The sequence below is a fragment of the Aulonocara sp. 'chitande type north' Nkhata Bay genome, linkage group LG10, assembly GCF_057382095.1.
Source record: "Aulonocara sp. 'chitande type north' Nkhata Bay isolate Kocher_YH1m ecotype deep benthic linkage group LG10, A_spYH_male_GT1.1, whole genome shotgun sequence".
Lineage (NCBI taxonomy): Eukaryota > Metazoa > Chordata > Actinopteri > Cichliformes > Cichlidae > Aulonocara > Aulonocara sp. 'chitande type north' Nkhata Bay.
Window position 1 is genome coordinate 2,346,880 of NC_141353.1, and position 288,358 is coordinate 2,635,237.

Here is a 288,358-nt window from a genome sequence, read left to right on the forward strand (position 1 = left end):
TGAACTGCTTCATGGGCGAAAAACCTTCTCATTCGTTCAAATAAAATCTATACTTCCTGGATTGCCAAGTTTGAAAATAAAAGCATTCAACAGAGTGTCAAAATGTGTTGTGTAAGTGTAGAAACACTGAACAAAAATATAAATGCAACACTTTTGCTCCCATTTTTCATGAGCTGAAACATTTTCTACATGCACAAAACAACCATTACTCTCAAATCTGTCTAAATCTCTGTCAGTGAGCACTTCTCCTTTGCATCCCACCTCACTAGTGTGGCATATTAAGGTGCTGATTAGACAGCATGACTGTTGCACAGGTGTGCCTTAGACTGCCCACAATAAATGGGCCTACAGGAGGGTGAGCCCATATGGCTTTTTCAGGCTGCACTTGGCCAGGCCACATGGGCAAAGGCCCAGCCATCAGGCGCTCTCTGCAGCTGCAGTCACAACTGACAACATACAAAAAGGACGACCTGATGAATTTTCTTTAAAAATATCATTTTTAAAAATGGCTGCCAATATTTATTTCAGACAGGTTGACAATAATTAGTTTACAGCATTCGAAAATCATGTTCAGCACTCAGCTGCTTTAGGGAATACACCAAATACCATGTGTTATTATAATGTGGTCAACGTATTTTCACTTTGTCACAAAGTTCATCTGCTTTTCATGTTGGTGCATTTCCACATCTCATTGTTCAAGCAGCAGGTTTATCTCGAAAACATGCATTTCCCCCCCAAGGCTGATAAGGCGTTAGAATATTCAACAGTTGCTTTGGTTTCAGACGTCAGTGATTGTGGCTAAATGCACATTTTTTCCTCATTTTCTCAAAAACAGATTCACTAACTGACAATTTGTTTTCCGTTTTACTATTAAAAAATATGACAATACCATTTGCTTCCATTGGGCTGGAGAGGCATCTGGGTGACAGTGATCACTTTGTACAGTTTGTTAAAAATCTACTCTACTATGTAACAGTATCTGTGTGAGGTGACCTGCACCCCTAGTGTCTGCTCAGTAGCTGAACATCTGTTGCGCAGAACTGCTTTGCTGCTGAGGGGTGGCTGGCTGGCTCTGGCTGGGCCGGCCTGGATCTGAGCCCTGGCTCTGGGCCTCCTGACTCTCCCCCTGTGCACCCTCCACCACTGGAGTGACCTGGCTGCCCTCAGCTGCAGGTACAGGCCTCCACGCCAGAGTCGGGGCCTCTAGCTGGTGGCCCATGGGGTTGACCAGAGTGGCGAGGTTGATGAAATGGGCGACGGACTGGGGTGTCCCGCTTCCAGCAGGACCTACAGTCTCTGGGATGAGTTCTGCAGACCGGTTGTGCAGCATAGCGGAGCCACTGACTGTGTCAAAGGTGACCGTGAGGATGGAGTTGTCCAGTGTGAGGGGCCGGTCGCTGGCTGTCAGGTGGCCCACGGCGACAGGCTGCAGGCTGGTAAACTGGGCAGGGGCGTGGCTGGTGATGGGCGTGACTGTGATGTTGGTCAGTCCCACTGAACTGTTGGGGGAGGAGGCTGATGGAGCACTGGGGTCGGTCAGAACCACCACCTGAAACGGCAACAATGGAATCAATTGCAACTCGATGATGAAAGCAGCTCATCTGCCGCTAAAGCACAACACTGTTGTTATAATCTAAGTTTGTGAGGAACAGCAGCTGGCTGAGGCCGTGAGTCAAGCTCAGCCAGCGAGCTGAATGAACTGAATTTTATTGCATTCACATAGCACCAAATGACAACAACGGTCACTTCAAGGTGATTTATATTGTACAGACTTTACAATAATGCAGAGAAAACCCCAACAATTAGACACCACCCAGTGATCAAGCACTTGGTGACAGCGGGAAGGAAAAACTCCCTTTTAACAGGAAGAAATGTGTTGTTGCTGCTGCTGCCGCTCTCCCGGCCTCTTGGCTTTCCATACTGCACATGTTAGGAAAGTTCCAGAACAGAGGCCAAATATAAATTACTGCAGCTGGAATAACAGTCTGATATTGACTCAAGTGGCCCAGACAGAAATAATGTAGTAAACACATCTGAAAAATGGAAAATAAATAAATAAAATTAGAAACTACGTCTTATTGCATATTTTTAAATCAAACTATTTAAGCATCATGCCAGTTTGTATAGTTATATTATTAAAATTGTTAAAGGTCTAATGTGTTTGAGCACATCTGTAATCACAAAGCCTTAGCTGTCAATTGTGGCTTCAAGCGTTGCACTGCATCTGTGTAATTTCATAACACTGTCTTAACAGCAGGAAAACAATTGTATATTATAAATGTAATCATTTTGTGGTTTGACTGTGTGTATTTTACACCTGCTTTACTCAACAGATCCACATTTTATCCTACGATTCCCAATGAAGTCATAACTACTAGGTCAACAATTACCAAAGTCGGCAATTTATTAGGTTATGTAACATTATAGCCCATTCAAAAAAAACCTTTATTAGACAACTGCCACATTTTTAGACAAATGCCACAGTTATTAAATGATGACTTCATATCAAATAATCAACAAAACAAGTGTAAATCCAGATTTATTCTGCCTTTCATCGGCAATGTCGAGCCAGCCGCTGTGGGTGACTTAAGGGCTCTTCAGGGAGAAAAACTTCAGTCTGTGTTTTCCTTTTTAATCAGGCCGCCTGCCTTTATCCACTTATCGTGGTGTTCGGGGGGAAAGAAATTGGACACGTTATTGTAGCAACAAAGCAGAATCTTCTGGGGGAAATGTGCACACGTACCTGCTGGATGCTCTGTACAGCAGAGCTCGTCTCAGTCTCATCACCGACAATGACGGCGTTGAATTCTGACATGGCTTCGTGCCTTGGTTCAGCAAAGTCAACGTATTCATCGGACTCGGAGAGCTCCGGCTCAGCTGAGCTTCTCTGCTTCTTCTTGGGGTGTCGGGAAGGTCGACTGGGCCGCTCCTGAGACATCCCGTCTTTTTCCATGGTCAGAGAGGGCTGCAGAAGGAAGTGAAACATCTTTAGTGTACAGAAAAATGCAGATTTTAAGGCAGCTGACACCACAGACATACTTAGACAATATGGTTTCTTGTTGTTTGTCAGTGTTTCCATAGCTACGCCTCCCTAAAACCACCTCGTTTGCCAATAAGGTCAAAGGTCAAGGTCAAATTTATTTATATAGCACATTTCAAACAGCCGATGCTGCACAAAGTGCTTAACAATATAAAAATGGCATTAAAAAGCAACAATGTAATACAATAATAACAATATAAAACAATAATAGGACAATAAAAGAATTAAAACAATAACTAAAACTATTTAAAATAAGAGCAGAATGCCTGGGTCAGAGTGTGTTAAAAGCCAGGGCATAAAAATGTGTCTTTAGTAGTGATTTAAATTGCTCAAGTGTTTGTACAGATCTAATATTTAGGGGGAGACTTTTCCAGAGTCTGGGATCTGTCACAGAGACGGATCTATGACCACGAGATTGGAGACAAGTCCGTGGGATGGACAGCATCTATTCTGAGCTAGACCTCGTGGTTTTTCCTGGAGCATAAACAGAGAGGAGCTCAGACAGGTAAGAAGGCGCTCGGGCGTTAAGCGACTTAAAAGTTTAAATTGGATCCTGTAGGAGACAGGAAGTGTAAAGAAGCTAAAACTGGGGTTATACGCTCTCTCCGTTTGGTACCAGCTAGCAGGCGAGCAGCTGCATTTTGGACCATCTGAAGACGATGGGTGGAGGCCTGGTCGAGACCAAAATACAATGAATTGGATTTTGGTCTGTGGTGTCAGAAATCCGGAATTTTATTCTAACCTGCACAATGCTGATCGATGACTCATTCATTGACAAATTTTCCTGAAGATCATCAAACTCGTCGATTCTCACAGACACCACCTGTAGGCATATAGGAGAAGGACAGCATTTCAGGCCGAGTCTGCCTTTCGAGTGCTGTAATATGGGTCGTTTCCTCTCCGGTCTGACCCCACTCACCTCGGGATGTTTGCGTCGCAGGTGTCGGTTCATAGAAGCGCGAGTGGACACCTTTGTCCCGCAGAGGTGACACGACTGGGCCTCTACCTTTTCGTGGGTCAGGTGGACGTGCTTCTGCAGCATGTACTCGGTCAGATATTTCTTATCGCATGTGGGACATGTCCACGTCTTACCCACTGCAGCAGCAGAGAAGGAGAGGTCAGCTCGACAGCATCAGCTAGTATGAAGCCCCAAATTAAACCCTATCATATTCAATGTTGTGTGTAATGCACTCCAAAGCATCTTTGCTTTGTGTTGTTGGATTTGTGTTCATACATATGAAAGATCACATGTGTGTTCTGACTTTGATAGGGATATATGTTGGTGTGTAGAACAGCAGAACTGGAAATTATGTGAACGTGTTTCAGGTCAATTTATGGAGCAAAAGTAATGTAACGAGTCGTGTAACAAATTATTTACTCCATTATAATTTTGCTCAATAATGTATCAATCTCAGTTGCTAAATCTCCAAGTCCTTCCCCGTCTTATTAAACTTTTGTTTAAGAAAGAAAACACATTTTCCTAAAAATTGTTTGTAACTTTGCTTCATAGGTGTAGCTACTACTCTGACTGGCTGCATCACCACCTGGTACGGCAGCTGTAATGCTCTGGACCACAAAGCTCTGCAGAGGCTGGTGAGGACAGCACAGCGCATCACCAGGACTGAACTGGCAGCCATGCAGGATCTCTACAGACAGCGCTGCGTGAGGAAGATGCAGCGGCTCCTCTCCGATCCCAGCCACAGACTTTTCTCAGTCCTGCCGTCCGGCAGGCGGTTCAGGAGCATCCAGACCCGCGCTAGCAGACGCAGAGACAGTTTCTACCCACAAGCCATCAGGCTTACGAGCTGCTGCCGTTCTGCACACACCATTACACACTCACTACAACTACAGGACTCTACACACTGTCACTTCAACAAATGCCACTTAAATGCTCGTTGCACAAGTTTTGCACAACATGCAAATACCAACTTGTCTTAACTATTAAATATTTAGAGAATTTTTTTCTCTCTTTTATCATCATCATCAGTATTATTATTATTACTGCTATTTTCTGTTATTTTCTTCTTAATATAACTGCACACTTTCTACATGTTCATGTAAGGCTGAGGAGCACGAGCCAAAGAACTTCATTAAGGGTAAATGTGGCTACACTGTTTCTCCGTACAAAACTTGAAACTACTGTTTAGTTAGCACCATGTAGCTAACATTATGCTAGTATTTGTTCCAGTCCAAAAATAGCAGGCGTTTACATGAAAGGATACAACATGCTTCTTAAATCATAAGGTCCTGGCAGCAGCTGCATGTCACGGGCTTTTTGGCAAGTTTACCTTTGGACCAAACTGATTTTAGCCTTTATGCTAACTTAAGTCAACCTTCTTATTTTTGGGATCAAACAAAAGTTCCTCTTTCCTCTATTCATCAACAACTAATAAGAGCTAACTTACATTTTCATACCACAACAGTTAACATTAACAGCTAAAATTATTTTTGGTAAAATCACTTTAAATTATGACTAAAAGAAGATATTACATTACTACATATGGCATTACATTTGAAGATTGTAAGTAACAAGTTGCTTTCTGTGTGACTTTATCAGCCTCTCACTTGCTTTGGTCCAGTCCTGTTTACAATGTTCTGATTTAAATGTAGCAGGAAAGTAGATTCAGATGAAAGAGTTTCATGTTCAGCTTGTAATAACCGAGTAATGCACAGCAGTCTGGTTTTATGACGCCACAGTGACATGAAATACCTGTGTGGATGAGCTTGTGAGTCTCTAGTGTGGTCCTCTCACTGAAAGTCTTTCCACACAACTCGCACATGAAGTCCTTTATACCTGCAAGCACGGTGACACAAAACAAGCACTGAGGGACAATGACGTGATTCTCTGTTAGGTGTGCTTGGTTTTTAGTGCTTTTTTTGCAGTATACATCCTTCATGTCTGTGACACACAAACACTTTTTCTTACTGCAATAGAGACAAGTGAGAACAATCAAGACAATTAGGGTAAAGACAGTGTGGGGGGGCTGCACAGACAAAAAGAATTACAGCGGCTGTGGGTGTGTGACTGAGCATTAGTGCAGGTGTGTGTTTGAACGTGTACATGGAAAAACAGAGTAACCAACCCATCATGCTTATGCTATATGTATGTGTGTGTTAGACTAAGGTAATGCATTAAAATGAGCTCTACGTGCACACGCACGCCTTCTCACTCACCTGTGTGTCTCTTGTAGTGTTTCAGCATGTTGACCTTTTGGGCGAACTTGCGCTTACACTCCTTACACTCGTACTCTTTGATGCCCTTGTGGAGCTTCATGTGGTGCCGCAGAGCATGTTTGGTCTTCATACCTGGGCAGGCAAACGTTGACACAATCTCAGAATAATTCAACCACCACCAGTTCAAGTCTACTCGTTCAGTTTACACGGTGGGAAAAGAGCAATGAGGCGTGCGATGACCTTTCCCGCACTCGGCGCACAGGTACTCTCGGTTGTCGTCGTGCACCCTGAGATGCTCCTTCAGCATGTCCTTTCTTGCAAACGATTTGCCGCATTTGTCACAGCCGTGGCTCTTCACCCCTGGATGAGTGAACAAACATCTTTTTTTAATTGTGACGTTACCTTTGCACAGACTCACCCTGTGAGAGTATGAGCCAGCGTAGGAAGTACATTTACTGACGTGCTGCCCTTGATTACAACTTTCAGCTGCTTTGCTGAACAGAGGAACATTTTTATGCCATTATTTTATAAAAACACACATTTTAGCATTAAAAATGTGACTTCAATTAAAATCTTGTGGGATTAGCGTTTGGATGAAACATTTTGCTGATTACCAGTAGTGTTCATTTAAAAACCTTACGCTGGGTGGTAGGCGAATAAATTTGTTAAGCACTGACCACAGAATAAAGACTTCACCTGTGTGGATGATCTTGTGCCTTTCCAGATTTCCAATGCTATTGAATATTCGCCCACAAATCTCACATGGATGGATGTACCTTTAGGAAAGAGCGAAACTATTTGAAAATGATTTCTGTACATTTTTCTGACTTCATAGTTATTTACTACCTTTATTTTGAAAAATACACAGTTTGCGCTAAAAATGACATCATTTCCTTTTAGGTGCAAGTCAGCAATTTCAGCTCTCACATGCATGGATGATTAGTAACTAGCACTCAATGGCTGCTGCACGCAAATGTTACTATCTTTCCTCCCGTGAACATATTTAAAGGAATCAGATGTATTCTTCTCCTCGCCAGATTTCAAAAGTACTTCTTTATACAATTATACATTTCTCTGCTGGCTCACAAGACTGTGACTAGCATTTGTACTTGCTTGCTTCCTACTGTCTTACTTCTGCACCGAAGGGTCGGGCAGCTGCTCTCGGTGGATGACCAGGTGAGCGTTGTAAGTGGCTTTGAGTGCAAAGCGTCGGTTACAGATCCCGCAGCCGTAGGCTTTCTCCTTGTGCTGCTCCATGATGTGCTTCAGGTACTCTTTTCCTTTTGCAAATGACAGCTGGAGACAAGAAGCAGGACGTGTGTTATTTGTGTGGGACACAGGGATACGTGGAGCTCCATGTGACTGCAGAGTTTCTCCGTGACAGACGATTGCTTACTTGGCATTTTTTGCAGTTATATTTATGGTGCTCTGGGTCATCTTCATCTTCATCCTCGTCTGTTTCGTCACTGTCGTCCGCTGAGATGCCGATCTTCTTGATGAAGCCTTCCCTTTCCTGCTCGTCCATTAAGGCTATGTCCTGAAATAAAAGGATGTCATTCAACCTGATGAACGCCAGGTATCTGGAGAGCACCTGAGCATTTCTGAGTTCATCTTTTCTTATCTGAGTAGCAGTGCTTCTGATTTTTTTTAAAAATATGTCCCCTTCTCTATAATTTAGAGAAATGGTGAGATTCTGACTGAGGACATGTAAATGTATAGAATATTCTGTCAGGTGTCTATAATACTGAATCAGAGATGGACCACATTTTGATACCTGATCTGAGTCAAAGTGGCATCCTTGTAAATCCTTGTGTGTGTGATTAAAGTGGAAACCAAGTACTCAAAGGCCCAAAGCCAAAAAAGCGTTCTGAATTTGTGCAGCTAAATGTGCAGCGGCGCTGTTAAACAAGTGGAACAGACTCTACATGCGTCATTGGTCCTGTGGAATAAGCAGTGGTGCAGCTTTCATCCTAGAAATTCATTTCATCCATAAATCCTGCATTTTTGTAATATACACAAACTCTTTGATCTTGTGATGAAACAGCAGCTTCTCTGTGAACGAACCCTTCAAAAGGTCTGATAATGTTGCAGGTTTCACCTTGAAGTGCACGTGAATGTGGTCTCGGAGGACGTCTACACGGAAGAACTTGCGACCGCAGATCTCACAGGTGTACTTTTTATCGCCGTGAGTCAACAGATGCTTGTTCATGTTACTCCTGCAGGAGAACACCTGTGCGCACACACAGAAACACACTGCAGTGAAGCAGGTGAACGATGAAGTGATGCCATGAGCCGACGCGTGCAGACGGCTTACCTTGCTGCAAATGGGACAGGGTGACGGCTCCTTCCTGTACTTGGTCCCTTCTTCTCCATTGGCCTCCAGCTCCTCTCTCTTCATGTGCTTTGGTCCTGTGCGTATGGATTTTAGGTTTAGTTTAGCGAAGAGCGTCAGGGCCAACAGAAGAAATCCATCTAAACGGTGCAAAAATGCACCAGGCTGCTCAGCTCTGACTTGGTTATCTGTGTGTTTGTGTGGGAGACGTGAAAGTCGAATCCTTCTCAGTTTTATGAAATCGTTTACACAGTGAGATTCAATATGATTACCACTAACAATGCCAGAGTAATGCAATCATATGAACGGCTTCAAATAACTGTTTTATATCATTTGTTGCTGCCTGGCTAAACTCACAAAACAACAAATCACTTAATATTTGCTACACAGTGATTAAATAGCTCTCATGGTATGGTTAAAAGTATTCTCTGAACTCAAACATTTGTAGAGCTCCTCCGCTCATTGCCTACCTAACCCCTACAGTAAAGCATGGCGGTGGCTGCATCGGGCTATGGGGGATGTTTCTCAGCAACCGATCAAACCAGCTGGAGTCGAACACACAGAGGTCTCTGAAAACAACCTGCAGAGATCTGACCAATAGTTTTGCTTACACTGCACCAAGTCACAGTTGCCTCGAGACTCCTCCTATTTGCGAGGACCCAACAATAATACAGAGAAAACCCCAACAATCAAACGACCCCCTATGAGCAAGCAGGAAAAACTCCAGCAGAACACGGCTCAGGGGAGGGAGACGGGACAAAAGAGACACTGTGGAAGAGCCGGAGATTAAAAACGACTAATGATTAATGCCGAGTGTTGTGTAAGCACACACACAGTGAAATGAGGTGAAGGAAGCCTAGGCTTATTGTGCCATAGCTAAGGAATAGCTCAGGGTCACATGACTATAAGCTTTATCAAACGGGAAAGTTTTAAGCCTAATCTTTAGAGCAGAGAGGGTGTCTGGTGTCCAAACTGGGAGCTGGTTCCACAGAAGAGGGGCCTGAAAGCTGAAGGCTCTGCCTCCCATTCTACTTTTAAATAATCAACGGTGTGAGAGTAAAGTGCTCTACTGGGGCGATATGGTACTATGAAGTCTATAAGATAAGATGGGGCCTGATTATTTAAGAAGCTATGATTGAGCAATATGGACACATGAACTTTGGAGTGTTTTGCAGAAAATCTCTCTGTTCTAAAAACCTTAAAGGTTCAGGCCTACAGAGTCTCCAGTTGCAGACTTGACTGCGAGACGTTTCCTGGAAATTCTCTTTGTCTTGCATAATCACGGTGACTGATAAGACCAGCGGCACGACTGCCTGGGAGGGAGTTTAACTATCCATACTCTGATTTATTTATTCCTGTAATGCTTTTCATCAACCATAAAAAGCACGAGAAGCATTTTGCTCTCATCATTCTAGTACTGTGAAAAAATAGCATTAATAATCAAACGCTGCTCTGTGTTCTCATGCACTCACCCAAACCGTGCCTCCTGTGGTGCTCCTGCATCACGTCTTTGCGGTAGAACATCTTGTTGCAGATTTCACAGGAGTAGAGCTTCTCGCCGTGCTTCTTCTTGTGCTTGGAGAGGTTGCTGTTGGTGGAGAAGAACCGCGAGCAGATATCACACTGGAACGTCTTGTCGTCTGGAGAGAAGGAATGAAAAGAGGATGGTTAGAAATGTGATCAGAAACGAGAGGGAAAAGAAAAGAGGCAAACCTACCTGTCCGGCAGTTGTGGAACTTTAAGGCATTTTCCAGGCGAAAAGATTTCTCACAGGTGTTGCATTTGTACTTGTACTCTTGGTCAGGCTGTTGGGGGGATAAACACACGACGTCATTAACCGCTGGAGCGGCTGAAACCCTCGATCCGGCCGTTCGAAACGCACTTACCACGTTCTTGCTGTGCTTGTATGAGATGTGCTGCTTCAGGCTCTCCTTACGGCTGAACAACTTGTCACATTCATCGCACTTGAACAGCTTATCACCTGCCGACCACACATGAAGGGACCTTTTAGTAAACATACTCACTCCTCCTGAATTGAACTCTATCTGGAGATGACGCCATCACAGCCACAACTGTACCATGAGATCGAATGTGTCTGTTGAGGTTGCTGCTGTTCTGGAAGACCTTGTTGCAGCGGGGGCAAGCGTAGACCTTCTTGTGCTCTCTCGCTCTGTGCCTCTTCAGGACAGGCCCGCTGTATGGAGTGCTCAGTGGGCTGCTGTTCTCTGCCGCTCTCGTTCCCCCCTCTGACGCTACAGGCTCCGAGCTCACCAGTGGGGGCTTCACATCTGCACACATCAGGAACCCAACGTCAAAGTCGACAGAGCGACCGTAGATGAGCTCGTGTTCCACACTTGATCGTTTTACGCCCTTATTGCAAAATTAATCATAGTCATTTTTCACCTCAGAACTCTACATGCGATGCTCTGTAATGACAAAGTGATGAAGTTTGTTTGAAATATAACATGTACATAAATATTCACAGCCTTTGCTCGATACCTTGGTAGCTTGGAAGCACCTTTGGCAGCAATTACAGCCTCAAGTCTTTTTGAGTATGATGCTACAAGCTAGCACACCTATTTTTGGGGTTTCCCCCTCTTCTTTGCAGAATCTCTCAAGCTCCAGCAGTTTGGATTGGGAGTGTTGGTGCACAGCCATTTTCAGATCTTTCCAGAGACGTTCAGCCAGGTTCAACTCTGGGGTGTGACTGGGCCATTGAGGGAAATTTCTAAAGCCACTCCTCTGTTATCTTGGCTGTGTGTTTAGGGTCATTGTCCTGTTAGAACAGAGGTGGAGGAACTGCAGGCGTCGAGGGCCGGTGTCCTGCAGGTTTTAGATGTGTCTTTGATCCAACACAGCTGATTTAAATGGCTAAATGACCTCCTCAACATGTCATGAAGTTCACCAGACGCCTGGTAATGAACTAATGATTTGATTCCGGTGTGTTGACCTGCAGGTTTTAGATATCCCCACCCCTGTGTTAGAAGATGAACCTTCACCCTAGTCTGAGGTCCAGAGCGCTCTAGCAGGTTAACATCAACATCATGGCTCTGTGCATCGCTGCATTGACCTTTACCTCCACCCTGACTAGTCTCCCAGTTCGCTTCTGAACAACATCCCCCCAGCGTGATGCTGCTGCCACCATGCTTCACTGTAGGGATGAGATCATCCATGTGATGAGCCGTGCTTGGTTGTCACTTGGCATTCAAGCCAAAGAGTGTAATCTTTGTTTCATCAGACCAGAGAACTTAGTTTCTCATGGTCTGAGCGTCCTTGGGGTGCTTTTTGGAAAACTATAGGTGGGCTGTCATGTGACTCTTACTCAGGAGTTTCTGTCTGGCTTCTCGAAAAAGTAGAAAAGTACTTGACACACGTGAGATCCCTCTCTTTTCCCCTGGTGGTGATTTGCATACAGCGCAGGTTTTGCCACTTTGGAAAAATAATTGCATGAGGGGACAACATATGTTTTTTCCATTAAGTAAACCAGAGACCCGAAACATTCCTGGCTCGACGTGTTTAGTGGGCACACATCTTTGTTCAGATGGAATGTGATTGGTTGGTGACTTTGTGAGCTGGATGGATACAAGGAGCCTCGTCTGAGTTGACACTGGGCGATTCACCTCAGCACTGCAGGATCTTCATGCATTAACTGTCTTTGTGTCTTTTCTGTGTTCTGTGGTGCAGACGCGACTCTACGACACTTGTTGCTTTGTTCTTGGTCAACATTACTTGTTATCTGCTGTATTTCCAAACAGCGGACGATGATCCGCTTCAAAGAACAAGCTCTTCACCTCCTGCTGTGCTACACATTTGAATTTGATCCGTCTTAACGTAGTGACTATATCCAGAAACTTTGAGCTGTGTTGTGCAGGAAACAGGCGCTGACCGAGGGAGCACTCGATCTACTTTTGCTTTGTGTTTTAACTGGTGCAGCATGCATTCTAAATATCATGCGATCATCTTCATTTAACCGCTGCAAGCCAGAATATGTTTCACAAAGTTTTTTTTGCCCAAGCCTGACTCTCTCTTTCTTCTCACCTCTGTTTTTGCTTGCTGCAGCACTGGGCCTGCGTCCTTTAGCCCTCCTCCCTCGGCTGTGCCCTCTCTTGGGGCTGGGCTGCGCTGCAGGGGAGCTGCCCTCCTCCTCATCAGGACCAACCAGGCATTCCCCCTGGGGCAGGAGTTGCTCTGCTGGAAGCACCGTTACCGTCTTTACCTCGTTGAGGTGGCTCAGCATGTCGCCTGTGATCCACAGAAAAGGGGTAGATGAGTCAGCGTGTGCGATCATGACGCAGCGTTTTGTTCAGCTTAGAATCTTTTGAACGGGTGAACATGTGGCGTTCACTCATGCTGGACTTGCTGCCAAAACAAAAAGCTGCTGAAAAATTGATGCAGTTAAAAGAAAAAAAAAGGATTATAATCACAAACTTAGCTAAAATATGGGAAAACATTTCAAAGACGTGTGAACTGGAGGTGGTGGGTGTTTTTAATGATCCTACCTGTGCTGCTGTCTTCAGCCGCTGGAGGCATGTGGGCTCCACTTTTCTCTGAGATCTCAGATTTAGCGGATGGAGCTGTCACATCTGATTGAAAAAGAGAAAAGCGAGAAGATGTAACTCTCACAGTTTCCATGGTACCCCAACACAGCATCTGTGCTGTAACCAAAGCTACCTGGTGGAGGCAGCAGTGGCTGAAGTGGGGGTTTCAGCATGGGCTTCTCCATCTTCTTGGCGTAGAACGCTCCATACCAGACTCTCAGCTCTGTTCCTGGCAGCACATCCTGGGAAACACAACAGCGGCAGGTATGCACGTGGATCAACAAATCAGTCTGCTTACAGAGGTGAAGGAGCCGCGCAGGTTTCAGGTGGAGGAAGATACCTGGGAGGTGTTGAAGTACACTTCGTCATCCTGCTGGTAAGCCGTCAGATTCTGGTGCTTGTGGTCGCTGGCAGGTCGCACCAGCATCATCCAGTTGCAGTCCTCCTCACTGCTGGAGTCAAAACACACCACTACACCGTCCTTCTTGAAGATCTGCCCAACAACAGAGAGAGGATCAAGAAGGAAGTTAAAGTTAAAAACCACATGCACACGTACAGTTTAAAGCAGAGGGTTTAAGTGCACCTTCAGGGGGAACGCTCCTTCCTTCTCCAGGTGGGGAACCCTCTTTGCTTCAAAGGGCCCAAACCGAGTCCTCTTGACCAGCCGGTGCAGGACAAACACCCCCTCCTCTCCATTTCCCATCTCTCTGATCTCCAGGCTGTCCGGAAGAGACGACCTGATCCAAGGAAAGAGCAACATGGCATAAACTCCTGATTACTGTCTGTTCAGTATGTAAGCTAAAAGCATGATAAAAGCTGAAAGCGACAACCCTCACTCTTTAATCTCAACTCTGCATCATCACCAATCACGACCCCCAACCTGTTACTGCAGACTCCTCCCAGAAGTTTCTTCCTGTTAAAACAGGGACTCTTACTGCCGCTGTTGCTAAGTGCTTGATCACAGAGGATGATCTGGTTATTGTAGGGTCTTTACAATAACAAGGCCAGCCTCCTGCCTTCTTGTGATCCCTTAGTTTCAGCATCACTTGATTCAGTATGCTTACTTTGCTAAAATGCTGAAAAATGGTGTGTCCTCCCCTTTTGAGCAATTTTGTGCAATATTATAGACAGAAGCCCCAATGATGCAAAATATCAGAGAATGAGAAAGAGAGAAAACACAAACAAAAAAAGAAACTGCAGGCTGAGGCTCGAGGAAGGCAGCTGTATGCTTGTGAGAAGAAAGCATCGAGTGAGAAATCTATTATGTTTAAAGTTAAAAAGTTCCACATTTAGGATGAAGCTGCAAGTGGCAGAAACGCAACCACCCACAGTGGGATACTTGGACAATCTCTTTGCAAGGTCTAGAACAGCAATAAGGTGACACATGAATGGGGTTTGTAATTTCACAGGTCAGGATGACTGGACGTCAGCGCTAGCAGGGATCGATGTTTCTCCTTCTTTGGTTTTGCTCTGATTGAATCTTTAGAAAGAAACTTGAGTTCAAAGAATGGCCCAAACCCCCACCTGACACCTCCAGCTGTCACTCACCGAGCTCGGCTGAGGACGAAGGAGTCCTGGACAGTCACCACCGGCCCAAGTTCAGGACACTCAGAGTCATGGTACTGGCCACAGTCCTCGCACCCTGTCAGATACACATCACATCTGTCTTCATAGTGCTTTCACACACACACACACACGGGACAGTAAGGACTGGAGTCATACTCACAGATGAACTCATCTGGCGTCTGTTCAGCCATTATGCCAACCTACAGAGAGGGAAAGTGTTTGCATGTTTACCAGAGAGCAGCAGCCTGGTCGCACTCAGTTTTACTGCACATTTACACGAAGGAAGTACTTTAACGAGTGTTTCAGGATGTAACTGAACTTCTGAGCCTGCTCATCGTTTAATGTGGGACCCTTCAGGTGTACGTGAATGCATCAGCCCTACCGGCTGTACACTAGTGCCTTATGGAAACATTAGCTGGTTTTTGTTCTACGCGAAACAGTTGACGCGTGTATTTGAACATATGCAGCCCGGGGAATAGACGGGATCCAGGATTTGAGTCGTTCCCAAACTCTAGCCGGGTTTTAACTCCGATCTGAGCGGCTGCTCTTTGCTAAAATGTAACAAAGAACAGTCGGCATGGCGGATGGACCGGAGACGCAAACCCCCAAACCGGAGTCAATGCTATTCAACGGCCGCCAGTGTGTGGTGGAGGCGTTTCGGGTAAACTCGGACCGAACCGGACGGATCAGCTGCACCTTTACTACCAAACTGCGTCTCCATTTGGTAGAAAGGCGGCGTGTATTGGTCGGGAAACACGTTACCTTTTCTGCAAAACCCCTTCATTTACCAAATCCTGACTCCGGGTTCCAATCCGCTCCAGAAACGGCGCAGGACCGGAAACGAGCAGCCCCGACTGCATTATGGGAAATGTAGGCGCAACGCAATGGCGCTAACCTAGGACCTACTACCTCATACGTGTAACAGTTTTTAGTCTTATAGAAACTGCAGAAGTTAACAAAAATGTGCACAAAATACTAAAAGGCAGCATGTTAGCGTCAGCTGCTGCTTATAACTACTTTATCAAACTTCCGACAACGTTTGCTGTCACAACAACGTTTCTCTTTCTGTTTCAGTCCTAACAACACATTTAATGAAAATTATATTTCAGTGTCAAGAAGCTTTTTACAATGTTGTCTTTATACCAAAATGTCTTTCTATAAGCAAAGTGATGAAACACGTGGAGCAGTGCGAGTTACTAAACTGTACTAGTTAAATATTTGGAGTTTCTTTGATTAATATGGACTCTTTTTTTGAGATTAAGTAAGCCCACTTATTATATTTGTTATAACTTCACAGTTACTAAATTCTAATATAATAAACTATATAATAAAACTGTAACGTTGTCTCCTTATGTTAGCACTCAGAGTGGGCATGTCTGAAGGACTGTACTAACAGCTGACAGATCGCCTGTGTGGCCTGTCATAGTTGTTGCATGAAGTTGTGATAGTCTGGACATGTGCAGAGGACAGATAGTGAAGGTTGGACCATTGAGGCAATGAGTTGCCTTAATTGTTTGAGGTCTGACAACAACAGACATTTACTAGTTGTTCTAGGGGATTAGAAAAATATAGACATAAAAGGCACAATATACTCACCAGCCACTTTGCTACATCCAACTGCTTCATTCATTTATTAATGCAAAGATCCAGTCAGCCAATAACATGGCAGCAACTCAGTGTGTTGAGGCATGTACAGATGGCTAAGACGGTCTGTTGAAATTCAAACCAAACATCAGAAGGAGGAAGAAAGGTGATTAAAGGGATCTCCACAATTGTGGCTTTGTTGTTGGTGACAGACAGGCTGGTCCGAGTACTTCACAAACTGCTGATCCCACATGACCATCTCTACAGTTTACAGAGAAAAAGTCAGAAAAAGAGAAAATATCCAGTGATGTTTATTCTAGGTTAAAGCTGAATGGCCAGACTGGAAAACTGTAAATCAAATAACCACTTGTTTCAACCAGAAGAGCATCTCTGAATGCAAAACCCTGAGGCAGGTTGGCCACAGCAGCAGAAGACCACACGGGGTGCCGTGCTGTCAGCAAAGAACAGGAAGCCAAGGGTACAATTTGCGCAGGCTCACAAAAACATAGCCTAGTCTCAATTTCTGCAACCACGTGTGGATGTGGAAGTTAGTATAAATAACACGGCAGCATGAATCCACTCCGTCTTGTATGGTTCAGGCAGCTGGTGGGGATGTAACGTTGTGTGGGATAGTTTGTTAACACTTTGGCATCGTTTAAATGCCCGAACCCATCTGGGCATTGTTGCTGCCCAGCCTTTATCACCACAGTGTATCCATGTTGATAATTCACCGTGCTACAAAGCTCATGTCATGTCTAACTGATTTCTTGACAATGAGTTCACTGCACTCAGCCTTCACAGTCAATCCATTAGAGCCCCGTGGTGCTGTGGTGGAACATGTGCAGTAACTGTGAGAGGAGTTATAAAATCTCTGAGAAATGTTTCCAACACTTCACTGGTGTGAAGAATTAATGGAGTTCTGAAGGCCAAAGCCGGTCCAGCAGTATTGGCAAAGAGTTCCTAATAAAGTGTCCAGTGAGCGCATTTCTGATGCAGATGTTTAAAGTAGCATAAAAGTTAAACAGCAAATCAGATGAACGGGTCACGTGATAGCCAGAACATCGACATCACCACAGTCTTAGTTATTCAATCAATATTTATTGCTTAACTCAGTATGTATAGTAGTTACAGTCCCTGCAAGGAAGTGACTGACGCTTTGCAGCAACAGTTAATCAGCCACTTTCTGCGCACACAGAGCAGAAAGACAAAAAACATCAGGAAGCAATTCATTAATCTCCTACAGCCCCACTGCTTACTGCACGACAGCAGTTAACGCTTGCAGGCTGTAAGAAGCTGAGCTCGATTTAAAACAATCAGTTTCCCTCTATTCCTCTCCTCAGAGTTGGAAGGTGCTTCTGTCTGAATGATTATTTTCTCGGCCTTTTCTTTCTATGATTTTCTCTTTTATTTGTTTTTAAACAGACAACAGTCAGTGACGGTGGATTAAAGCAGATCGTGTAATTATGAATACAAAGACACCCACGCAGGATCCGCAGAAGAGAATTATTGTGAAGAGCAAGAGTGTTTTAATATCTCAGGTAGTCGAATATTGTAAACAACCCAGTCAACAGATATGTTAAGTGCATAGGCTTATTGATTATAGAAACTGCTGATGATGCAGAAACACAGTGGTATGCTTGCCTGATCAGAGCCAATCCAACAGGTCACCACAGACACTCAGGCCCACTTGTCTGATAGCGGCTGCAGCCAAAGTCATGTCAAGCTGAGGAACAAGACTCGAGCAGCTGGGACATCATTCACAGAATAACTGTAAGGCAACCATTCAGCTCTCTGAGCAGAATAACAAACAGTAGTTAACATGATGTACAGAAACAAGCTGCTCACAGGAGGACAAAAAATACAATCATTAGCTGGATTTAAAAAAAAAAAAAAAATCAGCAGCCACAAGACCTGGTTGCTGTCATAGGTGTTCACACTTTTCTTTTGTTCATGTGCACATCTTTTAGAAACACGTAAAATGACAGAGCAGTTCATGCTATTGAAATGTAAGGAAGGATCCGTTTTATTAGCACAAGTATGGCCGCGTGTCTCGCTGCGGTCCCTGGATAAAGCTTCAGTTCCCTTTCGACACAACAACAACTCTGCTGAGAACGGTAGTGTACAACAGGAGACAGTTGCATATGATTCGAAAACACCCTGCTTCTTTTTTGAAATTGACAACCAAGGCAGAAATTTTTAGTCTTACACATGTCATGAACACACTGGATCTAGCTTTATTTGGGAATATCATCGAGTAATAAACAAATGATTTCATATTAGTGTCAACAAGTAGTCATGCTGCTCCCACGTACAGCAGTCTTGCAGTGAAACGATCGTCTCCCTTTGTGAATGAACTACAGTCTCTTGCACAAGAGTTGCTCCTGTCATTGCACTTTAATTTAAAAGGTACTAAAAACTGTGCAAATCATACAAACACCACTCGGCTCTTCGTCTTTGGTCCTGTTGAGTCACCGTAGGCAACTTACGGTTTACAGCAGGGAGAGTTTTGAATCCGCCCTCAGCTTTCAGTGAGGTAAAGAGTGATGGCGCGCGGCGGTCCCTTCTGTCCATAACACAGCCATAAAAGCACTTAAAGATTTTGAAATGTTGCATAAAATCAAATAAAAAGGACTAATCTCTGAAATCAATCCAGGCCAGGATCATCCACACATGCACACGCTTGCTGTTGGTGGCTTCTTATTTGAAGCCTTAAAATATCACTTTTTTTTGTTGCCCATCCACAGTGCAGCAGCCCCAGTATGCAGGTCAGCCATTAGAGGGGAGTAGGTTAGCCAAGATGTTTGCCAGTGCAATTTGAGGTGGAGGTGATGATGGTAGTTGAAGTGGTAGGGACTGAGGTCAAGGTGAGCGAGGGACAGTGGGGGGGTCACGCATGTGGCTCCCCCACAGAGGTAGAGCCGTTGGCTTTACTCTTACTCTTACTCTTGCGGTTGAGCATGCGGCTGAGCGTGGCTGTTCGGCTCGCTCGCTCCACTGCGGCCGGAGACTCCAGGTAAACCAGGTCATTGTGTGACTGGCTCATCCCCGGGTCTTTGCGCTGGTGACGACGTCGGAAGAAGAGCTTGGCGCTCTTCTGCAGGAAGCTGCCTGTGGCAAAGAAGAGGAAAGGAAGCAGCCTGAGACGTGGATAGTGTCAAAGTGACACCACTCAAGGAGACGTCATTACTACAGATAAAAAACAGGCACGAGTAGTATTGGCCTAAGCAGTAATGGAAAAACTCATTTAAAATAAACAAATCAAAAGCTAAAGCAGCAGTGGTACAGAATCGGTGTTAGTTGGAAACTGTTACTGTGAAACACTTGCTGTGGATTGGATGAAAAATGTGGCTTAAATAGCAGCAGAGCTGTAATATTGTGTTTAATCACCAGCTAACACATACTAATCTGTACCAACAGAGAGCAGCCTCATAGTCCAGCCTGGCTACAAGCACCATTCCTCTGCTTCCACACTTAAGGAGCTCCTGTGTTATCCTCAGTATCAGTGGATTAGTTTAGTCAGTACAAAACAATAGAAACTCTAAATAGTATCAAAACAAATAAATGACAAAGAAAAAAGGAGGCATTCGTGTCCTCAATTTGTAGCACACTCCTAAAGAAGAACGCAGAACAGCATCAGATCTTCTCTAGATGCTTTTGGACCAAACACGAGGGGAACCGCCCACTGGAGGGAGCGACCCTCAGAGCCTTCGTTCTGTGTGCAATAGGACCTCTAAAAATGTGTGACACGTCGCACAACAAAAGCTACAAATGACTGAGGGCGTTGTAATCAGAGATGTGTGTTTGCCGGGTTTCAGTGGTAGCGTGTCAGGCGCTAAAACTGATAAGCTCAACGGTTACAACCAGCCTGAGGAGGAGGAGGGGCTCGCAGTGGCGCTCTTCACCTGCTATGATTCTGCAGCGTCACAGCCAAACGGTGGAGCTGTGTGTGTGCTGCTCTGACTAGGGCTGCCACAAACGATTATTTTGATAGTCGACTAGTCACCGATTATTTATGCGATTAGTCGACTAATCAGATCATCATCCACTGGACGTAAAACTACAGCTTATTGCACCAGCAGCATCTGCTCTTATATAACTATCATTAGCTTACAGCTTTAAGTGTTTAAGGTCTGTGCTAACTAAAAATAAAGACAAGATGATAGTTTATTAAATTTTAATGAAATTTGCAGATTGTTTTGGTAAAGTTTAATAAACTCCTTGCTATCTAAAATATAACAGGACACCGGAGTAAATTCTCCAGCATCTCACACTTCTGATAATCAGCTGTCTGCTTGACTTTATTCAGCTGTGTAAAAACTATAACTTTAATCTCAGCCAAACCGATTTACTCAGGAACAAATAAAACACTGAAAAAAGCCAAACAATAACATTTTTAATTTATCTAAGTGACTCATATATATTTAACCTGAGTCGCGAAAGACGGCGGTGGGTTTGAAAACAATTTGCCGGGAGTCCGGTGTTCTCACGGCGCTAGTGACCTAGCCCCCGGCTAGCTATCAAGCTAGTGGGTAACAGAGGTCTCCGAAAACGTCGGAGCGCTTTTGAAAATATGCGGTGTCTTGATAAACTGAGCCGATATTTGAGGTTTACACAGCTACATTCTCGCCTGAAAATATGTTAAACGTTTATTTTGTGACCCAGAAAGAATAATAAGAGTAATATTAAAACTAACTAGCTACCGCCATTGTTGGAAACTAAGCTGGGCCGCGCTATGAATTCTGGGACACAGCTGCTTCTTCTTCTTCGGGGTTTAACGGCAGCTGGCATCCTTGTACATGCAGTGCTGCCATCTTCTGTTTCAGTCCGTTATTACACTCTTAAATCCTGCTATTATTCCTGCGTCTTTTGCGATCTTACAAAGCTTCAAACGACGCGTCGACTATTAAATCAGTCGTCGACGATTTTGATAGTCGACGTAATCGTGACTAGTCGACAAATCGTGGCAGCCCTAGCTCTGACACACAGTCTGTCAGGTGTTGTATTTTCTTGTCAGCTTCTACATTTCCGCTGCACATTGCTCCATCGTGTGTGGATGCCCCAGGCAGCAGTTTCAGAGGAAATACGGGCAAACTTGCTCTTCAGCGAGTAAACATCTTCTTGCGTTTCCTCTAAACTTCAGTTTGTCCATTTTTTTTTACTGAAGCAGCAGTTAGCATGTTATAGCTATGTGTTACTTATACAGCTGACGTTTTTTACTCAAAGTTTCCTCTTGTGACAGAGAGTGAAGTGAAGGCGATACAAAAAGGTTTCTAAGAGCTTTTATGGTTTAAAGACACGAAATACTGGAGAACTCCTACATGGCTTAAAGAGTTATGATCAAGTTCCTGTGGTCCGAAAGCACCTGCCAAGTGACTAATATTTCATATTGCAAGTGAAATAAATACCGAAACATTCACGGCACTTCATCTGTGTTGTACAGCCACAAATAAAAGACAGTCGCTGCTCAGAAAAAATTAAAGGAACACTTTTTAACCAGAATAAGTTAGATAATTCAGCTTAACTTCTGGGATATTGATCTGGTCAGGAAATGAAGTTAACAGAGCACAAGACGGGCAACAATGAGACAGCCCCCATTTCTACCAGTGATGGGTCCAGATCTGGGAGGAGATCCCCGGGACACCATCCATCACCTCATTAGGAGCCCTGAAGTTGTCAGTCATGCCTACAAACACAAGGGGGCGCCATACAAATGACTGAGGACCATTTTGAGTCGTTCCAGTCTTCGATTTTTGGGCCGTCTTTGAATTGGTTGATCATTTTCAGTTTCATCATCCCTAACACATTACCCAGTGTCACTAAAGATATCAGCATGATTTTTTCTCCAATCAGAGCTGATGTTTTTTCAAAGTATTCCTTTAATTTTGTGAGCTTTTTTTTTGCAAACTGATTTTAGAGGAACTACAAAAGTGAATCTCACCTTGTAGAAAAACACTGTTATCTATTCTACTGCTAACAGAAACTACAGCGATTAGAATACCAAGAATACTACAAGTAACTCATGAAGTAACTTACTCATACAATGTGTGCTTAGCACTGCTTTCCTCTAAGGTGGCAGTGACGACAGTTCGGAAAGGAAAGGTTCAAAGAGTAGAGGGGAAGCAGAAAGGAGAACACAAAGAGAGAGTGCATAACGAAGGAGTGGCTAACAAACCCCAAACAGCCAAAACAGATCAAGTTCTGCTTGTAAAGGCATTATTTTCCTTTTCAGGATTGTAAGGTTTAATAATACTCCTGTGAAGATTAAAAATGCATCGAGAGGTTTCTCACCTCTGCTCTTCTTGCAGCTCGCCTCAGACACACACATGGACAGTGAAGCATTGTCTTGTTCCTCGCCAGTTTGGCTCTCCCAGTCCTCCGGAGGCCGCCCTTCAACTCTGGGACCTTCCGTGGGCTCCGACATCTCCGGAGGGGTACTAGTCCCCGATGCGATCGCTGTGGTCACATCCTGAGTAGAGCTGCTCTCTGACATTGATGCGTCCATTGCTGCAGCGTAACCTGCCATCATAGCCAGCTCATCATCCTGAGACAGAGGCGTCTGGGAAATAAATCACATTCCCATTAAAGCCATATTTGTTGTGGAGCTAGTGTGGAAAGCCCAGGCACAATGAAGGGTGCTAACAACATGAGAAGGCCCTCGCTGCTGCAGACAAGGCACGGGCTTCCATTTAAAATCCACTTCTCTCCTCTGACGTTATGAACCACAGGTTATGGAACAGATTAGCTTAAAAAGCACTCGAGGAATCTGAGTTCCAGAGTATCAAACATGCAAGATTGGCTCCAGCTGTGCTTTTGTGCTATTTAAGCTGAATTACATTAAGTGGAAAAAGTACAAGTACAAGGAGCTCATAATTACTTTGGCGATGCCCGAGATGATGATGGTACTCTTCTTCACCGGGGACTTGAGCTTCTGTTTAGCAGACTGGTGGAGTTGTCTTATGGCGGCTTCGGCCACAGGGTCTGTCCCATTGAGCATCAACAGCTCAGTGTCGGAGGAGGACAGGGCCTTACTCACAGTGCCCCCTAACATAGACACCTGCTCGGAGACGCGACGCTCCCCCAGCTTGGGCTTGTTGACCACGGCCTTCTGGGCAGGATCTGAGGAAGCAAGAACGTCTCACTGTAGTTTCATTCATGTAAAGGACTTTCAGAACATTCATTTTTGTCAAATTATGAAAATGACCGAGTTGAGTTGCCAACTAACCAGCATCTAAAAAGCTGACTGGGGAACTGTGCTACTCTAACTTCCCTCTATTCAAAAAACAAACAAAAACTCCTGAAGCAACTCTAACAGGATCATTTATTATACAATACAGCTGTGTAAGGAATGTGCAGCGGCCTCACAGTTTCCAGGGCTTTACCTATATTGAGTGGGAGTGGTCGACCCGGCTTGCTCTTCACCGCTGTGATCGTGGTAACCACTGTGCCACAGGGCATGACCGTGCGGTCCATCTCCACCCTCTTATTAGAGGCTGGGGTAGGAGGTTGCCAAGACCTCACCTCACTCGGCTCCAGGTAGGTAAACTGAAACACACGATTCAAGTTACTACCCAAACTACGTGTAAATGAAAACAAGAGACACATGGAAGGAATTCATCGAAATCTGGTGATATTAAAGGAAAACATGCGATAGAAAATGAGCTTTTTAGGTCTTACGTCAGTAGTCAGTGATCCGGTCACTACATCTTTGGTCACGAGTTCAAATGTACGCTGTCCTTTGGGGTGCTTCTTCACAAGATCAAAAGGCACCAACACCTGACCAAGTAAGGAATCTGAGACAGAAAACAGCTGATTTAGCCTGCTACACAGAAACACGCGCTACGAGAGGCACAACGTGTGAACTACGTTAGTGGTGTGTGATACTGCATGTGTTGGTATCGATCCGATACCAAGTCAATACGGGCCAGTATCGCTGATACATCTCAATTCATTCTCATGACCTTCAGTGTTTTTTGTGACGTTTCCTTTTTTATTATTAAACAGTTAAAACTCAGGACATAATTACGACAAAGTTTATAATTAAATAGAAAATGCTTTATTATTGATTTTTTAAAAGAAAAATCTGAAATAAAAAGTGCTCGCAAACCGCTAAACAAAGTAAAACAAACAAGTACTGTTGAGAAACTATAATACAAAAATTACAATTAAAATCCTCAACAACCGGTAAAAACATACATGTTTGTAAACAACTTAACAACCCCCAAAGTCACGTCACGTGACAGCGCAACATCGAAACACAAGAGGGGGGAGGGCGAGCAAAGCGGGCCTGCTCTGCGCTGACACGGGAGCGGCGAGTGCGGCGACCTGGCTGTTTCCTCTTTGTCGAAACCACAGCATCGCAAACAAGAGCGGAACTTAAAGTAAAGAATCGATCTCACCAGGCTGGTATCGATCCGATACTGATGCCGACTTGGTATCGATACAGTCGATACTTGGATCACTAAACTACATGACTCTTCATTACAGTAAATGCAACACAAGCATCGACAGGTAAGTGGCCACGGCAGAGTTTTTCTTACTCTCTGGAGGATGTCCATCGTTCGTCAACAGAATATTGAGCTCCTTCGATCGTCCATTCAGTTCACTGGTGAGAGAAGAATATTTTACATGTATGTGAACGGTGTTGTTCATCAGAACCACCTGCGGTGGAGTCAGCGTTCACACTTACAAAATAAACGGCTGGTCCCAGGCAGGACTCGTCGTGTTCTTCGAAACAGAAGTGTTGAACCTCTGAGGAGGATCATCTAACTGCAGCACACACAGAGGGTTCATGCTGCCTGCGAACACAAAGTGTCATCCAAGAGCTGACTTTAAAGCTTTCTTTCTTTCTTTTTTGTGGTCAGCCACTTCCACTCCCTCACTCTAATGGATAAACACGGGATCACTTCACAGAGTATATATGATGAATTATGCAGAGATTAGAGGAGGCTAAATGAGCACACATTTTCTTAAGCACTTATATGAATTTTAGTGGCCACAAGCTGTGAATCAGAAGCCTCACAGATAAGATTCAGTGCTTTACAATACAAATTATTAAACAACACTTAAAACAATACAAATGAATAAAACGACATAAAAGCCTGCACGACCGTAAACACCCGGCAGACAGTGACTGATTTTCAATAAAAGGAAGGAAGATGTATATAGTGAAGTGTCAAGTGCTGTGTCGTGTCTCTGCTGTGCAATATGGAGTCAGACCGAACGCTTTCGGGGACGTCTGCAGCCCCGACAACTGCTGACTCACACTCAGAGAATGACTCATCACAGGAACTACCCAAACAAAGTTGTTGTGGGTGGTCTAAGACTTCATTACTGGACAATCGTGTTAACAGCCTATCATCAGCACAATCTATCAAATGCTCTCTGGCCTCATACATGACCACACCCTGGCACTTTGTTTATGTGCAGGTCTGTACCACCACGCTGGGCGTTGTCTTACTGTTGTGGGTGTATTATTAATATACTGCCATCATTGTTTAGCTTTGACCAGTGGATTACCTAAAATGGAGGGGTGGGAGTGGGGGGGGCCTTGTCATGCAGCGTTGGCAAAGTAAATATCAGCCATGCTGGAAGCACGGTCCCACTGCTGCTGATTCATTACCAAAGTCAGCTACCCTCTAAACAACCTTCTCATTACATCGTCGTGGTAATGCAAATAAAGAGCGGGCAGTTAAACACTGCAAACAGTGCGTGCAGTCTGATGAAAGGAGCTAATTCAACTTTACAATAGATGTCTTTAAAAAAAGTCCTTTTGGTAAAAATACAAAGTCAACACGGCGGGTGTAGGATTCTTTGTTTGTGACATATATTGAAGCTCATGTTTCTCCGCAGCTTAGTGTGCAGGACCCAAGGTAAATATTATCTGTTAATAGAGCGCTTCTGAATGAGTTTACATAGCTGGTGCACAGATAACCAGCGCAGTTATTATTTTCTTATTACTACTTTGCTGACACTCCTGCTGATGACGCTAATGCTTTTAACATAACAGAACCTCTTTAGTTTTAGACACGCTGTACTTGGACCTAAATGTAGCCGTTAGCATAGGAAACATCATCAGCTTGAAAAATTCAGAATTAACATTAATTTATAAGCAGACGCACGACCGACCTGCAGCATCTTCCTCCTGGTTGAGTGTGACTCGGATGTTTTTCACCAGCAGCTTCCACTCATGGGCGCGTGGGGGCTTTGGGGGCGATACCACTTTATTCTGGCTTTCCTATTGGAGAGAGCATGCAGTGAGTACATACATAAACCTACAGCACAGATTTAGTGAGCGCAGCATTACGAGCAGTACTGGAAGCACGTAAACGAGCAGAGGCCTAAGTATGCTCGTGTCTTTAAACGAGAAGCGTCTTCATGTTTGAACAAGGACTCTCTGCAACACGACCCCGTTTCCACTTTCACATGTTGATCATTTGCATTGGCCTTTCTATGATCAGGGAGAATTTGCATCAGAAGCACCGCTGATGAATTTGCATTACAAACAGGCATCATCTACAGACAAAAGTGATTTGTTTTGGTCATTTAAATAGCAGCGTATCTGATGAGCTTAATGCTTAAATACCTTCAAAGCACTAGACTTACTTTAACCAGCATGCAAATCTATATGGTTGTTTTATATTACGGCTAAAACTGCCGGCTAATTGATCTTGAACATTTTAAATGTTACGCCACAAAGCGACTATTTAATTTCATAAACCACAAAATTCAAATCATCTGGAAACTTTGGGGTCCGATGACCAGATATATAAATGTCAATAATATCGACTTTTTTGATCAGAGGAAAGGAAATTCCTCTGATCAAAAAAAGAGTTAATCCCACTGCCTCTCATGTAACTCACAACTATATTTGGACCAAAAAAGAAAACTTGTCATCCTGTATCAAGTAAGATCTAATCAGAAACACGTGAAACAGCATCATGTGATGGTGGGTTGTGAATAATAACCTTCAGTGAATCAATGCTGCTTTAGATGAGCATTATTTAAGGTTGCAACAAGAAGCAGTAAGAGCGCAAACCACAGCCAAGGAACTGGCCCTCTGGGCAGCATTACTTTTAAAGGAATCATAATGTATTTTGTGTATCTTCATACTTCTTTGTTATTTATTTTTTAAACTTTTATAGAGCTTTTAGTGCAGTAAAAGTCAGATAATGGCAACGTGCATGACGTTTATTGATCATACAAACATTATGTATGAGTAGGTTATGAATAACTACTGATTTGCAAATAACTGGACATAAATATAAAACATTATACTACAGCATATTTCAACCTAACCAGGCAGCTCGTTCTCTTGACACTTCTGTCTTTAACACACCTTGGTTCAGCTTGAAAGAAAGGCAGGCGTGGAATGTAAACATGAGATCAGAGGTGAAACGTGACACTGAGATGCAAACTATAATGTGATATTTCAAATCTCAATATACTGGTATCATTTTCTAAACTTACTGATACAAACACAAGCAGTAGTTTCTAAAGATAAAAGACATTTTACGACAGTTTGAAAAGGTCACAGGTCATATTTAGAAAGCTCATACATGCCTATATGTTCTGAATATAACAACTGCTTTAAGAAACATAGTTTTAAGTAGCATAATTGTCACTTTGACCCTAAAGGAGAGGTCAGAGTTCAAACACCACACTTGTAGGAATCGTAATTTCTAAGATGAATTCTCCACTAACAAATCATAAAATTGTTTTGTGTGAGTCTGGAGCGTTCGCACGACCCCCTCTACACCCCGGCTGTCACGTTCACGGACAAAATGACACAAACACCCCTCTCTGGTGGAAGTAATTATGAGTCTGGCAGCCTTACATCAGACGTGACTCGTTCGCTCACCTTGACCTCTGAGGCCTGAGCAGGCCTGCAGCTCAGCAGCACAGAGGGATGCGACACACACAAAAGCTGCTTCAGCTGCTCCTTTATGGCTGCATTGTCCTGACAGAAAGAGATTATACCTCATATTAATCGAGTAAAACTAGAAATGTAAAGTTCTATTTGGTGATAAAACAAATGTCAATTCTTTTAATTCCATTTTTATTGGTTTCTAAATGGTTCGACTACTGTTTGATAATGAAACTAATGAATCTTCCTCTCCACGTCCTCGTTTGCGTGACTAAACACGTTGATGTAACAAAAGAACATGAAGAAATAAACAAAGTGATTTCTATGCAGGCTGTCTGTCACACAATTTCTTTATATTTTGGTACAGCGAAACATTTCTTCCCATGTTAGTGTGTGGCGCATCCTTTGGTTAGGTTTATACATCTGCGATTCTGCTGCTTTAAGATTACCTGAGTGAAACCGGGCATCACCTGAAGCTCCTCCACCTCTAGATGAGACACTTCCCAGCTTACCTTGACCTTATCTTCAGATTCCTGCATGTGTAGATGAAGCTGGGGAAGAGAAAATAAAGAGCTGCCCTATGACTCATCCAGTACTCATCAAATTCACAGAAAGATGAACTAAAACTGATTCTCTGGAGATGAAGCGATACACCAAACAAAGGAGCAGCTCAGTATGTGAGGTGGGCGTGGAGGAACGAAATCAGCGCAGTGTTTCCCGCATATTTGTGTTTCAGCCGGTGGTGAGTGGGTGGTGTGCATACCTACGCTTTGTGAAAGGGGTCATATTATGCAAAATCCACTTTTGCATTTTTTAAACATAATTTGCAGTTCTCCAGACTAAAGAGGCATCAAGGATGCTCCGTTTGCAGTTTTCCCTTTCTCCTTGGATCGCAGCGTCTCCCTCAATGAGCCCATCAGATTTGCAGCGGGTTATGATAAGCAACCTCAATGCTCCTCTCCAACCCTCGGTAATAATTCAAATATATCTGAATGCAACCAAGTCCCCAATAAAGCTTCTATTTTTCTGTTTGTCTTATCACAAATAGTACAACTCGAACAACAATGAAGCTGTGAGACAAACTCGCCCTATTAGGATGAAAGTATCACTTTTAAGCCATTTCAAAGCGGTCTGTACATACTTATGTTGCCATGCAACTACATGACCATACTCGGAAGTTAAAAAGAACAGCTGTTCTGGGATTTTTAATGTGCAAAACAGGTGCTCACAGGAAAAAAAGCCACAGCATGTGATCAAATAGTCTTTCCTGTTCCTAACATGGTGAAATGACATGAACTACGTACATAATAAGAGACAGTCAAATGTTCACAATTCTGAGAAAAAGAAAAAGTCCCTCAGTGCTTCCTTTCTTATCTGTTAGTGGAAAAAAGGGAAGGAGAAAATGCTGTTCCCAAAGCGCCATCATTCGATTCACAAAAACAAACAACACGACTGACAAGGAACACATCTCGTACCTTTTATCTTTTGAAATGTTATTGATGCGTTAAATACTAATCACCACTCGCCAATCTGCTAATCTATATTTCTTTATTTCAATTTCAGCCTCAGATCAAAGTGGTGCTTTTCACCTATTTGTCCTTGTTCATACAGCCTACATAACAAAGTTAAGTAGCCTGTTATAAATGCATAACTCTTTGTGAATTCTCCTTTATACGTTTTACTTCAAAACATGTTCCAAGAAAAGCTTTTTAAGGAAGAGGTGTTTTATCTGCTGAGTGATCAACTGAATGCACTGTTCTTACTGGCTGCTTTCCATCACTCATCAGATCTCTTCTGGAAAGGGGTGTGGCCTGCAGCAGTACTCTTGAATATAAACAACCTGCTACGTTATACCAGCGGCACAAAGTACAGAACAGTTCAATTGTTAAGTGCATTGTGACAAATGAATAACTGAAACACATATTTAGCTGCCTTCTCTGTCTCACTGCAGTCTGCAGCTGGCTCTCTTATGACCGGCAGACTTTACAGGGTGAGATTACCATGAAAAGCATAAAAATATTTTTGGTTTATTATGAAACTGTAGCAGGCAGAGATGATAATGGGAAACACTGCTTGTAGGATTTTAGTCCCTTACCTGAACGTAAATAACATACAATCAGTGTGTTACGCTGACACCACTAATGACAACATTAGACCAAGTTTTTGTTCATTTATTGACTAACAAAAGAGAAATGCTACTTGCTTAAGAAAACTAGGGACTCTTTTCCACATCTTGAATACATCATTCTGTTAACCTTTTCCAAACTGAAGTCTTTGGATGCGATTACATTTCTAATGGGATTCATATGGCCAGTGTGATGTGAAATCAGGAGTAAGGAATGATTTCCCAGAGCACGCTGTAATTAGAATGTGATGCTTTTTGCTGGTTGTATAACACTAACTACACAAATGCAAATCTGAAGTGAAGGAATAATCTCTGCTTTTGAAATGAAGCCATGCCAGCTCCATATAGGCAAAGGTACAAAGGTGTGACATCACACTCCATCTACTACAGATCATCACTGGTGAGTTTTTCATTATGAGGCGTGTCATACTGCCGTGTCCCTCATCAGGTCACGTGATACAGTAGTGCATTTAAAGACAAAGTACACTCAGCAGCACACCTTAATCTAGTGACCGTGTTATTATGTCCATTAAATGCCTCTGTCCCACATGCCCATGCACTCCTATCATGAGCCACGAGTATTCTAGCTTGGATCTGAGTCAAAAGCTAAAAAACGCTCCAGTGGACGGATGGGAACATTTGAATAAGCTCTCTGATTTTTCCAGACTAAGCTGAAACAGTGGGAGTGAAAAAGACAGACAAAAGGCTTCCTTTATGTCCCTGAAACAACGACTAACCCACGACCAAAACAAAACCTCCTCAACACCTGACTTTAGCTTCCAAACCTCTCACACTCAGGTTGTATTTATAGCACAATTACCTCAATGGAAGAGCACGTTAATTAGGTTAGAAATAGCCTTAATACAGTTGTATTAGCTTACATAGACACAAGCAGTTTTTGCATTTCTGAACATGTAAATATGAACCTAAAAGCAGGAGAAAGCCTCCGGACACGACCCATTACACATGCCAACATATCAACTTTGGCTCCAATTTATTTCAAAATGCTAGAGGAGCGTTAGGAAAGGCTGAAGGTGAGCTGCAGGACTCCATTTAAGAGATCAACGCAGACAGTTTTGATAATGACAAATCAAGCAAATCACTGCAATTTCCAGGTACAAACAAGGGAGTCTTATTTGGATCATAACTTCATCAGTTCTATATGGAAACAGGCCTCAAAGGGATGTTAATGAGCTGTTTGGGACATCTGCCAAGGAAGGAAAGATACCCCAACCATTTAATCTAATACTGCTGCCTGCAGTGAGCCAATGCTGGGCAGCACATCATGTTCAGTAAAAGCTCCCATTAAACTAAATCACTACGACTTCCAACGGATTTAACTCTACAGTCTAACTGTTACAGACATATTCTACAAAAGGAAATCAACAGTGTTATTTTCCTTGCAGTCTAAGACTTCACAAATTTAAGAGTATTTACCTGCAGCTCCAATGGAGCTATACACACAGTATATTTACAAGGATCTGCTGTAGCCATGGCTGTCGATGCAGTGCTCAGAGAGAACTGAAGCTTCTCCCCAACCACACAGCAGGAAGCGGCCTGTTAGGAGGACAAGGTGAGGCATTAGTTTAAAGTAAAACTCCAGAGAATCCTGGAGTTAAGGCAGTGACAGCATTTGCATGCTACTCATGTGGTTATACCATTTTAATGCAATTCAAATAGAAAGTAAGCCCAGAATTTTCACTGAACTAAAAGGTGCTGTATGTGAATGCATGTGTGATGCTTCATTGATAATGCATTCATGTGGTTTACTTTAAACCAGAATTATTGCCTTGCAGTTTGCATCAACCAAGCTGAAGTTTACATATCTGTCCAAATCTGTGTAATTCTCCACATCAATATCTCACCAAGTATGACCTCGCCTTCTGCTCCTGAGCTATGAGGTTCAAATAGGACCCCAAAGTGCTTCTGCAAAACATCATAAAATATCTCTTTACATCCATCCATCTTCCTAAGAGCTCATTCAATCCATGTTTGAGATTTGGCCATAGCATATTCCATCTGACTTTGGGTGACAAGCAGGGTACACCCTGGACACGTCAGCATATCCAATCCGATCAAATACATGCAAATGCTACACAGAAAAGCTTCTGTGTGCTTTGTGACATGATCTTTAACTATCAAAATCAAATTAGTCAATTGTTAAGTCGACGTTAGAGGATAAAGGTAAGACGAGACAAACCAAAAGTATAATCTCAGCAGCAGTTGCCAGTGATGGGCAGAAGTCCCAGTTAAACCAGAGCAATGTGCTAACATACTGACTTTGCATAAAACTGACCCAAAACTGGCATTTGCTTCAGGACAACTTCACTTTGAACTCTGAAAGGAAGGAAAAGAAGAACAACTCTGATAGATCCCAAAGGCATCAAGCAGTATAATTATCTGTGATCTCTAGTCGAATGAATGACATGCAACCTGAACTGAGTATCAGAGGTAGTTTAAGCTTTAGAAACATATTTACTCAGCAAATTAACTCTGATTTCAGCAAAGACTGCATGTCTTTGACATAAGAACAGTATTAGAGGAAAGCTAAACATAACCATAGGTGCTGGTGTATTTCTGGCTGCCTGCTCCTCCTTAGTGCTGAGCGTGACAGCTTTATAAGCTTCTTACACACACACAGTGTGTGGTAAAAATAAACCTCTGCTCATTAAACTCCCTAGACTCCATAGAGTACCTGGTATTTTGGTCTATATCTCAACGATCACAAAGAAAGGAGTGAGTTTGCATTTAATCTCTGCAAAGCCACAAAAGTAGTGAGCAGTGTGTCCCTGTCTGACCTCCCAAGTTACAGTTTCTAGTTATACTTTCTAACACAGGTTGGCAAAAATGGGCAAACACTCTGACTAATAAGTGCATCATGGTTTATTCAAGTATAGTTTACGGTAATTAACAACCATATTTGCTGCTGATAAAATATTAAGTAGATTAGTTTGTCAACATTTAAATTTACTGAGAAAAGCCTGTAGTAACGTTGGAAAGTCGACAAGTCAGTGCTTGTCTGCCAAAAACATTGCAAAGGTGTTTTCCAATGTGAGAATATGGAGTGAGTACCTTGTTGCCGGCAGACTTCTGAAAGCTGGAGACCCTGCTAAGCGTGAGATCTGAAGCCTCGAGACCATCCTCTTCAAATGCCAGCAGAACAGCACCCTGACACGAGACAGGGCAGAAACTTTAAAACAACAAACACCTACTCAAAGTCTTGCAGACTCGGCGAAATGTTGCCAAGGAATCAAAATTATGTGGGCTTGCACGACATTGGCAGCGTCAATCCATAAGTAGGAAGGTGGAGAGTTTACACTACAGTGTCTCTAATATCAAACTGAGGGTTATGATTTTAAAAAAAAAAGGGGGGGGGGGGGGGGGAATTTCTTTACAGCACACAAGAGGAGATTTTATAACCTTGTCGCATTATATGCTACACTTTTATTGAAGTCACCTGCCCCACAGTACAGCATTGGCTTGGTGGTCATGAGACTCACCTTTCGCTTCCTTGCTTCGTCATTCAAAGCTATGCACCAAGCTCTTCTCCACTGACTCTTCCAGCTTTTCAGTGACAGCGCCCATCCCAGCAGAGCGGCGGCTTCCTCCTCCTCTGTCGCAGCATTGTCCCCTTCTGCTGCTCCCTGCTTATTTCCTATAAGTCTATGTTGGAAATACTGTACGAAATACAGTATAAGAGTAACCAGGGAGGCGATAAACAACGTGACCATACATAGCCACTGCGGATCCTCCAACCCAAAATATGAACTGGAACTTTCTGGGTCGGACATTCTTCGGGAAAATGATCGATGATCTGAGTTTAACACACCGGTTCCTCTGGGAATTTTCCTGCCAACCTCATGTTATGTATTTAATTAAGGAACGGTGGAATCAATAAATTCAATCGCCCAAAAATGATAAGAAGACAAACATCCACCTCCAATACAAATTCTGCTTATCGTTATCCATGCTTCAGTGCTGCCATACAGGGCTTCCAAACTACGCAAGCTGGTTGTGGAAAGCTAAACCATTGTCAAAAAACTAAAGGTAGCCTGCGTACAAATAAACCTGCAGAATAGCCCACTCCTCCTCTCATTGAATACGATTGTTAGCTTAGTAAGCTAATTTTCGCTACGGCTCGTTAACTAGCTATTCTTCGTTAGCTACTAAGCCGTAAAAGTTTCCCAAAACGGACTTATGCCCGAGCTTCGTGCTCATACTCCAACAGACGATATCCAGATAAAGAGTAACATTCCCGGGAAAACATCCTGCAGGAGAAGAGTGCAGCCTGACCCGGTGGACTACTTTCAGTGTGACTGTACAAAGTTATCGCTTCCAGACGGATATGTGGCACAAACTGTAACTCCCAGAATGCACAGCGACATTTGTGAGACGTTTGTTGTTGTCGAGACCTCGAGGGAACTAAAGCTTTTTTCCATGCTGAAGATGCAATTGGGCTTTTAGGATATTGTTTTTATTAGCATTAAGCTATTACACGATTGGATTAGTCCATGTTTAAGTCGAAATCAACGGAAAACAAATCCGAGCTGGTATTTTGAACTACACGACTTCCCGTAGCTCGTCCTGTTGTCCACCACTTCCTGTCTTGTTCTTAATCTGTTTGTAGTAGTAAACAATTAGCTAGCTTGCGTTTGATACAATGTATCAACGCTCAGTGAGCACGACTGTTATGTGGAGGTTGCGTATTATCGATTAAAACCCTGTTTTGTATTTTAATATACAATAACACACTGGATTAGATATTTCACGCCGATTTGTGAATGTAAACAGTATACCTTCGTCATCTACCGTGGTCTAGCTGCTATACAGTAGCTATCGTCGCTGAACTCGACTCCTGCTCTTCGTTAACAGACGTAACTAGACATTCGCGATGAATTGTCGCTCGGAAGTTCTTGAAGTAACTGTGGAGGCGAGACAGGTTGAAGAAGCTATGTTAGCTTTGCTGCACACAATTTTGCTGCACCGGAGCACCGGGAAATTTCACTACAAAAAGGAAGGCACCTACTCCATCGGCACTGTGGGCACACAGGACATCGACTGTGACTTCATAGATTTCACCTTTGTCAGGGTGTCCTCAGAGGAGCTGGACAGGATGATCAGGAAAGCGGTGTCTGAATTCAAGGTGATTGTCTGTTTTAACGCGTGATTTCTGACTCTCGTGTTGTGAGGCCTGTACTTTCAGCTGTGCTTTTGTTGCAGGATGCTTTGAGCAACTCGGGCAGCGACGGCATGGGACAGATCTCCCTGGAGTTCTACCAGAAAAAGAAGTCTCGCTGGCCTTTTTCTGACGAGTGCATTCCTTGGGAAGTGTGGAGCATCAAGGTGAATGTGGTCAACCTGGCCAATGAGCAGGAGAGACAGATCTGCAGGGAGAAAGTGGGTGAGAAGCTGGGTGAGAAGGTGATCAACGTCGTTGAGGTCATAAATCGCCACGAATACCTGCCAAAGATGCCCACCCAGTCAGAAGTGGACAATGTGTTTGACACCACTCTTAAAGATGTTCAGCCATACCTTTACAAAATCACATACCAGATCACTGACTCGCTGGGCACTTCTGTTAGCACCACTATGAGAAGGCTGATTAAGGATACACTAGCATTGTGAGAGAAAATATTTATGGTGTGGATCTTTCATATGTTTATGGTCCTGCTGTCATTTCTTTTCTATGTTTTGTCAGCTATACGGCGGAACAACGAGGCAGTGTCAGTATAATGGTGTTCTAATGTCTTTGTTGTGCTTCTGGTATCATTTGTACCTTAAGAGACTGAATTATGTAATCTTCATTTTAACAATCTCTTGCTTGTGCAAGCTTTCCCTTTTCTCTCATACACACTAGCAAATAACCGTGTTTATCAGTTTGGTTCCTTAAAATGTTCTCTTCTTGATAATGTCATCAGTGCATTACTGTAAATTTTGAATAACAATAAATGTTTACTTTAATTACAGCCACAGCTCTTGACGCAAAACATTGCTTCCATATTATCACGCTGGATCAGTGTAAAACGTTTTATGCAAAAGATCTGGCAGAGTTTGGGAACAGATTTCCTCATCTGTGTGAAAACTTCCTCTCTGCACAGTTTCATGGAGAGTATGACCTTCCACATGGGGAAGGACAGGATTTCCAGTTTGCCACTTTTCCAAATTAAAGCAAACACTTCCTAAGTTCACTCCCTTGTTTCCAGCCAGAAACTGCCACCATGGCCTGCACTTTGAAAAACATCCCTCTGTTTTCAGGATAGTCTGCTTGCCAAGAGGAAAACAACATGTGTGTGAATACATTAGGTCAACATGTACATTGGGTATAATTATCTGCTCTCTAGTTTGAGGGGACAAGGTGTAGAACATATTCAAAAGCATTAATCACTGAATCCCTGTACAGTACTGTGAAAGTATTTGGCCTCAGTTTTTAAATGATGATTTCATTTATTAAGGGGAAAAAATCAACATACCTGGTCCCATGTGAAAGAGTAATTGCTCCTTCTTGCCTCATATTGAATCAATTAACTGTAATTAGCCACATTTTGGGGAAAAGTGAGTTCAACTTCAGTGTCCACACCCGGGTCTGTTCAATCTAGAAATCACTGGAAGATTTGCATCCGTTACGTCTTCCATAAAACAAACACAGTATTTCATAAAAAGAACATCACACCAACAGTCAAACATGGTGGTAGTGTGATGGTCTGAGGTTGCATTAGTGCTTCAGGACTTGGATACCTTGCCATGAATTTGTGTTCTGCAAGCTTAAGCACAAGTGGGTTATCAAGCTGGAAAAAGATCCAAAAAACGTCAACAAGTCTGAAAAAAATAAAAAATCTTGCTGTTCATGCTCATAACCAATGCAGTGTGGCTGAAACAAAACAATTCTGCAAAGAAGTGTCAAAAATTCCTCCATAGTGATGTGAAAAACTCATCAAAAGTCACGGCAAACATTTGGTTGCAGTTCCTGCCACCAAGGGTGGCACAACCAGTTATTAGTTTAGGAAGCAATAATTTTTTTCACACAGTGACAGGTAGGTTTGGATAGCTTTTTTTTTTTTAAAGCATTACAAATATCACTTAAATACATTTTGTATTTACTCAGACTGTCTTTGTCTAATATTCAAAATTGTTTGATGATCTCAAAATCTTGTAAATGTGACATATGTTAGAAACTAAAATCAGGAAAGGGCCACCTACTTGCTTTTAAGTTGAGGTTTTGTGCAGTAAATAAATATCAGAATTCCCAACTTCATTGCGTTGGTAATGCTGAAAGTACTGCAGTGATGAGCGGATCAATCAGTCAGCCAGTTGGCAGACAAGTAATTTGCAATACCTATGAGTTTTCTCAAACATTTCCACTCCTGGCTTGTCAAATGGCCAAACAACGACCTGTGCTCTAGTTTTGTAGCATTTGACTGAATCTGAGCAGAGAATATAGCCCTCTACACGTCTGTCAGCAGTCACAATAAAAGCTAGTGATGTGGTTCTACTGGCAGCCATATATACCCCTGCCACAACATATGTTTGACAGGTTATGTGGTATGTTTCAGATCAAGAGCTGTTTCTCATCTTCCCATTATATTTCTATTCCCATCATTTTGCTCCACGATAATCTCATGAGTCCAAAGAATTTTTTTTTATTTTGGTTTTTTTAGAAGTCTGCAAGAACGTTCGCATGTTTTCTGACAAAGTTAATCCGGCCTTCCTGGTCTTGAGTGTACTTTGACAAAGATACGCACACCTTCTCAAGAGTTTTCCAGACTTGGTTAGATGTGAAGAAGTTTTTCCAAAGTGAGAAAAACAAAACCTCTGTGATCACCCCTTCAGTAGTCTTCCTGGCCTTTTGGTGTTGCTGAGCTGAACAGTGCATTCCTTCTCTAAAGTTTTGCTCTTTCTGAAAGTTTTCTTTTTGTTTGATTGTTTTGTCAGCCTAATGCTTTCACTTGGTCCTAACAGTGAGAGTTCCACTTAACAACTACTAAATGCAAGGTCATCACAGATCAGCTTAGCCATGGAATAAAGAGGGAACAGGCCTTAGCTGGTCATCAACTGCTTGTCAACAGTCTAATTATTTTGAAAACTATTTAAAAGCGGTGCTACATAGAATTCAAAATCAGTTAATACTCTACTTTTGTTAAAACCTTTAAATTAAAGTCTGCATTAGTCACATTGCAGCCATTTGATCTGATATTCACTGGGGAGGTGTACAAAGGTAAAAAATTGTGCCGTTGTCCAAATGCTTGTACATAAGTATTTGGAATCCACCTTTTTACACATTATTCTATCCATTTAATTACTTAATCTACCTAGCAGCAATATGTAGCCAATTTATGAAGGCCAATTAGACTAACACGAATGACAATGTAACCCAAAATCTTTTGATCCACCGTGAAACACTCAAAGTTGTTAAGTTCATAAATCCAACACCACAAATGATCATTTATATATGTATATAATATATATATACTCCATTGTTACTCTTTATTACAGAAGTGAAGCACAAAACTGTAGAAAAACCTAAACACAAAACAGCTGCAAGTCTCAAAAAGCAACAGCAATGCAACCAATGTTGATACAAATATTCATTATTGCAGTGAGAGCACAGGAATACTAAAAAGATCAAACTCTTGTTTACTAACAAAATCAGTACAAAAATCAAGAATACAAACACCTCCATGTACACAAGTCTATAAGCATTCCTGTGAAACTTTCAGAAAGTCTTTCTCACAAGAAATTAAGAGCACTATTATCAATACAGAATTTCCGCAAAGAATTTAACATCACAATGCAGCTTGCATTAATCATTTAGTGGAAAACAAAGTCCATTAGTCCATGTGGAGTTCTGTCTGTCAGGCTCCCAAACAGCAATAATAATTTATGACAAAGTTCTAAACTATCAAGCCGAAGCAGAAGTATATACTTGTACAAGAATACATTTGTAAAACAACCGGAATACAATCAAAACACAATCATTACTTTTCCAAGAAATCTTCAGGAAGCAGGAACACTCTGTGACCGTTCGTAGAATAAAGATTTGCCGTCTCGTTGCTTTCCCTCCCGTTAACGTCGCCACCTTGAAATGCCTGAGTCATAAGTGGTCTGAAGCTGTTGTGCTTTCACGTAAAATAACAAAATAGTTTTGTAAAGTTGCATAAGGCCATCGAAGCGCTGTAAAGCTCACTTAATAGTCCAATGTGTTCAATTGCAAAAAATTCTATCAGTGCATTTACACAACACTGGTGCCACACTCAGCGATTGAGACACTGTGACAACGTTTGATGTGAAAGCTTCTGAAAGCTTACTCACAGGAAATATTTAATATTATTATAAGCCAAATACTGCAAGGATGTCTCGTATTTAGGACTTTGAGATCAACCCAGCTCACTGTTTTTCAGCGACAGCCTGCATGGCTACTAGTGCACTGGTCTGAGCACCTTTTCCCACATAATTTAGCGACGTTTTAGTCATTTAACTTCAGAAAATAAATATTTTTTCTGTAATCTTCCAGTTGATTGCATTGTTTCACAGCAGGCTAATCATTAGGAAGATACTGTGTTTGTTGGTACTGAATGAAGACTGTATGTGGTATAGCTTTCTTATACAGACTGTCTCATTGAATTTTTCCATGAAATGAGTTGATGTGAATTCAATATGAGCCTCAAACGTAAGAACAAATGAGTGCTAAAAAAAAAAAGTTAGATGCTTTTTGTTACTCCTGCAGCCTAAAAACTCGGTCAGGGAAACATACTGATCCAGAGTAATCGCTGAGGATTATATCTTCCTACCAGAATCAAAAAAGTGCATATTGAATACATTGTTGAGGCCACCAATAATATCTTAAGGGATGTCAATCACATGTTTGTACAAAAAGCAAAAGCTCTCGTCTTTAAATGAACCGCAGCCTCCAAAATTTTAAAGCACTTTTTCCACCACACTCGGAGAGAACAACGTAAACACTTGTCCCGCCTTTTTCTCTACCTTCAGTCGAAAACATTGAGGGGTGCAACTCTTAAAACGACTAGATAGGTAAATACAACTAGACAACCAAAAGAGGTCTGAAACAGATAAATTCATATAGATCATTTTGCAAGAAAAAAAATTATAGTCATCTCTTCTCACAGAGGAATCTAGCACTTGATTGCACATTCACGTTTACGCGTCTAAATAAACATGGCACTTCAATATATGACATTGGAGGCAAGCGAATAAGCTATACATTCAAAGTCTTTTGTTTGTAGGCTGAGGTGTGTTTATTCTTATAGTAAGTATTGTCTCCCGAGAAAAAACTCACTGCTATCGGCCATCTGAATCTTACATGTGACTGTGACTCTGCTCGTGGCTCCACAGACTGAAGGCCGTCTTGAAGGTCCTGTGGCAGAGTTTGCACATGTACTGCCTCTTAAATGTCAGGGCAGAGAGAGACGGTGCGTGGTAAAAGAGTGTGTCCGATTCCTGAGGGCCGCCTGGATTCTCCATGCTGTTTGACCTTGACAGGGGGCTTTGGCTGCTGGTTTGCCGTTCCAGTTCGGGCCTCTTGGTCTTGCTTACCAATGAGCTGCAGGGATCTGGGCTGCTGGACTCGTCGGTCCCTGCGGTTGCAGCAGCAGTAGCAGCAGGGACCGGTGCCGCCTGAGTAGATATGAGCACAGAGGCCTGTGGGGAGGGACGTTCTGAAGGGGTAAGTGGAGGGGAAGGGCTCAGAGGTGAGGGGTTTCTGTCGATCTCTTTGGCTCCGGGTTCGTTAGCAGTCGACATGTGAGACTGGAAGTGGCTCCAAAGGCGGAAGTTGGTCCTGAAGGCTTTGTTGCAGATGTGACAGATGAATGGTTTGATGTGGCATAGCAGCTCCTGGTGTCGTTCTAAGTCTTTGCGAGAGCTGAAAAGATTTCCGCATTTCTCGCACGGCCACACACCGGGTTCTTCGGAGCCACTTTTGGCAGCATCGGGGTTGTCCTGCTCACTCACAGCCTCCTCCAACGGCTCTTCCTTCACTACCAGCTTGCCATGGTGGCCCATGCTCAGGTCTTCAGGCACATAGGAGGAAGAGTCTTCAGAGTCATACATAGGTGGACCTGAGGAATCACTGTAACTGATGTTCTCTCTTGTGCTCTCGCTTGTTAGAGGCTCATCACTGTAATGCTCCTCCTTGAGCATTTCAGACTCCTCTTCATTGTTCTCTTGTTGCTTCAGGAGAATGTGGTCTTTAACAGTCATCATATTGTGGTTGTGCACCTCCACCTGATGGCGCCAAATGCTGAAGGAGGATTTGAAGGTGCGCATGCATTCCAGGCATGTCAGTTTCTTGTACTTACAATGTGCCTCGTGGTCTTTCTTGACAACTGGACTTGAGAATCTGAGGCCACAATAGGGGCACACGGTTGCATGGCGACAGCCTCTCTCGTGGTCACCCTGTTCCAGGAGCGATGACAGCTTCATATTGCAAAGTCTACAGGAGTAAACACCGGTGTCAGGGTTCTTCTGTTGAATGATCTCATCCTGTTCCTGGTAGAGGATGCTCTCCCTCGCTGTGTCCTGGTCAGCTTTTTCAGCAGGATGTGTCCTTAAATGCTGTCTGTACTGAGACTGGAACACAAATGTCTTGCCACAGTATGGGCATATGTAGCTGGGCCTCGACCTCTTTTTTGTAATTGCAGGAGACTGCAAACCCTGCTTATTCCTCTTTAACTTCCAAAGCAAAGCTTTCTTTATTTCTCTCTCTCTCACAATATCTATTAGCTTCTTTTGAAATTTCTCATCAAGAACAGAGGAGCTGGCGGACGACGCTGGGTTTTGTACTACACCATGCTGCGTTTGGCAGTGCGTCCACACTTTGAAGTTGGTATGAAAGCGCTTGTGGCAGATGTCGCAAGCATACGGCTTTTCCGGATTGTGATACATATTTACATGACGATGAAGCCCAGCACCTGACCGGAAAACCTTTAAACAATTCCAGCATTTGAAAATCTTGTTCTGAGGTGACTCCTTGCCGTCCTCGTTAGGGTCGCCGCTGGCATGCTGAGGTACTGCTTTTGACATATTCACGTTAACTGAGAGAGCATGCTCTTTAAATAGTTTGCTCTTCTTTAATGGGTACCGTCTGTTGTCTGGCCTGTCCCTTCTTTTCCCCACAGGATTTAAGACTTCCCTGGGACCTTGATCATAATTAGTTTGAAAGTCTTTGAGACTGACTGGCAAAGAATCACCAACTGTGATGCGTACGATGTCCATGGGGTCAGCAAGTGGACTGCTGGGCTCAGCTTTCACACTCACCTCTCCTTCTACCTGAGTTTCTCCATCATACCTGCCGGTATACTTTGACCTGAGAACCAGAGGAGACGTTCTTTTTGAGTCGCCGTTGTGGGCAGAGGTTTCTGGCACAGACGTCTTCAGTGCCATCTGTACAACTGACTGGTCTCGATTTTGCAGCTCCTTGAGCTCCAGCGTGGGGGAGAAGACTGGAACGGGGCTGTCCATGGATAATGACCTCCTGAGTAGGCTTTTTATAAGTGGCCCACTCCTGTCAATGGTCTGGCTTGGCTCACTAGCCTGACCCTGAAAGGGCACTTTGGTATTGTAGCGGGACTCCTGCTCCTCATTCTCCTCTTTATTGTCCTGGTCAGGGCCAGACAGCAGCCTGATGTGCTGCACTTCAGCATCACTGAAAGACACTGATGATGTCAGCTGGGGTCTCACGGGTGTGAAGTGTGATGAATTCCCTTTCAATATGGAGGCATACGTCCTCTCCAAAGCTTCACCCCGGTCAGGGGACTTCCTGCTGGGCTCAGAGTTTCTGACTGATTCGTACGAGTTGTGTTCCGAGGGAGGCCGAGTGGACCCATGAGCAGAGTGGGGAGATGTCGATCTCTCAGATGTTTTTCTCGGATAACTCGAGCGAGAGGGATGGGCCGTGTCATTCCGGACCCGACGCACAATGACGCTCCTTGTGTGGACATCATTCTCATCCCCCTCTGAGAACGAAAGCCTTTTTCTAGACACACAGTAGGATGCATGTGGCCTTGTTGACACAATGTTGGTGAGGAAAGGGATTCCGAGGCTGTATCCCAGCTCTTGAATGGCTGCCAGGCTGCCTTTGTCCACAAAGAGTGAGGAGGAGTAAATGTAATTCAAAACGATCTCAAAGGCGTCCGGCTCACAGAAGTCCAGGTTTACAACTGTCAGCGAGTCTGCGTCCATCCGCGAGAAAAGGGACTGGAAATACTCACTGCTGGCAGCCAGAACACTCTTATGGGCCTGGTACCTTTGGTCTCCCACAACCAGGACCACATCACACGCTTGTCCCCGCAGTCGCTGCTCATTCAGAGCCCCCAGCAATGACAGGGCGTGGGAGGGGTTACTGTAATGCACTAGGCTCTCCATGGCTGAAAGACAAGAAAAAAAGATTATATTATAAAAAGATTACATTTTATTGAAACAATGTAGACATATAAACATATATATGCATATACTCTTGATCTAGATAAATTTGTATACTTTAGATGTTTCAGAATTCTTTGGACATGGATGCATCTACAGGAATAAGCATCTACTAAATAAAAGCTGATGGGCTTTTGTGCACTATATGTATAATTGTGTGTGGTGTTCTTGTCAGTTCTCTGTGATCAGTTTAATATGACACCAAGTAAAAATTCATAGTCTCTATGTCAGGGGTGGGAAACTCCAGAGTCCTGCAGGTTTTAGACATCACCCTGGGTCAACACACCTGAATTAAATGATTAGTTCATTAGCAGGCCTCTGGAGAACTTCAAGACATGTTGAGGAGGTCGTTTAGCCGTTTAAATGAGCTGTTTTGGACCAAGGACAAAAACCTGCAGGACACCGGCCCCTGAGGCCTGGAGTTCCCCCATCCCTGCTCTGAATAGTAAAAATACATTGTTTCACTAATGAATAAAGGAATCTCAGTATGTGTTCTTCACATTCTTCCGTCATCGAATCTACTTCAAAGTTGACACTGGATTTTCTGCACACACACACACACACACACACACACACACACACACACACACACACACACACACACACACACACACACACGGCAGTATTCTTGAAGCCTTTTGTCTGTTCTCCCACAAAAGCGAGCGACTATGTAATCAGTTCTGTTTGTTTGTCTATTAGCAGTCTAGCATCCACTGTTTTCAAGATATCCTATGCAAATTTCGTCTGATGGTAGACACCCATAAAAGCTCCGGCTGATTTAATTTAGGTGAAAATCAGGTGAAGATCACACCAAATATGAAAACCAGTAAAATCTGTTTATTAATCAGAGATTTATATGGATCGTATTCAAACTTCACAACAATATACTAGACCTTGGGGGACATGAGCAGCTAGTTTGGGTAAACATTTGACTTTGACCTTCAAGAAATCTTTCAAGCATAATATATCACATGAAAGGGCATCGGGAAAGCTGTACAACACACTTTTTTTTCCAATACAACACCCTATCACACACTGCATGAATATATATTAAAATCTCAAGTTTTTACAGCTTAAAAAAGCTAAAGATTTCAGCTGGTTCTGCTCCAATCGTATGGGTAAAGATAATAAAGTACACTATTTTAGTATGTAGGGCTTCAAGGTCATAAGTCAAAGGTCAGGGTCACACGAATTAGGAAAAAGCGTTGGTTTCCATCGGATCGGATTCAAACTCTAAAGCATTAGTCCTTGGGGGGGGGGGGGACATAAGCAATAAGCACTTGTTTGTTTGAGCTCGTTAGAATATTATTCAGGAGCTCATATACAACATGACTTCACAGTGAGACAAAAGATTAATATACTACACCAGATCTCCATATTAACAACGCTGACATCAGCATGTTGCAACAAAAACATTACGAATAATCCAAGTTTTAGTGCAGCCTTTGGTGATCGTTCATGTTACGTTGAAACCATAACCGTTCAAAGGAAGTAGTAACACAATACAATAATTGCTGAGAACTACAGCTGCAGCCATTATTCATTATTAAGCAAATTGGCAATCCAATAACTGCAAACATGCCAAACATAGCAAAGCTCCAGTTTATCATGTGTGAAGATTTGACGCTCATCTGTTTTCTGTATTACTGAAAACAGCATAGCTCTCACTTTTCAGATGCTCATCTGATAAAAACACAAGACAGGATTATGTTGTCTAAAATACAGTAACAAGATTTATTTTGCTTACATTTTATTTATCCAAACAACCTATCAGTTTTATTATGAGCTATAAATATTGATGCCTTACAGACTGCTGTAAAAGTAAAGAAACAACTGGTTAAACTAGGCATCGTGTTTAACAGAACGGGGTTTACAACTACATGTGCATTTTTTGTCTTGCTGTTGTTTGTGATGGTCACTAGAGGTCAAAGTTGAGCCTTTTAAAATATAAAATGGTGTAAAGGAACTCTCCACAGAATTTATGGGAATTACATCATGTTATCAGTCTGAAGGTAGGAAAAATGGAGTTCTGTCAAGTTGCCCTCAACCACACAGGGCACTGCAGGAAGTTTAAAAGGTTTCAACTACAAGTTGAAATGCATTGTCTGCCTTGATCCACCTTCACCTAAACCATTAAACATCTACATTTATTTCTATGGTTGTAAAATGTAACTATCAGAGAAAAGCACTCTTGGTATTTCAGGAGGCAGGTTTATTTGATGAATCTAGCCTGCTGTTTATACTGTCAGCTAAAAGATTCATCAAACATGGCACAGGATCCATTAGCATTTGTATGCTTTACAGCTGAGCTTAAACACCATTGTGCTGACTACTTCCATGTCACCCTTTGTGTGATGATCAAGTCTACTGGTGCTGTAATCGAAACTAAAACAGTTTAGAAAGCACACCAAGTTATAAAGTATTGACTTGAACAAAGTTTTCTTGCACTAAATTTGGGCTCTATGATGTGTTTTTCATCATTTTTATTATAAATCTAATTTATTTTGTAGAATTCATGTAAGAAACTGCATAATATCGATACACCTGCATCGGTCAGTGGTGAGACAACAATAATACTACTGAACAGCACTATACTGTTACAAGAATAAACCCCATCTGACGCACAGCAATAGTTGTGTGATTAACATAGTCAAAAACAGGGACTGCAAAGCATTATATGCATGCATTTCATTTTCCTGAAAAAGGTGCTGCCTGGACGTCACGGCGTTTATTTTGGAAATTGTAACCGGAAGTCGCGTTACTTACGTCGGCTACTTTGACACTTGCTAAATATATTTATGGGCAGAACCCCCATTCATTCATCAAAAAACTAAAGATTGCCTCGTGGACTTTGGGTGAAAATGTGTGCTCCGTGTTAGGAAAAACACGGGAATGTTGGGTCGTGTCATGTTTTCCCAGAGGAAGCCGAGTGAAGCTTCGGGCATTAGATCATCCATGAGACGTGGCTCTAAAAGAACTTCTCCGACTGATATGCTGCTTTCACTTCACAACGCATTCGTACATTTCTTTTTTGTTTAGCTTCAGACAAACCCGAGGGTGCAACGCCTGGTCTCGAGCAGCTAACACCGAATAAAGAGGGGGAAAGTTGAGCGCGTTTCAATGGACTGCACCGCGCTAATCCAGAAATGAAAGTCTGCGCGGGCAGAGACGCCGTTTTGGCGTGTAAGGAGTCAGTTGTAAACGCTATCCCCGGTGGAAGTCATGGGCTTTTGGTTTTGTTATGTTTAGTTCTTTTATTTTTTTTTCCCACCAAAAAAGGCTCCACACCGGCCTGACACTGGAGCTGCTGCTGGCTGCAAAACAGGTTGTAGCTGGTCAGGTTTTTACAGCGACACAATCCCCCCTCCGAGTTACGTCAGGGAGGAAAAAGCTTCTCCTTAACAGCTCTCACCAACTGTGTCTGCGCCTCCCTGCTCGTGTTACTGAACGGTAACTTCGTTAGGCTGGCTACACTTACCCTGCCCGTCGTGAATACGGTCTTTCCTCCACGTAGCCGGGACTTTGTTCAGTGTTGTGTAGATTTCTCCGCGCTGGTCGTGATTCCATCCATCTTGAATTTGACGTCATCCCACACCAGGGATGAGGTCATCGCAGAGAGCGCTCGTCACGTGCACCGTGCACTGATAGGCTGGTCAAAGAGCAAGGGGCGGTGCAAACGGAAGACTCGAAACTGAGGCTAATTTAAAGGGATATGTCATATTTTTCGTTTGATCTTTTTTTAAAACAAGATTTAGTGAAAGTCGGTAAAGGCTAACTAGCACTTTCCTGCACATTGTAATTCACTGCACACTTTAGTTGCACACTTTGAGGTACACTGAGTTTGCTGCTGGGGTTGTTCTGCTTGTGTGAAGTCACATGTGTTACAGTAAACCTGACCAAGTGTGGAAACTTTTAACACCAAGTAGGAAGTAAGTGCTCTCCTTATTTTTGTTTCTTTCTTAATTATTATAGTTTTGGTCTGATTATTTTAAAGAGTACTTTTTTACTTTACAATGCCATGACTTAAACGTTATCAATGCTACAGAAGACACTACTTTGATGCCCATCTAGCCCCAGTGAAACTAATTATATCCATGACTACAAAAGAAGTCACTGCAGCACAGCAGTGTATTTGTGTCATCACTTCTATCCAGTGGGGATTTGTCACCATGCCTATTTTGCTTAAAGGCCTTTTCCTGGAAAGCCTCATCTGCTACAGTAGCCTACCTGGCAACAGTCTCATCTCACTTAATCAAGGACAGCGCTGATGGTGAAAAGACAGCACCACTCCCAGTTATCTTTAGGTTCAACAAAACATGAAAGCATGCGTATGCAAAGCATATATTTATGTTTGGTGACCTCTGATAACCCATCTGAAAACCCTTCACTGCCTTGCATTCACACCCACAAGCCTGCTAGCACGAGCCCACTCATTACTGCTTAATCACTGAATTACGTTTAATCAGGTTCATTTTCACACCTCATTACTATTAATGGAACACCATTATTTGAACGGGTACTTCTGCGAAGAATTAAAGGCATGCCAAAAGGCTTGTAGAGTTTTAGCAGGATTTTCACATCCAGACACATTCAGAGCCTTTTTTTTTAGAATATGTCTTTGACAGCCAAAGCATCCTGTTGCTTTTTGATATTAGCAGAATGAAGACATGTGGGAAAATGGCAGGGAAGTTCTCACTCCTCCTTACTTGATTTTAATAGCTAAGATGGTTGGTTGTTAATGCCAGCATCATAGCAAGCACTGCCATGGTTACCTGAGTGGAAACCAAGCCATTAGGGACTCTGACTCCTCCCAGCCCATAATTCTCCTTGGCCTCATAAACATGTTTACTTACAATGACACAGCCAAAGAATAGGCAAATCCATAATGCATTTATTTGACAAAAATAAAAGCATGCACTTCCTCTCACAGGTTGCATGAAAAGCAAAGACTTTGTTTGTCGTGTTTATGCTGATTATCCAGGTTGTTTCGCTGACAGCAATTTAAAACCCGCTTAAAAAAACAAAATTAATATACTTTTAGTAAATCAATAAAATGGTAACTGCAAATATCTAAATTCATATAATACTTACCTGTTGGATGCTGTAATTTTGTGGTACATTTGGGACCGTTGGGTCATTAAGGGGAGGGGAAAGATAGCCACAGAGGACTTGGTCTTTGACTACACCCTGAACAGTGCGCTGGTATCATTTCAAAGTGAAATATGGAGGTAAAATGTGGTGCTTAAATACATGGGTGAGATTCTGATGTGAAAATGAGTTGGATGCTCTCGTTTGGGGTGGCTGTGGCCCTGCTGGCTCTCTGTAGGGGACAGGACACTGTGAATGAAGGTAGGCCACGATGCCGACGACAGATTTACTCTAAACAGATGTTTTAACAAAACAGAATGTGACATTTATTTCGATTAAAGCCTTCACATTTCATTCAAAACTTTCCGAGCACATTAACATATAGGAGCAGTTTATTAGAGTGACTCAAAATGTTATTTTGCAGCAGTGTACAAGATACCAATGGAAACATCTGATATCCAAAAGATATATTTTATTTTCAGGAAATAGCCTGTGTCTGTCTGGCTACCACCTGTGCACTCATAACAAAACAAAGATTGTGAGTTTCCTGGTGGTGCACAAGGTTCCCTATTCAGTGTCAAAGCCTTGTGGCGGTTGGCTCCGCTGGAAGACTTGTAATGTCACAATGTACAGGATGATCCATCAGACTGAGTACAAGCTGGTGACGGAGCAGGTGATGGGATGCTGCTCTGGCTATGTGCAAGTTGGTCGTTACTGTGCCCTGCGTGAGTATACTGCACTGATCAGGATTAAAGAAAAGCACACATTGTTTTGTTCTTAGACTGTAGAAGACACTTTTTCTGTCTGCAAAATCTGATTATGTACCACACACACACACACACACACACACACTGTCTCTGGCCAGGCAGTCAGCGTGACCTTTCAGTGTGTGGTGCTGTGTGCAAGACACCAGATGGAAGCGCTGAAACTGCAATGCTACAAATATCTCACTGCTAATATATGGCCTGCAACATGTTATTTCCTTTGAATGAAGCTGTAAACAGGAGTGGTGAGTTTAGTTCCAAGCCAGGATCCTGTCCAACTGCAGATGGATTGCATCCCAGTTCTGAGGAGTGTGACTTGGATATAGACTGTCCAGGCTGGCAAAAATGCTGCCAGAGATCTCACCACTCTTCCTGCAGTGATCCAGCAAGTTAGTATTAAATGTGATTTTGCATCCACATTGCATTTAAAGTGAATGTTCACCATGCATCTTACTGTGCTTTGTTTAAGCAAATGACAGTTTTAGAATAGTGCGTAATGAGCGACTCAACTCACTGAGGCATTAAACTGAAATTTGCCCAGCGTCTACGGTATATCAGCTAAACATGACAAACTGTTTTTATCTGTTAGTGCAGCTTTACTGCTGCCATCTTGGTGCTGATGTGGCCGCTCTGTTGATGTGTCATTTTCCTTGGTATTTCGTAAAATTTCAAAAATGAGCACTCAGAGAGGGCAGATCCCCCCGAAGGGCGAGGGCTACACTAAATGCATGCAAACACGGGGAAAACAGGCAAACTCCTCACTGTTGGTGGAATCGAACTCAGGACTTTCTCGCTGTGAGGCAACAGTGCTAACCACCGTGCCACCGTCAAATGAAGTAAAGGAAAAAAATGCATCGGTTTTCTTACAGCAACAGTAAAAAGTTACAGAAACTGAAAGTGTTAACAAAAACACGCTCATATGTTCTGTGTCACGTTCAGCCGATGCACACCGCGCACACGCTAAGAGTGCAGCAAAAAACAGACACACAAAAAAATAAAAAGAACATGTTGTCTGACAAGCAATGTTGTGTGTTTCATTGCTTCTGGTGTTCGTACGTGTGTTCTTGTAAAATTACAGTGCCACCAAATTCTTTTACAAACTAATCTTAGTGACTTGGGGTAATCCACAGACCCCACAGTGTGTGTGCCATTTTCACTGGATCCCTTCCTGCTGAAGAAAATATGAAAGGAATAACTGCTGAGTCGTATATAGACCGCTTCAGCCTGTTCATATTTCATTTAGCAATTAAATAAATAAATCAGCTGATTTTCTTTTTTTTAACCAAGCTCTTAAGTGAGCCTGTAGGTCTTTCTCTGAAGCAGGGAGAAATCTGTCGACACTGATCTTTATATTGTATCATGTTAATCTCAGCAAATTACTCTGAGAATGGAGGAAACCGTTTGAATGCAACAGTGACAGTGAAGACAGACTACCAGCAACTGATGTCCAAGAATGAAGGGCTTCTGAATCACACAAGGCTGCTGCAAGCAATGGTAACACAACAGCTTCTATGGTCAAACTTCCTCCAGACATTTATAATGAGACTAGACTTCCAACATAAGCACTTTCCTTGGTGGTCGCTTTTTTATGAAAATATGTTCGTCTGTGTCATCATCAGGTGACTGGAGCTCTGCAGTCTGATGTTTCTGTCTATTATCTCAGCACATGGCCTGTGCATCCCTACAGAACTGCCACCTCTCTGCTGATTGAGTGTAACTTCACTCTCTCGTTGTACAACGTCACATCGAAGCTGCATCGCCTTCTCGAACGAATAGAGGAAGTGTCTTCAATAACAGTGCAAGGTGAGGAGGCACTGTATGGCAGTTTTGACCTCTCTGCGAAGCTACTCGGCTTTTTTTCTTTTGAGAAATGACATTCTTGTAGTGTTTTGAGAATGATTCATGTGCAAAGAACACGGCGTTCAGGAAAAAATGACTCAGTCGCACCACAGTTTCCTTCTCCCACTACTTCTGTTTGAGTGACAGTCATCTGTGGGATGTTTCCTGCAACAGCGGAAAATAACACCAGAGCGATCGCACACGCACACACAGAGACAAACACACGTGCATGAACACACGAAACACACACCCACACTCAGATATTTATCATAAATCAGTCATGCTTGCTACATTCCCACAAAACATGGCTCGCGTGCACGTCAAGCTGGCTTTTTCTCAGAGATAATTAACTTCCCTTTTTCTGTGCTGAAAGCCATTTATTTTTAGACACATCTGAATTTTCAAGCCTTTAAATGAAAGACGTGAGCAAGATAAGTGAATCCAGTCTTGACTTGCATAATGTGTTTCAAGTTCCAGTGATTTTTCCAGGGTCCCGAACAGATGTGGAGATTTTCTAAACAGCTTCCACTATAAACTATTGATTTATTTTCAGAAACACATTTGTTACAACTCATGCAAACACAACTGTAATTGAACAGCTTTTATGTATGTGTAATTATAATTGCTGCTTAACTCCTCCATATGTCTGCATTTTCATTGCAGATGTAGACGAGTGTGCACATTCTGCTCTTCGGCAGTGTTCGCTTTGGGCCGACTGCAACAACACAGTGGGTTCTTATGAGTGCGTCTGCCACCAAGGTTACATTGATGTTGACCCGAGCAACCCTGGAGCCCACTGTTCAGGTTTGACCGCACACTTGTGTGTGTGTTTGCAGTGCAGACGTAACCCTTTAAAGTCTGGACTGTGAGATAATTGCCAGATAATTAAAATGTTTATTTGCACATGACTTTGTTCCATTTTTGCTATGCGCACCAATTTGTGCAATTTATTTAGGTTTTTCAGAAACTAGCTCACACTTAACTTACACGTGCACAATGTATGTACACAGAGAAAGCAATCATATTGCTAAATATAACATCTGAACCTCGTTTGAAAGTGTTCTTTTTCTCAAGTGCTTCCAGTTACCCTATCCTCAAAATCCCCTGAGCCCTTACTTTTGTACTCGCAAGTGCAGCATCTCAGACAAGTACTATAGTTTAGATTCAGTCACTTTAGAAGTGACGAGAAGGATTTCCCCATCAGAAAGCCCCGAATAAAAACTGATAAGATTACAGTTAGACTGATCAAAGAGCTTTTGGGGGGTTAAAGTTTATGCACAAGTTATTCTAATGCTAATGTATTGATGTTTGCTAGGTGGAGTAAATTTACAACATCCCATCACACACACACACACACACACACACACACACACACACACACACACACACACACACACACACACACACACACACACACACAGACTATTAGAATAACTGACCTGTAGAACTAGAGGTGGAAGCTGAGTGAGATCAAATGAAGATTTCTCTCAGTTTTACTCAGATTTTAATAGTCCGCCCACCATCGGCCTTTTTTGGGTAAAATATCAAACAAGAAAAAAGAAAACAAGTCTCAAAAGATAGTTTTCTTGTTAAAAGCAGAAAAAGGTCAATTACCAATCACCTACTGACAGCTGTGTGAAAACATTAAGGAACACAGAGGCTATGGAGGCCTTGTTTTGGAACAAAGCTGTGGTTAACAGACTGCCTCCTTAATCTGAAACGGCTGCACAATAATATGTGTCAGAGTTGTTCTTCAAGTCAGACAAACCTACTCGAACAAGGAAATTGTGGTTAGTTTTAAAGGCTTAGCTAGCTCACAACAAAGTTGCCACATTTGTCATATTTTGTGAAGATGGTCCTTCCTCATAAATGATCCACAATGTTCTGCTATTACTGCTTTGTAAAGACACAGTTTCTAAAGTGACCTCTGTTGGCTGTGTGACTAACAACATGTAAATTGTCTGTTCACCACTGATGAGTGGAGGAGGGCGGAGTCAGGTCTTCAGTCGTCATACTGGAAAGCTTGAGAATGGTTCTTACAAAGATGGTGTTTATTAACCCAAGTCACCAATCAATGTAAAGACAGTTTAGAGTAAAAGTGTATTTTTGATCCATGACTCTACTTACCTACTTATTTTTTTTGCTCTTTTAAAGTGGAAACACTATATGTTGTTTCTAATTACTACACGTCTGTGATGTGAGTCACACAGTGGTATTTACACCAGAAACTTAGAGTCCAGTCGTCCACTTGTTGTTCTTTGCTCCCAGCTGACACTGGAGTGTGGCCCACCGCCCTGACCAGCCCTGCATTGATGAACACAACCTATCCCCCTGCTTCCAGTCGCACACAAGGCCCTCCTGGATACAACACAACAGATTTCTTCACATCCACTGAGATCAGCGTGACTGCGGCTCCGAGTAATACGACCTCTGTCTCTTGGAATTCATCGCAAGCTTCGCTGTGGACGAGTTCTGCATCTCACAGCCAAATGAATACAGCTGTGGAGTCAGCTCATCCAGCAACAACATGCTGTGAGAAATATTCTGTTTTCATCTAAAGTTTACATGAAATCTCCATCTCTTGATTGGAAGGGTGTCCAAGCCAGAAAGAGAGGGATATTTGGGTTTAACAAGCATTTATTTATAATTTGACATCATTTACACTGAAGCTCATCCTCTTTGGAGGAGTCTTAAATTGTTATTCTCACACCTGTAAAAAAAATTCAGCTATTTTTACTCGAGTATTTATTTTTCAGACTACTTTTTACATTTCTTCTGTGCATTTTTATCATGTTCACATGACGTTCGCATCTTCCTGGTATATTTGATGTTTAACCTCCATTTGTGGATCGCACAGCAAACTGTGATTTCTGGAAGTGTTCCTGAGCCCATGCAGCGACTTCCTTGCCAGATTATTCCTGGTTTTAATGTAGTGCTGCCTGGTGACATCCAATATTTGTCCTTTGCGCACAGAGATTTCATCATTTCTTTGGATTCTTGGAATCCTTTGCTGCAGATGTAACAGCATTTTAGAGATATTTTGCTGCCATCAAATTCAAAATGAGATAATATTTTAATATTCCTTTGTGTGAAAGTTTCTGGATCTGACTTGCACAGACTGAATAAGACTGGCCTAAAATGGTGTAGGATTAAACTGACAGGATGTAAAAAGTAAAATAATGCATTTTTAAGCTGTTCTTTTTTGTTACTCTTGACAGGCTTAGACTAGCTGTGGTGTTTGTTTCCAGTCACTGTGCAAAACAAGGCTGGATGCTATTCCCTAAGACAAACCGCACAGATGTGGGAGTGGCATATTTCCACGCAACAACCAGCAAGAAAGCAGATTCAGATTAATGACAAGCGATTCCCCTGTCTGTCCCCTCCCTCAGCTCCCCCCAGCATCGGCAGCTTATGGTCCACTAATGTTACTGGAACGTCCTTCTCTGTCTGCTGGTCCAATCATGCCGAGACAAAACAGACTTACTTGGTTGTTCTAAGGAAAGGGTCAGAGGTCATTCAGACTCAGAAAATCAGTGATACCACGATAGAGGTGAGCGGACTGAAGCCTGGACTGCTCTACAATGTTACCGTCACACCTCGTGCCTGCCGAAATCAAGGAGCCCCTCTTCACATCTCAGTAAAAACCTGTAAGTACATTGAACATATATATCAAAATATGAACGTCAAAGTACTCGAGAGCTGCCAATCTATGTGACAGCTCCAGTAACTTTCAGTACAGCTTTACCTTTGTTTATAACTGTTATGCAGTCATATTGTTGTTATGGCTGATTGTGATGGTGCTTTTAAAAAAGTAAGGAAACACTTACATGTCACTTTGGATCTTGATGTACGAAATATTCAGGCTGAACTTTTTATTTTGTTGAGAACAAATTGATGTAAAAAAAAAAAAGAGTTGAAAACAAATCATCAACCCTTTGAGTGCTGGATTCAAAATGACTTAAAAAAATCTAATTGTTCAAGTGTTCCCTTGTTTTTTATTCATTTGTATTTATTTATTATATTTTTGCAGTAGATTTTGCCTGAACCAGAAGAACGAAACTGACTAATTGACTAAAAATGCTGAAAAACACTTTTTGTCATTTTTCTTTCTGTGTGTGTCTCTGCATGGAGACACACACTTCTCAGGAAACAGTGATATTTTCCACCAGAGGCTTTCATTTCCACCTCCACTTGTTGTTCTTTGCTCCCAGCGATATTATAGAAATGTTATATTGCCAAATAGCATTGTGACAATATGTAACCTATAACATTATTATAACACTTAACACTGTTTTTTGGATATCTGCATGGTTATTATTAGAAGAAGAAATCATAAAATGTGTTACTGTCATAAGAGAAAAGTGAAAACAGAAGGAAACTGGAGTTGTTTAAGTTGGTGAAGCTGTTTGGCGTCACATCCAAGACGCTTCTTCAGTTCTAACAACAACAGGTAGGAAGCCTCTTGGATGTGAAGCCAAACGGTGTCACAGCTTAAAGAAGCTCAGTTGCCTTTTTTCCGAGCTTTTAAGACTCCTGTTACCTGCATGACTGAGAATCTAGACACACAGAGATGCATTACTTTCCCCTCAGAAGTCAAAATGTAGGTCAAATCTTTATTTCTCCTCTGTGGAAGTATTTTCAGAAAAAGAACAACAAGAATACTGGAAGTGTTTTTTTGTCTGAGCCACAAGTGAAGAAAGTGACTGACCCAGATTTCTGAAAATAAGAACATAGCCACAGTTACCACCCTGAGGGAGTGAGGAGTACAGCAGTTTAATTGTCTTTAATGACTAATGCGTGATGAAGAAAAGAATCAGTGTTTTATCAAAAGGCCTGGGGTCAGTAGGACGGTCGACATTTATGTGGTAAATGTGGTTATTGTGCATAATAAAGGTTTTCTTTGTAGACGCTCAGACTCTCGATGCCACAACACGACTTACCAACATAAAGTTCACAGCTGACCTCCAGAACACCAGCAGTCAGGCCTACAAAACCCTCAGTGAGAGTATAACAGAAGAGGCAAGTATCCAGTGACTGAATGTGATGTGCAAATGAAAACACAAACTTGAGCCTGTTTCCTGTGTCACCAACCAGATCTACCAGTCTGTGTCTCCAGAGGTGAAAGCCATGGTGGATTCAGGCCAGGTCAGGATCGAGATCAGAAACTTTTCCCCGGGGAGCGTGATGGTCAACTTCACCATAGTGTTTATCCCAAGTCAAAGCCTGGACATAAGCAATGTGTCCACAGCAGTTCTGCGGTCCCTGACGAACAGCTCGACATACACAGTAGATCAAAACAGCACAAGTCTAAATGGTATGTGTCTTTATATTGCTTATTCTAATGCTGTGGGCTGTTAGTGGTACACTGCTGGGAAAATGCTTCAAAGAGGGAGTGCTGAGTTTGACATTATAGCAAATTAGCGTTAAAGACTTACTCGCGGTGTTAGCAAATGTTTTATTTTTACTGAAATCACAGCACAGAAAAGAAAGAAGGCACTGGAGGTGGCCCAATATATAAATGGGGCCATGATGGTAGAAGCAACATATTAAAACTTTCATAAATCTTCATAAAATAGATATATTGTGTTTGTGCATTTGACTAGTGAGAGTCAGGGGGCCAGCCTACTACAAATCACAGCAGTTAATGTTTGTGTTGCAGACTATAGGAGATTACATCTCTGGAGACGTGCATGAGAAGTTGCAGTATAGGCTAAGGTGAGAAGTAGAAATGGGGCCTTAATCATCCTGCAGCAGTCATTCACAGTCTTTGTACCAAACAGTTTTCTTGGTAGCTTTTGATTAAAATATAGCCAGCAGTTATTTTATTGTTCTGGGATGTCCATTAACGAGTGAAAGGCAGCTGCAATTTTCATGTCTGTTAATGTGAACCAAACTTAACTAAAACTAACTGAAAACTGAAACTCAACATGAAGAAATCATTTAACTAAACTAAAATCTAGATTTTTGAAAATAAATAAATAATTAAATGACTGAAATTATTTCATGGACCTGAAAAAAAACTCACCGAACTATAGCAGAAATATCCTGTTCACGTGTTTACTGAACGGGACGGCCGAGTCAGCGTTTCAGAACGTGTTGTGTTTTTATTGTACGTCTGCCGATTCTCTGCAGTCTTGCTTCAGACACGTGCGCTCCACATACTTTCTCTCTTGGCACAATATGTTAGAATAACTATGAAGCTGCGTTGTGGAATCCAGAAATTCTGGATGTCGACTGACGCTTTGACTTAAAAGGCAATATTTCTTGGTCGCTGTTGCCTCATGTTAATTTTCTCAGCTGTATGGAAATACAACACAAATGATGCACAAAGTCATAATGCTCTAACTGCACAATGTTTTTTAGTACATACCATTCAAAAGACCTAAGTGCACTAAAAGTATTAACAAAACCTTTTTGTGTCTCAAAAGCAACATTTTGGAAATTCAAAGTAATTAAAGTAACATCTAAATAATCAGCCAATAACATAATACCTGACTCTATTTTTTTATTTCTGTGTCTGTAGATTTTAATGAATGTGCTTCGGGGGAAAATGATTGTTCCCAGTCGGCCACATGTAACAACACCTGGGGCTCCTATACATGTGTTTGCCTGCTCGGGTTTACTGACAACGACCCAGAGAGACCTGGACGGGTCTGCCAAGGTAGCTGTAAAAACTCATTTATACACATTACATGTAAAACAGAATATCTTTGTAACCAGCGAGCATTGTCTCGTGCAGCACCTACAACCTTAGAAACAGCGGCACCGCCCCTGACGACAGCTGTAACCACTTCAACTACTGCTCCAGAAATAACCACAGACAGTATATCAACAAGTCACATGGTTTTCACAACAATCTCAACTGTTGCTCAAGCTTCCACCACCACTACCCCGACAACCAGTACTTCCCTAACAGCCATCCCCGCCTCTACAATTGCCACAACAACTGCTACCAGCTCAACAAAAAGTACCACTGCTCTGGGATCTGCCACCGACGACTCTATCCAAGAAGCCCTCTCAGTCCATTGCAGACTTGCGGCCATCACTGTGACTGTCACTAAGAATTTTCTTCTGAGCTCCATGATCCAGGAGAGTGCACTTTACTTGGGCACGGTGGGCTGTGGCATCAATGGCGGCAATGACACGCACGTGGAGCTGACCGTGGCCTGGAATGAGTGCGACACTAAACTTGTGCAAGTGAGTTTTTCTCCTCTGCATTTGGGAAACCTCCTGAATCCCCTGTGCTCTTGTTTTTTGTATACTAGCTTGCCATTATCTTCTTCAGCTAAGTACGAAGTATAAAAAAGTATGAAAACCAACACTCTGCTCTTTCTGCCGTGTCGGTATTTCAGAATGAAACCCACTACATAGCCTCTGTAAACCTGCTTAACACTATGGATCCATACACTTCACCAACGGGAGCAACAGAGGTGCCCAGAAAACAGCTGGAAGTCCCAATCATGTGTACCTACATGAAGAGCATGCTTATTTCTGCAGACCTTAGCCCCATGGGGTAAGTGCCATGAGTACTGTCACGAATACTCATTATATTTTATTATTTTTCAAATCAGTAACCCCTTGATAACTGACACAGCTGACAAATGCCTCAAGAGGAAACAGCATCGAGAGATAAAGAACTACTTCTCCAGAACAGAATATTGACACATTCAAAAAGTACCTACTTGAGCAATATCACAGAGAGGCAGTGTTGCTGTTCAGAATATCAGCACAGCGGGGATTTGATTGCTGCTGCTGCATTTACACAGCAGTTTCACGAGCAGCCTTTATTAGCTGACAGTAACAAGCAACAACAGACTGGGATAAATTCTTTGTTAGTATATTCAGGACCCTGAACTGCGTTTCATGAACAGCTGTCATTGGTATGAAGGTTTAAACAAGAATGAATCCCAAGATAGAGGCTGATACTGTAGAGCTCCCATTTAGTTATATAAATGGACTTAACTGAGGCTGAAAGCCGCTCAGCACTCATCAGTGTTGCCACCGCAGGCTATAGCCATTCCTAAAATCCTATTGAGCATAAGTCTGATAGGTGTTTAGCTTATTTACTTCACTTAAACTCTCATGTCCCACTTTCACTGAATGCAGTTATGTTGTGCATTAGTAGCATAAACTGATAAATATTTCATTTTTAATATTTTGTATAGTTTATATTGTATTCATTATACCTACAATTCATTCCCATCCATATCCAGGTATGACATAATTAAAATCACAGGATCGGGGTCATTGCAGATGAGCGTGCATCTGTTGGACAGTGCAGTGCCTCTGCCCTACAACTACAGCCTGTCCCGTGAGCAGCCCGTGGTAGTGGAGGTCAGACTCAACACCTCTTCAGATCACATTAAAGTAGTCATCAGCAAGTGCTGGTGCACTCCCACCCCAAACCCCGTAGACGCCTACAGCCATGTCTTCCTGGAGAAAAGGTCTGTTTCCCAGCTACAGCTTTCTTTAGCTTACTCATACTGTTACCACTATGATTATTGTTAACTCAGACAACTTTAATCTGGAGTTAAGATCTCAGGTGGGGTTGACTTGGCCAACATGTGCATTGGTAACACATGTTATATAAAAATGTGTCATTTAAAAAGCCAAAACTCTACAAATTAAGTTCCTGACAGTTTCTGTCTCAACGAATAAACATCTGTGGTTTTAAGTTGATAGGAAAACTTGTTCTGGATGATAGAAATGATAGGTAGGTAGCTTCATTAGTCAGGATATGATTAACTTGGGGCTTCACACTTTTTAAAACAAGATGCAAATGTGACCAGCTTCTGTGGGGTGACACATAAAAACACTTCTTCCCCTCCCTAAAAGGAAGTCTTTCACAAGGCCTGAAACCAGGCCCTTCCATTCTTTTATCATTACAAAGACAGAACAAGACAAGGATTCATATTGTGTTGCTCATTTTGTTAGTTACTGTCTAAAGCTACAGTCAGCAGGAGGTTAGCTTAGCTTCTGCTTCTGCTGGAAGTCTGGAAACTTCTTTTAATCCCTGCAACACAACATTCAAGTATGCATTGAGCCATTGTGTAGTTACGTTCTATGGGAGGTGCACGTCGGGTTAAATAGGCATACAGTTAAGATGAAGTTGCGGTTAGGTTGTAAGTTACCACGTAAATCTGATGCACATATAAGGGTAAAGCTAGCTAGCCTAGCCCCATTCAGATACAAGAAAATCTGACTCCCATTGTCTCACTGCAAAACACGTGTCAGCGGAGGCATTTGTGAAACAAATGAACTAAATTATATGAATTAATGAGCTGCATAGTTGCCAGTGGGCCAGTTTTGTTACTGTGTCTGTTCGCATCACCTTTTTTTCCATTTCTACGAGCAAACTTAGAATCTCCAGCTTCATATTTACAATATTTGTTTTCTAGTGATCAGTTTCAAACACCTGGTACTTAGATGTATGGCAGGGACATGGAAAATGTGGTGGTCACGATATCATCTACTGAACCCTCCCCCCCAAAATCTCCCACATGCAGCAGTGTTGACGAGAAGGCATTTTCTGATTCACAGCTAAAGGTCCCTCCATTCAAATGAAATTCATCTTTGAGCAGGATGTAAGAAAAAAAAAGTGCCATCAAAAGTGACAATGAAGAAGAAGAAGAAGAAAGTGTGTACATTATTGTACTTTATTGAGCCCCGTGGGGAAATTGCTCTCTGCATTTAACCCATTCACTCAGTGAAGCAGTGCGGTAGCTAAATCTGTGTTAAAGCCTTCTGCAAAGCGATAATAAGAGAACCAGCAGATTATTCAGCTGTCTATATATTTAGCACGATGCTTTCTAATAATAGTTTTTGATCAGGTGCAGTTAAGTTCATCAGTCAGCCCCACTGTCTGTGTCTCCACAGCTGTTCCCTGAATGCATTCACCAAAGTGATGATGAACGGGAACTCCAGCACGTCCCGTCTGTCCGTGCAGATCTTCTCCTTTGTCAACCTGAAGGTGATCTATGTGCACTGCAAGGTTCAGATCTGCCTGCAGACTGAGTCGAATAGCTGCGTGCCAGTGAGTGCTTTCTACTCCACAATACATTTCATGCAACCCTGCAGCTTTGACCCTGCTTAGACTAAAAGCAGTTGATGCAACATAAACTCGGCTCATGTTTTGTTGCAGGACTGTCACCAGAGAACAGCTCGATCTGTAAATGCACTTGGAACAAGGTTCGGTTCAGCTGGGCCTCTGATGAATTCAGATGAAGGTGTGTATTTTTACACAGTATCTGCTTTGAAAACACTCCACTCCAGAGTGTTGGAGCACGGCTGATTTCACCTGGATGCTTCTTTTGTGCTTCAGTTGGAAGTGTAATGACACTTCAGCTTCCACTCAACTCGGACCGTTTTAAAAGTAGAAAAGCTATTTAAATCTTCAGTGGCCATTATAAATCTGGCTCTCACTTCATCTCAGCATTTAAATGGGCCGTCTATAGCTGTTGAATTAAGGCAGTAGTGCAGCTGTCGCTATTATCAGTGTGGTGGAGAGGAAAGTTCAACTAACTTGATGGAAAACATTTATCCATCTATCCATGTTCTTAACTAGCCATCGCTAGGAAAGGGTTGGCTGCTTTTATCATGACACACTCATGAGGGGAACATTTTTTTAAACATTATTTTTATGTAAGGGAGCTGGAAACGTTTGTTTTAAGAGCCAGTGAGTAAAGTTTTGGTATTTCTGTCATCATATACTGCTTGTCTGCATGTTTGTACTTCTTCAGCCTTGGTTCATATATTCCTGCAGAGCCCTTGGATAAGGAGCTGAGCACTCTAAATGTAGTTGGGTTTTCCATTCTGGGAATTTGCTTGTCGCTCTTCTTCATCTGTTCCCTCGCCTGCCTCTTCTACTGCCAGAGGAACCGCATCGGACACTACAATTTTAACGTCAAACCCAAAGAGGAGAAGTTCACCTACCTTGCCTATAACACCTAATGACAGCCCCTGCACCCACAGGCACACAATTAGAAGAGATTAGACGTGCTGTCGCTGCTTTTACACCACACCTGCCACCATGTGTCACTGTTGCACCATTCACCCTTTATCGTGTACATGAAACTATTATGTACAGTTTGAATTTAAATTTTACCTGCACCTTCTTTGTATAATTAAGATATTCAAACGATAGAGTGGTTGTATACAGGGATGTCAAATGTAGAAACTATCAATATTTCATGCATGACATATTTAATGACTGCAGAGAATCAGATACCAAGTAACTATGCAAGTGTTGGTCTCTGTATCCTATTCTTATAGTCAAACGTGTTCATAGCTGCCTCTTTAAATCATGTTATTTATGCTATTTTTTGCTGTCTGTTATCTATTGTGTTTACTGACACATAATTTGTGCTCTAAGTGGTGAGACAATAAACACATCCTGTATAAACTCAGACACTTGGGGGTGCTGTTAACACAGTTCTTCATTAAAAAAACAGTCCAAGATGGCTTCCTGCACTCAGAGTAAACACGAGCGTTTACAGGGGACGATGTGAGGTGGTGGATTCAGAAAAAACAAAAAATTTACAGTCCCGCTTTTATTCAGTTGGCTGGAGGTTGTGCTGTCAGTTTCTCCTTTACCCAGATCAGTGGTTAATGAAAACATCTCATATGAGCCTTTCTCAGCAGAGAAGAGCCAAAGATGAGAGCCCAGCTTTTCTTTCACACTTTGCATAATCCGACATTGTCACGGGGTCAGAAATGCAGCAGTGATGGGGGTGAATACTAAAAAGAGGAGCGGCTTTCTCTTTCATGGGAGGTCCCTGGAGACCTGTGGTGAAGGAGGGCTTACTACCATCTGGAGTGCAGCAAATGCTCCGCCTTCTCATTAACCCATTCAGCCTCACAGTCTGAAACCTGGCAACCCATCGCTATGGCAACAGCTCTGTGCAGGGATGGAGGGGAATGACGGATGCAGCAAGAAGGAGCGAGAGCAGCAGTGATCAAAGCAGAGGAATGGCTGCAGCTCAGGAGCTTCTATTTCTTCCTTTCAGACAAACCACGTGATGAAGTTATATCACACACAGCACATTCCTGGGCTTCAGCTCTTCTGCTGAGTGTTTCGGTAATGGTTTCCAGTTAGTCTCTGGACAGCACTATATTTCAAATGTGCAGGTGTTTAATAATTTAGAAGCAACACACACACACACGCACGCACACACACACACACACACACACACACACACACACACACACACACACACACACACACACACACACACACACAGTGTCAATTATCCCAGTTTTTAAACACAAATAACTTGTGTCTGTTCTAAATTTACCAGTCAGGAGTGTGACAGTGCCGTGAATTACTTTTCCAACTTTGTGCGTCTGTATTCTGGGAGGCAGTAATGGCTGTAACATGATCCACGTCTCCACAGTCCTTCCAGTTTTCCTCCTCCTGCATCCTACACCAGTCTCTCTGCCTCACTGTTCATCCCGTAACAGCGGCTCTGAAACAGTGATTGGTTCTGCTTTATGATCTATGGCTGTAAATGTGCTTTCTCTCACACGGGTCATTACTAATTAAACATCCTGATCCCGATTGTATTTTCATAGAGCACATTAACACCGTCCCTCAGGCATCTGGCCAGTGTAATGGCTTTGTAATCTTCAGAGGTGAGAGATATAATTATGCTGTCCGCGAACTATTAGAAAATACCTCTCACTTGATATACAACATCTAATTCTCAGTCAGTTCCATCAGTTTGTTTCAGTTGTGAAAAACATTTACTCCAGTATGTTTTTCATGTATTTCATAATTGCAGTTTCTAGTCAAAGAATTTAATGAAAAGTTATAGACTATGTTAATCAACAGTGAAACTGTTACCAAAGGATATCCTATAGTTACTTGCTAGGCATGATGCATTTACACTCAGTAATCTGGAATTTCAATGACCAGTTGAACATTGTGTTTTTCTTCTAATTGGGAGCAGATGAGTTCAGCAGAGTTTTCTTTTTTTGAAAATTCAAAAAGAGCTGCTCCTCATCCACATTCAAAAAAGTCTGGGTCTCCTAGCTGAGGTACACCGAGCATGCTCAGCTGGGAGGAGAACCTGGGCTGGATTATAATCTGGAGAGATTATGGCTACGTTCACACTGCAGGTCTTGATGCTCAATTCCGATTTTTTGATCAAATCCGATTTTTTTGTCTGCTCGTTCACACTACAAATAAAATTTACATAATAATGTAGATAACCTAATAATGATCCTTATTGCTGTTTTAGAGGAGCGGTGCTTCAAAGGATAGCTGCAGATTTCTGTCAGAATCTGCAGATTATACAGAACAAAGAAAATGTTCACATTGTCTTACTAACAGTTTCACTGACATCTACACTGGAGGGCCAGGAAGCGTTCACGATGTCTTCTCGGGCGCTGATAATTGACATCTGTCTTGTGTCGGTGACGTAAAAGATGGATTTAATGCGACATGACCGTTCACACAGCAGTCGCTTTCTAAAACATCGGATATGTATCGGATTCAGGACCACATACGAAAGTGACCCAGATCGGATGTGAAAATATCGGATTTGTGCCGTTCACACTGTCAGACCATGATCGGATAGATGGGTCGCAAAGGGTCAAAAAAATCGGATTTGATGCGCTTTCGCCTGCAGTGTGAACGTAGCCTTAGTCTCTCAACTGGACCATTTGTGTCTCACTAGAAGAGCTTGAGGATGCGGGAGGGGAGAGGGAGGTCTTGGCATCTCTGCGTAGACAGCTGCCCCTGCAGTCTGGATCCTGATAAGTGGTACAAAATGGATGTTTTTTGTTCTGATTCTATTTCATATTTTAGTTTTTCCTTCTTTATCATGTTTAGTGAGAATCTTCTCTGTGCTTAGTACGTCTATTGGGATGTTTCCTGTTTTACTTTGAAACTCTGCTTTCTTTGGTGTCATGTTAATACTTCCTGTGAGCTTGGTTGTCTTGATTATATTCACCTGTGTCTTCTTCCTCATCTGTTTCCCATTGTTAATTAATCTCATCTTCATTTTATCTTTGTCCTTCTCTTTGTTCAGTCATCATCTTCAGCGTTTGATTCCCGTTTGCATGACCCTTTCTGAGTTGGAAAACAAATTGAGAGACTGCCTCTGCCGTAGCACACTTTCTGTCACCAGGATGTCTGGCTTGCTGATTAAGACTGACAGCATTACGTCCCCTCCCCCAGTGGTTGCTTAAGACAACAGCCTATCAATGCACACATTACACAAATCCCGGTGAACCTCAGCACCAGTGCAAGTCTCTGAAAGGGGAGCTCAGCTTTACTGTGTGACAACTTTCTGTCTTTATCTGTGTGCCTGTGAGGAGAGGCGTATTGATACGTGCAGCCATTTCCTTTAAAGCAAAGAGCAGTAATGAGGGAAGGGTAATCTAATGAGGAGCTACATAAATTGTAACAAGGAAGCAGCTTCTGTTTACCAAAACTCAACCCAGCTGCTTAATGTCCTCCTCCCTCCCTGATCTGTTTCTTATCTCGCTCTTGCTTATGTAACAGACAATAAACCACATATGAAATATGAGTTAGTGACATGTTCTGCTTTTTTGTGCAGAACGTGTCACTTTGTTGATGCAATGATATCTAGTGTTTGCAGACTTACCAGTGTAGTAAAAGAGTCAAGTCTAGTGAGGGTCTAAATTTTCACCCAGGAATGATACACACCAACCTGTGTGAGAACAACTAGTCCCGGTTTGTTTAACTGTTGTTCGCTGGAGCGCTGAGTATCAAGATTTGTCTGTGGCACAGAGACAAAAACTGAAACAGGATCTGAAAGCTGGCATTTAATGCCCGGTCAGATCTAGTTCAGTCTAATCTAATTCTTTGATCAGATAGTTCCGGGTTTAATTGAATGTAATTGGAATTTTAGACCACTTTGTCCTCTTGCACATCTTCTTATGCACACCATCAGTGTAGGTATCTTTGTACAGCACTTAGGCACAATATATCGTTCAAAGCAAGTAAAAAGGAAGAAAAGAAAAATCCGTGGAGGTAACACAGCAAACCTTTTGATTTTCCACACACAGCAAATACCTTCAAGGCTCTTTACAAAAGAGGCTGTTTTAGACATCTTTGAGTTCTTGATAGAGTGTATCATCAAGCACTCACATGGGATTTTCAGGTGTGTTCTGCCAGTTGTCTTCTTGATCTTCTAACCTCAGCAGAAGTCTGGTACCAAACCTAAGAGACTCTAATCATCACACCCTGATGATCATATTCCTCTTTAACACAACAGAAATCCATCAACGTAAGAAAACAGTTGGAAGACTCAAACTGTGAACAAAATCAAGCTAAGAGGAACAAATGGGTAGCAGCTGGCCTTTTTAGGAGAAAAGGGAAATAAACTATATGTGTGTCTCATATCGTACTTCAGATAAAAATAAGAGGAAGCAGCCTTTACAGCTGTGCCATCAGACCACCTGCACCTCCATCTGATTTATGAATCTGCGTCTTTATAAATGTAGCTGTGTAATTAGGAGAGACAACAGCAGTAGTGGGTCTAAAGTGTGCTTCTTGCACATTGCACTCAAGTTCAGTATCAGTAGAAAACCAAGTTTATTGTTAACTGACGTATAGATTAAAATGTAAAGTGTGCGCTGTATAATAAAATGTTGCTGTTTTAAAAAAAGGTTGAATTAAAACAAAAAACTATGATTTTGAAATCTGCACAAATATGTTTGTCAAAGGAGCTTGCAAAGAAAAGCGTCTGGACTTCTTTAAGTTGCTTGAAGACGTTTCACCTCTCATCCGAGAAGCTTCTTCAGTTCTAGGGTCAAATGGTGGAGAGTCCCAGATATAAACCTAGTGGGAGTTTCCCCCCACAGAGGGACAAAAGGACCCCCTGATGACCCTCTAATCGCCTGAGCCAAGGTGTGAAACTGGGTGTGGGTCACAATCAGCCAGAGTTTCGGGTGTGTTCATTGTGAAACCTGGCCCCACCTTATCATGCGAATTCCTGAGGTCAGATGGCCCAGGATGTGAGTGGGCGTTAAGGCGTCTGGGGAGGGATCTCAAAACTGGATTATAGATGGCAGACAGTTGGTGTCGTAAACCCCGCCTCTGTTCAAAGATGGTCGCTCACAGTGGACATAGATGGCTTCTTTCACTCCTCTTTCAAACCATCTGTCCTCTCTGTCCAAAATGTGAACATTGGCAACCTCGAAAGAGTGACCTTTGACCTTTAGATGCAGATGGATGCTGAGTCTTGTCCTGTGGAGGTGGCTCTTCTGTGTTGTGCCATGCGCTTGTGAAGTGGCTGTTTGGTCTCTCCAATGTAGAGGTCTGGGCATTCCTCGCTGCACTGTACAGCATACACCACATTGTTAAGTTTGTGTTTTGGCGTTTTGTCTTTCGGGTGAACCAGTTTCTGTCTGAGCGTGTTGCTGGGTCTGAAATACACTGGGATGTCATGCTTGGAGAAAACTCTCCTGAGTTTCTCTGATACACCGGCTACATAGGGGATGACAACGTTGTTGCGTCTGTCCTTCTTATCCTCCCTCGCTGGTGTCTGGTCTTCTTTTCTGTGCCTCTTTGCTGACTTTAAGAACGCCCATTTAGGATAGCCGCACGTTTTGAGTGCTTCCTTTACGTGTGTGTGTTCCTTCTTTTTTCCTGAAGAAGCTTCTCGGATGAGAGGTGAAACGTCTTCAAGCAACTTAAAGAAGTCCAGACGCTTTTCTTTGCAAGCTCCTTTGACTATGATGACCTGGATGACTGAGAACCTTCACAGACACAAATATGTTTGTTTTTTCACTTTGAAATTCATTTATTAATTCAACTTTGTGCCTTTATTATCTGCTGCAGCCTCGTGGTCCCAGGGCCTCATTTCAGATTCAAGTGTCCTTGCTTACATGCTGCATACTTCTTTACTTCAGACCTTCTAATGCAATAAAGCCCATCTGCAAGTTCTGCTGATTTATTTACACTAAAACCCATCAATATACAGTACAGTATTTTGTAGCTGTTGAGCACTTTATGGTGTGGTATTGATACTAATAGACTGACCTAAAACAAAATGCATGAAACCAAAATATTGATAATAATAATAATAATGTAGCACCTTTGCAATAATGCCGTGGGTCAAACAGCTGGAACCTCTGAAGCTGTTTCAAACATGCGTGTCTCAATTACGTGGAAATCCTCCTGGATAGCAATGTATTTTTATTTGTATTAATAGATTTTTTTGTTGTTTGGTGAGATTCACCTCTTTCTTTCTAGTCCAACTTAAATACTAGATATTTACAGTACAGAGCAGCAGTCTCTGCATAAAGATGTATCTGCCTCAGTCCTGGCAGAATTACTCAGTCTGGTTCATATCTAGGGCAAAGCGTACGACGCCGCCACCTCTCCGAGGTCCGGGTCTATCCAGCGGTGGTTGTGGTTCTCCTCCAGCAGCATCCTGGGAATGATGATTACTGGGTCGGAGAACCTCGTCTTTAGCATCTCTAGGAGGCAGCACATGGTTAAGATGGCAGAGAAGGAGACAGAAAGAGACACGTGATGAAGCATTTCTCTAGGGCCAAGCACAAGAAGGTAATGGGCTGAGCTGAGCACCCTGTGACCGCTCATTTCAGAGAATATCTGGGAAAGATTTAGCAACACCGCAGGCTTCCTTTCTTCTTTCTTTGCTTCCCACAATTTATTACATAAAAAACCAAAGGATAAATAAAAGTTGGGAAAGCTGCTTTGCATCAATACAGGTTACTTTTTACAATCAGTACAGGGTGGGCCATTTATATGGATACGGCGTAATAACATGGGAATGGTTGGTGATATTAAAGTCCTGTTTGTGGCACATTAGTATATGTGAGGGGGCAAACTCCTCAAGATGGGTGGTGACCATGGTGGCCATTTAGAAGTCGGCCATCTTGGATGCAACTTTTGTTTTTTCAATAGGAAGAGGGCCATGTGACACATCACATTTATTGGTAATGTCACAAGAAAAACAATGGTGTGCTTGGTTTCAACGTAACTTTATTCTTTCATGAGTTATTTACAAGTTTCTGACCACTTATAAAATGTGTTCAATGTGCTGCCCATTGACTTTTGTCTTTGGGGTCATCTGAAGGCAACTGTCTATGGTGTGAAGATACGAGATGTGCAGCACCTGAAACTACGGATACTGGATGCCTGTGCTGGCATTTCTCCTGCGGTGTTGCTATCAGTGTGTGAAGAGTGGGAGAAGAGGGTTGCATTGACAATCCAACACAATGGGCAGCACATGGGACACATTTTATAAGTGGTCAGAAACTTGTAAATAACTCATGAAAGAATAAAGTTATGACCAAGCACACCATTGTTTTTCTTGTGACATTACCAATAAGTTTGATGCGTCACATGGCGCTCTTCCTATTGAAAAAACAAAAGTTGCATCCAAGATGGCCGACTTCTAAATGGCCACCATGGTCACCACCCATCTTGAGGAGTTTGCCCCCTCACATATACTAATGTGCCACAAACAGGACTTTAATATCACCAACCATTCCCATGTTATTACGCCGTATCCATATAAATGGCCCACCCTGCACTTTGACCCATTCGCTTAGTCGCAGCGCTATCACGATTTCCAGGATGCCAAGAGTACAATGAGGGTCTCGGGGTGTTCTTTGAAAGAAAGGCTACAAAATGCAGTAGACGATGGAAAAAATCCAAATCACAAATTAGATCATAAGCATGCACCTAGAGCTCCTGTCATAACTGATCAAAGCAGTGTCGCTTCCCTCATTCCATCCATACTTACCGCTCATCTCACACCCATGCTAACGCTCGTCACAGTCTAGTGCAAAGCCTGGGCCAAATTACTGAACACAAACTCAGATTGCAGGTCCAACAGAAAACAGTGGCAGCATGCTTTAAAGAAAGAAAAGTCCACATGAGATGGATTTGTTTCAGTTTTGCATGTGACTACAGTGCATGAGTGACCTGCCTCGCACATAACTGGGGTCATACCTGAGCCGCTAACTCAACTAGTCAGTCATGCAATTTAACCGTGGGGAGTGGGTGCATTCCGGCAGCTCGATCGGGACTAGTCCCTCACGACTGGACTAAAACCCAAGGCCTCCTTAAGAAAAGCCACCTTAAGGAACCTTAAATGTAGGATGTGACAGCAGGCAGGCAAACGTCCCCCTCTAACCCACCTCCCCCCTTACTCTAGTGTCCATATGGAAGAGAAATACAGAGGGGAGTAGACCAGAGATAATGTGGTGGTTCACCAGAAAAAAAACAAAAGTGTGCCACTGTAATAGAAAACAAAAGTAAATGACAACTCCATGAGCAAGTATGAATGACAATGAGTGGCAATTCTGTGTCTATGTCTTCTTGTTGCTCTTGATTACCTGGGATTGGGAAGTGCACAGCCCCACAGGTGTTGCTTTAGAGTCTGCACCCAGCCAATATCTCGGATTGGCTGGCAGAGTTGTATGTAGTGGTACTGTTTTAGCACAACCCTTCAAATGAACCAGAATGTCACTGGTTAGCACAGGACATATTGGACACAGCATCATCCAAAATGTGACATCCTCAAATAGCATGCCCGTGCCACCGGGCTAAAGTATGAGAGAGAACAATGTGAAATGCAACATCGCGCACACGTCTGTGGAATTTTATTTATTTTTTTGGCAAATTCACTAAAAGCTACGAAGCACATGACATCTTGTTCTGGAATAAGTGTCTGGACATCCTCCCTCATGCTTGTTGCTCCATAAATCGCACGAGTTCTAAGAATATATTGAGACACGATGCAAAAATAATATATTCTTCGGTTCTCACGTGACGGCAACATGCAGGAGCGGGGAACGATGTCAGAGCTCGTGCCAGAACACAGCGCAATCTTTGATAAGCATAGAAAGAAAGTTGTGAGAGAAAATTCTCTTCCATGTGGATTTAAAAAAAATCTCGATATATTTTTTCAGAAATGTTGTTTGTCACAAAGACAAAGACTTGGACAGGAAGAAACACTGACAGATACCTGCAACCGGTAATTTTTCATGGTTCTTCTTAACAAAAAGAAGCAAAGAAGACACTGCTTTTTCTGCTTTTTTGGTTTTTGTTTGCATTTATTTGTAATGTTTCATTAAATATGAGCAAGCAGATAGAAACACAAGCACATCACAACTTTTTTTTCTTTTTTTTGTCCAAGACATCACTTTCTTTACCATACTTTCTATCCTTATTTGCCTAAAAATCATAAAGATAGCACCGGGTGTGTGGTGTGCTAAGCACTGTTTACATTTTACTGCCCCTACAAGCCCCCCCACCCCACCCCACCCCCCACCCCCACCCGTGTTACATGACAAACCCCCAACCAAAGGCTGCAAAATGTTAAATGAGTCAGGCCTTTATCCCTGATGGAGCGAGTGCTCAGCTTGTGTAGATGTGATGCAGCGGTGATGGTAAGAGTTGCTGCTGTCTCAGACACCACAGCAAACAGAGAAGGGACTGTCCATCGTTCAGAATGGAGAGAAAGATGCATGAAAACAGAGGTGTGTGTAGGGTGGAGCACAAAGATAACAAGACTGTCTTCTAATGCAAAACAATGTGTCTCTATGTACACTAGGATGAAGCAGCTGATACTTTACAGTAAGTGCAGAATTGGACTCAGCCAGCATGTATCCCTGCTATAAACTAGTAGTAAATATAAGTTATATACACACAACTTTTCACAGACAAACAGTGTGAAACTTTCCTCGTGTTCTCTTTTGTTCAGCATCTTGCTGAAGGTATCCGATTTTCTCTGCACTACCATGTTCACTTTGAAGACAAAGAGAATCAACATTTTAATAAATAAACTCAGTGATTGAAGTAAAACGCGGGATTCAGAAACAGAGAGCGATGAACGATGGGATCCAGCAGACACATCGCTGTGCCTCTAATATCAGGAAAAAAGTATTTATAAGCACAAAGAAAATCAGATTACGGGAACTTTAAAAAAATGCAGTGAGACGGTTGTTTTTTCTTTCAGATCTGTGCCTCAGCCGTACAGAACGCTCCTTTAAGGTGCAGCATGAGATGTCTGCTGTCAGCCAGCTGCAGTTTATAGTCTGCAGAAAAGCAGATGCACAACATGCACCTTCACACTGGGGATTTATGCTCCAGCAGGAAATCTACACCATAACCTACGGCGTAACTGACGTGGACCTCCATAGTAATGGAACTACATGTTTTTCGCTGCAATTTTTTTACATTTATCAGTGAGAGATAAACAATCACAGTCTCATATAGCATCAGTATAAGGACTCACAAATGTCAGCAGACACATGGGGGGAGATTACAGAAACTACAGGCTACCTACTGGGGGTGAGGTAATTTGAAAAGAAGTGGAAAAACTCGGGGGACAAATATGTTTGGCCCCAAAAATAACAAATGAGAACAAAGAGCAGCCTTTTATTTTGCTTCTGCTTTCTGCCACCGCATGTAAAACACCAGGACACGACCACGTGGCACATGGTTAACACACAACGCAGCAGCACAAGCATAAATGAAGTCGGCCACTTATGTAGGTTACATCAGAGGCTCTACAAAGAAGTCTAAATCAGACAGCACAGGGACCAGACCTGTTAGTAAAGACAGTGTTGGGGTGATTACACTGAACTATGGTCAGTGAGACTGACAGCTCTTGGCACTTGGCGAGAACGATGAGAAGCACAACATCTCCCAGTTTCACTGAACTCATCTCTCTCTGATTCTGAGAACCGACGTCACTACTCCCCGTCTTTATGTCTTTATGTCTTTATGCCTGCATGACAATGTTATCTAGTTCAGGGGGAATACTCGAGTGCTCTGCAGACTGACTGGTGTTTAATGCACGATCAGTTTAGTGTGACCTAGATGGTTTGTTGGCTACGAACGGTGCGTTACGAAATGAAATGAGCCTCACGCGAGCGGAGAAAAATGCTCAAGTGTTTTTCTTTAGATGAATTATAAAAAGCCGTACAACAGAATTTAGTTCAGAAAGAGACACTGATTACGAATCACATTTGGCAAAGCTGATATTGCTCAACACAGACTCTGAGCACGTGAACAGAGAACAGCAGCAAAGATAACAGAGCAGGTATCAGACGCTCATCATGATAAACCAAGCGGGACATTTATCAAAGATTTCAGAGTTGCTGCTCATTTTTGTGCATGTCCAAAGTGCCAATCTGATTCATTTTTTCTCAAAAAAAAATCCACAAAGGAGGGAAGAAACAAATCCTTGATAAATTCAACAATGCAATCTGCTCGGCTGATCAAAGCCATCCGCCAGAATTGCTTGTCGCTGGGCCTGTGCATTCAGCGATTGGCTAGCCAGGCAGCCAGTAGCCATGGCAACCTGGAGATGGAGGCAAGCAGAGTGGGGGGGGGGGGGGGGGGGGGGGGGGGTGAATAGGCTGAGAGAGGGGAGAGGATGCTCACGCCCACTCTGAAGCAATGAGGCATAGCGTGATACAGGAGGAGCAATGGCGTGGCATGATCACAGCGCAGCATCTTATTCTAATGTTACTGTAACAGTGTGGCCAGGAGGTAGTGACAGAGCACTGAGGAAGAGGATGAGAAAGAGGCTTGGGGAGGAAGGAGAGACAGATGAGAACCGATGTGAGAATCAATTTTGCAGCCTCTGTGTTCGTTTCTCCCCGAAAATAAGAAAGAAAAGGAGAAGTAGTGCTAAATGATTTTTACTCTTTTGCCTCAGCCAGTTTGTTGTTCATCTCTTTACTTTTCTCCTTGTCCCCCACCGAAGGCCGGTTCTCGGGCTGGTTCTCTGAGGTCGCCTTCTTGGAGCCCCTCAGCACAGTGCTCTGCTTATCTTTGGGTTTCTTCGCTGGCTTGCTCTGGCCTGCTGCTGTGGCTCCAGACTTTTTGGATTTAGAGCGAGGGAGACTATACCTGTCAACCTAAGGATGGTGGATAGTGGAAAAGAGAATCCTGAGCTGACATGCCTTAGTGGTGTGCAATGAGATGATCATGGTAAGGATTGCACATCAACATCACAGGTCTCATTTCTATCACGAGATTTATTTGAACTAAAGTTTGGCAGGTGTGCTCTCACCTGTTTGCCGGGGTCTATGTAAGGCTCACTGTACAAACTGCGTATCCTCCTCCTCTCCACGGCCTTGTTGTCAGCAGGCTGCAGCGGGAACTGGGCCTTGAAGGTCGCGCTGTAGCTGGTTTCCAAGCTCGTCTTTTCATCCGGTGGCAGGTACTGGGACTTGGCCCGTATCATCTTTACTGGCTTCACGTCTCTGTACGCTTTGAATTCAGTTCTGTGGAGAAAAACAGGAAATAAGCTGGTGCTCATTTTTACTAATCCTGCAAGATCTACAGTGTAAGATGGCACTGTTCAGTATTGGAAGTTGGATGATAAATATTGACCTGTGCATCTAAGCTGTGGAGTTCAAATGTGCTTTTAGAGGACAAGGTCAAAGCCCACATGCGGAGTATGAGCACACTGTTAACCAAATGAATCAAAGCACTCGACCACCTCCAACTTATTATCAGTAAATAGCAGAGACAGCACCTGCTGGACGTCCAAACTGTTGTTGGGGACATTAATAAGGTATGTTTGAGATCTCTACTCCCCAAATTTCCCCAACATGCTAACGTGTCCAACCAGGGAGGACAGGACACTGGACCATGTGTACAGTAACATCAAGCGTGCCTATAAATACGCCTTCCCCTACCTGGGACAATCTGACCACCTCTCCCTGCTCCTCATCTCTGCCTACACCCACCCCCCCCCCTCAGGAAACAAACCCTTCAAGCACCCGGGTCATTAAAGATGATGGTCTCCTCCAGCTACAGGACTGTTTCATTAAGCGCTCTGTAGAGAGTGTGTCAACGACTAAAACCAACCTAAAACCCAGGATGATGAGTGAAGTACAGGCTCTGATCAGAACTCGTAACTTAGCCTTCAGGCTGAGAGACAGTTCGGCCAGAGCCAACCTGACGAAGGGCATCAAAGCGGCCAAGACGAGGATAGAGGGCTTCCTCACTGATAACAGCCCCCGCAAGGTGTGGAGAGACATCCAAGCCCTCACCAACTACAAAGGCCAGAGCCCCCACCCGTTTGCTTACAGGGTAAATCGGTCGACAGAGGATGCCGTTACCGTCAACCTTCACAGAGCGCTGAGCCATCTGGAGAACAGGAAGAGCTGAGTGATGATGTTCTTGGTGGACTATAGCTCACACCCCTTGCCACCTGCTCGAGGATCAAAGACTTCCAAACCAAGTCCCAAAGTCAAATGATCACTGCAGCATTATGAGAGTCGAAAAACTCTCTAAATCCTTTCATCTTTAATAAAATCATCAGTGTTGCTGCTTTACCAGGGGTCACAATTAAGTTTAACATCCAGGCATCCATGAAAACAGGATTTATTAAATTTAATGGAGTTAGAAGTTAGCAGGAAGTTAGCAGGAAGTTAGCTCGCTAGCTTCCATCTAAATATATCTGACTGAGGGATTTCTGAAACAAATTCAAACGTACAGCTCTGTTATCACTTTCAACATAAATGAAGACAGAAAACTAAACAGCAGTGACGTTTGTAGGGTTACTGAAGTTGGGCTAGCTGGTATATAATGATGTGCTACGTGAGCGCTAGCTACACAGCTATCCTAGCATAACATAAACACAGTGAAGCTGGAGGATGAACGCTAACAATTTTCCACTGGATAAAAGTTAACGTGAGGGTTCCCGATGGTTAGAGACAAATGCAATCACATGGCAGGATGCTGTAAACGGACCAAACTTCAGTCAGGAGAACAACTGAGATAATCCATCCACAATACCAGGTTAGTCATTAATATACTGCTGCAGGGGCTGGGCTGGAGTTACATCACATTACATTACATTTTAGGGGCTTGTTGAGATTAAATAGAACAAGATACAAAACATTAATACATGTCAAAAACACAACAGCCTTACTAAACGCAGAGTAGTTTGGGCCCAGAAGCAGGATTCATCACGTCATCACTAAAGACCGGATTCTCTTGTATTCTATTCTATGTGCTTATTGTGCATCTTTATAATACAATGGCCATCGAAAGGTTCAGCCTTGAGTCAAAGTGAGCATTTGTGCCAAATTTAAAGAAATGAACTGAAGGTCCTGAGATATGTTGTCACAGGATGGCAAAAAATGTGTGAGATCAGAGTAATCCTGACCTTACACATGATCTCACCAAAATCATTTCATGATGAGTCCGAGCAGCTGTGTTTAACTAAAGCTGAAAGAAAAGTCCCATTTGTGTGGGCCTTTGTGCCATTGTGGTGGTTGTTTAACGATCATCACTATTAGAATCTGCATAGTTTTGCTGTTACTAACTTTAGCAATGCTTGTGTAGAGAAAAACTGTAACGAGTGGTGCATTACTACTGAAGAGCAGAGAATGTCAGAGGTAGTGCAGGTGGGAGGAGGTCTGCACCACAATTTGATGGTGTGATATCCTGTAGTCCTCCTCACACAGCATTTCTGAAGAAGGTCAGCAGTATGGCATTCCTTCAGTGCAGGCTGGCCTGCAGCATGTGCTCTGTATCACTGACATTTAAAATGTATGGCTAGCATGATCCACACAGTGTCTGGATATGAGCTGTGTATTAAAGGCATTTATTTTACATCACCTTGCACAGCTCCATCGCTCCTGTTTTAATCACACTGTATTTTTCTCTGCAGCGCGTTGTGTTCTTTTAACATTAGTAGTCCATGCATGCATGCACCAAGCTTGCTTTTACAAACGTTAGTGAAAGACTGAGTCATTCTAAAGAGCTCGTTGGATTTAGGGTCCACAGTCCACCATCAGCTGTATACTCAATATTACTGCAAAGTGAAGTGTTTAGGAACCACAGCAACTCAGACCATGTGAGGTTACAGCATGAGGTCGCAGAGTGCTGAGGTACATAATGCAGAAACGTCACAGACAGCGCCGAACCTGCTCTGGAAATAACCTCAGCATAAAAACTGTGCACCAGGAGCCTCGTGCCATTTGGTTTCCATGGCTGAGCAGCTCCTGTAGGCGCAATCTGTAGGCAGCCCAGTATTCTCGTCCACATAGTGTCTATTGTTTGAACACAGGTTTGCTCTTCAGCTACTTAAACATTTTTTAAAAGTATTTTGAAAAAGATTTCTAAACAAATATGATTTTAAAAGTTTTAGTAATCTGGATGAAAACATATGAAACTTGGATTTCACTATTTTTTGGCTTATGTTCTTAAGATTCAAGCTCGTCACGTGGTGTTTTGCAGCAAAATGCTGAAAACAGGTAGCTAATTACTAGGGGTGCAACGATACTCGTATCGATATTGAACCGTTCGATACAGTGCTTTCGGTTCGGTACGCATATGTATGAACAATACAAAATTTGTAATTTATTTTATCAACTTTCCTTCTGACGATGCTGTCTGTGTTGAGCGCTCAGTGAATCTGCGTTCGACTACTCCGCCTAGGCTGCACTGTCGAGCGCAGATCCACTGAGCGTTAAACACAGACAGCATCGTCAGAAGGAAGAGCGCAGGGCAAGCTAGCGAGACAGAAGTTAAGCTCTCCTTGCAACATGGCAAATTGAACCTCCCCCACCCTCATTCAGATCTGGCGTTTGGAATTATTTTGGTTTTCATGTGACGTATGACCCTGAAGGTAAGCGAGTCATGGACTAAAGTAAAACAGTATGTTGGATGTGCCACGCAATGCTCAATTACATGGGTGGGAGCTAGTGTGTTAGCGCAGTTAGCTCGTTAACGTGTTGGCTGTCTAGCCCCACGCAGGGGTAGCTCGTTAATGGAGATTTGCCGTGTTGTGGCGTTAACGTCATTTCAACGAGATTAACGCTGACAGCACTAGTGGGAACACAACGAATATGACTGCACATTTACTCCGACATCATCCTAGTGCAAAGACAAAAACAACAAGCATGCATGCTACAAACTTTACCCGAGTCATTTAGACAGCCGTTAGCACAGGATTCTCCTTATGGGGACCTGATATGTTTAATATTGTGGCGAGCTCAGACAAGGAGGAGACGGAGGTGTCGTTTGGTCTTGCTTCCCGTGAGCTAGCCAGGGAGCACAGCCGTTTATTGACATCTGCAGAAGAACACTGCCGCTAGCTAACTGCTCAGCGCGGCAACCGCACAGCAACAACAACAACAACACACAAGGCGCCCTCTGACCCCGGAAGGACACACCGTCGCAGCGAGAGGGCGTCACCCGTCACTATGGCAACATAAACAAAACATAACTGTACAAACAGAACCCCGAACAGCCCTGACCCGCTACAATATGCTGCTGAGAATATAGCCCAGAAGAAGCGTATAGTATAGCTTTTATTTTGGAAAGAGCCATTTCTCTGTAATAAACTCTCTTTTCCAAAGATGAGTGATTCCTCAATCAGATACAGGTGTTACCGCGCCAGATCCGCGGCCCCGAACCGTAGTAAGAAAACCTCTGGCAGTTACTTGAAGGTTCCGTAACTGACTCGTAGCCGGCAACAGCTTACTATACAGGTCAACTCCGCTAGCAAAAAGATCGAAGGAGGCGTAGGAAACTGCTTCACCAAACTTTATTTCTTCTCTAAGGCACGGACACCGCGTACAGTGGGCTGAAACAGTTTACTCACAGCGAGCATCGCCGACACAACTCTGGCTGTCGAGGGAGTTATTATATTCCTTTTATTTATTTTCTTTTCGTCTCTTCTGTAGCTAACCGTTACTTTTTCCCCTTCTCCGCTCTCTCTCTTCACACACACACCAGGCAGTCCCGCTACACACATCCCGAATACATTTCCCGTCAGGCTTCATCCTTAAAGGGCCATGCCTGTAACACAGGTCTTGCAAAATCGCTAGCCCGACGTCCCGGGGCTAGCGATTTTGCCAGTCGTACTACCAAAATCTATCTCTTCCCTGCCCGTCGGGCTATTGTAGAAAGGAAAAATATATGTCAATGCTTTTGCATTCTTTCAGAAATGTAGCTGGGTAATTATGTCATTGGCATCGGTGAGCCACTGTCAATATGTGACATATTGAAATCTCGTTTGAATTTGCGCTTGTTTTTTGCTTTCACTTTGCAAATGTCCAGGTGCCTTCTTTTGGCGCACCGGCCGGTCACGACCGGCGGGGGAAAAGTCACGCGGGTCAGAACATGGGGTGCCACCATCATCTCACTTCTGACACCAATGTGGCGAGCTCAGACAAGGAGGAGACGGAGGTGTCGTTTGGTCTTGCTTCCCGTGAGCTAGCCAGGGAGCACAGCCGTTTATTGACATCTGCAGAAGAACACTGCCGCTAGCTAACTGCTCAGCGCAGCAACCGCACAGCAACAACAACAACAACACACAGGGCGCCCTCTGACCCCGGAAGGACACACCGTCGCAGCGAGAGGGCGTCACCCGTCACTATGGCAACATAAACAAAACATAACTGTACAAACAGAACCCCGAACAGCCCTGACCCGCTACAATATGCTGCTGAGAATATAGCCCAGAAGAAGCGTATAGTATAGCTTTTATTTTGGAATGAGCCATTTCTCTGTAATAAACTCTCTTTTCCAAAGATGAGTGATTCCTCAATCAGATACAGGGCTTGTAATATCGCTAGCCCGACGTCCCAGGGGTAGCGATTTTTCCAGTCGGGCTACCAAAATCTATCTCTGCCCTGCCCGTCGGGCTATTGTAGGAAGCAAAAATATATGTCAATGCTTTTGCATTCTTTCAGAAATGTAGCTGGGTAATTATGTCATTGGCATCGGTGAGCCACTGTCAATATGTGACATATTGAAATCGCGTTTGAATTTGCGCTTGTTTTTTTGCTTTCACTTTGCAATCGCGCAAACTGTGTATAGAGAGCGACAGTACTGATCTGTGAGTGATGATAATTTGCGCACCAATTCCTCTGACATCGTCTTATTAATCGTTAGCTTACTATGCAAACATGACAAGTGAAATCTCCCGCAGCTTAAACATGTGAGAGGTTGATCGCGCAGAGAATCGCTGAGCTTATGTGAGTGCGTGTGTAAAAGCAGCAGGATTTATATTTCAGTTCTGCTGAGCCAAATAAGACAGGTCAGGGTGAAGAAGTGACAGCCAAAGAAAAGCTTACCACAAAACGGAGAAGTTATGACAAATCAGACTATAAGGCAAAAAGAAAGTGCAGCTTTATGGTTTCATGGACAAAATAATTTCTGTGGCTGCAATATGATGAGCTAAATAACCGGGGCTGCACATAAGTGGTCCGCAGGTGCGCATTCGCTGTCAAAAAACCCCCAAAAAACCACGCACAAGATATGAAGTTGCAACGCGTGTTTGCATACATAAGATTTTCTGGAGGAGGACAGACATTTGTTTAAAACTCTTAAAGATGTCGAAGAAGTTCCTTTAAGCAATTACTTTGGTGTTCCTCTACCTCCAAACAAATGTCAGGAGTCCGAACCACAAAAGAAACGCGTATTCTCGGAAAAGTGGTTGCAGGAGGTGAGCTGGCTTCAAACAAATGATGAACGCACAGAGATGTGGTGCGGAATGTGCCGTGAAAATCCCACTCTAGCGGACAAAAACTGCTTTTTATATGGACGCAAACGCGCGCTGCAACTTCTTATCTGGTGCGCGTCTTTTATTTTGACAGTGAATGCGCACATGCGGACCACTTATGTGCACCCGTGTAAATAACATAATGTTCTGCCGGGTGTGTTGTTGGTTTTCTCTCGATTTCTGAGTCGACAAGCGCCTTTGTTACTGGGACCAGTCATTTTAAGAAAGGCCCCCATTAGAACCCATGAGAAATGCAAGAAATGCATTATTGCTCAGTCTGCAATATCTTTCCCAGAACAAACACCAATTGCAAATAACATACTAAAAATAAACCTGAAAATCTGTTTAGAACAGCTACTATGTTGCAAAGAGTGAACTACCACTGGCACAATGTAGCAGTCTTTGCAAACTTCAAAAAGCAAATGGCCTCGATCTTGGTTCCACTTGCCTCTTACCCGTGACTTCAGTGGAAATTTCAAATTCAGGATCTGACACAGACTGATTCATGTCCTACACAGTTCTTACAAGTTCATAGAAATTTCTGTTCAATTAGAACCAAGTATTTGAGTTGATGATTGTAATTTTTATACAATGTTGTAATTTGTTTTTCAACAATTTTTTGATTAATGTTTTGTTTCCTTTACAATATTATACTTTAATGTATAATATTGTAAAGGAAACAAAACAGGAAACAAAACATTAATCAAAAAAATTGCTCTCTTTTTTTATTCGGGCTACTTACATTTATTTTGGGCTACCAAAAACTGAAGAGTCCCTGCCCGAAGGGCTACCAGGGATTTTGAAATTTTGAGAGCCCTGAGATATATATATTTTTTAAATTACTTTTGTTTCAGCAACATTAAATTTAAAAACTGTACTTTTGAGTTAAAATATATATTTATAATTTTAATAAATGACAAATTAAAAAGGCATGAACATTTTTTTGTATCGAAAAAATATCGAACTGTGACACCAAAGTATCGAACCGAACCGAACCGTGAATTTTGTGTATCGTTGCACCCCTACTAATTACAAAGCTCTTGTTTTTAGAGCAGCAAAATGAAACCATCATTAGTCGTCCTGTCATGGTCTGTGTGCAGGCAGGAAGGAAAGGACCCAAAAGCAGAGGTAAAACTTAAACTCAAAACAGCAGCTTTATTGCTGGACACTAGGAGAACTTAACTAAACTTGCAGCCACAAACATAAACTAGAGAGGCTACCCACAAAGACAGGTATGAGGGAGACCACAACACTGGAAAAGAGAAACACAGGGCTTAAATACACTGAGGGATAACGAGGGGAATGAGACACAGAAGGAGAGCACAGCTGGGAGTAATTAGGCAGGACGAGACAAGGGAAGCAAAACTAGAAACACTGACACGAGACACGGACCTTCAAAGTAAAACAGGAAACATAAAGAGACACAGACATGACAACATGAACTTCACAACCTGAAATCACAGACAAGAAACACATGAGACGTAAGTGAAACATAACTAGATTAAACTTGAGGCAACTAAACAATGAGCCGAGAACTTAACACCATCTTCAAAATACAACAAAAGAGATCAAAAACCAAATGAACGTGCTGGGTCACAGACCGAGCCCCAGGCACGTCCTCCACGTCACAACCAAAATTACTTAAAGCACAAATAAGAAACATCACCTGCAAATTAGTTTCACAGATAAATAAATTATACTCCAGACAGAAACAGTGTTTCTGTTAAACACTGTAAAACTGTCCCGTTACACTGTGACACTTGGCAGAATATCATTAAAGACAAGTGACAGTCTACAAATTATTTAACATATTTTTAATTAAAACTAATTTTCAACTTCTCTTCTCCATGAGTTTATCATAATCTCCTGTTAATCTAAGCTTAAACTAGCTGTCAGACACTAACATGTAGTCTATTAAACAAAACCAAAGTGAAATGTCACACTGTGAAATATGAAAGTAAGCTATACTGTACAAAGGCTGGTGACAGTGACATGGCTGCTGAATACAAATATCCTTTCTTCACATGGTGCAGAGAGGAGGTGGAAGCCACACACAGAGCCATTACATAACCACCAACGTCCACTCAGTGCTCGACGGGGCCCAAGGAGCCACGATGCAAAGACAGGTTATACAACAATGTCCAAGGCCAAGGATATAAAGCACCCGCATGACCTCACAGGCCGTGCGCTTATGTGACAGAAAGATGGAGAAAGAGACAGATTGTGAGTGCAGACAGGGTTCACAGTGTGAAACACCGGCCTGCACTGTAGCATCGCTGCTACTAGTCAACATATGACTGGGTAACAATAAAGCCTGTGTCTCCAAGGTCGATGTGTACTTGGTACAAAAAAACAGACAATGTTCAAAACACTTTCCTGTCATATCATGAAGCTAAACTCTGTATTTATAAACAAACCAAAACAAAAATATTTTTACAAAAAACATGAAAACATAGCAATGTGATGTTCATATGCGCTCAGCGCCTCTGGACATAGTTATTGGTCTGCATTTTACTGAGCAACAATACCTGATATATGGCAGAATGGCTCTGTTTTAGCACCCCTCATATAAATCTTTTAATAGTGGAGAGCATATCTATGTACAGAGCAGGTGTTAATGACAGTAAATATGACTCTGATTAAATCAGGGGGAAGTTGAGGTGAAGCAGGTGTGCAGCACATGTGGCGAGGCTAAAGCAGCTTATATACAATGCTCTATGTGAGCTTTACTGAATGGATCTAAGTGAGGGCGACTCAGCAGATTCAGTTCAATTTTATTTATATAGCACCAAATCACAACAACAGTCGCCTCAAGGCGCTTTATATTGTAAGGTAGACCAGCGGTCCCCAACCCCCGGGCCTCGGACTGGTACTGGTCCGTGAGTCGTTTGGTACCGGGCCGTGAGAGTTGAGGCTCAGGTGTGAAATGTCTGGTTTTCAGGGTTTTTATCGGTTTTCAGCGTTATTTTGTTATCGTTTTTATCAATAACTCGGTTTTCCTGGGTCTTTTCACGTGTGTTATGAATAAATCTTCTTTTTTTCGGTACCGGTACTAGTTTTATTTTGTTGTATTTATCCGCGACACCTTAAAGGCCGGTCCGTGAAAATATTGTCGGGCATAAACCGGTCCGTGGCGCAAAAAAGGTTGGAGACCGCTGAGGTAGACCCTACAATAATACCAACACTCCCGAGGTGTAATATTTTACGTTAGGTGACACATCGTCAACATGTTACGCTTGTTTTTCCTATTTAAAAAAAGCCATTAGGGCATTCATGTGACTGTAATAAAATAATCTTTGCAAAATAGTTTTTAGCATTAACCCCTTACTCCAACAGATAACTTAAATTTACAGGTGAAATCGTGAGGAAAAAAATGTAGCCACTCGATTCTCATCTTCAGACATCAGTGGATTAAAAAGTCAACTCGTATCTCATAGAAATTGTGATTTTATTAACTAACGTCAAAGCTAGTCTGCACCTGACGATAAAAGATCCAAATTTAAACACCCCCTTCTGGTGAAAGTGAGTTCAGTTATTGGTGACTAAAGGTTGTGCACTGCTGTACGTAGGCTGGACCGCCTAGAATCACAAGTACACGAAGAAAAGAAGAGCTGTGCATTTATTTTGTGATGTTCATGGCGAGACTCCTGTGAGAAGAAGGGGAAACGTGGTGAGGAAACTCCTGCAAGGCCGACATGATGCCTTCAAGTGGTTTTTGATATCCAAACAACACTTTCAAAATCAAAAAAAGGCAGCTGGAACCACAGGAGAACCTGCAGCTTCTGCTCGGAAAGTGGTTTAAATAATAAATACAGGTATAATTTATTAAAGGGCTTTTTGTGGTTCTTTGTGGCTGAACACAGCTCTTGGTTGGTAGTTCATTACCACACCGACTGCAGACGGCCCATGCACCTACAGAGAGTTCCTGTATCCTGGTGGAGGCAAGTTTGTGGTACGTCTGTGGTTACTGTTGCTTGTGCTGTTGTTGGTGCGTCAGCAGCCCTGGAGAAGAGCTGAAGTGAAACGGAGAGTTAAAAACAACAACAAGTGTCCACCACAGTCACTGTCTGTGCTTTTCATGCTGTATTTCTGATTCACGATGTTTCTTCATGCTTTTTCTGTTCCTGGTGAACTCCAGAACGGAAGAAGGGTCACTCCCCTACTTGTTATGGCCAACTTGTCAAGCAATCAGCTTTTCAAGTGCACACAGCCAAGCTACACGCTGTGAGGGTGTTGGAGGAATGCATGGAAGCATGCATGCACAGGTTGCCTCTCTGTAGACAAATATCCAAGCATACAGAGACAACAGAAGTAAAGCTGCTCTGGAGGGCTCACTCTGCTGACCCGCCGTGACTGAGAGGATGTGCGGAGAAAGCCCTCGTCACAACGGCCAAACGCTGGCACCGACCGTGGTGGAACCGCGCCAGGGTACAGTACTGCTGAGCTTCATGCAAATCTGCCCGTATGTGGAGAGCACAATTCCGACCTCTCCCAGCGGGAGAGTCATCAGAAAATGCTTTCAAACAAACGGCTGCAAATTTCTGCACCGTGGAATCAAACAGTGCTCAGCTATATTAAAAAAGCATGATGAGGTGTTACTGGCAGGCCAGAGAGAACAGGACACAGGCCAAGGCCAAGAATAATGGTTTATATGTACAAAGACTGAAGGTTTGGATGGAGGAGTAGAATGAGGTGAGCAGGGGGAAGATGAGGGTTTGGATCTTCTATTGAAATCTGAAATCCTGAGGATGCTGTTTCACTGCTTCCTCTGAAAATGGGAGAAGAACTGCTCTATGCATCTGTCCACTCAAATCACAATGAATCCTAACATGCCCAGAGGTTATTACAGTTGAGTAATTAATTACTAAATTAGTAGAAAATAAATCTCCAGCAACCCATGTGTTAACCTTTAACTTCCCTGTATTGATGCAGCATGTTGTGGACCTTTGCTCCACCTTGTTCTGTAAGCTGTAAGTACATTTGCCCACTGAGACTGCTAAGCCTAATTTATGTGCAGTTGTCACTGATGGACATCCTGACTCCTGATTTTACAGCAGCACTGGCCATACATCAAGACCTGGCTGCTTTCTGCCAGAGTAATCCAGGGAAACTGACCTTCCCACGCACCACAGCTCCACTTCCTCACCGTGTTTCTTGGTGTGTCAGTGAGTGCAACGGCGGCTGTAAGTTAACGCATCCTACGTCCTCTGGGACCAGTTGGCTCCCTCTCAATCTTACAGCCGTAGCTTCTCAGGGGTCCAGTTGAAACTGTACATTGCAATCATCAATCACACAGGCGCAGTTTTAAATCTTCACAAAGTGATGCACTAAACTAATGTTGCAAGTTTTTGGCTAAAGGCTGGTTTCAGTTTTTAATGTAATCAGTGTTTGGTTCAGGGTTAGGGCTAACTGCAATGCTAACTTACATAATTCATTCATACTCAGAATCAAATCTGGGGATATTTCCTTGTACATTCGCTGTAATCAGATATGAAAAAATCAGATTAGAGTGGTTATATAAGACACCCAGCTTTAGTGGGCAGCACTCTGAACTGACAGTTTAGGATTACATTTGGGCAACAATACTTGGAAATCTGTCACCGCTAAAGAATGCAGCAGTTCAGAAGAAAATCAGTTGCATTTTGGTTGTTCTGTGGACGTGACATGAGAGATAAACTGTCTTTAAGTCTGAACATTACTGTCTTAGAAAACAAGGTTTTTATTTGCCCAGGTGAGAAACAGGAGAGAGGACATGCAAAAGAAGGGCACTGCGTTAATAAATGCGTTGAATGACAGTAACGTGGCGTAAATTCAAATTAAAAATGTACTTCCTCAGTCGTCTTCTCATCTTTTCTGAACTCGATGAACCTGCTCTACCTGCCTCACTCTCAGCGATGAAACCGCATCGGCGTTCATCTTCTCGACAGCTCTGCCTGATCTGCTCTTTGGATGTCTTTTGTTAGTCGACACAGTTGCACAATGCAACAAACAACGCTGTCAGCATGAAGAGCAGGCTTTGTCTTTTACAGTTTTTGCAAACACTAACCACACAATAACAAAGAGTCTGACAGCAGCCACTGCCTGAAACTCGAGACTTATTTTCATGCATAAAATGACATTTTACACATAATGCGACGAGTTGGCGTTGAAATGACGGTGGGATGGGCTTTGGTTGAAAATGCTGCACCAAGTCGGGGCAAGAAAAGGAAAAACTGTTTCCAATGAAAAGAACTGCAGAAGCCTTGAGCATTTTCCCAGGTGCACTGCAGAAAGAGCGTCTTTGTGTTCGGCACACTGTCTGGTAAAAATAAAGGTTCAAAGAAATGGCAAGTGCCCACATCAGAAAAGAGCTGAGGGCTTCGTGTTTCACTGGCCCGCGGTGATAGGGAGGGCTGACTTTACACATGATTAGCCAAAGTGACGATTGCAGATGTTAACTGATGTTAGTGTCTTCTAATAAAACAAGAATACTAAAAGAGTAACAGATGATTCTTTGTATTGCTTATCCTGTATCAAAGGCTCGTGCTAACTTTATATTCTCTAACTCTGTTGTATTGACTGGTCCAATTGAGGTTTAGTACAAAACAACACCAGCATGTTTTGATGGCTTAATTGTCTGTTTGGTCAGACTTGAGAGCAAATAATTATGGAAAGCAGCTAAAACATTTCATCCTACTGATGCTGTTTTTTTGCTAAGGCTCACTTCTCTGAATTTCTACTACTGAAATGAAGAGTGTAAGGTGACATTAGCGATGAAGTCAGCTGATTGAAATAAACACTAACGCAGATCCAGCATTACAGTGGATTTATACTTCTGTGTTAAATCCACGCTGTAGGTACGCGTAACTCCAAATCCTTCTGAAACCCTACGCTGTAATCTGACATGCACCTCCCCATAAATGTAACACAACCAGCACAGTTATAAATGCTGACATCAGCCACTTGTGTAGGCTCCAATGAAGACTCCACATGGAGTCACCACAGAAACATAATTCAGGTATTAGTGCTTGATTTTACCTTTCATATCTGTCCACCAGGGTCTGATTGGGATGGTGAGTACAACATCACCATGACAACTATAAGAGGGATGTCAAACTCCTTTAACCTTATGAGCCACATACCGTCTGCTTTGTGTGAAACTCCTTTTCTATTAGTGTAAAGAAGTTTAACTACCGTATTTTCTGCACTATAAGGCGCACTTAAAATCCTTTAATTTTCTCAAAAATCATCAGTGCGCCTTATGTATGAATTCTGGTTGTGTTTACTGACCTCGAACCGATTTTATGTGCTACACGGCGCTCAAAAATCTGTCAAAAATGTTTTATTCCGACTTTGGTAAGCTAGGAAGCCGCGCCGCTTGATGGATTGTTGGAGCATTACGGCTGCTGTAGTCAGGAGCCTCTCGGAGGAATCTGGGTCCTAAACTCCGTCTGTTTCAGGTCCCAAAGTCAAACGAACACTGCAGCATCACTGAGAGTTAAAAAATGTCTAAATTCTTTCATCTTTAATAAAATGATCAGCGTTGCTGCTTTAGCAGGTGTAACAATTAAGTTTAACATCCAGGCATCCATGAAAACAGAATTTATTACATTTAACAGAGTTAGAAGTTAGCAGGAAGTTAGCTCGCTAGCTTCCACCTAAACATGATATAGCATGTTCTGACTGAGAGATTTCTGAACAAATTAAAACGTACAGCTCTGTTATCACTTCCAACATAAATGAAGACAGGAAACTAAACAGCAGTGACTTTTGTAGGGTTACTGAAGTTGGGCTAGCTGGTATATAATGATGTGCAACATGATTGCTAGCTACACAGCTATGTTAGCATAAACACAGTGAAGCTGGAGGATGAATGTTAATGCTTATAATCTGGTGCGCCTTATGGTCCGAAAAATACAGTACACATGTTTTCCCTGAGATATCTTAGCATTAGAAAACGAAGTACAATTCCAGCAGTATGTCTCAGTTTTTCTGCACAACACAGAAATGCTATTCTAGTAAATGAAAGAAATCTGTTACTACGACTCCCTGGGCTTAAACTGTGAAAATGAATAAATATGTAAAATTACAGGAGAAGTTCTGACAAGTCATTATAAAACAGGAAGTTTTTGCTAATTCACAGAAAACGTCCTTTGTTTTGGACCCACTGTAAAAAAATAAATAAATTTCCATAATAATGACAGGAAGACTTAACAGAAGAACGAGGCTCAAGTGGTCAGGGGTGAGAGGAGGAAGAAGCCTGAGGATTCATCCTCTGGGATATCAGCAAGTTAACAAAATCATTTGGGAAAGCTTGAAAGATGTAATGGATACCATGTTGTTCTCACACATGTAATACGAGCACAACTCAGTAATTCAGTTCTTGATTTAAAGTCACATATTTAACTCTGGAGGAAGTATTTTTGCAAGAGACAGGAAACAGCTTTGTGATGTATTCAGCCAAGCAATTTTTTTTAAATAACATAAAAGAAGATGGAGCTCTTCACTATGCATTTTAGGAGTTTTTATGAACTGGATACCCACCATGGCATTAAATTTTGAAAGTTAAACAGTCTGTTACTCTGTCAAGTAAATGCAAAGGACAATTCCAAGTGTAGCTACATATCTGTCTGACATCATATAAGAACAGAGATGTCCATAGTGAATTTTGAAGGTTAAAATTCAGTTTTACATTCATGAAAACTGTAGTTATAAAGCAGTTATAAAGGATTGTATTTGTTCAGCCACATTGCCATGTGTTAAAGGCCTGCTTAAAAACATATCAAGAACTTGAAAACATAATTTGAAGCAAATTTCTTTCAGTGCTTTTGTGCAAACACTGTGTGTGTGTGTGTGTGTGTGTGTGTGTGTGTGTGTGTGTGTGTGTGTGTGTGTGTGTGTGTGTGTGTGTGTGTGCATACAATCTGTGGCATTAACCCACAGCTGACCTGCTTTGAGTCTCTACTGGCAGAGGAAGACAGCGAGCCGACTGGGCTTCTGCTTGTCACAGTGCAGCCATTTCATGCCGTGCGGGGGAAAAGCCCTGGTCTGTACCCTGCTGATGCTTAACAACACAGGCACGCCAGCAAGGCACCAAACAGCTGTAAGGCTCCCTCAGTGATCACACACAGCACCACTCACCTCTGCCAGCAGAGTCTCACTTCAGCCAGGCTCCCTCTAAAAGCCCAAACCTGCATCCCGTGACAGCTCTGAGCCAAGACTCCCGATTTAGGAGTATACTGTGAGAGGTGTTTAAGATAACACGAAGAACAGAATGTTGAATATTCTACAAAATCGGCGTATAGCACAGCAGTATCCTCCATAGGACTTGAGTATAACATATATAGAGTATCAGCTGAGGCATGTGTACAGTGGCTTAGACGTGCATGACTTGATGTTCATCTATCCACCAGTCGCCATCATCACCATCCCTCAGGAACATTGCATAGCAGTACAGAGATTAGACTCATAGAACTAAACACAACAGCGCTCGACAACAATTGCACCTTGACCTTTCCACTCAGCTTAATTACCTTCAGTGGAGAAAATACAAGTTGACCGCTGTGTAATGCATTTGCATGCTTTGACTGAATTACACTGTGAAACAACTTCTCTGTTAGTCACCCCCAATTAAGCTCTGTGTTCTGATGATTATCACACCTGCAATGCAACCTCAACAAAGCTTCTCATAGAGACCCATTCAGGAGGGTTTCCTCTGTGGAAAGGCCTCCTGCTCATTTCCCTTTGATTTCAGGTTTGTATCCAGCTGTGCAGCTAATAATGGACTATATAAAAATGATACATTAGATTCTTTATTCTCTTTGTTTGTTTTGTTTGTGGTGGTGTAAAGGATGGAAAGGTTCCCTCACCTTTGACCCAGAACTGGGTAAATATTGAGGCTCAGTTAAATTTTTTTTGCAAGTCTGCATTTTAAAAGACAAAAATATGAATGCTTGAAGAAAATGGGACAACTCTTGGCTAAAAAATAATGATTAGTAAGGATGCACAATTAGATCAGCTTTTAAATTGTAACTAATTTCACTTTGTGAACATTATTATACCCATAACAACATCTGAACCCCTTCCTTAACAGATATTCTTGCAGTTAGCAGTGTGATCACAACTGTCTTTCTGAATTGACTTTATGACAATGATATTTCTTTAATGTCAGCTTTGACCCCTTTGACCCTCTGAGGCCTTCAGCACCCTCTCTCTCTCTCTCTCTCTCTCTCACACACACACACACACACACACACACACACACACACACACACACACACACACACACACACACACAGTGACAGGCACTGTATTAACTTACTTGTAGGAGCTGCCGCCTGAAATCTCCTCTTTGATCTGTTTGTTCACGGCGTCCGCCGCCCTCCCTCTGCCCTCTCCATCCCCCTTCAGGACCACTTTCTTCTCCCCCTCCTTCTTGCTGACGCGCTTTTTCCTCTCCTGGCCCTGGAGCAGGTCCTTCTCCTGGACCTTGTCGGCTATAGCGCTTTTTTCAACGCCGCTGTCCGCCTCCGCCACCACCACGTGCTTTTTTGGGTACTTGGACCTAGCCGGTGTGCGATCTTCTCCCGCGGAGGCGCTCGGAGGCGGTTTGGGTATCCAGGGGTGATCGTACCTCTTCGGGATGGGCCAGGGCTTGAAGTCCTTCTGGTACTGGGTCTCACTGTTGAACGGTGTTTCCGGTTCGTGGTACTGGTTCTTGGGCTTACAGCTCGGTTCGGGACGCACTTTCCAGTGCTTAAAGTCCTCGCGCATCACAGAGCTGCACACGCGCTCCTCGGAGACGCACCTTCGCGGCGCGCGTGCAGTCGGAACGGCGCGGCTTTCTGCGCGAGACGGCTGCGTTTCTATAGCAACTCGGGCCTGGGGAGGATGTAGCTGCGGCTGCAGCTGGATGTGCTGCATCTCGGAGACGTCCGTGTATTTGGAGAAGACCAAAGGCACCGCAATGTCAGCCTTGTCCAGCTGGTTCCAGAAGCGGGCCATGCAGCACGCCCTGCTGATGCAGGGCCACGCCATGGTGAGCCGAGCTCACAGCTCCGCTACAGCACGGTGTCCCGCGGCTCGGACAGGGGGGAGACGTTAGTCCACTCTGTGCTGTCAGTGAACCAAGATGTCCGAGCTTCACGGAGGGATGCGATGCTGTCTTTGGCGTTAAATTTGCTTCGTGTGGAAACCCATCGCGCTTTCAGGGAACACAGCTGCAGAACTGAACGACTTTGTTTTGAGGTTTTTCTTTTTCTAACAGACGTCCTCTCCGCGTCTCTGTGTCCTCTGTGTCCGTGCGTCCTGCTACATCACTCCACGGCAGGGCTCTGCAAGCAAACACGGCCCCGCCTGCCCGCTCAGCATCCCAGAGACACTAGCCGAGGATGCACTTAGACGTCACGTTAGAGACAATCTAAAGAGGACTTCCGGTGTAACCTGCATTGTAAAAGCTCTTCCACCGTTTCGAAGCAGCGCAAATTGAAATACACCTCAAAGAAAAATAAACATATTAGAGGGATTTACCTTGTGTGTCGACAGGCTCCTATTAATAAACAGAATATCTGAGGGGAGCTACAAACACTGAAACACCGGCTCCCATTGAGACTATTGTGAGTTTCCTGTTAGTGCCGGGCTGATAAACATGCTGAGCTTGACGAACGGTTTGTTTTTACGCACCTGACCTACAGGAGGGTCATCCATCTTTTTATTTTTATTATTTTAGATATCATTTCATTTTCAAATAAATGGTTCATTGCATATTTTCAGTATTATTTACATGAATGTCAGTAAATATTAAGTCAGGTAATGCTGCAGTTCTATGCATGATTATAAAAGTATAAAAAAACAGACAGTATTGAAGGGAATTTTAAATAAAGGAAGGTTTTTATTGATTCTTTCTCATATTCTTTAAAATAAAGCCATCACAGCACTCATTAAATAGGCCAGTGATTCATGCAAAGTCTCCTCTGTGACAGAGCATATCGTCATTTGCAGATTGTGCCAACAACAGCAGAATACATGAATAATGCCGACTCCTTACATGCCCCGAGGGCCTGTCTCAAACCGGACTTTAGTTTAAGACATCAGAAAAACACATTGTTTGAACGGAAGCCTTATACAGTTCAGCTGTTAAGCTTTACAGACATGACCATTGATTTTTAATTCCTATTGTATTTGCTATTATTGTTTGTTAGTGGGTGCAAGTGAAAACTGATTGAGTAAGAGAGATCAAAGTGTTAATGAGGTAATTAGGGTAGATAATAAATAATTTATGAGGATGTAATCAAATAGAAGAAAGAAGAAAGCCAATAAAACCCACTGATCCAGCAAATGTCAGCCTAACTCATTAGAAAAAAGATAATGTGCATAGATTACAGTCCTATCAGTGCGTTGCTTTGTGACACAATGCATAATCTGAATCATCTATATGCTCCATCCACACCTTTGATGATCCCTTTGTTAATTTCGGTGTGTGTTTAGCTCACTTAGCTTAGCTACTGTTGTCCAGACTAGGTGTCTATTTACCTTACCTTTTGGAAATAGTTTTTAAGCTTTTATGCAGCGCTGACATAGACCCCATGTGACAAGAAATGTATAATTTTTTCTAACAAAAAGATGGAGCCTTTACAAATATAAACACTTATATGCATACAGCATGGCCATGCTAGCCAGTGATTGCCTTCAATGCTCTGCAGGAAGTCCACAGCTTTGTGGCTTGTTGTTCTTTGCTGGGGATCTCTGTGTAGTGCATTACTTGCTTGTTCAAAAGTCAGATTGCATAGATATGGACTGGCAAATCAAAGTCTTTGCTAAGCTTTTGAGATAAGCCGGTCAATAGGAAATGCTGGTGGAGAGGTGACAGGAGCAGACTTTGGACCTCCTTCTCTCGCTCTTCCTCTTTGCCTCCACTGCAGCGCCGTGGTTTGGATTTCTTCTCTTGTGGAAATCATGAAAATTAATTTTGCCCCCATGGCTATACCCCTCCACAGGAGACTGCAGACTGCCATGGTGCTGCAGTGGGTCTTCACCTTCCTTGGTCTGGGTGAGTGTTGACTTTTCTGTGTGAGTTAAATTGGGAAACCTGTAGATGATGGAAGGATGCAAGAATGACTCTGCTAAAGAAGTAAAAGGATAAATGAAGATTTTCACATTAATATTATTGTTGTGAAACATAAACATGCTTGTTTAGCTGCTTTTGATAAAGTCACAATTAGTGCAAAACAGAGAGAACCTTTGTTTTACGTGAGCTGTAGTTCTGCATGGCCAGAAGAGGGAGCCAGACAGAAGAGCATCCATCCAAGTCATTTCATCCGCCTGTTGTTTTTGTAGTTCTGGAGAACAGAGCTCCTTAATTCAGGTTTCCAAGCTTTTTTATTTTTTGACACAGCCACAGAACCCTGTTAATATTTGCTGCCACACTTTATCCCACTGGCTCTGTTCAAGTTTACATTTGTATTCTTAGCCACTTCACCATCTCTGTAACTAGTTTATGAGCTCCCTGGTGCAGCAGGTGATACAAGTCATTCATAGCTAGGTTTGTGATAACTAGTATTTCAGTGTCCATGCTAAACACGAGCTTTGATTATTTGCCTTCATGCTATTTGTCTTTTTTCGCCAAGAGAGATTAAAAATATTGATTCGAAGCGTCCTGAAAGCAATAAAAATGAGAGTGATAGCAAATATACAGTTATAAAACCAAGATTGGCACTTCTAATACATATCTGTAAATCTGTAAAGGACTTCAAGACTCTGAGATGGTCTCCCCCCTGAACAGAGTCCAATTTATGCATACGCTATCATGGCTAACTCTGATATAGTTACCAATCATTTAGTGTCTGTTGTGTTAGTGAATGTCCTTCTCGTCTCAGCACCCACCTGCATCTTCCTGTTCTTTTACCTGATGTTCACTCGCTACTGGCTGATCAGCGTGCTGTATGCTGTCTGGTGGTACTTTGATTATGACACTCCTGCACGTGGAGGCAACAGGTCGCCCTTCCTGTGCAGCCTCAAAGTTTGGGAATACATGCGTGATTACTTTCCCATCAAGGTAAGAGAAAGCTTTAGACTTCTTGTTTTTGCGTCATCTATTTTTTGTGCAGGCACATTGCTTCCATAAGGAGACAGAAAATCAATATGTGGAGGATTCGCTTGTGCAAGAGAGTAGGACATCAGAACATCTGCCAGGTCATCTGATCTAATCTCCAGCCTGCAATGAGGAATGCTTCTTATCTATGTCCTTGGCAACAAATGATCCACAGATGGAGGACACTCCTCTGTTTCCTGTTGTAATTAGGTACTGTGACAGTGTTATACAGTGATAAGTGACACTCATAGCTAAATATATGAGTTAAAAAATGTGCATACACTACTGGTCAAAAGTTTTAGAACACCTCAACCTTTTTGCAATTCCAGTCGTTCAAGTCCAATGAAAAGGTAAGAGGTGAACAGCCAGAAATAAAAAAAAAAAGGTAAGGTTACCCAAAACTGAACAATCATGTCCATTTCAGAATTCTACAAAAATACCTTTTTCAGGAACAACATGTGTTAATAATTTAAAGCTGTTCTGCAGCAATGAAGGTTGATCAAGTCTCGAAAGCTGGTGCTACTAATTCCTACAGGTTTCCAACTTTTCTGGATTACTTACAGCCTCTTCTGTCTGCATGAAAGCCGTGCTGGAACACACTGTGGTACCAGGCCCTCGTGAGCATCAGTTGAACAGTATTGTACTGCTGAAAGTAGTGTGTTGCTACAAAAATGGTGAGAAAAAGGTGATTAACAATGGAAGAGACACAGACCTTTATAACACTTAAAAATAGGTCTGTCCTACAGAGAAACTGCAATGAAAGTCAGGTGTCGGTGACTACAGTTTCCCTAAACATCAGAAGAAACTGGAGCAAAATCTGACAGGTAGAGGTCTGCAGACCCAAAGACACAACTGAATCAGAGGACTGAGTTAACAGCTTGGGTGATAAGGGGCTCACGGGACAACAGTAGTCGTAGTAAGCAAGTCTCAGTTTCAACTGTGAAGAGAAGACTTCAAGCTGCAGGTTTGACAGAACAATGCTAAAACATCAGAATAAGACAAGGAGGCTTGTCTGGGCCATGAAACACGGCCACTGGACTACTGAAGACTGGAGGAAGGTATTATGGATGGATGAATCAAAATTTGAAATCTTTGGTTCATCAAGCAGGATCTTTGCAGGCGAGTAGATGAAAGGATGGTTCCAAGTCCAAGCTGTGCCAGAACTACCTCAGGAAAAAAGAACAAGATGGTGAGCTTGAAAACAGCAGCACAGTCTCCAGACTCAAACCCCATCGAGCTGGTTTGGGATTAACTGGACAGAAGAGAGAAAGCAAAGCAACTTACAAGGTCAACATTTATGGGAACTTCTGCAACAAATATGGGAAAAACTTTCTGAAGAATATTTGATTTCTGTCGTAGAAAGAATGTCACGGGTGTGTTTAGCTGTTATATCTGCTAAAGGAGGCTACTTTGAGTCAGAAGTCATTTCTGTTTTTTTAACTCCAGTTGCTTATTTGTACTTGGCTTTCATTTCAAGTTAAATGAGACATTAAACTGCACAACTTTCAATTACAAAAATTGGAAAAATTGTGTTCCAAAACTTTTGACCGGTAGTGTATTCATTCAATACTAAAAAGTCTAATAAAAATCCACATCTCAATAAAAATATTTCAAATATTTGTTTGTTTTGAAAGAAGATAAACAAACTGAAAGCATAAAAATAAAACCAAAAGCCCAGGGACCAGAGCACAAAGCGGGGGAACAGTCGTACATAACAAAATAAAGACAGGACTATATACACACAAGGGGCTAATTAGGGGACGAAAGAACAGCTCGGTGAAACTTACTTGATAAGGAGAAAAAGGGAAAAAAAGAAGAGACAAGACATGAGGGACAAAAGACTACCAAAATAAAACAGGATGTAATCTGATATAAGGTTAACACAGAGATGGAGACGTGACAAACTACAGGAGCACACAGAAGTATGAAGTGAAACTCAAAGAATGAAATATGAACCACAAGCAAAAACTAAATTGTCAAAGGTAAAAAAATAAAAAATAAACTGAGAAGGCCTGAGAATATAAGTGTAATGAAGCCAACCAGAAAACAGGAGCTATTAGGAAAGAATGTAAAATGCAAAAGAACTTAAAACTCAATAAACGCAGGAATCAAAAAATAATATGAAACTGAAACGTGGGTGAAAAACCCACGATCCATGAGAGAAGCTGCTGTAAATAAACGCTGCGTTGCCAAGCCCTGATTGTGCGTTACAGGCTCCCCTCTTGTGTTACATCACGCCCTCTTGTGACAGCATGGATGAGTAGTATTTTGTCTACACGACTATGAAGTGACTCCTGGCTTATTTTTTTAACCATGACAAATAACGGCAGAAGACCTTTTCTGTGAAATTCACAGAGAACAAAAACTCTATTAACAACATCTGCTTCATTACATGGATCGACTGCTCGCCCCTGGATGTGACTGATACTTTGGACCGAGCTGATAAGACAACGTGAAACAACAATGAAGCTGTTGTTGTTTTAGCACAAACCCCGTATAAGTGTTCATAAAGACTTGCTAAAAAACATTTATACTGAAGTTTATTTGTTTGGGTTTTTATTCTATGGGTGGATTCCTTAAAATTACTTTAAATAAATGTTTCACTGAAATCTAAAACTTATGATTACTAAAAATAATCATAAAGATCAACTTATTTTCCTCCTAGAAAGCTTTACATCTTAACAGAAAGTGATTGTAGATGTTTCATTTTGAAACTATCTGTAGTGCTGTAAGTGGGTCATATCTGTCTTTACGTGAAGAAGCCCTCGAAGCTATGCATGAAAACACAATAGAAACTGACCAGTATATTTGCTCAAGTCATTGGCTATTATTGTCCAATAGACGAGCAATATGAAAGCTTGTCCTTTATCTATAGGTCAGCTATGTCAACGTGCAGTCGGCCATAAAATATGTCACACTTGGGGCTCCTTGGATTAGAAACATGATCGTGATACATTTAACAAAAAAATACAATACTGAAAATAATTTTAAATACAGTGACATGAATATTAATAATAAATACAACAAATAGTATCGGACACAAAATCACTAAAACTTTGTCTGCACATCAATAATAATAATAACAAGTAATACACACACACACACACACACACACACACACACACACACACATATGTATATATAAAATTCCCAGCACGCCCCTGCGGGCGGTTTATCCTTCAAGCTCGGGTCCTCTACCAGAGGCCTGGGAGCTTGAGGGTCCTGCGCAGTATCTTAGCTGTTCCCAGGACTGCGCTCTTCTGGACAGAGATCTCCGATGTTTTTCCCGGGATCTGCTGGAGCCACTCGCCTAGCTTGGGAGTCACCGCACCTAGTGGTCTGATTACCACGGGGACCACCGTTACCTTCACCCTCCACATCCTCTCGAGCTCTTCTCTGAGCCCTTGGTATTTCTCCAGCTTCTCGTGTTCCTTCTTCCTGATATTGCTGTCATTCGGAACCGCTACATCGATCACTACGGCCGTCTTCTTCTGTTTGTCTACCACCACTATGTCCGGTTGGTTAGCCACCACCATTTTGTCCGTCTGTATCTGGAAGTCCCACAGGATCTTAGCTCGGTCATTCTCCACCACCCTTGGGGGCATCTCCCATTTTGACCTCGGGACTTCCAGGTTATACTCGGCACAGATGTTCCTGTACACTATGCCGGCCACTTGGTTATGGCGTTCCATGTATGCCTTGCCTTGCCTTGCTAGCATCTTGCACCCTGCTGTTATGTGCTGGATTGTCTCTGGGGCATCTTTACACAGCCTGCACCTGGGGTCTTGTCTGGTGTGATAGACCCCAGCCTCTATGGATCTTGTGCTCAGAGCTTGTTCTTGTGCTGCCATGATTAGTGCCTCTGTGCTGTCTTTCAGTCCAGCTTTGTCCAGCCACTGGTAGGATTTCTGGATATCAGCCACCTCCTCTATCTGCCGGTGGTACATACCGTGCAGGGGCCTGTCCTTCCATGATGGTTCCTCGTCTCCCTCCTCTTTCTTGGGTTTCTGCTGCCTGAGGTATTCACTGAGCACTCGGTCAGTTGGGGCCATCTTCCCAATGTATTCTTGGATGTTCGTTGTCTCATCCTGGACTGTGGTGCTGACACTCACCAGTCCCCGGCCCCCTTCCTTCCACTTAGCGTACAGCCTCAGGGTGCTGGACTTGGGGTGAAACCCTCCATGCATGGTAAGGAGCTTTCTTGTCTTTATGTCAGTGGCTTCTATCTCCTCCTTTGGCCAGCCTATTACCCCAGCAGGGTACCTGATCACGGGCAGGGCGTACGTGTTGATGGCCCGGATCTTGTTCTTACCATTCAGCTGACTCCTCAGGACTTGCCTGACCCTCTGCAGGTACTTGGTGGTTGCAGCTTTTCTAGCGGCCTCTTCATGGTTCCCATTCGCCTGCAGGATCCCCAGGTACTTGTAACTGTCCTCTATGTCTGCAATGTTGCCGTCTGGTAGTTCAATCCCCTCAGTTCTGACTACCTTCCCTCTCTTTGTTACCATCCGACTACACTTCTCCAGTCCGAATGACATTCCAATGTCATTGCTGTATAACCTGGTAGTGTAGATCAGTGAATCGATGTCTCGTTCACTCTTGGCATACAGCTTGATGTCATCCATGTACAGGAGGTGGCTGACAACTGCTCCGTTCCGTAGTCGGTATCCGTAGCCAGTCTTGTTAATGATCTCACTGAGGGGGTTCAGGCCTATGCAGAACAGCAGTGGGGACAGAGCATCTCCTTGGTAGATCCCGCACTTGATGGTGACTTGTGCTATGGGCTTGGAGTTGGCCTCTAGTGTTGTACGCCACATCCCCATTGAGTTCCTGATGAAGGCTCTTAGGGTCCCATTGATCTTGTACAATTCTAGGCATTCCAGTATCCAGCTGTGGGGCATTGAGTCATAGGCCTTCTTGTAATCAATCCAGGCAGTGCACAGGTTGGTCAGTCTGGTCTTGCAGTCTCGGCTGACTGTTCTGTCTATCAGTAGCTGGTGTTTTGCGCCTCTGGTATTCTTGCCAATTCCTTTCTGTGTCCCGCTCATGTATTGACCCATGTGCCTGTTCATCTTAGCCGCTATGATGCCTGACAGGAGCTTCCACGTGGTACTGAGGCAGGTTATTGGTCGGTAGTTGGAGGGGACCGGTCCCTTCTTGGGGTCCTTGAGGATCAGGACTGTCCGGCCTTCGGTTAGCCATTCTGGGTGTCTCTCGTTAACTAGCAACTGGTTCATTTGTGCTGCCAGACGCTCGTGGAGTGCAGTCAGCTTCTTCAGCCAGTAGATGTGAACCATATCATATATATATATATATATATATATATATATATATATATATATATATATATATATATATATATATATATATATATATATATATATATATATATATATATATATGGTAAATGGCCTGTATTTATATAGCGCCTTACTAGTCCCTAAGGACCCCAAAGCGCTTTACATATCCAGTCATCCACCCATTCACACACACATTCATATATATATATATATATATATATATATATATATATATATATATATATATACATATATATATATATATATATATATATCATTAGAGGCCTCGTGTGAATATTTTGAATTTCATATATTAAATAATTTCTTAGAAAAAAATTTCTAAGAAAAAAAACCAAGAATGTTTTGTGCCATCTAGTTCAAACTGAATTCTGCCCAGCATCATCTGACTGCCACATTGGGCCCGAAACAAGGAGTCCGTGTGAGGGTAGAGAGAAGATGTGTTATTTAAAGTTTCCTAATTCCTTTCATTAGCGTGTCTTTGCCCACCGTTTCTAATACACCGTCACCAGCTCAGGCTGAAAGCTCACCAGCTGATGTGAGTGTCTTGGTTTCTAAAAGGACAAAAATGCATGTAGACGAGATAGTGACGCAAATTCAAATGTATCTGAAGGCAATTACAGAGGCACACATGGCGTCATTTTCAGGCTACAAAACATATTTTTGCATCTTTATGACGATAAACCACATTTAATCCTGACGCCACCACCAAGTTACCAAGTCCTGAAGTTGTCAGTGGTTATGGAAAAGCACTTTCTCACAAGTGATTTGGGGTGATACTCCTGTGTAGCCCACAGACTTTATCTGCCATGATTGTCTTCCCACAAAACTTCCCCAGGGTACATCTATGAATACCTTTCCACTAATGCAGCGGAAGATGCAGTGTGGAGCTAGGTCCACCTGGGAATTTGGGAAAAGTAGATATTTATCCTTTTGAAAACTATCTTGGCAGGAATGATAGAAACACAGATTATGTAACGATGAAGGCTCGACAGCAGGTCTTGGTGACACTACGATAGACACTTCGCTTACTTAGTGCCTCATCAGTGGAACTAATGTTTAACTTTGGGAGCCACCTGCAGCAGGTCTCCACAGCACGGACACCAACAATCAGCTCCACGAAGGTCCAGTAACATGACTTGCTTATATAAGCTTTACTCACAACCTTCATGTGATCTATTACAATCTGAGAAAGCTTTAAAATCTGTGTGAATGCACCCTTATTCATTAAGAAATAATAAAGAGAAAACATTACTGGAAAAACTGTATCAAATGACTGAAACTGGTTCTGAGATGATTGCCTGATAAAAGAAAAGTGTTGTCTTGAGTATGAATCTCACGCACAGATCAGTGAAGGGAGTGCTTATTTTTAGCGGACTAAACAAACGACATCATGGAGCTTTTCACTTGTGTCGCTTCAAACATTACAGAGAAATATCACTAAGTTTGCGAGGATTGATCACAAACACAGTGGCTCATAATTTACTTGCCAAAGAGCAAAATAAGCTGCATAAGCAGCTCAATGAAGCTCCAACCAATGGAGAAGAGCTGGGGAATGAATTCAGAGACTCAGCATCCGTCTATATTCACCAATTCCAACAAAAAGAACATCTCCAGCATTAAAGGAGAATCCCAAGAAAAAGGTTTGAGACAGAGCTGCTTATCTTCCTCGAGATTTTATTGTTGATAATCAGAGAGTGTTTTTTATTAAATATTGCTAATATCCAGTGTTTCTGTGACACCAGAAGTCTTTTACCTTGCAAATAGCAAGATGACCTTTGTCATGTGTAAACACTGGCACATCTCTTTAACCTTCCTGCCAAGTGACAAATATATGGAAGTACAAGATGTTCATTTCAACTTTTATATAAACTTGAAGTGAGCAACCCTGAACACTTATCGCCTTTGGAAACACGATGGGCCCCCATTGTGCTCACCTTTTAGTATTATATTTTATTAAGTGCTTTTTTCACGTGAATAAAGGGTAGCTCCTCAAAACCCAGCTGAAATCTTCTGTACTTTAAGATGTGAGCCACAAACACTTTGGAAGACAGCCCTGGTCCAGTTGGCAGAACACAGCTGTGAAGTGGAAATTTGAAGCATTGCAAAAGTCTTTCAGTGACTCAGCAGACATCCACTGCAATCATTAGGCACGCTTCTGAAATCACTTTTGAAACTCAGAATATTTCCATATTTATTCTAGAGTTATGTTGGGGAGACATCTATGTTAGCCAGCATTAAAAAGAAAAAACAGGTAACATTTATGTTTAAAAGGTTTCAGGAAGATATTTTGTTTTCATGCTGTAAAACCTTCTATGTGCATGAAGGGTTAGAAAACTTGAACCTGCCAAACCTCTGCAACGTGCTCCTTATCTCTGTTTGAGGCTACTTTCTCCATGTAACTATTAACACATCACACCTGAATCTCTGACCTCCTGGTTGGCAGTAGAGTAGCGCTGTGGGCAGTGCCAACTGTATTTTGACCTTTCTAACAGTGTGCTGGGAGCCTAGAATGCTAAAAGCTAAATGAAGGGAAGGTGCTCCTAATATCTGAAAAACACTGCAAGTGCAGTATTTTTTATTCAAACGGTCCTGGTTATTTTCTGGCACATGAGCATATTGCAGAACCTCTCAGACAAGTCAATGATTAATTGTTCTTCACTGTTTTTACCATTTCTCCTTCATTTTTGTGTAATGAAATTTGGTACATGCAGGATATCCCCTGATTCCTTTCATCAAGTGCTGCGCTGAAATTAGAGGTGCATGTATTCATGCTTTAACTTTAGGCCCTACTTAAAAGATAAGGAACTGTTGTTTGCTTGCATCAAGCTGAATTTGAAACATCTTGTAATGTCAGTTATGTTATTTGTGTTTTATTTACATGATGACACCAATCAGGGTCATTTTAACCCCAATATAAAATATCTGAAATAAACAGACAACCAGCCAAAAGTGTCATGTAACAGCATCAGCTCTCCTTTTCATGACCAGAGCATGTCCCAGCTCAGCTCTCAGGTAAAGTAGGTCCAGTGACACCTTCAGTATTTTTACTTACTTTCTTTAGGACTCTTGGCTGGAGTTAATAAAGCTACATAAGCCCTCTAGCATTCCAAAATATTACTATTTTTTTTAAAAACAAAACAGCATCAGTAGATGTGAACAGACTAAAAAAGGCATAAAAATGAGGATTAATAGATAATAAAACACCTGTGCAACATGATAAAACATGTGTGTATCTCTGGGATCCAGTTGGCATTAGACACAGTTGTGATGTGGAAACTTGAACTCTGCATTGCATAAAATCTGGACGACGGAGGCAATAGTGGGCAGAAAATGTCTACTGGAAGCTTGAATGTGAAGACATGTAATAAAACAATCGCAGTCAGAAAATCTTTTGCAATACCCAGCAATGAAATTGCTGTGAAACAGTTGCTAAACTTCAACAGAACGAGGAGGAATTATACAAGTGGAGCCTCTGGTCATTTTTAGTCTCTGGTTGAACTCTGGTTGAACGGGCTTCTGGGCCTAGCCTGCACACTTTGTAAAGGAAGGAAATGTCCTATATGTAGAGTTTAGAGAAGAAATGCGTCGTTGGTACAGCTGATAACAAAACATGAAAAATAGCTTGAAAAAAGAAAACAGCTGGACGCCTCCAGGAAGATATTCATGGTTATATGTGCTATATAAATACATTTTGATTTGATTTGATTTGATGGTTCATCCAAGAGGCTTCTTAGGTTATAAAAATGGTGGTGAGTCCAAGTTATTAAACCCTGAGTGGTGCTCGTCCCCTGAGGCGCGTTGATCTGCTATTGATCATGTGGATCATCACATCAGCCTACGTGTGAAAAAATGTGTGGGCCATTTCATTTTAAACTTCAATAACAGAACTTAAGGATAAATACATAAATAAATAATTTAAAAAACAAACAAAAACAAAACAACAACAATTTTATTACTTTTTATGCTCACTGCTGCCATCCTGGATTGTTAATTTTGGGAGGCAACAAAGCTGGAGCTGGTAGAGCCTGCAGTGACTTTCTGAGTTGAGGGAGATACCAGTTAAAAATTCTGACTCGGGGAAACCACTGCGTGACCCTGGCCCACCCCATCACATGACCTATTCTTTCACGAATGTTTGTAGAAGCAGTCTGCATGCCTAGATGATTGATTTTACACACCTGTAGCCATGGAAGTTATCGGAAAACTTAATTCAATGATTTGGATGGTCTGGAATATTTTTTAAAACATAGTGTTCGCTCAGTGTTTTCTGTTATATCTCCTTGTGTCAACCCCATAAGTTAAGTTAATGTATGTGTCTGCATTTCCCAGTTTAGCTATGACTGATTTCCTGTTTTTTTGTGTGTTCAGTCTTACTTCGCCCCGCCTCGTTGTCTGGATTATCTGTACCTGTGTCTTGCTTTCAACCTAAGTGAAAGTTTGTCGTTTTCCTGTTGTTGGGTTTTGGGGTTTTTGCAGTTTAGGTCCCCCTTCTTGCTATTCATGTCAAATATGGCCAGATCTATGAAACCACACTTGCAATATACCATTTACTTGTAGTATATACTGTATAATATTTATATATTTATGATGCTTTTTGTGCAGAAATACGGGCAATTTCAAAGGTTTCACATACAGTACTTCATCCTGCCAGTGTGGCTGTTAAAGTCATACCCAATCGAGTCCTGAAGCCTCAGGCAGGGGAGATGAGGGAAGGTTCAGAGGGACAAAGACATTGTGTTGAAACTGAGATATTGAGGCACATGTTTGGACTGCAGCCAGAGCCAAGCAACTGCAACGCAAAGTCCAAAACAGCTCTTAGGCTGATGAGGATTAAACGGTTTACCATGATTCTGGTGGCCATTATCATCCCGAGTATGTCTGCATGCACTCTTGACTATGTATACATCTACAAATATCATCTTTCCCCTCCCTTCAGTTGGTGAAGACGGCTGACTTAGATCCCAGGCATAACTACATCCTTGGCTTCCATCCCCATGGTGTGCTGGTGGCAGGAGCCTTTACCAACTTCTGCACCTACTCGACAGGCTTCAGACAGCTGTTTCCAGGCATCACCAGCTACCTGCTCATGTTGCCTCTTTGGTTCAGAGCTCCATTCTTCAGAGACTACATCATGTGTGGAGGTTTGAGCTATTGACATTTCAATCATATTTCCCATTCTTCTTTTTTATGTATGTTAAAATAAACATATTGTATTTGAACACTTTAAATATTTTTTCCTTCTGTTACAACATTGCAGGCCTGATTCCTTCAGACAAAGAGAGTGCCACTTATCCACTCTGCAAAAAGAAAGGTGGAAATGCTATTGTGATAGCTGTTGGAGGGGCACCAGAGGCCCTTGATGCCCACCCAGGCACTTTCAATGTACTCTTGGCCCATAAAAAAGGCTTCATCAAAATGGCCATGGAGTATGGGTAAGATCAGCCACCCCTGAGGCAATGTGGAAAATTCTGCTCCATCTACGCCTCTGAAATGGTTTTGCTTATTAAAAAGATTGTCAATCTATTCATTTTAGGGTTTTTTTGTAGCTTGACTCCTGAAACTTATTCAAGTGACTTGCATGGAATTTCCTGGGAAAGCGCATATTCTGCTATGAGATCAGTTAGAAATAAGAAACCAATAGAGCTCAACCATTTTTTCCCAGAGCTCATCTGGTACCAGTCTTCTCTTTTGGGGAGAATGAAGTGTATGACCAGGTGGAAAACCCGAGGGGAACCTGGCTTCGATGGTTGCAGGAAAACCTGCAAAAGATCATGGGTGTCTCTCTTCCTCTCTTCCATGCACGAGGCATTTTCCAGTACTCCTTCGGCCTTATGCCCTACAGAAAACCTATCAACACAGTAGGTGAGTAAGCAGCTTTACTCCACCATCACTACGTGCAGCTGGATGGATACTTGGGCAGCAGTGTATATTAACACTCTAAAGGCCTAATAGATATCTTCCCTCAGGTAAAAACATATAGTAAAGCATCCTTGCACTTCCCAATAAGTTTTCAACTTTGTGAGAAGTAACTGACGTCACTGAGTTCAGTTTCGGTGCATGTGAGTAATGGCGATCAGATATAGAGGGAGATTCGCTGTGAGAACAAACACACCGTCCTTTGTAACTGGCTGGCACGCAGTCCGCACGCTCAGTAAACATCTTAAACATACTGTAACTAAACAAAGTACATAAAGCACTTTGTCACATCTCTGCAGTTGGGCGGCCAATCAAAGTGGAGAAGAAAGCAAAGCCAACTGCCGAGGAACTTGATGCCCTCCACCAGCTGTACATGGATGAACTCAGCAATCTGTTTGAGGAGCACAAAGGCAACTATGGAGTAGACAAAGACACACACCTGAACTTTGTCTAAAGTGCAACAAGGCCTGGGTGGAATTGGACGCCTCTTTGTAAAGCTCTGGTGCTGCAGATTCTGTACACCTGCTCACAGCTCATCCTTTAACTAAAGACAAAGTGATTGTTTGTACGCTCGCACCGGGCTGAGCAGGAGCTCCATGTGACTCAAGGCTATTGCAGAGGTCTGTGTTTAAACATGTCCTGTCTCAATAAAGCCCAAACATGTAAGCTGGAAAGGCTGTCTTTAAAATCTCAGATCAAATGAAAGATGTTCTACGAGTGCATTAAAATTCATCATGAAACTCTAATAATGTGTTCGGTTCATTTGGATATTTAGAGTTCAGAAGCAGTTGTGTAATCGCACATATTCATGTATTAAAGATTTCATGTGTAGCTCTTTCAGCTTCAGTGTCTGAGAACAATCTCTCTTTGAAACGACAGTTAGGCTGACTCATGCTTACACGGTGAAGTCTAATGTAGTCTGAAAAAAGGGAAAGTTTTCTGTGTTTATTTAGTCATGATTATCAAAGAAGCCAACCGAGGCCACACAGCCAAGACATCTTGACCTCACCTGTAATTGTAAATGATTTATTCTGCAATGACTGCCAGAAAGGAAAAGTTGCTCCCTTGGTTCTTTTTTCACCTGGTGCATGACTGTGGAGCGAAACATGAACGTGGGCCCACAGCTGGCACACGGGCCTCGCTCTGGGAACCTTGGATTTAGACTGTTGCCCTTCCTCTGGGGCTACATGTGAACATTGCAGTTGTTGCATATGAGGTGTTGGGATTTGTGCAAGGCCCGAAACTTTCTCAAATAGAGTCATAGGTTGAAGTCAGATTACAACATTATACTGGCAACACTGTAAAAGAACGGAAGCAAAAACTGCAGGATTCATTTCATTTTTTAAACAGTACACTCCATACAGGCAGCACAAAATCAGCGGGAATTTCCTTCTTTTGTCTTCAGAGATGTAAAAGTAGTGTTAAGTAAGTCTCGCACCGTTACTGGTTACTTTTAGGATTATGATTTTGAATCCAAGCATTTCACCCATCATGGTTGTTTTTACTTATACTGTTAGGTACAGGAGCTGTACATGTGGTGCCTTTGGCTGGCTGAGCTGTGGTTTTCAAAACCCAACCATCTCCTGGAGCTGCTTTTAATTGTTGGCAAGGAATCATCCAAGTGTCTTCCTTCAGTGTCTGCCTTTCAGGCCGTCAGTACTAGTGATGGGTCGTTCGCGAACGAAATGGCTCTTAGAGCCGGCTCTTTGACGTGAACGACGCGAGCCGGCTCCTTATCGCGAGCCGTCACGTGGGTTTTCTTTTTTTTTTTCTTTCTCTCAGCCTCTCTCTCGCACTTTTTTCCCGCTTCACTCTGCACGCGAGCCTTGTGCTTTACGCTGGGCAGAGGGGGGAGGGGCGGTAGTTACACTCAGTAGCACAGGAACAGAGCCAGAGAGAGAGAAAGAGAGGCAGGGACAACAACATTAGAAAGGTATAGTAATCATCCACAACTATTTTCGGTTGCAGATGATAAAGGATTGAGAAAGTTTATTCATGCAGGTCCATATGACAGAGAATATGCATGTTCTTTTAGTTTTCATATTATAATTTATATTTAATTGTGTTGTGGTTTGCAGTGTTTTGTGTTCTTTTCACTTTAAATTTGTGAAAGGAAAAAGCTGAAAATTTAAATAGTTAAAACTTGAAATGTGAATAGTTGATTTTTGTATTAGATGATTTATTTATTACATTTTATGTGGAGTGAATAAATAAAAGTATATTTACGGTGGCCCCTAGAGACAAAGCACATACAAACTTCAAATCACGTACGAACTCTGAAGCATGTACAAACTCCAAAACACGTAAAAACACGTACAAACTCCAAAACACGTAAAAACTCCAAAAACACGTAAAAACACGTACAAACTCCGAAGCACGTAAAAACTCAGAAGCATATAAAAACTCAGAAGCACATAAAAACTCAAAACACGTACAAAAGACAACAGAAGTGCTCCAGGATGCTGGGCGCAGTGTTGAGCCTTTGTTATCTTGTGGCTACACAAGCCAGCAAGTACCAACGACCGGATTTGGTGTGTGGTAATAACAGGTAAATGAACTTTTTTTTAAATTATTTGAATATATATATGAGTGCCTGTGTATAAATACACAAACAATACACACATGCTTTCAATTGTGTAATTTAAGTGATCTAGTAGCTCTGCTTTGGAAGTTCAGTTCATGCTAGAAATGTGTTTTGGAGTTTGTACGTGTTTTGTCTCTAGGGGCCACCGCATATATTTATATATAAACATATATAAATAAAACCACTTGTTTTTACGTTAGTAATTCCTTTTGTGCATAATTTTATATTATTGTTAATAATAAATAAATTAAAGCAACAAAACAACCTGAAGAGCCGGTTCGGAGCCGAAAGAGCCGGCTCTTTTTAGTGAGCCGAACCGAAAGAGCCGGATCTCTAAAAAGAGCCGGAAATCCCATCACTAGTCAGTACTATTGAGAACAGTCTTAATGATCGTTTTAAAATTCTTAGATATATTTTTATTACCAAGTGAGACGTGAGAATAAATATGAGTGTGTGTGTGTGATTTATTGTATTATTAGAAATCACAGGTTAAAGGGTGTCTGGTTTTTTAATCTGAGTCCCAAATGATAAGAGTGTCTGTGAACTTTGGCAGGTGACTTTTATATCACATGGCACAATTCTGATATTTCCAAATGAAATAACTGACAGACTGGACAATGCCCTGCTCCTTTCAACACAGAGCAGGCAAGATATACTGTATGTGTGTACGTGTGTGATGAGCTGACAAAAATGCTGACTAAAGGACGAGCAGATGTGGGTAGAGAATAAGAAAGAGATCATCTTTAAATAAAGCAGTCTGCACGTAATATAGCGAGTCCCTTTTAACCTTGTCTTGTGTCCAACTCTACAAAGTACAACATGAATCAGAATTTAGATTTCTCTCTGGAAATTATGAGCTTGTCTATAGACTAATGTCAGCGTACCATTTAAAAATCCTGTATCTGTTATCAGGAGGCATTAACGCACATCAGACATTGATACTGTCAGCAAGACCTCTGCTGTCAGCACTGTGCAAAAGTCTTGAGTAATGCCTCGTTTCTTTATTTTATGCTTGCAAGGATCCAACCTTGTTGTAATTTCTAAAGTGCTCTTGAGCAATAGTTCTCCAGGCTTTCTGAGATCTATCAGTGTTTTTCATTTCTGTCTTGTCTGGACAGAACACTATAGTCACCGACTGGCCTCCCCACATCCTGTACCTGTACTGTGATGTAGTGTAAGATCATCTTGACAGAGAACAGAACAAAAGGCAGCCAACAGCTGAAGAAAAGTTTTGGGATGTCTGTCAAGAACCCTGCAGAACTATTCTCAAAGACTGCTTAAAGAATGACAATAAACACTCAGAGTTCAGGCTGTGCTGAAGAATAAAAGCAGTCATATCAAATATTGACTTTCAAGCTTGCAAGAATTCGAAAGACACTGTTTTTGCCTTATATGCTGCATTTCTCCGTCAATGAATAAAGAAATGAGGGATCAAGACAGTAATGATGCTAAACCACGTTTACACTTATAACAACATAATGGCTCTATATTAAAGCAGTGTAGTTGCTAAACTGGCTTATTTTAGGTTCCAAACAGCCCACTATTGAAAACACAAAGCATAGTATTAAACGAACAGTATCCCATGGAAGGCCTCGAACTGCTGAGCAGTTTAAGTTTAGTGTTGAATGAAGATGTGATGCAGCGTAGTGGCAAACATGTCTGTGGGAAAATGTTGCTGCCAATAAACTCAAAATGAGCTCATATTTCCTCTCTCCCGTCAAATAAACAAGAGGTTTAAATAATTATTCATCAGTTGCAAATCTCTGCAGTGGGATTTTTTTTTAAAATCTTACAAAGTGTTTCACGTTTCACAAAAGTCGAAACAGCAGAATTCACCAGTAATCCACCAGGCGTGATGATCCTGTTATTAGTCTTATCAGTGTAAAGTGATGAAAATTTAATGGGGCATGTTTTGTGCTTTGGAAACAGTCCTTGCCTGCTAAGTATGTTGTTAGTGTGTTGTAGATTGTACTCATACAGTACAGTAGACAATGCTTTCAATGTTTGTTTGGTCTCAAGCTGCCGTTAGGTGGGTGTGGGGTGTGAGTGAGGTCAGGATAACAACATTATTGACTTATTTTTGAAGACAGTGGTCAAAGTACAGAATCCTACAGGGCACATCTTATCTTTGTGGCTTTTAAGCGTCACGATCTAAATACTCATTAAAATATAACGTAATATTGGCTCTATCGTCCCAAATGAATTACAGCATTTTAAGAAATGAAAAGTTGCTTTAGAGCAGAGAGCTTACATGAGACCTTATTATATTAGGGGAGGAAGTCATATCTGTAGATAACGGGATATCTGTTCTACAGATTATTATTATTATATGAGAACAAGAAATTCTGCAACAGTCGGGGTAAGCAGGATGGATTATTGCAGGTGGTGCATAATTTCAGAATTAACTGTCACCACAGCAGAAAAAACTGGAGCTGAACACTCGAACTCCTCACACCACAATCAAAAGCCAGCCAGAGGTGGCACTGAAGAAAGAATAAACAATACTAAAGACTGTACTTTAAAAGTAGATTATTCCAGCGCTGCTGCTGCTGATGCTGTTGCCCTGAATTATTTCTCAACACTGACCTGATGTCAAGGACTATATAATTGATTAATCCAGAAGCTGTTATATTTCTTGGCTGGGTCCCTGTAGATATGCGATATCAGTTTTTGGATGAAGCACATTAGATACAAAGTGCAAGAGATTTTTTTTCTTTTTTACTGGAACAGACAGGAAATTATATTTAATTTGTTGAAGTCAAAAGAGGTAAAGCCAAAGAGCAAACATTAAAAAGCATGACTTCAGCAGGATCATGAGCTCAGACATGACTTCATTGAAATCTTCAGGCTCAATTGCTGCACAATCAAAGCTAAAGATCTAAAACAACACATCCAGCGTCCTATATGGTAATATGCCCCCATCGATATTACTATTTAAACTTCAAGTATCTTGTGCTATTTCATCTAAATGCCATTACATAGTAAACAGTAGATATTTTTACACTGTGATTTTGGTGGTTTACCTTCTCCACGGGTGGGCTCACATTTTCAGCTGTTTGCCAGCAGCTTTACTTTAGTCATGTGTCCTGCTGGGTCTGGCTTGGTGAGTATCTCTGCAGTGCCAAGTGCAGAGGATTTACCTGAGCGCTTTCTTGGACAGATGGCTGCCTCTGTAACCTGTTACACAATGCAACCCACAGCTGCCCGTGTTTGGAGTCATGTCATGACATATTGAGCACTTTTCAGTGCAGCAGGTTCAGTTCAGTTTTTTTTTTAAAGGTCTGATGTTGGTGATTTGGTTGCAGCATTGATACAGAGCACATTCCAGTTCACGAGAATAAAAGAATAAATACAATATTGTGGAAAAGTCAAAAGTGATATAAGTCTTTAAATCTTGCTTCCAAGGATTCTGAAAGCAAGATATAAGCTGATGTTTTCGGACATCAGCCGCCTTTTCATCCATTTTCAGTCACGCACTGTTTTTTTTCCCTTTGTTAAGCTCCTTAACACGGACCTATGCATCGTTCAAGCAAGAAAAAGGAATCTAACTCAAGGGATGAACCAGTGTTGTGTCTACACATGGTGAACAACTTAGATAAGTCAGTCATGGATTGGCCTGGACTTCATTACTGAACAAGTGTGGGATCATCTTGACAAAGAAACGGAGACGGCAGCATCCAAGGAAGAGCTTTGAGTCTCCGACAGGAAACTATAAGCTTCAGGCTGTGCTGAAGAACTCAGTCATAACAAATACTGACTTTCAAGTTCAATATAATTATTAGAACGTTTTCTTGTCTATTTTATTTCAATGTATGTTTGCACGTGTCAATAAATCGTTGCACATATTTCCCATTTTCCCAGCAAAATATAAAGGAATATAGCGCAAGACTTTTGCACAATACTGTACATAGATTACATATGTGTTAAATCTTAGATCTTAGGAAAATGATTCGCAGCTATAAATAGTTGCCGACTGCGTTTAAACAAGCGAGTAACTTAGCTTTGGCAATTTGGAGACAGAACATTGAACTCTGTATGCGGAGGGTGCAACATCTCTCGAATGATGTAAGGCCGGTGCAACTTCTTTTGCAAGAGTTGCTTTTGGCATCAGTCAATACCTACGACCCTGATATAAAGTAAGCAGCTTTATTAAAATAACTAAAAATTAAAAAGCAGCTTAAATATAGTAAAACTAATGATTTTAAGGTTTATAGCTATGAACAAATAATTTTAGACAAAAATAATAATAATAAAGAATAAAAGTTTAATTCGATTAAAAACAGACTTCCTTTCTAAAAAAAACAACAACAAAAAAACCCCCAAAACAAAACACTTTTTTTAAAATAAGGAGAAAGGGACCGTTTATTACTTGGCTTCTGGCCATAAAACAGCTGGACACATGTTTGTACACAGCTCCTCTGTCCCATGAGGCATGCTGAAGAGCTGTGGCACGAATGGTCAATACATGTTTTGAACAGGTCGCTGACCCACGTGACTGGCCTCATAAATACAGAGAGAGCAGCTCAGCGGCAGCACTGCTCCTCCACGTTACCTGCAGTCTTGCCTCCGCTTTGGTGTCCGCAGACTCCCGCAGTACCTCCTGGCTTCTTGCTCCTCCCCGCGCTGATTAAATGCCCGCTGGACTCTTCAGTCAGCTGCTGTTAAACGCAGTCATGACAGCGGAGCTGTAAGCTCGGAGCTCCTGATGTTTTAACTTATTTTATTATTGTTTAAAAAATAATTTCAAAGGTTTTTCGGGCACTTTGATCAGCCAACAAGAAGACTGAGCTATGAAAACCATACTTGCTGCATACTCGGGATTCATCAAAGGTAAGATGGTTATTTGGGGTCTTCAAAAGTGTCCCAAGGGCGTGAAGGAGCGAAACGAATAGGAACGCAAACAAGCCTGGAGTTTTGTTTTAATGCATGCAAAACAAAACGGGAGTTTAATACTTACTATGATAACAGAAATGAAATTAATAGGATATTGCTATGCTCAATCATCCTGGTAAATCAATCTCCAAAGGTTGATTCTGTTCATCTGGACACAGTGGGAGAAGCTCAAAATACTGTCTAAGAATTTTGCTATTATGTATTTTGCTAATCACGGTGTTTGATTTGTGTTCTGTGAATACTTATAACACGCTTCCACTCTGAATGGTCTTTGGTTGAGAGGAACTAAACTCAGGCTTTTAACCTAAACCACACAGTGACAGCTGCAAGTTAGCTCAAAGTTGATGGAATAATGACACACGGATGTAAGTGACCATACCTCTCATAATCGCATGCTTTCTGCATGCATCTTGCTTATAATTCGTGGGGTTATTGTGGGAATGGGGGTGGAGGAGTGGTAGTGGGGGGTTCCCTGTTGTGTTACTGTATCCAAACATGCCATTTGGTTTCTGTGTATCAAATATGATTCATAGCTTAAATCAGGGGTGCCCAATCCCGGTCCTCGAGAGCTACCGTCCTGCAGCTTTTAGATGCATCCTTGTTCCCACACACCTGAATCAAATGAATGGCTTGTTATCAGGCCTTTGCCAAACATGATGGCATGCTGTAGAGATCAAACCATTTGATTCAGCTGTGTTGGAGTAGGGATGCATCTAAAAGCTGCAGGACGGTAGCTCTCGAGGACCGGGATTGGGCACCCCTGGCTTAAATGAACACTAGAAACTATACGAACACTAGAAACTATACAAACACAAGCTGATGTGTCTATGTGGGCCTGTTATTGTGTTAATTACAAAACGTTGTGCTGTTTGCATTTAGAGGCGACTACTTGCATGTCCAATAATTCTAGCTGTTTAGGTCTAGGATGGCTCTTGAAAGCCAAGCACGTGGGCCCCCCTGTTGTGCCCCCTGTTCTCCAGGAGATCACACTGTTTGTTTGGTTTCAGCTTTTACCCACCAGTTTGATCTAGCTCTAAGCAGGCTGGTTTAACCATCACTGCTGAATTCCAGCCAACTTCTCTGCCACACATTTAAGCTGTGATAGTCTCAAGGACTCATAGCATCATAGTTTGCAGGCATTACCAGCCGAGCCCCGGTACCAGGTTATTTTCAGTGAGGACAGATGGGATTAGAGGACAGCGTTTTCCTGGAGTGCGAGAGCTTCTTATTGGCTCGCTGTGACACGGCCTCGACTCACGTTAGTTGCTTCTTAATGTTGCTTTGCGCTTCTTTCTCACACGTAGCTGCGTGGGTTCACTCTTTCAGCCTGGTGAGTAGCTGAGGCTGTGTAGTTTTGGACTCGCTGGAAATGTACTGTATTATTGATGTAGGACAGGTCGGTGCAATCCGTTCTGGAGTAAATCATTAACTCTTTGTTTTGATTGATGTCCACCTTTGGCTTTGTTTAACTCAAATCAACTCTAGGCAAGAATTTCTTCTGGGAAATGTTGACTAGATTTTTTTTTTTTTGCGTGATCTTTATCTCTTCCTTCTGTTTTTATACCTGATCCATTGATTTGTTTTTGTCTCAAGGCACTGGCTCCAGCATCCTCTCCGCTCTGCAGGACCTCCCCTCAGGGTTATGGCCCTGCACATCCAAGATGGAGAAGCATCTGCAGGTGATCTCTGTGATGCAGTGGGTCATCTCCTTCTTAGCCTTGGGTGAGTGAGAGAGTTGACTTATTAGTGTCACAAGTAAAGGAGGTCAGATCAGTCTTTAAAGTGAACACACACTCGTTGATGGCTTGTTGGCCTTCTTTCGTGTGATTACACCCTGATGATGGATTACCTTAACCCTTTGTGATGAATTCAGGTTTAACTTTAGTGACTATTTCCCCGTCTCCCCCCAGGTGCTGCCTGCACTGCATTACTGCTCTACATCTTCTGCACTGACTGCTGGCTGATTGCTGCCATTTATATAGCCTGGCTTATTTTTGACTGGAACACCCCAAAACAAGGCAAGCCACGAAAGATGTCAATTTAAAAACAAAACAAAACTGTTACCTAATGGTTTGAGTTTTGGCTGCACCGGACTATAGGTCTTAATGAGAGACTTTCTGGCACTGTGAACTAGTGTGGCGGTTTAACTAAAATAATTGCTTATAATTCTTGATTTTATTTTTATGATTTCATTTATTTGAAGTAACCAAAATGAGATTTGTGAAATGACAATGTTGAGATTTTAGGCACGTTTGATGAGGATTTCTGCATCCGGTGATAGAAAAGCTTTAGACTAATGCTATTTCCTCTGCCTTTTATTTTACTTTAATAAGCTTTACAAGTTCACAAATTGTTTTCATTAGTTAATTTTTTTTTTCAAAAGTTTAGTTTTTATTTTCATTTTGGTTAACTACATTTTTCCACATCTAGTTTTAATTTTAGTTTAGTTTTTGTTAACTATAATAACCTTGAGTCTTAGACAAAGAATTGCCCACCTGTTGGTGCCAAATTCTTTGAAATGACAGTTTAATCCGGCTAAAGAGTTTCTTTTTCTTTTTCATCATTTTAAAAATTTGTACTTTAGCTAACATGCTATAGATTGGCATGTTAGCTAAAGTATAGCATGCTAAAATGCTATACATTAGCATGTTAGACTACTAGCTTAGCTTATGTTAGCATGCTATATGTTAGCATGCTAAAATGCTATACATCAGCATGTTAGACTACTGGCTTAGCTTATGTTAGCATGCTGGTTTAGCTCAACACAGTGCTCTGCCGTGTACAGCCTTACTGTACCCCTAGCATGGCAGCACATGTAAACGTAGAGCTCAAGGGAATTTTGGGTAGTGCGGAAACTTATTATTCAGGCATATTCGGTTCATTTCTCAGCATCTTAATGAGAGGACAGTTGTTCGGATTATTTTGACTGGGTAATATTTGAAGACGTCACTCTGCACTTCCGGGCAAAACTAATTAAATGACAGATTAATAAACTGTATAATAAAAAACTAAGGTTGAATTGTTACGAAAAATTACGGTTAGTTCTATTTTTGTGCGCATGCTCTGAGTGACTCATGTGTAACTTTCTCCTCAGGTGGCAGGAGGTCCTCCTGGGTGAGGAACTGGACAGTGTGGACGTATTTCCGAGACTACTTTCCAATCAGGGTGGGTGAATGTGTCATCTTTGTGATGCTCCCTTGCTGACGCACTCATCTGTAATATAGGGAAATCTGGAGCTTTGCAGAGCGACGGTGGTGCCAGGACTCCAGGAAATGGGTCCTAAACATCTCCCTTATGTCAGATGAAGCTGCTCCTGTGTGAAATGTGTTTAGTTGTGCACGTTTAACATTACAGATAGGCTTATCGGGGCTGCATTGAGCCATCTGCTCTGTACTCTTACTTGTCCTGTGTTGATTAAGATGAGGGTATGATGTTGGCTTCAGACTTTGCCCCAGTTGAAGGTCTAAGAAGCAGTGCTAAGCTTTTCTCTCATCAGGTACTCCGCAGTGTAGGGGACAATAAAATCCTTGGTCAGGCTAAAGGGCTTTGTGTTGGATGGTACAGATGTTTAGTAGCTGTTCCTCACTATACTGTCACACAAGAAGTCAAAAGTCACGGTTAAAGCATGCTTAAAGGGAGGATAGCTGTCTTCTTACACATTACACAGTAGTCATAAAAATACAGGGCCAACGTTCCACTCTCTAACATCCAGGAGCAATATATATTTACTTATTTAATTTATTTATTAAACAAATATGTTGACGTCGGTCAGATCTTGAGAACAAAGAGCGCTAAATCCAGGGTGATGAACCAAGCATTCATTCTTTGTCATCTAGATGCTTCACTGTAGTTGGGCCTTTCTCATTGATGTCACCACCTCATGTTTAACACAGATGAAGCCACTGTATTAGTTATTCGCTCATGTGAAGCTGTTACATTCACAGTCAAAGTGAGGGATTTACTGTTTTTTGTACTTCAAAATATCCTGAAATTATCTACAAACACATGAGTTAGTCACAGGGCGAGTATTGATGATTTATGAGTTGGAAACAACCGGTCAAAGTCCGAGCCAACACTGAAGTTGAGGTGAGGACCGAAGGAAGTCCGAAGTGAGACTTGTTATGAAATGTGTTGCACGGATAGATGTGCAAGTCTGCTTCAATACTAGAATCAGGTACTCTTTTATATTACTGCTGCTCCTTCTTGAAACGAGTGACTCTCTTCTTCCTCCTTCTCTTTTCTTCTGCTTGGATCTGTACGAGGGGTTAAGTGCTGTGTTTGCTGCCCTAGTCCCACTGTAATCCTCCACATATGCCAGGTGGTCTCCTGCGCTGCCATGGAGAGCTTGAATGGGTTCTCCTGTGCTAATGTGATTACACAGCTGTTATTTTGGACTAGCTACTAATGGAGCTTTGTTTACACATTGTGATGGATCCAAGTCTGCACTGCACATCAGAGCACACTTTTCTTATGGGCCATGTTCACCTTTACAGCTTTATTGTGCAATGATGGGTTTGATGATAATGCTGACACATCACTGCTGTCAGCCTGAACAGGTGCACACTGGATCCTAATTTTATGATTGTATGTGCTGTCTGGCTGATAAGAGTGTCCTAGTTTTACTAAAGCAGTATACATCATACTGTGTGTGTGTGTGCAATGAATAATGGCTGTCTACACATCCATGTTCACATGTAGTGTTAAAAAATATACCTACAATAATGTTTACTATCGCCTGTCAGTGCGCCCGAGGGTGGCTGTGGCTACAATGTAGCTGCCATCAGCAGTGTGTGAATGGGTGGATGACTGGATGAGTAAAGCACTATACAAATACAGGCCATTTACCATATTGAAAATCACTAAAGTATACAGCTATGATCGTATATTGTTAACATTGTTACTGGAACCCATTTATGTTCTTCATATTTCAGGACTTTGCTTTACTGTCTTGGATTCTCATTCATGAATTGCTTTGTGTATAATTGAACCATCTTTGTTTTTGTTTTGTTTTTTTGTTTTTTTCCTTCATTCACAAACAAAAAGCTAGTAAATATTACAGTTCAGATGATGTCATAAGCTTCTTTTTACAGGATGCTTCTGCTGAACAGAAATATGGTTGGTGATTAAAGTTTGATAAAAGAGAAGCTAGTTCCTAAACTGTTGAGTAATCAGGCCGTGATCTTTGGAAACATGCGCTGCTGGTGAATGCTTCAATTTAAATTTTTCTTTTTGAGCTTCGAGCACCTCGAGCCAAATGCCATTTAGTTCACATCGCAGTGGTCTAGAATAAAGGTGCCCAGGGTGAATCTGACCCTTGTAAGCTATTAGACATCACAAATTCTTGAACACACCATTTCAGGCTAGCATTCTTGCTATTACGGCGCTGAACATTGGTCTCATTTCAGTATTTATTTATTTATTTTTTTGAGGGGAGGGGGTTCCACCTTTAATCACATTTATCATGCAGTGGCTTTAGTTTTCGTCTAAAGTCTGTTTCAGTTTTTGCACCTTATCCGTTTGATGCATGATAAAAGCAGAAAAATAAATCCATGTTCATCAAACTTTTGTCCTCGTCTGAGAATCGGTCTCACACTGTTTATCCACTCTTTGTCCTTTTTGTCCTGCAGCTAATTAAAACTCACGACCTGCTGCCCAGCCGGAACTACATCTTTGGCTACCATCCCCACGGCATCTTTTGTTTTGGTGGTTTCTGCAACTTTGGGACGGAGGCCACAGGCTTCTCTAAGAAATTCCCTGGCATCAAGCCTTCCCTTGCAACCCTAGCAGGAAACTTTCGTTTTCCCATCCTGCGAGACTATCTGATGTCTGGAGGTGAGATTTGACTGAAGAAGCCAGAAATTCTTGTTTGAATTCTTAAAATGTCAAAATAAGTGATAACTAGCGCTGGGAGAGCTGACCTTTGTCCTGCTGCGGCTTCAGTTGACATCGATCGACTGATTCTGAGCTTCATCTGTTTGGAGGGCCTGGTTGCTCTTCAGGCTTCATTTTTGCCCCTTACATGTGGAATAAGTTCTTGTTTTCTTTTTTGAATGTTTAACATTTCTTCTGCATATTGGTGGATTTTGCCTAATGCACAATATGGTATAGAAAGCATACAAAAGGCTGGTGTGTAACTCGTACAGAGACCTAAAACTCAGTGAATCTGAGTTGTAATGAGCAGTTTACCTACATTTTGCCCCCCCACAGGTATCTGCCCTGTGAACAAGAACTCCATCGACTACCTGTTGTCACAGAATGGGACGGGAAATGCTGTGATTATCGTTGTCGGAGGGGCAGCCGAGTCTCTGCAGTGCACACCCGGCTTGAATTCTGTCACCCTGAAGAATCGTAAAGGCTTTGTTAGGCTAGCGCTGCGGAAAGGGTGAGTCGGCTGCGCATTTTCAGACACGAGCACGTGTGGTTTTCACTGACCCGCACAATATGTTGTTGAATGGGAAAATGTAATTCCCTGAGCTGCGGCACCTCACGGGAATAACAAAATCCTAGATTATTATACCCAGAAAGGCCACATGCTTGCAAAGAGAGAGCTGCTAAATCATTCTATGAATGTGCAGTGTTGTCCCTGCTCAGCTCCTCGTGACATATAGTTCACTTTCAGGGGCTGGGCAGTTTGAGCTCCCCCCTTGGCTATGCGTTAATGAGACAGACTGCAGCGTGAAGGGCCCTCGGTTTATCTCACCAGCCCAAACAAGCCCATTCCTTCACAAATACAGCCGAGGATTATCATATCAGTGGGTGCACCCTATCCAAAGAAGCTTAGAACGCGCTGGAAAAGACACGCAGTTATGCAGACCTTTATTCGTTACAATTAGGCTAGCACAGCAGCTGATGTAAGCCTCAAATGTGAATTTGGGTCACTTTGGATTGATTTTGTGGAACTTCTAAGGCTTTGTTTCAGTGCTTATGAAATAGAGACGATGTTGCAACCAGCTGAATGATGTGTTGTGTCGTCACAAAACAAGTGTCCGCTTTAACAAATATATTTATTGTTTATTTTTGGTCAAAGGGATTGATGCTCTGATTGTTTCTTCTAAAATACTGGATGGAAAACCAGATTGAATCTTTCACAAACAGCTGGAAAAAATCTCTCTCTAAAAACGACTGATTCTGTGGTCTAAAAACGGCCCCTGCAAACCTTCAGACTCTAGCTTAGTTACAGATCAGGGTGGATTTAAGAAATTTCCCGATCACATAACACCTTCCACAGTTGTTATACAAAAACGTGGCTGCTCCTCCCCACAGGGACATTGAATGCTTTTTACAAACTGTCCGTGTTCCTTGCACCGATTCCTGATGGTGCACATTGCACCATAAATCCAAACCTGTTGGCTATTTTTGAATATTTGGTAAACTGAAGCTGGCCGTTCAGGCAAGTAGAGACATGTAAGGAACGTGGTGGTTATCACACGTGTGCAACGCTTCAAACTCTGTTCTTATTACTGCTTTTAAAACCAGGAGATTCACAGATAACCATATAATATAACCATAAAACCACATTTCTGGTCATGTGAACAACAACTGCAAAGCTTCAGCAAGAGGACAGTGAACAAATATTTGTTTATTAACTGACATTTTTCTCAAATAAGTCTCAATGACCTTTTATGTGTTCTAGATGTTTCGCATAGATGTGTTGTTCTTTTTCACGGTCGGGCAGGTGTGTTGAGTCACTTGCTTTGTTCCCTCAGGGCTGATCTGGTTCCAGTCTATTCCTTCGGCGAGAACGACGCCTACAAGCAGGTGATCTTCGACGAGGGGACCGTCTGGAGGTCTCTGCAAAAGAAGTTACAGAAGATGTTGGGCTTTGCCCCGTGCCTTTTCTTTGGAAGCTCCTGGGGCATTGTGCCTTTTTCCAAGCCCATCACTACCATAGGCAAGTTTGTCTCGTGTTTGCTTTGACTGTACGGTACAGATTAGTTTTCTCTGACCTCGACATGGCTGTGTTACTAAAGTTTTTGTAGGACAGTGACCAACCAAACAGTTCATAGGACACAGTCAATATTTGCTCAACTGTTTGTTTTAACTGTTTGTCTCCTGTGTTTTTCTTTTTTAATAGTTGGGGAGCCAATCACTGTGCCAAAAATTGAGGATGCATCAGAGGAAGCGGTGGATCTCTACCATGCAATGTACATCAAGTCCCTCCAGTGCCTTTTTGACAAGTACAAGACCCGCTTTGGTCTGAAAGAGAGTGACATCCTGCACATCCACTAGGAAGATGACGGGTCGCTGCTAATGGCCCGAACTGTGCATCTCCAAACCCCTCGCCTCGTCTTCGTTTCGTCACCTTCGTCATCGCACCTGGGTGCCTAGATTATCTCTGGACTGCAGATGACACATTTTGCATGTTTACTGAAGAAACCTTTGCTCACTGCGCCATCTCACACACACGCATAGTGCTTTCTCAGGCAATGGCAGGTTTAATGAATGGTGGCCTTTCCCAGCTGCTCTTGTCTGGTTGCCCACAGTGCCTCATCAGTGCCTTTTTTTTCCCCTCCCAGTTTTCTTTTAAAACTTGGGCGTCACGTTTTAACTGCTTCTTTCAGGCAGTGGTCGCTAAGCTCCACTAGATGGAGCCAGAAGGTAACTTGCAGGACTTCTTCCTGAGCTCCTTTACAACTCTACACGCTGAACGCACAAACAATGCAAATGAAAGGTACCACTTTATCACTGGGTAGTGCCCAAAGATTAATCGAGCCAAAGACATATGATGTCCACAGACATGTGGTGATTCCTGCTGGTTAAAGGCCGAAAGTGAAGGAATTCTACCAGGTATGGTGAATGCACAAACGCATAAGACATAAGACATAAGCCTTACAGTGTTAATTGAATTCTGTAGCAAGGAAATGCCTATTTTAGTGCATTTGTCTCAACAAATATTTCTGGTGCACTTTTGATGTTTTACATCACCCTCTGAGGTTTTAGTCTCAAAGATCCCCCCCCAAGACAGGCACTGCTCTGCTTGGCTTATTTCTTTTTCTTTTTTATGTTCATACTGGTGACAGGGTTTCTATCTGGGTGGATACATTTAATGTATGCAGTGTAAACTACGTGATTTCTTGTAACTTAAGTGTCTTGGAAGGTTTTGAGCTGTAGTTGAAAAGGATAAAATGGTTTTGTGGGTGAAAATCCTGATGTTTGCGGGTGAAGATGGATGGATGGAATCCTGATGTTTGATGATTCCAGTTTACAGTGAGTTTTATAAAAAATCTTTCAGGGGAATCATTTAAAATAAGCAAGCGTGCGTCATGTCGATGGGAATAAAGTGTAACAGAATTGGCTGAATTTACAGATGCAGTTTTCACTGGTTTGAGCATTGTGACGACTACTATGGAGCAGTGTGATACCTGTGCAATGGATTTGCAAGCAATAAGCAGCGAGACTTGTCTGTGTGATGAGTTGCATAATCTTTCTGCTGATGTTTAAATTAAACTTTTGTAAGTTTTCAGAAAAAAAGTGTGGTGTGTCTTTGAAGTCTTTCCCACATTTATGTCAATGTTTTACTAAATCTGAGTCTTATGTATGTGCTGTGTAGGGAGCACGCCCACCAAATATATGCTTTGTTTTGAACAGTATTTGGCTGGAGAGTATTTAATATTATCCACAATTCTCTTATCAGCAAAAACTTTCAAAGTCCAGCTGGGCCATACAGTATACCTCTGAAACCACAATTTACCTCTATGGGAGGAAAAAACCTCCCTTTCATCCCTCCCTGCAGGTGATATAGATGTGATCCTCAAGCTCGCGTTCTCTACCAGAGACCTGGGAGTTTAGGGCTCTGTGCCGTACTTTGTCTGTTCCTCTGGACTGACACCTCTGATGTTATACCTGGAGTTTTCTGGAGCCACTCTTCCAATTTCAGGGTTACAGCTCCTACTGCTGCTAATTACCACTGGGACCATTTTAAACTTTAGCTTCCACATCTGCTGGTGCTATGCAAATAAAACTGAACTGAATATTTTTGAGGATTATTCCACCCCATTTAAAAACGATCAACATGAAAAGTGACCGTGTAAATGTTAATTGTATGTTTTCCATTTTATGCACTAACCATATACACTCTTGTGTATGTCATGTTTTGAAATTGTTAAACCTACAACGGAATGATAAACATTGTATCTACTGCTTATGGAGTCGTTGCCTTGTTTTCAGAAGTGAAACTGAAAATGTTTGAGGAATAAAGCCTGTGCGCAAAGTTCATTTAAGGTTTTCCATTATTCAGTTTCTGTTAGTTATACTTGTTCTTATGGCCTTTTTTAGTGCGGTCATTAGTTAATTTGACTTTAGTCTCAGAAAGCCTTAATAAAGACAGGAAGTACTCTGGCTCCTTTTATCAGCTGGAAAAAAAAATATGACAGGAGCAACACATCTCAGTGCAAAACGCAATTATTTCACTTTATATGCCTTGTATTCCTATTTATCTGAATTACAACCTTGTTAATTATTATTATTATTTGCTACTGGTTCTCTTTTATATGACTTTATTAAAACATCTTCAACATTATTAAAAAACCAATAAGAACACATCAAGTGTATGACTAGTCCATCGAGAACGTCCATTTTTATTTTCCCTAAGTTCTTTTACATTTTAACGTTTTTTGTCAAGGTGACAACGTGGATAGATAGGAGCTACTTTTGGTCGTTATCTGACTGCAGCCTTCAGTCTCCTGGCCCTGTAGAAGCGCAACTATTTAATGTGGCTGATACAGCCCCCTAGTGGTTGCTTAATGTTCTGCAGTCAGTGTGAATGAAGCTGAAATAACTGACTGTGCTGCTCACATGTAGGTGGTGGATTTACAAGTCATCGTACTTAAAGATGAATTTCAACTTTACACTACTGAGTTACACGCAAAACACAAGACCAGAATCTAAATTGGCATGCAACGTTAAGAGAGGCCTAACAAATATAACATCGACTAATTTGCTAATATGTTAAATATGTGTGTGTTTAAGTTTTACATTGCCTAAGCTACCCGCGTATTCTGCAGTTAGTTCCTGTCTCTATTTGTGTATTCGTATTATACTGTCTGTGATTTGAAAGTTAGCGAAAAAAGTTCATATCAGTTTGCATATACATTTTAAATGCTTTGGTCGCTGGCTGTCTTTGTACCAGTAGAGATTATGAGATCAGTGCTACCGTTTAAACTGTCACCTGCATGTCACGCTGTACCATACAACTTCCTCATATTTTGCAGCTTTGACAGAATTCAACGGATGCTCGTCCCCTCCAGGGAGACAAACAGATGATACCGCCAATAGAAACGCGAATTTTCACGACCAGGCACCGCCTTTACGCGACGGATATTGGTTTGAGCCAATCAGCAACTGAAGTTCCGCGCCTCCTCTCCGTAGACGGATTTCCGAACGTAGCGAAATAGCCGAGAGTTTGTTTACGTCCTGTTGGTTAGCTGACAGCTGTTGTAGCGCTTTCCTCACAGAAACACTCGTGTCTGCATGTCTTTGTTAGTTTTCCGGAACTTCGTCAACTTTTAGCCAAGTGTCGTGAATGTCTGAGATGGGATGCTTTATTGAATGAGGGGCTGCTGCTAGATGCCGACAGGAGGATGAACTCCATCACCGGTCGGGTTCTTGCTATCCCCGCCGCCTCTGTCACCAACTCTGGAGCTTCAGCCTCTCGAGCCCTACATGTGGAGCTCACATCCCAGCAGGTAAATGCAAATCCCATGAGCTTTCGTTGTCATCACACTCATTCAGGTGAACTCGGGAAAACTTGGACCGGGCTCCCATATTGTGTTATGTACTAGTTTGTAACTGCTGCCCGGAGGTCCACAGCAGGCCTGGCAGGCTAGCTAGCTAGCAGTTGCTAGCTTGCAGTTAGCTAGCCCGTTGGAAATAAATGGAAGTGTGTCTGACTCGCCAGACACGCCGAAACCAGTTAGGTCGCAGTTTGGCTTTTGGAGCCTAGCCTTTTCATGGTACTGCCATATCGCATTATTTTTCTACATATTTATGTACAAAGCTGCTTCTGCTAATGGTAACTTAACTTGGCGTCATGTCAGCACGCAGGTGACAGCTAAGTAAAATCAGCATACAGCGTGTCATTATTTTGACACTAAACGCTCTCGTACGGCTGCTTTAATGTGATTTGAAGCATTTCAAGACTGAATGCGTTATTGGTCCGTTCAACCCCGGGGATTAAGTGGAAGACTTTTAAATTCCGTGCTTTCATTCATTTGACATGTAGGCTTCTCTCGTTGTGATTACGTACCTTAAACCGGAACTAAGTCTCCTACCGACAGATCTCCGTCAGTGTTTACTGGCTGGGTATTATTTGTAGTAGAAAACATGTTGTTTTCAAATATCTTTATTAGGGTTGAGATAAATGACACTTCCTCGCTTCAGTGAGCCAGAGGTCTGTGTGCTGCAGGAACCTCTTGGACTTGTTTCAACTGTTATCCTGCTTCAGACCACTAAACTGAACATTAGGAACCAAAATATGGAGTTAACCTACAGCATAAAATGAATCCTCAAACTTAAATCTTCTACTACTACTATTACTTAATGGTAGTTAAACCTCGCAAATGTGTATTGACATTTGCAAATTCTTGGGATTCATAACGTGGGTGTCACTGATGCACCATTAGATTTTCTTTTCTCAGTGAAATGACAGACAGTATAATGTATTTACACCACTAAGTGTAACTCTTTTCTCCCCCAGATAGGTGCTGGATCGATTAGATGGACACTTTGATAATGCAATTTGGAATGATTCAAACTATGTCCTCATTTTAGTACTATCGACATATTCCAATCTTATCCTGTATACTGGGTGTTTTTGTTTTTACTTTGGGAAACCACAAGTCTCTGATATGCAGTTTTTTGAGGGTGGTGTGTAAGTAAAATCTTTTACTTAAACTGCAGCTAAATACACACATTACTTGCTCTTTAAAGAATCAGTATACCAATTTGTTGTTTACGCTTATCTGTGAACTCTGGCCATGCAAATAGTTGGGTTTTTCTATCTCTTAATCGTGTGCAGTTACTGCATTACAGTGGAAACCAACTGGCTTTGTGTTTGGGCCATAAATTGCTAAAAAGTATCAGAGATTTCATTTAAAACACTTTTCCTTTGTATTTGTTTAATTAACATGGGTCCTCTTGTTTATCTGTGATCTCATTAAAAAACCTGATGATGACCTCTTAATGCAGGCTATATGCACATTCATTTTAACCACATGAGACCTAGATGGATAAATACCTTTGTCATGATGAGAAAATTGGATTGCAGAAACCACGTGGCATTTCCATACACCAACAAAGAATAAACACATCAGCATAAAAGCATACAATACATCAAGACCCTTTCATTGGACCTTACAGGATGATTTGTCCAAACTAGCTGGGAAACGTACGTGTTTCCCATGTTTAAAAATTGAACTGGTAAATGGACTGGTACTTGTATAGTGCCTTTCCACTCACTTTGAGCACTCAAAGCACTTTCTGCTACAAGCCTCATTCACCCAATCAAATGCATCCAAACCCTGTTTTTATCTATACCTAAACGCTTTATGCACTCTTAACATTCACACACACCCTGATGGATGCATTGGGAACAACTTGGGGTTCAGTATATTTCAAAATATGAACTGCGGATTGATCCAACAACCTTGTTATTGGTACCCTCTACATCTGTTGCTACAAATGCTCTATTAAGTGCCGTGAGGAATAAATTACAGTTTGGCCTGTGTTTTGTAAGCACAGGGGGTAATAGCGCCACCCAGATGGTTTCACTTTAAAAGAAGAGGCAAATGGATGCCTCTCGTCACCCACAACAGTATTTGCCTAACATCTAACACCATAACTATAAATGCGTTCCTAACTCTGTAATGCAATTCACTTCATGCTGTTACTGTCTTTCTTACAGATTTTTAGTGTTCCTCAGAGGGATTTCCAAACCAACAAAAGATTAAGAAAGTCAGAACACTTTCAGTAAAAGCACAGTAGAACATGTGGAGCATTTTAGAGCCCGCTTTGAAAGATACAAGTTTCCTTGAAAAGTTCTTTACATGTGGTCAAGAATAACCCCTAGGTACTGATATTCAGTCACAGACTGGATCAGCTGTTTGGTGATAGTGTGCTGGGATGATTGTTGCCCCCTGAAATCTTTGCTGCGTTGAGAACAAGGCCTGACCTCACAGCATTTAATGAAATGGTCCGGATCTGGTCCCTGCTGTTCCTTTCTATCATGTAGGAGATTCACTGAAGTGGTAGTAGTGTTTGTGCAGGAATTGGTGTACCAAATAAACAACACAAGAGAGAAAACACAGTCCTGAGGGGAGCCTGTGGAAGTTGTCAGTTTGTCTGAAAGTAAAGTTCCTACTCTGGTTTAACTACCAGGGAAATCCTTGATCTCGAAAGCTAAACAAGACAGAAGTGAAAATTCTGTTTCCCTTTTATCTGTTAAAATACTCAGTAAAACTGTTAAAAGTAGAGGTGGGAATCACCAGACACCCCACAATACAATATCATCACAATACTTGACTCACAATACGATATATTGGGATTATTACTTTTTTTAAACATGTTGTGATATGCTCTGTCAAGCTAAGTGTGTCCAGTGTTGCATGGTTTTCTTGGTTGCACTGATTTCATGTATGTTTGCTCAGCTAACCTTCCTGAAGGATGATGGTGCATGAGATTAACCCTCTTGTTTGTAGTATTCCCAGAGTATTTTATTTAAATAATACGGAGATTTGGCGTCTCTATATCAATAGAATACCTCCATGCTATTTATCACAATCCGGTTTTTAAGTGATGATGTGATGAATCCTGCTTCTGGGTCCAAACTACTCTGTGTTTAATAAGTCTGTTGTGTTTTAAACATGTTTTAATGCTTTGTATCTTGTTCTATTTAATCTCAACAAGCCCCTAAAACAGTCAGTGATCACTGTTGGCCTCTCTCGGTTTTTATTACCACTGTTACTTTTAAAGCTCAGTTTTTAAACCCTTACGATGTAACTCCAGCCCATGCAGCAGTATAGTAATGACTAACCTGGTATTGTGGATGGATTATCTCAGTTGTTCTCCTGACTGAAGTTTAGCCCATTTATAAGATCTGGACTTGGAAACGGCTAATGACGTCAGACTTAAAGACCAATTTTCATCAATTAAAGATCAATTTTTTAACCCAACTCGTAGTTAAAAGGCGGGGAAATGGCCACAAATACAAGTAGTGTGTGCAATACGTAAAATAGTTCAATAAATCACCCTCATACAGGGTTGGTAGGCAAATTGCAGCGGTCTCTTTGATGCCAAGTTTAAGATCCCATGTACAAGACCAGTGATGAAAGGTCAGGTCTAAAGTCTTTGGGACCTGAAGGTCTAGGAGATTTAGGAACAGGAACAATTATGGATACTTTCCAAATTTAAATATTTAGTATCACAAGACTGAGATGATCTAAAAATCTTCAGATTCGACCATGCAGGTCAAGCGAAGCCTATCCCCTATCCTTATGTGGGGCATTGGTTGTTAGAGTAATGCATCTCTGGGCTTTCTTGATGACAAAGTGCCTTCTGTCTTTTAACTGTACTAAAGGTCCCTTCCGGCTGTATCATTGTAGCTCCTGAAAGCATTTTTGTCTTATAAGGTCTTTGAACTTGTTTGACACCCAAGGGTTGTCATTCGCATCATTTAATCCTTTTGGTTGGGACCACAGAGTCCACACAGAAATGAATATAATCAGTCACATGTGTAGTGTGATCATTAATGTCAGCACTCTCAAAGACCTCCCATACAGTGCAGTCAAAGCAGCCCGGCCACACATTGTCATGTCAGTGTAGGGTCTTTCTTCTGTCTCAGTAGCCTCTCATAGACAGGATAAACCACACTACGATCAGACGCCCCTAGAAGCGGAATCAGTGTCGGCATCTTTGACAGTTCCATAGCACCAGAATCTTCTATTTCCTGGTGGGACAGTCGACCTATTGGTGGCATGAGTGAAGCTTACTTTATTGGTACGCTAATGCGAAATTGTAATGGGACATCATTTAAATTCTTAAATGTGCACCAATCTTTCCAGTTTAGAAGGGAGTTTGAAACTCTGTGACCTTACTGGTTTACTTGTTTACTGAGTAAACACTGACTCACTTTACAGGTTATAATCAGTGCTAATCTCAGGCTAGATAATACATGTTTTAACTGAGCAGTTTTGAATACTTTGAGTACTCCACAAAGTAAGTGTGTGTGTGTGTGTGTGTGTGTGTGTGTGTGTGTGTGTGTGTGTGTGTATACTATAATTGTGAAAAGCAAACAACAAGCATGCACTTTGACCTGATGCACTGTTTTCGGGGTTGACTACTGTGGACTAAGTGAAAACTGTCGCTTTATCTCTGGGCCATAACCTGAGATTCAGCTCTCATCAGCAGCTATGATCCATGACATAAATTCAGGGGAGTTTGAGGTCCATGAATCCACCTTACATGCATTTGCATCCCACTCGGTACACATGGGCAAAACTGGTACTTGGGAGTTTAAATTAGCAGCAGTCCAGAAACTGGTCCAGTAGTGCATGACATGAAAACTTTGAAGGGAAAATTGCATTTAGTTAAGTCATTTTAGATTTATATGGCACGTAGATTCTAGGAACTTTTCGGTCACACTTTTTTATGTGTGTGACCAAAAGGTCCCTTGCGTGTAGTTAATAAGAGGAGATAATCCACTTCAGATGACTGGAAATACTGAGTTTGGTTTATGTGTGGGAGTTGTCTCAGTATGCAGTACACATGATACCAATTTGCTTGCTGTGAAATAACTTGACACTTATTTGCACTACCCTCTCATGCATAAATGTCACATTACATAAACTTCTTGGGCAATCAGAAGAGCTTTTAGGACCATTTGTCCTGTCCCACTTATTCGAACATTTGCATTCTCACCTATACGTGTCTGGGTTTAGTTTTCAGTGCTGCAGTTCATATATGAAAAAAGCTTACGTTTATTTTTAAATGTATGAGAGTGGGGATTTGTTGGAAGCCTCTTGCATAAAGTTGGCATCAGTTTTAACTGTCTGTACTTAATAAACTGGCATTCAAGTGTGTTTTCTTATCAGGGCTACCTGTCGTATCTGCTTTAGTTTGGTCAGTCCACTCTGTAAAACAGGGGTTGGCGACTCCAGGTCTCGAGGGCTGGTGTCCTGCAGGTTTTAGATCTCACCCTGGGTTAACACACCTGAATCAAATGATGAGTTCATCACCAGACCTCTGGAGAACTTCAAGACATGTTGTGGAGGTAATTTAGCCATTTGAATCAGCTGTGTTGGATCAAATACCCATCTAAAACCTGCAGGACGCCGGCCCTCGAGGCCTGGAGTTACCCACGCCTGATCCAAAATAATGTCTGCATGCTCATGAATAACAGAAGGCTTGTGACCACCTAGTCACCCAGATTACAAGCCACGTGTCACCATCAGACTTGTATGGTCGTTTTATAACATGCGGTCAACTTTGCAGTGCTCTTCTGTTCGAGCGTAGTCTGAGAGGACTCTGATGTTTGAACTGTTTTGAATAATTTTGCTGTTTTATTTTTGTTTTCCATGTGGTCCATGTTTCCTGTTGAGAAATGTACATTATAAAATTAATAAGGAGAGGGTTAAAAGTCCCCTGGAGAACAATCATTTGTTTGTTTTTGAAGTCGTTAATCTTTTGGGAAATCCCATGACTTAGATTTGTCCTCGCTATGGCTGCAGGAAGGAGGTGGGCCGGCCATTCAAGGGAAAGGTTAGACTGTAGGATGTGCCGTCCAGAGGGGCCGATGGCGCGATATGGCAGCCTCGCTTCTGTCATTCTGCCCCCGGACAGCTGTGGCTACAACTGTAGCTGCCTCCACCAGTGTGTGGATGAATAGTGGAATTGTAAAGTGCTTTGAGGGTCTCGAAAAGCGCTTGATCTAAAAGATTTCCCAGGAATCTTTTAGATCAAGACATGAGATTTTTAGTAGATTGAAAAGACTGTTCACTAACAAAGTCCTTGACTTCAAAAACTTCAAACAATCCAGTCTTAAAGTGTTGCTGGATTGATTTAAAAAGTAACTGATGACTGACATAATGTTACAATGAAGATGAGTAACGCCTCCATTACTTATGCTGCCTCTGTGCATGAGAAAGGACGGCTATTTTAAGCTGTTTTATATGTGGGATAGATTTGACCAATCACATGAGCCAAATTAAGCTGGTTACAGAACTCTGTTATCAATAATCGTCACTATTTCTCATTGTCTCTCTCCCTCTCTATTTCCTCCTGGCAAACAGAGACGGTTGCGTCATCTTCGGAGCATCGCAGCCAGAAACATTGTCAACAGGAATGGCTCTCCACTGCTGGACACGTACTTCACCCTCCACCTTTGTATAGGAGACCGCATTTCTAGAGGTCGGTGTTAAAGTCCTCTCACACACTACTGATCATGTTTATCCTGTACAGTTTTTTTTTTTTTTTTTATCAAGAGGCTTTTAAATAAAGTTAAATGGGCAGTGCGCATATTTATATTTATTTTGTACTTGCAGCAAGTTGTAGTTTAGTATCTCAGGCAAATGCATTTGAAAGTGGCACTAACACTGTACCGTTCCTCTGATTTTGGAACATGCAGTCAGTGCAAAATTTGTATGTGATAGATTTGTGTAACTGGTGTCCAGCTGAGCTTCAGCAAAACATGTTCAGGGTTTAGTTCCTCCTGTTTATTGTGCATTAATCAACATTCTTTCATGTTTCTTAGATTTTTACAAGAGTGAAGTCATACGAGACTCACTGGTGAGTAAACTAACCCTCAGACGCTTCCTCTCCGCGTCCTGGGATAGGTCCAGTATGTTGTCATTTCCTGTAGCCTGCTGTTGGAGAATGTACTCATTACGAGCAGCGAAGCAGTGCTGTATTTTATGAATGCTAAGCTTGGCATTTATCTGATCCCTTCTTGCCAGTCACACATGTAGCCAGCTCTTGTTTAACATGATTTGCTGAATAAAATATCAGGCGTGTGTCGGCATGAATAAAATTTGATCCGTGTTTCTCTTAAACAGCTTTTTCTTTTGGCCTGCATGCATCATTAAGCTGTGCAAATGACCGCGCTGTGTCGTATTACCTTGTCGTTGTGTGTGGTTTTTTTTTTTTTTTTTTTTAATTTCCACTTTTATTTGTGATGCAGACACAGCTATGCACAAAACTACAGACGTAGCCAATTACAATTACTGTTTGGGCTTGCTGCCGAGCCATGAGCTGACCTAAGCTGCTTTCCAGGCGTACTTGTCAGTACCTTCAGCAGACAGACAGTGTAATGCACTTCAGGAGTCATGACTCCTGTCGTCTCCCAGCACAACTTCCTCCTGTTTTATTTAACATCTGTGCTGGCGTTCTCGGCTATTCCATCTCCTTCCTGTCATCGCTCATATAAGGAACTGTTTCCTGTTGCTCTTCCTGTTTTCATTCCCCTCTGCTTCTAATGCTAGTTCTTATCTTCACCTGTGGATTGTACTTCTGCTTTTGGCCTTCCTCTCCTGCCTGTCCATGAAAGTTACCCAGGGAAAAAGAGATTTTTCTGTATGATGAAGGGAAATGGTACATAGTTAAATGATGTAAATGACTCCAGTTGTGTGCCGCTGAACCAGCGGTCATGCTGTCGTTCTGAACGTTCAGGGACAGACTACAAACAGAAATGGGGATCAGACTTTAAGGTTAATGCAGAACAGAATGATTCAGTTACTCTGCAGTGGTTAAGGATCACTGTATGGATTTAAGAGGTAACATAAATTTTGCTCTCAGATTTTTATTTCAAACTCTTGAACCTATCCTCCCATTAAAAACAAAAAGTCAGAAAGTAGAAAAGATTTAAGATGTGACTGCTGTTCCTTTTGAAATGTGTGTGTTTGTGGATCTTTGTTAGAATCCAACTTGGCGGAGCCTGGACTTTGGCATGCTCCCAGACCTTCTGGACACCTCAGTGTCTTGCTTTGTGGTGAGAATCTGGGGAGGGCAGAAGGAACAGTACCAGCTCCTCATCGAATGGAAGGTTAATTTGGACGGCCTCAGATACACGGGGCAGCAGGTCAGCAAACACACCCAAGAGCAACAAAGTAGCAACACAATATATAATTTTTCCTGAGGCTTTCTGTGTGGCTTTTGAAAAAGTGAATTGTTACTGCAAAAATCTAATAGTACAGTTTTGATCTTTACAAAGGATTTGTTGGATATGATCTGACACATGTGTTAAATGTTGAATAGCTGAATGTGTAATTAAATCCTTCTAAGAGCGCGATGCATGCATTTCCGTTCTGTCCATGTGGTTTACGTTACTTCATGACATATCAGTAGTTATGAGCAGGGCTGTTGCTGTGCTCTTAGCAAGTTTATGTGTAAAATGATCACTTGGACTCGGCTGCACAGTTCTGTGTATGAAATATTTTTCATCTGCTTGGAATTTATACAAGTGGATGAATCTAGTTCAAAGGTAGCAAGGCTGAGGTGATGCTCACTGCTGTGAGCGAGTGAATGTGGGGTGAGCCATATTTGGAGTTGAACATTTAACTCTGGATCTGCGTTTGAGTTTTAATTTCTAAATATTTGAACATGAAAACTAAGTAGTTCACTAAATGGAAATCTTTCTGTCAATTTAAAGGGGTCTTATATGCAGTGCTTAACAAACTGATTGTTGGTGTAAGATTTATGGCACAGCTGGCCTGAATGAACAGTTTTAGTATTTACAAAATAATTTTTTTTTAATGTTTCTGTCATTTAAATTGGCATTTATGAGCAAACTCTTTAATCAAAATGATATTTCTAATGCTAAAATATAGTTACTATTGTTATAAAATAATTTTCAAATTTACTGTTTAAGAAAAGAAACATTTATTTATTTTTTATTAAGATGCTGAGTTACAGTGATTTATTTCCATTTTTAAAAAATCATCAAAGAAGTCCAGTGTGATTGGGTGTAACAGTAAATGAATTCAGTTTATTTGCTTAATAAATAACAACATGCTTTTAGTTTAAACTTTCTAAAATATGTTCAATATTTTTCTCTGTGGTCTAATAAGTTTAAGTACTGCATGCACATTATTAAATGTGAATAATCGCAGTAGAAACAAACTGTGGTTAGAAATACAAGTCCCCAAACATTAAACTTTCTAAATTACTTTCAGTCATATAGAATAAATTTATTGGTGCCTATTTTACTGTAATGTCATCTAGTTGCTAACATTAGGTAAAATGATTATTGTGACTGTCTGTCGTTGCGTCAGTTCACTCTTTTATTCGGTTACACCAAATGTTCTTTCACTCAGAGTTAAATCATCTAAAAATGCACCGAGCGTATATACGTTACATTACATGATTGTAAATAACTTCCATCAGTGTAACAAATGCTTAGTGCTTTATATTTTGACAGTAATCAAAGAAAATTGCAATTCTCTTCCTCATCGTCTTCAATACAATTCTCTTTTCCCGTGCATGCCACATATATGTCAGTGGTAGGGAAACAACCAGTGATTATGTAGCAGGCTGCTCATTAGTGTAATGCGCCACATGCTGCATTGATTCAGTAGTAATATGAAATGTCTGCATGTGAAAATGTGATTTAGAGCTTCAGAATCTAGCTGTCTGTTTGGCTCTTTGCGTGAAAAGTTTGGCCCATTCAAAGCCTTCATCAAAATAGTAAATGCAGTTCAAATGCTGATGAAGAACTCAATGTTATTCCAATTTATTCAAATCCAGACTGCATTGGAGGTTGGTAAACAGCACAGTCTCATGCACATCCAGATGCAGCCGTCCTTTGTTCTGAGACTCTGTCCCCGTACAATCAGCCTTTTCTGCCCTGCTTTGTCCACAGATTCGATCCAGAAATCCAAATGAGATCATATTTGGATTGAATGATGGCTATTATGCAGCTGACTTTGATCAGAAGGTATGTCCTTTCGCCTGTTTTCTAAAGCTTCTTGCATGACAATAGAATACCAAGTTCAAATCTTGTTAGCATTGTTTCGACGTTGTTTGGCTTCTGCGCTGAAACTCAGACATGTGGCTGTTTCAGGATCAGTCGGAGCGTAAGAAAAACAGCCTGCTTCAGGTTGACCAGAGTTCAGTCAGGAACTCGTACAGCGTTTTTTCTCTGCTCAGGTAAGATTCAAGCTGTGCAGCATTGTCGCATCTCATATTCATTTTATGGAGCTGGCCTTAAATCAAATGTAGTGAATCACTTTTTATGGGGAGCATCTTCTGCTGACAAATAGATCCATTCAGTTTTATTTATACAGCACTGAATCACAACAGCAGTCGTCTCAAGGCGCTTTATATTGTAAGGTTGACCCCACAATAATACATACAGAGAAAAACCCAACAATCATATGACCCCTATGAGCAGCACTTTGGTGACAGTGGGAAGGAAAAACCTCTTTTAACAGGAAGAAACCTCCAGCAGAACCAGGCTCAGGGAGGGGCGGGGCCATCTTCTTCTTCTTCTTCTTCTTCTTATTATTATTACTTTTATTAAATAGGTCTTTCTTGCTTTTATCATAAATATTTTCAATACATTTCCTGTGTTTTACTTGCCTTTTGTGGGTTTTACTTGGGTATTTGCTGTCCAGCAGATGGTGCCAGAGGAACAGTTTTATTTTAGAGTCGTTGTGAGGGAAGCTCTGCAACTTGGTAGTAACTCATACATCCCAGAGTGAACACTGTTGGTCTCAGACAAAATAAAACTATTGAATTACAGATTTTAATCACCTTTTCATTAGGTCTGTGGCAGTCTTGTGGTTGTGGGGTACTTGAGGATATGGAGTGTAAAAAGGATTGCAATGCATTTTTACGCCACAGGAGGGAGACAAAAATTTGCCGAGTAAGTTGCTAGTTGTTGGGAGAAACCCTGGTTCAGTAATTAGGAACTTGAGACATAAGGGCCGGCTGCATCTGTTGACAAACAGGCTTGTTGTTCTGCATTTATATTTAAATGTGGTAGAACGTAAACAGCACTTACAGAATCACCAGGGCTTCCCCAAGGGGAGACCCTCTGTTTACCGATCGTGTAATTACCCCCAGTTTTGTCTAAATAAATATATATTTGGAAAGTTTCAAGTTAGATGTTTCCAAAATAAGATAACGGTCCTGTCATTAGGTGCATTATGAAGGCTTGCACTAAGATTTTCCTCCTTTAAGAATTAAATAAGGGGCCATAAATGCGTCACAGGCCTTTGCAATGTCAAGTAAATGGAGTTATGCCAAAGCTGTCTGAACTTTAACAGTCTAGAAGTGGTCATGGTTTATGGTTATATGAGTGGAGACCATCGCCTCTCCAGCAGCTTGAAGGAGAAAAAGCCCAGTTTGAATCACAACTTTTATGACCTCTGCTCTGGCTTCTTCTATTATCGTAGCCTTCGTCTCCATCCTCTTCTTTCTATCCACACCACATGGGATCTGTGGGGTTTACCACACTTAGGTTTGTTTATTTGTTTAAGGAACCCCATTAGCTTCCACAACAGGGGTTGCTAGTCTTCCTGGGGCCCAAACCATCAAATACCATCGAATAAAATGTTACACAATGAATTGGATGCAAAATATCCACATAATTTGGCTCTTACATCCACAATAAGGTTTTACAATTCTGAAAATATAAGCATGTAAATATTAAAAAATATAAAAAACACTCACAAAATACACAATTTCCATTACAAGTGACATTACCCTCTACAATTTTTACAAATAAATTAAAAACTGCCTAAATAGGCTTTTAGGTGATTTTTAAAATTATGAATAGAAGCCAATTCTCTAATTGCATAAGGCAACTTATTCCACTGAAAAGATGCTTTAAATATAACAGAGTTTTTCAGAAAGTTACTTTTAACTCGAGGAGTCACTAAATTGTGGTTAGTTGAGAATCGTGTGGCATGATTATGTATTTCATCTGGATGCTGCAACTGAGCATAAAAAAGTGTGGTGTGTTTACCAGTATTGCTTTCTTTAAAAATACAAGTAAGCCATAGTATAATTTAACTTGTACAGAAAGCCAAGAAAGTTTACCGCGCATTTTATCAATATCTGTATAATATGAACACCTTAACACTAATCTGGCCGCCCTATTTTGGACTAACTGAAGTTCAGATCTGTCTTATTAGCTGCTGACCAAATGACTGAGCAGTACTCTAGATGAGATAACACTAGTGCATTAATGACATCTTTCATAACTGAAGAAGTAATATAAAAGGAGCATTTCCTAGCTATAGCTATGCCCTGTCCCATTTTCTTAATAACAGAGTTGATGTGCTGAGACCATGAAAGGTGGTGGTTTATGGTAACACCAAGTAATTTAGTCTGGGTGACCTGTTCTAATACCGATCCAGCTATGGAAAGATTTAGTTGTGGGCTGTTGACTAAGCGTCCTCTACTTCCTATTAACATGTCTTTGGATTTAAACACGTTTAAAATCACGTTGTTTTTACTTATCCAGTCAAACACGTTCAGCAAATCTAGTTGTAACACGCTGGTCAATTCAGAGTAGCTACTGGCTGAATAAAACACGGTGGAGTCATCAGCATACATTACAAGATGAGATTTATCCAGGACGTACGGCAGATCGTTTGTAAAGACTGAAGAGAGAAGTGGACCGAGGCAGCTGCCTTGGGGTAGACCACAGTTCATTTCACAGCCCTCCGAGAAATAACCGTTATAATAAACCTTTTGCCTTCTTCCAGACAAATAACTTTCCATCCAGCACAAAGCAGCTGGTGAAAATCCATAACATTTTAGTTTATCTATCAAAAGATCATGATTTATCAAATCAAATGCAGCACTAAAATCCAAAAATACCACCCCGGCCAAATTCCCATTATCTAGATATTTGTACCAGTTATCTGTCATGTGACTGAGAGCTGAGCTGGTGGAATAACCAGGTTTGTAGGCATGTTGAAACTGAGCGAGTAACTGATTTTCTGTTAGGTAATGTTGAATTTGTTCATAGACAATCCTCTCCATAATTTTACTTAGAACGGGGAGCAGACTAATAGATCTGCTATTGACACCATTAAAAACGTCATTCTTGTTTTTAGGGATGGGAATTATTTTCGATTCTTTCCACTGCAATGGAAATAAGCTGCATGCCAAAGATCTATTACATATGGGACATATAGGAAGGGACACAAACTTGCAGTTTGCTGTCTGTGTTATCAGAGCCGGAGGATGTATCGTCAGGAAGTGATATCAATAAGCGCTCTACCATCTCCACACTCACTGCCTCAAACTTAAATTGGCATTGCTTATTATTCACGATAACATCCTGTATAAGACGACGTGATAAGGTGGGATCGCCTCTGCTCATATTAGATTTTAAATTTGTTATTTTATTGCTGTAATAATTCACAAAATAATTGTCCTTAGCTTTACTTATAAACGTTCCACCCGTGTAGATGTGAGACACCACCGGAGCAAGATCTCTACCCATTATATTATTTAAAACTTTCCACACCTTCTTGCTGTCCTTACTGGCCTCCTTGAGCTTAAGTTGATAATATTCTTTCTTCTTGTGCCTATTCAGTTTAGTTACTTGATTTCTTAACTCGCGATATCTTGCCCACTCTTGTGGGTTGATCCCTTCTATTTCCTCACACTGCTCTGTCTGCAGCTTCCACCTCTGTCAGTGTTTTTTTTGGCTTGGTGCACTCACATGCACATGATTTATTATTATTACGTACTATAACATGACTCATCAGACATGGTGCACTATTGTAGTCCCCACCCCCAATGGCATATAAGGATGTATGCTTAGTTTCTGGAGCTGTTTGATGATGAAGTGAGATGAAGGGTGGTGTTCACCTTTGCTCATCTAACTTATATATATAAATAAAAAAGTCTTCAAACAGCAGTTGTGCATGTCCACTGCAAACACCCACAGTGTCGAGATCTGGCCCAGCTCTCTCCGGCTCTCCTTTCTGGCCCGGCGCAGCGTGTCTTTGTTAATGCTGTGTGTTAATGGAAATTGATGAGGGCGGCTTCACAGAGAGCTTGCTGATCTTGATAAATGGCGGTAATTTGTCAGCAGATTCATAGTGTGCTTTTTCGGCCTGGCTCCAGCACCCTTCGCTTGTGTGAGTAACATGTTGATGTGAGCTAGCCAACACAACACATCTCATATGGTGAGATGAAGAGGGAGCAAACAGATCATCAATCAGCAAACGCCTGTCTCTTTCAGTGAGGCTGTGATAGAGGGCAGGCCACATCCTACAAAGAGCAAGGCCCCTGTGTGGGTAGAAAAAAAATGTGACAGCTGTTCAACAAAGCCCCCCCTTTATGTAGAGACTATTAATAAAGGTTCAGATATTCTTTGACCCCCCAAGTATGCTTGTCTGTCCTGGCAGAGCTTGTAAGTGGAATAATTATTTGGTAGGACAGGGTGGAAGCTTGTAGCTTGGTTTTAATTTTGATATCACCAACTCATGATTCTAATTGTTTTGCAGTTTAAACTTGTGTCACACCGAAGTAGTGTGAAGTGAGAGTGTGCACGTCGTGGTCCCTGCTCTCTGAAACCAGTTTAAAGAGTCATGCACTTGTAAACCCTGCTGGCCTTATGATGATGTGACACATGGTAAACATGGTTCTTGGAGCAGAACTTTTCACAGGTTAGCATAATGTCTCAAACGCCCAAAGCCTAAAAGGGAGGCTTCTCTTCTTCTTGGTGGTCAGAGCCACATGTTGTCTCCTGACTTCCTTGCGTATGCTCGTACGTGGACTACATGTACGTACGGTGTGTGTCAACGGAAGCCGTGCACAGTGTTGCTGAACTCAATGGGGGGAGGGGCTTCGTGCCTTCAGAGACTGTTGAGGTGCTAATGCTTTCCTGCAGGCAGCCCCTGAGGTCAGCAAGCCTGCTGGTTGTTTCATTCCTCTGGAGCAACACGACCAATCGTTATTTCAGATATGCTGCGTGTGTCATTTTGTTTCAGTTATTTACCTCACTGCCTGTCCTCCGAAACACATCTTTCAGCCTGAGATTGCTTCCTCCAGAGATCCATGTTTCCAGTTTGTCTGCTGTTCCTGACGCTGCCCATTACTCGTCCGATTTTCTCTCACTGTCTGCAGCGTTACAGCCCCTCTGGTGTGTGCCTAGCATTGCAGGCTTTTATCTCAGCTTGTTGACGTAAGGATTACTCCTTCCACATGTACAGTACTAAGCTATAGTCTCTCTTTCTGTTTCCTGGCTTCTTAAACAAAAGAGTGCAAGCTTTGACTAACAGCGTTCGGACGTTTTAAAAAAGAAAAAGGCTAATTACACCAGCCTAAGTGAGCATAACTAATAATTTGACACTTTTAGAGTAAGACCAGCGTAAGGAGCCTACACTTGTGACTCATCACGGCAATCCAGCCTTCCAGAGTTGTCTAAATGCTTGACCCCTTTTTGACCCTTTCAAGACTAAACATATCTTTCCTCGAGATCTCTCTGGCTTCCCTGCATCTTTGTTGTAGCTCGTGTAAACATGGCTTATAGCAACAGATCCCCACAAAAACACCAGCCCGGAGCAGGAGAAGCACATACACGGGCTCGCCAAAGAAACTTCTCAGCAGTAATCTTATCTTTCAGTCCATGTGGATGGAGACAATGGAGAGGTGATGTGAATAGCAAGTAGTTAAATGTGTTGACATTCTTTCGCTGTGAGATATAGGCAGCGGCGAGAAGAGTTGTTTGCTGTGATTTTCCTACGTTGTGTTCTCTGTATTGTCCCTGGCAGAGGTGTGTAGTGGGATCTTACCCTCCATTTGTTGTTTTCAATGGGTTAATTGGGCGGCCCTGTTCACCCTGTGCTGGTTGCTAGAAATGAATGCAGCACAGTCGTTAATCTGTGGGCTTGTTTCCTTTGATCCAGGATTGTTTGACAAATGCATTGGGTACACTTACATGGGATAAACAGGTGGAAGTCTGGGCAGGCCACACAGTGAGTACTCCTTTACAGTCAGTGTAAAGCAGAAAGAAATGTGTTTGTCACGCCACAGAAACGTGTTATCAACCACCCAGCCAAACACCCAAATATTTTTAAAAATTACAAAGTGTGAGGAAAAAATAGGTGATTTAAAAAAATGTAAATTGTGAGAGAGAGAAAAGCCTGCTGAGAGGGTGCTGACTGACAGCTCTCACATAATCGACTGGATTCCCCCTGCAGGAGACTTTGAGGAGTTGCCCTCGGCGTAGATTTAATTGAACCACACAGGAAAGGAAACGAATCACAACATACATTTAGTCACTTTACATCTGTTTCTCCTTCTTGTGCCAGACTCCACTGTGGTCTCGTGTACCCGAAGGAAAGGAACCCTCTAGAGTCTGAGGTGTTGCTCTTGGGTTTTTTGCACGGTGTGACCATTTGTTGGCACATCCACTCCTGGGAAGGCATTGTGTTAACATACACTCCCACACTCAAACTGCCAAAACCTCTGCTTTTATGGGAGTAGGCACACTTAATTATCAATTAACCGAGTGGATTTGATTAGCAGCACCTTGCTACTTCTCTCCCCTCTTAATTCCAGCGGGAGCAGTAAGGACGTACTACATTTTTCACAAACTGCTTCTGCGTAGTTTTTGTTAAATAAAGAATGACATGTTGTAAAATAATGTTGTTGTTCATCTGAGGTTGAATTTGTAATTTTAAGACCTATTTGTGCTCCGGTCATTTTGTTTTAGTGTTTCCTGATGAACGAAACCTGAAAGAATCAAGAGCAGCTCTACTACTTGATATTGTAAGAAACTGAAAGATCGCCTGCACATGCAAATGATAGAAAAGATTCAGCTAACTACAGCCACTGCATAGTGATGTCCTCTTTTCGAGTCGTCTGCCCGAGTAACAGAGCAGCACAAGGCCACCCTTGAAGTTTAGCTCTCACGTTCTTTCAGATGAGAAACGACATGTTCCCAGGTGCCTTCTTGTTTGTAAGCCAGATGACACATCTGTATTTGCTGATTCGTTCTCAGTCCTCATTTACAAAAGTGCAGATTCAGGACTACATCATGGCTGCAAATGTTTATTTCAATATAATCAGCAAAGGTAAATGAACAGAAAACAAAAGCTGCGTTGCACGGAGGCAGCCCTTCCCCTCCAGTTTCCTTCCTGTTATCAAAAAATACTTAGCATTTATTGAATTTATTCTGTAAACCTTTACCCAGAGTTTCCAACAGTGCCTTCTTTTTTATCAAAAAAATCTGGGTGCGAGTTTCATGCGACACCTCATCGTATCTAGAATCCAAGGAGCAGATGCTGTTGTTTGTCCGATGTTTATCATTACGAAGGGTTGAGCGCAGAGCCTCAGTCATAACTTCCTGCGTGTCCACAGCAGAGTTGTCAGGCATGAAAACAATGGCCACATGAGCTGGTGTTTGCTGGACAGTTACTCGGATCTTAAAGAGACCCACTGAGAGCGTACAGCGTGAACACCCCCTGCCTCCCCTCTGCTGCAGTGATTGCTGTGCTTCAGACCGAGGCTCATGGAGAGATAACGGAGCAGACATGCGTGAAAAGGAGAGAGGAGATAACAGCTCTCACCTGAGGGAACGCACTGCTATCACCTAAACAGATGAAGCTTTCAAAACAGATTCATCCTGATCTTTCAAAAGATTATCAACAACTCTTATCACTGTCACCTCAGACAGATTAAAAAAATCTAAGAGGTGTGGTTCCCCTGCAGGACAGCTACTTACAGCTCTATCTACATCATTATAGAAGCGTTTTTGTTGTTGTTTTGGTTCTTGAAGAAGTATATTTTCATTACAAAAAGCCTCCCCGGTCTGAAATTATTATGCTTTATTCCTCATTTAGATGAAGAGACCTAGTGTCATTATTTCATGTGTAAGGCACTTGAACAGCATTTTCTATTTTTGTTTTCTTTTGTCTTTGAGCCAGAAGTTGCCTTATATGGATAAAAGGTTGCAGTGCTGATTTATCAGCTAATACTAGCAAGCTGCATTACTCCATCGTGTGTGTGCGCAATACTCAGACACACCTAACAGCTGATAAGAACTTAAGTTACAGTCTATTAAAACACAAAAATTTCACTCACCGAGAATGAAGCCCAAACCTCTTGGATGGTCTGTCCCGCACATTAAGCCATAATATTATTTAGATAAAAATACCATAAAAGAGACCAGCAACACACCCACAGTGACACTCGGTGACTCAAAGTACTGGATGAGGCCTGGATGCTGATTGGTTCCAACTGCCTATCCTGGGATACCTACCGTTCTGTGCAGCCACGCCCCTAAGTCCATTTTCTAGGACAGAGTTGCACTAAAAGCTGCACAAGGGGGCAAAAACAGTTCTTGCTACCAGGCCGTAAAACAGCTTTTTGAGTTGGTTGTTGTAACATTAGTAACATTGTTGTAACATCAACTCCCTTTTTTTGGAATCAGCGATTGCTAACATGAGAGCTGACAATCGATGCACTGCTCTTGGTGCACAAATCAAATAAAGGGAGTTGATGAGCTCTTTGTTACAATATATGACCCAAGTACTGGATCCCTACATCAAACCCAACCATGCTGGACGGCTTCTAAGAGTGAGGCAAACCGTATGCAATTTCATTTTTAAGGGTCACTTTGTGTGCATGGAAATAGAACTGTAACCATTATAGTCCAATCATAGCTTATGGCGTATGAACGCCACTGACACATTTTGCATGAAGCAGATGATTTAACACCAGAGTGACAGTTGGATTGCTAGCTGCCAGTTCCCACCATGTGGGATTTTCGTCTGTTGATGAGTTGTTGAGTCCCAGGGGTTGTGATGAGGGGGTTTTTGTCTATCTTTGTGCGACTTGACGAAAACATTCTCCGAAGCTAAATGCTTCTGTGATCGATGGTCTAAATAATGTGCTTGCTTGTCATTTGTATACTGATGTTGCTGTTTCCTATTTCAGTGATGACAGCGACATGGAATTTGGACGTGGGACTCCATCTTTGTGGTTTTAGTTAATTAGTGGGGCTGCTGAGGTTTCTCTCTGCTCTCTGGCACGCTTGGGTTCAGGTCTATTGGAGCCGTTTGATCTCAGGCGGTATTGTTTCCATTATTAGACAATATTAGTGATTAAACTTTTGCGGTCGTATTTCTGTACTTTAGAACTTGACCCGTCTGTTCTCGCTGCTCTTTTTTTATTATTAGGAATGTTCTCAATATTGTTTATGTCCTTATTTAATGGCAGAACTATTCAATAGCTTTTACAGTTTAAGAGACTCAACAATTGGTCTGGAACAATGAAGGTCAACCCAAGTCAGAAAAAGAAACGGGGAGGGATGACAAACACACTGCACAATGAGTCTTCCCCACATGGGGACGATCATTATTCTTATTGTGCCCTACAAACAGTCGGTGTAAACATCCAAGCTAAAAAGAATGATTTGCTGGTGTAATCATAACTGACTCTCAACTTTTAACCAGCCCATCAATTTAATGGTCTCCTGGAAACTCAGTTTCAGCGCTGAGTTGTTCTTGTGGTCTGATGTGTGGTTAAGATGATGTGGATGATGACTTTGTGTTCTACTCCCTCGGCAGGCTTCACACAGCCCAGAGAGCCATCAAACAGACCCAAGTCACAGTGCAGAAGATCGGGAAGGAGATCGAGGAGAAGCTAAGGACGACGGCGGCCTGCACAGAGCGGGTGAGCGTGGTCGCCCCTCGGCAACAAATTCCAGCTCATCAGCGACTGGTTTAGATGTTTTCAGTAGCTTGAAAGTTGGTGTGAAGTTTGTTTTCAGAGGAAGTACCATGTATAACACCACAACTGATGTGATCAGCGATAACGGAGTTTCTGGCCTCCACCAATAATAAACATCAGAATCGTGCTTGATACTTACAAGGATTTAAGAGCTTGTCTCACACAAAGCTCCAAATGTAATTGTAACGTAAAGAAATGTGAGATCTGAAAATCCATCGATTGTGATTGTTTTGATAGCTCAGCTCCTCAGTGATGATGCCTGCGCCAAAATGCCTTGTTTATGTTTCCACCTCCTGTAATGTGCTCAAATACGCTAAAGAAGCGTGTTTAACATATTTGGAATTGTCAGGCGCACAGCTGTGAAAACGCAGTACCGATCCCAGGTCTGACATTGTGTTTACTGTAAAAATTCACTTCAAAAGCATCCCCTCTCTTCTGGTGTTATACAAGCCCGGAGGCAATGATACTTTAGTATTTTTGTCCCCCAGGTAGGCGGCACAAAAAAGCATTTTCACTCACCATGCACGGTACAATTGTGGACAACTGGGCTGCTTTTGTGTCCAGTCCAACTGGACTCTGAGAGTGTGTATGTGTGCTGGTAGAAGATTTAAGCGATCTGAATGTCTGCTTAGTGAGCCTCTTTATACAGCTGTTACAGCTGTTGCTTTCGATCTTGCTGCTCCTCATGAGTTTTTGATATCCCTGATTTTTTTATTTTTTGTTCCTTTCCTTAGGCCTTCACCCTACTTATTAAGGCAGCCCCCTACTATAGCCTCAGCTTTCCCACAAAAACATCGAGGCTCCATTCTTTTCGCCACAAAGGATCCCTTTCAAGAACTTTTCTCTGATATTTCCCTCTCAGTGAAACATTCCTCAAACCCCTTTTCAGAGTTCAAATCTGCCAATAAATCACATAATCCTCATCTTCTACCTTTCTGTAAAAGCCCCCCCCCCCCATCTTGGAGTGAGTGGAGCATTGTGTGATTCTTCTAAGGGCTTCCCACTTTGGAGAGCTCTGTACCATCTTTCTGTATGCGTCATGGTGAACATGCATCAAAGGGCGATGGAGTGGAGGCCACCTAGCCGAGCACATGCCCCTTTCACCCTCTCACCCACACTCTGCCATTAATCTGCTCAGTTATAACACGCTCCCACCCCCCCACCCCCACGCCTGCTGCTTATTTACTCAGCTGACCCACTGCTGTTTGATGTTCAGTAGACATCAGACAGACCCTGCTGGTTAGGTGCAGTCTTTCTCCCTCTCTGTCTCGCACACACACTCACACATCACAGCAACCCACTTGTTAATTCTGGTGCTCAGTGAAAGTGTAGGAGGCTCGTGGTTCGTGCCAAAGCCAGTTGTGGTTAACATGCAAGTGTCAGGGTGCGACACACTGGACAGATAGAGGCTCTATCAGTCATCTCTTTCCCCGTGTTTTCTCCACGGTACCCACAGGAAGAAAAAAATCTGTATCATATCTGTTTTTGCTCTGATCCAGGCTGCGATCTCTTATCTAAGCGAATGTGTGTGAGATGCCAAAGTCCCCGCTCCTCCCTCCCTAATCTTACATCATTATCAGTTCCCTGTTTGTGTCTTCCATCTCCTTATTACAAGTGTGTATGTGTATAGTTTTTTTTCTGTCTCAGCAACTGTGCTGCCCTCCTGAATCCCCCTAAATCCGTCTTCCTGTTTTGAATGGATCATTTTTCGTTGAGTGGTTTTGTCAGTCGCTGCTCTCTCCCCTTCATCTACTGTGCAAGTGCATCCATCAACCCCTGTTTCTGTTCCTTATTAGATGATTAGGGTGAGCCCACTTCACACTCCTCTTTACCAGATAGAGAAATGAAGATGATGAAGGGACGCCGCTCGGAGAGGCTTAGATTACGACTAATGACCTGCGCTCTGATGGCGCTGGTGGGCAGGGATGTGGGGTGGAGAGGCGCCTCTTGGCAGGAGTTTTAATTCGGGGCGGTCACTCATCTCGAGTCGCTGGGCTTTATTGTGGTCTTTTGCTTCGGGTTATGTTTGAGGGTTTGTGTCCGTCTTCCTGTTTGCATGTTCTGAGACTTTCATGTGGCGTCTTACTCTTTAGCCTTTCTTACATTTTAATTGATGAACAAACCCACAGCTACAACTTCACATTCACGTTCTCCCAGCCGAATCCATGCACAAGCAATTTCCTCCAAATGTTGAGCGTACATATTTCTAACTTCCACTGCTGCCACTCATAACACATTCTTTCCTGAGACAACACTCAGATAATGTCACTGTCTGCATCAGTTTAAGAATGGCTTTGTGTTGACACCTGCAGGACTACAAATCTGCTCAGGTTGCTGTTGGAGACAGCTGTTTCCTCAGCTTCCAGATAACTGTCCTGGCTCTATTTTATTCTCTTTTTCTATGTAATATCGCAGTAATAAAGCAATATCATATGGCAGAGGAAAGTTACGCAAACAGTCGAGAAATCAAAACACAGTATTAAAATAAACTGTGTAAAATTAAGTAAATATACATATATTTTCATTTTTCTCATTTTAATTAAAGTGTACTTGGATTCCATCCACCCAACCAGCCATGTTTGTGATTCAGTCATTGTTGAGCTGTATATTGTTACCAGTCTGTTACTGGGATCAGTTCAGTTTATTAGGTAGTAATTTTCATCCAGAAGCTCAGGCGTCAGGCTACAGACATAGCTTCAAACCTTTAGTTTGACAGGGATAGCTGTTTAGAAGAAAATGGTTTGCTTGAGACAGAGGATGCACTCAGGGGCCGAACGGAGTCCCAGTATTAGATGAATTAAGTTAAACTGGGAGTCATGGAAAGCTATGACTTTCCATGACTCCAAGTGGGAAATATTAAACGAATAAATAAGAATTAGTTGACGTTTGTTATTTTCACAGTATATCCTGCCTTTCTCCCATCACCCACAAACTCTTCCGGCAGATGGCCGCCCAGCTCCGAGCCTGGTTCTGCCGAGGGCTGCTTCTTCCTGTTGAAAGGGAGTTTTTCCTTCCCACTGTTACCAGTTGCTTGCTCACAGACTGGTTGTTGGGTTTTCTCTGTATTGTTGCAGGGTAGGTTTACATCCAAATATGTAAAGCACCTTGAGGCAACCGTTGTTGGGGTTTGTTGCTGTATAAACAAGATTGAATGTTTTCACTTTCACAGGTGAGTCAGGTTGCTGTCAATCAGTCACAGTCTGTGCACAGCTATGCAAACATGAGAAATAGGCCTTAGCAGCCACAATAAGTGAAAACACCTGTTTGTCTCTGTGTGTATAGACCTGTGAAGTTGGGTTTAGTAGGAGACAGAAGGAAATTGGAACAAACCAAAAACATGCTCGGGCCATTGTTTAAATGAAATAAATGGTAAGAGACATATTACAAAACACACCTTCTTTCCCAGCTGTAACGATTTAAAAAGGAACAAATGACTGCATACGAGGACAGATGTGTTATGTAGATGATTTGTAAATTATATGCTCTATGTGAGAGGCCTGAAAGGGAGAAGACTTTATTCACTGTGGTTCTGGTGCAGGTTCGGCACCCGGCCTCATCTGCTCACCTCAGACCAGCTGTTTGAACGTGGAACTCAGTACTACTTACCTTGGAGCCGGCCGTTCCCATGACTTGGGCTCATTAGTAAACATTAACGATGATTCCAGGGCTCAGTAAGACGTTTTGAACACGCAAATCTTCCTTTCTGTGTTATCATTAGCTGTTGACAGTGCTTGCTGTTATTGCTAACAGTGAGCATTGGCTCAGTGGTTGTGCATTAAATCAGCGCGATATGGGATCAGCCTAAAAAACAGTGTTTGTTTTTGTGGGAGCTAGTAGGAATCTTGGGGTCTTTATAAAAGGTTGCTGTGACCACATGCTAAATATTTTCTTTCACTGTCTTTTTCTCTTTCCTTTCTGCCGCTTTGTGTGAGCAGAAGAAGGAGCGCGAGTGCATGCAGCTGCGTATAGCGGTCCTTCACAGTGAGCTGGAGCGGCAGAGGAAGGCACTCGGGAGGGAGAGAGACCTGCGACAGAAAGAGAGGGCACTGCTGCAGAAGAAAGGTAAACGGAATAGGTGGACATGCTGCATATGCACCTGGGGAAAGTGTTAACACCACACCACCATGCATAAATCACCTTTTAATATTGTTTGATGCTATTGTGTGCACCGTTTAGTGCTTGCTTGCAGTAACTAGTGGGTGAAAACATGAACACACGAGCAATAAGAAAAATTAAAGGCTCAGTTTGGTCTTATATAAAAGTAACTTCAAATGATCGGTTATTCCCTCTGCAACTCATTTTGCTGTCTCCAGTGGTGCTGCGTCACTCAGATCCTGCTTGTGGAAGAAGACTTAATATAATGGTAAAAACATGTGCTCCCAATTCCAACGAAATCCCCAAATCTTTTCATGATAATCCACAGAAGGCTCTGCTGCAGCTACCAGTTGTAACGAGAACAGAATATAAAAGTAGTTCTGACAGTTTGACTATTTTGTGTAAATTGTGGTAAGCACAGGTCTAACCAGGACGGTTTGCGTGTTCATTTAGAACAATAGTGAGTTTGCTTTGGCTCACTCATGTAATAGCTGGGAGATGTTAGCCTGTCACTTATGTAGTGCAATTGGCACATTCAAACATATGAATTCACATCCACAATGCAAAAAGCAAACAACAAAATAACAAGAATTTGGAAATACTGTAGCTGAACAGACAGATGGTTGTCTTTATTAGAAAATCCGCTGCTTGAATGTTAGTCTTATATTTGGCCAAATGCATTAATATAAAGTTGTTGATCAGTATATAGATGTCAGTGTTTTTCTAAAAATACATTTTGGTATCAAAAATCCAGCATTGGTCACACACAGCTTATGGAAATAAATTGCACATAATTTGCATTTCTTTAATAAAACGAATTACACCAATCCTTCCAAATGTGTTCTTTCAGTAATGTGACAGTTTTAGTTGTTGTTGAAAGAGAGAAAGTGAAGCTTGTTACCAAACTAATGGATTTTACACCCATGATTCCATAAATTCAGGTCCTGAAACGGTGTTAATAATTTGTCTTACACATCTATAGAGAAATCTGCTCTTTTTAACGGCTCGGTCAAGGTTTCCATGTTGTCAGAGCAGCAGGCAGATCATTTTAGTATATTCCACAACGTGGTCTTGGTCCAGTCAGAAGATGGAGTTTCTTAACACAAGCAGATCTGCAGTACACAGATACTTCCTGCAGTTTGTGATAAAGCAGAAGTGTTTGTGCAGTTGTCACTTAGTTAACCCTATGAAGTTTCCATCTTAGAGATGGATATATCCATCTATATATCTATAGTCACATGTTCTGATGCAATAAGCCCAGTGCAACTTTTCACAATGAATTGACAGGATGTATCTTGATTTCTGTGTCCTTTAAGATCAGCTCGCTCTTTGGCAAAGACAGATCACTGAATCACCGATCTGAGGAAGTGATTAGCGTGAAGTCTGCACTCATACATACGCTGTCACATAATAAAAGAGCTCTAAGAGCGCTTCAGGGAGAGGTTGCCTTTGTGACACGATTCTGAAAAATGACCATTAATTCTCTTCCTCTTTGTCTGTCACCACTCTGTCTGCAGCCAAACGAACTCACGGCTCTGCTGCCTCGCAGCTCTATAGAGGCCTTTTTCCAGACGGGACAGGTGCTTATTAAAAAATAGAAGGAAAATTCCTTTAGCTGGTTAAAAAGAGAGGGGAAAATCTGGTCTTTTAGGATAAATTGAAATGCTATATGTAAAGACAGCCAGGCTGAAGTCTTGTTGCTTTTCCCAGACTCATAAGTCAAAATCCAAAAGCCATATGCTGCTGAGCTGTACTTCCAGCTTGTTGTTTAACTCCTCTAATCAGCCAGCAGACATTCATTTGTTTCAAGATTGGAAAAAAGTGTGCATTAATTACAGGACAGGATACTGTTGGAGACAGGTGTTTACAGTGCTTCGTACAGCAGCTGATTTTCTGTCTGATTATATTTGGATTGGCACCACAGTGTGTTTGTTTCATATGATCTCGTCTTTCACTTTTGAAACGCATATGATTCTATCAATCGCAGGCTAAATTTCATTTAGAAATTTCCCCGAGAAGCCCGTGAGAAATGGACAGATTTGAGCCAAAAATGGTTCCTGTTCAGCAAAATCACAAGAGCGTGCGACTGAGCGGCGATCTCATATGCCACTGTTGTTTTAATCAGAAGCAAGTGTTTCATTTGTTGAGCTTTCACACATTCCAGTGCTTATAAGTTGCAGGTTTACCTTCAAATTTTATTGACAGTTTTACAGCGAGTGTAAGTATGTTGCTATGAAATATGTCCCCCGTGGGCACCACAGATGGGCTGGTAAGCTCCATTCTTCGTCACGCTCTTTAGGACCTCATCCGTACCTGGCCGTGTGGTCTCGTTGTCTCCCACACGTTCACAGGGCCCATTAGCAAATAGCTCTTATCAACCTGTTGTTCCCACCGAATGGGCCTCCCTAACAAAACAGCAGGTGCAGAAAACCCAAACGTAGAGAAGGTGTTGCTTTTTTTCTCTCGTGTGTTGAACTTGTGAGAAACCAGATAAAACGACTCGAGTGTTGAACTATTAGAATCTTCCTTTAGACTTGCTAGAGCCTGTTTGGTGTAACGCTGATGCTGTTAGTTTAACCAGCTGATTAATGTAATTCCAGGGAAATCAGAGCAGGAAAGTAAAAGTTTGTTTTTCTGTGCGTGGGAACGCGCACACGCCATGTCACATGTCAGCATGATCACTTTCCCCCCCATTTTTTTCAAGTTATGAATTGAAAGTAAGTCTTTCTGTCCTCCCTCTGAAATCAATCACTTTGGTTTCTGTGGGGTCACACTCTTGTCACAATTTCCGCCTGTCTAATTTCCCTCCTCCCACCTTGAGCAGATGACATAAATCAGGCCTGTGAGCAGCGTTTATTGTACTTGGTAACAGTAGTTATTCTCACGCTCTGCCACACAGCCAGGGCTCCTGACCAATAAATGTCAGCGGTTGGGTTTCTCCAGGTTTTGTGAAGGTATGTTGTGTGGAGGTATTTGTCACCTCAGTGAAAAAGGTCTCATATTGAAGCGATCATCATTAGAGCTCTTTTAGCAGCAGCTCCGCTTTACACATTTACTTCAACCAGCTGGCTGCCATCTTGAGTCAGGGTAAAGGTTGACAGGTACTGGAGTCAGACACTGCTTAACAGGCCAAGCGTCTGCCTTTTTATACTTACTGACCCCTCTGACATTTCTATGTCGAGGTCAGAAATTTCTTATATTTTGTCCTAATAATTGATATTTTTCCACTGAGCTTTTCATGTGCGTTAAATGCTGGTATAAAAACCAAGCTTATTTACAGTGTATATTAGATTAATGCACCTTTTTAAATCATTTCATTGAGAACTTTGCATGCACCTTCTGACTAGCTTTGACCTGCACTTTCAAAGTATTTCTGTACCGTGGGTGCCAAGCGCCCGGTATTTCAGGAGCCACAGACAGCCCAATTTGATGGTGGGAAGTAATATATAACCATCCATATAGTAAAGGAGATCAAAGAAGCTGCGTTTTGCTGCTTGTCACTAGAGTTGACCTCACATGTTAGTTTTACGCTGTGTCCCCTTTCTCGTGCAACCAGAGGATCCTTATTTTTGTAAGGCATACCACAACAGCGTCACGTGATAAAGCCACTTGTAGCTTCTGTGCATTAGTTGATGGTGACTGATCCTGAATGCCACTGACGCATGTTTACATGGATCAGAGGATCGCTTTTGTTGTCCAGGCTTTACCCAGTGCAGGAACACAGTTCTTTCGTGGTACTGTACTCACAAATGGTCAGGCCAGTCTCAATAAGTCTTCTGTCTGATTTACAGGAGGAAATTGTCCAGAGGGGACTCATCTGTCCAGTGTCAGAATAGTTATTTTTAGAGTACTTTTTTTGGTTTTTATTCCACGTTTAATATGGAAGATGGTGTAGTGAGAGACCAGTGGACAGAACGATGCATATTCTCTGCTGTGTCTTTACTGTATATTGTCTTTCCATACCGTGGAACAGATTAGTGGGATGAAAGCACGAGACGATGGATGGACAGAGCAGATAGGACAGAAGTGGGCATTACATGAAAGCAGCAGTAGAAGACCGTGGAATCTGGGTTACAGTGTTTTCGTGTGATCTCTCACAGCAGAGCGATGGCCTGTGATCTCTGTCTTACGCTATCTGCCTTTCTTCCTAATCTGATGAAGTACCTGTATTTTCTCCTTTGCTCTGTCTGCACTATGCCCTCTCACCTCATACCCTTATGATGTCAGTTGGACAATCATGGATATGAGTGGAAATATGCGATCAAAGCAATCCTGTTATCCACCTGATCGCACGTGCTTTGATAAGCTTTATTACTCCAAACTCTCACTTGTGCTCGCTGCTCTTTGCTGACTTATTTAGATTCAAATTTCAGCAAGAGGGCAACAGTCTTTTTTCACACATGAGCGTTGTGAGGGATTTTCCTGTCTACTCGCAATAACAGTGCATTTAAAAACAATTGTATGGGAGAATATTTAGACATGTGCTACGTTGTTTCTGTTCATACTGGATATACTGGTGAGGTGCAGGTCTTCTCCTGTTAGAATGCTTAATACAAAACGCACTGATAACAACAATAAAGTAGACAGGTGTCACGTCTGAATCCCACCAGATGCAGCTGTGGTGATGTGGCGCATGTTGGAAGCATGCACTAATTTTTCATAGCATTCATTAATACGCTGACATTTAAAGGAAAAACCTGATTTCTTTCGAACTCTTTAACAGTGGTGTTTTGTTAATGTCACAGTTAGCAGCCCCTCACAGCTTAGGGGCTAAAGAGCCGCAGGTTGGTGACCTCTGGCCTAAGCAGACCCTACGATCAGCTTTGGAGCCATTATCTGCATGTTGTAGCTCTTTACTGTCACCAAGGGGCAGTGTCACAAACATCGGTCTGTGGGTTATTGTTGCTTGTTCTGTTGGTTCTTTAGTCAGCTGCAAGGAGGGGAAAAACCAAAGTAGGCAAAGAACTGAAGTCTGTCTATTCGACTTATGCACAGCTTCATCTTTGTCTGCCTATGTGTTCCTGTTTTTATAGATGGGTCGTATACCCTCTCTGTAAGCAAACGGACACAGCATTAACACATTGACAACTGCACAATAGCACCTATAAGCAGCACAGTCATTTTCTTTGCAACCAGGATGTTCGCCCTCTGTTGCTTGTTGGAAAGATTTAACATAACTTCTGCTTTGGTTTCATTTTTTAGATCGGTATGCTGTGCCCATCGTTGTATACAGTCTGTTCTGTATGTTCTGGTGGTTTCATGCAGACACTGAACTAAACTGAATTCAGTACCACTTAAATGTGCTTGACTACATATTTACTGTAAACAAAATGTGTTTCACTTAAATTCTTCTTTCTCTGAAAATGAGTTGCATTTGCCAGAATGTGAATTATTCTAAGCTAGAATGTGTGTTTAATTCTGCAAATGTGTTAAAGATTGAACTCTTTGTTTGATGGCATACATTGAGAGGAACTAGAGTTATAGAAAAACTTCAGAAGGAGCTGCCATCACGGCTTAACCAGTTAGACGAAGCCAAGAATGTTAGACGCGTGTGATTTGAGATCAGCCGTCTGTCCATCTCCTCTTACAGTTAAACAAAACTGCTTCCCACTGAGGAATTAGAAGCGATAAGAGGCTGCTAACCACAGGCAAACCTGAAGAGGAAATTCATGTGAAAGGAGAGGAGCCTTTATGGGAGGACGCGTCGCATCCAATAACAATTTTCCCATCAAAATCCCTTTTTATCTGCATGAAAGGATGCTATTTATTCACACGACTCAGAACGCTGTTGTGAGTACTGTACGGGATACCAGACGAGACACTCCAACGTTTCTCATGTGGTGAAGCCAGAACGTAACGCACAGACTGCTTTGCTAAGTTGATGTGAAATGTTAGATTGATGCACGTCTCTGCAGTTCACCCCGTCACGCAGCAAACAGCGCTGCTTTCCTTTGTAATGATTATTATTCATAATTTGAAAGGGATAAAAATTAAATCGTTCGCTGTGTAAACAAGCCAAAAAAACTGTAAACATTGAGTTCAAGGAAAAAGAATGCAATGCATTTCTACTGCTTTTACCCGCAATCTTATGTGATGCTCTATCCGAGAGACATGCTGTTCGAACCTTTAATTAGCCGTTATCGTTCTGCTTTTTTCACGTGCATACTGTGAGCTTGCCAATGCTGCGGTAACGCCACTTCCTCACTCTGTATCATCCCGTCACTTTTCTGTCTGATTTTATTCATTTCCCCAACTCTGTATTTACTGTCTGACTAATCCTATAATCTGCATACATATGTCATTAGGTTTTATGTTGTGTCAGAAGGAAATGTTTTGGGCTCATCAAAGCAGCTGTTTGATCTTGCTCGGGTTTAACAGTGGATGGCAGCCAACCAAACACAAGCCCACCTGGCTGGCTGTTCAGATAGACCAGAACAAACGCACACCTAATAATTTACATTTTTCTTTTCTGTCTCTGTCAGAGGATTCGTTTTCTGCTCAGCACGAGCGTCTGAAGGAGGAGAAAGAGTCCTTATCCAAGCTGCAGAAGGAATGCACAGCCAAGAGGTGTGTATCAAACCACAATTAACCGTTTCTGTGTTTGCTGCACAGGAAAACGATTTAAAAGCTTGAACCCCATCAGATGGACACTCTGAATGATGATGCTCAGTGTGTTAGTCACTTGCATTAAATTGAGCTAACAGGTATAAGATTGCACCCTGCACCTTACTCTTTCAAAACAATGGCCTGTTTTTGTGGCCGCTGCTCCCTGTTTATGTGTTCTCGACCAAGAGTTTGCACATTGTGCTAAAAAGGCGTTTGGCCGGTGTTTGCCTTGGCTTGCGGTGAGACGTGTGTGCGGCGGGCACACATTCTGGATACGTTTTTGTTTATCTGAGAAGTACCTGGCAGTCGCAGAGGGTAAGCCAGAGCCCCAGGAAGGCCAGCAGGGGCCAAGAGACCCAGCAAACAGGAAATTAACACCGACACTTGTATCTGCTTAACATCCATTCCTTGGAAATAACTTGTCGTTTGTTTTTCATGAAAGTGTCTCTTTTCATTTATAGTGTTTAGCGAGGGAATGTTATACTGAGCATACACACTTTTTCTCAGCCTTTCCACGTTTCTGTTTAATATTATTTGAATCTTGTCATGGCTTCGATCCCCAGAAAGTTACAAGTACATTTACTCAATCGTGTTACTCTGAAAATGTGACGTCAGTGTTTTCATGATACTATTTTATAGCTACATAGCTGCATTTTTTTTGAATTCTTCTGTACTAAGACAGGATGTGCGATTTATTTATAGTTAAAGGTTAAACTATTGTGTGACAGCTTTCTTGAGTTAAGAGCACTTTTAATTAAGACATTCCACATTTCCACATGTTGGCAGTTCAGCCGAAGAAATATTTCTTTTCTGAACTCATCAGATGGTTTTGTCCAGAGAAACTCGCAGCAGAGGTCACGTTAATCGCAGTTTTGTAGGAAAAAAGCAGTTAAGCAAAGAGTTACAACACAGCAAACCAACATGACACAACTATATAAGACAACGAAAACTGTTGTGCTCAAAAACAAATCAAACATAGAATAAAAGCCAAAAACATAAAAGCAACACTTAAATGACATGTTGGACCTTCATGAAAGAAAAGTTCATGTTGAAAATCTTTACTGAAAGATCTTTTTGGAGCAGTATATTTATTCCAATTATAAACTACAAGTGCTACTTATTTACTGATACAGTGTAACATTAGTTTCACTGTATCTTGCACAATAACAGCGGAGTTAACAGTTTGCTCATTTAAAGAGAAGATCGATCCCACTTTTATCTAATATGTTCTAATAGTAAAGTCAGCACCCAGTTAACTTATCAGAAAAACAGAAAGAAGTTTTTACTATTGAGAACTAAACTTCTTCTTTCTCTTCCTTCTGTGACGCAGGATTGGTGTATACACAAAGTGTTTAGGTTGGCGTATTTTACGAGTAACTGCTTAAACAAACATGTATTTTTAAATGTACGAATGTTGAATTCATAAATATACACTGGTTATTATGTAATGACATCTTCCAAATTGATGTGTTCTCATAAACTTAGAATGAGTCCATTAAACATACACAGGAGCAGGCGCCGGTTTGTAAAAGACACCATATTGCCTGACTGTCTTGAGACAGGCATGGCATTCATACCCTGATCGCATTTTTATCTATGTGACTAGAGACCAGCCACATGTGTAGTCTGCTAAAGACAGAGCAGGAGAGGACTCGTAGGTGTTGATGGATTACTGAGCGAGAACTTCGGTGATGTCCTCGACGACTCGCCTCGGTATCGCTGTCATTGGTCAGATGTGAGCTTCACTGACTCATCAGTTTGTGTCAGACATTTCCAGCCTCGTCCAGAGCAAACAGACGTGGACACGTGTGATAGCTGAGGGATACAGGACTGACAGCCTGCACTCATTACAAACACAGCATGCACAGAAAGTGGTTCGAGCTGTTTGTTCTACAGTGGCCACCGATTATGCACAATCTGCAGTCCAATAGCATCTAGTGGTGAGATTTTACACACATTAATGGAAGAACGTAGAGGTATCTGCATGAAATGCTTTGGTATTATCCACACTGATCCACAAGTAGAGGCATGAGTTTAAAATGCGAACAGACTCACTTAAATGTAAGCATACACATTTAGAGAGTATTCATACAAAGGCATCCAGTCATGTTCATGACTTTTAACTATAAAAGTTCAGGTAACAACATTTTAAATGCAAAAAAATGAAAAGGGGAATCGTGGTAGGTTTCACTTAGCTCCACAGCTTCCTTTAGTTTCAGTCTGTGTCACCTCGGAGCTATACGCATAGGTCAAAGACTAAAACCTGGATAACAGCCATTAAGAATGATTTTTCCTAGTGGCCATAGACAGACCCTGCATTACTAAAAAGGACTGACCTGTAATGACAATTTTGAACAGTACATTGTCACATGAAGAGAGAGGAGAAAACCCCCAGATCATGCTATTTTTGTTCCTTTTTTTTCCAACATTAAACTGCCATATTATACTGCATCTTTTGTCTTGATCCCTTTTATATAGGCAGTAGCTGTCAGGCCTTTAAGGCTTTAATTGGGACCCTGTCCTCCCTCTGATTTTCATCTGTTCCCATCTCTTTAACTGACCTCTGCTCTGTCTCCATCAGAGAGCAGTTCCTCAAGTCCAACGCCCAGCTCACCTTCCGTTGTCGTCAGCTCCTCTCTGAGCTTTCCTACATCTACCCCATCGATGTGGTGAGTTGGGCAACTGCAGAGAAATATCTGGTTACAAATGTAAGACTTTGGTGAAGCACAGATGCTGGAGGGGGTTATATAGTGTGTGCAGCGATTTCCATGTTTATTCCAAAGATAAATTTAGTTTGTATACTAACTGAATGGTTTTAGGCCCGTCCCTCTGCCGGCTGATTATGGATCTGTTGCTGATGTCCAGTTGCTCTGTCCTTCATGTGAAAGCTCTTCTTTAAATCCACAGACCAATCAGTCGGATTATGTCATCTGTGGAGTGAAGCTGCCAAACTCGGAAGACTTTCAAGGTAATTGATTATGTGCCTGCCCGCCTATTTAAGTGTTACAGGAGGATAAGTGGTATGCTGTGCAAATGTTTTGTCTTGCATTCGACGCTTGTGGTTAGATGCAGATGTCGTGAAGTGAAGCAATCTAACATTTTACTGAAGGATAAATGAAGGCTGATGATTTCATAGACAGTTATCTATGATATCATAGTTTTGGCTATTGCAGATGGCAATTTTGCAAAAAGCTATTACTGTTAAGGTACCATAACCTTTGTCGTACTGTGCACGAATGCCATAATTGATAGTTTGTCATTTTCATACATAAAGGGCATAATGACATAATTGTAGCCTAAATGAGGGGAGAATAGCTGTAGAAGCTGCAGATGATTGATATTCCCATTCACTCGGTCTGCTCAGTTGAAATCACAGTACACCCACTGCTGCACGTCTCGTCTTGTGCACGACATCAGTAATCAAATTAACAGAGACATGCACAGCCCTTTATAGGTAGACGTGCACAAGTAAGCCTCAAAAGAGGAGCACGAACTACGCATGGAGTGCGCCATGTCAAAAGGAGGAAGACTGCTCCATACTGATCTAATTACGATCAGTTATAGAGGGCAATGAGAGTTTCTGCAGGGAATTGTTGATTTGGTCGTTTTGCCCTGATGAGATGCAGCGTGGTTAGTTCTTGCTGATCTCTTGCTGGTAGCTGTTGGAGCTGTTCACTGCCACCACATTCTAAGAGAGTCTTGTCACAAGATGGTTTTTATCCGGTTCTACCGTCCCAGTGAGAAAAGAGCCACAAAAACCACATGGTATGGTATAAAAGACACATTAGTGAACTGCGGGGCATTAAAAAAGTTGTGTCAGCAGGCACATTCGCACACAATGCTCCCGTTATGAGCTTGGTGGGGAAGGTTGGAGTAAAGGTCGCATCGTATGTGTCGTGACAAATTGGATTTGCAGTCACAGCAAGAGAAATGTGATGACTGTATGACCTCTTAATAGTTGGGGGATGAGAATTGAATGGGTTTCTGAATGCTGAGCTTTGGTCAGGACCACTTGTCCAACACAGGGAACACAACCTCCACTGTCCACGCCGCATTCTCGGGCTCCCCTTCCTCACAGCTGGTGAAACCCAGCAAGCCTCTGAGGCCGTAATTCAGCAACACTAGCCTCGACTCCTCCGCTCCCTGCTGCCGCTCCCCACCTGTTAACATCTTTTACATACACAGTAGAGATGGGCAGCCATTACTTGTTCTCAATTTAAAATTTGACACACAGACCGAATCCTGTTTTCTCTCAGTTTTAGATGATCGAGCGGTCCTTTCAGACACATCTATAAAAGTGCGAGCATGAACCACAGCCCTGAAGTCGTCTGTTACCGGTGTGAGGCTAAAGTGAGGCAGATTAAATTTAATACTGATTCAAAAGGAAAACGATGTACTGCATGTGTTGTCAGTCAGGACAGATGGAGAAACATGGACTGCCCACCTCCACTTTACTCATTTCTCTTCATTTCTCTTTAGTCTTCTGCAGTTAGAGGTCTCAGAGTCCAGAGCTGTCTGTGTGTCAAAGCCGGTTTGAAAAAGCCTGCAGGGGAGGAATATTTCACATCAGAGCCCAGGATTAGGGTTAGTTGGCGTCCTAATCCTGTAGAGAGTCAAGGTGGACATTGAAGCCCATCCATGTTTCACGTTTACCCCAAAGCCTTCCCTGTGAGCTCAGCCTCATGAGGTATCTGCAGGCTCCATTAGCACCCAGAGGTGTCACTTAAACTTGTGTCCTTCAGTTGACCTGATATTCCTCGGGGGCAGGAAGTCGTTCTCTCCATGGGCTTTAACCCTTTGGACTGAAAAGACAGGAAGGACATCGATATAATCCAGGGGTTCTGTGCTAAGTTGAAAAACACACATTTTGAGCCAAAGAGCCTACCACTCTGTTGCCATAGTTTATTATTTCAAAGCATTAAGATAAAAACCACAGTGATTTTAAGTCTTAGCCTCGAGCAGTGTCCTTCTGAGAATGTGAAACCACTTTGTGTTTTGTCTTGAAACAATTTCTCGTGCTTACAGTGAGTTGGTTTGCAGTTTCTTTCCCAGTCCGTCAAATGTTCACTGAGGCATCCAGTTTTCCACACTAACAGATATTTGGACTCGGAGGGGTTAGCTGTACGTGATGCTTTTGCTTCTTAAGCACATATCACAGAGAATTTGGGAATCTCAGCGCAGCCAGTGTTTTTTGGTACTGTGTGCTGTGCCACGTACTGCAACGCATTAAAAACATGAATGCGACTACTCTCCTTCCAGCAAATACTTTGTTACCAAGTTATCTTTAGCTGGATGTTTGTACAGTTTGGGGGTCATAAGATGTAGACAAACAGCCCTGACATTGACTGTATGCTTTGAGGTTTTCACCATAATAAAATGTTACTATTTTGACTCAGTTTTCATTGAGTGAGATTCTTAAACACTTTGGTTTATTATAATAATAATAATAATATACCAAAGTAATAATAACTAAAAGGCGCACTTAACAACTGAGCAGGAAACGTCTCATTTGTGACCAAACCTTAAATATGTGATAAGCAGAGCATCTTTTTCACTTTGTGTCCTGCAGCAAAGGATGATGGGAGCATAGCAGTCGCCTTGGGTTACACAGCACACCTGGTCCTCATGATCTCATGCTTCCTGCAGATCCCTCTTAGGTATCCGGTGATCCACAAGGGTTCACGCTCTTCTATCAAGGACACCATCACTGACAGACTCACTGAGAAAGAGAGAGAGTAAGTACCCTTTACAAACACACCTAATATTAGCAAAAACCTGAAATATCCACATCACAAATGCTGAGCTCTCTTTCTTACTGTACGATCTGTACATATAGTATACAGCACTGCGCAAAAGTCTCGAGCCACTCCTCACGTCTTTGTATTTTTCTAGTGTAATTTATTTAAAATATGCAAACGTGCAAAGAAATCCATATAAAGCAAAAACAGAATTTGTACAATTCTAACGAGGTTGGGAGTCAACATTTGGCACGAGCACGTTTATTCGGCTGCAGTGAAACTGAGGAAATCCAATTCTCTCAAAAAACAAGGAAAATAAAATTTGTTAGAGGAAACATGCGAACCAGACACGGGGAAGAAGTGGTGGATAATTCAGTGAGCTGACTGACAGCACGCAGACAAAATATAGACTGAGCAAGGTGAACTCAATCAGACAGTAACAAGGGCGAGACGAGAACAAAAGGAGGAAGTCAAAAGGCAGGAAGACACACATGGGAATGATCTCCAAAATAATACAGAAAGAAGGAGAGACCAATAACAAAGTCGCACAGACAGGGCGATCAACGAAGACACAGAAAAAGGAAAAACAGCAAAGTTACAGCAGAACAGCGACAGTGATGTTTGGGACATTTCTTCTTATTCCAACGTTGCCCTTTTATGAACGAGATCAGCTCAGCAGATGGATGAAAATAAGCCATCTGTTTCTCATGGAGGGTCCTTCAAATAAATTGCTTCTCTCTGCAAAGTCAGAATCATCACATTATCATATGCATCCAGACTTTGAAGAAAGCAGTTGATGTAAATTGCCGTGAATAAAACAGAGGGAATAAAGTCTGACTTTCTTCTCTCAAGAAGAATGAATGTTGTTTACTTTGTGAATATGTAAATGTACAGATTTAAACTGTGACACTCTGATAAATGAAGCGCTTTTACTGTGAAATCCACCATTTAGACTTTACTGCAGTTTGAGCAGAGTCCATGCCTCCCATTGCAGATGAGACTGGCTGTAAAACTTACTCTGTTGCAAACAAACTCTTTTTGTGTTGTGCTCCTGGACGGGAAAAATATTTATGCTTTTTGCCATCTAAAACTGTGCAAATCATTCTCTTCTTTCTTTCCTTTCCTTTTGCCGCTGCTGCACAAGCACTGGTTATTTGTTCTGTCTCTTTTACTTATCTCAGTTTTAGTTTCTACAAAATTAAATTATCTTTCAAAAAGTTTATTTACTCTATTTCAGCTTATATTTGTTTTGTGTCCAAACATTCTGCCTTGTTCACGTCCAAACCGTCTTCTACAAACATGTCCCTGCATGTTTTCAGCTAAAATTAGTCTTGTTTGGTTAGTATTTCTTTACTCCAACACCAGTAGATTTTTTTGACTGTGCGGTCGGTGCTGGTCTCTAACTCAACAAAAGCCTTTAACATTTGTAACATTTCAACATTGTTAACAAGAATGTTTTATTGGAAAAACATCACAACGTTCCAAAGTATTGTTTAAAGTGATTGTCACCACCATTGGAACCAGCTGCATCACACTTTCAGCAGTCTCCTCAAACCTACGGAGCCACAATGAATACGTGGAAGTTTTATTAAAGTTGGTAAATTACCAGCCTTGAGGCTTTAGATTTCCTACAGATGATAAATTCAACTTTCCACGCGGTAGTATCCATGGATTTGTTACCAAGTTTTTACAGTTGTTACAGCTTTGAGGTGGCTGTAGCCCAGGAGGTAGAGCAGGTTATCTACAAATAGGAAGGTTGGTAGTTCAATCCCTGAGTGTTCCCTTTCTGCGTGGGATACTAACCCTTATGCAACCATCTGACTGTGAATGTCTGCAAATGATGGATAGAAGATCTGCAGATATCTTAAGCCAAAGTTTCTGCGTCTCAGGTGGAAAGTGTTGGATCAGTGAATCCTGCTGCAGACCTCATTGCTTGAGTCTTTGGCCTTAATGTTAGCATGCATCACTGTAACAGTGCATGCAGCATGTAGAGTATGTGACAGAGAATAAGGAACCACAATCGTCACCTTTATTTACTGAATCGACTGGTTTGTGTGCTGAATCTAGCCCGATCGTGTTGCACAGCGGTTTGTGTGGACCTGTGCTTCTTAGCTGTGTTTGACTAAAACAGCGTTTTGGGGGGTTTTTTCCGTCCACCCCCCGAGTTGAGTTTGAATTTCTCAAACACAACACAGATTTGGTAGTCATGAGCTCCACACGAGTGCATCAGTGCACAATCACACACAGACCACACAGTAGCGTCAGTAGGCCGTTTTGACGGCTGTGTTGGCTTCTTGATTCAGACGCGCGTCCAAATCTGAAATACTGTTCTGATTTGGAAATGACTGCTGAACAAAAACCTCAGTATGGATACTTGTTGTTTCACGTTAACACATGCATAGCTGGTCGGTGAAGAAAGCGCCTGAGTCGTCCCTCGAAGTTGTTTTGTTTTGCCTATGGTAGCAACTGGGTTTACTCAGGTGTTCACAGGGAACAGACTGTAAATCACACAGCAGCCTTTCACAGTCATACCCTACGGTTGTAACCACTTTGCTTCCTACCTTCGCCACATTGTATCTTTTTTTTTTTTTTTACATTTCTTTTTGTTCAGTCACGATGTTGACACAGAGCGTGACAAATGATAAACTGATCTGGGGGTTTGCCAGGACCCTTTGTGTTAGTCAGGAAGCACAGAGGAGCAGCGACGGCTAATGTGATGAAATTATTATTTGTGTGTGTTATGCTCTTGTAACTATGCATCAAGTCAGAAAAATAATGTAAAAAATGAGAAACAAAAAACCCCTCTCTGTTATGATAATTGCACACTCGAGACACACGCGCTCAGGAATGTACATACGTACTGACATTCCACACGAAGGCCTTCCAATACGTGACCGGCGTGGAGCGAGATTTGGCTGTAGTGCTGCTGATGGCCGTGGATGTCGCACTTTATTATAGAGTATGATGAAGTCCACAGTCTTGCTTATGCTCATCAGCTCTTTACCTGTTGCCTCCTGGTTGATATCGGTGGAATATTTCAGTCAATGATCAGATGTTTGTTGTTTCTGGATTAATTTTGATGCCATCATTTTGTCTCGTGTTGCGATGCTGAACAGAGGCACTGTGGGAGAATTCATTGAAATACTCATCTGCAATAATTTTGCAGGAAAGCACCTATAAATTATTACTGCTTTTGCATTAAGCATTGCCCGTGCCTTTCAGTCACACAACGTGAATGGATCAGTCGCTGTTATGTAGTTGACTGCAAATGAACACACATGGCCGCCAAAAATACTGGCTTTGTTTTGTCTTTACATGTCTGCAGTGGAGGCACGCGTGTGGAGCTGATGTCGCTGAGCACTGCCTCTTTCACATCCACATGTCACATAAAAAGAGGAAAGCATTGTGTGGAGCCGAAACAATTCAGTGGCTTAACACGTCAAGACAATAGAGAGACTCCCTGTGAGTTGCGTTACTCGTTTCCAGTCCTACCAAGCGTGTTTACACCAGCATCCGTCAACAACCTGTGGCGTCCATGGATATCGCAAAGACACAACAGTCCAACTTTGCTCTTTACCGCGTGGGGCCATGCACTCCAGCAAACCCCACCCCCTGCACACGTTAATGACTGCTGAGGCCCCAGTGGGCTGCAGACATACAACAAAATGATGTGTGGGGAGATGGAAAGCACCCAGCCGGGCTCTGAAAGTTTACAAAAAAGGGGCGATTAAAGTGTCGGAAAAGGCCGGCTAGTGGTGATAAGTTAGGTGGTGTGCGATCAGCTTCAGGATTAGCAAAGCCACTTTTAATAGCGTGCACATAGACAATTGGAGGTGTCTTGGTTGCACCTTCTGCTGTTAAATGATAATTGCACTTACTTGGCTTTCCCTAAACGGCTAGTTTTACTATGTGAGCCATGTTTGTAGTTCTCATCTCAGTCTCAACATCTTCATTCATTCTCTACTGCAGCATATTATAACTAGTGTGAGTCCAGATTACAGATATACTCTGTTAGCAGAAAATCCTGCTCCTTAAGCCGTTAAGAGCGACGGCCGGAGCTGAGCAAGAACATTTTTCTGTTGTCGCTGTTAATTTAAATGTTACAAGAAGCAGAGCTTTAGTTTGGTGAGAGAAGAATCTGAAAATATTTTACCTTGTGAGTTTGTTACCTCATTCTTTTCCTCCTGTGGGTTAAAACAACAATAATAGTTTTATTACAAAGACCAAAATATTTTAGTCCAAGAAAATCAGACGAGGCCTCTGTTGCTCTGAACTGTGTTAAACTCCAACACTGGGCAAAGGCCAGAGTTTGAATCTGGCCCCGCAACAGTGTTTGAAAGCAGGGTGTGGAATATGACTGGACTGTTTAACGACAAGTACAATTTGACCTTTTCAGGGATCGCTGTCCTCTGGGTCAGAGATGTTCTCAAAAATTGTTGGACTTTTAACATGTTGCACCCACATTTGGACTCGTGTTGAGCACAGTTCCAGAGTTGCTGATTGCGAGGGGGAGAAGGAGGGAGATGTGATCCAGATGTCCCGCATTTGATTGAGACCAGAGCCTGGCCATTAAAAAAACACGAACTGAGTCATATAGTTGTTCAACCAAAGCACTGGAGCGCATCAGCTTTTTTCTTTTAAACTATCGCTGGTTAGAGAAAAGTCGATGTAAGTGGGATTTACGCATCGCTGCTCGCTTCAAATTTAAAAGACAGAGCTGCTGCCAGGGAAGGGATACCAGCTGAAGACGAGAGGAACCTGCGAACACCAAGAAAAGCGGTCATTGTTCCAGGCCTCTTAACATGGACTATGTGAAGAGGAGAAGAGTGGGAATAACCCCCCCGCTGCTCTGCCTGCCTGAAGCTGCACAGCAGTGACAAGACAAAGCAGTGTGAGGCTAAACACCCGGTTTACAGGGTGACCTACGTTACTGGGAAGCATGCACGCCCACGAGAGGAGAGTAACTTTTTATTGTTCCATTTAAGTTGTTTCAGGATCAGTAAATAAGTTAAAAGAGCAGTTCACCCAAACGATTTAATAAAAAGGAAAACAGTATGCACCCCTGGTGGCTATTTTGCAAATGGAGTGGGTTCATTTTCTCCTGCACTTAAGCTCATTCAGTGCAGATGAAGAGAATGACAGTTAGTCCTCCTCTAGATTCTCACTACAGTTTAAATGTGTTGGAGATTTCGTGCATTTTAAATTGCTTGTGTTGTTTTCCAGGATGAAACGAGTGTCCTGTCCAGTATAAAACGACACTGGGCTCCACAGTGACAGAAACAAGTAAACACATTCTCTTGGTATTATAGAATAAATGTTGTGGTTTCGCTGGTGTGATACGCACATGTTCTGTAGTGGTTCGGTTGCATAGTTGCTGTGTTCTTCATATGAGAGATGAATGAGGCGATCAACTGGGAAGCCATGAGGGCTTAAATCAAATTTGAGAATGGCTCATTATTTAGGTACGTACGTCAACTACAAAGGCACCCGAGGACTGGACAGAGTGTTTACTTGTCTTCTGAGGTTTTCTGTCATATCGCTCAAGGCCAAAGGCAGGATTGGTATGTTTTTAATGGCTCTGAAGAAGTCAGTGAGGCTCCTCTAGGTTGACAGCTGAGTTGCGTAAGCAGCCCTTCATCTTGGTGTCCTGCTGCTGTGAAGCCTATACAAGCACTTTTTATCCATTCTTCATTAAAAAGTTAATAAAAAAGCATCTGTGCTGCATGTGTGATAGTTTTTTGTTTTTGCCACACAAACAGCACGTCTGCAGAGATGCTCGTCTGTCTGATGGAGCTGCCACAGTGCTGGGAAGTTCGATAAAGTGCAAGTGGTGTTCATCGTCATACACGATATAACATTTTGGACTGGTGCGATGGTCAGCTCCCCTTGAGAAAACAAGGGAGCTGAAGAAGACAGAAGGAAACGGGGAAAGAGGAGTGTGTGGGGGTTGGGTGCCGGGGTCAGCAGACCCCTGGATATTCTTAAGAGCCGTGATGAAAACCCAGTGTGACAGAGCAAGCAGCCACCACATCACTCAGGAGACGCCTTAACGGCGTTGACCAAGATGGTGAAATGGTTATGCCGGGGTCTTAAGTGCAGCAGTAGTCATTAAAATAGCATTCAGTGACAGATGCTCAGTGTAATCATTTCTCAGATATTGGAAATTACAGCTCCCGGTGATTTATAGAGTAACCGCTGCCATCAGATCTTTAACAGTTGCAAGGCAGGTGTAGGTTGTCTTTCTTTTTTTTCTTTTTAAAGCAAGTCCAAATGATTTATGGTCCCCTGGCATTTGAAATTGCACATTAAAGACATTGTGAAACTTACAAGCAGCCCACACCACCATTTAAATACCGGCCAAGCCTCGGCTCCGGCATGTGAGCCAGATCTGTTGTTTTGCACATTTGGAGTATTAATTAGAATGTCTAAACAGGCAAGCCAACACATGTGGACACTTCAGCCAGTGTATACATTTCAGCGGGTCGGTCAGTCAGTCACTAGGAGCCTTCCCACCATATTCTCATGAACCGCGCTAAAGCTACGCTCGACCACCCACCTGCATAGCTGTGTCTTCCTTATGTTCCTCCGTTTCATCCAGTGGACTCGGAAGGGGAGTGAGAGCAGTCGTGTACCAGAAAATGCTTAAATATACAGACTTTGTAGGTTTGCCCTGTGACCTTGTGGCCCCAGTTCTCTAATTGGCTGCTTTTAATGCTTTTAACAAGGTGTCTATAGAGACATCGCAATTTTGACAGAAAGAAAACAGAGCTCAGATGGACTCGGTGCCCTCTATTTTAGCTTTGTTATTGTTGTAAAATCTCCAGAAGTCAATGGTTGTTTTAAACAGGCTTGTACATCTTTGTGCTGCAGGAACATTTCCTCACTGCGCAAATCGCCCACAAATGTGGTCGTTTAACTATAAAAAACGTCATGTGCTGCTGACACCTGCTAGCAGGCCCCAGAGTACAGTACAGGCAGACGGTGCAGAGACACTGGTCGTGCATCAACCACAGATGAAAGCATTAAAAGTCAGCCTGCTATTAAAAGATCCCTGAACAGAAATAAAAGGCAGGACAAGGAGTGAGTTTAAAAAGAAATGGACAGGAAGAGAGAGAGCAGCGAGCCTTCCTTTGCTTCATCCCATCGTTGTAACTACGTGTTTATTGGTTGTTTCCTTCATTTAACAAGAGTCCCAGCTTTATATTTGAAGGCTGTCTGTGGATAAAGGCTGTCTAGACCCTGCAGTTAAAACGCTGGCAGGCTGGGGGCATTCATATAAAACCCGGGGACTTTCCTGTAAGATACTGCTTTTGTCTTTTTACAATGTCGTGGCTCCACACTTATTAATTACATATTTTCAGGTCTACACCCAGAGCCGGCACTTGCACATTAACTATGCTGTGGTTGGGATGCTCTTTAGATGAGAAGGAAAGAGAAGTGCATTTTATTTTTTTGCAGGGGGAAGAAATGTGACAGATTTACGTCTGCCCTCAAATCACTGTTATTCTTTGTCATCTTTTTTTTTTTTTTGTCTGTCCGGTGCATCCAGAGTTGAATATTAGCTAAATGAAAGCAGATTTCATGTTTCAGTAATCAGTCTTTTGAATGCACCCTTAAGTGAGTGGGCGAGTTGATTACGGCGCCTGTCGTTTTCAGTTTGCTGTGTTAGTTTCATAGACGTGACCCTTCAGCGGCGCTGCCGCCGAGGGGAGCGGGAGAGGGATGTGCTGACGGAAGAAACTGCCTGATCAAGGAAAGTGAAGAAATGTGCGGAGGCCTTCTGGGAAAGAGATGATTTGATTTGATTTACATGTAAAACACAATTAAACAAAAGAACCACGTACATTGTTTAGTGCAGAGGACTGTTTCAGTTTATGTTGCCGGCTGAGTGATTAAAAACGGCGTCCGGCCTCCTCATACTCGTATGTCTCTCGCAGACACGTCATTTAGATTTTTCCTGCTGTAGCAGAGATAATGGCAATGGCAGGCTGTTATTTCATACAGCGATTTCCTTTTTACTCTGGAACGAAACACAGCAAATAAGAACAAACCATTGAACGCTGGTGTTTCTGTTTGATTTCTCAAGTCATCCACACTTAACGGGTTCTTTGTTTGCCCGACCACTCCACCGGCTTTTATTAAACTGTGCTCGCCGCTCTTTGTGTACTCTCGCTGACGGACAAACAAACGGCATTAATTAAAAGTGCTCTCTAGCTGAAGTTCTCCTTCAGCGCCTCCTCCCCTCGACTCGATCCTCCCCGCCGCTGCGGTGTAATAATATATTTGGCGTTACGGGACGTCCCCGTGAGGAATTCCTGGTGTTTGGTGAACCAGAGTCTCTCTGCAGTGTGATTTCAGACACAGCGGACAGCAGTCATTAATCACCGCACTGTACAGGAGTGTGCGTGGTGCGTTTGTGTGTGTTGAAGGTAGCTTTGTTTCCCTTTCAGTCATGCTCATCAGCAAACAAATCCTATCTGTTTTTGGGGAAGTGATGTTGGCTCTGCCAGCAGTGCACAGGGAATGCCTGTTGTGCTGTTCTTCCTCTCCCTGTTAGTTATTTCCGAATGCTGAGATATGACCTCTGGCGTGTCGCCTTCTCCGCGGGGCCTTGGCTGCATGTCGGCGATACGGAGGTCTAACGAGCGACGGGCTGTGCGGCCCTCGGGCTACACCGGCACTTTTTCTTTGCCAGACTTTTGCAGCAACATCCTGTTAAATTTCATTTTCGGGGCTGCAAAGATCTCCATGTGTTCGAGGTTTACTTCTCAACCTTCCCGGATCTGCAGTGCGATGCGTGAGTGAGGAGGTGTTTACAGTGAACCCTGCAGTCAGAATGTTGTCTGACATGTCCAGACAGCCGCAGATATGATGTAAAGCAAACTTTCAGGATGTGGATAAAAGCCAAATAAAAGAGAGAGAGCTGTTAAAAATCCCTTAGTTCTGTATGTTCTTCTTATCGAGAGGAAATGCTAAAACACAAATGTCATACAGTGAAATCTGGACGTATAATATCCTATAAGCTGCAGAGTTTCTGCTGTATTTTTCTACTTTATTCCTGCACAGGATTAAGATCACCTCTGACCTCCCTGTGGCACACACACGGGAATACTATCCAATAGATGAGAAGCAATTAGTCACAGTGAGTGTGTATTGTAGGTTTTTTAATTCTTTTACTTTTCCACCTTATTCTTTTAGTAAAGAAAAACATTTACACCTCAAGTGAAATTTCTAAAGCACAAGCTTTATTCATTTTTATCTTTACAACCTTGTTTATATTTGACTTGGCCTCTTATCAGCTCAACATGTAACATCTCAACTCTGCTGATGAATGTCATGAGCCAGAAAACGCTAAAACTCCAAAGTTCACTCATATTTCCTCCCACGTTGCTTCAGCGTTTGGGTGAGAGGTTAAGAGCAGACTTGGGGTTAGGTTCCTCCAAAGGTAAAGGTGAAGAATTTTGAAGGGCTCTTCAGATAAAGCTCTGATATGAATGTAGTCCCTGAAAGTATTCACAGGTTTGAGTATGTGTGTGTTTGCTCAGAGTAAATCCCTGCTTATTCTGTGGAGCTCGTTTCTCATCATGCTGAAGCCTCCTCAGTGGGAGATCAGGAGGCATAAGCACTTAATGACTGAAAGGGATGAGTCCGGCCTTAACATCCCCAACCGTATCTCTCTGCATGTCAGCGTATTCACCTCACTACCCCACGCCAGCACCCAAGGGCATCTCCCGGATCTCCTTCATGAGCATTCCCTGCATGTCCTACCTAAGACATGCGACTGGCGCCGATGGGACTTTCCCACCATGCTGAAAAGAAAATTTGTTCCTGTTCAGGGGCGGATAAACCCGTTGTTTGGACGCCTCTGCTGTTTGATATTTCAGTTTAGCGCCGTACGGAGGTATGCCACCTCCGTACGGCGCTAAACTGAAATATCAAACAGTGGGAAGGGATCATAGACTCAGACTTCGATTCCTGAGCAATCTGCAAGTATCACCCAATGTAAACACTGCCGGCTACATTATCGGACACTTTCAACAATGCGAGTCAAATCGTTCCTGTGGCGAAGCCAGAGAGAACGAGGTAGATGGAAGTGTAGTATATTTTGATGTGTAATATGGATATAATGTAGCCGGCTTGCAGACGTTCTCTGACTGGATCACAAACAGTAAAATCCTCTTTAAGTGTTTCTTTTTCTTCTGCATTTCACAGATTCCCTTTGTACCCCAGAGGAGAGCGGTTTCATTTTGAATATGGCGTCTACTTACTCAACAAGAACATCGCCCAGGTAATCCATTGCATGCACACGCGCTAAACATGTTTGACGACATTTTAGACTTGAAAACTTATTTAAAAATCATACTAATTTGTAACTGTAAGTTGTCCTGCAGTTTCTAAAAGTTGCTAGTACCGAGTGCAGCATCTCGTCCATTAACCTCCTAAGACCCGAACTCTTCCACGGCAGCAATTTTAATTTCTCTTTGATATTTCGGCACATTGGGGCCCGATGAAGGTAAAAACAAAGAATTACCAGATTTTTTTTTTTTTTTTTTTACCTTATTTTTGTTTTTAAGAAAAATAAGAGCGACATATGAGGATATTCGTTTAAAATTTTGATAGAACAGTAGCAGGATAATGTCCTCGTAAGTGGATATCAGGCCCTTGTAGAGCAAAATTGAGTATTTTGGTCTAAATAAGCCAAAATGTGATGTCCACATATGTGGACGCAGGTCCTAGGAGGTTAAGTTTCACAATACGGCGTTCAGTGTGTCGAGACCTGCTGTTGACATACAGGTGTTAATACATTTACACTCTGCCATCACTATAAAGGATGATGATATTATATCGGTCTCATGTCGTCAAATTGTCTCATGAAAACAACAAAACCATTGTGTATTAATCCATTGCAACACCTGCAGACTTCCCCAGTCTGTGTGTTGCTCCAGGAACATCTGGTTGGTCATTAAAAAGCTTGATTGTTATTAATGGAGGTGTTAGTCATAAAGAAATTCCTGAAACAGCTGTAAAAGCCTTTTAGTCAGGCTTAATTTAAATATTAGTAAGTGCTGAATTATTGCAATCTATGTGGACTAATGTGGAATGAAGTTTTTACGCCCTTGATGTAAAAGTAATGAATGATGCTGTTAGTCAGCTGAAGAGACAGTATATTAGTATTTAGTATTTATTTATTTATTGTCATTGTCAAGAACAATGAAATTGCGTTTGGGGCTTCCATACAACCCAAAAAAAAGAAGAAAATAATAAATACCCCTTAAAACCCAAGTGTACATATTTAACCCAGTGTGACTCCAATGCAATAAGACATGCAAAGCTCACAACACTCATCGACTCATTAACACTTTTAAATTAGCGCCAATTTACAAGTGTTAATCTGTGATCGTTACCTCTGCCAAGGAAGTTATGTAATGGATTCAGTTTGTGTTTGTTAGCAGGGCTACTCAAAGTTATGGATGATTTGCATGGAAATTTTACCAGATGTGCAATTTTGGAATCGAGCTGCGTGTAGATCCAGGAATAATTTATAATTCCAGGATAGGATGAAACTGGTTTTTGATGTCATATCTCACATGTCAAATTGGACGTTGTGTAAAAGTAAAAACAGAATGAGATGAGTTGCTAATCTCATAAACCCATATTTGATTACCAGTCGAACATGGAAAACATTTCAGATGTTTTTAACTATTAGCTCATTTTAAATTTAGTGGCAGCAGCAGTAGGGCTGTTCGATATAACCATATATATCGGATGACGATATAAAAACGTCTACCGTTTCATTTTACGCTATCGTTTGTTTCGTGGTGTCGCAAAATAAACTGTTTACAGCAATATTTTTTCATTATTTTGATGGTCACTGTAGTGGGTATATTCATTTATTAAAGTTCTCTCTTTCTCTTATATTTAATAGAACCTGTTTTTATGCGTTGTCGTTAGCAACAGCGACGGTAAAACCTTCGCGTGTCCGCTTGTTTATGTTCCACATAAACCTTTCACAATAAAGCTCAAGATCCTGTTGAGACTTTTCAAAATAAACTGAATCACGTGAAAGAGCAGATTATTTACGGATGAGAAGCAAAAAAGAGCCGCCAGGTGCTAAAAAATAAAGCTTAGACTCAAACGTTAGAACAGGCTTTTCCCCGCAGCACGCCGTGTAATAAATACTCACAAAGAAAACGGCGCCGTTACAACTTATGTCTAAAAATGTATCGTTTCATGCATCGGTTACAACACTCGACTCCAGCTACACGACGCCCAGCTGGAAACACTTCACGCAAGTCGAGCTGCCCGAGATTCACAGAATTTACAGAAAATATTAAATTTGTGATTTATATTGTTATCGGACGATAGCTGTTTTATATCGGGATATGAGATTCTGGTCGTATCGCACAGCCCTAGCAGCAGGTCTCAAATTTGGGATGGAAAATAAGAGCCACTGAAAACAAACAGCTGAAAGAACATTTTGCAACGAATTGGTTGAATTTGCAGCAGCTCAGTAACAAGATTTGCTATGAAGAGCATCTTACAGAGGCGGTTTTTCAATAATCAGAGGTTCATTATTTTGCAGTACAAAGTAATATTTTGAGGACTTTGAATATCATCATCTATTTTTGTTTGATGATCTGAAACATGCAAGTGTGGAAAAAACAGCTTAAATCTTTATATGTGACTGTATATACTTAATAGCAGGAACAATTTATTTTTGGATTTGGTCTTTTCATGTGATCTGTTGAACTCTTGACCCGTCTCGGTTTATTGAAGTACGTTTAATGTGTTGACCTTAGTTACGCCCTCCAGTTATCCTCGAGTCATTTGGCACAGACTTTTAACAGTTTGCGTTCCACTCCCTGTTTTCCTCCTCGTTCGGCCGAGGATGACGGAGCTCTCCACCTCTTAACTGGGCCACTCGCTCTAACAGGTGGCTCACTTCAGAACGCGGCGCACTGGGAGGTTTCAGTGTTAATGCTACACCACGAGCTTCTAGCCAGCAATAAAATCTGCCATCTTTCCAACAGCATCCAAGAATAAGAAAATAAGTGAGATAAGAAAACATTTTAGACGGCAAAAGAAAATAAGTGCTGTCTAAAACCACTAAATGGAATTCACTGGTTTTACCGTGTCATGTAGCTAAATGATGATTTGTGTCTCATGATTTCAGAAGGGAAGCTATTATTCACGTTAATAGCAGAATGCACATTGTTAGGTCAGTGTTCTTTGTTGATTAATGCCAAACTAATCCAGCACTCATTCCATCACTGCTTGTCAGTCTAAGCGATCTCTTGTCAAAGGTGAAATATTTGCTGGGCTGAGGTTTGTATTTTTCTCTGGATTTTACTGTTTTGTAATAACTGTCAGGGCTAAACACACATGCACATGTTCGAGCACTCACATATGTGCACAGTCATGCATTCACACTCGCAAAGCCTTGGAAAAGTTTGCAGTAAAGCTCAGATGAACATATACAAGTATGAAAGTTTGTGTGCAGGATGTCTTATGTTCTGGTGTTGTATCGTAGGTGGATTCAAATTGACTGGAAGATCATTTGGTGTGCAATCATCTCAGTTTAGTTTTTTTTATCAGAGCCACACATCAGCTTTGTTTCACCAGGCTCAACCACATAGTGACATCAGATGCAGCACAGCATGCTCTCTCCTGCTGAAAGTTTAATTTGCCCACTGATTGAAGGCACATGCAAGGATGGCTTGGCTGCAGGAGAAATATTCCTAATCGAAATCAGCTTATCCGTAATGCAGATATTGTCAAGTAATATTGTTGAATTTGTCGGTTCAAAATGTGGCAGTGATTCATAGAGAGGTCTTTTTGGGATTTCAAGAGTAAAGCGTATTCTTTAGACACATTCCTTTTGTAATGATGAAACTGGCCTTATATATGGTGCTTCAAAGGAATCTGGTCCACTGCAGAGGAACAATGAGTTCCAGACAGCTGGACGTCCTCACCAGTGTCCATGAAACCAATGCAGAAAGATTCAAATTAAAGGTTTGAATCCAGATGGAAGCCTTCAGCTACAGCACAGGTGGGTACATGTGCAGAGTGCACGATAACTTTGTAAAAAGAATCTGTGGAATGATGAATTAATAAAAAGGCGGCACGCCTGCTATTTGCCGATATGCAATGCTCGCAAAGCCTCATCTGTGCAGTAACAGAATTCGCTACACAATAAGTGTAAGCCTTGCATGTAGATTCCCAAGTTCTCTTTGCTGCTGTGGCCTCTTGTTTAGGAGAGATCCAAACACTTTGTCTTTGCTTTGTTGACCTTGAGAAATGTGCCTCTAGCAGCTCAGAGGAGCGTTACTATTTTTACAGGATAAAATTTCAGCTTTCGTTCAAAGCACTTCCTTATACATTCCATGTGTGCGTCTCCACATTATGGATGAGTTATCAGCTTGACTCCAGAGCAGTATGGTTGTGCCACATGAGTAGTCCAGCTCGATGCTGCGATTGTTTAAAACCTGAAAAAACTGAAGAAGTGGTAAACATGTCACAGTCAATAAAATGCAACGCTCCACAAACGGAGCTTCTTCCTCCCAGTTTGGCTGATTTCTGAACTCCACATTAAGCTGTTCACTTCTCTGAATGTAAGTGTAGCCAAGTACAGGATAGGGTAGGGGAAATTAAAGTAAGATGGAGAGAATGGGCCAATAGCTAGATTCGCAGGAGGGATAAAGGGAGTTGCGTGGAGAAGAATGACTGGAGCCACAGGTAAAGTTGCTATGAATTGTATTAAACTATTTAGCAACAATTTAACAGCATTTTATGAACAGGAGTGAAAACAAAATAAAATACAGTGACAGCAATAATAATAACAGTCAGAATCCTATCTGAGCTCAGATATGTCAGTCTTGCCGGCTTAATAGTCAGTGTTCAGTCAAGTCAAATCCAACAGGTCAAAAGTTTGTGATTGGTGCGATTTCGTCCTACCGCACTGTTGCAATTGTTCGTGAGAGAAGAGCAACCTGCCCTTCTGGGCCAACTCAGAATGGCTGTGGTTCGGTTCGGTTCAAAGGGAAAGGCTCGCCATCTTCCTCGTCAGGAAGAGATCCAGGTCTCACGATCCCATAAAAAAAACCTAGCCTGTAAACAACAGGACTATTACTAATTCAGTTCACACTCTAATGATATACATGGCCATATGTAAATAATGTAAGTGCTATAACAAAACAAGCACAAAACATTAATTCTAATTTCTAACTATAGTCTATACAGTGCATCTTAATCATGAATGCAATCTTTAAATCACAATCAGCTTATTCTATCGTCAAGGTGCACATTTCTATCAGAAATCAGAAATAAACCATAAACTATGGTAGATTATTTTTTTACAGTATTGCCCTTTAACTGAATTACAGGAGCATTGCTTTACACTGCATAGCAATGAAGCAATATATTATTTACACTCAATGTACAGAATAAAATTACCAAAAGAATATACAAAAACCCACAGGCTGTAGTTTTACAGTATGTGGTAACGTATCAGCACAGTAAGAATACACACGGACATCTATCCAGTGCCGCTCGAGCATCAAATGTAACAAAATAAAGTAGATTCATGACCTTTAAGATCAACATTAACTTATTCCATCATCTAATTTTAGTGCATTTAATATTCAACAAGTAATACTAGAACATCATCAGCACACAAGCTGAGTGCTCAAAATGGCTGAACTCAGTGAGAAACCCCGTGTGTTCTCCCACAGTGAAAACGTGGTCAGCTACAGCTATGAGCATTAGGCTAGTTAGCTTTTCAATTAGCCTGATTCGCCCAGTCCCAGTTTAACTCACCAGCACACTTCTAATTAGAGCTGGGCGATAGAACGATAACGATATCTATCGCGATATAACTTTTACTCGATAGAGAAATTAAGCTATCGCGATAGACCTCGCCGCTCTTGTCCTCTTTATAAAAAAAAAAAAAAAAAAAAAAAAAAAAAAAGTCGGCCAATCCAAATTAAGTAGCGCAGAGCCGAACCAATCACAGCCGCAGCTTCACGTCGCGTGACTTGTTACGTACAGCACAAGTGCCAAGCCGCACGTGTGTTTGTTTGGGAAGCAGCCAGCCGGTAATGGAGGAAATGAGTGTACCGACTAGAAAAATCAACCGAGCGTGACCGAAGAGAAAACAGATGATGGTTCCAATGCCGGAGAGATTGTCGAACGGAAGAGCCAGAGAAGCTCCGTAGTGTGAAGGTATTTCTGCTATTTCAAGTCTGACAAAAAACAGAGTAGCGTGCACTGTAAATTGTGCCGAAAGCAAGTCTGGAAATACAATAAACTGGTGCATGCGTCACACTGTGCGCCACGTTATTGTTTCGGTGAAATGAATTTCTACAATACTGTTAGTTCTACTCTCTGCAGTGTTTAAATGCTTACATATACACACAGTTACTGTCCCTCCACACATACGACTCGGTTCTGCTTCTATGCCCCAGCTTTGTTTACTTTTTCCCACCGAGGCTTCTAGACTTCTGATTGGCTAACATTTCTGCACGGTTAGGAATCTAGCGCCACCTGCTGCTTTGGCATGTTCATAGCACCGTTTTCCTTCATTTCTGCCTTTATGTGTGGACGGGATTATTTTTTTAAAACGAAAACGGAAAATCTCCGTTTTCAAAAATACCCGTGTACATGTGGACGTAGCCTCGGTCTCTGACTGGAAGCGCTAATTCGTCATTCGGCTTTTGTCAGACTAAAGTAACTGTTAAAACTGTTTGAAAAGCTAAGCTATACAACAAGGAGAGATTGAGAATTTCCTTTTAGTTCTCAGTTTATTTGATATTGACAAAAGTTAGTCAGTTTTGTCTGTTCTTCTGTAAAACAAACTAAGATTTATTTTTAGAATTAATATTTTGTTTCTAAGTGGAATTGACAATTTAGTCTGTTTCGTTTGTTCTATTTTGAAACTTAAACGCTTTAGCGGCTGCCTTTTGTGTAGTTTGCAATATTTGCCTTTATTTATCTGAAAAAGTCTCATGTTCCTTAAGTACATCTACCCTGTTGAACTTATTATGGGAAATAAATATTTAAAAACAAGCTGCTGATTATTTCACATTTTACTTGTGAGCAACGGCACATTTAAATCTTACAAATATAGTTATTTGGCTTATATCGTGATAGATATCGTTATCGCCTGAAATGAAAAAAACATATCGTGATATGAAAAAATCTCATATCGCCCAGCTCTACTTCTAATGTTCAACTCTCAGAGAGGATCTTGTTCAACTCTCAGAGAGGATCTTGTCCACTTCATCCGCTCCCGCGCAGATCTACAACATTGAAATCGGGCCATTATATTCCCTGTTAACTTCTTGTTAGCTTTTTAGCTTCAAGGTTAGCTTAACAGCTTCTGACTCACCGCGATGGTTTCAAGGTCCGAAATGTTCACAATAAATCAGGTCCGTTTCTCCAAGGTCCATGCAGATCTCCGGTATGGATATTTGCTCAATTTATCAAGTTAATAGTTATTTTCCAGCGAAAAGCTTGGCGGTGAAAATCAGTGATGGTCTCGTGCACCTCCGTCTCTCTCTGTGTCTGAGCACGTGACGGTACAGAGCAGGGGAAGGCGGGGCTTGTTCCTTCCTAACCAGTAGGGGTGTTAAATATACTCTTTGGGTTTTATTCTTATATTTATAGTATTTATCTTTTATTATTGATTTATTTTTGATCAACTCAGTGATTAACAGAGTAATGATAAATCCCAATTAACAATAACATGTTGTAGTGCATTACTGAGTCGTGTAAACTCACTGGGTTACATAAGCTATCAGTTTTGTGGTCTCGCATCACAAAATTTCAGGGTTTAGGACTTAATCCCGGGAAATGCAGGCTTAACTCGTATGTAATGTCTCCTTTAAATCTAATTAGAAGTCATTAACTGTGATTGTCAAGCACTTTATCAGCTGGCTGACTTTGACTTTTTACTTTTACTGCTCTATGTTTCCTGTCGAGGTTCTTATTGGGGCTTTTACTGGGAAATGGCTCATTTATTGACCCTACACTTTAAGATGTGGTTTTCTCTGGCTAATATTATTTTCAAACAGACGGCTTTTCTAGTTGCAGCAGAGAGTCATTATTGAGATTGCGGTTTTTAAATTTTTCTTTGTGTCTTTGGAGGCCTCCTTGTTTTGAATCAGCCACGTTAAGCAGTCATGCACAGCTTGTCCAAAGTCTGGCTTTGCAGACAAGCAGAGGTCTGGTTTCACAGCAGGCCCGACTGAAGGTCTGATTGGCTGCTTTGGTGGTAACTGGACGCTGGGTGGGATACATTAGCTGTCCGTCTACTATTAAATTGCCTTGTGCGGCCGTGTTTGAAAGTGATACCGTCGAAGCTGGCCAAGGATCTGTGCCGTAGCGGGGCGACCCTTCTTTGATGTGGCAGAGGGGAACGTTTGCTCCTATTGGGATGGAGAAGATGCACTGAGCATCCTGGACGTCAGCTGATAACAGGCTCCTGTGCTGCTCGTTCAGCTTAATTTGTTTGAGGATAAGAAGTTTAAAAACAAAAGGCTTTGAGGAATGTTCGGGCTAAAATCCAGCTATTCTCCCCAATTCCCTCTTTTATTTCTTGTGTAATCAGAAAATATTGCAAAATTTGCAACGCTTGAGTGAGTCACAAATGTTTGTTTGGAAACTTTGCCTTTTTTGTTAACATGTATGTTTTCTTTTATTCCAAACTGAGCCGATCCCCAAACCTCAGCGTTTGGAGAGGATGTGAGAAGAGTTTTTCTCTCTTTGCTTGGCTGTTACATGAATGAATTACATGAGTTTTTTTAATAGTATGTAAGTGGGCCTGATGTATCCATCTACAGGGAGGCATAAGTGTTAAAGTCTGCCTCTCATCTATACACAGAAAAACCCACCGAGTTAGGGTGGCTGAGTGGAGCGGCTTATTGTCATGTGCTGCGTTTCCAGATTGCCAGCTTTATCCACCATGCTCTGTTTTTGGGAAACAGGCATGTGGGGCTTATTAGATGACAACTGATGCTACACGAAGGAGCCATGCTTTCAACAGGAAGAGGTCAACACAACAGCTAGTTCTCAGACTCAGTGCTTGGTATATCATATTTTGTGGGCCTCAGGCACAGGAAACCAAGTATTGGGATTTAAAACACTTTAAATCTGTTGCAGCCCAAGCAGGTCACCCCGGGGTTCACCTTTATTTCTGTCTACAGGAGAAAGTCGCTTGTATTCTTCCACCTGCCAAGTCTCTGGGCAATTTCACACCATGGTCTAAAGGCAGAGTGCCATAGCGGTGGTCTGGGGCATACGTCAGAGCGCCTGCTGTCATTAAGAGCGGCAACTGTGGCTCCATAAAACACAGCTATGACTCATGGGGGAGCCTACTGCATTTAGTGGTTAGTGGAGGTGGCAGCAAGCGCAACACGAGCTGGTTGGCTGGAGGTATTCTTGGTGCAGCTCCTTTGGAAAGGTTGTTTAAAATTACAGCAGTATACAAGAGTTGGTGTTTACAGTTGGATGATGGGAACGAGGCTCACAGGAAGCTGATTCTGCTTCATTCATATATGCTGTCACCTAGTGTGAGTTCCTTAACTTTGGATAAATAGTGAAATGGGAGATTTAATACTAAATATATTCTAAAAACATGTCAAACTAATTTTCAAAGTTAAGGATTATGAACATAAATCAGAGCATACAGTGTTGCGGTTGTGTTGTATGGTCACTCAGCCCCTAATAGTGAAATTTATATTTTGCTTATCTCAACCATCCACAGCGAGCGTGTTTGGATAAAATACAACAGGGGAAATTGTCCTTTTTCCCTCACAGACGCCGCTGAAACCAAAGTTAGTCAGAAGTCTGACAGATTTGTAAATAAAATGTGAGCTGGCAGGAAACTGGTCTCGTTTTGCCATCCTAAAAAAGAACATGGAAACGTTACTGTGTCTCTTCAGCTTATGGTGAGGTGTGCGCAGGGAAACCCTTTGACCTGATCGGCTCTTTTGTTCATTGTTGCTCTTCTCTCATTCATCTCTGTTCAGTTCCCATGCTCCAGTCCAAGCTTTAGACCCTCCATCTCTTTGCCTCTGTGACAGAGTTTTTGACCCCAAGTCACAAGAGATGGGACAAAATCTTGGCATAGCCCTCTGCTGCCATTAGCTCATGTGATTGCGCTTCGATAAAAACCATATGACCCACTCAAAGACACGCAGAAAGTGAGCATTGCACAGCTCCCTTCCACCTCATAACTCCCCTCCACCTCAGACTGAGTTGTCACGATGGTTAAAATTCTCCATGGGAAACTATCTCCAGCTATTACCTTATTTTCTTTAGTATTGCACATGTTGGAGATGGTACAGGTCGATGGCTGACTGGGTTTTCCCTTTAAAGAAACAATGGGTGGACCGTATTTGCTCACGAACTCAGTTTTTCCATAGTTGACATTCCTCCGAACAGTTTTGTGTTTACTCCGTCTGCCAGCCTGTGATTCAGAGGTGGTGGTATACAATGACTGATTGTTTAGTAGTCACATGTAAATGATCAAAATGTGTGTTCTTGCTGCCCACTTTTATGTTTGTGTGTATGTATAGTGTAAATGCAGGGATTCTAATTTCAGTTTTTTGCCACATCTTGCAACATCTCCTCATTCTTAAACAAACTGAATAAAGTAGCAGTGGAACCCAGATCCCGAGCTTACTTTGAGGCTTTCACGTTTATAAAGAAAAACAAAGAAAAACAGACAACGTTTGGCAGCGATTTATCTTTCAGTTTCCGAGGCACTGCTTACACAAGAAAAGTCCTCCTGTATCCGGCCTTATCTGCAGTATTTATCCTTTTTTTTTCGCCTCTGCACAGCTCAGATTCCCTTGAATGAGAGCAGAAACTGGATCTTCAGCCTGTTTCTCCAAAGGCTCTTTCTGAGAATTTGGAAGCGTTTTAGACGAAACTATTCTGTTTCCCTCAGAAATCCGTCAGAAATCTCCTCATCCAGCTATGACTTTGCGGTTTATGACTCACTTTTTGGTGCGTACCAGAGAACATTCCCAAAAGCAAAAAGAAATCTAGGAAGAGAAACGGCCGATTACATCTGCACTGTCGCCCCCTCCACCCAAAACAACAGCGATCATTCTCCGGTCCGGCTGCCTCAGTGCAGACCTCATCTCAACAAAAAGAGCCCTCGATGTTCAGCAATTGTAACGCAGCCCACTGTATGCTGTTTGTTTACCTGAACCCTGGACCGCGGCTCTCCAGGCTCTGCCACCAATTTTACTCTGGAACAGACGGAGCCTGGAAGTAATCAGACCATTTCAACTGCCGGCTGCCACTCATTGTCTTCATCATTCCATAACGGCCACATCCGCTTTCTATTTCAAAGGCATTAATATGATACAACAGATAATGGGCAGGACAGGCACCGGAGTACACAGCTCTAAATCAATCGCGTATCCGTCACTTTCACCTTAACAGGAAAGAAGAAATGAGGTACTAGGTGACGTTCTGTTTTAGGCCATAAACGTGCCTGTTCTCCTCCAGGCTGGTGAGCAAGAGCTTGAAACGCTAAGCTTTGAGCATCATCTCCCACGTGGCCACATGCTATACAAATGTTGGATAATCATCCGCTCGTATCTAATAGAGGAGAAGTTATTGAGCCAAAGTTTAACAATGTGTTATGCATTTAAAGGCCATTAAGGTGCCACTTTTAACAACATGTCTTTACTTCACTTCATTATTCTACTTTGTTTATCACATTTCAAGTGAGAAATTCTTGCTGGCAGCTTATAAGCAGGTTCAGTTGAGAGCTGCATAGATTGTATAATGAAATTGCCGACAGGCCGAGCTGAAGCGAAAAGGTCGAGTCTGTAACCTGCACTGCTCCGTGATCTCATTTGGATTGTGCTTTGTATGTGTTGGACAGATAATATATGAATTATAACAAGAACAGGGTGTTTGCAATTTTGTGTGAAACAATGCAGATTGTAGTTAAATTGTTGCGCTTTCATGTTGTGTCAGACAGAAACAACTTTTGGATTATTGGAGCGACTGCCTGTGTTGGGTTTTATTTTTATTTTTTGGGCACATTTAATTTGTATTATGATAAAAAATCATTACTCACCCTCCTAGTTGAATGACTCGGATTACTTAGAAAACATTTGATTAGCATTAATCCATCAAGGTAATCGATATATTGATCGAACACTCGTAGGAGTAAGGTGTAACACATCGTCTGAATGTTTCACCTTCTGAATTGAAAGCATTTGAATAAAATGAAGTTAATGATGTGGGAAGAGTCCAAAGGTCACATGAAAGGTTTCTAACCAAACTTTAACTTTTTGTCTGTTACATTTATGTGTGCGTGTTCCTGCATGTCTGTAAAAAGGAAGCAGCTATATTCACGGCTGCCGTCTTGGACCAAACTGAACGGATGTTTTGCCGCATGAATTGGGAGCTGCTAGCGGTCTATCTGCAGGAGATGTGAAACTTGATCATCTCACTGCTACAGAACCAGAAGAACAGCTACTGAGAAATTACACCAGTTCTTCTGATGTTTGGAGTAGAGGCTGTGGGGGAAGCTCCTTTGTGGATTAGTTGTTCTGCGTTTCTCTGGAAAGCCATATTCAAGCTATCCATTAACCAACGCCAGACTTTAATGTACACCCCTCTTTGCCCTTGGGTTTTCGTAGCCTTACTGTGTGGTCCCTATTTTCCATCACAAACTTTTGTTGTTAGCTACAGCTTGCATCCACTGCCACTTATTGGCCAGAGAGAGTTGTTGGCGGGACCCTTTTTACAACCCAAAGTGGGAGCACCCGTTTCTATAAACAGATATTTACCATATCCTGCTGTGCCACGGAGATTGCGATAGTTTGGCTGTGGCGTTTGACGTTCTGCTCTCAGATACCGTTTCTGGGAATTGATAGATGCTCCAGAGCTGACCAGGACAATGAAGAAAGCCACCTTTGTAGTCTGTCAGCTCTAACTTGCCTCGAGATTTACAAGCAGGTCTCAGACCACATTTCTAAGTGTATGTCACTGTTCTGCGGTTTCCACTTATGGGCGTGTGTACGTAGCGAGGCTGTCACTGCACAGCGATTATGCCTGAGCTCTGAGCTTTTATGAGAATTCCTCTGGACAGCCACCTATGACTTTATGAAACACTTAAATTCGTCTAATTGAATTTCCACATTTCGTGGTTGGTAGTTCTAGGTTTGTCCTTCGCCGCAAAGAGGTACCACAGGAGCTAGTTCCACTACAGAGAAGAGTAAAAGTAAATGTTAATCCTGTCTGTGTATAAGGGAAAGTCAGTGATTGGAAAGAATTCCATATGAGGAGCAGTACTGAGATTGTTTTTAAGCCCCAGCCAGTGTGTCGTGTCTCTAGTTAGTGAAAGCCACACAGTTTTGCTACGTGCAAAAGCTGATGGTGTGTAGGCTCACTCGTTGGGCGGAGGGGGACCTACATGTCATCGAGTAATCTGCATAAAGAATTTAAAATAATAGGTTGAGATCCACGGATGATAAGCAGCGATCTTGTGCCATGTTTCATTTGCTTTTGTGTATCATCCTTTATAATCAATCGGTGCAGTCGTGTTATGGTTATCTTCAAATGTATTTTTCCCACAGGTCAGGCTGTGGATTTTTTGGCACGGCGGTCTAAAAAACGAGGGCTTTGCTGAGATTCTGGGTGTTTAGAGAGTGTTGGCTGCTCTGCTCCATCATTTACTTAATAGTGTGTCTGCAGTTTCCAGCTGGTTGGAATTTGTAGCCGAGGCCTGTGTGTTTGGAGCTCGCCTCGTTTCACTAGCACTCTGTTAGAGCGTCGAAGCCTCTCTCCTCTTTTGTCTAAAAATGCTGACTTAGGTTAGAATTAAACAAACTTCTCAACAGATTAATGGAATGGGAGGAAGCCGGGGGTTTGACTGGAGGTTTTATCACTTCCTTTGATCGTGGTTATTTGATGGTGTGTTACAGTATCTGTAGTGTTTGGATCCATTCTGTTTCCCTCTTGAAAAGCAGACCAAAGCACACAAACCAAAGGATTTTCTCTGCTTTTGGAGGCCAAGCTTAGCACCAGAGGTCCCTGTTAACTCGTCGTAAGAGAAGACGGGGCAGAGAACGAGTGTATTTTATATCAGCAAGTTTAGAACAATTTGTTTTCCTTTTTAATTCATCAAGCCTCGTGTGTGCTCTCATATGGGCTTATGTGAGTAGAGGTATTTGTTCTTGAGTGCTGGCCTCATTACAGCTCAGTGATATTAAACAGCTCTGAGAATAAAACAATGCTGGCCCCAGGTGGTCAGTATTTGAAAAAATATCAGCCATTCCAGCTCTGCGTTCATGCCTCTAGCCGGTGCTTTTCCTGCCTCCATGTGGATTTCATTACAGCCCTTTGACTCTGGCCAGTCGGCAGCCTTTGATCTGAATTAGCACCGCGGCTGTGGTCCACAAAGTCTGTACGTTGGGCGCTTATCATCGCAAAATCGCTGCCTCTATCACTAATTTAGGTTTGTCAAGTGAATCTCAGAATTAGTCTCTTTCTTGAAATGCCATTCTCTCCAACACTCCCGTCTGCCATGTACAGTCTCACCTCATTAGGGCAGTGTCTCTCCATCAGCCCCTGGTGTCAGCTTCAATTAGCTGGCAAAGGTGAGAGGATGTGGGTGGAGTGTCCTTACTGTCATGTCATCATCCCTGCCATCCAGCCATAGCTAAGCTTTTTTATTTTGTTTTTTTAATTAATGAAGCGTCTATGATGCGCCCAAGCCTGCTGCCCCAGAGGTCACGTAACCATTTTACAGTTGTTGAAGAAAAGAGGCTAAGTGGCTCATGAAAGAGCTGTTAAATAAACACCAGCTCACGTAAAAAAAACCCAAAAAACTGAGGGAGTTCTGTCTTTGAAAATAATTCGTCTAAGCTGTTTTCTGTAAATCTAAATAACGTATTTTCTTTCACCGTGGTCTTGAGACAAGACTTTCCCAGCACTTGCAGACACCTACAGCTTTAGTTCATGATGCAAACATATGCACGATCAGATATATAGTGCAAGAAGCAGCTGCACACTGATGAGCTGAAACATACATACTCACCGTGGAAGCTCAGGACTTATGTAAAGATTTTATCTGTTCTGACAAGGGTGAAATTGTTATAGCCAGAACACCTCGGCTCATGGGCTGCTCTCAACCAGCAGTGTTGAGTAATTACAGACAGTGGTCCAATTCAGCATCATGTTGGGGGATGTGCTGAACCACGTCTGATCTGCAGTGGGTCCAGCTCAAAACTTGTGGGATATAAAGGATCCGCTGCTCTGATCCTGTTGCCAGATACCACAGGGCACCTTCTAAGCAGTGGGATGAAGCCACGCAAAGGACCAATAGCCTATTAGGCAAATTCAGTTTGAACATTCTGAGCTGTCGGTGTAGATTTAACCGTAATATTTACTTATGCATGTTCAGCTGTCAGTAATGATCACTGTTAGAGGAAGTCCCCTTCTTTAACTTCCTTCTAGAGGAAAGGCTTTCCATTTAACAGCCATCCTGATAATGGCAACACACTTATTTACAGGAAGGAAAACTGCATCTATAGAATAATTAGTCAAATTTCTTAATACCCACCCCACCAATTGCCAAGAAAAACTATAAGTACACTTAATTAGTCGTTGCACTGTGTAATTTTTCTTTAGATTTCTGCTGAGGAGTCTTTGAGTTCTACATTTCTCTCTTATAATGTCCCTCTTTCTACTTCTACATAAGCTATATTACATATATATATTCAGCTTTACTTTACTGCATATCAACTGTTGTGTTTGTTTTGGTGCTTCAGGTTTTTACTCACCCGTTATGACGCCAAGCAGACATCTCTAAAATTTTAGTGGACAAATTACTACCAGTGCCATGGAAACACCCACCAACCTTTTTTTGAATGCTAAAACATGTCTCAGCCAAGTTGTTGGCTCGTGCTTTTCAGAGCAGTTCGGTTGCGTCCTGCCTCAGTATCCAACTATAAATATAAACACAAATACACATGGTGTAATCCTGCGTCAGCGCACATGTTTTTATGTCTTTGGAGCCTCAGCCTTACAACTGTTACAGCAGTCAGAGTGAAGCAGGTTAGTGTTTCTTGAGAGCTGGAGGGTATCTCTCTTTACCACTGCTGGGAGAGCTGAACGACCAGAGAAGTTCACCTGTCAGGACTAGCGCTGGGCCATATCATACCGTTCACGGTAATACCGGTATAATGTTGGGCAACGATAAGAAAATGAAATATGGCGATAGAATATGGGTAAAACACGCAGGCGCACTGCCTTTGTTTTCATACGCACATGGCGGAAAAAGCATGCCGGCGACGGAGAAAGAAGAGGGCGAAAGCGGACCGTTGAATGAAACTGATGAACCAGAACTGGTTTGTAAAAAATGTTGCAGCTTCACTGGTGGAACTGGTTTAGCTTTCGTCCGTCAGATACACAACAAAGCACTATTTTTGGTAGCGCATGCTAGCGGGCCGTCGTTATTACCGTGTTGTTTGGAAAATACGGCGCACTTAAAATCAATCCTTTGATTTTTCTGAAAGTCGACAGAGCCCCTTATAATCCCGTGTGCCTTATGTATGAACTCTGGTCGTGTTTACTGACCTCGAAACGATTTTATGTGCACGGCGCTCGAAAATCTGTCAAATGTTTTAGTACGACTTTGCTGAGCTACGAAGCCGCACCACTTGATGGATTGTGGGAGCGTTACGGCTGTCGTAGTCGGAGCCTCGCGGAGTGATATGTACTGTGCTTCAACATAATGTTTCCGTATTGTGTGTGTATGACCTCTTTTTAAGTTTTGTGGATATTATACATGGTTACACTGAGGATGTGTCGGCCAGTTTCCACTGGAAATGCCTTTTGGTTAAACTGTCAGTGAGGAATTTGCATTTGCACTGTTACATTTTTCTATAACTTTAATGCAGATAAAAAACAGCTGCTTGTTTAAGTGAAAATGCATTGCTGTGTCTGCTTGGCTGTCTCCACTTGATGGCCTCATCTATTGGCACTTTTTAGAGTTGTGATCAGCTGGAGCAGCTCCAATGAGATGTGCTGTGTGAACAGCTATTTGGATTACCTGGCTTTGCTTTTATTTTGTCAAATTTCATCAGATCAATTTTCGTCTTTCTTTGTGAGAAGATGTTTTAGTCGGGTCGATGAATTTGCAGTTTTATGAGAGCTGGATTCCCTCACATTTCACTGCAGCCTTCAGTGCAGCGGTGGCGTTCGTCCAGGTTAGAGAGTTTGAAACCGCACGTTCAGCCTCACACTTTCCCCCCTCATGCTGAATTAATGGAACAATCTACATAGTTGGCCTACATAAGTGTGTCTGTGTGTTGGGGGGGGACTTGTCCACACAATAGCTATTTGTTCCTTGTTCCATCTCTGCTCTCTCTCTTTAAATCCCAGGCATGGTTGGTTGGTTGGGAATTAGGTCATATCTTAAAAATATGTTGGTTTTCTTACTATGAAAATCTCAAGTGTGTGTTTTTGTAAGTAATCAATGCACTTCAGATGTGTCTGGGAAAGTTATTTGGTGCTTTCACGCTGTGGGATTAACCTTAAAGGTATGAAATGTTTGATGTGCGTTTCATATTGTGTGTATATTTGTCTTGCCTTAGCAGATGGAGGCTGGCAGTTACTCAACAGGAAGTTGAGTAAATTATTGTATTCTAGGTAGATAAAGAGCCGTGAACAGTTTTTACTAAGCACACAGTCAAGCAGGTCAGAGGACGGTATGAATGATGGTTGTTATAGTAACCTAACCAGATGTGAAAACATTTTAATTATTTTCATTGTATTGTTGTACATGAACGGATTTTCCTAAATCTTGCCCCCGACACATGCCGAATAATAATTGAAGACCAAAACTAACACTCAAACTAATATTTTCATACAATTTAAAAACTATAAACAGAAAGTAAAAATTAGAAGTATGACTCAGACATTCTACTTCCAGATTAGATCCTAATCCTCACCTGATGTGAAGCAAATCATGCATTAAACACTCCACATCCAGGTGTAATCAAATATGATGTCATTTGAATTACAAAGTTGTAATCAGCGATTTTTTTCTCTCTCTATTGGACTGCTTCATATTCAAACATTTCAACCCTTTGGCAATGTAAAAAAAACAAAACAGTTTAAACATGGTTAACGCTCTGCTGGGTCACAGCTGAATGAACCCAGATGGGGTTCAGGCCATTTACCATTTACCATAGATGATCGGGAATGCTCCGGGCTCTCCAAAATAAACGGGACCGAGCCGATCCTCTTCCTATGTCGTAGCAGGTTTTAATTTGATACTTGGAACCGGTGAAAGCCGAGGCTTCTCCTTTTCTCGTGCATTACTGTATTTGCTGTGTTTTACAACACACTTTGTTCATAGTCGTATTTGTCGGTCCTGGTTTGCGGCACTTTAATTACTCATGTGCCATCTGATGGTTTAAATCCCAAACGACATTAACACAAGTCAGTCTTTAATCCTTCCATTAGAAGTCTTTTACATAAGTGTCCTTTCTCAAGCATAATGAAGATTTTGTCTTTGCCTGTAGTTCTTACTACAATCTACTGGTAATATTTAATATTTGCATCTTCGTGGCTGATGTATAAATACATTTTTAGACTATTATTCAAATCCAAAGTGCAGTTTTTCTACTGAAGATGTCCATATTACAAGTGGTACACATACAGTGGATATATGAAATTCTTCTTGTTTTCCTTTTATCCTCACAGAGTCAAATTGCTCCACGGGGCAGTTTAATGTGGCACGTTTTATCCAGTAAACTCGCAGCAGGATCTGACTGCAAGTCCCTTTGAACTCTCTGAAATATTGAAAGTCTAAGATTTCATCTTCAGCTTTCTGCTTACTGTTTTGATAGGGCATGTACTTGGCCAGCGAGCTGTACTGCAGCCCAGACGTAGTCATTTTACTGTCATCGAGGTTGTATTCATACTTGACAAACTGTTTCGGTGACGTAGGCTGAAAGAGGTTTTAATACTATCTGCCAGATGCAAATGTTTGCTGTTTTTATGTAGTGTGAAATAGTTTTTAAACAGCCAAACCAAAGCCCACATCATTTATTATTCATTCTTCAGTTCTTGTCATGGCTCACTCATGCTTTAGACTTAAAAATAGACAGTTAAACTAAGCAGACATTTGGATAAGTAGCTCTCTCAAGCATCACTCTGAAAGCAATACATTTCCAAGCTGGTAATTCGGACAGATGAAAAATGTGCACAGAGTTTTCCAGCCCAGGCTCTCCCTGTGACCTCGGATCCAGCGGTAAAATTAATAGAAAATCTCAGTCGTAAAGACATGCACAAAATAAAGAGGAAACGAAAAGAAAATAATATGCCCTATTCACCAGAAGTTAAATAGACTCGGAGAGAACATGTGGGCAGCGTGAAGCTAGGAGAGGCACCTGCCCACAAACCATATATTCATCCTCTGGTCTAGTATTTTCCAGGGGCCTTGTGGAAACACATGTATTAAAAAACAGGCAGAGAAAAATTTCCCCTGTAAAACACCGCAGCGCTTTAATTCCAAGTAATAAAACGAGTGTGATCAGACTCGCGCTATTTTTGAAATAAGTAAGTTGTCGTGAGTATTTGTGGTCGATTCAGGAGAAGCGTCCTCCTTCACTGGATCACTACGTCTAACGAAGAGTACGGTCGATGTGTGCGATGAGCTCTGATGAAGCTCCAGTTTCCTGTGCCCTTCATTCTTTGGCACCAGCTGCTGTTCATTCCACGGACATGTGTGGCTTCACGAGCTTTGTGTGCTTTGTACTAGAAACTACAAAGTAGTGAATTACCATACTCTGCTAGGTGTGCCTCATCCAAGCACCGGGAGTCCTTATGAGAGCTGCCATGGAGGATTGATGATAGCCTTCCATGCCAGTACTGCTGACAGGAAATTGGAGTCGGTGTTGTGATTTCACACAGAGAGCTAGCACGCGTAGGTGTTGGGTTTCTTAGTTTGTCTAGTGTTACAGTGGCGAGGGTCATTAGCTCGAGGGCCGGAGCGACGCTCGAGGAGGGTGGCACCTCTAATAAGTGACTCTGTAGCACGTTAGACAAGCTGCCTGCTGCACTGATCAGTACTCACTCAGGAACCACATCATGGCACTGCAGCACCCACCTTGTCCTCGCAGTGCTCGGGCTCAGAGGAGACTACCATTGGTCTCTTGCCACCAGTGGTGTCCCTAACTGAATTTCCTATTCGTCTCATACAGCCTTTCCCGTAATTATGTAAATCTGTTGACTGAATTTGGCAGCAACACGATACTCGGCAAAGTGTAACAACAAGTAATGCGACAGAAGAATCTGGTTTGAATTAGGGCTCTATTTGAACCGGACCCAGGCTCAGTGAGTACACCACACCTGTATTACATTACCAGAGTGTGGAGGAGACAGAGGGAGGGAGCGGAGAGGGGAAAAGGAGAAAGCCAACACAGTTAAAAAATGTTAAATGCAGTGGGAGAGCTTTCAGTATGAAATACTAAGAGCTGTTTTATCACACGCTTGCTTGACACAAGAGACGGGAACAAAACTGACAAAAATGACTGCATTTCAACCGTTAAAGGAGGAATTTCAAATTCTTGTGTGACGATATGCAGTCATGCAGTTCCCATGAAGATATCAGTGGTTTGCTTTGGGTTTCATGCATTTTTAAGCAATGCTGCCACTGTGCTAAAGCCAATAATTTGGTCAAAAACCTTAACCTGAAACATACTGCTGCACTGTATAAGTGTGTAGATAGAGGACATTTAAAGCTCATTTAAACTGTTTCACATTAGAGGATGCAGTGCTGTAACACTTTAAACTGTAGCAAAGTGGAAAATGAGAGACTTTTGTTTCTTTAGTCCTCGGGGTTCTTGTTTGCAAAACCGTCCACTTGCATTACCCACACTGTAACGTGACCTCTGACGGTGTGGTCACACGCTTAGGGATGTCGGCCAGTAGGAGCTAATGTAACCCAGGCTTCAGTCGAGCCTCCTGCACTCAGCTGAAGTCTGGGCACACCCAAGATGATTTAGAGACACAATTGTTTTTGTCTTTTTTTCCCCAGTGGATTCTTAAAGTAAAATGTTTAGAGTCTATAAGTACTGTTTCCCCTTTCCTTTCCGTCACTTTTCTCCGATCTCGCTCAGGTACCCGGATCCTGGATGTTAGACATTATGTGCTGTAGATTAGTTACAGGCCGCTGCGAGCTGAGCTGTGGAGCTTTAGATGATAAGGGCAGATAAAGTCTTCAATGATTAACCCGTGACTTTCATTTACCACGGAAGGAGTCGCGTTACATCTTTTCAGATAGATGTTAACATTTAGCTACATTTCAGCTCCTTTGGAAGTTCTCACTGTTGCTTATGCTGTGCACCTCCTCGTCTACATGAAGGGCTGCTCAGTAGAAGAAAGGGATTTGATTGTTTAAGCCTGAATGTGGTCTCAGTCTGTTTTCTATCAGCCGCTTTGAGGCAGGTCTAAAAATAAAAAGCATGATTTAATGTTTGGTTGATTTAATTAGTGAGAGTAAAACTCTAACTTATTTTTATAGCGCCTGGCCTGCATGTGTTGACACTTTTCTGGAATTGACGGAAGCAGTTTATCAACTGGTCAGCGCTTAATGTTGACAAAAAATCTGATAATGACTTGAAAGACACGATCCAACTCGTGTTGAATCGGTATGTGTTTGTGGCGGCGCAAATCATTTTTGCCTCAATATGGGCTTCGATTTCAGCCAAGGTGCAGATGCTCCCACCTCCAAGAAAAACAGAAGAAATGGAGGGCTTACAACATTACTCAGTAGTCTACACTGCTTTTTTTAAGCAATAGGTAATTCTTTAACTCCTAAAATAGAAATATGAATTATGAGCTCCTATAACAGTCAGATCATTATCCTTGCCACACAGACGCTGTAGCTGTTCAGCCTCTCCTCTATGGTTACGCACGTCCAGAAGGACAACAGGAAGTCTAATATTAAATCGTGTTTTTCTAAAAGAAAACCAAACAAACATGTGAAGCACCATTTTTTTGAAGTATACAACACCTGAAGAAATATTACTGTTCTGCTTTGTTGATGCGACTGGCTTCTTGTTTGGAGCTGTTCACTCGAACTGTGACGTGGGTGGACCGCTGCCCTGCACTGGTGTTTGAGCTATGAATGGAGTTGCCTGCGTTTGCATGCAGCCCACTTCTAATCGAATGTAACTGGGTTGATGTTTTAAACTAAGAAATAAAAGAAATACTTAGGCTAGAAAATAGTCATGCTTTTTTTTTTTTTTTACAAGTTGTGAATGACATGGTGGTGATTCTTGAAACTCTAAAGATGTGGGAAGTCTTTCTCGTTGGTAAGCAAACGCTCGCAGTGTTTATGAATTCTAAGCTTGGCTCAAAGAGTGGATGATGATAGCCGTGGCGTGTATTCAAGGCCGGAGAGCTGCTCGGAACTTAAGGGAAGTGAATTTTTGTTGTGAATGAATGACCCTAGCCAGACTCAAACAACTTTTCAGCCCTCCTCTGTATATTTATTCAGACACATGAAAGGCTCTGGTGATTAATCAACTTGGACTTCATGTTGTGCGCTGTGCTGCACGACAGTTGAGGTTTTGAACCTGCATTGCGCCACTTGACGTTTTTCCTGTCGGATAACTCAAAGCCGCAAATGCAGAATCTAAAAACAGCAGGTCGGCGATTAACACGACCACGTACAACATTAGAAATGCTCGTCCTTCCGTGAAACGTCACTTTTTCTCACTACTCCCATCTGCTGCCCTTTTGTCTCGGCCATTTTGCGTGCATCCTGCCCACCGTTTCAATATAATTCATTTAGTGGATGATTGATGGCTGTACAGGCTGATTTTCATTATGGGCCTACTGTGTAGGATAGAATAGGCCAGATGGGTGGAATCATAGGAGCACCATACTGTACCAAACATAATCAACCATTTCTAATCCACCAGTGAGCTAGAAAGAGATTCTCAGAGGGGACGTTCTGTTTAATGGAAAGCAAACGGGGTTGAGGAGGGGAAAAGGCAAAAAAAGATAAAACTTGGAGATAAGACCAGAAGGTATTTCTGAGTGTAACTGCTGGTTTCTGGTATTTGTTAGAGGTGCCGTAGTTACACCAGTATGAAGCTAATACTAGCTTTGCAACATGCCAGTAATGTATTTAAGTTCACATCCAACTACTAGCAAGCCTGTTTGGAGAGAGAGTAAAAAAGCTTTTTCTGCCGCTACAGTTTCCAGGTTTCCCTGAAATGCATCACATTAAGGGAGTCATGAGGTCACCACTCTGAAAACAGGACGGCGTGTGTGTGTGTGTTTAAAACATGGCTTGGTGCGTTGCAGTTTTCTCAATGGTACTTCAGGCTTTGAGTTTTTCTTTTGTTTTTTAATCAAAAATTGCTCAAAAATGGCTCTTCTGATAGTGAAGGTTCACACTAGGCCTGTTCGATATGATGATATGTATCTGATGACGATATAAAAACATCGTTTCATTTTACGCTATCGTTTGTTTCATGGTGTCCCAAAATAAACTGTTTACGGCAATATTTCATCGTTTTGATGGTCACTGCAGCAGCTATATTAATTTCTAAAAGTTCTCTCTTTCTCTTATATTTAAAATAACCACACTACGGACGGACAAGCGACTGTTTTTACGCGTTGTCGTTAGCAACAACGATGGTAAACCCAGCGTGTGGCTCCGCCGTCGTCTTGTTTATTTTCCACATAAACCTTTCACAGTAAAGCTGAAGATCCAGTTCAGATTTTCAAAATAAACTAAAATGATGACAAACAGAAGGACCAGTCAAAACAAACCAGGACCTTATTCCTAAACGAGGGGCTGCCTCTGTAGCACGGACATGGGTTTGTTATCAAAAGTCTGACATGGACCAGAAAACTGTACTCTGCAAATTATGCAGGAAACCGGCCCCCACCTCAGACTCGACACGACAAACATCTTCTACCACCTACGCAAGAGTCACGTGAAAGAGTGTGGAGAGAGTTTATGGGCGAGAAGCAAAAAAAGAGCCGTCGGGCACTCCAAATGACCTCAGACTCAAAGCTTAGAACAGGCTTTCCCCCGCAGCACGCCGTGTAATAAATACAAAGATACTGGTGGCTGTTACAGTTTATGTCTAAAAGTGTACAGTTTCACGCATCAGTCAAAACACTCGACTCCAGGTGCACGACGCCCAGCTGAAGACTCTTCACACAAGTCAAGTTGCCCGAGATTCACAGAATTTACAGAAAATGTAACATGTTTGTGATTTATATTGTTGTCGGGACGATAAATGTCTTATATCGAGATATGAGATTTTGGTCAGTTAACACTGGGAAACACTGGTAACAGCGAACACTTCCCCGAAGGACTTTAGACTCAGCGTTCTTAGCGATGCACTTGTCTGGTTGCAGTTGCCAAGAAAGACAAAGAAAAGATGCATCAACAGCAACACAGATGTGTCACGTTGTTATTAAGACGTAAGAGCAGAAATGTCATTTGCTTTTATTTTTAATTGTTGCTCACAGCTGCAAACATGGCAAAGAGGGAAGTTCAAATGGGATGTAAGGGCACAGTTGTCCCTTTAGGAAAGTTTCACTTTCAGGTTCAGTTTCAAAGTTATAAATCCAGAATAATTTGTTTTCTTCCTGATGTTCAAAGTTCAAGCAGAGCTTGGTTAAATCATGTTGTATTGTAGGTTCAAACTGTATAAATATAAACTGTATAACACAAGAAATTTTGCGGCCTGGTTTTGCAGCTTAGCCACAAAGATAATGCCAGTGCTGTAATCTTTCTCCTGACTTAAACTGTTTATTGAAACATCAAAATAACATATCAGATGAAATCTCCCCATATGTAAATATGGTGTTCTGACATTTCCACCATATCAGCCCACTGAGGTGAATCAGATGTTTATTTCCTGAAGGCTGGACTCGACCTTGAAGCCGTTGGCTGCAGCAGATACGAAGGCAAACAGAGAAAAGAGATTCAGAGCTGTATGTGTGGATCGCTGCAAACACAAATGAACAAAATGTACTTTGACGTGCCACTGCGTGCGCTGGTTGTACAAAAACACAGATGCTAATATAATAGCAGCTATAATGAGAACAGCAAAATCATCTGCAAAGCAGTTCTGGCCACACACGCGTGCTGCGTGTGGGGCGGGTGATTTTCACGCACCAGCCAAACGACCCGAAAAGACACCACAGCTGCCCCAAAGCTGCTCTAATCAGCCAAGAAACTGCTGTTTTTATTGCATGTCTCACTTGAACAGAGGGACGGCCCATATGCATCACAACCCATATTGGTTCAAATTGAGGTAAATGCAACATTAAGTACAGTAACGCTTTTTCACAGTTTCATTGGGCTTTTTAGAATTGACCAGATTTTAATAGTAATTTAAAACTTGGTCTGTGTGTTAGCTTTGGCTTAACAAACAGCACTGTAGGCTTTACTGAATTCCATCTATCATGATGAGAGGAGTGACGGGAACAGTTTAATTACGCTGTAACAAATTAGTCCACACTAATGGTCATCATTTGTTACAGGGGATTTTGCTACACCAAAATATCATTCAGCTCCTGTAATATTATTTCTACGTATGCTCTGTTTCTTTGTAATTCACTGGTATGTAAGCTGTTCATGAATCAATCATCTTAACCAGAAAAGGCACGGCTCTGAAAAATTGTCTGTGGCAACTTATCTCCCAAAGCTCCAATTCTCAACATATGAGGTCTAAGTATGAAAACGAATGCCTGGGTCAGCCTCGCTGCCTCTGCTGAAGTATCCCGTACACAGTCTGACCACAGGGACAGTGGAGGGAGGAACCCCTGGTTAGCCCCCTTATAACAAGCTGTCATAGGACCTAATGAGCTCCCTGATTACCTTCCCCAGGGAGCATGTAAAACCTATGTGCTCTGTAAAATAACAGTTCCTGGCTTTACCCCAGTGGACAGGCTAGTCATGCATATGATACTGCAGAGTTTCATTTGGAGACTTTCACCTTTTAACTCATCAAGTTCAGGTTTTGGGCTGCAACAGATAGCAACCTCTGATCCTGAAACACAATGCTAGTTGAAAAATGACATTTCCGGGAGTGGAAAAACGGGTGAAACCCAGAGACTATCATGTTAAACTTAACATGAAAAGCATGTTTGTAGCCTGGTTCCACTACAGATAGTTACCCTTTCATGGCAGGCGAATCCAGGGCGAAAAATGAAGTGTGCTGTAACTGACAGGTGTTCAGCTGTCGGCAGTAGCTGTCTGCTAGACGTCACCTTTGCTAATTCGAGTCTGAACTGGACCTCTCACCTTTGCACTTTTGCAGCCTTTTGGAGCATTTTAATACAGTTACATGATAAATAATATGTCTCGCTGTGCAGTATAGTCCATTCAAAAAATTTGTGCTTTAGTTGTGATGAGTTAAAGTCGAGTACTTTATTAGTTTATTATTTAGCACCAGGGATGCAGCTTGCTCACCAGGCTTGATAACTTGACTCTGTCTGACCTAAATATGGTGACTTTTGTTTTTGTTTTTTCTTCTCTTGAGGTTTCGAAATCAGACTTCAGAAACCAGTTACCTGGGCGACCGTTTCTGCAACGCGTCGTCAGTAATAAACCTCAAAATTCTCAGCAAACGCCCATATTAGTGGTTTTAATCTGAATGTGATTAGTACTGTGCTTGTTTAGTGTCTTTACAGAGTTCAGAGCAAACAAGCAGATTTTGCCAAATGATGGGTGGCATGTACTGTAAACTGACTGGTTCCCGCCAGCCCTGTTCAGCTTGCGTGTGTTTGTGTGTGGTCATGGCTCCAGTGGATTGGCAAGCTGGGCCTGTATACACTGCTGCATTCTTGGGGCTGTTCCTCTATCTTGATGATGAATAGGGATGAGTCCCCAAATTCTCAGATGTGATGGGTCAGTTGCACTCGTTCTCTAAACTCACACACTCATAATAAACCCTGCTGTCATACAGACTGATTACCCACTAGACGCGCTGCAGAGTCTCCAAAGCCCTGAGTGGGTTTTGTTGAAGGGAATGTACACACATACCCACAACCGTGTGCAGCAGGGAGGATCCCTTGCTAGATCGATTTCACTATGTCATCATTTAAAAAAGCCCCAGTGGGTGTCCCCAATCCACCAACCCCCCACCCCGAACTAGATCCTCTCACCTTTCAGCTGTCCTCAATGGGCCCTGGGAATTTCTTGCCACGACATGGTTAGCCCTATTACAAGGAACCCTGTGGGCAGCATGAAAGCACGCATCCACACTCGTGCACAAACACGTAAACGACTCCAGCATAAATCACAAGGAGGTATGAAAGGGAAACTGGAAATGACAAGCTCTCTCAAGTGATCTGATTCTGAGCAATTGTTTGAGCGGCTCTGTATTTGCTAACAGAAACACTGAGATTGTTTCTGCATGCTGTTGGTTTGCGCAAAAGTTCAATCCTGCTGTGTGCAGCAGAAAACAAGCCCTTTTTTATTTGGTGTCAGTGACACACTCCCAAAAACAGTTTGAATTTTTAGACCAGAATCTAAACCTTCCTGTTTAGCTGTTTGTTTCCATCCTGCAGTCGAAGCTTTCATGGAGCACAGAGTTGGAAATAACACCCAGCTTTAAGCCATTAAGCTGCATCAGGTCTTTCTCACTACTGCTGTTTCAGCTGCTCCCTTTAGGGGTCACCACAGTGAATCTGCGTCAATCTCATCATATCTCCAGCATCCTGTTCTGACACACCAACTTTCTTCATGTCCTCTTACTTTACATCTGTAAACCTCCTCTGAGGTCTGCAAACTCTCTCAGCCTTGCTTCTCTAACTTTGTCATCTCTGTACTCATTTCTAATACTGTCCATTCTGCTCGCTCTTAATCTTCAGCTCGGCCTCCTTCTTTTTGTTAGCGCAGCTGTCTTCAAACCATACACCATAGCAGATCTCTACCAGTCTTTTCATTCACTCTTGCTGCTATCCTTCTCTCACATTTCACCCCTGACGCTAATCTTCACCCACTCCACCTTGCCTGCACTCTCTTCCTCACCTCTCTTGTGCACTGCCCGTTGCTTTGGATGGTTGAACTAAGGTATTTCAGCTCATAAACCTTCACACATATGTAGTCTGTCTCACATCTACTGACTTTGGTTTCTTTTCTCTCCAGTACATCCCTCCACCTCTCCAGGCCCTCTTCCACCTGCTCCCTGCTCTCACTGCAGATCACATAAACATCATACTCCACAAAGACTCTTGCCTGACCTCGTCTGTCAGCCTGTCAGTTACCATTGCAAACATCAGCGCAGACCCCTGATGTAGTCCCACCTCTACCTCTAAACCCATATGTTACCTCACCGTCCTCATGCATGTGCAGCACCAGCCTTATATGCTTTTCTGCCACTCCTGACTTGCTCATTCAGTACCACAGCTCCTGTCTTACTCTATCATATGCTTTCTTTAGCTCCACAGACACAATGCAACTCCTACTTAACTTCTCTATACGTCTCCATCAATCAAAACAAACATCACATCTGTAGTGTTCTTTCTCAGTATGAAGCCACACCACTGCTCACTGATCACCACCTCTCTTCTTAACCTAGCTTCAGCAGCTCTTTGCCATAGCTTCATGGCTTTGCTGATCCCAGGCCTGTGGCCCGCTGTTGCTGGGTTCTCACAATTTTCATCTTCTTTTGCAGTATTTTCAGCTCTCTACGTTCCATTTTTGATTTTCTGTTTGTGTCTAGAGATCAGAAGGCGGGTCAGAAGAAGAAATAAGAGGGTTGATGCTTGCATATTTGGAAGCCAGCTTACAGGAAAAATGTCTTCCCTACACAAAGGCCACAAGCAGCACTCATATATATATATATATATATATATATATATATATATATATATATATATATATATATATATATATATATATATATATATATATATATACACACATACACATACACACACACACATACCCTGTGAACCCTGAGGAGAAACTTAATGCAGCTTCTACCAGGAAGGGCCAGACTGGTTTATGAATATTGATAGTCTGGCTGGCTGAGCACTGGGTCAGCTGTAGGGCTGTATGCGTTCAGCCTTACAAACTGTCTGAATGTGTTTAACACCTCATTACAGAGACTGTGTGAAGCTGCAGTCACCCAGCACTGGTGGCTCTGCACTGCTGCCAAGCACACACTTAGCTCAAGTGTTGTTGGTGCACACTGGCAGAGATTTGGCTTGAGTGAATATCCATGCAGGTAGAGTTTGGAATTCTTCAGCGTTGGCTTGTAGGAGGCATACATTATAAAGGATCAGCCATGTTCCTCATCAGAATACAAGGCAACCACATATGGGCTTCCTCAGGACGGACATATTTATACCAACTGTGCTCATTTCCAGCACAATGTATTTTTCTACAGATGGTACTAGAGCTGTTTTGCATGATTTGCAGTTCAATAATAACCTTTCTTACATCGTACTACGTCTTGGTGCAGTCCCTCATCCTCTGAAACAAGCTGTTCGCTCCTACTTTCCTATTAAGCCTACTTTCTTCTGCTTGGCTGCCCCTTGCAGAAAGAAGATTTGAACACCAGGTAGAGTGACGGTTTCTGTGCCCACAGGTGTCTTTATGTTTCTGATGTGACTATATTAGGAATATTCTTTCTCAATGATGTCATACAGAGGCAGGTGTAGACGGGGGGTCGACTGTATGTCGCACAAAACAAGACCAAACACATCAGAAGTTGAATTGCTCACGGCAGCCTCCACAGTGCTGAAGATTACTGGGAGCGAGACTGTGACGTCACCCATCAGTCTCTCGTATTCGCTCATATCCGCTTGCTGCACGTCGCATACTTTCTAATCATAAGGAAAACAATAAAAGGAACAAATCCAAATGCAGGCTCATGCTTTTCCTCCTCCACACGCACTCGAACTTACAGCCATGTAATTTGACATCAGTGTTTTTCACACACTCAAGAACACAGGCCAAGTACTGGGATTTTAAAGATAGCGTTTTGTTACGCTGCCTAACTGAGAGGGAAAACATACATTATGTTCTACAAAGGCTTTAACCTTATACTTATATCTGATTCATGATTCCTGCTTTCTCCTTTTTAAAGCTCTGGGACTGATGTGAGGTAGGAAAGGGTTTTGAATTTTTGTAGCATTTAGCAGCCAGCCCCACTTTGCTGACATTGCTGTGCTTTTTCTTCTTTGGGTCTAAATCTGTTGGTGTTATTGATCTTGGCCTACCGATTCAAACCCAGCTCCACCATCTCTTGGTCAGAACCCCGATGTTTACCTTGATCCATGAATGGGATCTCTGTGTTGTTCTCGTAGGTTTTGGACCGTTCCATCATCAGCTGGGTTTTGAGGTGTCACCCTTGTCTCCAACTCCCCCACTATGAGCTGTGTTTGATAAAACCTCCCTCTGATACTGTCAGAGCTGTTGATTCTGGTGCTCCCCTAACAGACACGGACCATTTGAGACCAGAACACACACATGCAAAAACACACTGCAAGATTGATGCAAAACACTTCAGTCCATCATACACATACTGTACCCTTCATGCCATACAGTGTGCACATTATTCTGGCAGCTGTTGACATTGAAGGGGATTTATGTTGAGTGGACCTTTTTGTTTCAGTGCCTTTATGCCTCTACTTGCTATTAAGCAAGCTTTACAAGAGCCACGCTTGGTCTTTGTCTGGGTGTCTCATATTTGAAGAGCTTCTACTGCCAAACATATTTTTGCTTTAAACCTTATCAAACCGCAACTTGTGTTCACACCGTCCACCTGCCAGGTGGGGTGACAGTACCACATCATCCTGACACAGAAAAATGCAGAATTGAACAGATCAGCTCCATCAACGCTGTTACGGGTCCTAATCTGGCTTCAGATGGATATCCTTACAGTTACCACTGGTCTCTGTGTTGTGAGCTGAGAGACGAGTGTGCAGCAGTCCTCTACAAAGCCTCACTGCTCTCCTGTTGGTTACACAGTGAAACTTATGTCTTTGGGTAAATAATGCATATAAATATAATTTGGGGAATTTTTATTGTGTACCGTATTCTTCGGACCATAAGGCGCACCAGATTATAAGGCGCATTAAGTGAAACAAAAACAGTCAGATAAGTCAAACTTTCCTCAACTCATTCTTCTTGCTACTCCACTTCTGTACCATTGATTCATTAATGCTGCGTTCTCTGGCAGCTGCTCTATTCCCATGTTGTTGCAGTATATTAATGACTAACCTCGCATTGTGGATGGATTATCTCAGTTGTTCTCCTGACTGAAGTTTGGTCCGTTTACAGCATCCTGCCATGCGATTGCATTTGTCCCTAACCACCAGGAACCTTCACGTTAACTTTTATCGAGTGGAAAAAAGTTGGCGTTCATCCTCCAGCTTCACTGTGTTTATGTTATGCTAACATAGCTGTGTCGCTAGCGATCACGTAGCACATCATTATATATCAGCTAGCCCAACTTCAGCAACCCTACAAACGTCACTGCTGTTTATTTTTCTGTCTTCATTTATGTTGGAAGTGATAGCAGAGCTGTACGTTTGAATTCTTTCAGAAATCTCTCAGTCAGAACATGCTATATCATGTTTAGGTGGAAGCTAGCGAGCTAACTTCCTGCTAACTTCTAACTCCGTTAGATGTAATACATTCTGTTTTCATGGATGCCTGGATGTTAAACTTAATTGTTACACCTGGTAAAGCAGCAACGCTGATCATTTTATTAAAAATTAAAGAATTTAGACAGTTTGTAACTCTCAGTGATGCTGCAGTGTTCGCTTGACTTGGGACCTGAAACGGACGGAGTTTAGGACCCAGATTCCTCTGCGAGGCTCCTGACTACAGTAGCTGTAATGCTCCAACAATCCATCAAGCGGTGCGGCTTCGTAGCTTAGCAAAGTCGTGCTAAAACATTTTTGACAGAGTTTTGAGCACCATGTAGCACAGAAAATCGGTTTGAGGTCAGTGAGCACAACCAGAATTCATACATGAGGCGCACTGATGATTTTTGAGAAAATTAAAGGATTTTTAGTGCAGAAAATACACTCTTTAATTGTGCTTTGTAACCACAATCACTTCGCACACTTCATTTAAGAGAGCCCCACAAAAGCACCGGATTGTGAAACCTAAATGTTAGGTGTGGCTACTGTGCCACTACAACAAAATTTACCACAAGAAAAAAAAAAAAAGCTTGTATGGATGTGTCTGAAGGCCTGCTGACGACCTTGAAAACATCTCTCTTCTTCAGGTAAATCTAATCTTTGACCTCAGAGGCCTCAACATTTATTTCTCCTTAATTCCTTTTTCAGTTAGGCCGCTTATCCATTAAGTGCTCGTATATCAACGAGCTGCATCTGAGTGCATCCTGAGTGAGTGGACTGCCATAGTCATGTGCGCTTCATCTCTTCACCACAGAAGTGTTTAAAAAAGAAATTTGAGTGGTTGCTGTGGCACCCAAGTGGAAACAAAACAGATGTAAGCCGATGTAGGCAGTGTGTATGTGATAGAGGGGCCTCTGAGATATAAGCTAGACGTGTGGCATGATGCTCCTCTGCTGTTCAGTGATATAGGTTAAATAAACTCCCCGGGACAACTGATGGCTTGCTGTGACATCACTCAACTGTTGGAGGAGACACGAGTGCTGGAGGTTCAAAGTGGCCTTGAAACTTTTTCTTTTTCTTTTTTTTTTTAAATGTAAGATTTGATTGTATCATCATGAAATAAAGTGCTGTGGCTAAAAGGAGGGGACTGTTCAAGGCCAAATATAGAAGTCAGAGAGAGAGAGATCATGGGAGAATGTAATGGGCTTTCTAATGTCCTGTCTTTGCCCCATTTCATCCAGATGTTTCAGTAACGTGTTTGCTGTTTCTTGCCACCCGCATCTCATCTCCTGTCTTTCCACACACTTTACATATTAGCGCACATGCCTGTTATCAGGGAAGACTGCCCACTCTGTGTCCAGATGAATAATAGTCTGAAGGGGAGAATAGTACTGTGTCATGGCGAAAGAATGCAGACTTCTTCTGTAGGTAATATTTCTATCTCCTATAAACATGGAGACTGTGCACATGTGTCAGAGTTAAATGCGACGGTGCCGGCCCACCATACGCTACGTGTAAGGTTACGTGTGGCTCAGTACAACGTGGTAGGTTGTCAGGAGTTAATGACACAGCATGTGGCTCCCTTGTCTTGCAGCTGAGATATCAACATGGACTGACCACCCCAGACCTGCAGCAGACACTACCCAACCTGAAGAACTTCCTGGAACATGGGCTGATGGTGCGATGGTAAGAATGACGCAGACACTTTCTACAGTGGGTTCTAAAGATGATTCAGAAATCTGCTCTGTGTTTGCAAGAGACACATGCAGCTTCACATGCAAGCTGTGATTAGCTAGATTCAAAGTATAGGCCATGCTCCAAGTTAATAGTTTGTAAAGTTTACTAAGCAGGGCAAATGGACATGGACAGTCTCAAACACGCCAACTTTGGAGTCGACATTTTTGCTGGAGATCTGCTAACAACGCACACATTTCTAAACACACAAGCTGCCAATTTACATAAGTAATGACCAGCACGTTTTTCAAAAGCTGAACTATTAGAAAGAGGACAAAGTCTTCAGTCTGACACTTTTCAACACTCACTTACAAACACTTTTGTCCCTGTTAGTGATTTTAACCATGAAATGGGCCAAAGTAGGCTAATAGCACTGCTGCCAAAACAAACAGACTACTTTTGAATTAGTCAGCTACTCAGCAATAGTGCCATTCATGTTTTGTATCTTAAACCAGCGTCCTCAACCCCCGGGCCATGGACCGGTATCGCTCCGCGAGTCGTTTGGCACTGGGCCGCAAGAGTTGACGCTCGGGTGTGACATTTATGGTTTTCAGGGTTTTTATCGTTAACTTAATTTCCCTGGCTCTTTTCCCGCATGTTATGAATAAATCGTCTTTTTTTTTTTTTTTTGGTACCGGTTTTATTTTGTTGTATTTATCCGCGACACCTTACAGGCCGGTCCGTGGCACAAAAATGGTTGGGGGCCGCTGCCTTAAACAACAGATTAATACAGAATATACAGCGCAGTAGTCGGGTCATTAGTAGGAAATGAAAATAAAGATCTGATGCAGCCATTCGTTGCGTTTGTCACATAGACTGTTATTTACAAAAGACTTTGAAAGTGCTGCTAAAAGAATACTTTGTTTTAAGTTATGATGATGTAACGTCCCTGCACATCATCATTCCCCTACATCTAAAAAAAAGGAGTGGGTAATGAGTTTTACAGCAGCTACTTTGTCCACTGGAATGCTTAGATCTCTGCTCCAGTCTTATGGCCTGTGAGTAACCCTTTACTAAAACCTGAGAGTTGGTCTCCATCAGACTTCAGCTCCACTTCCCTATAAAAGAAAAAGCTGTCTTTGATCTCCTCTCCCAGGGTCAGCAAAGGGGAAAATGTGTATTACACACATTAATTGAATAATCTTTTGTTTTGAAAGGAAAGACGCCATGAAAAGCTCGAGCTCTCAACTCTGTCCCACTCCCAAAAAATCTTCACGGGAAGTGGAAGAGCCCAAAGACAGATGAGATGGTCTGCTAACCCTGGAGCTGTGTGTGCGCGAGCGCATGGGAGGTTTTAAAGAAAGTGGAAGTCTTCTGCAGCGGTTTTCCACAGCCACGCTCTTGTGTGACAACGAGACCACAGTGACAGAGAGGAGTTGCTCTGTACTGACTCAGAAGCCATCAGCTGAGTGAAAGAAATTGCCGTTCCCATCATTTTGAGCAGCACTGAGCCACAAACACATGTTACAGATTTATCTGTCATTAGCACTGTCAGAAGATATAGAGCTTCAGCTATGTTGCCACAGCGATTAGACGGTTCGGCATTTGGAGAAAATACGTACGAACTAGATTGATGTTCACTTTCGTTTCTGTAGAGTAAATATGAAGCAGCCAGCAGCTGATTAGTTTATTTTAGCACAAAGACTGGAAGCGCACTCTGTCTGCCTACAGGCACCTCTGAAGACTAATAATTGATGGCGTGCCACAACACTAAGTCGTCTTTAAACCTCTCGTACATATTGAGCAAAACTATTTTAGTTACGTTTTGATATTTTGCCATTTAGCTACTCAATACAGCAGAGTACAACAGGAAATTGTAACCAATATTAGACATAAATATGTACATATTTAAATGAAACCTACAATGGTATGCTGTCCATGTTTATGTTCTGGGACTCAACTCCACTGGATTTATGTTGGTGTGGGTTCCCAGCCTTACAGGTCATGGTTTTCTACGAGTTTCAGAGACTAGTTTGATGCTGTTTCATCCGAGAAGCTTCTTCAGTTCAAAGACCAAATCAGAAACTCAGACATTTACACTGATCCAGATGAAACCATAGAGCCCTTTGTTGTGGTCTCACTCTTCACTTGCAGTCCCAAAACTGAGACAGTGGAGACGGTCAGAAAATGACTACAGCAAGACAGCGCCTTAGAAAACAGAATTAGCTTTACCCCCATCACTGTCAGACCTCTGCCTTACAAACAAATATTTTAAATATTCAGTTTCAATTTTTCAATTCAATTTTATTTACACAACGCCAAATCACAACAACAGTCGCCTCAAGGAGCTTTATATTGTAAGGTAGACCCTACAATAATACATACAGAGAAAAACCCAACAATCATATGACCCCCTATGAGCAAGCACTTTGGCGACAGTGGGAAGGAAAAACTCCCTTTTAACAGGAAGAAACCTCCAGTAGAACCAGGCTCAGGGAGGGGCGGGGCCATCTGCTGTGATTGGTTGGGATGAGAGAAGGAAGACAGGATAAAGACATGCAGTGGAAATACAATAAAGGTTTCTACAGACAAAAACATGGATGTGCCACGGGCTCCCCAGTGTCACCCACTGTGGCAAACCTTGTGGAAGTGGAAAGTGAGGCTCTTTGCTCTTTTGAAGGGACAGTACCTAACCACTGGTACAAATACGTTGATGACAAATCAAAACCCAAGAAATAGAATCCGTCACTGTTCACATCAACTCAGTAAATAGAAACATAAAATTCACCATACAAAGAATAATAGTTTGCCATTTCTGCACTGTGCTGTGTACACTGAGGAGAATGGAAACCTCAATGCTGAAGTTTATCGGAAGCCCACACACGCAGACCAGTATCGACTCTTTGACTCCCACCACCCTCCGGAACACAAACTTGGAGTAATCAGGACTCTGCATCACCGGGCAGAAAACGTCCCCTCTGAGGCAGAAGGGAAAGAAAAGGAACGCATGTAAAGAAAGCTCTTTAAACATGTGGTTGTCCCAACTGGGCTTTCATCCAATCAGCAGAGATGCACAGTAAAGAAGGTCAGACACCAGCTAGGGTGAGCAGAATGGACAGATCCACATTGGGTCAGTCTTTCGAGGATGCCAATGTTCACATTTTGGACAGAGAAACCAAATAAAAGAAGTCGATTCTGTTCGTCTAACGTAGTGTTTGTGTTTGCATAGTTGAAGCTAGCACCGCTGGTGAACAGCGGGCTGTGAGGTCAGTTTAATGGTCAGAAACTGTCTCACAGTGGTGTCCCCTGAAACCTCTGCTGATAATGACCACACCCGTTTTCACACACTGCCTTATATGATGAGGAACATGATCAATAGTGGGTCAGGGACCCTCTTAAGGAGCAACTCCCATCAGGGCTTAAATACCTCGGACTCTCCACCGAGCTCTTAGAACTGAAGAAGCTTCTCAGATGGGAGCTGAAACGTCTGAAACCTGAAGAAGTCCACTTTAAGCTCCTTAGATTTCCATCTTTTTAGTTTATTAGTTTCTACTTTTTAGTTTCTTTCTTTGGATTTTCTGCCTCTGCTCTGACTTTCACAAATAGAAACCAGTCCCTGTGAGCACCACAGCCTCCTCTTCTAATTGTGGAATGAATAAAAACAAATTGTAGGCCTCCCAAAAAAATCGTTCCTAAAACTAGATTCATTCTTTAATCGTTCCATTAGGTGTTCCACCTAAATTGAGCGCCCCTGGCTAAATAAATGGTTGCTTCTGTAACCTACTGTTACCCAAACCTGCAGTAAGTCACAGGAAAAATGAAAATCTTAAAACAGCAAAAAGCAGCTTAGTAACAAAGTGTAGTCATAAGACAAACGTTCCAGTATTTCACTGATGTAATGTTACTTGTATAACTTCTATAGATGGAACATTCCGTTTTTTTTTGATTCGCCCAGATGAAAGTCCGGCCTGACACAGGGCTCTGATGAAAGAATCCTCTGTAAAGTGGTGTGAATGAACAAATCTGTCAACTTCTGACTGCTGCTTGAAAAAAGAAACTATCCACCTTTATTGCTCCTTGATCGTAATGTGCGTACATGTATGTTTTCAACATTTTATTTGTTCATTTGTGTTACTTAATAAGTTGACCCACACATTTTGTCATAAAAGTACAGCTTTGTTGGACGCACTGTTGCTTTCTGTCCGTGTCAGTTCCGGTTCTTCTTCCTGCCGGGTTTAAAAAGGCTGAATTCAGAAGGAATGCCTGGAGCTGGGACTCGGCTTATGAAATATGGATGTTTTTAAGAGGCTACGTGACAGCTGCAGGTAATTTTGCTATATAGCCCGTGAGAGGCAGGCTAATCAGCTGCCTATCCTCCTCTTTGCCACCTTTTTCTTCCTTCCACACATCATGATGTGGTGAAGGCTATGACAGAGGGAACTGTTTCCAGAACAGATTTGGAAACATTTGCCTCCTACATATAGAAATAATTCATACCCACACCACGGGTGCATAGTGGGTTCATCTTGGATATTTTATACAGACCGAATGGAAAAGCAGAAAGAATGCGTGTAAGAATCGAAAAGAGCGTGTCATTTTTATACAGTGGGCTTCGTGATGCTCATCTGGGAAACTGCTGATCATATCTTAATAGATTTCCAAACAGTTCTCTCTCAGAAACACATCATAACATGTCAGAGTATATACAATGCAGCCCTGGTGAAAAATGAGCAGTATAGTTTTTTCTCCTCTAATCTCGCTGAAGGATGGGAAACAGTGGGGGAAATGGTGAATCTATTATCGAGAGGCATATAGAGACAGCACCAGAAACCAGTTCTTTGTAAACTACGCAGTCTGTCGACATCAAAGCAAACACGTTCAACATGGTCCCATTTGCCGCTCCACATCCGCTGAGGGCCTGGCAGAAGTTCACAGGGTCCTAATCCCACTCCGGTGCCTGGAAGCAGGGCTACGTACACGTGTGTGGGGGGAGCAAGGTGTGGCAGGGCGCCTAGCCATGCACATTCAACGCCACAGCTGGTGGATGTGAATCTTCCCCAAACCCCACAGTGACTGAAGTTAGCAAAAGGATTTGTGTTGCATGAAGTACACCGAGGGTTGTAATATTTAGACAGCTGCGCTCCTGTCAGTGCAAAAAAAAGGAAGAGAAATTCTTGAGTTATACACCTAAAATAAGCATTTGTAAGGGACGTTAAGCTTGACAGGTTCTCTGTGGAATTGCTGTATTTTTGATCATTTCCTTTTTCGTGTTCTCCAAGCGTCCATTCCTCCTTATTTGGGAATACATTTTCTCTTTCTCACCTTTTTTTAAAAGTTGTGATACCTTTTTGTTTTGGTTTTTAATATCTTACATTCTGACAATATGTAAGATAAATATAAATACCCCTCCGCACACCGCGTGGTCGTCTGTGGCCCAGACACCTGAGTTTGACAGCCACTGACCCAACCCAGGCTTTCTATGCATCATAAGTGGGGTTTGTATACTGCTCGTCATAAATAGTAGAGAGTACTGATGTTTTGAGGGGACTGGATCACAGGAAGACGATAGCAACATGCATACTGCATACGCAGTATATCAGTGTTGCAGATTTTGTCTTTGTAATTTCTGTAGCACATCAGCACCATTGAGTAGTGCGAGGATGTTCTCAGCTTTTGTTCCACATGCTGTGCTGTGGTCAGTCTGTCTTCAAAGGCCAGACAGTCAATAAGAGCCACTCTAATAAAGCAAAAAGAAAACTTGGCTTCCTCCATACCACGTATCAGGTTTTTAGTCATGTTTACTTTAGGGAAATCCCTGTGAAACGACTAAACCACATCAAACGCACAAGTCTTATCTGCTGTTGTTAGCTTTGGCCCAAAACCTGTGACGCCATAGCAGCATTTGGATATGATCGGGGGCGTGTTGTGAAGCCTGTCAGGGGATTAGACAGTAAGAAGGCTTGACTCACCAAATTCCTGAATCGCCTTGAAATGTGCCAGGTTTGACAACAGCAGTGGAAAGGAAGAGAGAAGGCAAAACGCTTACGAGGGAAGGCAGCTATTTCTGGCTTGGCAAGTCAAGTTTTCGGCTTGATGATTTAGACAGAGGCCTGTTCGTAGCCTTTATAATGTGTAGTTTGTTTGAGGATGGGGCCCAGTGAGACTTAAATGTCTCCTGTAGGTGAGCAGCTTGTGCTAACTGTGGAGCTGCACAGCATACATTAGGGAGCAACAGGTCTTCTTCCAGTCAGCGTGAAATGTCAAGCTCCTCGTATGAGTCCAAGCTGCACAGAAAGTTTGAGACCTCAAGCCTATTACAGCATCTCATCTTCATAAGTGGTGTACACGTGGAGGCCAGTACTCTATATATACATACTATATATGTATATTGTGTCAAAAAAGAGGAAAAGATGGTGTCATTGGTGTTTATACTGTATGTAAAACAATAAGTTTGTATATATGTTCCAGCAATGCATTCAGTTGGCAGGTTGCTGTGATCCTTCACGTGCTGCAGACTGCAGAGAATACTGTAAACAATGGAGTCAGAGCTGCATTATGTAATGACAGCACTTCTAAGTTACCACCAGCATCATCTTCACTATTATTGGAAAAAGCCCAAAAAAGTATGTGATCTGAAATATGTTTAAACACAGGTAAAGGAGCTCCGAGGCGTGGAAGAATATCTGTGCGTCACCCGCGGTTAGTAACTCATCTGACGTTCTCTTACAAAACTGTTGAATTTCAGGTTAACTGTGGTTCTGATATTTTTATATAGTAACTCCAAATGGAAGTGAAGCAGAACTTTGGTTTACTGCACTGCAGGCAGTTTACTTCTTACCTGAGTACATCTTCATATACTACAGACCTAGAGGTCAGTGTCTACTAACCAAACAGACAATAACACCCCATTCCTGGAAAAAAACCCACTCATAATAAGCTCTGGATCTATTTAACAACACATAATTGTCCTGTGCTGCTTACTATAAGCACTTGGCATTATTTAAATACGACCACTTTAAGTTCCGGCTTTTCCAGACAGCTTTAGGAAGTGTTTTCATGGCATGATTAATCGACACATTCTCACATATGGTCATACACATTTAACCTAATTGCCAGTATTAAATAGCACGAAATAGCTGTAACAGTTAAAATGTTTTACGAAAAAGAGAAATGTATTCCTGCTCGTAGGTTCTCTTGGCTGGCTTCCTCCCCGACACACCCAGTCTCCTCTGTTGCTAATACTCTGCCGCACAATTTGACACAAGTAATGACAGTAATAGGAGCCTAACCTTGAAACTGAGTGGAACAAAGTAACACGGTCCAAATACAAAACTCCTCATTCTGTAAAAGACTGTATGGTGACCGTGTGATTCTATGCCAGTGTCAATAATGCATTGTTCTCTGGCATAGATGAAATCGGAGCAGGCAGGTTAAATGGTGAGCCAGCTGGAGGGAGGAGTGGAAGAAAATAAGCGATACCAATTAAAGTCAGAGGCTTCTAATCAGCCGCTGCCGAACAGACATCAATCGGTCAAACTAGAAAACATAGTAATCGTTTACTAGCTTGTTATAAATGATGCGCGGAAATCTTCCGATTTTTACTCAGTCTTCTTCAGTTTCCAAATGTGCATTACAATTCAGTCTGAACAACATTTTCCAATTACTTAAATGGAAAATGACTTCTCACGGCATCTGTCTTTATGCGTTTCCACTGGTTCAGGTTTTGAATCTTTTTTTGAACTGGCTTCCAAGGAGGCCATGATGGTTCCATTTGGAAAGTTACAGATAAGTGTTTGAGATGGCAAATCATTCAGCTTCTCGCTCTGCTCCTTCTTCTTATTGATCTTTCCAGAAAATTAGGTGGTAAAGAGCACATTGTTTCCAATTTGCCCAAATACGCTTTGCCTCAGGACCGACCATGTGCCTGTTGGAGGAGAGCAGTTGTAGCAGATGATGTGTTTTGGTTGACCTGTACTGCCAAGTAAAGCAGAGCCTAGCTCCTGTCGACCACACTTGGGAGGAACTCTTTCACTGGATAACGTCATTACCTCTTCCCTTTATTGTTTTTTAAACCTGGCCTTGTTTGACGATCCAACGTGTACATCTCCGCGTAAGCCTCCAATTAGCTTAAATGTGAGCCATGAGGGACAGTATCTCCAGGTTGTTACAATAAGCAGTTTCATACTGGAGCTTCAGACTGTGAATGTTTCTCATTTACTGCATCACAGGCACTTTGAAGTTTGACACGTTTCTCTTAAGACTAGACGAGCTTCTCCACTCTGCTTAGCGAGGTGTCCTGCCCGTGAACCCTGTCAGGACCACCCTGGCAGGGTGCCTGAGAGGGTCAGACCCAAGGTCCTTTTTACAAGCTGTCATGGGTTTGGTTGTGAAACTGTCCATCAGACTTTTGGGTAACGCACGTGTCAGCCAGTGCTGTCATTACTGATGTCAAATGTTACAAAGAAGACTTCCTCGGTGAGTGTCAGCAACAGGAAGGACGTCTGTTACGACTGCATGTCTGACTGATCAGAGATTTACCCTCGATTCACAGGAAGGTCCTGCTTCAGCTTTAACCCCGGCTGTTCTGCACCAGAACGGTCATTTTTAGCAGAGTATACGTGGCCTTGGCTATCGGAAGAAGCGGCGAGGCGCCTGTTTAAATAGATTTATGGCTCCAGTTCATGGGCGGGGCGATCCGAAGACTGTTATCTGCGATGGAAGAAAATGTCTGACATACTTGGGTCGGCGCCTGCTGCTTTTCCCAGCAAGCAGAAGTTGAATGTATAGTGCTCGCACAGACTGCACAAATGTTTTCTGAATGGTGTGAGGGGAAGTGACCTACAAAGAGCTGCAGCTGCTGCTCTCCTGGACCAGGGGAAAGACTTCTTAGGATACTTTCTTCTGTTGGCTGCAGAATTGATCTTTGATCTGTTGCAAATACGAACAATATGTTATAACAGATTTTAACAAACTGTGTCAGTGTAAAACAGTCTTTTGACGTTGAAAAATACTGTTTGTTATCAAAGAGGAGCAATGATAAAAGTTCAGCACTGAAAGTTGTGGTGTCATTTGATTCTTCCATAACTCTATGCTTTACTTGTGGCGTTAGATTGCTCACTTCATCATCAGGTCCGCTCTGCTCTGGGAGATTGCACTGGCCGTTGTTGAATTGACCTGGCTGCATATATGTTAACAAAATTGTGTGTTGTTAGTTGATGGCCTGCAGACGCTTTCATTGACAATATCACATTTATGCAACAGCCTCTTCACTCTAAAATACCCCACTTACTATAAATGTGGCCAGAGGTTTACAGCACATGCAGTCACGGTCATTCTTTTTCCAACAGACTCTGCTTGTAAAAATAGGCTGCAATTTTTTAACGAGGTCAGGCCCTTCCACAAGCTTAATGTTGGCCTCATTCACTTATCTGAAGGTGACAGTTTCTTCCAGAGCATAGAAAAGTGGAGACGCATCCAATTAACATGTACTTGCAGTTATTTGATCTAATGATCTTGGAATCAGCAGTTGTTTAGAAAAAGAGACCTTTTCAACTTGTGCAAGTCATTCATTCTTCTTAGATCTCCTGATATTGGTCCATCCACGTGCTGTCAAACAAATGCCTTTGATGCTTGCTGGCAAAGAGAAACTGCAAATCAATCATGTTCACTAAAAACAGGTTGAGAGGTCTTGGTATTGGTTAAATTAGCTTTGGTTAAATGTTTGAACCTTCAGCACAAGTGCTAAAAAGATTTAAGTGTGTGTGAGTGTAGGCCTGTGTACTTTTGACCGTGTGGATCAGAGAAAATGAATCCAAACTCAAGCAGTTGTTGTCATTAAAGGTGTACAGTGTACAATTATTCAGACCAATGATGAGTGCATGTAAACCTCTGAGCACAGCTCTATATTTCATCTTAAACATGGTGCTGTTATATAGAGAGGCACTTTGTTATTGTAGCTTTTTAAATGTCTTTGCTTATTCGATATCTCTCTTTTCTCCTTACAGTGACCGACATCATGTCTCCAGCTCCATCCCAGTGCCCACCAAGTCTCAGCTCGGTGTGTCTGCAGCTTCCGAGCTGGCCTATCCCTGCCACACCAGCTCCCCAGACCGAGGCTTGAGGAACAGAGCGAGTTCAGAGGCTGAAGCAGAGCTTAAATACAAGCCAGCAACCCCTCCACCCAGCTACAATACAGCCATCAGTGAGGGAAAGTCCCAGGTTGGCCTGGGACCGCCTTCGCCGTCACCATCACCCACACACCTGTCATCCTCCCTTGATCCAAGCAAGGCCCCACTTGACCTCTCCACGAATACAGAAACCATTGTGGAGGAAGAGCAGAAGGAAGAGAAGCAGGAGGCTAGAGGCACAGCGGTGGAGGCAGAAGGACGTGAAACTGCTGAAGGAGAGAGCGAACGGCATAAAGAGAACAAGAGTGATGAGATGGAGGAGAACCCGTCCAGCAGCTCAATGATACCAAACTCTTCTGCAGTGCAGGACACTGATGAAGAAACGATGCCCGCTGCCCAGCACCCAGGTGCCATGAATGGCTCTTTAGTATTAGAACAGGCGCCCATCAGCCTGATCCCAGAGCTGCGCTGCTCAGTGGAACAAGCTGAGGAGATCATGGGCACAGAGGCCACTGGTTTAGGTCTGGGGATGGGGTTGGGATTAGCAGATGAAGCCCGGCTGGATGACTACCGTTGCATCCCCGTAGACCATGCCGTAGCTGTGGAGTGTGACGAACAAGTGCTGGGAGAGCTGGACATGGCTGGCTTCGAGGAGTTTTCCAGGCGAATCTATGCACTGAATGAGAACATGTCCAGTTTTCGTCGGCCACGCAAGAACTCTGAGAAGTAAGGCTGAGGACCCGAGGAGAGACGAAGGCAGGAAACTTGCACAGATGCTTTTGGAAAAAATGCGAGGCAGGGCATGCGAGACGTGGAGGACGTGTGGCGCTCGCTCCTTAACCATAGCATAAAAACATCGTAGGAGCTCCTCTGGAAAAACAACCAATTTGCACTTATTGTAAACATTTCCATAATAAACATTTAAATAAGAAGCAGTTGAAAGTGCAAGTACTGGGACAAGCACTGCTCTTACTGTTCATGCAAACTTTAATATATTTTACAAACAGATTGAAAGCAGTTTTAAGACCTTTTAGATTCACAGAAGGATTTAGCCTCAGCTTAAGTAATCCCCCCTCTGTTGTTCCAGTAAACGGGACCATTACAGTAAAATGACGCTCAGTCTTGACCTTGCCTCCTTTTAGATCCACAGCCAGAGTGCAGCTCAGTACCTCCACAGCTCCCTCCTGATCACTCTGCTAGTCTTTTGAATTAGTGCGGTTTTTCCTTTTGAGAGTCGGATGTCCCAGTAATTCCACCTTTGACTGTACAAGCAAATGTTAAAATGCTTCCCGAGCCTTCATTCAGGGTGTATGACAGTGGGCAGTTGGAAGTAAGTGTGTGAGTGTGCACACACCACACATCAGCATGTCATCATAGTCACACAATCACAGTTGGAGTAATCCCACCAGTGACCCCAAGGACACAGCAGTATTCTGCTACCACAGAGCGAGGTGGGAGCTGGAACCCGTAGCCCAGTCAGAGACTCGTTAACTGTGACACGCTGCATCTCCTCGGCTTCGACAGGCTGACCCACTCGTCCTTCTCCTCACGGGCTCGAGTTTCTCCTTCAGGTCTCAAATGAGGATCTTAAGAGTGGCAGGTCGAAGCTTTCAGATCTTGGCAGGGATACGGTGTCTTTTTTTCCTCAGCTTTTACCTTTTAAGTTTATCGTCCCCCATCGGCATAAATTTAACGACATGTCCGCTGATTCTTACATTCAGTAGACCAAAACCTGTCACTGCGTGTCCGTCGTCTGTTGGAGTGTCACTCAGGCTCTCTTCTAACTGTCAACGAGTGTCTCAATCCCACCGTCTGTGATTTAGCGTCTCCCTGCTCCCAACGCTTTCTTGCACTGGTATTCAGTTTTTGCATTATTTATGTCTCAGCAACTGTGTGTGTGAAGAAATCAATATTTAGTTTGAATTCACTCATGAATGTTGTCAAATGTAGTAGACTGATGTCATAACCAGTATCCGGGTCCAGACTTGGACAGCTGCTTTGCACCGCTGGCCTTGATGAAGATGGACTTTCCACTGGCGGCGCACGTCGTGTTCCCGATGCAGTACCGTGTTTGCTGATTGTTGGGATTTATTGTATTTAAAACTAAAAGGTGAAGCATATTAAATCATTTCTATAACCATACAGTTCATTAAGTGACCATGTACATATACTTTTGTATGGAGATTTTTGGGGGCGTTATTAAAGACTTGCGGTCCAATGGCATGGGTGTATGTATCCCATTTAAGAGTCGTCTGTTTGCATTTGTTTGGAATGTTTCCTATCAAAAGTAGAAACACCAGTAATTCTGTCTCAAGCATCTCATTCACACACAGAAGCATTCACACTTCAATGGAAGTGTTTGGGGAAACTGGAGCCACCAACTTTCCAGTTGCACAACTGCCCTGAGCTAGCATGGGAATGCTAAGAGATTCCAAAGATTGTCCATCCATTCAAAATCCCCATGAAGCGATTTGTAATAATCCCTTTGCAGCTGACACCGGACACTAGTGGGCAACAACTGACTGACACCATCTTGGTTTTCCTCGTCCACATCTAAGCACCGAAACTGAGTTTTTGAACGTTTTCCCCTGGAGGTGTTTTTCTCTGCTTTCAGTGACCTCAAACACAGTTCACATGTAGACAAAAGGCCAACATGCACAGCCAAAGCTGTTTACCAAAATACCCGTGTAGGTGCTGACAGTATAATTATTTACCATACCAGCATGTAGAGGTCAGTGGGTTTCCTTCACTCCCACTGCTAGTTGCTTCAGCGTGACAGTAAATTTAAAGGTCTCCACACACGGAGCTCCATGGCCAAAAAATCAACAGAAATTCCCAAATTTTCCAGATGTGACTTTGTTGTGTAATGTACACACAGACCAAGCTTCTTGAGATTTACCAAGAAAACTGCAAAAAAGGGTTTTTTGTATCACAACCACTTTTGTCCATATTTCAGGATGTCGGGGGACAGTTTGAGCTCTTATTAGCAGAGTTGGAGGCAGAGAAATCATTTCAGGGGCGGCTGAGCCAGAGCAGCGTCTGGCTGTGTGTCTCAGGTAAAATAGGATTATTTTATTGTTTGTATGTTCAGTGCTGGTGCGCTTTGTGAGCAACAAGTGGGCTGGCTCATTAGCATGCCAAAAATCCAAAAAGTAAATGCCATAAATTTGTTCCGTGTAATTATTTGGTGGGAAATGCATTAAGACTGGGCGAGTAACAGAAAACATTTCTACTGCATGAGTTAATATAATAAAAGCCTCAAGTCTCCACCTGCCCGCTTCCATAGATATTCCAATCTGTGTTGATGCATCACTGCTACGTCCTGTGCGGATGCCTCGCAACACCGTAGACTGCCAACATTGAAACTATCATTACTATAACTTTGAGAGACTATTATTTGTCCTTTCGTATCACACTCATCAGACCTGAGGTCGGACAAGAATCCTGGGAGCTACGATCAAATGTTTATTTCAATACAAGTCAACCTGACTTATCTTTACCAGCAGGGAGGCAAATCCCTCCCTAGGTGGGCTTTTCCCAAAATTACTGTGGAATCTTCATGCAGTTATTTACACGTTTCGCTGCAGACATGGTGAACTGACCGGCCAGTTTGGCTCTGCAACAGTAAAAGTATTCATTATCAGTAAGCAGCCTAATAATGTGGAGGTTGGGCCTCTTTAATACATCGCATTATGTAGCATGTTGATATGTTTATGGTTAGGACAACACTGCTTCATAATGTAATGACAGGGAAATGAGTTCTTCCTCCTTTAACATGCAAAAGCACATTAACCTGGCAGGTATGGCCTTTTAATCTTTTGCACTTGTCTAGAAAACATCCCACGTGAAATATTTCACATATGGCTGCGTGCCATTTTATCACCTGGTGCTTCTGACTGGTTCTTTAGCTGCACTTTGTATTCCTCGTTAGTTAGTTATTAATTAGTTATTAATATATTGCTTTCAGGGCCATGGATCATTATTTAAACCTTGTTTTACTCTTGCAGACATCTCAGACGAGCAGCTCATTCTCAAATGGAATTCAACTTGTTTTTCCTTTTAAATTTGAACTACGTCTGCATGGTGATACATGATGACACCACAAAGAAAATGGGATTTTTCAATGATTCACTCGACAAACTTGTATCTATAGATGTAATGTTCTTCTGTGCAAAAGTACACCCATGGCATCAGTAGCTAGTATCGCCACTTTTAGCAGGAGTAATTCCTGGGGTGTACTCTGCCTTTCCCCCCTTTCTTTGCTCTGAATAAAAAATGTTTTTTGTAGGTCAAATTTCTGCAAATTATTTCTGATTCTTCTTTTTGCATGAAAGCGTCTGCTCCTGAGCTGATCTTGTGTGACCAGTCCTACATGCACAACTCATTGAGAGATTTTTTTCCATTCCATGCCAAACTACAGGCATCCACAGCCTTAACAGCAAAACACAGTTTGTCAGTCATTTTCCAATTGGCCGTGTATTTGAATACATTTAAGTGTACACACACACACACACACACACACACACACACACACACACACACACGGTTGTGCAATGCAGTCAGTGCTTGACGTAAGCCCTTTTGTAATGAAGTAAACCCTTCTGCTTTCCTTTACCTCATTATGCACTTAACTGAGTAAAGTGCAGCCTGTGTGGTGGTATTACCACATCATTTTTGTCCCTGCTTCAGGTAATGTATCAATTTGTTCACATTAAGAGCCGGAAAACAGCAACTTAAAGGCTTTGAAGCAAACTGAGTGCCTTTAATTCACATCTCCTGTAGTTCTTTGAAGCAGATCAATATATTTTCACTTATTACTCATGGAAATTGCTCCTCTTTCAGAATCACCGGCTGGATTGTTCATAGTTGTTGCCGTGTCCTCTCTGTTTGCAGCTTTACATAAACCAGTTTCCTTTTTCTCAGTCCTTTAAGCTTCTTGTGGCCCTATGCAGGCTGTTGGCTCCACAGGTGTCAGCAGGCCTCAACACTTCTGGTAATGACACTTCATTGAGGCCGAGACGGGACATTTGTGCCACTATGGAAGGCAGATCTGCAGTGTGCGTGTGCGTGCCTGTGCACAGGTGCATGGGTTTTAGTTTTGAGAGTTTGCAGGTTATTATTGTAGTTTAAAGTTTATGAGAAAAATGAACCGAGGCGCTGAGCATGAGAGTAAGCAGGCCTCGTTCCTCGCTCGCAAGGATGTCCGGATATTTTTGGGCCGAGTGCTCAGCTGAACTACACGGTCTGCTGTGCTGTTCATCTTCACAGGCACCTCACAAAATACACATCAGCCAAACCAGCACTGCTGGTTGTCTAAGCCCCTGTCTCTGGGCTTTACACCCCTGTGTGTGTGTGTGTGTGTGTGTGTGTGTGTGTGTGTGTGTGTGTGTGTGTGTCCGTCCACAGCAGTGTCCTCATTAACTCAGATCATCGATTTAAACAGTCTGGTTAAATTGTCCTGTCTGTCAAATCCTCATGGCCATGCTGTGACTGAGAAGAATCCATCTTAGCAAATATCATGAGCAGGATAAACAGAGCGCACAGGAAGGAGAATAGCTGCAATAAATCAGCAGCTCATTTATACAGCAGCCATATCGTCCGACACACAGTCCCAGGTCAAAGTCATTCACCCTCCCTTTGTCAGTCCTAGGTCTCACTGATACTCTGTATCATTGTCATGACCTGTTTCCCATCACACAGTAGGCTCCGTGTCATTAATCCTGACACACTACACCTCAGACATGATGAGATTTTTCTATATTCGTTTATGGAAAGCTGTGGAAAAGGTCGCACATTATGTGGATCAATCCTCTCCTGAGAAGCTAAAAGTTTACATTTCTCAGTTAAATTGTTTATTTTTAAGCAGCGATTCCTCTGAAGAGAAGTTAAATCTACAAGGAATAGTTCAAAATGAAACCATCGTTCATAAGTCATAAATCACACCTTTTTTTAGCTTCATACACTCAGCTGTGCTCGGCCTAGCTGTGGATGATTAATGTTAGCGAGTGTTAGCAAACCTTGTTATGTGACGGGTGTTGATTCAGGTGACCAACACAAACCAGCCTCACAGCACCAAGGTAACTGCTTTCCTACGGCCTTTATAACAATATAAAACATCCTTCTGTCACCTGATGGTTTGGTGAACTTTGCTTAAAACAACGTCAACATACTTTTACTCACATTTTTACGATGTTATTTTAGCATTTTCACATCCAAAAGCTTTAGAGTCTGAAATTTTGGTTGAACAGGGGTGTCAGGCTTAGCTTTACTGAGGTCCACGTTGGAAAACAGGTGATTAAAAAAGTTAAACTAAATAACAACAGCAGTTGCCTCAAGGTGCTTTATATTGTGAACCAAGGCACTACAATAATACAGAAAAAACTCCCAAAATCAGACAACCTCCTAGTGATGAGCACTTTGTGACAGTGGGGAAAAACTCTTTTAACACTCGAGCCAAACCAACTTTATGTATAAAGTGCTTTAAAAACAGCAAGTGCTGAGAAAGTGCTTAACATAACATAAAAATAAAGTAAAATAACAAGAGGACCCTCCCTGAACCGGAGGGTCAGCCATCTGCTATGACTGCAGTTAATTGTTGTTGATGCATGTCTCTTAATTTTTAGCAGCCTGCATGCGACAGAAATTAAAACAAAAAAGAAAAGAAAGAGAAAATAAGATGCAGCTCACCTGGAACAAACAATCAAACAATAGTTTTGTGAAAAACTAAGAAGTCAAACACGACACAGCAAAACATTCAATTCAGTTTATTTATACAGCTCAAAATCACAACAACAGTCGCCTCAAGGGGCTTTATATTGTAAGGTCGACCCTATTATAGCACATACAGAGAAAAACCCAACAATCATATGGCCCCCTATGAGCACGCACTTTGGCGACAGTGGGAAGGAAAAACTCCCTTTTAACAGGAAGAAACCTCCAGCAGAACCAGGCTCAGGGAGGGGCGGGGCCATCTGCTGTGATTGGTTGGGGTGAGAGAAGGAAGACAGGATAAAGACATGCTGTGGAAGAGAGACAGAGATTAATAACAGATATGATTCAGTGCAGAGAGGTCTGTTAATACATAGGGAGTGAAGAAGAAACACCCAGTGCATCATGGGAATCCCCCAGCAGCCTACACCTTTTGCAGCATAACTAAGGGAGGATTCATGACTCCACGGTTCCTCACAGAGTTACTGGAGGCCAAGATAAGAGTAAGAATCTGGTTAGATACCATATTTCTAAGATTTTCATGGCAGAGTACAATAACATCAGTTTGATCTGAATTCTGTTCTTTGACAACAGAAACTGTCTCATTGTAAATGGATACACAGTCTCCTCTTCACACCCTGTAAATACTGAAGCATCTCTTTGTGTTTCAGTCTCTGGTAAGTAGCCTGGAGATGCAGTGGAGCTGTGTGATATGTGCACAAGGGGTATACTGCTATGCAGACTATGTACAGTATTCAGTGTTGGCTGTATTACTGAAGAGCCTGCATCCAAAGTCTTTAACTCTGAGGTTAACATTTGCACAAAGACATTTCATTGGTTAGTGAGCTGAGACCTCATACAGCGACTGTAACTCTTTAGCTGGCCGAGAGTCACAATATAGCTATTAGGGGACTGCGTTACAAGACAGCAGGGAAATGCAGCGGTTCCGGTGTCCTGGCTGAGCGCTAAGGCCAGTACCGAGTGGATTTGCTCATCTCGGCCTGTCCTGGGTCTGGACCCGGCTGGTCAAACTGGTTCTAGCCCGCTTCAGCTGTTTAAGCCATCTAAGAAACAAAACTGGCTGGATGAAATCCCAGTCATCGCTCCAGTTTTTACAGCAGTAAAGCTTCACTCCCCTCTATCACTCACAGTGTTTTCCTTTTAAAACGCAAGCCCAAATCTTTCCCAGCCATTCACCAAAGCCTGACTTTTATGGGGCTGACTTATTCTCCCCACATGGTCCAGTTGAACGCCTTAATGAAACGCAGTAGTGTCCAGCTGATTTCACTGCAGCAATATCAACTTTGGGATTCGGGGTGCTGTGAGTGCATAATTCTGAGTAAAAAAATAATATCACAATGAGCATGACAGATTTACTGTGGACTTGTGAAATGAAAGCCAATCGCTGAGAACTGATGTCATCGTGCTCATATGTGCATTTCATTGTAAATTCATTCTTGTTGACATTGTGGTTCCCTACAATTACCTTCACATCTTTTGAATGACGTAACTGACACCTGACATGCAGAGGAAGACACAATGAGCCTCAGTAACAGTCCCCCTACAGCTAACAACAGGATACAATAGGTAAAAACATATCACAGCACGGAGGGGAAGATTAGATTTTAGCCGGGTGATCATTTCGGCTTTTGAGGCATTGTGCTGTGTATGATGTACCTGTTCAGAAATAGGTGTTCTTGCAGGATAACATCATGTTTGCTCCTCTCTGACAGGAGAGGGATTCCCTTTCTCTGCATGCCTTTAAGGTACAGCCGTGCATTCGTTCATGATTCTAACCTTGCGACTAAATATACTCCACGATGCTCCCTGTGTCTGTGTTACTAAGTGAACCTCGGTGGTTTCATTAGCCTGTTGCTTAGCACTAATTAATAGATATGCATTCATATTCATTGGATATATGCAGTTTATGGCAGCAGCTCACTAACCAAGCAGTTTTCTTTACCTGCTAATGTAGTGCTGAACTAAACTAAAATGTTGAAGCCTGGGAAAGACGTCGCTGTGGAGATATTTATTTTTAATACACTGCCAGTGAAAAGTTTGGACACGCCTTCTTTTCTTTATTTTCATGACTATTTACTAAGATCACTTTGGCATTCTCTCGATGAGCTTCGTCACCTGAAATGGTTTTCCAACATCCGTGAAGGAGTTCCCAGAGATGCTGAGCACTTTTGCCTTCACTTTGCGCTCCATCCCAATCCATCTCCACTGGGTTTAGGTCAGGTGTGACTGTGGAGGCCAGGCCATCAGGTGCAGCACTCCATCACTCTGCTTCTTGGTCAAATAGCCCTGACACAGCCTGCAGGTGTGTTTGGGGTCATTGTCCTGTTGAAGAATAAATGATGGGACGCATCTGGCTACAGGATGCTGTGGTAGCCATGCTGGCTCAGGTTGACTTCAATTTTGAATAAATCCCCAACAGTATCACCAGCAAAGCCCACTCCTGCTGACTCGGATGAATTTATCCTCAGCAGCAGAGGCGACTCTTGGTCTTCCTTTTCTTTTCCACTTTCATTGCAGCACTTGATGGTTTTTGCGACTGCACTTGGGGACACACAAATAGGGCTGTCAGCTGTGTACCAACCTGACTTCTGCACAACACAACTGATGGTTGCAACTCCATTAAGAAGACAAGAAATTCCACAAATAAACCCTGACAGGCACACGTCATGAAGCTCACTGAGAGAAGGCCGAGGATTTGCAGCACTGTCAAAGCAAAGGGCTACTTTGAGGAATCTGAAATGTGAGACATTTTAAGAGTTACCATTTTTTTCTTTCCAGCATAATTCCATATATCTTGCGTGATATATTTAATGTCTTCAGCATGTATCTACAATGAGAAGTTGTGTCCAGACTTTCAACTGGTCCATGATTCCACCATACCCATTCACATAGTAGCATGTAAGTGTATATATATATGTATATAAGTTAAAGACACCACTGTACATATAAAAGACATAAAAACCTGAACAATCAGACTGTGTGCACTTGGTGACAGTGGGATAGAAAAACCTCTTATAACAGGAAGAAACTCCTGGCAGAACCAGGCTCAGGGAGGGGCGGGGTCAGGTCTGCGGAGGAAGACGGCGTGGAATGAAGTAAGTGTGGACCCAAACGCAGACGACGGAGATGAAGGTGGATGCTGAACAAAAAACGAAAAGAAAACGCAGGGAGAGACACACAGAGGGTAACGAGGAAATACGTAACAGAAGGGAGACACAGCTGAACCAAGTCTGAGGAGACGACACAGGGAGCACGCAAAACTCGTTTCGAAACACTATCCTTTGTTTAGTTTACTTTTTCTTTACTTTACAAATTAACAAACTGACATCACATTAGAGTCACGCAGGTTTTACTACAACACAAGCACTGCTTTATATTTATCTCTAACAGGGATAGAACTGGTAAACGTTATAACTCCTAAACATCACCTATATAACATTTAGCTCAGAGCGCTGCTGCGCCTCAGCAAAGCCCCGCAGAGCTTCTGGCATAACTATATGTGCTAACTGTGAAATACTGAATTTTCTCACAAGTATTCAAATAAAAGAAAATACGCCTGCACCCTGCAAAATCTGACAGGTTTAGGGTGTCGTTTAAAAGGTCACTAGCCAAAAGTTACAGCTCCAGGGAGTATACTGCTCCTGGAATATGTTACTGATGGGCAACAGACCTGAGTCGTGTACATTTTTTTTATGTCATTTTGGCATGGACTGAAAGTCAGGTCCTACACAACTGTTAATCAGCTTTACGGATTTTATCCCCAAAACAACCATTAAACAAGTCACACGCAAGTCATAGTGTCAGTTTTACCACGCGTGTCCTTTCAGGGCACTGCAAAGCCATGCTACCTTTCAAGTATTGAAAACACATGTTGTGCGAACTTGTATCATTACCATGTTGGCTTTAAAGGTAACAGAAAAATCACTGTATTTAATTCAGTTTCCAGTGTGTCTGGAGAGGCTCCTGCAACCTACATTCATTTCATTTTTAATGGCCAGCAAGCAGCAAAACAAACCAGAAATCAAATAAAAAACACACGTACCCACTTCTGTTACTACACACAATATGAATAAAAAGCACATGAGCTTTAACTTAGTAACCAGCTTTAAAAGGACAAAAACGTCGCTGCCTCTGATGTGGAGCTTGATCACCGGCATTATTCTTCAGCACTTTATTCCTCAGCAGGCCTCAGCGCCACGGTGCTGCACTTAGCAAGCAGGTGCGTCTTCGAAACTGAAGTACAGCTCTTTGAACTGCTCATTGTCACACCAGCACAATTTAGTTTCTCACCCTGAAGCTGCTCTTGACCTTTTCACCCAAAATTCCAGAAGATACAAAAAAATCACTGATGTCAGGGTGTCCTCTCTCACAAACTGAGCCATTGTTGTTAAAAAACTGATTTGCAAAATTCACTGTCGTGAGACATTCTCGCAAAAAAATCACGGTTTTAGTAACGCAGTAACGCAGCGTTCCTACGGGAAAGTAGCGGTAATCTAATTACCGTTTTTGCAATAGTAATACCTTACTTTACTAGTTACTTGTAAAAAGTACAAGTTACGCGTTACTGCCCATCTCTGCATACAAGGTCTTAAATAATCAGGCCCCATCTTATCTTAATGACCTTGTAGTACCATATCACCCTATTAGAGCGCTTCGCTCTCGCTCTGCAGGCCTACTTGTTGTTCCGAGAGTATTTAAAAGTAGAATGGGAGGCAGAGCCTTCAGTTTTCAGGCCCCTCTTCTGTGGAACCAGCTTCCAGTTTGGATTCAGGAGACAGACACTATCTCTACTTTCAAGATTAGGCTTCAAACTTTCCTTTTTGCTAAAGCATATAGTTAGGGCTGGACCAGGTGACCCTGAATCCTCCCTTAGTTATGCTGCAATAGACGTAGGCTGCCGGGGGATTCCCATGATGCATTGAGTTTTTCCTTTCCAGTCACCTTTCTCACTCACTATGTGTTAACAGACCTCTCTGCATTGAATCATATCTGTTATTAACCTCTGTCTCTCTTCCACAGCATGTCTTTATCCTGTCTTCCTTCTCTCACCTCAACCAATCACAGCAGATGGCCCCGCCCCTCCCTGAGCCTGGTTCTGCTAGAGGTTTCTTCCTGTTAAAAGGGAGTTTTTCCTTCCCACTGTCGCCAAAGTGCTTGCTCATAGGGGGTCATATGATTGTTGGGCTTTTCTCTTTATGTGCTATAATAGGGTCGACCTTACAATATCAAGCACCTTGAGGCGACCGTGATTTGATGCTGTATAAATAAAATTGAATTGAATTGAAAATGATGAAATGATGTTACTACTATCACGACTGTATGAGCTCGTGTCCTCTTAACTGTATGCATAACAGCCTGGCTACACTGACAAATGAGACAAAATTGCCGTACATACAATCCACATTACTGCTTCATAGAGTTCTAGTTTATTTCTAGTTCACCATGATAACCTTGACACAAACCACAGGGGTAAAGCCGTGGCTGCTTTGCTCATGCAGTCAAAAGCACGTTAGAACACGTGTAGATGAATTTTAATCATTTTTATGAAACACAGTCTGAAATCCTCGTGTTGGTAATAATGTTTGGTCAGGATCAACACTGCAGCTGACCAATCACATTGTTATGATGTCATTTTGTTTCTTGAAAATACAATTCACAGTTTTTTTAAATTTTGTAGTTTTAATATTCCTGGATGAAGTATCTTGTTAGGTAACTGAACATCCAGCATTTTGGGTTTGTCCCAACCCAAGTGTGCATGGGAACATCAAAACCGAGAGCAAAGCCACATCTTAGCTGTGCAAACACATCCGATAATGGGACACACATGGCTGCTGCCACTGATAATCACTAAAATCCGGCTTTTTATAAGGAAATCTTCAAGGTTGTTAAATTGGCTCAATGTTCTCCTCACTAATCACCTCGTCATGTGGGTAATTGTCTCATCTTGAACACCACAGGTGCGCCCGGTCTTTAGGACCTAGCGGCATTTATGCACATCTGATGTTCATTGCCCCCCTGGTAGGACTGGCTACACAAAAGAGGCAAGAAGAAGTGAAAAAGACGGAGTGAGAGAAATGAAAACTGTGAGAGAGCCACTCGAGTGTTGAGGAGGTGACATTTCCATTGAGGGAATATCCACCCAGCAGGTGGGACCGTCTCTCCTGTTGGCGGCACTCAAAGCCTCAGCACGCCTGGAAACAGTGACTGATTTAACCAGAACAAAGCCTCTGAAATCCTCTTCTCATCCGCCCCGTCTAAACCTACTTGCACACAGTCTTCTGTAATAATAATTCCACGTTCAGGGACATTATTATCTCACCACCATCGCTTCCTAAAGCTGAGAGCTCATGTAAGATATGTATCTGGTGGTCACATTTTCAGCTAAACCGTTCATCAGCCTGTCAAGTTCATTTCTGACAAACTGTCTCTGTTCCTCCTCTCAAACTTGCCAAAGCTCTGTGCGGAAACACAGTTCAACATTTTTAAGTCATTCTGGGAGAACTCCCAGTACTTCACCTTGGAGTGAAAACTCTGAGAATTCAGTGGGGAATAGTAAAACCTACTGGTGGTGAAACTCTAGTAACAGGGCTGAACGCTTAACACCCTTGTTAACAATTTCAGCATGTTACAGGAACAAACACAGTAAATGTCTGTTTATTAGGAGCAAATAAGAGGAAAAAGATCACTTCACACCAGCAGGGTTTAAGTAATTATTATTAAAATGATTGTTATGCTGAAATGACTGTTTGCTGTCATGCATGTTGTCATCGAAGTAATTCGTAAGATTCGGGAACGAATAAGGCGATCCTAAAAGCTGCGACTGAAGTTTGGATAAAAGTTTTGCAGCTTTGTCAACAGAGCCCGTGATACATCCAAGCGCTCATTCTCCAAATGTAGCGTCAAAAGGACCTTTCACAGTCATGTGTTATGTTAAAATGGTAAACACTTTCTCATTGGCACGTTGTGTTTTTTCCACATCTGCAAACTCCTGAAGGTTTGCTAAGGTCAGAGTATTTTTTTTCAGGTTTTAACTGGATTCTCTTTCTGTAGATCACGTCGCTGGGCTCGTGAAGTGAGCCAGTTGAGCTGAACTAGAACATAGTATAATAAGAAAACTGCATTAGCACAGTATCTGCAGCTGTGCGCAGCTCTGTGCATGTCCCCAAGTCTGTTTGTGGTGTCTGCCACCTCTTACAGAAACAGCTTTATAACCTTCTCTAAGATCATTGCTGACATCTTCCCTCCAACACAACACAACAACCTTGCTGCAGACCAGCAAACGTCCGGCACTTGCTGATGATCAGTTAATCAAGTGCATTTGACTAGCAGATTAAGGTTGCATTTAGCTCATTTTAAGACACGCTAAGGACCCAATTATTTTTATTGTGTCCCGATGCATAAAACCTTAGAATTTAAATTGCGTGTGCTTTCTTTTTACCACCACTGTAAATCCAGAAAATCTTTCCAGGGTGAAGATTTTCACCCTGAAAGGAGTTTTTCTAAAGTTCTGTTTGAGCCCGTTTATGTATGAAAGAAAGGCCAAAGCGCCCAAGAACAGTACCAGCACCATGAACTGAATGATAGCCAGCACATGCAGCCTTTTAAGCCTTTACAAGCTTGAAATTTCCTTTTTCTTTTTTTCCGGAAAGAGCCAGTGTGACCGGTGGGCGAGACTAACATAATTCCCAAAGGTTGTTGTGTTGTGTTGTGCTCGGCCTCTTGTGTCGGCCCACGGTTGGCATCCTTCTCTCATCATTTGTCACATTAGGACTGGATTCATTTTGTTTGTTTTCTCCCTCTAAAAATTTAGTTTTATTTTAATGAATGCATAAAAAAAATCTTGGAAACTGTTCGTATTCCATAAAAATGTCACTTAACTTGCCAGAGGCCATTTATTTTTGCTAAACTAGAGAGGAGGAAACGCATTATGCACAGCTTGGCTCTAATAACAATAAATCACAAGGTGGATTTGCAGACAATAAAACTGGATGTGTGTGTTTCATGGCTGCAAAAGTTTGAGTATATAGTGAAACAATACTCGTTACTCTCTCATTGCCTTCACTTTAGTTCATCCACCACAGAAATCCTTTGGCTTAATGTCACAAACACATTTTTATTACTCTGTCAGTTCCTTTCAGTCAAAATGAGCCCGTTTAATGCTTTTCAATAAACCTTTTCATGGCAGAATTTTGTATTTGTACCAGCGCAAGTGCAGTTAATGGTATTATACTGTGTCCCTGTAATCAGGGACTGTGAAAAGCTGGAACTCAGGCGTTACTGGAATACTCCGGTGCCACGTCCACATCTCTGGTTCGGTGTAGTAGCTTAAACAGCATAAAGTTCCTTTAAGTGTCTGAGTGCATACATCAGGTCATCAGGGGATACTTTGTTGCACCTTGTCCCACTGCAGCCGGATGAGAGAAAATGTAAAAAGAAAAGCGATTTGGCACATTTGCAACATCATATGGAAGAAACAGGAGAAAACCTGGGAGAATTTCCATTGGCTCAACAATAAATGTTTTATAGTTCCATATGTTTATTGTCAGCTCTAACGTCCCAGCAACAACTATGCAGTAGTTGTGTCGCAGTAACATTATGATAAAAATGAATTATCGTACCTTTTGTTGAAGAAACAAGCAAGCGAAAAACATCATCCAATAACTATTCTGGCATACGCTATAATTATAGTATCAAAATGTTATGGAAATTGTACTATTTCCAGTACGACTGAAATAAAATACTGTTATTTGTCTGTGTAAAATAAACAAAAGGGTGTTTGTATTTGAAATGTAAGCAATGCAGTGAAAACAAGAAGCACTTTACTAAACCGCCACCAAAGCAGCTCTGGGCAGTTTTAAAGCAGTCGTACTGGGTTCTGGATTATTTAAAACTTACTTTAAGAAGACAGCAGTGCAGCAAAAACAACAGGCTTTTTTAATTTGAGCTAAATGTCTTCATTTTTTTTTATATGGATATAGTACATGCATAGCACTCATGTCATTGTTTAGTCAGATTTGTTCAAATGTGTGTAAAAAATATCAAGTAAAAAATACTTTTGCAAGTTTATTGCATTTAAAAAAAAATCATACTCATTCAGGAATATTGTAAATGGCTACAACCTGTTACTGTCATGTATATAACAAAGTCATCATTTATACTCGTGGCACCACATTCCTGTTACCTGTTGTCATTTTAAATAGCTTTATGTATCCTTTTTATCACTTTGATCTTCACATCAATCTATTGATGTAACGAAATATTTTTAATCCTTATATGGTCGTTTCTACATGTTGACAGTACACACAACGCTAAAATCATTTCATTTCATTTTTTTTTCATTTCATTTCATTTTTTATTTATTTCACACTTGGTACTACAAATCAAACAAAACAACCACATCTTCTATCAACAAAACACAACAACCATGTGTGAAAAGGAGCAGGAAGAAGAAAATATTCTTATTAAACCCTGCCCCCTATCTACCATCGAACTTATATCACCGATGGGCACCAAAAATCAGGAACAAACTAATATTGACATTTCTCTCCGGTCGAATCCCAAACCAACATCACATTCATTCGCATTCTTCATACTGAGTTATCGTTTTAAACATATAACACTTTTTAAAACATTGTAGATTTATACAATTCTTTAAATTATAATGAAGTGAATTCCACAGTCTTATACCCCTAACCGTTGTGCTCATTAATCTTTGTGTAGTCCTGGCTAACTGATGTTTAAAATAAAAATCATAATTTACAACTTAAAGTTGGTTTTTTTGCCCATCAAGTTGACCTTAAAGACTTTGGTGGATTTCAGTGGTTTGTTAACATCGCCCCACTCGACAGACCTACAAGGTTTTTATTCAAAACCTTTCGAGCTGTCATGTTTACAGACACAATGATGACACACAAACGCTACAAAAACATTCGTTTTGGAGCTAACAATAAAGAGCAACAATATACTATACTATAATATAATATATATTTATTAGTTTTCACAGAATTATTACTAATAATACTGTGAAAACAGTATCTGAGGCTACAATTGAGTCAGTATTATTGAATTCTTCTCCTGTTAAATGATTGTAAAAGTAACCAATGTAACTAAAGAGAAATCTAAAAGGAGCAAATCAAAGACTGAGACAAGACGCAACATTAATCATCTAATTTTACTTTTACTTTGTCAGGACATAGAGGACATATTTCCATTTGCAGGAAAGTCTTTTATATACATACTTTCTATATTAATAATGTGGATTTGACGTAGCGGGCCACATTAACTTTTTCTAAGTATAGTTTTAAAAATATGCTTCAAGGATATTCCTACATATGTCAACTTTAGGTGCGGAAAACCTGGAATTATCCCAATACAACAATTTAAACCACGACTGTGCCGTGACATTTGTAGACCTAACATACTTTCCAGATATTTCTAGCAGAATTTTGATGAAAATGTCATCATTCAATGACTTTAACTCAATTTAAATGTTCGTCTTCCTGTCCACCGATGCAAGTGGTCACCTACTCGCATACATCTATGCCTCAAATTAGTTAGGTATTAGTTAATGGTAGTGCAAAATGAAACAGGACCCCCCTCTCCTCCCAACACGACACAGCTGATTGACAGAATCAGCTGAAATAAACAGAAACAGTCGTATATCCAGAGTAAGAGTTTTAAACAACTAGTATTAATGTTTAATGAATAACAGCATCTTTTATTACACACTACATCCTTCTGTTTTTCTTGTGTACCTTTTAAGTGGTCGAACTCTAATTATATTACTGTAGGAAAGTCAAGTGCTAGTGACAGATAGATGAAATTTCAGAGTTCCAGCAAATTGTTCACAGACATAAAGTATTAGAGTTTATAGAGCCAAACACTCCTAACCAGACTGATTTTCTCCTGTGGGGCTTTTATTTAGTGCTGAAATTTATGTGGGTCAAACAGAATCATCAATTCAATTTTATTTATACAGCGCCAAATCACAACAACAGTCGCCTCAAGGCGCTTTATACTGTAAGGTAGATCCTACAACACAATAATTCCACCTGAAATATGAGGAAACATTTATAGACGCTTTGGATTATGACGATTTCTGATTATTAGTAAAATATGGAATCTGATTGTTGTTTAACAACAATTTTAAACAAAACCGAATTAATAGCACACAGCTGTACTTTTCACATCTGTATTAAACATTGAGTAATAATGTGCACAAATGATGACGGGAAATTTTTAGAAGCGACCACTGAGTCCACAGATCTCAGGCTCAAAGGGAGAGAGTTCCACAATCTGGGGGCCACAGTTACAAAAGCTTTGTCGCCTTTTGCTTTCAGCCTCGTGTGTTGGACAGCAAGCAAGCCCTGGTCACATGACCTCAGGGACCTGCTGGGAATGTATTTATGTAAAAGTTCACTTATGTTGGTGCTTGTCCATGCAGAGCCCTGAAAGTCAAGGTCAAAACCTTAAAGTGGATTCTGAATTTAACGGGGAGCCAGTGCAGCTGAATCAGCAGGGGTGTGACATGGGAAAACTCGGAGGACTTGGTCAGAAGCTTTGCAGCAGCGTTCTGAACAACTTGCAGATGCTCCAAAGAGGCTTTACATAAACAAGTAAACAAAGAATTACAATAGTCCAGACGAGATGAAACAAATGCATGAATGACAATTTCTAATTCTAATTCATGTCAGCATAGGTGGACTTTTAAACTGAAAGTGTAATATTTGGGATGAATCGCAGACATGCTGTAATGTTGGCATAGCATGCAAGTGCAAGAGTACCTGACAATAATGGCAATAATGATAAAGATTAACGTTTGGTGAGCTGGTTCATTGTGTTTCAGGGGTTCACTTAGAACTCAGCAGGTAACCCTGAGATCAGATGAGTGCAGGAGACATCACGTGTCTTTTGACCTCACGCGTTTTTCATTTCTTTGTGATTATCCGACCTCTGTTTCCACCCCACCGTAAATCTATTGCTCAACAATACAAACAAGTAATTCATTAAAAATCATCAGCCTTTATCTGTTGCTCACCAAGTTTTGATCTTTAGTTTTGTATGATTTTTTTTCCTTAATATGAAACAAGTAATCTATTATCACAACAACATTTGTTGCCAGTGTTGCCAGTGGTTGATGGTAAAGATAAAGAAAAATGATCAAAAGACACATGAAATAATTATCCTGAGACGTTCCAGTCTTTTCCCCTCGCGTGTTGGATTGATGTGCGTCTGGTGAGAGGCAGGCTTTCATTTGTGAGCGTGAGCCAAGATACTTGATGTCTGTTAGTGAAGTCAGACGTGAAAAAAACGTCTTGTGTTTGTCTAATATACAGTGTAAGCAGAAATGACTAGAACATGCTTTTCTGTTCTGGTCATTGCTGTAGGTCCAGGTTTTATGGCTTTCTTAGCTTTTTCTAGCCGAAGTCTGTTTGTATTCATAAATCTGGATGAGATACATTAAGTGATTTTACAGACTACACACATTTTATTATCAACAGGTAACTACAAGCCCCGAGGCACCCGAGGGAGATACATTTAGGCAACGTGAGATAAAAGTTGGAGCTGGAAAATACAGCTGCTTCAAAAAATTATAAGGACACTGGAGCATTAAATATTTGTGGTTCTGTTTGCATTTAATAGCACTGCTCCTGAGTCCAGACTTAAACTAGCCTCAGCCTTCTGACTGTTTTGCTGCATGTTTTCAGCTACACTGTAAGAGCAACATTTTTGTCATCATCACCATCTGGTTCTAGTAAAAAAACAGATTTAATTTAATTAGTCTCTTTTTCCCTTGCAAGAATTATCCCACATGCAACTTGTTCACCTCTAGCAGTAACTACTGCTAGAGTTAGCTAACAAACCTACGAGGCAAGATTAATGACATAAGAAGCTACGTCAAGCTTAAAGCTTTGTTTCTTTATCTGGCAAAGCTGCTGTGGTGACTTAGGCTGAACACATCAGCTGTTAACAGCAGGTTATATTACATGTTTGGGTGTAAAATCAACTGTAAGCAGATTCTTGCATTATGAGCAGCACAGCATCATATCACTACCTGAGGGCACCTGTGTCTGCGCCATCTGCTTCTGGGTAACAAAAAAAAAAAAACAGCGTGCTGATTGGCTGAGCTAACATGAAATTTTGAAAAAAAAATACCTTGAATTTTGAACTTATCAACTCAAAATTTCGAGTTATGAATAACATTTTTTCACAGTGGTGGAAATGTACTTATGTTATGAGTGGCATTGCTGAGACATGCTGGACTGGAGTCTAATCTGCTGCTGACATTTTTGTACTTTAAGGATCGCAGTTACTAGAACACAGAACACAGACTACAAAGTACCCATTCAATCAATGAAATCGATTTGATTTTGATCTGTGTGAAGAAAAATCCAAGCAGTTTCCACATCTGATCTAATACGCCCCAAAGGACAGTAAGATTTCATATTTTAAATGTATCCAGTTTAATGTTTCAGATCTCCAGCCATCAAGTTGACGATTAAATCCCAAGATTAACAGTTTTATTCAGCCTTGTCTTGTCTTATTTCCAACAGTGTTGCTGCTTTATCTCTATGTTCTTTATCAACAGTTTGTAAACATTATCTGATAGCATCTCTGATTGGACAGTTACAGTTGGGGTTTTACTTCTTGTTGAGTTCAACTGTGTTGAATGTTGCTTGTAGCATAGTCAGGTGTGTCAGGCGTGGTAGGTTACAGGTACTGAATGGGAATGTTTAACACTGTTTCTTAGTCAAATCCACACTCTTAATGATGACAGTTACAGACAGATCATGGGACGTCTTCTCTTCTTTAGATTTTGTCAAAGAAAACCTCATTATCACAGCTCATGACTAAAGATGACCGTTTTTACTTCACTGACTTTCTGTGATTTAAAATTACGCTGTAAAGTTAGCACCAGTTGGTCCTTTAATCATTTTTATTGCTCTCATTGACTCTCCCTTTAATCTATAATTGTATAAAATAACATAGTTATGCAAATACGAAACAAAAGCTAAGCTCCAATGGACAGTCAGTCTGCTCAGTAAAAGGTAGTTTTGTATAAAGAGGACAGCATTTCAGAGCTATGGCAGAGAAATACTCCCCTACTGTGAGACACAGTGAGGATTACTTTGGTTCCAGGCACTGGGTGTTATTCTGGAGGGCCTCTCGGTCCAGTGCTGCAGCGAGGCAAAGAAACACGGCTGGCCTCTGTTTTGAGGACCCTTCCAGAAATCTGTTCCTGGGCTCCAGCTCTGTAGCCGCTCTGACAAACAGCCGTCACCACTCAGACCTTCACCAACCAACTTCCTCTTGAGATGAACCCAATCAAATTTAGGCCTATTAATATTCTTATCTAAGTAAGGGAAAGCATGTTTACATCAGGGGTGTGACTTTATAGCTTTTCAGGAGCAGAAGCCAAAGTGAAAGTGAATCAGTGTCTCGCTGGTGTCTTTAAAGTTATTTCTCAGCTGTTTGAAACAAGAATAGTTAGAATTCTAGAAATACTGAGGTTAAGCCACAGACAGAAGCTGAAGACGTTCTTTAGAGGAAACTATCCTGTGGAAATGCTTACGAAACCATTTCTAACTATATTTTCCAGGAAGTCCTTAAAATAAGCTTTTGATTGATGATTTGATTTCTCTACAACAGTCTCAGTTGTTTCAAAGCCATCTCCGCTGAAGACTTTCAGCTAAAAGTAGTTATTTGTATACAGTATGCAAAGCTCACAAATGCTGGCACGAGCCCAGCGTGTACATGTTTTTTTAATCTTAAATTTAAAGCGTTGGTCCTGCGTCTGTGAACTAGATTTATGTAGCCAAAAATCCAAATACCTCCCAAATTCCTGTCAGCCCATGTGATAGTTAAACCCTGGTTTGCCTGTTGTTTCTTGCAAGTAAGTAATGTTGAGCAAATGTAATAAATTTGTGAGGGAAACAAAGTCAGCCAAAGCAACAGTAACAGTACTGAGGCTGCTGTGTCATGAAAAGCCGAGATTAATGTGAGATTAATAATTCACAACGTGAGGAAAGAATGTAGCGATTCCTGGCTCAGCTCAGACAATCCTCTGCAAAATAAAAACCACCAACCGCGTCCAAATTTTTATCAACAACACTCTGTATTACCATATGTTGTGCAACAGACATGTTTTTCCACACCCATACAGATCACAGCTGTAGGTTAAGTCTTGTTCGGTAGCTGCATGTATCTGCCCCGTGTTTGGCGTTTCTGCTGTTAAACCAGTAGTCCATTACTGGCCCTTGAAATGGATACCCAGCCTCTTCTATCATGAAATAGTGGGATTACGCTATTAACATTGCACTCATTACCGGTTTAACACTGAAATCAGACACGGTATCAAAGTCTTTCTGTAATACGAAGAATGACATATTAGGTAATATCATCTTACCTAAGCTTAAGAAAAGCACGTAACAAATCCTTTTAAGGTGTTATTATGTTATTGTATTTTTCATTAGAGATGTCTGATAGTGTTTTGTGTAATTATCCAACCTTCTAGGGGAAAAGTAGTATATTTTTTGGAGATTGCTCTGTTCTGGAAATGTTTTCCATTTGCCCTCTGGGCTTCGTTATTGTTGGCTGGGTCTATGCAAAAAATGACTTTTATACTGTTGGTATAACATATATGTTTGAGAGAAAATGCAAAGTTTTGTGATAACCCTATTTATGTTGCTAACTATGTGTAGCTCTTGGAACTTCGATGATTGATGAGTCAACACTTTGGTCTGGACTGAAGTATGAGGACATTTAGAGACATTCGGTGAAGCTTGCTGACTTGGGTGACCTCCTTAATGCTGGATGAACATTCAAAAAGAATGTAAATATTTATTTCTCATGTGCACTCTCTTTTCACCCAGCACCAGCTCAAAACTTTCATTTTCAATACTCAGAATCTTACCTGAAAAACATTTTGAAAATTCTAAGCTGTGCTTCATCTTTTGTGGTAGTTACAACATAGCATGATAATGCACCAAAATAAGGATTTATTCTATTCTATGAACATATGTGCATACTCACCAGCAGGAGCTTGGGCTTCTCCTTCCTGTCATACACTTTATCTGGTCTTTAAGTCTGACATCATCAGCTGTGTCTGGACCCAAACTCCGCTTCAGGTCCCAAGTCAAACGAACACTGCGGCATCACTGAGAGTTACAAACTGTCTAAATTCTTTCATCTTTAATAAAATGATCAGCGTTGCTGATTTACCAGGTGTAACAATTAAGTTTAACATCCAGGCATCCATGAAAACAAAATTTAACAGAGTTAATAATTTAAAATTCTGTTGCTTACTTTTAAAATTACTAATAACACAGGACCAAGCTATCTTAAGGAACTCTTAAACTCATATGCTCCTGCGAGGGCTTTAAGATCATCCTCACAGTTATTGTTGGTTCAGCCCAGATCTCGTTTGAAGTCTAGAGGTGATCGAGCGTTTGCTCTAGCTGCACCTGAGCTGTGGAACAATCTCCCGATTGGCATCCGGGCGTCTGATTCTATTCAATCTTTTAAATCACGGCTTAAAACATATCTGTTTGAACTTGCTTTTTCTACCAGTTAAATCCTGGCCTTGTTTGCAGTGAGTTATTCTATTAGTTTTTCTGTTTGTCTTGCGTTGTCTATGTTCTCTATCACTGTGTTTGATGGTACAGCTTTACTTTGCTATAGCTATGTGCTATAGTTTACTCTTATTAGTGGTTTTTACCTGTGAACATAATTCCACACTTATATGACTCTGATGTTATAGTGTTAATTGTTTTATTGTTTTATTCTTTTATGTAAAGCACTTTGGCATGCCCTTGGCTTTAAAATGTGCTCTATAAATAAAGATTGTTGTTGTTGTTGTTGTTGTTAAAAGTTAGCAGGAAGTTAGCTCGCTAGCTTCCTGCTAAACATGATATAGCTTGTTCTGACTGAGAGATTTCTGAAAAATTCAAACGTACAGCTCTGCTATCACTTCCAACATAAATGAAGACAGAAAACTAAACAGCAGTGACGTTTGTAGGTTACTGAAGTTGGGCTAGCTGGTATATAATGATGTGCTACATGATCGCTAGCGACACAGCTATGTTAGCATAGCATAAACACAGTGAAGCTGGAGGATGAACGCTAACAATTTTCCACTGGATAAAAGTTAACGTGAGGGTTCCTGATGGTTAGAGACAAATGCAATGGCATGGCAGGATGCTGTAAACGGACCAAACTTCAGTCAGGAGAACAACTGAGATAATCCATCCACAATACGAGGTTAGTCATTAATATACTGCTGCATGGGCTGGGCTGTAGCTACATTGTAAGGTTTTAAAAACTGAGCTTTAAAACGAATAGCGGTAATAAAAACCGAGAGAAGCCGACAGTGATCACTGACTGTTTTTAGGGGCTTGTTGACATTAAATACAACAAGATAAAAAGCATTAAAACATGTTAAAAACACAACAGCCTTACTAAACGCAGTTTGGACCCGGAAGCAGGATTCGTCACGTCAACAGTTAAAGAGCAGATAGCAGCATCTGCTGCCAGCTGCTTCTAAAAGCATTCAGGACAATGGAGGGACGGGTTGCTGTAGAACCCCAACAAACATGCCCATAGTGGGTATCTGTGGGTGAACTGTAGGGTTTATTCCATGTGGGGTAGCCCACAGCAATTTTGACATTGTGGGCCCCTAAAAGCACACGTGCTGTATGTGCTGTCTAGGATGAGATAAGCTGTGTAAGCCAACACCAACAGGCAATATTGTTCTGTTGTGTGACAAAGGCTGGGCTGAATGCTATCAGGAGCTCCAACACAACACGAGGCTTAGCTATAGAAAAGAAGTATAGAGGAGACAGCACTTGAATAAGTCCTGCAGCTGTTACAAAGCATGTAAAACATGCTGGAATAGCTGGCTGAACTGAAATCACTTTTCAAAGCTTGAAATTTATTTTGCAACCCCTAAACAGTGTAACAGGGTCTGTTCCAGTGATAAATTGGATAAATGTCACTTTAATTTATATCAGCAGTGCAACAGATTTCATTATCTATCAAGAGCACGTTAAAGTGAGTGTAGACTGATTAACTGACTACCCACACGTACGTCACACACTGGCTGTAAAATAGCACTGGACCATTTTAAAGTGTGATTAGTGTCTAACGAGGAGATCGATTCAGTTCAGACTGCATGTCCACTGAGTGGACACATTAAATCATGAAGAGTCTCCAGATTAAGGCTCCTGTCAAAAAACTGTCTTGCTCGCAAAAATAAATTCATACTTTTTATATGTTCACTTCTGATTGAACCTTTAGAAAACGAATAAGCAGGTCAGAGTCAATATTTCGGACCTTACATTAAAAGGGATAGCTCAGTAGGTAGAGTGGTTGCCCCATGATCGGAAGGTCGGAGGTTTGAATCCACTGACCAGCTACCCCGAGGTACCCCTAAGCAAGGTACCGTCCCTACACACTGCTCCCCGGGTGTTGCTTTGGTGGCTGCCCACTGCTTCACTGGGTGAATGGGTTAAATGCAGAGGAGTAATTTCCCTATGGGGACTAACACATACACATGACATTAAGCAGAGCAGGTTAGTGGAGATGTTCTGCTTGGAGGAATAGCACTGCTTCGGAGCCCTATGCATTATTTGCCATTTAATGTATGATCAAATCTTGAGAATAGGGCACAATATTGTCCTGTTGCCAGATGTATGTAAAAGTGGTCTATGTCTGAATGACATGTCATCACTTTAAAAAGCAGGATCACATAAACATTCTAAGTTCACACAATCGATCACTCTGTGTTCCGAAAAGGTCGTTTTTCCCATCTAGTTATTGCTGGATTACAGTGACCAATCAATATCTTAGCTATCATGTACAATGCTAATCATGTCAGATGTGCGTGTAAGGTTTTCACTTTCTTTTGGTGGTCACTATGTTTTCCTGTTGAACTAAAGCATGAATTTACAGGACACAGTGCAAAAGGAGAATTAGTTTCCAATCTAAGTATTACTAAATGATCTTTTGGATAAAAGGCCACAGTGTTTGGCTTGTAAATCTCTGCTCTACAGGGTTGACTGACATGTACTTTTTAACTGCAAAAATGTAAAATGTGAGCTGGAATTGCTCCTGTATCTGTAAAAGTAACCATCAGTGAAAATTTAAAGCTTTGGATCCCGCTTAGGAACATGAAAACCTCAGCCTTACAGGGAATTTGGAGCTTTGATGGGAGGACCCAATAAATAAAGGAAATGTTTGCAGAGTTTAAAGGAGACACACTACAGAGTAGGAAGAGCGGACTGCAGAGTCACGAGACTTGGAGAGAAGACTAACTCCAGCCCTGCTCCCAGAACCAGTAACATCTATACTGTGTGCACAGCTAATCTAAAGTTCATGTAGCTTAATGAAGACAAACATGCATTTATGGCCAGTATCAATGTATTTTACACAATATGGCATATTTTCTTTTCCTTTTCCCATCATGATCAAACCTTTGTTGAACCTCTAGTTAAGCTGTTAGTAGCTCTACAGACAAGATGAAAGCCCCCGTATTAGGTTACACGCCGAGTCATCCATCAGCTGAGGTAAGTTATTTGTTGTTTGTGGACTGAATGGTTCTTGGCAGAGGAGGGGGAGTGCAGGTATGTGGATTCCTCTGGAGGCGGCAGCTGGAAGCAGCCTAACAGCACTGCTGCAGATGAGATGGATGAGACAGAAGCTGAAACACAGGTCTAGTTAAAGAGCGGAGTGATGAGGGTGGGGTTGGGCTGAATGCTCTACTTTGAGAGCCCCAAGGGGCTGGGGCATTGATCTAGATATGTTTCCTTCAGGCTCCTCATATCTCCTATCTGACTAATATTGACTTTGCCAGATTTATATCTCTGTCTTCTGATGTTTTGTTGGCTTTAGCTATGTCAACTTTGACCCTCATTTCCCTCCACTTTTTATTGGAGGCATATGTGGATACATCATCGGTATTGGTAATCCTTCTACGTAGGAAACAATCCAGCTGTTCCAGTTATGGTCTTTACGAGTTCAAGGCTAACTGAATTAGCACGAAGACACATGACTTTGTTCAAGATGGGCTTCAAATGGACTGAACTTTTACCTGTAGTTCCTCAGTGTGGCAGGAACTCAAATTACATCTGCGAAAACATCGGATCTAGTTTTGGTACATTGAAGTTCTCTGGTGGAGTGTGTGGATAAAAAACGAGTTAGCCAGCAAAACTTAAACTGTAAAAAAAAAAAGGTGACTTATTGCACAATTGAGGATGTTAAAGTGGAAGAGGAATGCCTCGCTTATTTGATGCAGGGAAGTATTATATTACAGGCACACAAATACAGCCAAGATGGTGTGCAGTACTGGGCAACGGGTCAAACATTTCTAGAGTATGAAAATGCTCCATCTGATCACCTCTGTGAAAATCTTTGTAGTGAAGCAACATTTCCGGGACTGGATTCTGCAGTTCTGTGCACATCTTCTTCCACATCGTTTGTGGTGTGAAGGGAACAACGGTCAAGTTCAATTTGACATGCTGCTTTCTCGTATTTGAAAAGAAATGGCACACCAGAAGGCACTACAAAGGGTGATTAACACCGCCCAGAACATCATTGGGCGCTCCCTGCCTCACTAAAGACCAAAATAGACTCAAGGACAGTTTTTGCCCTAATCTGATCTGATTAGCTCCTTTTTTTCCACACACAAACACGTATATTTTTCTGTATGCATGTTGATTCTGATACCTGCTTGCCTTTCTTTCAGCAGCGATGTAGGACAGTACTCCAGTTTTGTTGTACTATTGTACAAAGTAGGATTTTGCAATAAAGTTTTAATTTATTTTAAATAGTAGCTAGCTGTTCATATTCTACTATGCAGTAATTTTGCTTCATAACTGATATATGGACTCAGTTTGGTAATAACTGAAACAATTAAATTTGATTGGAGCATCAAGAATGTGTGCTTTCATCAATACACAGGCATCCTAAAAACAGCCTACGAGTCCTCATCCTGAGTAAGAAGAGAACGAAATGTTCCTCTGTTGTTGCAGAAGCAAGCAGCTTGTTTGCATTCGCTATTGTGTTGTAACAAAGCTTGTTTGGTAACTGGAATCTTTTTAAAAATCTGTGTGGCTAATAAAAAATGATCAGCAGCTGTCACAGCATAAATCATTGGAAGATTAATAATGCACAAGGGTTAAAGCGGGATCAGATGTAATCTAATGCTGAGCTCTCCTTACCTTTAAAAATGAAGTCCCATCTTCCTTGTCGGTCTTCTTTTTCTTGCATCTTTTATCACCTCAGTATTGCACATACTGGGAAACGCAGCGACTGTAAAGTTAGCTGCTGGCTAGTACACATATTCTGTGACAAAAACAATTTGTTTCATATTTTCTGAGTTTTTTAAAAGCTGAATTTGAAATTACCTGCAACTTAAAACACAGCCCAGTTATGCTCTGTCCTCTTCTGTAGTGCTAGCTAAATTCTGCTAAATTAGCTTGTCTTAGCATAAAGACCTGCTGTCCAAACTCTTCTTCAGGTCCCAAACTCAAACAAACACATCACTGAGAGTTTCATCTTTAATGAAATGATTAGTGTGGCTGCTCTACCAGGTGTAACAAAGTTTAACATCCATGCATCTGTAAAAAATATGATTTATTTAGTTTAACAGAGTTAGAAGCTTACTGAAGAGGAATAGGGCCACTGTCAGGCTTTAATCCCAAAATTCTGAGATTAAACTAAGACTTTAATACTGTTTTCTCAGAATTCTGAGATTAATGTCAGAGTTCTGAGAAAACAGTCAGAATTCTTACTTTATTATATTCAGAGTGCCGGTGAGAACCCGTACAGACCTGGGCAGAACATGCAAAGCTCCAAACAGAAAGGCGCAGGTAAAATGGTGCCATGAGGCAACAGTGCTGAACACCTATGCTGTCTAAAAGTTAAATAAAAAAAACACAAAATAAATATCAATATATTTTTGATTATTTATTCTGTACAAATATTGCAAGTTCATAAATCACAATGTTGAACAATTTCTTTGAGCTAAACCATGACGAAGCTGATCATCTGATGAGCAACAATTCATCCCTTTATTCCTAATAACAGAAATCCCCAGTCAAACACTCTCCTTTGTGAGCCAGTTCCTGTAGGCCAACATGTAACTCCATGCGGGTGTGCGTGCGTGCAAAGATCCCTGTAACCTGCGCTGACCGCCCTATGGTTGTCCTGAGGCGACGGATGCAGTACTTGCTGTAAAAGCCACGATAGACAACATGTCACCGTAATCCCACTTACAAAAGAGCTAAGAATAGAAGCCAAGTGGATACTGGAGATGGACACGAACAATGGTGAAGATGGGGGGAAATGTGCCCCAGTAGAGACAATGATTCATTTTATGGCTCGACATAGCTACATCATCCCGATTGCTTACCTTTACAGCACACCTTAAAAGCTCCCTTACATTCGTAGCCTCCAGTCAGATCCTGGTTTCCTGTGAATAACAGGGATTTGTGCAGTGACTGTGTCTGAGGGATAATCTTAAAGTTGGCTCTTCTATTCTGCCTGTCCGTTTTCTTTTAGGATGGATGTTATTGTCGCTGCTTGCCAGATGTCAGTACTTGAGTCGAAGCCCCCTGCTTGTTAAGCAGCTCAAAGAACACGAAAACCAACTGATATGTGCACCACGGCCGGCAGGCTTGGCTGATTGTAGGGTCAAAATTTTTTCTGACCTCTTTGGACCCTTAACAAATGGCTCCCAAGGCGTTGGGGCAGCAGTCATATCCGATGTGCTGCTCCGTCCATGCAAGACACATGTGCTACAACTTAAGTCTGAGGAATAAATCATCTTGTATGAGGGGAATAAGGAGGATTTCACATTAACCCCTGAATGCCTTGTACTCACATGGGATATCCTCCTGGCTACAGGGATAAATAACATCCAGGGAGCCCTATAAACTCTTACACAGCTGAGGATTTATTCTTCTTGAATTCCGCTTGCTGAATGGTAACGAGATCAGCCGTCCTGCAGGGTAAGAGGTAGACATGAATGTGAAGTGACGTCAGTTCAGCCGGACAACAATGCAAACCGCAAAGGCCCGAGGTGTAACACCATACTACCTGCCTGCCAGTCCCAAACCTCTTTCAAGGTGGGGACTGCCTTTTGCACCAAAAAGAAATAAATCAGCTGTCAGGCTGGCAGCTACGAGGTGTGAAATACTAAGCTGAGAAAAAAAAGCCAAGGCAAAGATAAAGTCAAATTTAAAAGGGGCGGCGGGGGTTCAAAATTCACCCAGGTGCAATGTGGGAAAACCATGAGGCTCCTTTTCCTGGTTGCCCAGGATGTGTTTGAGCAGAAGATGTATGTGACCCTCGGATTTTAATACCTCTCCATATATATACGCTGCTGCACAAAGGCAGGGGGCATGTGAAGTAGCTCTGAAATGCCTCTCTGTAAAGCTTTTCCATCTGCTGCTGTAACTTTAACTGCATCCCATCAACCATGGCGCTCAGCAGCCTGTCACTGCCGAGGCAGCAGCGTTTAAGAGCTGTCACATTGTACGCACGCAGCTCTCGCTATGTGGCTGTCGCTTTATCAGACAGGTACAGAGAAAACGCTGGGAAGAGAAGGAAGGAATGTAGAAAAGGAACAAATGCCTTAAAGAACTTAAAATGGACAGAACCAAAAGAAAGGAAACAAAGAAATAAATAAGAGGGACGGCACAGCTGGAAAAGGGGAAAAACAAGTACTGAAAGAAGACAGAATGAGGAAAAGGAATATACTGAATGCAAGAAGGGAGATAAATACTGAATACATTAAAGAAAGACAGGCTGAATACCTTTTTATGCTCGGCTACTTTTTGACGAGCAAACGCAGACTGTTTTCCCTCATTGATTTACTCTTCTCCTACTTAATTAAAAACCTGCAAACACGTCCGTCTCCCCTCCCCAGAGCATATAAATTTGGCCTCATTGTATAGAAGAACTCTTCCCTCCCCTGTGGTTGAACGCAGCGAGCAGAGTTTCTCTGTTTCTCAGACTAACAGCTTCTGGCATCTCCAGACAGGAATTCCTCCTTGCCCCTGTGATCGCAGCAGGCTGGGATTTCGACACGGAGGGAGCTGCAGAGAAGCATGTTATTATTATTTTTGTAGACGCAGAGTTCTGCGGCTCTGCATCCCTGATCCCTCTGTGCAGAGGGTTAAGCTTTGACAAACTCTAGCTTGAAATTCTTCGGCCACGTGCACATTAGCATGCATTAGTGGCATCTAAGCTCCTTCGGTCACCCCCAGGTGGTGCCGTACAGGCCGATCAATGCGACCGCAACCACGATATCACAGCTTGGCTGTTTCTGCGCCTGTTGCTGAAAATCCACAGGACTGAGGAAGAGAAACTCGGGGACATGAACACTGCAGCCATGCATGAGGTGTGTGTGGCCTGGCTCTCCGTCTCCCACACACCACCCCCGCCATGACCGGTTGCTTAGCCAGGAAGGTGACCATGAACTAATAACAGCATACTCCCTCATACAAACACACGCTCATCCCAGGTGGGTCACAGCTGCTGAAGAAACCATTTGCTCCAAAAATACCAGCACTGACACAGGGAGGAAAACAAAAAAGCAAATTAATAAAGTCCTCCGCCCCCCGTCTTTATTTAGTGCCGCCGGCCACGGCTGGAGTTTTCCCATCCTGTGAGACTTCCTTCAGAGGCTACCTCACATTACTTTTTAAAAACCATTTCTCAACATTATGAGCTGAGCCGCTCCTGCTGTGAGGAAGAAGATGAAGCCCTGCAGCTCTGCAGCAACGCTCTTACTTCACTGCTCACTTATTGAAGAACAGCGTCGGTGCAGCTGCTATCTCATCGGCCAAGAGAGCTCTCGCTGGTTTTACGAACATGAAGAATGGGAGATTGTATCGGTGTAAAACAGGGGAGTGGGGAAATTAATGGTTTTTCAGCCATACACTGAGAACAGCGGGATTTTCCACTGTGGGAATGCATGGTGGGCTTAGTCGTAATACAGTGTAATGAGATCTAAGAGGGACCCTTGAGTGTGAAGGGGGCTGTCCACACTGCAGACTGGCTTCATGGACTGCTAGAAAGGTGAGATCAGGCTGGCACCACAAGTCAACAAGTGGAAAGCATGTGTGGGAGTGTGCGTGTGTGTCCTACAGGGAGTGTGTGGCATAGCAGAGCATCCCATATTTTAATTAAAACAGAATTGATCACCTTTATGGTTACAAGTGGGAAAATGTTGCAAATTTTTGGACTTTTTTGCTCTGCTGTAAACACCAATAAAACAGCTTTTTATGTGCACATTCACATAATGTACTGTACACACACACACACACACACACACACACACACACCCAATAGCAGTGTTCCTCAATGAGAATGGCTACTACATGCCAGAGGGTATTTATGGAGGGAGCTGGTACACACACATAAACACACACCCACTCAAAAGGACATTAAAGCTCGGAGCTTAGTGTTAATTAGAGGTCATTCCAGTGACAGCTGGCAAAGGCCACACCGGGCTGTAGCTAGAGGAGAGGGATAAAACATAAAGCAAGCGCTCCTCTTGGAATATGTAGAATGCTGAGCAATATCTGCAAAGTAAACAAGCACCTTGCAACCACGAGGAATGGCTTTGTAAACAGGATCTCCCCTCCAACACCTGGTTTGCACTAAGGCCTGCTGTCAATATGCAACTTCATTTGCTTTCTGGTATAAAAAGGAAATGACAATGGCTGCCTGTAACTTAGTTTGTTATACCATCTCCTCTGGATGGTTATGACCTGTGCGATTTTTAACCCTGGGCAGTTGGAGCAGTCCGAGGGGTTATGTAAAGTAGCTCCACGCCATGAGGTGTAGAACGTTTACTCACAGCCGACCCGTCTCCAAGAAATGTAGCTTACACTTCATTTGTGATACGAAGCGCCAGATAGAAGAAACACGATGAAGAAATATTGATTCTTTTTCTTCTTCTTATCCAATTCAGCATCTCTCTGTGTGCCTATCAGCACTGTCAGAGGGCAAGAAGCAGGGTACACCCAGGTCAGCAGTCTGGGACAGACAACCATTCACACCTGTGGTCAGTGTAGAAGTTTAGTCCACACAAAAAGGCCCCACATTAGATTTAAGCCAGGACCTTCTAGCTATGAGGAAGCACTGCTAACCACCACACCATCTACCACAAACACCTCACAGACAATCCAGTGACTGTCATAACTGTCAATCATTCACTTAATCAATAAAAAAAGCGGAGAATGTCGATCCACAGAACATGCTCTTTGGCAAGAAACAAGTTATTTCCCATGAATAAGGAATTCTTAGTAATTCCAGGTCCTAGTAAGTATATATATATATATATGTAATATCTGTTTTACACAGATGTCTGAGCAGTAAGTAGAAGCAATAGTTTTTAGCAACCCATTGTGTGCAGTCTAACTTTCCCTCACAGACAAATAATGGTTTTCTAAGTAGAGCGTCAGAGCCTATAAAACGTGAATGCCTTTTCAGCAGGTCATCCATTGGCAGAGTGTTTTATAGTCTTCTTCCTGTTCCAGATTTTCACAGCCAGTTCCTGCCTACTTCATTACACTTTCATTGTGCTCCCTTGTATGTAGTCATTAAGTCTTGAGAACAACTCTGGTTTGTCCAGTATTTCTTCTCTATGTGCAGATTAGCCATTTATTTTTACATACATTTACTTTAGGAGCAAACGAGAACATGCAGCGTATCACTGACTGGCTACAAATTAGGCAGCTAGTGTATGCTAATAAAGAGCTGCGTTGTACTCATCCTGTAAACCTTTTATTACACATTTCTAGCACTCTTGAGAGTCTTGGAAACAGATTAGCTACATTTCTGGCTAATTTCAGTGCGTACTATAACTCTTTTTTCCCAAGTTGTGTTTTGGTATTCAGTAGCTCCAAAGGAAATATATGACCATCTTACAATAAAATGCGTGCTATGCTGATTATCAGGCTATGTTTGGGTGTCTGTGTATGCAGCATGCACTTATTTTGGTGAAATACCAGCTGGAAGATGGTTTGCTTAACTTCTGAGGTCCATCACTGAAAGGTGGCTATACTCCCTCGTTAATGCAGAAATACTGATAATGGCTACCTAAGTTTAAATTTTGTAAACAAACTCAGTATACAGAAGTGAAACTACTCTTAAAACGATTGGTCTAAAATGAAGCTGCTCTTGAAGCCTTCTTTCAGCAGTTTTACAAAATGCTGTCCGCAGACTCGTGGTCAGAAGTGACGAAAACAAGAACAGCACTGCGACTCAGCCCCCAAGGCCGGCGACCAAGGGGCAGACCAAAAAGGCGATGGATGGACCGAGTCAAAGACGACGTGAAGAAGATCGGCGCCAACCTGAACGACGCCCTTGATCGTGCTGAATGGAGGCGGCTTTGCAGAAAATCGGACCCTGCAGAGCGAGAAAAACGCTAGGAGGAAGAAGTCCGGAGGGTGCTGAAGCTTCTCCTGTTTATTTACTGCGTCTTATAAACTCAGTAAAACGGAGGTCTATATCTAATGTTATTCTGGGACTTTTGAGCAGTATACATGTTTTTGGTCAATGTTTGCTTGGTTCCAGACCTCTGACTCTCCATCAACGGTTCAAATTTTGTCAAACAATTCAAACAATGTCTGCTCAGTCTGCATATCAGACTGCGTCAGCATCAGATTTGGGCTGTAATTCCAGTGGACCTTGGAAACCTTCTGAATACTTTAGGAACATTTCTGGCTTCTTCATCCTCATTTAGAAATGCAGCCAAATCAGATTGTAGTTGGAACCAGAGAAGCATGATCACTATTGAGACCATACGCATATTTGGAGGGTCTAATAACTTTAAAAGTGTTATACAGATGTTTATTGCAATATTTGAGATTTTATGGTGGGTGCTAGCATTTTTATGGATTTAAAAAACAACAAAAACAATTCCTCTGGTGGCTTTGGCTTAGATAAGTGTGGTGAAAGGTGAGCGAAAGGTGAGCTCTTTCCTTACACGGCAAGTATTGAACATTGTGCCAAAAAATTAGACATTTAACGAATAATAATGACTCAACTTTGAACGGCACTCACAGTGACAGGTGAACTGATCCTATATGCATTTCTATGTCGAGCACCTCTGATGAGGGCCAAACTGGAATCCGATGTTCACCGACGTCAGAGGTTCTCTAACATAACATCCTTTGGCTTGTTCTCTGGATTCAGTACTCAATGTCTTTCAAAAGTACTCTAAAGAAAAACCCGTCCGCAGCTCTGAGCACTTACAATAGACCTTTCAGATCAGAGTAGACTGCAAAGTAACAGAAGACAAAAAAACTCCCTGCTGTGGACAGCTGGGTGTTTGAATGTCATTTACCTCGGGACGAGCACCATCAGAAGGTAGCAGATCTGGTATAATGCTCAGTTGACCAGTCTGGCTGTAAACCTTGGATCTTGGCTTTTCTGCAGATGCTGCTGTGAGCAAACAGTATTTCCTGATGACAGAGCTGAACCAGGGCTGGTGATTAATGTCTTTGACGTCCTAAATGTTTCACAGGGCCATTTTTAACACGTTCATGAATTACACACATTCATTATTAAGCAGCCTTTTTACCTGCCTGAAACCAAAAGCTATCGATCGACTCCAGACACCACAGTATCCTGTTGTCACATGACCCCAGGTTTAGTGTTTTTACTGCATGATCCAAATTAGTTTTAGAAATTCGTCACTTTTACAGATCTGACCTCACAGCTTGAGATCCTCGGGTCTTATCAGCTCCAGAAGCCTTTGGTGAAAGCTAAAAGGGACAGAGGAGCTACCACTGTGGCCTCTGGGCTCCAGAACAGCCTTTTCTTTATTTATAGAAAACCTTCCCTTATATCTGGATGAATTTTAAATATACGATTTCACAGTTTAAGTTCTTTTTGAGTTTATCAACTTTTTAAAGCCCTTTTCATTAGACAGCCCTTTATTTAGAACAAGCTGCAGTATTTTTAGTCCCAGTATATGAAAAGTTATGGGGCACAACATTTTTATAATCTGTGAAAATGACTCTCTGGTGTAGCTCTGTGCTAGACTTTCCACTCTTTAGCATCTCTCTGCTCTTTTAAACGGTCCCTCTGAAGCAGTTTTTTCTTTCTATTTGTAATGCGCCTCTTCAACAGAAAGCGGTGTCACATGACGCTTGCCATGGGGGACCAGCAGCGGGAAAGAGAAGAGATCACGTCTGGATTTGACCTGCAACGGTGCCTGAGAAAGAACAGACCCACTGTCACTCAGACTGTGGTCCTTTTCCTGATTGTTACCCCACTCGTCCTCCTGCATAGTAAAGGCTGTCTCCAAACATTCAAGGGTGACATTACACTTCTTTATCTCCTTGTCACTTCAGTTAGAAACAAAAATAAACTGAGCTCAAGTAGTCCAAACATGACAGCAGAGAGCGGATGCCGAGTAGCGGTGTCTTCATGCCTACGTCCATTAAAATAGTCCAAGTATTTTGTGCCAAAAATAATTGTGTCCCACATTTGCACCGTGTTGGTTCACGTGTAAAACACACTGATACACATCATGATGTTGGAACCAGCCAAAAGCAGCTACTGTAGCCTAAGGAAGGAATGACATCATGAATCATGGTCTTATTCTCTGTCCTGCTGAGACGTTGATGAAAAGTTTTGTAATACTTTTATATCAGTGCTAGGCAGTGTTGGGGAGTAACGGAGTACATGTACCGCCGTTACGTATTTAAAATACAAACTATGAGTAACTGTATTCCGTTACAGTTACCATTTAAAAAGGTGGTATTTAGAATACAGTTACTTTGCTGAAGTAAAGGGATTACATGGCGGTCTTTTCCTGTTTCATATGTTAGGCTACGCCCTCTCTATGTTTGGTAATTCCACGCCGTTGGAAACCCAAACAAAACATTAAGAGGCTCAAATGCCCGTGTCTCAATCTAATAATCTCATCTCACAATGACGTGAAGAAATATTTTTTAAAATGATTTAACCTGAAGGCAACAGGCAGAGTGTTACAGGCATCGCCCTAAAGCATGCAGCCTGATGGGCAGTGTAGTCCGTGCTGCAGGGAGAATGGACTGCCATACCCGTGATGTGTCTGTGAGCGAGGAGGGAGAGAAAGGAAAAGTAGGAGCTGGAAGCATGTAAATATAATAATAACCACTGCAGCCAAACAGAGAGCCTGACGAGCCCAGCTGTAAGTAAGCTGTTAAGACTCGACTGTACGCTGTGTTCGTGTTTTCCTCTGAAACAATAAGTCCCGTTGGAGCAGCCTTTCAACGCCTCTCTCTGTCTCTCGCTAGCAAAGTCGACCCAGACAACAAAGTAAAGCTAGTTTTCAGCTACGAGCCCGACACGAACCCGACGTATCAGCCAGAGGTCCCTTTACTACGGTTCGGAGCCACGGACCTGTTTTATATACGCGAGGAATAGTTTTCTATACGAGATCGCTGCAAAAAGTGCAGCCTTACCTAATGTCCACCTACTGTTACTCATTTATATTAAGATTTAAACATCTAGTTGGTGTTGGTGTGGAGAGTAACCTTCAGTAACAGTAATAAATCACACAGCAATAGGACATTCATGTAGCTGTAAAAAGCTTAATAATATATTAAGTAATCCAAAGTATTCAGAATACGTTACTCTCAGTGAGTAACGTAACAGAATACGTTACAAAATACATTTTGGGGCATGTAATCTGTAATCTGTAGTGGAATACATTTTAAAAGTAACTTTCCCAACACTGGTGCTAGGACTATAACGCTGGAGCCGAGAGGTCGTGAGAATTAAAAGTACAGGCTCTGAAGTTTTGAGTCTGTTTCCGTGAGTACAAAAAAAGCTCTGTTTTCTGTTGTAATACAGATTATTCAGGGGCTAAAGTGGTGTTTGACAGGAGGGAAGCCTGAGTTCGGTGCAGTACTATGACCCGTACGAGTCACAGTGATTTCTATTGTGAGCCCAAGTCATCTCCAGGAAGATGTAAGCGAATGTTTCGCGCGTGGTGTCGCTGGTTTCCATTATCACCTTAAATTTAATGTCTTTAAAACAAGATGTCTGCAACACTTGAAGTAACTTAACATTGATCATGAACACCACGGCTGCTCGGCACCAGCCCAGCAAAGTGCATCGCTGTAAACTTCAACACAATACTGCAAACTAACCAGAGTGCAACAAACATGCAACCTTTGAATAACACAAACTTCATGTTTTAGAAATTGTGCTGCAGGATTTCACAATATCAAAAAAACTTAACATTAAGCATATTTATAGATACAATATCTTTCAGGAATAAAAAACAAACTCCAAAAGCACAATACTGTCACGGCTGCCGAGGCGAGCCGTGTGGAGTTGGAAAAAGGACCCAAGAGCAAGCAGTGTATGAAAAGATTAGTGGAGTTTATTTACAAGGTGTCAGTGGCAGGAACAGAAAACGAATAATGAGACAAACTAACGGAAACCTAAACTGGGAAAACTAAAGAGCAACTAGAAATCCACAGGACACGGGGTGAAAGGCAGAGAGACGCAGACTGACGGAGGATACAAAAACGCAGAGAGCCACAGATGAATGCAGAAAAGCGCGGACTTACATGGAGTAATACAGACGAACCGGCAACAGGCAGGAGAACACACAGGGCTTAAATACACACACCAGTAATCAGGGGATAAGAGACAGGAGGGCAACACAGCTGGGAGAAATCAGAGCTGACGGGACAGGGGAAATGTAAACTGAACACACTCACATCAGACATGAACCTTCAGAATAAAACAGGAAATTAACAGACAGAGAACCAGACAGGACACTGAACTTGACAGGCAGACTCATGAGCAGACACAATAACACCATGGACAGACAGAGGGAACACAGAGAAGTGGGAGCAGGCAGGCAAAGAACAGAAACCTAACAAATGGCAAAATAACAACAGAATACACACTCGGAATGAACAAAAGCATAAGGAAACACAAAACACTGAGTCCTCAGACTCAGGACCATGACAAATACATATAAGCTTTAAACTTCCAATTCATCAAATGTAACTGAGCAGTCACTGCCTTTCAAAATGATGGCTCCTCCCTGTTTTCTGTCTTTCTTTCATTTTCATCATTCTCAGTGAAGTTGTCTTCACTCTTTTCACTCCCTGGGAAATTCAGCAGGTTTACCTTTAGCCTTTACCTTTCTCTTTCTGAGCGTTTTTGCTGTCGCCATCTAGTTTTAAAACATTGTAAAATGATAGGCTTATGTAAAGTTTTGCAACCAGAGTCATCATCTCCAGCTGGCATTAAAATCATGCAGGTTAAAGACGCTTTTCACACCATGAAGCTGCCCATAAAAAAAATCCTGTTTTGGTAGACGTTTGGAGCTAACGACGCCGGGCTAATGAAGGTGGATTAATGAGTGTGAAAAACAAAAGCTGTACCTTATAATAATGAAAGATTATTTTCACTTTTTACACTGAGGAGTGAATCTGCAGCTTAATGCTGTAGTGGTGGAGGGGTCAAAACAGCACACAGTAATGCAGACCTGCAACAAGGGCCGACCCCTGGAGCTCAAATATTAAGCATGAAAGGTGCTACTAGAGCAGGTGTAGGCAACTCCAGGCCTCGAGTGCCGGTGTCCTGCAGGTTTTAGATCGCACCCTGGGTTAACACACCTGAATCAAATGATTAGTTCATTACCAGGCCTCTGGAGAACTTCAAGACATGCTGAGGAGTCATTTAGCCCTTTAAATCAGCTGTGATGGATCATGGACACATCTAAAACCTCCAGGACACCGGCACTCGAGGCCTGGAGTTGCCTACCCCTGTACTAGAGGATTGCTCCAAAAGTGAGTCGATCCCCGTAGACTCTCATGTTCAAATGTCTACAGCACTAAAAAGCTCAAAGAACACTGGTGGGATAGTAGATAGATAACATAACATCTGATAACATGGGCTGATACGAATCATTTACCTGGATAATTGAAATAGCAGCAGGGCCAAGTTGATCAAGCTGTGCCCTGCAGCTCGCAGTCTGATAGGCTTCACCCGCTACTGTAGTCGTTCTTCACTGACTAATCTTATGCTTACAGTGTGCAAAGGAACATCATGGAAGTTGGTCCTTCCATTTTTGGTGAGTGAAATTCTACAATTTTTCTAGTCCACTATTTAACAATAATTATTCTATATGCGTGTCTTATACCCTTGAACCATATCAGTTAACTCTTGGCTGGAGAAATAGTCATAGTCACCTTTTATAGTATATATGGGCAGCTGTAGCATCAGAGAGGGGAGATTTTGCAGCTTACATAAACTGTACATTGAGATGGGTGGAGAATGTGGGTGGGTGTGACGCAGTGCATGAACTAATTTTTGCACCATTTATGCAAAAGTTATGAAAAGGTGGCTTCTGCATGTCCTGTACCTGCATCATCCCAAATGACGGGAACGCGCGCCCCACCTGCCACAGAAATGTCACACGTGTCCCGTGACAGCTCACTCTACCTGTGGCAGAAAAGTGATGGAGTCATTATTCCAGGCGGAGCTCTACAGGCTGCTCTGCTCCTGCTTCCTCCATCCGCACAGAGCCGCAGGCTGCACTCTGAGTCGGGCAGCTTTAAATCACAGGAGATTTTCTGGGCTGAGCTGTACTGTGTCCTCCTTCAGAGCAGACCACGTACATTTGGACAAGGATGAATTAGACTATTATTAATTATCCAGCACACAGGTCACGGGCTCCATAAATAACGGATGACTGACAGGCAGATTTTAACCAGGGAAACAGGCAGGGTCTTGTGAACTTTAAGAAATCTGGATTATGAGGATATTGCTTCAGTGAAGTATTTTTTAAAGACATAATGAAAAATCCTTCAATTCAAGTCTGCGATGTTTTCTTTGTCTGGAGACGTTTTACTTTTTAAAACTTTTTCCTGTAGTTATCCCAAAAATACTTTCATATTGATAATAGTACATACTCATTTACATTAAATATTTAAAGGGCTGATTTCACAGGGTCATCAGGGTACAGCAGCACCATTCAAAGGTGAACATACTTTAGTGAATGGCTCGCTTGTTTGGAATTTTTTAGTCGAAATTTGCGGCAGGCAGCGCGATCACGCAAAATCCTGTAATTTTAAAGGTATGCTTCAAAAAATAACTGCTACAAAGCGTCCATCAAATTCGATCTCTGACAGCGTCTCAGTGTTTTTGCTCCAAACCTAGCCTGGCCCTGCTCTGGTTTTGTGTTTCCCACCCACCAAGGCAAATAGAAGGCGTGTGGGACATCAAAGAGCCAACACGCCCCCGGGGCACGCAGGGGCCAAAGCACGTCTGAGTTCAGGCAGCGTTTCACCCATACAAATCACCTCCTGATTATATCAGTCTTATCTTTCTGCATCCAGCCCGTCACTCATTTCTTAAAAAAGATAGCGATGACAGTGAGGTCGGGTTGTCCATAAAACGCTACACAGTAGGACACAAATAAACCCAGATATCCGTTTGTTGACTTGGTTCAGGCCATGATTTGTGTGCCTGCTTCTGGTCAGCGCAAGTCAAATATGAGGTCAGTACTATATTTTGAATCTGCAGCCTCCTTTTCAATAGCTCCGGAGCAGTGACAGGGCTTTCCGCCACACATTCAGCGCTAGGAGTCAAATAAACAAATAATTCCATCCTCGTTACCTCAAGGTGCTCATCGTTATACATGTTTAGTGAGGGAAGATTACAGTTTTAATAAGCGCGAGAGGAGAAGGCCTGTTGGCCACCCTGTGTCAAAACATTTATACAGCATGCAAAAAGCCCCGTGGTTTCTCCTGCGGTCAGTGGAGAAAGAGCTGATTTTTATTTCTAGTCTCGAGCCGCAGTGCCTCAGTCCTTCCAGGGCAGGACAGTGGGAGCATTTAGCGGAAGAGCCACACGGCTCAGACATGCGTATGACTGCGTGCACGTGCGGTGGGATGTTTCAAACTCGGAGCAGAGAAGGTGAAACACCTGCACAATGTCATCCTTGTCCCGTCTCGCTCACTGATGCAGTTTAATTCAGCGTGCAGCTCGGGAATAAACTGAGCCTTTAGGTAGAAAAACAAGAACATGATAAGCCATTAGAGTAGGACCGAGTCTGTTTAGGCTTCCTTGTCTCTTTCACCTCACCCCGACCAGTTACAGTGGATAGTTGCCTCCCACGAGCCTGATTCTGATTCATGGAGGGCTGCGTGATTGTTGAGGTGACTGTTGTGAATTGGCAATACAAATATAATATAGAAATGAAATTAAACTGAGTCCACATTTCTTTCTTTCGTGCAAGTTTTATTTTTTTTAAACAGCTTGGGTTCATTTGTTTGTAGTTTCTGGACGTTATTCTCTGCTCAGAAAAGAATTTCTCTGGGAACAGGATGAAATCATGTCTAATGCAGAGCACTCACAAATGGAAAAATCAAGACAAAGATTCCCAGGAATGCCAGTGCAGCTGATCCTCAGGGGTCACGGTAAAACAGGTCTATGAGTACTGCCTTAAAATATTCTTGTAAACAAGAATACAACCCTTGTTCCTCTCACCCTGACCTGCTCGTGGTAGCTGAGCTGCCCTGAGCCTGGTTCTGCTGCAGGCTTCTTCCTGTTAAAGGAGAGTTCTTCCTTCCTACCTTTCTTAATATTGCCGAGCGTTTGCTCGCACACTATGAAGGGCCTTGAGCTGACTGTTGTTGTGAGTTAGCTGTAAATAAATACAATTAAAAGTGAATTATACATTAAAAATTCATTAAAAATATCAAATTCAATGCACACCAGCACCAGAAACTTCACTTTTTCCCAGAATGAAATATTAAATTTGGATGAGCTCTAATGCAAGAACTCGTATTTATACTCCTACAGGCTGAGTTTGGATGGGTGGTCGCAGTCATCTTGTGGCTTACTTAAAAGGACAGCAGGTCACTTATCACATATAACAGTTCACAGTGATCTGCTGATCCGTGTTCACAAACAGGTGAGAATCATTAAGCTGTGATGGAAAAAAACGGACTGTTTGATGCAGCCTAAACCTCAAGTTAGCTAAAACGATGTCCACATTCCCCTGAAGTGAGTACATGCAGTACTTGGACGACTATTTTTATTTTCAGTACAAGATGAGCTGAAAATGTATAGAACCGACTACCTCAAAAACCTTTTGTTACACAGTTGATTGACAGCTGTTTATAACAAGCAAACTGCAACCAAATGAGATTTCTGGGTTTCAGCTGAGTGCGAAGTGTGTTTCCTTGCAATCTTTTAGGGGTTGGATTGCACTAATTACGGAAGATCTCATTCAAACAGTTATTCGTCAGCAAGCTGACAGCTCATGCTTGGATTTGGGGTCCGTGCCAGTAGACTTGGCAGCTTAATTGCTAGTAAATGAGTACAAGGATCTGGAATTGTTTCTACTCTGTGTGGTTGAGCAGTAAATTTCATACATGAATCATTATATCTCCAAATCTAATAAAACTTTCTGACAAGAACACTATTGGTCACAGACTGAAGAGGCTACACTGAGGCAAGTCAACCTTTAAAGACTCCCAACAAAAACAAAGCGTTTTTGCTGTGATTTGGTTACTATGCTGCCATATTTGCAGTTTTGCTCTCATATTCAGCGTCTCGTGGATGTTGAATTTCGCAGCTTGGCTAGTACGATAAGCAGTTGTGAGGAAAAGATGATGAGCAGACATTAAGCACAGTAGCTCCCAGCTCTGGTGGCTATTAGCCAGCAGCTCCCCACCAGTCATTCTGACAGGCTGTGTTTAGCAGTCATTCCTTTAGTCAGAGAAAAGCATCTCAGCATTTTCTCAAAGGAAGCGTCTTACAAAAATGGAAAAAGAGAAAAAGAGAAAGCCTCGACAAACAAACAGAAACATATATGTCTGTTGTCCAGAAAGAGATCGCAAGAAAAATGAACCAGAACAGATAAAACCCAAGACGTTTACTATCCCGCCAGCTCGTTTTGTCTCCGTGGGAATGAGCTGAACATTGACACCAAATGGGAATTCTGGAGCTGTTAAATGTCTGCAAAGGCAAAAATGTTTTGAAATCTGATGCTCTGCCCTCCTACAAAGAAACAGGCACCGCAGTTTCACGCATCCGTGGCTTTGACTTCATAGGATACTGCTTTATGGTCATTAGTAGGATGTTTTTTTCCATGCTGGAAACGATTAGCAAAGTCTGTTGTAGCTCTTTTCCAGGCCAAAAAAGACGATGTCAGAAACAAAGCATTTGCGGAAGAACGGCAGAAACGTGAGCGCCACAGAAAAGCTCCGCGCTCGCCATGTGCTGGCAGCCATTTTGGGTGCAACTGCAGCGCTGTGACCCGATAGGCCCTTTATGTGGCAGCCATTTTGACATAGCATAGTAGGATAAACACAGGTGTGATCGATCGCTTTCATTATGCTCGTGTGTGAAAACCATTTTAGCGTGAGGCCATAATTAATGATATTAATTACAGCCGTGTTTACAGCGCGGTGATATGTGAAAACGGCCTTTTGCACACGTTGTGCTGACACTGTGACGTGCAAATTAGGTCGTAATGTTGACAGTAATTTAAAATAAAGTCTTTTGAAAGTTGGTTCATAAATCTCTGAAAGCACTGATGGAAGTTTAATGAAAAATAACAGCTATTAATATATAAATGAAACAACATACAAGAATGTACTGAACGAAAACTGAAAACATTGGGACACTGAACACTCAGACATCTACTATTCAGTTTACCTGCACTGCTAGAAGTACATGGAAGTACTGAGAAAGTTGTGATACAAATGTCAGTAAGCGTGTCCATTCGAATGATCTTCTCTGTGGTATTAAATGCTCTTAACAATCCTTAAACTCAACTTGGTTGGACTCTGTTCAAATCTGGAGAGACACCAAAGAAAAGCACGATGCAATTTTATATTTGGGATTTTTTTCTTCGGAGATGTTCCTGGAGCTGTCTCACTATTGTCCAAGTTTGTTTAAAATGGTTTCCAGCTGTGAGGATCCTCTTTTCTTCTGTTGCGCATTGCATTGTGGGAAAATCAAGTCTATCAGCTCCCTCGAAAAATAAGCGTATTCATTGTGTTTGCTGACATCCTTCAGGATACGTTCTCTGCTGGTTTTGCAGTCTTAGACCGTTTTTTATTAAACTTTCACATCAGTTAAGACGCAATAGAGGAGGCTTGTTAACAGATTTTTGCTGAATGTTCAGTGCATGACTCTCAGACATTTCAATGTGTTTCCATATAAAACGTCTTCAAAGCGCTCACTGAAACGCAGTAAAGAGCGCTCTGCTTTGCTCACTTTCACAGAACGTCCAATCAAAGCCTCCATTACTGCAGTTAATCTGTTTCCTGTAAAGTCGTGGCAAAGACGTTACGGGATGAATAACACTTAAGGGCGACATCTCTTGCTGAGAGCTTACAAATAACTCCTGAATGAGACTAGATAATCCCACGCAGCTCTCCTGCTTCGCTTCACGGGGAGACATTGTGAAGATGCTTCTGTAGATTCCTCCGACCAGCAGCAGGGGAGGGTTGGCTGCAGCATGGGGTACAGAGGCACACAGGAGCGGCTGCAAATGTAATCCACAGTAGCTAAAGAGGCCACATAGAGTCTAAACTGATAAGACTGTCTTGGGGCTAACGACAGGCCACAGCAGGTACCCGTCCCATCCATTTCCCTGTAATAAAGCCTAACTTACAGCCTGGTCCCCTGAGGCTTCAAAGAAAGAGTCGGTTAAGTCAGGGCAACCCTGCTGAGGGTCACAGGAGCTGAGAAGAAACAAAGTTGCAAACCGAAGAAGGTGGTTGACTGAGTGTTTGACTGCTCATCTATCTATCGGTCTGCAAATGACACCTGTGATATATGCGTCTCTGACCAGTCTCGTGGAGCTGATGGCCAAGGTACAAAGAAGCCATGTGGTGCTCCAGAGGTCAAGGAGGGATATCAGGAGGCCAGCTGCCCCCTGACCCCATGCCTCTAGAGGAGGGCTACAGGCCATTCAGCTCTTGGCAGCATGTGTCCAGGGTCTAACCTGACACCAAACTCCTGCCTGGCCAACGGTTTTCATCATGGTGGAACTTCTTGCAGTGTATCTAAGCAGAGGGATTCTCCTGTTTGTTATCCTCAGACATGGTTTCACTTATCTTTGATTGGTACAAAGAGAGAAGACGAAAAGAGAGACTTCCTTAGTTTGATGATGTTGCATCAGGTGATTTGAGTGGAGAAAAATCCGGCTTATCTTGTCTTTGCAGCTTTACGAGCTGAATCGTTTTGCTCACTCTGACGACTGCCGTGAGAAATAACAGGAGCAATTTTTTAGATGCTGCACAAACTGCCCCCTCGAGCCAAATATATCAGCAGGGAGAGGATATTCAAACTATGACTTCAATAGAAACAGACAACTTCACGCCTTCAATTACAAGAAACATTTGTGGAAACTTGGATCATCATGTCATGCGTGATAAGATGTTGTTTTGACTGAATCGGACCCACGTATGAATCTAGAAATTGGATGGCGGCGTTGCTCTTTTCACCACTTTGTTCCAGATTGAAATATCTCATCATGCATTACCATGAAATTTGTTGCAGATATTGAAATTTCCTAGCGGAGGAATTCTACTGGATTGGCCATCCACTCTTATTTTGTTTTATTAAAATCCCTGAACAATTATAGGATGGATTGCTGTGCTGTTTGGTACAAATATACATGTTCTCTGGATGAAAGTGGCAGTAATTTAACATTTCATTTAGCACCATTATTAAGTCATTTTTTGAGTTTGATTCATTGTTAAACACTGTTTATGCCTAAACACACACAGTTAATGACAATTCCATCAGTCTCTATTATGCAGTACTTTAACCTCTGGGACTGAAAAACAAAGCCAGATCCAATAAGCAAAAACTGCAGTTCCTGCAGTCTCCACTTGAGGCTCCATAAAGATCCCCTGTGTTAAAAGTGGGTTGATCTGATATCCTCGTGTTGGTGTAGTTCCCAGATCATCATACTAAATGTTGTTCCAGGATCAACATTGCAAGTGACCAATCAGAATGTTGTGACGTCATACTTTTGCGACTTCGGGAAAAACCGGCGTAAAACAAAAAACTGTACTAAAGCTGCGTGAAACCGCCTCTGTCCACCGATCAACGGACCCTGACCCTAACCCTAACCGTAACCCTTTAATAAACAGTAAGCAGAATCGATATTGTCCTTGCAACATTGGAATTTCATAAATGCACGAATGGCTTGGCGCGCAAAAGAATAACGTCACAACAATGTGATTGGTCACTTGCAATGTTGAACCTGGAACAACATTTTCATGATGGTCTGGGAACAACACCAACACGAGGATATCAGATCATCCGTTAAAAGTGCGTGTTGTAGTCTGGAACAAAAATGGTTTGGACTGAGATTTCTCACATGATGTCGTGTGCACATTGCTCACAACTTCTCCACCATATTGGATGTGACCACCACTGGTTGCATGTTTTTCCCCAGCAATAAACTGATCCGACTGCGTGGCTGTGGAGGAATACTTGTTTTCCTCACCAATGGTGGTTGCCAGATTGCCGCCCAAGGACCAGTCTGCATGACAGGGGTCTTTATTGAGTTGATCCTGCACTGTCATCACGACTGTCACACGCCACAGTCTGTGGTTAGTGCTCCCTTGCCTTCTTTCATATCAACTGTACTCATTTATTTGATATTGTAAGGCCTGTTGTAAGTTCGGGAGCACAGGGTGGGGCGCTTGATTGATGGGCGTACCGACACAGTGGACTGTAGCTGTTAGCAGACTTCATTTTTAACATTAGCATGCCAAACTATGATGAACAAAAACATTTTTCCTGGATGTTAGCATGCGTATGTTACAATGCTGCTAGAATAGTATTAGTTTTATTGGTACAATAAATCTTTGTCTCTCCATTTTCAACTGTGTATTTATCGAGCTTTTTAATTCACGGGGGGAAAAACGCTTATATCTCCATCAACACTGTAGCAAGATTGCAATTACACCATGAAATTATAACGCAGCGTTGCTCTGAAAAATAAACAGAGAAATAAGCCACAGAGACGAGTCAAACTCTGCGAGGTAGCATGTATGCACCACCTTTATCACTGCAATGTGATTTATAACACATCATTTGGAGTGTGTAATTAGGACCTGTAAATTTGCTTAGAAAACACTGACTGCTTGTATCTGTGCGCAGATTAACTCCTGCAGGGCGCCTCGGGCAGTGGGTCTGAACCCTGATAGCAGCAGCTCCCCCACAGGGACACCAGATAGCACAACACAGCACCTCACAACAGGACTATCAAGAGGATCAACAGCTTTGGGGAAGAGTAACAATTAAGCACTGAGTGAAAATCTAGCATGGTGGGCACCGCAGGCCAAGCAAACATGCCTGGGAAACCGCTCCCTCATATGGAACCGTACTGGGTTTTATGATTTGAGCCAGTTTCTGTGATTTTAGTTCACGGGGGACCAGTAAAGCGCTTTGTAAAAATTCACAGAGTTTATGCAAGTGAAATTCTCTTGGCCAGCAACTCTTTCTCATCAGTTTTCCCAAGTTCTTGATGCACCTTAAACCACAGGTTAGACATGGAGGGGAAAAAGGTGAGAAAGAAGAAGATAAAGCAAAGTGTGTGGAGATAATCTGGTTCACATAGCAGAGCTGAGCTTAGTAACACAGACTGGCTGCGTTCACGCTGGACTGGGCGGACTTTGACTCGCAGCTTTGGATCACATTCAGGAGGAAGAAATGCATGCTGATGTCAGACAATAGAAGATCGGAGATCAGCAAAATGTTTGACCCTTCTGTCCGATGGACTTAAACACCTGCTGGCAGATGCTGACAGTTTCAGTTTATCTCTGCTTTGAGAGTGAAGCATTGCCATCATACGACCCTGTCCTCTGATCACAGCAGGATAAACAAATCCTTCCTAATTGTCAGTTCTGGGTGTTCTGACTCACAGAGCCCAACAGTTCTCTGCTAATGAGTGATATAACAAATGGAAAGTCATAAAAAAGGCTTTAACACAAAAAGGAAAGCAAATTAGGACAATTCAGAAGCAGCAGAGACAAATTACATCCTTGTGAAAACACTCGGTTGTTGACAAAAGTATTAACTGGAACTGCTTCAGGTGAGAAACAGCAAACGATGTGAATGGCGCAGTGACAGCAACAGCGGTGGCTGAAATGAAGGCTGTGAGATTTTTTTCTGCAGGTGTTGCTCTTTTCTTTGTCGTCTGTGATTGTTGCTGTTCGTGTTAATCTCACATTTCCTCCCTTATTATTATAATGAAACCACTGCTGCAGCTGTTTCTGGAGAAATAAAAACATATCAAGAGGACCACAGGACTTCTCCCAAGAAAGACTGTTCAGGCATGTTTAGCAAAGCAAATATAAAAGGTTTCATGCACAGAACAACGGCTGATTCATCAACATTTTGACTTCAAATTGCCTGAAATTATTGCTTCCAGCTCCAAGATGTCAGCTGTGCCGGCTTGTATCGTGCCAGGGGATTGCACCTATTGTCTGTATTTGCATTTATCAGTGACCAGTGTGCTGCAGAGGAATGCTTTTGGGGGCAGGGGCCATCACCACAGACCTGCCTGACCTCCGCAGCTCACTCCAGTAGGTCAGATTGGCCTTCACCCCGTAATCCCACAACAACAGGGAGCAGCAGAGACAGCTCAGCTTCTATAATGGCCAGAAACTCCCTGCAGGGACGGCCTCCAATAAAATCTCTTTGTTCCCTAGTGAGCGCTACATCTCAGGTCCTCATCAGTGCTTTGGTTTGGGGATTTCAAGAGAAACTAAATACCCCGTGGCCGCTTTCTCCGCATGTTGTCAGAGGAGGGAAGGTAGGATTGGAGCGAGGAGATGCAGATTTATTACGCTGCTCACAGAGTCCTGACTGAGTTTATTAAAGCAGAGACCTCGGCCAGAGAAACAGACTTTACTTTCATGTCTGCCTCACTTTCATTATCGTCATCTTCATTATTATGGTTATTAGTTTTGACGCTGTGCTTTTGTTCCAAGTGTCATTATTTATTATTAGTAGTATTATAGTATTTTCATTCTCATTAAACATCTTCAGTGACGACATGTTTTTCATGTTTTTAATTGTTGGGATCAGGAGTAGATGTTCATGCTGACATAGAATAAATCATTAATATCAAAGTGCTGCACTGAAAGCACACAGATGTTATTGTGATATTAAAAATATATCACAATCAGTGATTGAAACCTAGAATGATTACAAACATTAAAATAGGTGAATAGTTAAGGGACAAACTCAGAGCCTGTATATCAAAGATGGCTTCACCCTCAGACTTCACTAACTGATTGGTTAATGAAGTGTAATTGCAAAGCCTCAAGCTTTCACCCTTCTTATCTTGGTCATTTGAAACTAAACATGAGTGCCTGAGGAACTGAGGAATGCTTTGAACTGAAAAAACTATAATTACTGGTTTTGGTCAAGCAGTAACCTGTTAGGTTGAAAGTGCTGATGTGAAAGTTTTAAAAAAGTGCAGTCTTTCCCGTGGCCTCTCGAGGCAGGACAGTTATACTAGATAAACAAGTGAGCAGCCTCAGTGGGAACTGGATGGACTTGATATTGACTTTAGGTTGTGGCAAGATAAGACTTAGCAGGACAGTAGGGGTGCAATGATACACAAAATTCACGGTTCGGTGCAGTTCGATACTTTGGTGTCACGGTTCGATATTTTTTCGATACAAAAAAATGTTCATGCCTTTTTAATTTGTCATTTATTAAAATTATAAATATATATTTTAAGTCAAAAGTACAGTTTTTAAATTTAATGTTGCTGAAACAACAAAGTAATAAAATAATAAATCTATCTGATTGAGAAATCCCTCATCTTTGGAAAAGAGAGTTTATTACAGAGAAATGTCTCTTTCAAAATAAAAGCTCTACTATCCGCTTCTTCTGGGCTATATTCTCAGCAGCATATTAAACATATCAGGTCCCCATAAGGAGAATCCTGTGCTAACGGCTGTCTAAATGACTCGGGTAAAGTTTGTAGCATGCGTGCTTGTTGTTTTTGTCTGCTTCCACTTGTCTTTGCACGAGGATGCTGTCGGAGTAAATGTGCAGTCATATTCGTTGTGTTCCCACTAGTGCTGTCAGCGTTAATCTGAAATGACGTTAACGCCACAACACGGCAAATCTCCGTTAACGAGCTACCGCCGATCGCCCCGTGCGTAGGGCTAGACGGCCAACATGTTAACGAGCTAACTGCACTAACGCACTAGCTCCCACCCATGTAATTAAGCATTGCGTGGCACATCCAACATACTGTTTTACTTTAGTCCATGACTCGCTTACCTTCAGGGTCATACGTCACATGAAAACCAAAATAATTCCAAACGCCAGATCTGAATGAGGGTGGGGGAGGTTCAGTTTGCCATGTTGCAACAAGCTTAACTTCTGTCTGGCTAGCTTGCCCTGTGCTCAGTGGATCTGCGCTCGACTACTCCGCCTAGGCTGCACTGTCGAGCGCAGATCCACTGAGCGCTCAACACAGACAGCATCGTCAGAAGGAAAGTTGATAAAATAAATGAAAAATGTTGTATTGTTCGATACATATGCATACCGAACCGAAAGCACTGTATCGAACGGTTCAATATCGATACGAGTATCGTTGCACCCCTACAGGACAGCTATTCGGCTTTTGCGAATTGCAGTCACTGAACTGGAACTGTAGTGTTCCTCCTTTTAGGAACACGGAGAACCATTCGACTAATAATGGTCCGCTGTGTGCAAACCTTACAAGAAGTTTGTGTTTCTTTTTTGTCGAGTGTTGCGTTTTATCATTACGTAGCCATAATTAGCAGGTGTCTGTGCCAATACCCCTGTACAGTTTACAGTTTGCGTGTGTTAGCTGATATATTAGGCTTCCACTCACATCGGATATCTGGCTCAAAACTTCTAATATGGCCTGAGGAGTAATGTTGTGTATTCACAATGAAGAGTCCAAACCAATAACTTGTGTCACTGTGGTGGTCAGTCTATGGTGCTGATGCAGCATCAGTCAGATTTCAAAGCCAAAAACATGATACTTCAGTAACAATAGTCCCTTTCTTTAATAAGAGTGCGTAAGGGCAGCTAGCTCACCTATTTCACCGCTCAGTTGTTATATTTACATGTATCAAAACTGGACAAACTAGTCTTGCTGTGTGGTCTGAAGTTCTTTTTAAAAAACTGTTATTTCACCTTCCTGCTGTTAAAAAATCCGATAATTCCTCAAAGGTAGTAAAGTTTGTAACCATGAGTGATGGCTTCTCTGTGTGACGTGAGATTTTGAATCGGTGGTTTGTTTGTTTGTTGCCATAGAAATGAAAGATGAGTGTTTATAGCTGAATACCAGAGGTCTGGCTTATCAGCCGTAGAGTTTGGTAGACAACGTTCAGCAACCCCCTAATCATTCTTGAAAACCCTTCGGCAGCACTTTGAAAACCGCTTTGATTGAACAGCATGGATTATAATAACTGTTCTTGTGCTGAGTGCTGCTATCCTGCAGTGATACCCTGGATATCTAAATATGATTCACATGACTATAATCAAAACCTCAAGTATCACTTTATTTGAAACGTCTTCCAGACTGCCAACGCTCTCTGCATTCATTATAATAGGGGACTAAACACAAAGGAAACCTGCCAAATTCCATTTGTTAATGATTCTTCAGATGAATCTGTTTACAGCTATTGGATACCTCAGCATGTGAAACAGGAGAGGCCAGCAGAAAAACAATGGAGAGAGTAAATATTTGATCCATCTTTCTTCTCTGCTGTGTCTAGCTGTCATTACAAATAGAGGGTGAGATTCAAAAGATTGCATGCCTTGGGTGTATAATGACTCATAAACAGCTTGTGTGAGAAATGAAATATGGTTTTAATTGAAGTATAAATGTTTATGACAGTATGAGAAACATCAAAGCCATAACTTAGACTCTGTGTATGGCTGTGGTTGCTATCAGAGACTGCTAATAATGTTTACCTGAGTTGATGACCAAATTTTCATTGTTGCCTTTTTCAAGCAAGCAAACACATCTTTTTGAATGACTGTCTGTCAGTAGAGTGTGTCTCAACATCCACTTCTCATTATTCAGGTCATTTTCCATTCAAAGGGGGAAAGCGGGTTACAGAATGCAACCCCGCAAGCACAGAGAAACACATAAACAGCAAGCACCGGTGCACAGCAGCAAGTTGCAGCTTTGCACTGAACTTTTGCACCGCGATTCGGTAAAGGCGCAGAACAGAACGTATCTTTGTTCATTCATGCATATGCTTAATAACCGATCTCATAATCTTGCGAATTCAGTGTTCAGTAATCACTTCAACTAAAGCTCGGAGCTTGTATGCCTCCGAGTTGAACTCATTTTTTTTTGGGGGGGGGGATGATTTGTCTTTCAAATCTTTTCGAAAACAAACCCCTCCACTCAGAATGTGCTCTGCTTATTGTTACCTGGATGCTCGAGCAGTGCAGAATGATTTATGCTCAGAGTTTAACAGCAAAACGCTGCACACACACACACACACACACACACACACACACACACACACACACACACACACACACACACACACACACACACACGCACACACACACATAATAGACATTGTTACTGATGTCTATTATAGAGTGAAACTGGGTCCAGTTCAGCTCAGGTGACAGTGACTGATCGATCGAGGACTTTGCGTGTTTGCGTTGTGCTAATTTATCAGATAAGCACACAGAAGGATGTAAGTTAGTTTGACAATTGCCAGTCGGACCCGCTTCACCCAGTAAGGCTTGTGCTTAGCGCCGCTGTGCTCTGCCTCAACGTCGCTGGCATCCATCTGTCTGAAAATTCTGCGCACGTGTAAACCTTGAACATGAGAAGGAGTAGATGTAATCCTAAAAATATTTTTCTAACAAAGTAATTGCACAACATATATACCGGACAGAAACATTACTCAAAGCAGAATGTGATTGCACGTGTTAAAGCGCAAATGTGAACGAATGCACTGCATTAATTTCATCAAGTAAATATATATAAATACTTTCAAATTGCTTATTCTAAACACTGAAATAATTAGATCATTAACAGAATATTTGTCTGTCATTTTTCATATCATATTAAACTATCAAATTCAAAACTCTTGCTGGATGTCTCCCTCTGTAATAATAAAGTCAGCTTAAAAAAGTCAGAGTCAAAGATGCCAAACCAAAGCGGATCAGTCATTGATTTTTTTTCCAATCAATATTTTTAATCAGTGATTAGCCATGAAACATTCCCACTGTTATCTGTATAAGGCTTTAAGACACAGCTTATACAGATAACATAGAGGCAGGGGTCTCAAACTCGCGGCCCGGGGGCCACTCGCGGCCCACGTCACCCCTACTTGCGGTCTGTATATTGACATGAAAAAATAAAACGCAATTTGACCCAATTTGACCCTTGAAGCTATTTTTTCTGTTTGCTGTTGTTAAAATCAATTCTTTAAAAAGCAAAAAATGATTTAATATGAAGACGATATGAGCGGAGAGCACAAACATGCTGAGGGATTGTCTGTGTTAGTTCAGTGTGAGAGTCACAAACTCATGACTACACTTATGTCTGCATTTTGATTTTGTTAAATCTGAATTTTTGGAGTTTTGTCTTGTTATATAATATTTTAAATAAAAACAAAAAAATATTTTTGGGTTTTTTCTTGTTTTTTTTGTACTACCTGAACGCTAAAGTGGCCCTCCAGTGAGATGACAGTGTCAGCAGTGGCCCACAGCTCAAGCTTCTGTGTTACAGAATACTCTAATGACTTTTGAGCTGAAACTATTCTTTTTCTCTTTCAAAGTGCTCCGCAAATTAAAGGATGATGGTATTTAATGTTAAGACCAAAAAAAAGAGGGTGTGCTGCAATTATAGGAGCATCTGGACACTTTGCATCACACAGAGAACATACCTGAGCAAACACACGAGGCTGCGTGTTATCTCTACTGATGTTTGTCATTTTGATGATTACAAGCACATGTAGGGTTTAAACACACCCGAGGGAAGTGAACATGCTCCTCTGTGTCCCGGTGTGACATCCTATTCCACACTTCCACATGGATACTGAACTGAATAGGATTCAAGCAGCCTTTCTTTCTACTTCCCCTTCGGCCCAGTGTGAGTTTCTGGCATCGATCACGACTTTTTATTCCCAGAAGTGTGTGGACTTGTTTCCATTAGCATGTGGAAAAGCAAGTAATCTCAGTAGCATCAGTAACGTTGGAATATGCTGCTTATTTTAATACGATAAGCTAACTGTGCCATAGAAAACTCCACTGTTGTTCGTCTAAATAGATCAAATAAGTTATGGAGGTGTAGGGCTGTGCATGCAGGTGGTGTGTTCTGGATTTTATTGCATCCAGCTGTTGCTTAACAATAACAGTTTCTCACCATAACTGGGACAATGGCTTGCAGAAAGATTATTTCTACCTTATGAGCTTTTAATGAGCAGCTCCCAATCAAGAGCTGAACATATGAAAGTGGAGACAACGCAGCACAAATCAGGATTTCGGAGTTCAAAAACTGGCTATGGTATGCTGGTAGCTATTTCTGTTTCAACATATTTATCGCCACAGTCGTGTAACGTCTAATTGTAATTGTAAGCAGCCACTTTTCGAGTGAGCCGCGCTGAGCGCTGGCCCAGGCGCACTCATTCATTTCTGGCTTCTGTGGACGACATATGCATTTCAATTTGGATAAAACGTGAGCTACACGTTTATCTGTTCTGCGTGTTTTAAGAAGCACTGCTTCACGCAGTGTGTGTGTGTGTGTGTGTTATTTATTTCAAGAGTCAGAAATAACCCATTTTCCATGTAACCGCTAAACTCTTCTCCAAAGCTCGCTTCTCCTCACCACAGCAAGTCAGCCAGTCTGTTCCAGGATGTCCACTCTGAGTCACGGAGCAACACGGAGCTCGGCTTTGATATCACACGTAATGTCAACCTTTTGTCAAAGCAGTGGACTGTGTTACACATATATATACATTTGTACTGTACGCAATGTCTACTACTGTTTGACTCCTCAGATGATCATTTAATTAGCTACTCTGGGTGTTGTATAGCAAATAAATGTAAGTTTAGAGAAAAGAATAATAACATTTTGTCCTAATACATTCAACCACACTGTGTGTACCTACATTAATATTTACTCATTGTCACTCTTTGTTGGTGGTGTCAGCTTCCTTGTGTTTACAGTAAATAAAAACAAATAAATGTAACTGATGGATTATTAAAGCATTTTAATAGCATGAAAATTGTGTTTTTTCATATTATTTTCTTACTAATTTTAATACAAAATGTTTAGTATCTTAGAGGGCTCTGACCAAAGTCACTTAAGATTTGCTTCTTTTTTTTCATAGTTTTTGGTGAAACACAAGTGAAGCAACAATCATAAGGTAATAATTTCCATTTTAAAAGTAATGCTTCCCAATGCTGGCAGGGTGCAGGCAGGCAGAGCGCAGCCAGAGGGATTAGAGCCACTGTAAGCAAGAGAAAGGGCAGAGGGGTGCACAGGAAATGATCATGGCCCCATGGAGGCAAGTAGCACCAGACAAGCTGCAGCAACCCAGGCCTGAGGGAAACAAGGAAAGTGCAAGGTCAGTAGAGCGTTTAAAGAACGAAAATAACTACAAGAGAAACACGCAGAGACGTACACGAGAAAGTGGAAAGATTCAGAGCAAAGATTCTCCTCGTAGGAGTTTCTTCATGACCTGAACACTAACGTTCAATTTTTAAACCCTAGAAATAACATCGTCCTCTGGTCTGTATATGAGGTCAGGCGGGGAGACTGGTGCATAGGTACTCATAATAAATCATTTGTGTTAGGGATGGCTGCTCAAACACATTGCTCTGGCATGCAGAGAAGGAGGAAGTATGCTAGTTTGATTCCCTGGCATATCGCTCCATGTAGAACCAAGGTGTTTTCTGACTCACTGAGCTTTTATTAAGAGCAGCTGCAGCTCTGAAGGTGGTAATTGATTCTGGCAGAAGGACTATGGCAGTTAGAGCAGCATCTAAAAGTAAACAAGTGCTAATGTGGAATTTCTTCCGTGGCCACTGAAAGCATCAGCGCCATTCTAATAACAGAAGATCGAGAGAACGTCTGCGGGTTGTTTTAGTCCAGTTTCAGCTTCAGACAGACAGAGTATGAAGAGCAGACGACACTGAAAGCAGCTGATTGCCATCTATCAAATGGAATATAAGAAATAAACAAGCAAAGATGCAGCTCGAGATTCCAAATGTGCAGACATGTTTCCTCCCAGCCAGGGCCAGCAGTGATTAAAGCACAAAGCCATGCAGGGTCTTTCATGTGGGGACCATCTCATGTGCCCCTCTCAGCTTCAAGGCCAAAACTTCTCTTTTACGCTGACTGGCAGCCGCTCAGACAGATAATTTTTCCCTCCAACCATAAGGTTAAACTTGTGATGAAAAGTGTCGTTGCAGATAATTGGTTTCTCTTGTCCCTGTGCTGCCACAGCTGAAGTGCTTCAGCACCCCTGGTCTTGTTTGGCAGACAGAAGGACAAATCTGAGAGCAATTGAGGTTTTGCCACTTTCCAGGATTACGGCCCAAAGAAGATTTCCGACCTTCTTCTTCTTCTCGGAATCTATTTACCTTCGGCAAAAATCACTCACTTGCAGTTAAGCAGGAATGATATTCGTTGCCAAGGTTTGAGGCGCAGATGTTTGAATCTAATTTTACAAATTGAACAAATGCACACTGACACAGCAACAGCTGAAAGACTAAAGGAGAATTCAGGATCAATGGAAAAAAGCTGACCGACTCTACGTTCCAGACTGAGGATGGCATAAGGGAGTACTGATATCAAGATTTCTGCTTTTAGATGCATTTCAAATGGTCTCCAGTCCTCTGTTAATCAGCTTTTATTAAAGCGGTTCAAGTAGCATCTGTGCTTTGACCTTCACCCCAATAGAAACCAGCCCACTGAAAGTGTGCACACATGTGAGAGTGTGTGACAGAGACAGCTCAAAGGATATATGCAAAAGCAACAACCTTTAACAATTTCCATTCCTGAAAACCACACTCGCGCCAGCGCACATCCAAAACGCTGCCAGAGTTAAGAATGTAAACACATCGATTAAAAGTCTGGCAAAGACGATCAGATAGACCAAAGGCGTATCTGTGAGATATTGCAAGGATGAATGATTCCGAGATTCATTCCAGGGTCCTCATCAAAGCACCCTCAAGTGTTCGAGCCAAAATAGAGCTGGACACGCAGCTGCACCTCGTTGAGCAGTTGGGCTGATTTAATCTTTGCTAAAACATGATCTAATTTAAAACTAATGTGAGTCTTGTGTGGTCGAACTGCGGCACATCTTCAGACAATCAGACTGATAAGAAAAAGTGACCTTTGAGAGGAAAGGAAAACATTGGAGAGGTGGTGGAGGGACCTCTCAGGGCAGGATGCCTCCTTTCTGTTCTCTCTGCTCATCTAGTTTGACATCTTTAATTAACTCGGTAAAAAAAAAATGCATGCATGGCCTCCCAGTGAGCACTCAGTTCAAAGTGGCACCTCAACACCGCTGGCCCTGTGTCCAACTGTCACAGCCAGTGATTGGTGAGCAGCAGTAATTGTACCACGCTGGCATGAAAGCTCACAGGAAATCCCTCCAACAAAACGCCCGCCAGGCTGGAATGTTGGCACTGCGCTGGTACTCGGATCTCTCAGACCGAGCTGAGCTCGAGGGCCATGTGATGCAGCGAGGAATGCCGGAGGCCGACGTCGGGTCAAAAAGGGGAGACGGAGGGTCAGTGTTTGGAGGACAGCGGTGGGGAAACCGCAGAAGTTAGCAGAAGATTTTGAAAGAGGATTTGGGGCCAGCAGTCGAGGCTGTAGTGTTAATCCACAGCTGGCCGGCTGAAGAGAAGTGTGAGGACGCCTGTGCTGAGGGGGCCATCCATCACTGTGAAGTGCTCTGGGTCTTTTCTGTCAAACGCACTTAAGGCGTGAGGGATAGTCCACTTTGACGGTTTTCAGAGGTACACAACAAGAGGCTCATGTAAATCCCCTCTCATTTCATGTTGTGAAATAATGTGCCATGTTTATGCAAACAGAGCTGCTTGTTTCAGTGTGAGCACCATGACATAGAAATCTGTCAAAATCAGGCAAAAGCATCTACCGTCGGTCTCCATGAGCATGGCTGCCTAACCTGGACAGCTGTGAACTGTGGAGAGAAGATTGCAATTCAGATTCTTCGGGGAACAGATCCATGTAGGAATGTGCTCTATCAGACCTCACTGACAATAATCTGTCTCTACCTCGGAGAAAAGAGGGAAAAAAGGAAAATGACAGAACTGGAAAACCAGAGGAAACAATCTGTCACGCGTCTTCATCTCAATTTGCCAAAGTTAAATGGTGTGATGGGAGGAGGCAGGGGTGCTGTAATAATAAACACAACACATGACAAATCTGTACACCATTTATGACAAGCTGCGCAATCACACGTGCAAACCTCGACTGAGAAGACGGTGTTAATCAGACATCTGCGAGCTGCGGGCCGTTCCACACAGCGGAAAGTCGGCGTGTTCACGGGGTGCAGGTTCAGCGGCGAGAGAAAAGGCTTCCTTCATCATTTACTCAGCATTGGATAAACTTTGCTGCACAGAGCTAATTTACTGGCTGCAGATTCAGAATTCTGCTCTTTAGTCTGTTTAGAATTAATAAAGAGTTCTCTTATCTTAAAGATATGAATACACGCTCACACACACACAGCTACAAACTCCACACAGGGCTGCTCCAGCTGTGCCCTTTCCAAAAGTCGCACAATGCCCCGAAAGGCCAAGTGTTTGTTTCACTCTGTAGAATTAATGAGAGCATCAGTTCCTGCCACCTCCATCCTCCGCATGGACCGACTGCGCCCAGCTCCCGCTCTGCCTGGGCTTTGAAAGCAAGAAGTAAATATTAGGACTTGACTATTTAGAAAGAGCTGGAAATGTGCAGCCTGCTGGGCCACGAGAGGGGCAGCGGGAGGAAAGAGGAGCGAGCGGCTCCGCTGGCAGAACATCTGAATTGTGCTCCCCAGCAGGACGTGACAGAGATGGGTGCTAATCGCTTTGACCCTTCACACCAAGTCGCTCCTCGTAATGGCACTCTGGTTACTCCTCTTCAAATACAGATTAGTCTTCCTTTACTTACTCCTCACCCCGCTCGCCCCGTACCTAATGCCTTTGCTCATTTCAAGTATCTTAGGAAGCAGATGTTCGCCGCAGCAATCACAAACCTCACTTCCCACCAGTCAGTGCGTGCAGAAGACGTGCACATCATTTTCACATCAGTAACATCACATCACGTCTTCCACATAAATGACATTTATTGTGCTGCTGCTGTATGTGTTTCCTTCATTGTTGTGTGTTGACGTGGACTGAATTGGACCTTACTGGGAATATGATGTATATGAGTGTGAAAACACAACCTACTTGTGTTCACACACATGTTACACTGTATGCGTGTCTAATGTGGGCTGGAAGTACTCAGTGCTGTCCTGTACTTACTAACACTGCAGTCTTATGTGTTCCAAATGTGGTTTGTGTGATTAGATTCGCGGTGCATCTTGAATGTATTCGCACTCCTATTTTTAGCTGTGCGGTTGTCATCGGATCCATGTCTAAACAGGTTCGCGTAGACTGCCGTGAAGCTCTTTGTGTAGTTTTAATGAGCATCGACACAAGATTGTAAGGCCACACACAAGCAGTGTTGATAAAACTAGCCAGGATGTATCAGGGGAGGTGAGGCTTTAGTGTAGCAGCCTGTTCTTGCCTGGCTACATCACTGCGTAGTTTTACAGCCGAGCCCAGGGTTCAGCCCAGTCTCAGGACTACTGTTGCTGAGGTCTCTAGCTCAGAGATGCCACAGCAGAGTCTTTCAAACAACAAAGAAAAACTTTGAATTGTCAAAAGAAGAAGAAGAATCTGTTCAGGATATTAACCAGGGGTTAGTAACATACTGGTAGGACACGTGTTTGCTGCAACATTGTTAGAAGGTGGCTTTAGGTGGCTCTGTGGTGTAGTGGTTAACCAGTTCACCGTACACATGAGAGAGTCCCACTGTGAGACCAGCAGGAAACACAATCCTGGTCCCAAGCCCAGATAAACACATGAGGAAGGGCATCTGGCATAAAATATGTGGGTGCATCCACTGTGGCAACCAAACGAACCTTCTTTACTCTCAGAGGATATTTTCAGCCATCGCATATGTCAGATATTACATCAATTTGGCGAGGATGGTGTTTCACAAATACAGAGAGCACTGTAACTTCCTTGTCAGTTATATGCTTTAACAAATAAACACAAGTGAAATGAATATAGATATTATGTATATATATCCTGGAACTAATAAAGCACAGCAATAGATCGGCTGTAGTCCCAGCAGATGGATCACCGGATACCCATCTAAGTATCCACGGGGTGGCTGGTAGCTCAGGTGGTAGAGCAGGGCACCTACTAACCGGAAGGTTGGTGGTTTGATCCCCGTCTGCATGGCTGTAATGTGCTTTGAGTGCTCAAAGTAGAACATGTAAAAGAACCAGGCCATTTGGCAAACCTCACCATCACCACCTTCAGCCATGGCTGCTGTCCTCTGTGGTCGCGTTTTAACTGCAACTACAGCTTCTGTTTGTCATGCATGTGAAAGAAAAGACCTATGTTGCCATATACACACTACTGCAGATTAAACTAACCATTAGCTTAGATAACTAAGACTTAGCTGTCTTAGTTACACAAGTCTAGGCAATATTTTAGAGATATTGTACAATGAATGAAGGCCACCTTTATTTGCTTGCATGCTGAAGGACATGTCCCGATCAAAAATGACTCAGGAGGCCACGGTAATGCCAGTGAGTGTTATAGTAAGTGTCTCTAATATGTCTGTGGCCGTTCAAAGACTTTTCAGTAGCAGATTATTAATAATCGATGCTGGTTTCCACCTTGCTATTTCTTTAGCTGAACAATTTTTGCTCTTTTCCCACAATGCATGTCACCAATCAGACAATTCACAACTCAAATCAGTGCTGCAAACAGTGCTAATCACATATAATGGCTTTGCTGGCTGCCCTTCCTTCTCAGTCCTCTGCCAGATAAATGGTATTACCTCATACAGCCCGAGAAATATGGAAGCAATTAAAGCAAGCGGGTAATCTGGCTACCACTCAAAATTACCCTTATGTTACAAATGAAGGGGAGGCTGAAATAAATATGCGTGTATATAAAGTTGATTCCCTCAACACATCTATTGGTTTTTCTTCTGGTTAAAAAGAAAAAGAAAAGTTGTCCTTCAAATGAAAGCTCAAGATGAAAGATTTGCGAGGGCAAAAGATTGATTTACTGTGACGCGCTTGAACTGCAGCAAGAGAAGAAACGTCTGAATTATTTGCCTCGGCCATTTATTTGAGCAACTTGAGAGAACGGCTGCATTTTTAACTGCATGCCAGGCTCACATGGTTTATCTGCTTTAAGGCAAAGCTGTGCGTATGGATGAACGTACAGTTTTAGCAGTTGGGCCTGAACTCGTCCTCGTGCTCTAGTGGTCGCCCGGGTTGATGAAATACTTTAACGAAGCTGAACGGTGATCGTCAACCTCCTAAATTTTCTGATGCAAATAAACAAAACAAACCTCAAAGAAAAATGAATTCAACCTTTGGGCCACAGTCACAATGAGAGTGGAATATTTGCTCGAAATAAACAGCACCCACATCTGTTTTCAATATATCAGTATATATGACAAACAAAGTCCTTTCCCAACAATATCCACTTGTGCATTTATTTTATAAAACTGGACACTGAAACAAAGAAACACAAAAGCTGTGCGGCACTTCAGATGAACATCCACAAATCAGCACCAAGTGGGACACTTAGTTTATCCCAAATGTTTTGAATCCATCCACTTTTTTCGTTTTTTTAAAACCGCTTATCAAACTAGCGTTGCAGTAGGAGGTGAGGAGGCGGGGTACACCCGGGACAGGTTGCCAGTCCGTTTTGTTTTGAATTTTTCTGTCATAAAGTCTCTGTCCTGTCTGTCAGAAATATGAAAACTGAGCCATAAAAAACCAAGTCTGGACATCTGGCAAACACATCCGAAAACAGAGAAAATATAATTGTCCTCCTCGCTTCCTTTGCATAAACCGACTGATGAAAAAGAATCCAAATCTCTTGCATAACCTCACCTTTGTCCCCATGTTTTCTATTATATCCACTCCCTCTCTGTTCTACATATAACAAGTTTCCTTTGATGCGCTTATATGACATCATTCAACTCGGTGTGACAGCTGCCCGTTAAATTAGGATACAGACGAATCCTTTATGCAGGGTGATGAAACGCCTCGCACAGGCGATCGGCCTGATAACTTATCTGCGGCTGGTGTGTGTGTGTGTGTGTGTGTGTGTGTGTGTGTGTGTGTGTGTGCCAGGCAGCTGATCTCGGCACTGCTGGCTAGGTGAATGTCTTTCATTAGTTCTTTCAATCTGGCCTCAAACGGTGGGAGGTTTTATGTCGGCCGCTGGCTAAAATATCCTCAACCATACTGTCCACATACAGCCGGCCTCACAGGGCACACACTTATCGTGCAAAGCACACCTCAGAAAGTGCCATTAAAGTCGTCTTTACATTTGTGATCCTGAATTCTTTCCATGAATCATATGCCGAGAGTTTACATAGTTTAACTCAGCCAGACACTGGGTAAACACGGCGGTGTTTCACTGATCTTCATGTGAATAAAGCTGCAACGCTCTCCTCTTTAACCCCTCTCAGTAATGTTAGCTGTTTCTTTCTCGGGGTTTGTTGACTCCTCGACCGAGGGCACAGCCTGCTCCGTTGGCCCCCCAGACAGATTTACCGTGATTACACGGACCAGTGTTTACTTTTCCCAGCATACTTAGCCGGCTGTTTCTTTTATTCATATTAATTCACTCTCGCTCGTTCCCTCTCCACGGCTCCCATCGTCTGTCCTGTCTCTGGTAGCTTTTACTGAAGCTCTGCCATCCAGATCAGAGCTGATTCATTATCTTTATGTTGAGATTATGAAAGTTTATAGTTTATCTGTTTCAGGGTTTTAAAATCCTGTTTAGTGTGAATATTACAGGAAATTTGTAGTTAAATGAACAACATGCCGTTTAGCTTTGGTAGTGTGGTTCTACTCTTACAGACGGTTTTTTACTTTATAGCAAAGTAAAAGTTCTTTGACATAATGTGCCAGGCTCTTGGAGATTACTCGTTTACTATGTTTGTGTGTTAAATCATAGGCTCAGTGTGACGCACTGTGATTCATAACAGGAAAATAATATGCGCTGGAGCCCGGCTTCTTTCTGAATAAATCCAAAGAGTTAAAAGAAATAAAGTTACAAGAGAGAACTGATATTATAAAGTTACACAAATAAAACACGAATAAAACGTCTCCTAGTTAAACTAGGAGATGAACCAAAATAAATGAAAATAAATAACTGATTTTATTTATTTTGTTCGCTCTACGTTTCTTATATACTATTTCATGGTATATATGTGTGTTTTGATTAAACACATATGTTGGCCAGGATACTCGGAAAAGCAGTTTTTATCTTGGGCCCCGTTTGCTGCTCAGATGACGCTTAAACACTTTTTTTTTCTAAAACTCAAAGGGAAGGGGTTGTTTTTTCTACCAATAATAACCTATAATATCCACACTAATATACACAGAAAAGAAAACCTAAGCCAATTAGCACATGAACCTTTAAAAAGCCTATAAACAGACCTTTAAATGACCTTTAAACAGCTCAATAATACAGGAATAAAAACATATTATATTTTTTATTATTAGTATTATTTCTGCAGTGGAATCCAAAATCTTCACTTGCATTCACGTAATGTTCTTCTGTGACCTCCTGCCGCTGTCACTGTCTGTTTCTCAGCTACTCATATGGAAAAGAAATAGAAAAGACTTATAACAGACTTGCATCAGATGTGGCCTACTTCATATAGTGAATCATGTAAGGCTTAATATGATTTACTCATGAAAGTGGCCACTTTCTCATTACTTTCATATATTGTTTTAGGAAGTATCCAAAACATACAAGTTTCATTTATATAATTTTTCGAGGGATCTTATATCTGTTTTCACTCTTGTATGTTTTTCATACAAGTTTCACACAAGACAGATACAAACTTTATAAGATTTATATATATCTTTTCCATATGGGAGTAACTGGGTTGTTGTTATCTAGAAAGGCGCTTGCTTTGCATGATCTGCTATCTCCCAGCAACATGCCTGAGGACACGGACACACACACACACACACACACACACACACACACACACAAATGGCCTTTAACAGCACAAACTGCTGGGTTCCTTTTAAAGGCTGGAGGCTGAGGGTGGGGGTGGGGTCCTCAAAAGTCCATTTACAGTACGGGTCAGTACATCTCAAAGCCTTTACCACTCCAGCCAAATTCTTTGTTCCCCCCCATTCACAGCTAGTTATCTGGACTGCAGGCTGCACAAAAGCCAATTGGCATTATATTGTCCGGACTGACATTAACCCCTGATATTTCCACTGCTCTCTGTTAGAGTCCCCTTTTCCTTCTCTATTACCAGGCAATTCCCACAGAGCGAGAGGTCAGACCAACCGTGGAGAGATACTTAGATACTCTGACAACAACAGAAAGAAAGAAAAGAAAAGAAACATAAACTGCAGCAGCGATTAGTTCCGTTTTATCTTTGGCATCGTTTCGGACACAAAAGTGCTTAACGGGCCGGATGAAGGTGGGCCAGAACAAGCAGCCCATTCACGTCCAGTTTACTCACACGCTCACTCTTCTGCTCCGCCACATCTTTATGCAAACGGATGAAACAACTGAATAATAACTGATAACCACGGGCTCACAATTGCCGCGACACACTGAGGCAACATGAAATTTTTTAGCATGTGTCTAAGTGAGATACTTCCATAGGGTTAGCGAAAGGTCAGCCGAATAGTTGCACGGCTTAACGATAACAATAGTTGTTCACGGGGTCAGTTGGCTGCTAGCTCCAGCCTTTGCACACGAAAGCAGGTCAGAGTAAAGGCCTATCTAATCTTTAGACGTGTGGTGCACATACTCTTACGTCAGTATTTCATAACTATGTGTTTTAGGAGAATTTCTCAACTTCACATAAACATTAAAGTCACTTTTACAAAACTGTTAAACATGACCTTTTTTTAAATGCATTCAAATACTCGGGTTGCATCCTCTGCAGGAATGTCTCGTCCTCTGTGGAAGCTTCACTCGGCAGGTGAGGCTTCACATTTCTGCAGCGTTGAACTCGGTGACAGATGGCGGTGGGTGGGCTCGCAACCTATTCTCTCTAAATGCCAGGCTGAGGAATGCCATTGACTGAAGGGTCCTCGGGGCTGTTGTGTGCAGATAGAGCAGACCCCCGCTCACCTGAGCATAGCGCATCTTCCCTGCCCCCAACCAAAAGTTTGCAGTACCACCGCCGGTCACCGACTTTAGACTGTTCCTGCAGAACAGCAACCTCTGATCAAATGTTTGTATGTGTGAGACTTCTTAGGAGTTTGTTGTTCAGTCACTACCCTGAGTCACACTGTCAACATGCGTCATCTTTGGTTCTCTGCTGAAACACTAAAGAGGTTTGTGTCTTCAGGGCTCTTGGCTTTCGATCCAGAGTCACATTTCTCCTCATTACCTGAAATAGAAATGGCTAATCAACTCTTCTTAACCTGCCAAGAATGAAGCTAAATTAAGAGGACAGCTCTGAAAGGAGGACAGCGTCATAAAAGAACCACTAAAATCTAAATGACTGCTGATAACATTCCCTTCAGCCTCACTTTTCCAGAGTATGCAGGGCTGTTTTGGCAGTTTCTCTGTGTATCCACAGGCTAGGGTCAAGTAGTGTTACAGCTTGAGTGAGCGCGCTGCTCGGCGCTGCAACATATCATGTGAGCGCCCAGCGTGGACTCGACGTCGTCCACGGCTATTTCTGTCAGTGTAAAATCATGAGAACCGCTTTACCCAACACAAGGCTGGTCAGAGGGTAATGTCCCTGCACAGCACTGAGTCTGTTCCCTCTAACAGGGCGGCAGGCTGCCTATATGTTCAAACTGAATTAGATTAGTCTTTTTTTAAAGACGCCATGTTTGCGCGTTGGAGGTCTGGGCCTCAGACAGATGAGTGTTTGACTGCTGAAGCTGTGGTAGGAGTGACAAAAATCCTTTTGCAATGGCCTTTGTGAGGAGGTGGAATGTCCAAACAAACAGTTTCCCAGGGTTTGGGTAATTCAGAGAGGGATCCCAATAGGCTGTTGAACTCTGCAACTCATTACTGACTGAGCTGAGCTGATTTACAATCACTGCACAATATGATTTGTGGTTAACTGGCATTTTATGACCTTTTGGAGTTGAAGTGAGCTACACCTAAATTTGCTCAGCGTAAAACTAATTACTCTATCTAATGAGTCTTGAAAAAACAAATACAGTATCCAAGTAAAGATGATAGTGAAGATCATTTAATTATTTTATAAATACTTCTTTCTTTATTTCAGTATACAAAATAACAGTATGTACATCCACACAAAAGTGGTTTACAAAAATCCATGAGTTCAGCTCATATGCTCTGAAAAATAGAATATATTTGGAATTGCCTGCATGTCAGACAAAAATGAGATAATGCACCATTTCAGAAAGTCCTCTCAATCCACAGGGATGCATCCATGTCACGATCCACACGGGATACATGCCGTGAGTCCAAAACATCAACTGCAGATATGTTCCGTGAATGAAAAATGCTCAAGTTCCCTTTATGTTGCTTTTCTTCCTCTATAGTCCATTGCTGAAGAGGAAAAAAGTTGGAAAAGTACCTAAAAAAAGGATGGATCCACGGGAACCCTTCGATTTCTGTGGATTAAAGCCAAACGTAAGCCTTTGTCTAGTCGGGAGAGAAGGCGACGTTCTCTCCTCCAGCATCGAATCCAATATTGTTTCTTTTTATTAGAGATAGAATGAAATAGACTTGGACCCAGTAGCCCTGTTTGGGGGATTTATAATCATTAATAAGAGAAAGAAATTACCCAGGAGGACGGCGCTCTTCGCATGAACTGACTGGCACTGTCTCCACACTCCAGGTTTGTGAAGCGCAAAAGCTCAGAAGCCCAGTTGGTAGTTCGGGGATTTTGGTGGGAAACAAAAATGACACTGACACAAGAAGGGACCGCTTCTCACTGAGAGACGCGTGCTAAAGCTTAAGACAGAAGTAAGCCTTCTCTGTATTTTTAGTGCTTTGGTTAATCGGAAGCCTCGGCCGGCTGGCTGCTGGTCGGGCCGGCAGGTTGGTGGACTCATTTGCAGACGTATCTCTCCACGTTGCGCTCGCACATCTTGCAGGTTACGTAGCAGCACCAGTGATACTTGCAGTGGCAACGCTCCACCAGCTTCTCTGTGTACGCGTTGTAGCCACGGCCGCAGCACATCAGGTCACAGCTGTCACTGCCTGACGAGGTTTTGTTGCACTGCCTGACAGACATGAAAAACATGCAGTTAGACTGTGACTTTAATTTTCCGTTGCAATAGCTGATTTCTGTAGCCGAGGCGAGGACAAAGGAGGCGCATTTTGGAGCGAGCAATCAGCCGTGAAAGCTAAAATATTTCCAGTTCCTGCCCGAGACAATTAAGCTAACAGCTCCATTCTAAAACGTTTTGCACAATCTCGCAGCCTGTCGAGAGTCAACAATAGTCCTTTAAAATGGTTTGACCGAACTCTGCGCTTTAACCTTTGCGCTCTCCTTCTCCCAAACATTTTTTTCTTCCATTTTTTCTTTTTGTTTCCTTGTCTTTGGCCGGTGGATGCTCTGGAGCCTCTCGTTTAGAAGCCCGGGGCATCTTTTAGAATGAGCAGAGAATAGCCCCGCCATAAATCACACCGAGTACACAGGCCTGCCCTCCCTCTCTTTATCTGGCCCTCTTCACATTATTGCTTTGTTTTATGATGGCAAAGTGTTAATGACCAGCAGGGTGAGAGAGCTACCGAGCTAATGGCTGCTGCGCTGCGAGTGAAAGAAGGGGAGGAAGAGGGACAAGAGTCATTGAGAATGCAAGACAGGTTTATGACATCGGTGGGAGCTGCCACCCCGGACAGTTATGTTTTGTCAGAAGTATCTTCTGTGGTTTCACATCTGCTGGTTTAAAGTCATTTGAGACAAAAGCCCAGCCTCTTTCTGGGGACGTGACTCTTTTGCACCGGTGATCACGCTTGATCCATTATTTTACAGAGTGCGGCTCACATTAACTTTGCCTGTCCCAGATTGTCTCAGAGAAAAACTGGCAAACCGTTGCTGCTGCTTTAGTCCAAAGACATGCATGTCAGGTGACTCGAAATTGGCCCTAGATGTAAGTAAAGTCTATAAAATAAAGAATGCAAGTAAATGTGGCTTGTAGTGCAAATCATGTTGAGGGTCACAAAGACTAGAAAAGTGCCTTTAAATGCTCTTTCATTATATATACCTGACCACAGAGCAGCCATGAGGACTCAAGCACAAAAACGCTTAAAGTCAAGCAGCTAAAACGATAAAGAACAAAACTGCTCCTCGACTATGAAGCCGGGAAGCAGGAAAAATCTGCCTACATACTAACAGAAATGATTAATAGGCACACAGGAACGCTTAACAGTTAGCATCAGATCAACACTTAAATTAATAACAACAGCAAAACAGCTGTCTGGTGACTTTGCAGGAGCGCTAATGCTGCAGACTGTGAGGCTGCTGCAGTTATCAGCCTGCCAAAAGGATGCAGCAAGCACAGTGAGTGTCCTTGACATGAAGCATGTCCATGTTTATCTGTACAGTGACATCAGGCTGAAGGACGCATGATTTGCTAGTCACATGCTATATGTGCACACATGTCTGGTGGTCTTATTTATATATTTATATCCTCCATAGCTCATACAGCCAGGATTGTATTCTGGTATAATGGAAGTATTCCAGTCCACAAAACTACATGTGTTCCTGTAAACCAGTGCGCATCTCGTCTCACATACCATAAAAGAGAGGCATGGCACTCCTGAAACCCTGAAATCTGCTGGGGAATTGTGCAACAACAAACATTTTAAAACCTTAAAACAAAAAAAGTCTTTTTGAGAGGTTTTTATAAGCATTCAATGGTCATTGTTCTTTTATCAGTTTAGCTTAAACGACACTTCTGAAAGGACTTGAAGTGAATCTGTGTAAGATCAGGTCTTTACAGCAGGAACTTTATCCTCCTGTACTGTAATTCACAAAGAAATAATGGACCTGAACGGTCTCCAGCAACATACACTAGAGAAATTAAATAAACTTATGTGTGTCTTATTATTCTGGCATCTCTTAGCCCAACCTCTCCCTTTAACTTCTAACAAAGGAGCACCCTCCCTGTCAAATACTGAAGGTGAGCAGTCAAAGTAAATCTTTATCTGTGTGGCGCAATGAAAGATTTCCCTGTTTGTGTGGCCCTCTCAAATCAATATCAGCTATAGTGCCCTCGGCCCTAAGAATAACCACATTCGTATTCATTTCAGATAGCGGGACAAGGACTCCAGTCACAGTGGGCCTTTCAGTGGCACATGCTCAGACACACCACAGACGAGGCTCTCTCAGGGGCAGGCACTTGTTATCAGCCAGCCTGTAAATCAAACACTGCCACCAAGCAGGACAGCACTTGAGTCAACATCCTGGATGAGCGGACATTCAGAGCTGATCATTTCCTCTTTGTCAGCTACATAGCTGTGGTGTTCATTTGACTCATGCTCAGAGAGCTATAATAACCCCCCCCCCCCCCCCCCCCCCCCCCCACACACACACACACACATACGCACAAACTGGTGCATCGTGGCTGTCTTACCTGCCCTGCGTTCCAACAGAGCCCTGTTTTTCATTCCTGGAGCAGAAGTCCGGAGAGCTCTGCAGGTAGACGAGCTCATTGTCCCTCACCGGCCTGATGTCAATGTCTTTGGGCACCAGCTGCTTACGTGTCCCCATGGGCCGGTGAACCACTTTGGTGGCAGACAGGTACTTGGTCTTAAGGTCCATGGCGATATCCCTAAGGTCTTGCAGTCCTTTCCAGCAGGTCCTTATAGAGCAGGATCCAGACACACCGTGGCACTTACACTTCATCACTACTGACTCTCTCAGTACCTAGACATGAAGATGGAGGGAGTTAAACCACGACATACGGGACAGGCAAATATGGAAACGAGTCTGCATTTTTTTCACTCTTCTACTCTGTACCTGTCTGCCAACTTCACTGTTGTGTAGGTGCATCAGTTTGTTGGCGTGAGAGCTTGAGCGCTTCATCTTCATGGGAGCATCAGAGAATTTGGAGCCCATAATCAAACCGTAGTGCAGGTTGTCACCACAGCCGCCCCAGCGATAGCCGGGCTCTGGAATCTCAGCCGGGACGGGACCACACGAGCAAAGCCGCAGATCTCCAGTGGTGCACGCCCGCGCTATGGTGTGGCTGATGGTAGCCGCAGACAGGGCGTAGACAAACGCAGCCTCCCTTGTTCCTGATGGAAACAGAAACAGCAAAGGTGAAAAGGCAAAATATGCCACGTAAAATAGCAGCGCTGACATTCAAAGCAGTTCAAAAGACAACTTTTGCTCTCAAATCAAGTGTTTGGAAATCAGTAACCCTTGTTAGTATGAAACCAGTGATTACACTCCCTATCATCGTCACCAGGCTAAAGACTAGTGCGATGTCATCGGACAGCTTCTTCTTCTCCAAGAGTTTACAAACAAGAAAAATGAAAGTAATAAAACTTAGCGATACTATAATCAAAGAAGTAACCACGAGGTTTTAGGCCTGTGCTTCAGGCTTTCCTTTTAGTAAAGCTAATAGGACATACTGGGTCAGGTGACCCTGACCCATTATTTTGTTATTCTGCTATAAAGCTCAGGCTGCTGGGGGGATTCCCACGAGTTTATAAGCCTTTACTGCTTGTTAACTTTTCTCTCTGTGTTTTGCCGTTTTCTTCTTGTCCTATTTTTGCCATCTCTTGTAAATAACTCCGAGATAGCTGCTCCTTCCTCACCATATCCCAACAAACTAAATGTGGAGCGCAGAGTATACTTATGTAGAGCAATGTATCACCAAATCTAAGGGTGAGTCTGAAATTTCGATATATCTTCGTGATAATGTGAGCTTCACATGTACTGTGTCGTGCTATCCTCCTGTGAAATTCAAAATAACTGAAAAAAGTAATAAATAAAACCAGAGAATCGCCTTCCACCCACTTCCCCTCATCTCAGTAGTTTTTGTTGTAGCTGGATTTAATTTTCTCTGTGGTAGTGGCCATCGCATTTATGCAGAAATCTGCATACATTCTGACTTTGTGGTGACTTGTGATTTTCTTTTGCACATAGCCAATGAAAATGTGGAGTCTTCTCTCACAAGAAAAAGTACCTTAAAGTCTATTTACACAGACATATAACGCTCAAATTTTCCATATAATCGTTGCAAGATTATATATGTAAAATGATTCTTTTAAACAAGACAAAAGAAAAAGACTCATCAGGTTTCTTCTGCATGGCCACCTTCTCTACAGTCTGTGTTCAAGCTCTCTATCTCTCTCTGTCTCAAACATCGGTGGTCATGCTCTAACACAGAGTGAGCGCTGATGTAATTGGTGGTGATGTGCACACATGGGAAGCACACATGCTATAGGATGGGGGGCAATTGCAAATAAGGGGAAGAAATCACGTATGAGCGTGGGCTGTTAGATCAAAGACAGAGATGAGCCATTTCCTGTTCATTTGGCAAATGGCAGCCATGGCTACCCCTCTCGCCCCATCCAATCCCATCCACACCTGTTGCTGGTTCAAAAATACTTTTAGCAAAATAAAACTGTCACACTGTAAGCAATAGTGCAGCATGAATTTCTTTTTAGGAGATTTCAGAAATAGCGACATAATTTATATATCGCTGAACGTACAGCTCTGCAGGAACACATGCTGGCAGGAAAAGAAAGTCTTTAAACTAAAAATTGTTTACAAAAGGCCAAAATCTGTGTCAGGGGTTATTTTTAGACAGGAACCACATATGCAGCAGACATGTGTATACCTCCCCCGAGCCCGGACGCTTCCTCCTGTTAAAAAGGGAGTTTTTCCTTCCCACTGTCGCCAAGTGCTTGTTCATACGGCACGGCCTGATTGTTGGGGTTTCTCTGTATTATCGTGGGGTCTTTACCTTATAACATAGAGCAGCTTGAGGCAACTGTTGTTGTGATTTGGCTCTCTGTATCAAACTATATAGAATCGTGGGCATAAAACACGAGGAGCATGTTTTTAAAGGCAACAGCCCCTTCTGCCCCGTTCTTCTGTTCGGTTTATAAAGCGTACCTCGGTCGAGGTCTGGTCGGTACTTCGGGGCATCGATGGGTATGTCAATGGAGGAGCAGTTCCAGCGCATGTCGGCGAAAGTCTTCTGAC

The 288,358-nt window shown here is 42.2% G+C and overlaps 10 protein-coding genes across 16 annotated transcripts in view; 5 read left to right on the plus strand and 5 right to left on the minus strand.

The window, feature by feature from the left end:
• Positions 1-498: 498 nt before the first annotated feature.
• prdm15 (PR domain containing 15) lies at positions 499-15,490 on the minus strand. Of its 2 annotated transcripts, none has more exons than XM_086307774.1 (24): positions 15,413-15,490; positions 14,811-14,850; positions 14,633-14,726; positions 13,668-13,821; positions 13,425-13,577; positions 13,218-13,326; positions 13,046-13,129; positions 12,585-12,788; positions 10,625-10,834; positions 10,433-10,527; positions 10,264-10,351; positions 10,019-10,186; positions 8,529-8,623; positions 8,313-8,444; positions 7,611-7,751; positions 7,347-7,510; positions 6,911-6,990; positions 6,455-6,574; positions 6,215-6,346; positions 5,751-5,834; positions 3,960-4,135; positions 3,783-3,863; positions 2,744-2,965; positions 499-1,549 (listed from the first exon to the last, which is right to left on the minus strand). In XM_086307774.1, exons 2-24 carry the CDS (start codon positions 14,839-14,841, stop codon positions 1,013-1,015), a joined length of 3,354 nt encoding a protein of 1,117 aa, XP_086163900.1. In that variant the 5' UTR covers positions 14,842-14,850; positions 15,413-15,490; the 3' UTR covers positions 499-1,012. The 2 variants fall into 2 exon arrangements, with proteins under 2 accessions (XP_086163900.1, XP_086163901.1); XM_086307775.1 differs by lacking the exon at positions 499-1,549 and adding an exon at positions 2,149-2,657.
• A 2,425-nt stretch (positions 15,491-17,915) lies between these two features.
• Positions 17,916-35,369, minus strand: c2cd2 (C2 calcium dependent domain containing 2). Of its 2 annotated transcripts, XM_086307778.1 has the most exons (14): positions 33,723-35,369; positions 33,295-33,390; positions 31,660-31,779; positions 28,547-28,648; positions 28,092-28,190; positions 26,360-26,468; positions 24,921-25,029; positions 24,772-24,836; positions 23,909-24,024; positions 23,614-23,776; positions 23,109-23,350; positions 22,523-22,790; positions 22,268-22,298; positions 19,110-19,342 (listed from the first exon to the last, which is right to left on the minus strand). In XM_086307778.1, the coding sequence occupies exons 1-14, from the start codon at positions 34,011-34,013 to the stop codon at positions 19,258-19,260; spliced, it is 1,896 nt and encodes a 631-aa protein (XP_086163904.1). In that variant the 5' UTR covers positions 34,014-35,369; the 3' UTR covers positions 19,110-19,257. The 2 variants fall into 2 exon arrangements, with proteins under 2 accessions (XP_086163902.1, XP_086163904.1); XM_086307776.1 differs by lacking the exon at positions 22,268-22,298 and having other exon boundaries at positions 17,916-19,342; positions 33,723-35,363.
• Positions 34,625-36,188, plus strand: atg101 (autophagy related 101). Its single transcript, XM_086307779.1, has 2 exons — positions 34,625-35,365; positions 35,443-36,188. The coding sequence occupies exons 1-2, from the start codon at positions 35,114-35,116 to the stop codon at positions 35,845-35,847; spliced, it is 657 nt and encodes a 218-aa protein (XP_086163905.1). The 5' UTR covers positions 34,625-35,113; the 3' UTR covers positions 35,848-36,188.
• Positions 36,189-38,675: 2,487 nt separating this feature from the next.
• On the minus strand, positions 38,676-47,247 carry zbtb21 (zinc finger and BTB domain containing 21). Its single transcript, XM_086307780.1, has 2 exons — positions 47,135-47,247; positions 38,676-43,601 (listed from the first exon to the last, which is right to left on the minus strand). The coding sequence occupies exon 2, from the start codon at positions 43,597-43,599 to the stop codon at positions 40,534-40,536; it is 3,066 nt and encodes a 1,021-aa protein (XP_086163906.1). The 5' UTR covers positions 43,600-43,601; positions 47,135-47,247; the 3' UTR covers positions 38,676-40,533.
• Positions 47,248-47,777: 530 nt separating this feature from the next.
• On the plus strand, positions 47,778-62,747 carry umodl1 (uromodulin-like 1). Its single transcript, XM_086307781.1, has 17 exons — positions 47,778-49,005; positions 49,227-49,469; positions 49,739-49,897; positions 50,881-51,002; positions 51,128-51,311; positions 52,011-52,151; positions 53,616-53,879; positions 54,737-54,994; positions 56,254-56,366; positions 56,442-56,661; positions 57,871-58,008; positions 58,087-58,544; positions 58,700-58,860; positions 59,561-59,791; positions 61,224-61,380; positions 61,489-61,573; positions 62,110-62,747. Exons 1-17 carry the CDS (start codon positions 48,930-48,932, stop codon positions 62,295-62,297), a joined length of 3,198 nt encoding a protein of 1,065 aa, XP_086163907.1. The 5' UTR covers positions 47,778-48,929; the 3' UTR covers positions 62,298-62,747.
• Positions 62,748-68,115: 5,368 nt separating this feature from the next.
• map6a (microtubule-associated protein 6a) lies at positions 68,116-92,333 on the minus strand. Of its 4 annotated transcripts, none has more exons than XM_086307782.1 (5): positions 91,140-92,333; positions 74,381-74,594; positions 74,011-74,225; positions 70,689-70,799; positions 68,116-68,798 (listed from the first exon to the last, which is right to left on the minus strand). In XM_086307782.1, exons 1-5 carry the CDS (start codon positions 91,853-91,855, stop codon positions 68,651-68,653), a joined length of 1,404 nt encoding a protein of 467 aa, XP_086163908.1. In that variant the 5' UTR covers positions 91,856-92,333; the 3' UTR covers positions 68,116-68,650. The 4 variants fall into 4 exon arrangements, with proteins under 4 accessions (XP_086163908.1, XP_086163911.1, XP_086163909.1 ...); XM_086307784.1 differs by lacking the exon at positions 68,116-68,798 and adding an exon at positions 69,828-70,589 and having other exon boundaries at positions 91,140-92,331; XM_086307785.1 differs by lacking the exon at positions 70,689-70,799 and having other exon boundaries at positions 74,048-74,225; positions 91,140-92,331.
• A 1,363-nt stretch (positions 92,334-93,696) lies between these two features.
• mogat2 (monoacylglycerol O-acyltransferase 2) lies at positions 93,697-106,979 on the plus strand. Its single transcript, XM_086307786.1, has 6 exons — positions 93,697-93,866; positions 94,693-94,871; positions 105,165-105,369; positions 105,486-105,660; positions 105,891-106,090; positions 106,444-106,979. The coding sequence occupies exons 1-6, from the start codon at positions 93,773-93,775 to the stop codon at positions 106,596-106,598; spliced, it is 1,008 nt and encodes a 335-aa protein (XP_086163912.1). The 5' UTR covers positions 93,697-93,772; the 3' UTR covers positions 106,599-106,979.
• Positions 106,980-108,056: 1,077 nt separating this feature from the next.
• dgat2 (diacylglycerol O-acyltransferase 2) lies at positions 108,057-123,092 on the plus strand. Of its 2 annotated transcripts, none has more exons than XM_086307788.1 (8): positions 108,057-108,077; positions 115,215-115,343; positions 115,532-115,639; positions 116,716-116,786; positions 119,249-119,453; positions 119,829-120,003; positions 121,328-121,512; positions 121,696-123,092. In XM_086307788.1, the coding sequence occupies exons 2-8, from the start codon at positions 115,283-115,285 to the stop codon at positions 121,848-121,850; spliced, it is 960 nt and encodes a 319-aa protein (XP_086163914.1). In that variant the 5' UTR covers positions 108,057-108,077; positions 115,215-115,282; the 3' UTR covers positions 121,851-123,092. The 2 variants fall into 2 exon arrangements, with proteins under 2 accessions (XP_086163914.1, XP_086163913.1); XM_086307787.1 differs by lacking the exon at positions 108,057-108,077 and adding an exon at positions 113,254-113,558.
• A 1,814-nt stretch (positions 123,093-124,906) lies between these two features.
• On the plus strand, positions 124,907-217,415 carry uvrag (UV radiation resistance associated gene). The gene is made up of 15 exons (XM_086307790.1): positions 124,907-125,305; positions 131,903-132,020; positions 132,364-132,398; positions 133,525-133,686; positions 135,466-135,540; positions 135,667-135,752; positions 145,148-145,253; positions 149,246-149,372; positions 155,888-155,972; positions 158,593-158,680; positions 158,919-158,979; positions 161,581-161,746; positions 171,962-172,037; positions 204,969-205,060; positions 215,053-217,415. Exons 1-15 carry the CDS (start codon positions 125,201-125,203, stop codon positions 215,903-215,905), a joined length of 2,235 nt encoding a protein of 744 aa, XP_086163916.1. The 5' UTR covers positions 124,907-125,200; the 3' UTR covers positions 215,906-217,415.
• A 64,975-nt stretch (positions 217,416-282,390) lies between these two features.
• Positions 282,391-288,358, minus strand: part of wnt11 (wingless-type MMTV integration site family, member 11) — a 10,057-nt gene continuing 4,089 nt past the window's right edge. The window contains exons 3-6 of the mRNA XM_086307791.1: positions 288,269-288,358; positions 286,160-286,437; positions 285,774-286,066; positions 282,391-283,415 (exon numbers count right to left, since the gene is read on the minus strand). The exon at positions 288,269-288,358 is cut by the window's right edge and continues 155 nt beyond it. Of these exons, the coding sequence (XP_086163917.1) occupies positions 283,241-283,415; positions 285,774-286,066; positions 286,160-286,437; positions 288,269-288,358 (836 nt within the window). The 3' untranslated portion in view covers positions 282,391-283,240. The remainder of the gene's footprint in view (positions 283,416-285,773; positions 286,067-286,159; positions 286,438-288,268) is intronic.

What these genes read in the sequence shown, in the direction of transcription:
- uvrag (XM_086307790.1), top strand. Translation starts at nt 125,201, where the DNA reads ATGAACTCCATCACCGGTCGGGTTCTTGCTATCCCCGCCGCCTCTGTC. An exon ending in AGGAGACCGCATTTCTAGAG is followed by an intron (nt 132,021 to 132,363) that starts GTCGGTGTTAAA and finishes CATGTTTCTTAG; the next exon opens with ATTTTTACAAGAGTGAAGTC. An exon ending in TCAACAAGAACATCGCCCAG is followed by an intron (nt 172,038 to 204,968) that starts GTAATCCATTGC and finishes CTTGTCTTGCAG; the next exon opens with CTGAGATATCAACATGGACT.
- zbtb21 (XM_086307780.1), bottom strand. Translation starts at nt 43,599, where the DNA reads ATGGAGAGCCTAGTGCATTACAGTAACCCCTCCCACGCCCTGTCATTG.
- map6a (XM_086307782.1), bottom strand. Translation starts at nt 91,855, where the DNA reads ATGGCGTGGCCCTGCATCAGCAGGGCGTGCTGCATGGCCCGCTTCTGG. An exon ending in TCAGGCGGCAGCTCCTACAA is followed by an intron (nt 74,595 to 91,139) that starts GTAAGTTAATAC and finishes TTTTCTCCACAG; the next exon opens with AACTGAATTCAAAGCGTACA. An exon ending in TGTGCACTTCCCAATCCCAG is followed by an intron (nt 68,799 to 70,688) that starts GTAATCAAGAGC and finishes GCTGCCTCCTAG; the next exon opens with AGATGCTAAAGACGAGGTTC.
- umodl1 (XM_086307781.1), top strand. Translation starts at nt 48,930, where the DNA reads ATGAGTTGGATGCTCTCGTTTGGGGTGGCTGTGGCCCTGCTGGCTCTC. An exon ending in TGGTCGTTACTGTGCCCTGC is followed by an intron (nt 49,470 to 49,738) that starts GTGAGTATACTG and finishes CTTTGAATGAAG; the next exon opens with CTGTAAACAGGAGTGGTGAG. An exon ending in ACCTGGACGGGTCTGCCAAG is followed by an intron (nt 58,009 to 58,086) that starts GTAGCTGTAAAA and finishes TGTCTCGTGCAG; the next exon opens with CACCTACAACCTTAGAAACA.
- c2cd2 (XM_086307776.1), bottom strand. Translation starts at nt 34,013, where the DNA reads ATGTCCGACCCAGAAAGTTCCAGTTCATATTTTGGGTTGGAGGATCCG. An exon ending in TGATGCCCGGTTTCACTCAG is followed by an intron (nt 28,191 to 28,546) that starts GTAATCTTAAAG and finishes TCTTTCTGTCAG; the next exon opens with GACAATGCAGCCATAAAGGA. An exon ending in CTCAGGCCTCAGAGGTCAAG is followed by an intron (nt 26,469 to 28,091) that starts GTGAGCGAACGA and finishes TCTCTCCAATAG; the next exon opens with GAAAGCCAGAATAAAGTGGT.
- prdm15 (XM_086307774.1), bottom strand. Translation starts at nt 14,841, where the DNA reads ATGGCTGAACAGACGCCAGATGAGTTCATCT. An exon ending in ACATTCACGTGCACTTCAAG is followed by an intron (nt 7,752 to 8,312) that starts GTGAAACCTGCA and finishes CTTTTATTTCAG; the next exon opens with GACATAGCCTTAATGGACGA. An exon ending in TGCGACGCAAACATCCCGAG is followed by an intron (nt 3,864 to 3,959) that starts GTGAGTGGGGTC and finishes ATATGCCTACAG; the next exon opens with GTGGTGTCTGTGAGAATCGA.
- mogat2 (XM_086307786.1), top strand. Translation starts at nt 93,773, where the DNA reads ATGAAAATTAATTTTGCCCCCATGGCTATACCCCTCCACAGGAGACTG. An exon ending in CTTCACCTTCCTTGGTCTGG is followed by an intron (nt 93,867 to 94,692) that starts GTGAGTGTTGAC and finishes TTCTCGTCTCAG; the next exon opens with CACCCACCTGCATCTTCCTG. An exon ending in AGACTACATCATGTGTGGAG is followed by an intron (nt 105,370 to 105,485) that starts GTTTGAGCTATT and finishes ACAACATTGCAG; the next exon opens with GCCTGATTCCTTCAGACAAA.
- dgat2 (XM_086307787.1), top strand. Translation starts at nt 113,519, where the DNA reads ATGAAAACCATACTTGCTGCATACTCGGGATTCATCAAAG. An exon ending in AGACTATCTGATGTCTGGAG is followed by an intron (nt 119,454 to 119,828) that starts GTGAGATTTGAC and finishes GCCCCCCCACAG; the next exon opens with GTATCTGCCCTGTGAACAAG. An exon ending in CAAGCCCATCACTACCATAG is followed by an intron (nt 121,513 to 121,695) that starts GCAAGTTTGTCT and finishes CTTTTTTAATAG; the next exon opens with TTGGGGAGCCAATCACTGTG.
- atg101 (XM_086307779.1), top strand. Translation starts at nt 35,114, where the DNA reads ATGAATTGTCGCTCGGAAGTTCTTGAAGTAACTGTGGAGGCGAGACAG. An exon ending in AAGCGGTGTCTGAATTCAAG is followed by an intron (nt 35,366 to 35,442) that starts GTGATTGTCTGT and finishes CTTTTGTTGCAG; the next exon opens with GATGCTTTGAGCAACTCGGG.